Source organism: Heterodontus francisci, chromosome 2 (assembly GCF_036365525.1).
Source record: "Heterodontus francisci isolate sHetFra1 chromosome 2, sHetFra1.hap1, whole genome shotgun sequence".
Classification (NCBI taxonomy): domain Eukaryota; kingdom Metazoa; phylum Chordata; class Chondrichthyes; order Heterodontiformes; family Heterodontidae; genus Heterodontus; species Heterodontus francisci.
The window spans coordinates 16,116,733-16,371,346 of NC_090372.1; the positions used below are offsets into that span (position 1 = coordinate 16,116,733).

General features: G+C 43.8%; 4 protein-coding genes across 13 annotated transcripts in view; 3 read left to right on the top strand and 1 right to left on the bottom strand.

The window, feature by feature from the left end:
- The window catches only part of LOC137382646 (C-C chemokine receptor type 9-like), a 17,662-nt gene extending 17,528 nt beyond the window's left edge, over nucleotides 1-134 (top strand). For all 3 annotated transcript variants that reach the window (XM_068054867.1, XM_068054874.1, XM_068054882.1), the window contains exon 3: nucleotides 1-134. This exon is cut by the window's left edge and continues 2,494 nt beyond it. The gene's annotated coding sequence lies outside the window, so the exon portion shown is untranslated.
- Nucleotides 135-12,096: 11,962 nt separating this feature from the next.
- Nucleotides 12,097-237,872, bottom strand: fyco1a (FYVE and coiled-coil domain autophagy adaptor 1a). Of its 8 annotated transcripts, XR_010977255.1 has the most exons (20): nucleotides 237,803-237,872; nucleotides 237,099-237,203; nucleotides 234,890-234,975; nucleotides 231,684-231,790; nucleotides 222,193-222,318; nucleotides 212,176-212,282; nucleotides 211,620-211,763; nucleotides 200,453-200,546; nucleotides 192,773-195,370; nucleotides 191,877-191,969; nucleotides 191,620-191,738; nucleotides 186,415-186,582; nucleotides 182,099-182,248; nucleotides 168,520-168,731; nucleotides 160,845-160,992; nucleotides 45,512-45,625; nucleotides 37,546-37,756; nucleotides 20,462-20,571; nucleotides 17,967-18,116; nucleotides 12,097-12,463 (listed from the first exon to the last, which is right to left on the bottom strand). XR_010977255.1 is itself a non-coding variant. In XM_068054896.1 (19 exons), the coding sequence occupies exons 3-19, from the start codon at nucleotides 234,945-234,947 to the stop codon at nucleotides 18,035-18,037; spliced, it is 4,641 nt and encodes a 1,546-aa protein (XP_067910997.1). In that variant the 5' UTR covers nucleotides 234,948-234,975; nucleotides 237,099-237,203; nucleotides 237,803-237,872; the 3' UTR covers nucleotides 12,583-18,034. The 8 variants fall into 8 exon arrangements, 6 of the variants coding, with proteins under 6 accessions (XP_067910997.1, XP_067911017.1, XP_067911007.1 ...); XM_068054896.1 differs by lacking the exon at nucleotides 12,097-12,463 and having other exon boundaries at nucleotides 12,583-18,116; XM_068054916.1 differs by lacking the exon at nucleotides 12,097-12,463 and having other exon boundaries at nucleotides 12,583-18,116; nucleotides 234,890-234,978.
- On the top strand, nucleotides 69,711-92,744 carry LOC137382683 (C-C chemokine receptor type 9-like). Its single transcript, XM_068054966.1, is given in 4 exon segments — nucleotides 69,711-69,778; nucleotides 90,065-90,149; nucleotides 90,152-90,195; nucleotides 90,402-92,744. Coding segments are annotated over 4 exon segments (1,269 nt in total). The 5' UTR covers nucleotides 69,711-69,715; the 3' UTR covers nucleotides 91,479-92,744.
- Nucleotides 123,473-125,420, top strand: LOC137382689 (C-C chemokine receptor type 7-like). Its single transcript, XM_068054978.1, has 2 exons — nucleotides 123,473-123,723; nucleotides 124,049-125,420. Exon 2 carries the CDS (start codon nucleotides 124,084-124,086, stop codon nucleotides 125,143-125,145), a length of 1,062 nt encoding a protein of 353 aa, XP_067911079.1. The 5' UTR covers nucleotides 123,473-123,723; nucleotides 124,049-124,083; the 3' UTR covers nucleotides 125,146-125,420.
- Nucleotides 237,873-254,614: the final 16,742 nt, after the last annotated feature.

A 254,614-nucleotide genomic window follows, 5' to 3' on the forward strand; every position in this document is an offset into this window, starting at 1 on the left:
TATGTAGTTTTAACCACTTTCACGTAATCCTCATGTACTGATTTTAAATGTATCTTACTTACATTTGCAAGGATTTGAAGTAATGAGCCTCTTGTACTTGCATATATTTTGATAATAAAGTTGTGTGAACTGTAGCCCATGATGTGTCTTCACTGTTTTCTTTGTGTTCACAATCATTATTGTGATGAACAGCAGTAACATTTTATTAACATTTCTGTTAATCAGCTTGGTGTTATACAGATGTTATTATGACCAGGTGAGAAAGGTGTCTAGGGGTGCCTTTTAGCCTTCACTTGGTCTTATTGTAACAGGGTTTAGTTTAAACACACTGTGTTTTGACTCCCCCTTGGTGAATCCTTGTTCACCACTTTCCAATTATAAGGCAAAGAAATGAGCACAAACAGGCTTTCTTAGGTTTAAAGAAGAAAGGTGAAATTTATTAAAACTTAAACTCTAATTCGGTTAACGCCTATGGATACACGCCGCGTCCCACGCTAGAATGCATACGTGATACGCACATGCAAATAGAGACAGAAAAGAGCAGAAGAAAAAATAGAGAGGTTTGAGGCAATTTCTGAAGAGGGTTTTTGGCTACTGTGCTTCAAGCTCGCTGTAGTCCTTGCTTATAGGTAGATCTTGCTTTTCATTGGGGCCCAGTAATCTTCTTAAACCTTGTTCACTGTAGGAGACTTTCGTCTCTTGGGGTTCATATGTCTTCAATGGATTTCAAAGCTGGTGAGAGTGAGATGAGAGCAGACAGGAGAGAGGTGGCGGCAAGTCAGCTACGAGAGGTCTTGTTAGTGCAGGAGAAAACAGCTTTCTGTCCTCAAACACTGTTTCGCCAATTTAAAACTCCACTAGTTGGCCAGCAGGTGACCGACTGGTTTGACCAGGTCTCTTCTGTGTACTGGGAGCAGGGACTGGTTCCTTTGTTCCAACACTGTCTGCTAGTATGAAAAAATGTCTTTCCAGCCAGGGGCTTGGCAACCCCTTGTAATCGGCCTTCTTTTCTTCCCAGTAACAATTTAAAATTTAATGTCCATGTGGCGAAATATATATGCCTCATTCTTGGCAGGTGGGGGCCTGCATGACAATGTTTGTACTGCAGGTTTATAATTCCTACTATTGCTTCCCTACTGGTAGACAAACATGATGGCCAAGGGTTTCCGCGATGGGTGCAATCGGCAATCAATGCACAAATTGCGCTCAAAATTGCACTAGCTTTTCAAAGTGCTTTTTTTTGCTCAAGTTTCTGTTCAAACTTATTTGCATATCACTGAACATAAAGGAATCAATTTTGTGCAAATGGATAGGTTTTGAGTCGGTAAAAATCTCGCCCCCAAAATTCCCCAGGAACCAACACAATTAGGCAGCAGTTTAGAAAGTAATTTTTTTAAAAAATCATTAAGAAAAATACCTTGATGTATTTAAGAGTGGTAACCTGGTGCAGTTTTGTTAATGCAGCTGAAAATAAATTTATCCCAAAAAATGCATTTTTAATCAATGTCCAGTCCACTGCCTGTGGGTAACCTGCTTTTAAATAACTAAAATACTTTTAAAAAAATACAGTCATTTACTAGGTACATTGGTATGCAGTGTCAGCTTCTTAGTAAATTAAGAAAAAAAAAGCTTTTTAAAATGTTCCTATTAGTGTCCTTTTGTCTAAAAATAACCAGCTTAATTTTAAGACCCCCCTCATATGCAAATGGATATAATTAGCTGAAACTCACAAGGGTGATTCATTCGTTCGGAGGTGCTAATGTTTTGTGGGTGGAAACACGAGTTGTACATAATGTGCACTTGAAATTCCTCGATCTTTTGCACTGGTTTGACTGATTTTTTGGACAAAGTGCCCCGAAAGAAACCAGCAGAACCTAGCAGAAACCCCTGCCCGATATGTTATAAAATAAGAACAGAAAATGCTGGAAACATTCAGCAGGTCCTGTGGTATCGGTGGACAGAGAAACAGAGTTAACGGGCTGAATTTTCCTGTGGGTGTTGGGATCCCAATATCGGGACCCATATGTGGATCCCGAGCCTGCGTGTGGCCTCAGCTCGCCTGCCGCAGCAATTTTACATGAGGCAGCCTCCTAATTGGTTGTCTCCGTGTTCGCCATCCTTACGGATCAGGGAGGTTGAAGGCCCAATAGGAGGGCTCACAGCAATGTCCGAATGGCAGTCAGACTGGGAGAGGTGAGCAATGCTAAAGAGGGAGACCTAGGGGTTGCCTCAAAATGGAGGGACTCACGAAAACCTCCCTCCTCAGCAGTGAAAAAAGATGGCGGTATTGTGAGGGACTAATGGTGGAGGCTTGACCCCTCTGGAAGAGTGCCTGCTGCTGCTCTCGGATTCCTCTGAGCATTGTGGCTCCGATACTGCCAATTAATTCAGCCACCCATGGCCCATCGTTTAAAAAGAGGCCACCTCTGTAGCGCCGCCAGCCTCCCGACACAGCGGGGGGACCCTTGCGACACTGGGAATGTTGGAGTGCTGGGTCAAAAATGGTTCTTGATTGGGGCTTTACTTGGTTTCATTGCCTGGCGAATTCTGCAGCAACCCACTCTTGCGAAAGTGGTATGGAGGTGGAGCAGCACTGGGGAGGCATCCCAATGGGGTTTCCCACTACTTTCCCAGCCCCTTCTGCCTCCAAACCCGTCTCCATCTGGCGGGAAAATTTAGCCCAACGTTTTAGATCGATGACCTGGGAACATGCTTGTGAAGAACAGCTTTTAAGTGAGCACAGAGCCAGGGAAGAGGGGCACAGGGAAATTACAATAGGGAAAAGTGTGTGATGGGGTGGACGCTCAGAGTGATAAAATGACAAAAGGGATGTTGGGAGTGGGGTGTTGGAATATTGGAACCGGGCAGGGGGAGAGAGAACAACGTGGAATGGGGAGAGATTAACAGGTGACTGGGAGTTGGGGAAAGCGTGACAGGTGACAGGGGGCAGGAGATGGCTCAAGGGAGAGAATGAGACTAGTTAATGGAGGGTCAGTGGATTGGGGCTTGGGTAGGGAGAAAGAGAGACTGAGGTTGGTGGGATTGGGGCTCAGGTGGAAAGGGATGAGGAAGGACTAGAGAATGGGGTGGAGCAAACGCAGTAGCCACAGTGCAGCATCTGCACTCGGGCATATGCTCGAGCACCTCGATGACTATGGCCTCAGTAGTCATTAGGGTTCCAGAATGAGGAAAAGCAGCTTTCCACCAGCTCTGCTGAAGCTTACCTCATTGGAGCAGCAAAGATAGCAATCATTCTTTAAAGGAAAGCACTATGGATTGATAACTTGGGTTAGAAATAAATGGAAGGCAATTATTATGTTAGCCATTAAACAAATTACCTACATTACTTTGGCACTTTGGTCTTTAGTATTGTTTAATAGCAGCTTTTGAGTCTGAGTTGTCAGAATATCATTGATTAAAAAAGTTGTATGAATGGTTTGAATGTACTTTAATAAATTACAAAGGGAGTTCATACTCCAAAGGATTGGAAAAGCTGGGGTTGTTCTCCTTAGAGAAGGTTAAGAGGAGATTTGATAGAGGTGTGCAGATCATGAAGGTTCAGGACAAAGTAGAGTGAGAGAAACTTCCCATTGGTGGAAGGGTTGAGAACCATAGGACATTGATTTAAGGTGAATGACAAAAGAACCATAGGTTTTATGCAGCAAGTAGTTAGGAACTTAAATGCAGTCTGGGAATGTGGTGCAGACAGATTCAATTGCACCTTTCAAAAGAGAATTAAATATTTATCCGAAGAAAAATAATTTGCAGGGCTATGGAGAAAAGGCATTGAAGCGGGGAGAAGCGGGACTAGTTGAATTGCACTCACAGAGAGCCAGCATGGACATGATGGGCCAAATGGGTTCCTTCTGTGTTGTAATCATTCTATGAATGGTCAAGGAGATATCAACATCAAGGATTGTTAAGTAGAGGGGGCTCTGTGAATGTTTTCAGGGCAGGGGGAATGAGCAGGTCAGTGGACTCGATCAATGAGCTGGCCCCTTACGTCTCTGGCTGCAAACTGCTGAGGTGGATGTCCTTCTGCTTTCCCGCCTTCTGCCTGGCGTTCTTCGTCTGGTGATGATGACTGCTCTGCCTCCTCCAAACGCAGGCCTCTCTGTATGGCAAGGTTGTGCAGTATGCTGCTATTACGATGCCTTATGGGGCATATTATAAAGAGCTTCCAAACCTGTTGAGGCACCTGAACCTTCTTCTTCAGTATCCCTATTGTGTGCTCAGCAATGATCCTGATGGTCCCATAGCTTTTAATTGTTGGCTTTAATGAGGCGATAACCACCTCAGGATGTGGCCGGTTCTATTTTAAAAAGGACCAATCACTGGGTGTGCAAAGCATCTGCCCTTTTAAATATGGAAATCGGATCCTGTGACATTAATAGGTACCTGATTGCTGTAGGAATTGGTTGCGTGCAAGCTCCAATTAGTTCTAATTAACTAAAGGTTCAGTGTTCAAGGAAAGTACCCCCAGGCCGCATCGGCCTTTTGGCTAAGATCAAGTGTAGTATGTGTTCTTATCAGTACTTACTTGGCAGAGAAGAGACCATGATCAGTGGCCTTTGATCCTGGGTATGCTTTGAGTAAAATGGCTATATTCAATCTTCGAGCGTCAGGCCAGAGAGTGCGTAACACCGTTCGGGTGGTCGTGAAGGACAAGGAAGGAGATGCACCGGTTGATCACACCTTCTTCATCAAGAAAATCCTCATCGATTGCTGTGGATTCCAAGCTACGGACATCTTCTGCCTGCAGGACTTTCCCAGCAGTGGATATCAAGGAGAACATCAAGAGGTTCTTTATCCGCAAAGGGGTTAAGAGGGCGAGAGAGAATCAAAGGGAAATGTCCCGACTCCAGAAAAGTATGCAAAATCTGCTCCGGCTGCAGTTGATGGGGGTTGAGGTCAAGGAAGACCTCCATGAGGTGAAGAGCCAGCAGGCCTCGCTCTTTGCCACGGAGGCCTCCAAGATCATCTTCCGGTCCAGAGTCCGCTCCATTGAGCAGGATGAGACGTGCTCGCGTTACTTCTTCCAAAAGGTACACAGAGACAGATCTGTTATCAGCAGCCTGAAGGAAGACAATGACTCGGTAACGTCTTCGCAGTCCGACATACTAAGGTTCAGAAATCCTTTTATGCTGGGCTGTATGACGCGAAGCCCACAGACAGCAGAGCCTCCCAGTCCTTCCTGTCATCTATCACAGAGGTCTTGGATGACAGCACGAGGGAGAGACTGGACAAGCTGCTAACTCTGGACGAGCTGACAAAGGGCGTCAAGTCCTTCGAGACGAGTAAAACTCCTGGAAGCGATGGCTTACCAGTTGAGTTGTATTCGGCCCTGTGGGACTGGGTCAGCCCGGACCTGCTGGAAGTATACGAGAGTATGCTCCTGGCCGGCAGCATGTCAGAATCCATGAGGAAAGGCATCATCACCCTCATCTACAAGCGGAAGGGGGAGAGGGCAGAAATCAGAAATTGGAGGCCCATCTTACTGTTTGATGTTGACTACAAGATTCTGTCCAAAGTCATAGCCAGTCGAGTCAAGTCTGCTCTGGAGTTGGTGATCCACCCCGATCAGACCTGTACTGTGCCCGGCAGGAAGATCTCCAATAGTCTCGCGCTACTCAGGGATACGATCGCCTATGTACGGGACAGCAGGGTGGACACCTGCCTCATCAGCCTGGACCAGGAGAAGGCTTTTGACAGGATATCGCATACCTACATGATGGACGTTCTTTCCAAAATGGGGTTTGGGGAGGGAATCTGCAATTGGATCAAACTGCTCTACACAAACATCAGTAGCGCAGTCTCAATCAATGGGTGGGAATCAGAAAGTTTCCCAATCCAATCTGGAGTCAGACAGGGCTGTCCTCTCTCCCCTGTCTTGTTTGTTTGCTGTATTGAACCCTTTGCTGAGTCTATTAGGAAGGATGCGAGCATAAGAGAGGTGACAATCCCAGGCAGTGGAGGCACTCAGGTTAAAACCTCCCTGTACATGGATGCGTCGCTGTCTTCTGCTCGGACCCGCTGTCTGTGTGCAGACTGATGAGCATCTGCGACCAGTTCGAACTGGCCGCAGGAGCCAAAGTTAACCATGGCAAGAGCGAGGTCATGTTCTTTGGGAACTGGGCTGACCGATCCTTTGTCCCCTTCACCATCAGGTCAGACTACCTGAAGGTGCTGGGGATATGGTTCGGAAAGGCTGGGGCGTGCACCGAAACCTGGGAAGAGCGAGTAGCCAGGGTACAACACAAGCTGAGCATGTGGGAGCAGTGATCTCTCTCCATTGTGGGTAAGAACCTGGTCATCAGGTGCGAGGCGCTCACGTTGTTGCTGTACATGGCGCAGGTCTGGCCCATACCCCACTCCTGCGCTGTGGTGGTCACCCGAGCCATTTTTCGCTTCATCTGGGGATCCAAAATGGACCGGGTCCGGAGAGACACGATGTTCAAACCTCTGGCTAAGGGTGGGAAAAATGTACCCAACATCGCCCTCATCCTGATGACTACCTTCGTGTGCGGCTGCATCTAGCTGTGTGTAGACCTCCAGTACGCAAACTCTAAGTGTCACTATGTGCTGAGGTTCTATCTGTCCCCGGTGTTGCGAAGGATGGGCCTGGTCACATTGCCGCAGAACGCTCCATCCAGTTGGACTGTGCCGTACCACCTATCCTTCGTGGAAAAGTTTCTGCGGAAAAACACCTTTGACCACCAATCCATCAGGCAGTGGTCTGCACGGAATGTCCTCAAGACCCTACGGGAAAAGGAGATGGTGGATCCTGTTAGATGGTTTCTCCCAGCAGACCACCAAAGCCATTTGGTGGAATGCCTCATCACCAGAACTTTCAAACAAGCACCAAGATGTAGCTTGGCTGGTGGTGAGAAGAGCCCTCCCTGTCAGATCCTTCCTGCACCCCAAAGTCTCACCCCCTCCGCACAATGCCCTCGAGGTGGCTGTGGTGGGGAAGAGACGGTTGCCCACTTCCTTCTGGAATGTGTCTTTGCAAAGCAGGTGTGGAAAGAGATACAGTGGTTTTTGTTGAGGTTCATCCCAAGCAGCTCTGTAACACAGGAGTCTGTGCTCTACGGCCTGTTCCCAGGGACGCACACCGAGATAAACATCAACTGTTGCTGGAGGACTATCAATTCGGTGAAAGACGCCCTTTGGTCTACCCGAAACATGCTGGTCTTCCAGCGCAAAGAGTTGTCCACGACCGAATGTTGCAGACTGGCACATTCCAAGGTCCAGGACTATGTGCCGAGGGATGCACTAAAGCTTGGAGCAGCCACAGCAAAGGCTCAATGGGGAAAGACCGTGTGTAAGGTCCCCCCCACCAAGCTGAACTGAGGGGCTGGATCCATGGAAACCCCTCGAACTGTATCCGGAAAATATTTGTTTGCTCTAAAATGTACATGGCATGAAAATGAAATGGAAGGGTTGTGAGGCAACTCACTCCTGTATTGAAGGAAACTGATCTCCTTTGCACTCTTTGTATTTTTTTACTTGGTGCTGTTTGGAACTGTTTTGTAATGTATTTTTTCCAGATTTTTATGAATAAAGTACATTTTGGAAATAAAAAAAAAGTACCCCCAGGCTGACAAAAATAATCTGGGCTATTGCAGCCCAGAGACTCCACCCTCTGTGATCACGACCCCAACCACAACCTACCTGCCAGCTGCAGGACTGCCTGAATTAATGGCCTCGATCATGGTGATAAATCCAAAATGATTTAAAAACGACAAGGAATACCAGATGGTGAATGATCCACTGAGCCACAGCTGAGTACCTGGTTATAAACAGCTTCAGTGACTCTGACACACCAATCCCACCAGATTTTAATGGCGATCTGGGCATAGGGCAGGGCTCCCTCAATTCTGAGGATTCGAAGGACAGTCACTGGAGTGGAACTTTCACAATAACGCCCCTGCCTGCCTGAGGAGGGTACCTTTCTTGCAACTAACAAGAGTGGGGGCTGGGGGTGTGTGGTTAAAATGGCAGTGGGCTGGAATGTGTCAGGGTTGCAGCGGGAATTACCTTATTGCCATTTTAATCACTGTTCATCAGCTTTGAAATGTTTGTCTTTTCTCATTACAGATATTGACTGCTTCCTTAACATTGCTGATAATTAGTTTTGGTATTAGTATCATGTTGCTATTCATCAGCTACCATTCTCAGTAAATATTCTCACATTTACTGTTGAATATAGGCCACGGGTAAGTTGTTAGCATGATTTTGAAGCTACTCCCACTGGTCCAAGTAAATCAATCAGAAATCAATGGAATGCAGGTTTATCACAGCCCATCTCTGTACACCTGTCGACCCACCATAGTAACGAGTGACTTCACGTCACTTTATTGTTGAATGTTGTCTTTGTGAGGTATAAGATGAATCTGCAGCACAGTTCGTGGGAATTCTTCAGTACTAGTGAAAACATTAGCTCTTACAAATAACAAAACTTTCACTATTGCTTCATATGAGTTGAGTAGGTTGAAACTGAAATGAATCTCAGATTGGCAAAACTATTAGTCAGACTCCTTTAATCCTTCTGTACCCACAGTTTTTGGAAAAGGCCGTTACTTTTAAAACCAAATTGATTGGTTGTTTACGGAAAGTGGCATTAAATTCTACAACCGCCAGAAATCAGCACACATTATGCAAGGCGCAGTATTTAGAGGATATATCAGAAAATGGCAGGTAACAAAAAATGATGCCACTCAGGACCTCACATATACAGAAGTGGTTCACTTTTCAAAATTCCCAAGACACACTGGCCTGAATTCTGCTCCCATTGGCGGGTGTGTGTTGGGGCATTCCTAACACTTGCCAATGTGAAACCATGTGAACCTGCAGCTATTTCCTGCATGAATCCTCAGTAGTCATGCCGGGCAGTCTGGAAGCCAGAAAATTGCTCTTCAGTGGTTTACCGTCTTTGGGAGCAAGGAAAATACACTTCTGTTGAGCAGCTTGGGATGTTTTCCTATGTTAAAGGTTCTATGTAAATGCAAGTTGTTGTTGCTCAGGCGGAGCTTTAAAGAGGCTGCAGTGGAAAGGAAACCATGCATTTAGAGCTTCTGACATTCTAAGATAGTTGAGGGAGTGGCAGCAGCAACAAGCCCTCCAAAGTTTTCAGAACCATTTGTAATGGTGCTGCTGGCAGAATTCAAGGAAACAAGGGCAGGATGGTGCATAAGAGGGTAGTAAAGGCTGTCTGATAGCGGGGTGGCAGAGGCAGTCAGTGCAGCCTCCACTACCCTAATGAACCTTGTGTCGAGAAATGGTGGCCAAGATAAGTGAAGGCACTCGAGTCAACACACCGATGATGGATTTAACCCCCACTGTTTGCAACATTCCCATTGTGTTGTGGTGACATTAGATGGGAAAAGACAGAAAAGTAAAAGTGAGAATGGTAAGGAGCAGGAAACACTATGAACCACAGGGAAATGCATATGAACATAATACAGAGGTTCAGCACGGTGGTCACCCAATCTGTTTCTGGTCAACTCGAGAATGGAGGGGGTGCGATGAATGTGCTCATCTAAATTCCTTCTCATTCTCTTTGCAGATGTTGATGTATTTCCATATATGTATATGATGATTCTCTGTAATTTCTAGCATTTTTTATTTATATCCTGTTTTATTCCTGCTAATCTCTGTGGTTATGTATAACTGCTAATTTTCTACCAGAAAAGGAGGCTGTGGGTGCTGGTGTTCTTTTATACTTCAGGAGCAAATTTTGGGGTGCTTGCTAGCAGTATAGTCAGTTATCAAATCCTAGGTATGAGATTTTCACCTGTGAGTTTTATACCTGAAATATTACTTTCTGCCAAAAACATACAACTGCTAAAAGCACAGAGGATAATGTAGTACCATTAATGCATTCCCTTCTCTCCTTTACTCTTTTCTGTGCCCTTTTTCAGTATTCTCTTTGTCTCTTGCTAACTTCTCTGCCCTTTTCAGTATTTTCTTTTATCCTTTTTCAATATTCTCTCTTCCACATTTTCTCTATGTCTTTTTCTGTATTGTCTTTTACAGTATTCTTTTTCTGCCTTTTTCAGTATTTTTGCTTCCTTTTTCTATATTTTCTTTCTAGGCTTCACTTATCTGTATTCTTTTTCTGTCTCTTTAGTATTCTCTTTAAGTTTGCCTCCTTCTGTTAGCTTATTATTCTGGCTATAGGTGCCTTGTTAGAATATTTTACAGGTGTTTCCTTTTTGAGACCGAGTAAAATCAAGAGAATCCTATCGAAGAAAAACCGATGGAATCCTATGTTCAGCATCAGAGAAAGCCTTTTATCAAAAGCATATTCTCTGTAGTTTGCTGCTTGATGCAATTCTGTAATAGTTTTGGTTAAAATGCTGTTCACAGGACCTTCCTCAGCAATGGCAGCAAAAAGCAATTGGCTCACTGCAATCTTGGGCACATATGATTGTTCCAAGGTCATTGACCCGGAATTTGCTGGAGTGGGGAATCTTGAGGTCTGCCCTGTTAGGTTGATACTTTCCCTCACCCTTCAGCTTGTAAAATTTTTGCGCTGCAAATTACTGAAAATATGAGTAGATAATGAAGTCAACAGGACATCGGGGATCTTGGTGAATGATGGGACGAACAGTCTAAATCCTTAACTAATGAGATTGGGGGGGGTGGGGGGGGGGGTGGACGGGGCCAGAAAATGCCTCTGGCAGAGGCCCGCCATGGGCCTTGACGCTAGGAAGGCCCGGCCTGATACTGTCGGTGGTGGCAAGGCCTCATGGTGGCCCTCCCGCCCCGCCGCTTGGAGACGGGACCAAAAGTTAAATATGTAAATTTAGTTAAATTAGTGAATTAAATACTTAATTGCTCCCGCCATCTGTTCCAGTGTCATATTGATGGTGGCGGCCGGCACGCCTGCACCATGCGGGACACTGGTGGGGAGGGGGGAGCAGGTAAGTATTTCAGTGTGGGGCTGGGGGTGGGGGGTCAAACTAATCTGATTGGTGGAGGGGATGGTGGGAAGGGGCTGAAGGTAAAAGTTTATAAACTTTGCCAGGGTGGGGAAGGTCAGGTACACAAGGTAAGTATTTTGGTGGGGGAGAGGGCAAGGAATAAACTGAATGGATATTGAGGGGGTGGGAGAGGGACTAGAAACATTTCTTATTTCTTTAAATTTTTAAACTAAATGGAAGGGCTCGAAGCCGTTTAAAAATGGCACAAGATACCATTGCCAGGGATGGACCACCGGCCCCCTCCACGTCTTCGGGGTGGGGGGGGGGGGGAGGTCCGCTCCGGCCATTTAAATGAGCCGCTGCATTTAATATTGCAGCGGCTCTGCGATGAGTGGTCCACATGGACGGACTGCCATAGTTTACATCTGCCGCATTCAGCCCTGAGTTTTGGGCAGCTGGCTCCAACTTGCTGACTTCTGGTTTTTACTGAGACGGACAAGGATTGTAAGCCAATCCCTGAGCCTTGGGAAACCCAGTAGTTGAAATGAGGTAAGGGCAGCTTCGGGGCACACTCCTTGTGGGTCCTGAGGAGCAAGAGTGTTTTCTTCCAGCCCCCAAGCTCCCTCATTATCATCAATTACCCCATCCTGCCCTGGGCACAGACATCCCCCAACCGGGGGTCAAGAATTGGACCCACTCCTCCCCCGAGTCGGGGATCGGACGTTCCTAGTCCTCCATGTGCTCCCTGTCTGACTGGAAGCCAAGTCTGTCAATCAGGCTGACTTCTAGGCGGGGAACCTGTCGGGGCCCAAAGACATACACTGTGGAGTTAAAATTCTATAGCATGCAAGGAAACTCTGACTTCCGGGTTTCCTGTGTGCTACCAGCCCCCCCAGCCCCAACGCATTCCCAAGTAAAAACTGCCCTCCCCAAGAGCGGAAAAGAAAGAGTGCATTCAGAGAGAGAGAACGAAGAGAGGCAAGAGGGAAAGTAAGAAAAGAATTAAACCAGTTAAGAACAATTTACTACTTACAGTTTCAATTGTTCCTACTGAACCAGACAGGTTGAGTGCTGTTGCAGGAACATAAATGTTGTCATTAAAAAAGGCCCTTACGCTGCTAAGTGTTTCTGTGGCGAGTTTAATTGGTAACAAATGTGCAAATGCAGCAATTTCTTGAAACTCATGGGGACGTTGACGACGGACTGCAGATTTCGTGAGACTGATGATGGAATGATGCAAATGGTCCAGCAATTTGTGGCAATTCGCAAATCACGGTGTATCCCTTCCTTGCCACAAATTTTTGGATAATTTAGTCACTAATAATGGCATGTGCATTAAACCCGCCATTAGTTTGTCAGTAAATTCTGACCCATTGTGTTCATTTCTGCCTTCCTGGCGGCTGGGAAAGGTCTCTTAGGGAGTAACAAGAGATCTACATCATTGGTCTATACTGGTGGGTTGAGCACCCAGGTGAATGGTTGACTCTTTATCTTATTGACTACCACGGAAGTCGGGGCTGTTGCCAGCGACAATACTGCAAGATAAAAGTTTCAGAGTTTTCAAACAGTACATGCTGGACATATTTCTTTAAGAAAGTACAATGTAATTTAACAAATAGATGGCACACAAACTGTACTTTTAAAATACATTCTTTATTTATAATCTGAGCAAAAACTCTGAATTCTAACTTTGCACATTAAAACAAGTGCCTTTTACATTATTCACTGCTAAGCAAGAAATTCCAAAAAGCCATCTCAAAGTAGAAAGTGTGAATCTTTCAGTTTTATAAATAAATTGTAAACGGAACTTGAAATTCTTTGGCATTGATTAAAGTTACACAAAAATAAAATTCTTAAGAGTCTTCAAATTAGTGGGTTCAACGAATTAAAATAATTCTCGCCTTTTGTTTCATTAGAAGGCTGAAGAGCCTGTTTGGTGTTTGGAATCTGCATTAGTGCTGATGTGGTATTAATTTTCACCCTCTGTTTGATTTTCTGCTCTTGGTTAAATGTTTGTTAATTAATTAATCTTCACTCCAGAGACAGGATCTATCATTGGATATAATGGATAGGGGAAGAAAGAACTTTTGCATAGTGCCTTTGATAACCTCAGGATGTTTCAAAGTACTTTATAGCCAATTAAGTAATTTTTTGTGTATTCACTGCTGTAATATAGGAAACATTAAGAAGTAGAATCCATGTAACAAGGAGGGTCGATGAGGGTAGTCCATTTGATGTAGTCTATATGGATTTTTATCAAAGCCCTACATGGCAGATTGGTCACAAAAGTAATAGTTCATAGGATCCAAGACAAAGTGGCAAGTTGGATCCAAAACTGGCTCAGAGGCAGGAAGAAAAGGGTAATGTCAATAAGTGTTTTTATGACTGGAAGGCTGTTTCCAGTGGGATGCCACAAGACTCAGTACTAGGTCCCTTACATTTTGTGGCATATATCAATCCTTTGGACTTGAATGTAGGGAGTATGATTAAGAAGTTTGCAGATGATACAAAAATTGGCAGTGTGGTTGATAATGAAGAAAAAAGCTGTAGATTGCAGTAAGATATCAATAGACTGGTCAGGTGGGCGGAACAGTAGCAAATGGAGTTCAATCCAGAGAAGTGTGAGGTAATGCATTTGGGGAAGGTTAGCAGGCAAGAGGATACACAATAAATGGTAGGATACTGAGAAGTGTAGAGGAACAGAGGGATCTTGGGATGTATGTCCACAGATCCCTGAAGGTGCCTGGATAGGTAGATAAGGTGGCCAAGAAGGCATACAGAATGCTTGCCTTTATTAGCCAAAGTATAGAATATAAAAGCAGGGAGGTTATGTTGAAACTGTATCAAATATACAGTTCTGGCTTCCGCACTATTGGGAAGATGTGATTGCACTAGAGTGGAGATTTACAAGGATATTGCCTGAACTGGAGAATTTTAGTTATGAGGAAAAATTGGCTAGTCTAGGGTTGTTTTCTTTGGAACGGCAGAGCCTGAGGGGAGACCTAATTGAAGTGTATAAAATTATGAAGGGACTAGAAGGTGTGGATAGGAAGACCCTAATCCCCTTGGTTGAGGGGTCCATAAGCAGGGAACACAGATTGAGGATAAGAGGTAGGAGGTTTAAAGGGGATTGGAGGGGAAATTTTTTTCACCCAGGATCTGGAACTCTCTGCCTGAAAGGGTGGGAGAGGCAGAAACCCTCATAGCATTTAAAAAGTACTTGGATAGGCACTTGAAGTGCCATAACCTACAAGGCTACAGACTAAGAGCCAAAAAGAGGGATTAGGCTGGATGGCTCCTTGGCAGCCAGCAGGAATATGGTGGGCTGAATGGCCTTCTTCTGTGCTGTAAATTTCTATGATTCTACATTGGATAGACTAATGGGGATAGGTAGCTTGAATGGGATAATGTCTATGATAGATTTAAGTGCATGGGATACGGTCCATGATAAGGTAGAATAGGTGGGATAGGGGTCGTGACAGAGTAGATTGAGTTGAGTAAGATGCATGATAGAGGAGACGGAATAGGGTAAAATCCATGATGTGTTAGACTAACTGGAATAAGTTCTCTGACAGAATTGACTGAATGTAGTACGATCCAATATAGGATAGGATGCATGATAATGTAGACCAGTTGGGGTTAGGTTGATAATAGGGTATGGCCCTTGGTAGGGTAGATTGAGTAGGTTAGATTCATCATATGGTAGACTAGTGGGTTAGGGTCCATGAAAGGAGAGACCAAGTGTGGTAACATTCATCATAGGTAGTGTAGGTTCCATGATAGGGTAGACTGAGTAGGTTATGGTTTTTGACAGGGTAGAGTGAATGAGATCGGATTCATAACAGAGTAGAGTGAGTGGGGAAAAGTCCATTACTTGGTAAACTGGATGGGATAATGTCTATGGTGATTTAAACAGGATGTGGTGCGGGCCATCTTAGGATAAAGTGGCTGAGATAGGGTCCAAGTTAGAGTAGATTGAAGAGTGGGATCCAATGGATTGGGTATGTTAAAGTCAATAAAAGGCCAGACTTTGTTGCATATAGTTTATGATAGAGTAGGTTCCATAATACGGTAGCTTGGGATGGGTAAGGTCCATGACCTGGTAGATTGATGAGAGTAAGGTCCACAATGGGCCTGACAAGGTGAAGTTAGATTCATGATAGCACAGATTGGATTGAATAGAGTCCCTTATGGAGTAGGCTGGGTGGGGTAGGATCCATGAAGAGCTAGACTAGGTGAAGTAGGATCCATGTGGTATGTCAGCCTTGGGTCAGTGGTTTAAGCCCCCCTCCTGAGACTTGCGTACGTAACCTGAGCTGATTGTTCAGTGTAGTGCTACAATGTTGGAAGTGCTGTTTTTCTGTTGAGACATTAAACTGAGGCCCTGTCTTCCCACTTAAGTGAATGTGAAAGTTGTTATGTAATTATTTGAAGACAGCAGGCCAGTTGTTACTACTGATATTTATCCATCAGCCAACACCACCAAAACAGATTATTTAGTAATTTATCTCACTGCTGTTGGTGTAATCTTGTGCAAAGATTTTCTGCCACCTTTGCCTCCATAACAACAGTGACTACATTTCAAAAGTATTTCTTTGGTTGTGCTTTGGGAGGTCCTGGGGTTGTGAAAGGTGCTAACATAAATGCAATTATTTTAGGTGGAACAGACTCGAGATGACTGGATTACTTCTATTCCCATGTCAGGATAGACGGAGTGGGTTAGGCTCCATTAGGAGTAGACAATTTTTCAAACATTTCAACTGTATCTGCCTGAATGACATCTCCCATCAAGCAGATCCTAGCCCCATGGATTTTCCCAACCCCTTTCTACCTTGCTGATCTATGTCTGGATTTTCCTCCATCCCCCCTCCCACTGCCTAAGGTGTAACTCAAACCCTTTCCTACTCACTTTATCCTTGACCTATTCTCCATAGCCAGTCCCATTAGTTTCTCATTCACAGCAAAAGGAATACTATGTGGCTGGATTAACTTTGGGATCTTAAGTGACAATGAAAGAAACTCATTTATTTTCAGGACTTCACCCTAGTAATTGCTTCCTCATACAATCTACAGGCTTCTAAATCCCAATCATCTGCAGCACTACATCTCAACTTACCCAAACCTGCTAATTTGCTACATAAGCTTTAACCCTTCACTTGGGGCTGAATTTAAAAAATGCTTTGAACGGCACTGAGAATGTGATAGCTTTGTTGTGAGAGTAAGGACAGATAGCCTCAGTCCTAGTAATGGAGGAAAAGATGGAGGAAGGAACAAGCATATGGAGGGTTTGAGGCACTAATAAAAAAAAAAGAGATGGGAAGAAGATCTGAAAAACTCCCCCAACATTCCTATATTTTGGTGGGAGACTGTGGTCTTTTTTGGTCCACTTCAATCTTATCTGACCTTATGCCAATGAAGCACCCAGATGGAATGTGGGTAACCCTTATTCTTTAGTAAGAGAAGGCTACAGCACTAGCTATCCCAGATAAATTGCCCTAAAAGTACCGGACCTATAGTTTTACTTTCATTTGTGTGATGGGGACATGGGTGTCACTGGCAAGACTGGCATTTATTGCCCAGTTGACATGGGAAGGTGGTGGTGGGCTGACTTCATGCACCATTGCAGTCTGTGTGGTGAAGGTGCACTCTAAAATTTTGGGAGGTGGGGAGTTTATTCTTTGTAGGACTTTGATACAACTGAGGGTGGGCAGTTAAGTGTCAACTGCATTGGTATGGGACTGGAGTTACATATATGGGCTAGACTGGGTAAAGACGGCAGGTTTCCTGCTTTCTTTAAGGATATTAATGAACCATTCTGGGTTTTAAGACAATCTGAGAGCTTTTACTGCTACTTTTTTTTCACTTTCAGATTTTTCAGATTGACAAACAGCCATGGGGGGATTTCAACTCATATTCTCCAGATTATTACTGGATTACTAATCCAGTAACATAACCACTACACTACCAGCCAAATCCAGTTGGGATAGACCGAAAGAGATGGTGGAAAAAGGCAATAGAGATGGAGTGCAAAAATACTGCAATTTGGACCAATTCAGATCATCTCATTTCTGATTAGTTTAAATATGGCGTTCACAATGGGATCTCATGTCTTGTGAATTTTGTTGTAACAATCTTCACTTTTGGAGATGTAACTACTGATCGGAGGCAAGGGCATTTTACTTTTGTGTTTCTGACCTTAAACAAAGTTATTTTTGGCTATGTGAATAAATAAAGTGAAGCTTTTATAAAAATCAGACTTAAAAATTCAAATTAGAGATGAATGGTTTCAGCTGAAAGTACATAGTGAGGTCCTTCATTAATTGGTTCTGTCTAAATATCAAATTTTTGAATAAGAGTGTACTGCACATTGCAACTTGAAAAATATTCAAATTACTTCGCCAAGTTAGTTTCAGATACTGCACTATTAAAATGGGCATTACTACAAAGCTGTTACATTTAAAAACTACATTAACACCCCTCAGATCCAGGCATACAAACTTTTCAAAATATATCTCTAGTCAAAATATCTGTAACATTAAATATAAATAAGTATTCCTTGTTAGGTTGCCCTGATTATAGTACCTCACGTTCTTAACTGCATATATTAGGTAGATCATCTCCACACATTGACCTCAATAGGCCACATTCTTGCCATTTGTTCTCCAATATATCACTAGGAACAAGAGGATATTAACCCACTTAATTCCTTCCAATGCATAATACCACTGATGGTGCTTTGAGCGTGTGTGACAGTTTATAACTTTGCAATGAGCTGCAGCTGCATAGTGTGGTAAAAGTAGTGGTAGGAGTAATCAAAAGTGGGTTTGCTTAGAAGGAAAAATGCTATACCAGCATCTGGTTATATAAACAAAAGATAGTGCAACCATTACTCCTAGTGTAAGAAAAGGAGGCTCTATTCTCACCTACTACAGAAATACTGCTACTCCTTAACAGTCCCTTATTTAGTGTTGCTGCAGAATTTAAGAAAAGTTATGACATATATTTTTTATATAAGGCATGCTTGCATAGTTTTCAAACCTTGGAAAGCAATGTCCCAAATATTCCTGGCTATTCTTAAACAGTTTAAAAATACATGTGAAAATGTTTCACGGTTCAGGAACGTCACTTCCATCGTAGATTATGGGTTTTTCAACCGTTAAGTGATAAAGCACCTTCTTTGAGGTAAACCTAAAAGAAACAGGTGGCAATAGTTACTTTGATGTAATAATCATGTGGGTTTAATCAACGAGCGAACAAATGTCGATATATTCAATTTGAAAAGTGAATACTGAAACAAAACTTTCTCTCAACAATTTTACAAAAACTGCAAATTTAGGAGATTAAATTTGAACTCTGTTCCAGCTTTCAAACACTTTTCTGTGGATTTAAGATTTTCATATCCTGGTCCAGCTGTATAAACAAACACAACAGAGATTATTTTCCTCTTCACTCTCTGGGCGGTAATCAGGCAAAGCAGATCACCAGCCCATTGTAGAACCTCTCAATTTTCATCCCATTGATTTCTGCAGATACTAGTCTACCTGCTGGATGCACTAGCATAATCAGCTTTACTATTCTTAAGTGGCCTTACAGAAGGAAGTAGAGTCATAGAGTTATACAGCACAGAAACAGGCCCTTCAGCCCATCGTGCCTGTGCGGGCCATCATGCACCTATCTATTCTAATCCCATTTCCCAGCACTTGGCCCGTAGCCTTGTATGCTAAGGCGTTTCAAGTGCTCATCTAAATACTTCTTAAATGTTGTGAGGGTTCCTGTCTCTACCACTCCTTCAGGTAGTGTGTTCCAGATTCCAACCACTCTCTGGGTGAATTTTTTTCCCCTCAAATCCCCTCTAAACCTCCTGCCCCTTACCTTAAATCTATGCCCCCTGGTCATTGATCCCACCGCTAAGGGAAAAAGTTTCTTCCTAGCTATCCTATCAATGCCCCGTATAATTTTGTATACTTCAATCAGGTCCCCCTCAGCCTTCTCTGCTCTAAGGAAAGCAACCCTAGCCTTTTCAGTCTCTCTTCATAGCTGAATTGCTCCAGCCCAGGCAACATCCTGGTGAATCGTCTCTGCACCCTCTCCAGTAGTCTATACCGAGGTCTAGGATGGATCACAAGCTTCCCACCTCTTTTCCTGCTCCAAGGACTTTTTTGCATAGCCTTGGACACTATATCTTTAGCAGGAGTTCTGACTAGTAGTCCTGAGAAAATCTCTCCGCCATAGTCCAGAATGAAAGGAAAACTTCTCTGATGGTCTCCCTCACATAGGAATCAAAAAAGATGGAATTCCATGGAGGATGCAGCTGATGTTGAGCAGATTCCACATTGTTGATTAATATTGTAAGCATGGAAAATTAAATAAGGAATGCTGTCTGATAGAAAATTGACTTTACAAAGAAAGATATTTAGGTTGGAAAAAGGGGTATGGATTGGGTACCCTAAGGTTTGGACATTGGACTCATTTTATCATATACCAATAGACCTCCCATGGCAATAACCAATGTGTTACTCTGCTTTTATATCCTATGAAGGCCACACTGTCTGAATGTTGCTAAATCAGCAGAGCTTCAGGTCAATCAAAGCCCAATTTTTGTCAGGTGGGGTAGCAGAGTAGGAAATTGTAATTTTCAAGTCTGAAGCATCTAGGATTAAGTGACTAGCTTTCCTTCTTTTGTTTCAAGACTGCTTTGCATCAGTAACAAGATATGGTTTCTGGTGTTAGGGACTGAATATATCCTAGATATACCATTTTAGCCTTAACTTAGAAAAGAATGCAATGCCCAGAAGTTTCACATCATTGATCCCTTTGAAGATGATTCAGTACAGCCATGCTTGTTAAGTAATCAAAGAGATAAAAAGGAAAAAAATGAATTTATATAGCGCTTTTGAAATAGTGCCCTGTGATCTTATACATTTACCTGAGGGCAGACGGGACCTGGGTTTACTGTCTCATCTGAAAAGACTGGTGTGTCAGCCTAGATTTTATGTTCAGATCTCTGGAGTGGTACAACCATCTGGCTCAGCAGCTAGAGTGCTGTATGATGCTTTGAATAGGCCAGCAGTAAAAGACTCACAAATTTTCATGAGAAATCTGGCAGCTCTAAAGCCTTGTTGGTGTCTAGCTGGTTGCAGTAGGGCTGCAAATTTCTGACAGCCTTGTTTCATGTTCAACTGCTCCCTTGGGCAACTTCTGTGTGAGTGGAGATCAAACAGGACTTATCCAATTTCAAAATATCAGGAGTAAACAACAAAATGAATGCAGACAGCAGTAGCATGGACAGTTCACTGTTTCATCATAATCTGGGTGCACTCAAGAATTTCCACCCTTACAACTCAATTTTGGGGTTGAGGTGATACTCTAGATTTTCTGTCCACCTTTCTAGCTGTGTTGTTTGTTTTATACCCATTAAGATAGACTATCTCTGACTACAGGTCCATGCATTTCTCTGAAAATGCAAAAATCAAGCTAAGACATTTCCTTAATGAGACAATATACCAAATTTAAGGCCAACTGACATAGCTTACCTTGAAAAAGAGTTATCAAATATCAGCAAATACAGCCCTGGATTCCTAGCCTTCAGTTGCCCTTGTATTGTTTCCTTGTGGGAATTGCAGCGAGTTAAGGGAATTAAAACCTGTGCAAAAACAGAAGGCTTTGTAAAACATTAGGGCTCCTAGGACTACAAAAGGGGAAAAGAATTACAATATGACAGATCAAACTAACTAAAATATCTAAATTATTTATTTATATTTCACCTCAATTTTGGAAGAAATTTGAGAAATTCTTGTAATGGCCTCTGATGTTTAAATGCATTTTACCACACAGAATGCTTGTTGAATTATAATCTGGGAGAAAGTTACAAGACTAAAAATAGAGGACAGGATGACCTGTGACGACAGCTACGTATGAACTAGACTGAAGGACATTTCAGGAGAATTTGCAGCTATGCACAGTGACATACAAGAAAATAGGCACAGAGATAATGTAAAAAATATTACAGGACAGAAATTGGTCATGGCCCGTTATTGGGCTCATAAACAACGGTGCATAGACAGTGTGTGCCGTAACCTGGTGGCCCGCGGCGGAAATTGGGCCTTGGACCTCATTTCAGTAATTTGAGGCTTGCCCGTTTCAAGAAGATAAATTTTGGGCCACTTGACTAAGCATGTCCTGGGTGTGGGAAGGTAGCTAGCAAAGGCCCTTGGGAACTCTATGGAGCCAGGAGGAGCACCCTTGTTTCTCCTGGGTCGACGTCAAGCTGTTTAAAAAAAAAAGTTAACTTTTTGGACTGGCTGCTTGCTAGCCTACATCCATGACAGAGAAGCCCCAGCAGGGCAGGCTCAACACCTGTTCCGCTCAGGGCAGCCCAATTTGGCAGACGTTCTAAAACAGGTATTAGACATCTCAATAGAGTTGCCAACTCTAGTTGGGCATATTCCTAGAGGTATCAGCAAATGACCATCTGCTTCTAACTCCTCTGTTCCCACATTCCTGCTAATGGTCACTTAACTCACAGTGCATTGCTGTCCCTCGTCAACCAGACTCTGCATTACCTGATTGAGTGATTCTTGACTGTTAGTTAAACAGCCTCTTTTCCCATATCCAACATTTTTCTAACCAGTAAACAAAAGCTTTCAAAGGAAATTAAGAAAAACAAAACTTTTTATTGCTCCAATGATTTTTCTCCTGGGTTGCTTGCAGAAGTGTCTTAGACATTAGTCTTTAATTCCCAGAGATACCAGGCAACCCTACCCCTCAGTAACATATGCAAGGGGTCTAATGCCTGTTTTAGGTGGCTGCTGGGATGCCTGAAATATGCAATATGTGAAACAAGTGCAGATTGTATGTAGAATGGCGTACCCTGAAATTGGTCCTTTATGCCTCTGTTTTCTACCACAACCGAGTGCAATGAGCATCAATTTCTACTCCTATGTATTGAGGTCTGAGAATGAGGAAATATATGCCTTACAGGAGTTTGTGCACAATTTTAAACATCAACTGAAAGTTCTACCCCTCAACCAAACCTGCACAGACAGTTTCAGAATAAACTTGCTGCGTGTAGTGAGCTCTCACCTGCACAACAGACCATATGGGAGTTTGTGTACGCTAAGTAGCAAATTTAAAATATTGCTACAAATATTAAAGGGCTGCAGCCGCCGTTTTAAATGTACTAAAATGACAGACAGAAATATAAAGCCTCACATCATTCCTCAGCAATAAAGGCACTTTTATTAATGATGCCCTTTAGGTGCTGAATCATGCAGTGAAGCAATGGCGCGTTACCCCGTTTAGTACCCAGGGGCCTCTCATCTGAGAAGCGTTGTTCAAAATGTCTGGCACGAGATGGCTAACAAGGTGATAGTACCCTGAAGCACCCAGAGAGCTAGGTCTAAGTATGAACAAAGATGGCAAGACTTGAGGAAAGGGATCAATGTAAATGCTACCCAGCAGTTTGTTACAAAAATTATCTGTTCCAAGTGTACATGCCTCATAATATAAGGGAACAGATCCAAAATGAATGATGATTCAGAAATTACAATTCTCTAATTCCCTTAAAGGATGCCACTCTGAACTTTTTTGTGAATAAAGTATTGACAGATTACGGCAAGGTGCAGCGTAGACCTGTCACAAGTTCAGGGCTAGTGTTAATCTGCTTGCCCTTCCTTTCATTCACGGAAACACCTCAAACCACCATAAACTATATGCAAACTCTGCTTGAAGTTATCTCTCGGAATCAGTACTGTAACGTATGCTGCCGTTCTGTTACTACAGGCCTGGAAGAGCAGCCTGCCACAATTGCAAGTGGCCCCCAACAAGCCAGCACCTTGCATTCCTCTCACCAATATTTACAGTCCAGCACAGCTATCCAGGATGCAGATAAATGAGCGTGAAGATTGTGCAGCGGGTGAGATATACTCCAGCGAAGAGGAGAAACAAGTGGACTGTAAGAATTTAGACACTCTGGCTAATCTTATTAATAGGTCTGATATTCTAGTATCAGCAACTTTAATGGTTTATTAAGGAATACAAGATTTAGCTTTTGCTTTTTTATATTGATATGTCAAAGCAAGCATGCAAGTACCACATGCCTGCACTTCTTACATGAGTCGGTTGTCCTGAGGTGTCCTTAATTCAAACTACACACACTTACACCAGTATACTCTTACTTGTACAGCCTGCAGTGATCCATCTGTGCCACCTCACCCTTTGTTTTCTCATCAATTTTATGTTCAAAACTAGCAACAGCAGTAGGGACTGACATTATCTGTGATTTACAAGGGCACATTCCTTGGTACCCAGCATTAGTCAGTTACTTTTCTTCAATAATTTTCCTGTTCTTTCTAAACTAGCATGCCTAATGTTAATTGTTATTACTTATAGTTTCATAATCATATGTATAAAGCTAACACATTACAATCTAATTTATTCTATTACTCCTTCATGTGTAAGATTATATTGTGGTTAATAACAGACCAATCCCTGTTCTTCCTCCTCACCAACAACTATAAATCCATAGTGGAAACTATGGGTGAGAAATATCTTTAATACAAAACAATTGAGATCATCTGTGTGGGAATTAACAAGACAGGCAGAGGGCAGAGTGTGAGATAGTCTTGTTAATTCCCATACAAACTATCTCACACTGCCCTCGCTCTGTCAGGTTATTCACCACACAGAATGATAGAAGGCAGTGTGAAGTAGTCTGTGTAGGAATTAGCAAGACAGGGAGAGGGCAGTGTGGGAATTAACAACAACAAAACTTCCATTTATACAGTGCATTTGATGTGTGCTTCACAGGAGCATTATCAAATCAAATTTGACACTGAGCCACATATGGAGATATTAGGACAGATGAGGCAAAGCTTGGTCAAAGAGGTAGGTTTTAAGGAGTATCTTAAAGGAGGAAAAAGATGTGGGGAGCTGTAGGGAGGGAATTCCAGATCTGAGGGCTTCGGCAGCTGAAGACATGGCTACCAATGGTGCAGCGATTAAAATCTGGTATGCGCAAGAGGCCAGAATTGCAGGAGTGTAGATACCTTGGAGGGTTGTAGGGCTGGAGGAGATTCCAGAGATAAAGAGTGATGCCATGGAGAAACTTGAAAACTAGGGATGTTTTGTTAAATATAGATTCTGCCTGACTTGCTGAGTATTTCCAGCATTTTCTGTTATGTCTTTCTTTCTTCTCAACAGAAGATTCCTTTCCACCGTGGTTGGCAGGGGCCTCAACTGTGTCCGACAGGGCCCTCAACAGTGTTCGACAGGGCCCTCAGCCGTGTCCGTCCCATTTCCCAGACTTCGGCTCTCACTTCTTCCCCTCTCTCCCGGAACACAATAGGGTTCCCTGTGTCCTCACCTATCACCCAACCAGCCTCAACTTTCAACGGATCATTCTCCTCCATTTCTGCCACCTTCAGTGTGATGCCACCGCCAAACACATCTTCCCCATCTCTTTTAGTGTTCTGAAGGGATCATTTCTCTGCACCATCCTGGTCCCCTCTTTACTCACCCCCCGCCCCCACCCCCCCCAACACCCCTTCCTTTGGCATCTTCACGTATAAGCACAGGAGATGAAACACTTTCTCTTTTACTTCCTCCCTTCCAGGGCCTCAAACACTCCTTCCAGGTGAAACATCGATTTACTTGTACTTCTTTCAATTTAATACTCGATTCGCTGGTCATGATGTGGCCTCCTCCTCATTGGGGAGACCAAATACAGATTGGGTGAACGCTTTGTGGAACACCTCTGCTCAGTTTGCGAGCGTGTCCCTGAGCTTCCCGTCACCTGTCATTTCAATTCTGCACCCTGCACCCACTCTGACCTCAACATAAGCTTGAGCAACAGCAACTCATCTTTCAATTAGGCATTTAACAGCCTTCCTGACTCAACATTGCGTTCAATAATTTCAGATCATAAGCATTGCTCCCATTTTTTTGGACAGCAGCTGTTGGTAATGATACTGCGATTGCCAATTACATATCCTTGAGATTCACTTTTGATTCTTTACTTGTCCCATTACCATCTCTTTTGCCTTGCACCATCATCTTTTTTGTCATTTAATCTTTCCTGCCTTCCACCCTATCACAGACCTTCCCTTTTGTTCTTTCCTCTCCTCTCCACCTTTTGGTAACTCTGTACTTGCTTAAAATCCGTTACATCTCTAACTTTTTCCAGTTCTGATGAAAGGTCATCAACATGAAATGTTAACTTTGTTACTCTCTACACAGATGCTGCCTGATTTACTCAATATTTCCAGAATTTTCTGTTTGTATTTGAGAATTTTTAAATCAAGATATTGCATAACCAAGAGTCAATGTCAGTCAGTGAGCACAGGGGTGATGGGTTAGCGGGATTTGGTGTAAATTAAGATACGGGAAGCAGAGTTTTGGATAACCCGAAGTTTATTGAGAGTGGAAGATGGGAGGCTGGCCAGGAGTGTGTAGAAATAGTTGTCTAAAGGTAACAGAAGCATGGGTGAGGGTTTCAGTAGCAGATGAGTTGAGGCAGGGGCAGAGTCAGGTGATGTTATGGAGGTGGAAATAGGCTGTCTTAGTGATGGGATGAATACGTGGCTGGAAGCCCATCTCGGGGTTAAATATGACATCAAGCCTGAGACAGCTGCCAAGGAGAGGGAAAGAGTTGGTGACTTAGCAACAGAGTTTGTTGTGGGGACTGAAGATAATAGCTTCGGTTTTCCCAATGTTTCGTTGGAGAAAATTTCCGTTCATCCAGTACTGGATGTTGGATAAGCAGTCTGACATTTACAGACAGGGACGTCATAAGATAGAGCTGGGTATCGTCAGTGTTACAATCACGCGGTGTGACATGGGTGGTTCTCACTGTTCAACTCCCCACCTGACGGCAGCAAGTGTATTAGTATTCGAGTTTAGCCCCTTGGTGTTTTACTTTCAAATAAACAGACAGCCACAGGTTATCTTGTAGGTTTTAAGAAACAGAAAATCAATTGTTTATTGATCAATATGCCTGAACCCAAAATTGTCACAACTGCAACCACTCACACATTTGCCCACACACACACAAGAAATAGAGAAGGGAAAAAGGAAGGTAGCTTTTAATGGGGAGAAAGGTTATGATAATCTTGTTGAATTCTCTTGGAAATCAAGTTCTCGATGGCTGCAGGCCTGAGATGATTGTAGATTTCTCTCTTGATTGAAGGTTCAATTGAACATGGTGGGTTACTTCTAGCTCTCACTGCTGTATAATGTAGATGTAGCTTCTTTCTCTCTCTCTCTCTTTCTCTCTGGCTGTCTTTTTTAAGGTAAAGCTGTTATCTCTCACCTCCTGGTAGGAGACGTTTGCATCTCTTCCCCATAGTGACTGTACAATGGCCCAGGACGTGGATACTTCACACCTCCTTTGCTTCAGAAAAAGTCATTCAATTCTGTAATGCTTTAGGATAGGTGTAGGACAGGTTCAATTTACACCTATAAGCTTTGATGATTTGTCCTTTGTCTTTGTCAGACAGTTTGAATACACAAAAGGCCAATCCCTTTTTTCTTTGGTGGCCATTTTGGACCATTGTTCATTAAAAAAAAGTAAAGGTTCATTCTGTAAAGATAAAGTCCGTTTTTCAAAACTCTTCAGAGTTATTCCATGATTGTTGTATCATTGCACCTCTGGTGTGCATGACATCAGTGTTAATGTGAAATCTGATGCTGTGTTCTCAGATGATGTTGCCAAGGAGCAGCATGAAGGTAAGAAATAGAAGGGGCCAAGGTCAGTGCTGTGGCAGGGACAGAAAGTTGCTTGGACGGATTCAAACATACAGTTCTGGGAAAGGTGGGGACAGATTTGGTAGGTGACCGAGTGTTCAAGGACTTTGAAGAGGAATGGGAGTTTGGAGATGGGCTGGTAATCTACAAGGATGGCGGGGTAAAGGCTGCTTTTTTGAGGAGAGGGATGAAAACGGTAGCTTTAAAGGAGAGGTGTACAGTACCTGAGGAGAAAGAACCATTACAATATCAGCTAACATAGGAAAGAAAGGGAAGTTGAGCAGTCAGCAATTTAGTGGGAATAGGATCGAGGATGCAGGAGCTTGGAGAGGGCACTAGGGAGATAGGATAGAAACTAGAGCAAGATGCTGGGGCAGGAGGAAACCTTAGAAGAAGTCTGGCCAGTGGACTAGTGGAAGGGAGGGAAACAGCAGAGGCAGCTGAACGGATGGTCTCAATCTTAGTAACAATAAAGTCCATGAGCCCCTCACACATTATTGGTGATGGTAGATGACGCAGTAGAAAGTGGTTTAAGAAGACAGTTTGCAGTAGGGAAAAGAAGCTTGGGGTTATCTTTCCATTCCAGGATGATCCTGGAACAGTGAGCCGTTTTCGTAGACAAGAGCAGGACTCACTAGTGCTTTATGTGGTCCAGCCAGATCCAACAATGAATGGCTAAACCAGTTGTCCTCCATATCCTTTCAAGTCTGCAACCCTTGGACATTAGGCAGCAGAGATGCGAGCCATACCAGGGGGAATAGCCAGGGGGAGAGAGAGAGTAATGATCTTATTGAGGACTAGGAGGTGAGGGTGCAGTTGAGCAGATCAGTAGCTGCAGAAATGTTGCTTTGAATGGAGGGCCAAAGGCTAGAGAGTTGGAATTTTAAAAGTGCTGTTGTAAGTGAATAGGAATAAAGTATTTTCAAGGGGAAGACACAGAAAGAAGTGGGTTGGGAGGGGAAGGGGGATATGGGTGGAGACTGATACAAGAAAGTTATCAGAGATGAGCTTATCTCTGATTGATACGATGGGAGTAGCGAGGCCACTACTATGAGATGGCAAGGTCAAGAATGTGGCCGTGAATATGGGTTTGGGATTTTATATGGTAGAAGAGATTTAAGATAGGAGAGGAGTGGACTCAGAGGATGGAGAGCATGGTGAGCTGAGATGGATGTTGAAATCACCGAGGATGGGATGTTCCTTGGTGCAGAGGCTGAGGGAGGAAAGCAGTAATGATATCTCAGTGAGAAAATTATCACAATACATAGGTGGGTGAGAGAAGATGGATTTTGAATGAGAAGTGAGAGGGATGGAACAAGGTGAGATGCTCAAAGGGAGAGGGCAGTGTGTGATAGTCCAGAGCAGTTTTAGACATATCAGCAGGTCCTGACTGCAGTTAAAGGCTGTAAATTAGTATTTTCTGGAGCAATTTTAGGGAGGGAGCAGGGAAGAATAGACAAAGAAAGAGAGTACTTGCACCTTAAACAAGTCCTATGAATCAACTGTGGGACATAAGCAAAAAAAATGGATAAAATAACTAAGGAGAGATTTTGTGGATGGCAGAAACAGGGTAACTGGGAAGGGTGGCGATCAGATTGGGAGGAAGTGGTAGGCAGGGAGGGGTGGGGAGGGGGGGGAAGTAACAGCTCATGGGGTCAGGTGGAGCTCTCCTGTTCCTCCTGGCTCCATATTCAGGTAAGTATATTTCAAATAAAAGCAAAATACTGCAGAAGCTGAAAACCTGAAACAAAACCAAAAAAGTGCTGGAAATACTCAGCAGGTCCGGATGCATCTGTGGAGAGAGAAGCAAAGTTAACATTTCAGGTTAGTGACCTTTCATCAATATATTTCAAAGCCTTACCTTGTTGGTTGCTGTTTGCCTATTAGGTCGCATGTAGATCTGGTTTTCCTGAGTGCAGCTGGCACTGGCTGCCTTAAGGCAAACCAACCTAGCAGAGGGGGGGGGGGGGGGGGTGGGGGGGTGGGGGCTTCAGCAGATTTTAAGCTCCCGATTTTCACATGCAAAGGAAGTAAAACCTGTTTTAGGCCTGCACACTGCATGGTGAATTTTTGACCTTTACCAATAGGGTGGACGATGGACTTCCAGCTTGTAATGAGCATCTGCCTCCTGCCCACCATACTGGAGGCTTAGGAGGCTGTTTAGTGCTGAAAAATGACTGCTACATGACTGAATTTATAGGCCCTATCTGTGAGTCCATTGTCTTTCTGTAATGTGCTTTATTGCTTCTATAAATTTTCTCTACTGCAGCAATAGGTGAGACTGCTGTGGTATTTAAGCTGCAGTAGGACCCATGGTAAACATCAGAAATCAGACTACAAGTCCCAGAGCACTAATGACTAATTTCACAGGAGATCTACTTATAGTTATTTTAAAATATTGGCCTTAAATTTACTTTAGGGTCTTGCAGGTCTCCTGCTATAATGTTGGCAGCAAACTGACAAAACACACTGGGAAAAGGCAAGGATCTGGTTACACTTGGTCCACACCAACTCTGGTATTTCCAGCACAGGTAAAACATCCGTCCTCTCCTTATGTTGGCTCCTGGTCTGTCAAAGCTTCAATTTTAACATTCTCATCCCTCAAGGTCTCACCCCTCCCTATCACTGTGCTCCTGCAATTCTGGCCTCATGTGCATCTCCTATTTTAATTGCTCCACCATTGACGGCCGTGCTTTCAGCTGCCTAGGCCATGAACTCTTGAACTTCCTGCCTAAACCTCTCTGCCGCGCTCTCCTCCTTTAAGTGCTCCTCTTTGATGAGGCTTTGGTCATCAGTCCTAGTGTCTCATTGTGCAGCTTGGTGTCAAATTTTGTTTGAAAATGCTCCTGTGAAGCGCCTTGGGACTTTTTAAGGGCACTATATAAATTAAAGTTGTTGATGTTATTACAAGGCCAATGATGCCAAGGGGGGAGGAGACTTCCTACACCGGGAATTCCTATTTCACTACCTCAGAAATGATCTGCTGTATTACTAGCAGCTAGCATGCCAAGAAAGATGAGGCGTATCAGCCTCTAGATGGGTGTAAGTGGGTCCTCCTGGGTAGGGGAGGTCCATGTGAGGGTAGCCTGGGCACCCTCTTCTGGGTGCATACGGTAGTCACTGGCACAGATGCCAGCTGGCCTGCAAATGAGGTGCCCTTCTCTAAACCTGCAAACTCTGGTATATCTGCTGGCATTCCAGCTGCTGGATTTTTGGGTCATTTATCATTTAAATAAAAACACTTAATGGAAGGTTCTATTTTCATTTGCAAAAATTTGATTGTCAAAAATGTGAATTTGTGTCAAGGTTTTTTTGGTTTCTTTATTTAGCCGGTGCAGTGTTTGAATTATTTATGTTTTTGAGGTTAGAGGTCAGAGTATGCTATGTCTGCTGAGATTGCTTACCACTGATTGATATTAGGCACGAAAGGAAGTGGTTCAATTCGCAAATGGGTAGAATTTGAATAGAATGGCAAGTATAAAGCACATGATCCTGTGGGTCACAATTCTAGTGATGAAACCTTTATTGCTTGCTGAATATGCAGGAGTATTACATTTATATCATTGCATTTTTCTTAATTTTGCTGAATCATGTCAATTTTGAAATAATGCCTTTGTGAACAAAACCAGCCAGTTACAAAAATACCTGCTGTTTTATAAGATATCCACATTCTCTGAAACCCATATGGCAGTTTGTGATACCAAAAAGATTAAAAACCAACACAATAAGTCCATTAATATTTACAATATAAAATTCTAATGCCATAGTTTGGTTCAGAAGTTGGGCTTGCTCATGATGGATGCCCACTTGGCAAGATTGCAGCCATTCTTTTTGCCATGAATTTCTTTCCCTCACCATCGATTCCATCCCCCTCCTTGGCTCCAGTCTCAGACCAAGTTGAGATACTGGCCCCATGTCCTCTCCATCATGAAGACCATCTACTTCCACCTCTGTAACATTGCCCGTCTCTGCCCCGCCTCAGCCCATCTGCTGCTGAAACACTCATCCATGCTTTTGTTACGTCTAAACTCAACTATTCCAATGTTCTGCCGACCAGTCTCCCATTTTCCACCCTCTATAAACCTGAGCTCATCCAAAACATTGGTGTCTGCAACCTAACTTGTACCAAGTTCTATTCATCTATCACCTCTGTCCTTGCTGACCTACACTGGCTCCCGGTCCAGTAACATCTTGATTTAGGATTTTTCAAACTTGTGTTAAAATCTATCCACCGTTTAAAAGATTTGTTCTCATGGGATGTGGGTGTCGCTGGCTAGGCCAGCATTTATTGTCCATCCCTAATTGCCCTTGAACTGAGTGGCTTGCTAGGTCATTTCAGAGGGCATTTAAGAGTCAACCATATTGCTGTGGATCTGGAGTCATAAGTAGGCCAGACCAGTTAAGGACGGCAGATTTCCTTACCTAACGGGCATTCGTGAACCAGATGGGCTTTTACAATAATCGACAATGGTTTCATGGTCATTATTAGACTGGCTTTTTAATTCTAGATTTATTAATTGAATTCAAATTTCACCATCTGCCATGGTGGGATTTGAACACATGTCCCCAGAGCACTAGCCTAGGCTTCTGGACTACTATTCTAGTGACATTACCATTACATCACTGCCTCTCTGCTACTGCTGTTCCCTTTCCTATCTCCCTACCTCCTCCAAATCTACAAACCGTTGAGAAGTCTCCATTCCTCCAACTCTGGCCTCGTGTGCATCACCCACCATTGACAGCTGTACCTTCGGCTGTCTAGGTCCTAAGCTTTGGAATTTCCTCCCCACCTTTCTCTCCTCAAAACATATCTCTTTAATCAAACATTTGGTCACCTGTCCTAATAGTTCCTCCTTTGGCTGAGTGTCAAGTTTTGTCTGATGATACTCTTGTGAAGCGTATTTGGACATATTATGTCAAAGGCGCTATATAAGATTGTTGGTGTTGTTGAATAGTGTCATGGGATATTTCACATCCAGCTGGACAGGGATGGGGACTCAGTTTAAAATCTCATCCAAAACTCAGCAGTTGGGACAATGCAGCACTCCCTCAACTGCACTAAAGTAATCAATATCAATTAAAAATGAAAATGACAAAGAAATAACACATGTTTCTTCCAATAATTCTATTAATTCCCTGTATGTATATTCCATAAACCAAAGGATCAGACATTGTAGTCACCGTTAGTTTTCTGTTCGAATTTAATTTTGACTCAAACAGAAAATGCAAACTATTTTAATCTTTCCTGGAACTATTCTATTTTGAGGCAGTTATTTTGTGACTGGCAGCAATGACAGGACAGACCTATTGGTACAAATAGTCTTTCCCAATTCTTAACATTTTCTGCATTTCTTAGGTTTCCCATACTGAATATGAATATCTTAAAGAAGCAATCATTAGTGCAGGTATACTTACCTGTTTTTATCGTCGCCACCACTTTCAATGCACCCGTTATTAACAAATCTCCAGCTGTAACAAATAGATTGTCCTATCCTAAATTGAATTTAATGGAACTCTGTGGAAATACTGCCTGCACATAACAAATAAGTTTGCTATCTGTGTCACCCAAAGAAAAAAAAAAATTTGTTTCAACAGTTTAAACCAAGGTCTTAGCCATATGTCCTCTTACTGTTTAGAGTTTCAAATGCTCCTTGCATTTCTGATAACCATATTCAAGCAACAGTGGATGTGAACTGGGAAATAAATGTTTTATTCCCAAAATTTACACCTGCACGTTTTTTTCCAAAAATGAGAGCTGCAATGATTATTAACTTAAAGAGTGTTTATACAACTAACCCAAGGGGTTTGCAGGACGAGAATGGTAAGCAAGTTCTGCTTTCTCATGAGCTTGGATTAGGTGAGTTCCACCCCTAAGTATACCAGATGCAATTTCATATTTAAAGAATTTGTGAAAAATGTTACACAATAAAAAGCAGAACTTGATTTATCGAATGTTTCCCCTGTTGACATAACTTCTGGTTAGGACTATAATCAAGCTGAGACTTCCAGCTTCAGTTAACATGTGAATACAAATAATTAACTTTAATAATGAAACGTTATATTTAACACTAAGGGCTTGATTTTCTTCCCATTGGTAAAGGAACAGTAAGCCATTCAGCCTCTCAAGCCTGTTCTGTCATTCAATTAGTATATAAAAATCTGGAACTTAACTCCATCTACCCACCTTGAGTCTATAACTCTTAATATCCATACCTAACAAAAACCTATCAATCTCAGTTTTGAAATTTTCAACTGACCTGGTCTCAACAGTTTTTTGGGGGACAGTATTCCAGATTTCCCCTACCCTTTGTGTGGCCAAGTGCATACTGATATTACCCTTGAATTGCCTAGTTCGAATTTTAAGGTTATGCTCCCTTGTCCTAGACTCCTCTAACAGGGGAAACTGTTTCTCTAAATCTACCCTAGAAAATCCTTTCATCATCTTAAACACCTCAACTAGATCACCCTTCATCTTCTACACTTGGGGGATAAAAAATTTCCTTTTCAACCTGTTCTGATAATACATCTTTCTGGTAAATCTGGGTTGCACCCCATCTAAGGCCAATATATCCCTCCTGAGGTTGACACCCAGAACTGAACACAGTATTCCAGATGGGGTCTAACCAATTATATAACTATAAGAGAAATTCTACCTCTTTGTATTCCAGCCTCCAGTAGATTAAGGTCAATATTTTGTTCGTCTTAGAACATAAGAATGGAAGAAATAGAGGTAGGAGCAAGCCATCAGACCCATTGATGAGTGTAGGAGTGCCAACACTCAAAACTGAGTCCATAGGAAGAAGAAGCCTTTGACATCATCAACGCAGAAGAGGCTGTGGGGGATTGTGAGGTTGGGGGCATAGCGGCAACAGATGTTTGGTAAGAGCTGGGAAATGCACACGATGAGCATTTTCAGCTTCTTGTGAATTCTCAAAGTATTGCAATGTCCTTACCTTCAGCAACCAAGGACATGTGGGACAGGGATGGGTGGGAAGCCAAACATTTTAAAATTATCAAACCCGACTACAACCCAGTCACCAAGGCCGAGTGCCTCCACTTTTACTTAACTTTTTAATTTTTACTGTACGAAAGCTGAAAGAATAAGGAGTATTTCCTTCCAGCCCAACAAGCTTACCTCCACATGATTGGCTGACACCCAACCCACCCATGATAGGCCAACACCCACACCATTTGACTCCCACCCACCTCATGATGTCTGAAATGCTGAGAACTTAACAGGCAGCCTAAAATGACAAACTTGCAATTAACCTGTAGGTACAACATGATGCCTTTAAATAGCGCTGGAGGCGGGTCCTTCCTGCCTTTTAGCACCACGAGTCAATGGACCAGTTTAGCATGTGGTGGGTCAGACTCTGGGAAAGCCCAATATCAGAGAAGGATCCTATAGCAACTGCAGGACCCTTCTTTGAATACATTATTCATGACATTAAATAGTTCTGGCATATGCTCCCAACACCTAGGAGAAGCCCAATACAATATGGGATGGGGACGCGTGGGGGGAGGGGGGGGGGGGGGGTGGCACTCTTCTGCCTCAAAATGAGGGCCTACTTTCTGCCGCCATATTGGAAGCTCAGGTGTCTGTCGAGCAGTGGAAATACCTAGCATACTGTGTTCTAATTTCTAGGCGACTGGAGATTTATATTGCTGCTCTGGGGATTAAATTTCACAACTCCATCCATTATTCTGTGCAGGTTGTCAATGAATGGCCTTTCTATTTGCTGTTTTTATTGCCTTTAACATATGTATTTAATTTTTATCCCTTCTCATTTTAAATTTGAGAATATGTAGTTTGATGGCGTTCAAAATGCTGAAGGGAGATATCCAGTATTCAGCAGTACTGGGGAGACAGAATATGGTTTAGCTGCACTTGAGGCAGTCCTGCTATTGGTAGGAGGTTGACATTGCTGCAGTGTGGCTGCTGGGGTTTGGCAGTATGGAGTTTCTTTGATCTGAAATCACTACGGAGAGGAAGCCGGAGTTTGGGAGTCTTGGGACATGTATAACGGATGGTTGAATTTATATTTCCTGTTTTACATCATCACCCAGTCAAAATTATCCCATTCCTGATTAAAAACAAGCATATACCTTCTCTATTGAAAAAACTGAATTTAAATTTTATCTGAATATAGATTTCGAAAATTATCCAGCAGCTTTTCTTCAAATAATAAAGAAAAACATTTGACTTCATAAAACTTCATAAAAGTATTTCATCAGCATTGCTGCCTCAACAGTCATGATGCATCCTGGAGATTAAGATACTACATATGCTTTGATTGCAAAATCCAAATTCAGCTGACTGCATCATAACTAAAAAATATTAAGTTGAATATCAAGTTTGAAACCAGGCTTTTGGTAGAGACTAAGGCCTTCAGGTTAAAAACTTTTAACAAAGTCATTAAAAACACAAAGACAACTCAATGGATACATTTATTTAAGACTTGTGCTGCAGTTCTAGCTGCGTCCCTAGCCAAGCCATTCCAGTACAGCTACAGCACTTCCATCTACCCGACAATGTGGAAAATTGCCCAGGTATGTCCTGTCCACAAAAAGCAGGACAAATCCAATCCAGCCAATTACCGCCCCATCAGTCTACTCTCGATCATCAGCAAAGTGATGGAAGGTGTCGTCGACAGTGCTATCAAATGCCACATAAAACTGCAGCAACCTACTCACCGATGCTCAGTTTGGGTTCTGCCAGGGCCACTTGGCTCCTGACCTCATTACAGGCAATGGGAATGAGTGGAAAACGCACCACTGGTTGGAGTCATACCTAGCACAAAGGAAGATAGTTGTGGATGTTGGAGGTCAATCATCTCAGCCACCTGAACATTGCTGCAGGAGTTCCTCAGGGTAGTGTCCTAGGCCCAACCATCTTTGGCTGCTTCATCCATGACCTTCCCTCCATTATAAGGTCAGAAGTTGGGATGTTCGCTAATGATTGCACAATGTTCAGCACCATTCGTGACTCCTCAGATACTGAAGCAGTCTGTGCCCATGTGCAGCAAGACCTGGACAACATTCAGGCTTTGGCTGATAAGTGGCAAGTAACATTTGCACCACACATGAGCCAGGCAATGAGCATCTCCAACATGAGAGAATCTAACCATCTCCCCTTGACATTTAACTGTATTACCATCGCTGAATCCCCCGCTATCAACATCTTGGGTGTTAACATTGACCAGAAACTGAACTGGAGCAGCCAAATAAATACTGTGGCTACAAAAGCTGGTCAGAGGCTGGGAATTCTATGGCGCGTATCCCACCTCCTGACTTCCCAAAGCCTGTCCACCACCTACAAGGCACAAGTCAGGAGTGTGATGGAATACTCTCCACTTGCCTGGATGAGTGCGGCTCCAACAACACTCTGGAAGATCGATGCCATCCAGGACAAAGCAGCCCGCTTGACTGGCACCCCATCCACTACCTTAAACATTCACTCCCTCCACCACTGACGCACAGTGACAGCAGTGTGTACAATATACAAGATGCACTGCAGCAACACATCACACTTCCTCCAACAGCACCTTCCAAACCCATGACCTCTTCCACCTAGAAGGGCAGGGGCAGCAGACACATGGAAACACCACCATCTGCAAGCTCCCCTCCAAGCCACGTGCCATCCTGATTTGAAATATATTGCCATTCCTTCACTGTCACTGGATCAAAATCCTGGAATTCCCTCCCTAACAGCACTGTGGGTGTACCTGCACCAGATGGACTGCAGAGGTTCAAGAAGGCAGCTCACCACCACCTTCTCAAGGACAATTTGGGATGGACAACAAATGCTGGCCTTGCCAGTGACACCCACATCCCATGAGACGAAAAGGAATTGTGAAATATGGAATTTGTTGCTCATTTTGGATATCAGAAATTTCAGTTGCTGAGAAAAAAGAGACAAAATGTGTTTTCTGCAAGTATTTCGAGCAATTTGTGGGAACGTGGTGGACTGAATTCACAATCATAGGATGACGAGTTTACATAGGCACAATCTGTTATAAAAGTTGACATAGGAATTTATAATTGGAAAAGGCAGACAAAAAATATCAAAAAAACAAACCTCAGGAAGTCACTGTACAGATTGGAAGTACACACAATTTTTTAACGTTGATCATACATTATAAACCTACTTGTTATGGATATATTTATGTGGTAGTTCAGAAAGCTGCTAAAAAACACCTGAATTTGTTTGGGTGACCCGGTTGGCCAGTTATGCGGTATTTGCTGGTTTGTGAATGGTAACTTTGACAACAAAATGGCCAAAATTTGATTGCTTGGTTCTGTGCTGTTACTGGCTAATGATCAGCACTATTTCACATTTGTTTAAAAAATGGAATAAGTTTTTGATCAGTTCATATTTGCTTGGATATTTAAGCTAATCGGCATGGTTCACTCAACATCTATTGTTCATCGACGAAAGAAGGATGTCTTTGAGGTATGACATCTTTGAGGGGCACAACAAGTGACTGGAACTTCTGCGGGTATTTTTCAACCTCCTGTCATAGCTCAGCAATAAGACGAACATCATAAACATCCAGTTTTGCCATTTTTCTGGACTTTCCACCAATCTTTGGCTGAAATTACAGGGGAGATGGGAAGAACTCCAGCATTCTACTTACCCCTAAGACTTTTAATTATACAGAGTAAATATACCATACAAAATGAGAAAAAATTATTTATAAGTTTTGATAATTATAATATAAAATTAGAAATATGAAACTTTAACTTTGTGCTGTTTACATTGCTATTATTTTAACTTTAATTCTGCATTTGAAATTAATCTTAGAAACAGATGTCAAATTTGGCACAGATTAGCAGTATAAATAACAATTCTATATGACAGTGTAGCTCCCATTACCTTGCACTGTTCACAGGTTGTTTCTTCAGATTCTTGATAAACAACGCTAAATGAGATGCTCTTTGGATCGGAAGAAAAGATCCAGCTAATGGTCAAACCACACTCTTCAACAGCAACAGGGATGAGACTATAGCAACTGGACTTAACGAAAAGCTCTCTATTGCTGTCTCCAAACTGTCTAATCTCATCCACCGTGAGGGGTATCCTGAGCCTAAAATGGAAAAGCAAATAAATTTGCACTTCCAACAAATTGCAATTAATTGTGCTTTTAAAACAGTAAAACATTCCAGGGCGCTTCGCAGGAGCATTATCAACAAAATTTGACACTGAGCCACACAAGGTGATATTAGGACAAGTGACCAAAAGTTTGGTCAAAGAGGCAGTTTTTAAGCAGCGTCTTAAAGAAGGAGGTAGAAGCATGGAGAAGTTAATGGAGTGAATTCCAGTGTGCTTAGGGCCTGGGCAGCGGAATGCACTGCTGGCAATGATGGAGTGATTAAAATCAGGGATGCACAACAGACCAGAATTGGAGGAGCACAGTGAACTGGGTGGTTTGTAGGGCTGGAGGAGGTTACAGAGATAGAGATACAAAGAGCACAGAGGGATCTGAAAACAAGAATGAGAGTTTTAAAATTGAGGCGTTGTCGGACTGTAAACCAATGTAGGTCAGTGTGCACAGGGGTGATGGGTGAACGGAGCTTGATGCGAGTTAGCATAAGGGCAGCAGAAGCCTTCAGAAATCGCCCACACAGTAATCAGTGTAAGTTATATTACTTTGTGCCTACCAAGTTTAACAGAATTAAGTGTTGTTCCTTTCTTTAAACTTCAAGAGAATTTTGTGACAGGAGGAAAACTAGCAGCAATACCAATGTTCAGACTCCTTTTGTTAGGACATTGATCTCTGATTTGCATGACCATATTACTGTTCAGTTATTCAAGTTTCTGCTCAGAACAAATGAGGGCTACAGAAGAAATTGGAGAGGGGGAGTATATTCTGGTTTGGATTCTTGAGTTTCAGGTTTATTACTGATATTCTACTTGTCTCAGAACTGCACCGCCTTTGTTAACCACGGGTGGTTCATCCTTCTCATTGAGTCCTTCTTTTTGACCTGGATAAATTTTGCTCAGCCTTATGAAATATCTGCTTAAATGTCTGCCACTGCTCATCCACTGACCTTCCCCTTAGTCTATTTTCCCAGCCCGCTTTAGACAACTCTTTCTTCATACCTCCGTAATTGTCCTTGTTTACGTTGAGGACACTGGTTTGAGACCCGAGTTGCTCACCCACAAACAGAATTTGAAATTCTACCATGTTGTGATCGCTGCCTCCTAGAGGATCCTTAACTACGATATCTCTTATTAATCCTAACTCATTACACATTACTAGATCTAAAATAGCCTGTTCCCGGTAGCTTCTGCAACATATTGCTCTAGGTAACATAAATCCAGCTGTTACTCACACCGAAACAACTACCTCAACCAAGACAAGAGTCATCCTCCTGCACATCAGCTCCACCTTGCACAGACTACAACATATACTCAAGTCACTGGACATAGAAGTCCGATACAAGTCATCCAAGAAGCTCTACTCCATCCTTCACACCCACAAAGACGAGAAATCATCTCACAACAAACCAGGAACCTACAGCATACCAAGCAACCGTGGACTCATCTACATCAGGGAAACAGGCCGCAGCCTACACACCAGTTTCAAGGAACACCAAGCCTGCTTCAAACACAGTAAATGGGACAAGTCAGCCGCAGGTGCGGCCTAGTGCTCACTTCTGCTGCTTCACTCTGCCCATTGGGAAAATAATGTGGCTGTTTGTTCTAGTGTAGTGAGCCTCAGTGACCTTCCTGATACAGCAGTGGTCTGCAAACTGTGATATGTCACTGATATCACCTGCTGCAATCTGGAACATCTTAGAGGACCACAGAGACCTTGACAGCCACAGACAGTGCTGTCCATGCCCTAGTTCAAGCCTCAACTAGTGGCTGCAGCAGGGTGACATAGCTCAGTGATAGTCTCCTTGATAAACCAAAGGTGCAAGATACATTGCCCATCAGCGAAATTAAGGTAGGAGAATTACTTTCTTAAGACCTGCTGTGGATATTATATCCTGCACAGCTCTTCCCTTCTAGGTGCTCCTGCTCTCTCCTATCTTGTCTGCTCCTGCCTGTCTTCCAAAGGCACAACACTACTGATGACAGTAATAAAACTGTTTTGAAGGTGGATAAAAACAGTCCAGCAAAAAGATGTTAGTAGAAGGCACAAATCAATTGCAGAAGACAGAAAAATGCTCTGAAGTTAAACAGCTGCCTAAATCGACAAACCAGTAATTAACCTGTGGATGAGCCCTCCAACCTGAGGTGCTGCAGGGTCCTTCCTGCCCCTTCGCATCACAAGTTTATCACCTGACAAGTCAGGAGTTGGGGCAAACCAATTTCACCAAAGAATCCTACAACAAGTGTAGGACTTCTATTTAAATATTATATCGAGGCTTTTAAATACTTGCAGCGTGAGCCTTGGACGCTTACGGAGGAGCCCAATGCAATATTGTGGGTAGCGGACGTCCAGCATAGAAGTTGTTGCTCGTTCTGCATTAAGTCCACATCCATCACCTACATCCTGCTGACTGACTTACATTAGTTCCCAGTTCCCCAGCATTAAAGTTAAAATTATTGTCCTCATCTTCAAATATCTCCACTGCCTTACCACACCCTGCTTCTGCAACGTCTTCCAGACTTATATCACTTCCAACATCTTTTGGTTCTCTGAGTTTGGCCTTTTGTACAACACCCTATACTTTGTCCCACCACAGATGGCAGAACCTTCAGTTGCCTTGTCTCTCCTGCCTGGAACTTCCTACCCAAATATCTCTCTCCACATCTTTCTCTTCTTTAAAAAAAACAAGCTTTTGGTCATTCTTCTGAATCTCCCTCAATCCTTCCCTTTTCTGTTCCTTTTTTTTTCTTTTCCCTTGTTCAAAGTGTTTTGGGTGTTTTCAACATTGATAGAATTTGTTACAGTCTGTTCCAGGCATTGCAGGAAATACTGAGGTGTTCATTTTCATAGCTGATGATGTGCATGGATCAGTTGGAGCGGCAACTGGATGCACTTAGGAGCATGCAGGTGGCGGAAAGCGTCAAAGACAGGAGTTTTAGAGAAGTGGTTACACCCAAGGTGCAGGCAGATAGATGGGTGACTGCTATAAGGGGCAGGCAGTCAGTGCAGGAATCCCCTGTGGCTATCCCCCTCTCTAACAAGTATACCGTTTTGGATACTGTTGGGGGGGATGGCCTATCAGGGGAAAACAGCAGCAGCCAAAGCAGTGGCACCACAGCTGGCACTGTTGTTCAGCGGGGAGGGACAAAGCGCAGAAGAGCAACAGTTATAGGGGACTCTATAGTCAGGGGCACAGACAGGCACTTCTGTGGACGTGAAAGAGACTCCAGGACTGGTATGTTGCCTCCCTGGTGCCAAGGTCAAGGATGTCTCTGAACGGACAGGGGGCATTCTGAAGGGGGAGGGTGAAGAGCCAGAGGTTGTGGTACACATCGGTACCAATGACATAGGCAGGAAGAGTGATGAGGTCCTGCAGGGGGAGTTTAGGGAGTTAGGTAGTAAGTTAAAAAACAGGACCTCTAGGGTTGTAATCTCTGGATTACTCCCTGTGCCACGTGCCAGTGAGGCTAGAAATGGAAAGATAGTGCAGCTAAACACGTGGCTGAGCAGCTGGTGTAGAAGGGAGGGTTTCAGATATCTGGACCATTGGGTTCTCTTCAGGGACAGATGGGACCTGTACAAGAAGGACGGGTTGCATCTAAACTGGAGGGGCACTAATATCCTGGATGCAAGGTTTGCTAGTGTCACTCGGGAGGGTTTAAACTAGTGTGGCAGGGGGGTGGGAACCAGAGCAGTAGGACAGCTAGTGAAATAAATGAGGAGGACATAGTAAATAAGGCCAGTAGGACTAAGAGGAAGAGCAGGCAGGGAGATGTTCCTGAGCACAGCGGGACTGGTGGTCTGAAGTGCATTTATTTCAATGCGAGAAGTATAATAGGTAAGGCATATGAACTTAGAGCTTGGATTAGTACTTGGAAATATGATGTTGTTGCTATTACAGAGACTTGGTTGAGGGAAGGGCAGGATTGGCAGCTAAATGTTCCAGGCTTTAGAAGCTTCAGGCGGGATAGAGGGGGATGTAAAAGGGGTGGGGAGTTGTATTACTGGTTAAGGCGAATATCACAGCTGTACTGCGGGAGGACACCTCAGAGGGGTCATGCAGCGAGGCAATATGGGTGGAGCTCAGGAATAGGAAGGGTGCAGTCACGATGTTGGGGGTTTACTACAGGCCTCCCAACAGCCAGCGTGAGGTAGAGGAGCAGATATGTAGACAGATTTTGGAAAGATGTAAAGGTAACAGGGTTGTGGTGGTGGGCGATTTTAACTTCCCCTATATTGACTGGGACTCACTTAGAGCAAGGGGCTTGGATGGGGCAGAATTTGTGAGGAGCATCCAGGAGGGCTTCTTGAAACAGTATGTAGATAGTCCAACTAGGGATGGGGCCATTCTGGACCTGATATTGGGGAATGAGCCCGGCCAGGTGGTCGAAGTTTCAGTGGGGGAGCATTTCGGGAACAGTGTCTATAATTCCATAAGTTTTAAGGTACTTGTGGATAAGGATAAGAGTAGTCCTCGGGTGAAGGTGCTAAATTGGGGGAAGGCTAATTATAACAATATTAGGCAGGAACTGAAGAATTTAGATTGGGGGCGGCTGTTTGAGAGTAAATCAACATCTGACATGTGGGAGTCTTTCAAACGTCAGCTGATTAGAATCCAAGACCAGCATGTTCCTGTGAGGAAGAAAGACAAGTTTGGCAAGTTTCGGGAAGCTTGGATAACACGGGGTATTGTGAGCCTAGTCAAAAAGAAAAAGGAAGCATTTGTAAGGGCTGGAAGGCTAGGAACAGATGAAGCACTTGAGGAATATAAAGACAGTAGGAAGGAACTTAAGCAAGGAGTTAGGAGGGCTAAAAGGGGTCATGAAAAGTCATTGGCAAACAGGATTAAGGAAAATCCCAAGGCTTTTTATACATATATAAAGAGCAATAGGGTAACCAGGGAAAGGGTTGGCCCACTCAAGGACAGAGACGGGAATCTATGTGTGGAGCCAGAGGAAATGGGCGAGGTGCTAAATTCGTACTTTGTATCAGTATTTACCAAAGAGAAGGATTTGGTGGATGATGAGCCTAGGGAAGGGAGTGCAGATAGTCTCAGTCATCTCATTATCAAAAAGGAGGAGGTGTTGGGTGTCTTACAAAGCATTAAGGTAGATAAGTCCCCAGGGATCTACCCTGGAATACTGAGGGAGGCAAAGGAAGAAATTGCTGGGGCCTTGACAGAAATCTTTGCATCCTCATTGGCTACAGGTGAGGTCCCAGAGGACTGGAGAATAGCCAATGTTGTTCCTTTGTTTAAGAAGGGTGGCAAGGATAATCCAGGAAATTATAGGCCGGTGAGCCTTACGTCAGTGGTAGGGAAACTATTAGAGAGGATTATTTGGGACAGGATTTACTCCCATTGGAAACAAACAAACTTATTCGCGAGAGGCAGCATGGTTTTGTGAAGGGGAGGTCGTGTCTTACTAATTTGATTGAGTTTTTTGAGGAAGTGACGAAGATGATTGATGAGGGAAGGGCAGTGGATGTTATCTATATGGACTTTAGTAAAGCCTTTGACAAGGTCCCGCATGGCAGACTGGTACAAAAGATGAAGTCACACGGGATCAGAGGTGAGCTGGCAAGATGGATACAGAACTGGCTCAGTCATAGAAGACAGAGGGTATCAGTGGATGGGTGTTTTTCTGAATGGAGGGATGTGACTAGTGGTGTTCCACAGGGATCAGTGCTGGGACCTTTGCTGTTTGCAGTATATATAAATGATGTGGAGGAAAATGTAGCTGGTCTGATCAGTAAGTTTGCAGACGACACAAAGGTTGGTGGAGTTGCGGATAATGATGAGGATTGTCAGAGGATACAGCAGGATATAGATAGGTTGGAGACTTGGGCGGAGAAATGGCAGATGGAGTTTAATCCGGACAAATGTGAGGTAATGCATTTTGGAAGGTCTAATGCAGGTGGGAGGTATACAGTAAATGACAGAACCCTTAGGTGTGTTGACAGGCAGAGAGATCTGGGCGTACAGGTCCACAGGTCACTGAAAGTGGCAACGCAGGTGGATAAGGTAGTCAAGAAGGCATACGGCATGCTTGCCTTCATCGGCCGGGGCATAGAGTATAAAAATTGGCAAGTCATGTTGCAGCTGTACAGAACCTTAGTTAGGCCACACTTAGAATATTGCGTGCAATTTTGGTCGCCACACTACCAGAAGGACGTGGAGGCTTTGGAGAGGGTACAGAGGAGGTTTACCAGGACATTGCCTGGTCTGGAGGGCTAGCTATGAGGAGAGGTTGGAAAAACTTGGATTGTTTTCACTGGAACGACGGAGGTGGAGGGGTGACATGATAGAGGTTTACAAAGTTATGAGCGGCATGGACAGAGTGGATAGTCAGAAGCTTTTTCCCAGGGTGGAAGAGTCAGTTACTAGGGGACATAGGTTTAAGGTGCGAGGGGCAAAGTTTAGAGGGGATGTGCGAGGCAAGTTTTTTACACAGTGGGTGGTGAGTGCCTGGAACCTGCTGCCATGGGAGGTGGTGGAAGCAGATACGATAGCGACGTTTAAGAGACATCTTGACAAATACATGAATAGGAAGGGAATAGAGGGATATGGGCCCTGGAAGTGCAGAAGGTGTTAGTTTAGGCAGGCATCAAGATCGGCGCAGGCTTGGAGGGCCAAATGGCCTGTTCCTGTGCTGTACTGTTCTTTGTTCTTTGTAACTGATCTTGGAAGAATCCAGATTGGACCAAATGGAAGTATGGTAATGGGTAGAAGCAAGAGTGAGCTGGGGGTGGAGGCTAGTAATCTTGTGAAGGTGGAGGAGTTCCTGCATAGAATGTGCAATTTGAGCCTTAGCTGAGGGCTGAACAGGACTCCACTGGTTCAGCACAAGTGAGCAACTGGGCTGGGAAAGAAATTGGGTTAAGGGTATGAAGATTTTGTTCAGAGCTTCGTAGGTTGCCTTCAGTCTTCCTATGTTCAGCTGAATGCAGTTCTGTCTGATCCTTGACTTCACATTGGACAAATAACCTGGCAGCACTGAGGTGGTCGTGGAGTCAAGAGTGGTGTTGTAGCGTTAGAGCTAGTCTATTTTGCAAATTTATGGAAACTAACCTCACACTCGTGGATCACCGAGGAGGAAGAAGTAAATGAAGAAAGGTAGGGAGACCAAGAATGGAATGTTGGGCTACTCAGGTTGAGATCATGTGGGAGTGGAAAGCAACCTGACGAGGGTAGCCTGACTGAGGTGGAACATGAAAGATATTTAGTGCAGGAGGATGGAATGATTAACTCTGTTAATGATGGAAAGAGGTTGATGAAGACGGACAGTATGCCATGTTTGGTTTTCGACCAGGGCAGTATCAGTGTTGTGGCAGGTCAGAAAATAAAGTGGAGAGGGAATTGCTGGAGAGCTTAGCATAGAACTGGGTGGAAACAACGTGCTTAAGGAACTTGGCAAGGAAGGGAAGGTTTTATTCAGGATGGTTTTAGAAAGGATGTGGCAATAAAAGGTGGTTTTCTCAGTGTGGAGGTCAACAAGACGGCATAACTTCTAATAGAAAAGTAAAGTTAAAATATCATTTAGACTTTACCCAAGGGAGGCATATTCAAATGAGTGTTGGTTCAACAGCTGGAGAAAAAATTTGAAAGAGGGTATGAATATAGGATATGCCAGAGGTTATGACATTTCTTCGAGACTGGGACCAGCTAGATGGAGTGTAATGTTCTGTTCTTGTACATTTCTATGTTCCGATCTAGCTGCAAAACTTTTGAGTGCTACTTACGTAAGTTCTCCACACTTCAACAAATTAATCTCTGCATCTTGCATCGGTTGCGCAGGTGCATCTTCAGGTTGAATTCTTGGTCCATCTGTTGATGCAGTATCACACATGGGACTTCTGAAAGAGAAAATTTGTGTCATTGGACGTGCAACATCTTTAGTCATGCAAACATAAATCAGCATCATTTACAGGGCTGAAAAGGCCATTATTTACAACTGAACGGTCACTCACTTCTGTGTGGCTTATTTCAATATCTAACTGCAAGACATTTGAATCAAAAAGAAGTGTCATACAATATACTGAAGGAAAATGTCAAGAAAAATAGAATTTCGTTTTTGTTTCCACATTCACATCATTTAGCTTGTCCTCCACTTTAATATTCAGTCGTTCAGATTTCATTATTGTCTTCATTTGTTGAGCTTCAGCTGCTTTGTAACCAGTGGCAAATGCACATCCATCATAATGTTTAAATCTAGTGGAGACAATTATTTTGAATTTTGTCTTTCCGATGAGACGTTAAACCGAGGCCCTGTTTGCGCTCTCAGGTGATGTGAAGGATTCAATGACACTATTCTGAAGAAGAGCAGGGGAGTCCACTCCAGCATTCTGATCAGCATTTATCTCTTAAACAAAATCTCAAAAAAGATTATCCAGCCATTATCACATTGCTGTATGTGCTATATTGGTGTGCACATTTCCTGTCATGTTTCCTACATTACAACAGTGACTGCATTTCAAAAGTACTTCACTGGCTGTAACACATATTTTGATCTTCTGAGGTCGTGAAAGGCGCTATATATATGCAAGTTCTTTTATTGTGTAGTGATCATTACCTCTGCCGTCCCTCAAGGATCTATCCTTGGCATCCTCCTTCTTCTCATCTACATGTACATTTTTACAGTTCTACCTCAACACCACCTCTCTCAACTCCTCCCTGCTGCTTATCTGACATCCAGTACTGGAAGAGCAGAAATATCCTCCAATTAAATACTAGGAAGAGTGAAGCCATTTTCTTTCAGTCTCCACTCTAAACTCTGTTCCCTAGCTACCGACTCCATCACTCCCTGGAAACAGTCTAAGCCTAAACCAGACTGTTCGCAACCTCGGTGTCATATTTGACCCCAAGATGAACACATATTCATGCCATCACTAAAATCACCTATTTCCACCTCTGTAACATTGCCCGGTTTCATCCCTATCTCAGTTGACCTGCTGCTGAAACCTTCATTCATGCCTTTGTTACCTCTAGACTTGACTACTCCAAGGCACTCCTGGCTGGACTCCCACATTTTACTCTCCATAAACTTGAGGTCATCTAAAACTCTGCTGCCCGTCTCCTAACTCACACCAAGTCCCGTTCCCCTATCACCCCTGTGCTCGCTGACCTACATTGGCTTCCGTTAAGCAATGTCTTGATTTTAAAATTCTCATCCTTGTTTTCAAATCTCTCATTGCCTCACCCTGCTTGTCTCTGTAATCTCCTCCAGCCCCACAACTCTCTGAGATATCTGCGCTCCACTAATTCTGACCGCTTGAACATCCCTGATTTTAATCACCCCTCCATTGGTAGCCATGCTTTCAGTTACCTAGACCCTAAGCTCTGGAATACCCTCCCTATACCTCTCCGTCTCTCTGCCTCACTTTCCTCCTTTAAGACACTCCTTAAAACCTACCTCTGACCAAGCTTTTGGTCATCTGCTCTAATATCGCCTTGGTGTCATATTTTGTTTTATAATGGTCCTGTGAAGTGCCTTGGGATGTTTTATTACATGAAAGGAACTATATAAATATAAGTTGCTGTTATAGTATATGAATGTTGGGAGTGTAACCTGACACAGTGCTGCCCCCTAGTGTTTGTGCTTTCTAGCAGCTGTGTGGCACTAATGTTAGCTAAATCAAAAACAGGAAATGTTAGAAACACTCAGCAACTCAGTCAGTATTTGCATGTAGAAAAAATGTGTTTCACTGACAGTTCGCTACGATTCTGGTGGCCCATGAATGTAAGTTAGCCTTGTCCAGGGCACCAAGCAGTCCTGGGTAGGGGTGGAAGGGGCAGTGGGCAATAGAGTAAACAAGAAAATCATGTGATACCCAGCAGGCATTCAGTAATGCACAATAAACCCAAGAATAGCAGCAACAAGACATTGTATGCTATAATCTCCTTCCCATTGGCAATAAAATGTAAAGCAGCCTGGAAAGGGAAGGTGAAGAACCAGTTGTTGTGGTCCATGCTGGGACCAAAAGCATAGGAAGGAACAGGCAGAAGGTTTTGCTAAGAGATTATCAGGAGCTAGGAGCTAAATTAAAAAGAACCTCAGGGTAGTAGTCTCAGGATTATTATCCGAGCCACATGCTAACTGACATAGCGACAAACATTACTTAAAAATTGGTGTTGGAAAGAGATATTCTATTTCATGGGCACCAGTATTTGGGCAGGAAAAAACTGTGCTACCGGAAAGGGATTGGAGCCAAGGTCATAGCAGCAGGACAAATAAGACTGTAAAAAGGGTGGCGGGAAGGTTGTTGGGGATAATGCTCAGGCAGAAATATTAATGAGAGATAACAAAAGAGGCTAAAAATTTGTCTGTTCCCATTTTCGGTCTTGGGGAATTGCAATTTGTGAACTGCCCATGCCTGGTCCTACAGAGGCAGGCAACACGTTCAGCTGAGCACGACCTGTGCTGCTGGCTGGCTGAACACTCAATGGAGGGCTTAGCTGTGTGTGAGGCTAGCATGTGTTTCAGCTAGCCTCCAGCTCTTATAAGGCACCTGCCTCTCTTAAAAGGAAGCTGCATTTATTAAAAGGAAGCTATTGCTGACTGCCTGAACTGGAACTGGTTACAGGTGGAAGCAAAAAATAAAGCATTAGGAAAGAGAGAGGGCTCCCAGATTCAGAGATGCAGTTCTGGAAGCCTTAGTGATGGAGGTCAACAGGAAGAGAGAGACCATGTTTCCGCAGGAGGCCAAGAGGTCATCAAGGAACCCCCTTTGAAGGGAATGGGAGTAGGTGGCCAAGGAGCAGTGCCACAAGAAATTCAATTATCTCACACGGGTGGTCAAGATTAATGAATGCATCCTCAAAGGACATCTCATATCCACCTCTCACACTGTTCAACGCACCACTTCCCCACTGCTCACCCATCAGCGGTATCTAGCAGGCAGGACTCTGGCCTAACATTCAGATGCTCCACCTTGCCCGAACACAATTTCCAATGATGCAAGTATCACATGAACTCTCATAGCCTCCACATATCTCCAGTTATTCAGCTACGGCAGGAACCTCAACCAAACATAGTGCTAACATATTCTTCCCCCTCTCTTGCAGGACAAGGTGGCACACAATCGAATGGAGCAGAGCAGAACTGGCAGGGGACAGGCACGGCTGCATTACCTAAGCCCTACGGAGGAGACAGTGCTCCGCATCACTGGGCCGGCTGCGACAGAGCGTGCTGCATCAGGTGTTGCTGAGAACATTGAAGATGACGGTATGTTCCTGCCTTATGCCCCTACTCAAATCACACCCTCATCCTGCTAACTGGCATGAAGTGCAGCTGCTGATGGTGTGGCCGCTGTCTCAATTTCCACTGCAGTGCAGGTGGAAGCCACCCAACCTCTCAGTGCTGCAGTGGAAGCTCTGATGGAGGTCATGAGATTCATGTTTCCTACCATGCAGGCTCAGACTACTGCCATTATGGCTGCGGATGTTAGTGCTAAAAGGGGCATGCAGGGTTTTGTGACAGTCCAGCAATCTGTCCTCCTACAGATTACTAGGATTTGCTCAGAAGCTGTCCCTGGTGAGTGGCAGTGGCTCTGCGGAGCACAAACTTCTTGTCCTCTCTCAGGAAGACAGCAGTCATGCTCTCATATCTGCCACTCTGCCAATGCCCATGCTGCAGCCTCTCAGCCAGCCAGCCTGCTGCCGCCCATGTCGAGGTGGTGCAGTCTGAAGCTGGGCCGTCAAGGCCTACAGCTATTCGAGGGCATTATGGAAGACCACCTGCAGTCTCCCCCAGTGAATGACGGCAGCTGTCCACCAGCCATGCTGCAGCCATTGGGGTAGAGCTGCTTGGGAGCACTAGGCCAGGCGAAGGCATCTGCAAGACAGGCAATAAGGGAAGGCACAAGGCACAAGGGTGAATAGTTCATGAATGTCTGTTTAATTGGATGTGTTGTTGGATAAAGACATTATGGAAAAATTTTGTTGGTCTCTTTTATTACAGGATCTTGGTCAAGTGGGAGCTGTGATGAGGCATCTCAGATGGATAGGAAGGTGGGAATAGTGGAGCCATGGTGGCGAAGTGATGATCATCTAAGGAAATCTGAGTCTGAATAGGCACTCCTGATCAGCACGTCTAGAACAAAGGGGTCCTGGATGCTTCCTCCCTGTCTCCTCCTTCTGAGATGGCCATTGGATGTTTGGTGGCAATGGCTGTACCTCCTGATAGTGATGTTGTGGAGGACGCAGCAGACCATCACTAACTTGGCTACATGCTCTGCACAGTACTGTAGGACTCCCCCAAATGGTCCAGGACGCAGGTGGTCAGCTCCATGATATTTCTACTGGCAGCATAGCTTTCATTGTACACCCGTTGTCCTCAAATAGCCAGGAGGCAGAGGGCGATTATCAGCAATGCTCCCTCGAGGGTGCACAATTGCTCAGCAACCTGAAATTTCCTGCGTAAGCTGCACACAAGTTGGCCCCTTTAAGTTACTGTGCTTCTGTGGCCATGCAAAAAAACTTAAAGCAGCTGCACACTTAACCAAATTGCATGCACACTCCAAAAAAAAGTAGAGGGAACACTGGTTACCAGCCACGAGTAGGGGGGCATCCCTTGTCTCCGAGCAGCCACCCTCTGGAGCTTCTTGGTGGCCTAAAAATTGTAGGAATGGCAGACTACCTGAGAATGAAGGCATTGCGGCTGCAGCCAGGATAGAGTGCATTCATCAACATAATGGTTTGTGCACGGTCACACACCAACTCCATATTAATGGCTTGGTAGCCCTTGTGGTTCCTGTACCTCTCCCCATTGACATGGGGGCCTGCAGAGCCACATGGCTCCCTGCACCATTGGGAATCCCGCTATCCTGGCAAATCCATGTGCCCAATTATCCTGCTTCTCTCTGCTTAGAGTGTAAACTATGAAATTGCCTTTCCTCACATACAGGGTCTCTGTCACCTTCCAGATGCAATGATAGACAGTGTATTGCGAGATGTTGAGGAGAGCTGGTAAGTGATTTGTGGGTATTTCTTTCTTCCATTTGAGCAGCGGGAGTGGTGAGAGCGCGAGCCTGGGGGCAGCCGGGAAGGTAAGTTGAGCTATAAAGTATTAACCTTGTGATTCGGCGGACGCGGACACGGGGACTGCTGGATAAGTGAATTTATATATTCGGGCAGTGGCTAAACCCGAAACACTACACGTGTAATGTCTCCCACCCATCCTCCTCCTCTAACCAAAAAAAAAAGGACTCTTGTGTGGAGGGTTTGGTAAGGTAAGGTTTTCCTTTATTTTTAAAAAAATCTCTTTTGTCAATGTAGAGCAGAGGGGATGGAAGCTAGGGCAGTTGCATGCTCCTCTTGCAGGATGTGGGAGGTAAGGGTCTCCACTTGTGTCCCTGCTGACTTCACCTGTGAGAAGTGTACCCAACTCCAGCTCCTCACAGACCGCATTAGGGAACTGGAGCTGGATGAACTTTGGATCATTCAGGAGGCTGAGGGGGTGATAGAGAGCAGTTATAGTGAAGTAGTGACACCTAAGTTACAGGATAAAGGTAGCTGGGTGACCGTCAGGGGAGGGAAAGGGAATAGGCGCACAGTGCAGGGATCCCCTGTGGCCGTTCCCCTCAATAATAAGTATACCGTTTTGGATACGGTTGGGGGGGACGACCTCCCAGGGGAAAGCCACAGCGGCCAGGTCTCTGGCACTGAGCCTGGCTCTGTGGCTCAGAAGGGAAGGGGGGAGAATAGGAGAGCGATAGTGATAGGAGATTCAATGGTGAGAGGAACAGACAGGAGATTCTGTGGTCGCGAACGAGACTCCCGGATGGTATGTTGCCTCCTGGGTGCCAGGGTCAGGGATGTCTCGGATCGAGTCTATAGGATTCTTAAGGGGGAGGAGGAGCAGCCAGAAGTCGTGGTACACATCGGTACCAATGACATAGCTAGGAAAAGGGATGAGGACCTGAAAAGCGAATATAGGGAGTTCGGTTGGAAGCTAAAAGGCAGGACGAGCAGAGTAGTAATCTCAGGATTGATACTGGTGCCACGTGCTAGTGAGGCTAGAAACAGAGAGCGAGTGCAGCTGAACACGTGGCTGCAGAGCTGGTGTAGGAGGGAGGGGTTCAGATATGTGGATCATTGGGATACCTTCTGGGGAAGGTGGGACCTGTACAAGAAGGACGGGTTGCATCTGAACTGGAGGGGCACCAATATCCTGGGCGGGAGGTTTGCTAGAGCTCTTCGGGAGGGTTTAAACTAGTTTGGCAGGGGGATGGGAACCGGAGCCACAGATCAGTGGATGGGGTAGCTGTTGAACAGGCAGATACAGAGTGCAGAGCGTCTGTGAGGAAGGTTAGACAGTTGACAGGGCAAAGTTGCAGCCAGTATGATGGGTTGAAGTGTGTCTATTTTAATGCAAGAAGTGTCAGGAATAAGGGTGATGAACTTAGAGCATGGATCAGTACTTGGAGCTACGATGTTGTGGCCATTACGGAGACTTGGATATCACAGGAGCAGGAATGGATGTTGGATATTCCGGGGTTTAGATGTTTCAAAAAAGAATAGGGAGGGAGGTAAAAGAGGTGGGGGAGTGGCATTGCTAATCAGGGATAATATCACAGCTGCAGAAAGGGAGGTCGTCGAGGAGGGTTTGTCTACTGAGTCATTATGGGTGGAAGTCAGAAACAGGAAAGGAGCAGTCACTTTATTGGGAGTTTTCTATAGACCCCCCAATAGTAACAGAGACACAGAGGAACAGATTGGGAGGCAGATTTTGGAAAGGTGCAGAAGTAACAGGGTTGTTGTCATGGGTGACTTCAACTTCCCTAATATTGATTGGAACCTCCTTAGTGCAAATAGTTTGGATGGAGCAGTTTTTGTCAGGTGTATCCAGGAAGGTTTCCTGACTCAATATGGAGATAGGCCGACTAGAGGGGAGGCTATGTTGGATTTGGTGCTTGCCAACGAACCAGGCCAGGTGGGAGAGCATTTCGGTGATAGTGATCACAACTCCCTGACCTTTACTGTAGTCATGGAGAGGGACAGGAGCAGACGGGATGGGAAAATATTTAATTGGGGGAGGGGAAATTACAATGCTATTAGGCAGGAACTGGGGAGCTTAAATTGGGAACAGATGTTCTCAGGGAAATGCACGACAGAAATGTGGAGGTTGTTTAGGGAGCACGTGTTGCGACTGAAAATAGGTTTGTCCCGATGAGGCAAGGAAAGGATGGGAGGGTGAAGGAACCTTGGATGACAAGAGATGTGGAACAGCTAGTCAAGAGGAAGAAGGAAGCTTACTTAAGGTTGAGGAAGCAAGGATCAGACAGGGCTCTAGAGGGTTACAAGGTAGCCAGGAAGGAACTGAAGAATGGACTTAGGAGAGCTAGAAGGGGGTCACGAAAAAGTCTTGGCGGGTAGGATTAAGGAAAATCCCAAGGCGTTCTACACTTATGTGAGGAACAAGAGGATGGCCAGAGTGAGGGTAGGGCCGATCAGGGATAGTGGAGGGAACTTGTGCCTGGAGTCGGAGGAGGTAGGGGAGGGTCCTTAATGAATACTTTGCTTCAGTATTCACTAGTGAGAGGGACCTTGTCGTTTGTGAGGACAGCGTGAAACAGGCTGATATGTTCGAACAGGTTGATGTTAAGAAGGAGGATGTGCTGGAAATTTTGAAAGACATGAGGATAGATAAGTCCCCGGGGCCAGACGGGATATACCCAAGGTTATTATGGGAAGCGAGGGAAGAGATTGCCGCGCCTTTGGCGATGATCTTTGCGTCCTCACTGTCCACTGGAGTAGTACCAGATGATTGGAGGATGGCAAATGTTATTCCCTTGTTCAAGAAAGGGAATAGGGATAACCCTGGGAATTACAGACCAGTCAGTCTTACGTCGGTAGTGGGCAAATTATTGGAGCGGATTCTGAGAGACAGGATTTATGATTATTTGGAAAAGCATAGTTTGATTAGAGATAGTCAGCATGGCTTTGTGAGGGGCAGGTCATGCCTCACAAGCCTTATTGAATTCTTTGAGGATGTGACAAAACACATTGATGAAGGAAGAGCAGTGGATGTGGTGTATATGGATTTTAGCAAGGCGTTTGATAAGGTTCCCCATGGTAGGCTCATTCAGAAAGTAAGGAGGCATGGGATACAGGGAAATTTGGCTGTCTGGATACAGAATTGGCTGGCCCATAGAAGACAGAGGGTGGTAGTAGATGGAAAGTATTCAGCATGGAGCTCGGTGACCAGTGGTGTTCCGCAGGGATCTGGTCTGGGACCTCTGCTCTTTGTGATTTTTATAAATGACTTGAATGAGGAAGTGGAAGGCTGGGTTAGTAAGTTTGCCGATGACACAAAGGTTGCTGGAGTTGTGGATAGTGTGGAGGGCTGTTGTAGGTTGCAACGGGACATTGACAGGATGCAGAGCTGGGCTGAGAAGTGGCAGATGGAGTTCAACCTGGAAAAGTGTGAAGTGATTCATTTTGGAAGGTCGAATTTGAATGCAGAATACAGGCTTAAAGACAGGATTCTTGGTAGTGTGGAGGAACAGAGGGATCTTGGGGTCCACGTCCATAGATCGCTCAAAGTTGCCACCCAAGTTGATAGGGTTGTTAAGAAGACGTATGAGGTGTTGGCTTTCATTAACAGGGGGATTGAGCTTAAGAGCCGCGAGGTTATGCTGCAGCTCTATAAAGCCCTGGTTAGACCACACTTGGAATATTGTGTTCAGTTCTGGTCGCCTCATTATAGGAAGGATGTGGAAGCTTTAGAGAGGGTGCAGAGGAGATTTACCAGGATGCTGCCTGGACTGGAGGGCATGTCTTATGAAGAAAGGTTGAGGGCTTTTCTCATTGGAGCGAAGAAGGATGAGAGGTGACTTGATAGAGGTGTACAAGATGATGAGAGGCATAGATAGAGTGGATAGCCAGAGACTTTTTCCCAGGGCGGATAGGGCTATCACCAGGGGGCATAATTTTAAGGTGATTGGAGGAAGGTTTAGGGGAGATGTCAGAGGTAGGTTCTTTACACAGAGAGTGGTGGGTGCGTGGAATGCACTGCCAGCGGTGGTAGTAGAAGCAGATACATTAGGGACATTTAAGCGACTCTTGGATAGGTACATGGATGATAGTAGAATGAAGGGTATGTAGGTAGTTTGATCTTAGAGTAGGTTAAAGGGTCGGCACAACATCATGGGCCGAAGGGCCTGTACTCTGCTGTACTGTTCTATGTTCACAATGACATTTGCACCCACTTGGAATGTTCTGGTTATGTAGAAGTTTAAAGCAATGGTAACCTTGACAGCCACTGGTAGCTCCTTCCTTGCCATGGTGTGTGACTGCAGGTCCTGTTAAAGGAGGTGGCACAGTTATGTGACAATCTCCTTATTGAATCTGAGGCACCTCAGGCATTGCTCAAGGGTGAGGTGGAGGTCGGAGAAGTGCTCCTTGAAAACTCGTGGCGGGTACGGCCTTCTTTAGCGAACCTCCTTCCTCTTCCCTTTCTGCAGTGCTTCCCCTCTCTGCAGTCTCAGTTCCATTTGTTTGTCATGTTGCAGACTCAGAGGCAGTGCAACTACATTTCCCAAATCCATTGTCGACGAGGTGTGGACAGGTGACTAATTCCTCTGCTTGTCCTGTGTGAGTGCCAACTCACCTCAACACCTTCAAAAATACTCCACAGTACTTCCACAAATTTTGCTACAGCAGATTTAAGTCAAAAGCACCTCACCTGAAAGTTGGAGAGCATATTCAGCTTTGAGTGATTAGCACAGGCATTCACTTAACCTGTGAGGTCCAAGTTTCAAAACCATACATCAAATCAGCCGGAATGGCCGCTGTGAGCACTTTTGGTGCTTTTGACACGTGTATGGCATGCTCGTGCTAACGCCCTTCCCACACTGGGACGCTGTGGCCATCATATGCTGACCTCAGGGATCTACAGCTGCACAATGGAGCTCAATTTCATGGCCAAGAAAAGAGGATGAGATGAAAAAACATAAAAACTGACTGTAAAAGTTTCTATAGGTATGTGAAGAGAAAAAGATTAGTGAAGACAAATGTCAGAAACAAGTGAATTGATTATGGGGAACAAAGAAACGGCTGACCAACTAAACGCATATTCTGGTTCTGTATCACAAAGAAAGATACAAATATCATCCCAGAAATGTTGGGGAACACAGGGTTTAGTGACAGAGAAGAACTGAAGGAAATCAGTATTCATAGAGAAATGGTGTTGGGGAAATTGATGGGATTGAAGGCTGAGAAGTCCTCAGGGCCTGATGGTCTGCATCCCAGAGTACTTAAGGAAGTGGCCCTAGAAATAGTGGATGCACTGGTGGTCATCTTCCAAGATTCTATAGACTCTGGAACAGTTCCTACAGATTGGAGGGTAGCTAATGTAACCCCACTGTTTAAAAAGGGAGATAAAGGGAAATCAGGGAATTATAGACCAGTCAGCCTGACATCGGTGGTGGGGAAAATTCTAGAGTCCATTCTCAAAGAATTTATAGCAGAGCACTTGGAGAACAGTGGTAGAATCGGACAGAGTCAGCATGGATTTACGAAAGGGAAATCATGCTTGACAAATCTACTAGAATGCTTTGAGGATGTAACTAGTAGAGTTGATGAGGGGGAGCCAGTGGATGTGCTTTATTTGGACTTTCAGAAGGCTTTTGACAAAGTCCCACATAAGAGATTAGCGTGTAAAATTAAAGCGCGTGGGATTGGGGGTGGTGTATTGCAATGGATAGAAAATTGGTTGGCAGACAGGAAACAAAGAGTAGGGATAAATGGGTCTTTTTCCAAATGGCAGGCAGTGGCTAGTGGGGTACCGCAGGGATCGGTGTTCGGACCCCAGCTATTCACAATATATATTAATGATTTAGATGAGGGAACTAAATGTAATATCTCCAAATTTGCAGATGACACAAAACTGGGTGGGAGGGTGAGTTGTGAAGAGGGTGCAGAGAGGCTTCAGGGTGATTTGGACAAGTTGAGTGAGTGGGCAAATGCATGGCAGATGCAGTATAATGTGGATAAATGTGAGGTTATCCACTTTGGTAGCAAACACAGGAAGGCAGATTATTATCTGAAGGGCTATAAACAGAGAGAGGGGAATATGCAACAAGACCTGGGTGTTCTCGTACACCAGTCGCTGAAAGTAAGCATGCAGATCCAACAGGCGGTAAAAAAGGCAAATGGTATGTTGGCCTTCATAGCGAGAGGATTCGAGTTGAGGAGCAGGGATGTCTTGTTGCAATTATACAAGGCCTTGGTGAGCCCACACCTGGAATATTCTGTGCAGTTGTGGTCTCCTTATCTGAGGAAGGATGTTCTTGCTATAGAGGGAGTGCAGCGAAGGTTTACCAGACATATCTGGGATGGCGGGACTGACGTATGAGGAGAGATTGAGTCAGTTAGGATTATATTCGCTGGAGTTCAGAAGTGTGAGGGGCGAATCTCACAGAAACCTATAAAATTCTAACAGGACTTTACAGGGTAGATGCAGGAATGATGTTCCCGATGGTGGGGGAGTCCAGAACCAGGGGTCATAGTCTAAGGATACGGGGTAAACCTTTCAGGTGAGGTGAGGAGAAATTTCTTCACCCAGAGAGTGGTGAACCTGTGAAATTCGCTACCATAGAAAGCAGTTGAGGCCAAAACAGTGAATGTTTTCAAGAAGGAGTTAGAGATAGCTCTTGGGGCGAAAGGGATCAAAGGATATGGGGTGAAAGCTGGTACACGTTACTGAGTTGGATGATCAGCCATGATCATAATGAATGGCGGAGCAAGCTCGAAGGGCCGAATGGCCTACTCCTGTTCCTATTTTCTATGTTTCTATGAAAGTCCAGATCATAAATAGTGTTAAAGATGATGGCCCAGATTTTGCTGAGAAAAATAACAGCACGTGAATGATGCACGTGAATTATTAATATGCAAATCATCCAGCAATTTTTGGCGAGGAAGGTATACCCTGTGAATTGCGAATCACTGCAAATTACTGATCAATTTGCACTGCTCCACTGTTAGGTTCGTGAAAGTGGCATTTCGCCATTAACCTCTCCGTGATTTTCATCAAGTTCCTGCATTTGTACATTAATTGAGCATTAAACTTGCCACAGAAAGTTAAGTCTAGTCTTGTTATCAGCAAAGTGCCCTTTTAATGATGTGATAATTGTTAATGACTGCAACTCAACTCTCTTACCCAGAAAGTGAACAATAATAAGTATGGAGTTTCATTCCTTCAGGTTGTGAGATTTTAAAAATGTCAAATTTAAATTTTTTACGTTATATTCATTTCTGTGTCTTTTTTTCTCTCTTGCTAGAACCAATCTTTCTTTCCCTCTCTCTGTACCTCTATCTGTAGCTGATTTGAAATTGAATTCACACCCTCTAATTCACCCTCCTCTCAGTCCTTCCCATGTTATTTCTCAACCTTTAATCTTACTAGTTAGGGTGGTCCCAAATGGTTAGTTGCCCTCACTATGCTATTATCAGTTCACACTTGAAGCAACTTTACGGGCAACATTTTTCAGTTCCTAAATGTGCAGTGTAATTTGCCCCGTTCCATCAATATTTGGCAAATATAAATACTTCAGGTTCAGAAAAAAAATACAGGAAATAATTATAAAATGACTGGTAAAAATACTTGTTGTTCATCAGACCAGTTGTAATGTGGTAAGTTAAAAGGTGTGAGAAAAACAGCATCAGGGTAAAAGGGCAGGGTGGGGTCTGTTGCCCAAATGAGAGTTTTACACACAAATATATATAGCATAAGGAATACAACAAGTGAATTAGAGGTGCAAATTCAGCTTAAATGGTATGATGTAGTGACCATCACTGAGACCTGGCTGCAAGCAGGCCATAATAAAAACAAAAAATGCTAGAAATACTCAGCAGTTCAGGCAGCATCTGTGGAGAGAAAAACAGAGTTAACATTTCAGGTCTGTGTGACCTTTATTTAATATTTCCAGCATTTTCTGCTTTTGTTTCAGATTTCCAGTTTTCACAGTATTTTGCTTTTGTACAAGCTAGCCATTACTGGCAAATATCCCAAATTATAAGGTCTTTAGAAAGGACAAGAAAATTGGAAATGGGGGAACGCTATTGATAAAATAAACTATTAAAAGCGTGAGAAAGAGAGGTTATCAGGAAGGGTGTGCCGGCAGTGCAACTGTCTGGGGAGAATGATGAATAGAAAAATGCCCGATTTTGCTGGGAGTTGTCTTCAACTCTCTCAATAGTAGTGATGAAGTAACAGGATGCATAGATGCAGAGATCAAATAAGCTTGATACAAAAGCAGAGTGGTTATAATAGGAAACTCTAATTTTCACACAGATTCCAAACACCACAATGGCTTGAGCCCCAAAGTCAGCAAAATTCTTGAGTGTATTCAAGACAGTTTTCTGGAACAATATGTTTTAGAACCAACATGGGGGCAGGCCATACTAGATTTAGTGATGAGTAATGAGCCAGAACCAAGACAGCACGGAGTGGGCTTCGCCATCAGAAACTCTTTTCTCAGCATGATAGAACCACCCTCAAATGGCTCGGAAAGCATACTGTCTATCCGACTGTTCACTGCCTCTGGTCTAGTACACCTACTCAGCATCTATGCTCCAACACTCTGCTCCCCACCTGAAGCTAAAGACCAGTTCTATGAGGAATTCCATAATATCATTAGTAGCATCCCCAACAGCAAACACCTATTCCTGCTGGGGGACTTTAATGCCAGGGTTGGGGCCGACCATGACTCATGGCCCTCCTGCCTTGGGCGCTATGGCGTTGGCAGGATGAATGAGAATTGACAGAGACTGCTTGAGTTGTGTACCTATCATAACCTCTGCATCACCAACTCATTCTTTCACACTAAACCCTGTCACCAGGTTTCTTGGAGGCACCCAAGATCACGTCGTTGGCACCAGCTGGATCTCATCGTCACAAGGCGAACCTTTTTAAACAATGTTCAAATCACACGCAGCTTCCATAGTGTGGACTGCGACACCGACCACTCCCTGGTGTGCAGCAAGGTTAGCCTCAAACCAAAGAAGCTGCATCACTCCAAGCAGAAGGGCCGCCCGCGCATCAACACTAGCAGAATTTCGCATCCACAGCTGTCACGCAAGTTTCTAAATTCAATTGAAAAAGCCCTCCAAAACACTCCCACAGGGGATGCAGAGACCAAGTGGGCCCACATTAGAGACGCCATCTATGACTCAGCAATGACCACCTATGGAAATTGTGTGAAGCAGAATGCAGACTGGTTCCAATCTCACATTGAAGAGCTGGAACCTGTCATAGCCGTTAAGTGCATTGCACTGCTGAACTACAAGAAAGTGCCCAGCGAGTTAACATCCGTAGCACTTAAAGCAGCCAGAAGCGCTGCACAAAGAAGCAAATGACTACTGGCAACACCTATGCAGTCATATTCAACTGGCCTCTGACACAGGAAATATCAGAGGGATGTGTGATGGCATTAAGAGAGCTTTTGGGACAACCATCAGGAAGATTGCCCCCCTCAAATCTAAATCAGGGGACACAATCACTGACCAACGCAAGCAAATGGACCGCTGGGTTGAGCACTACCTAGAACTGTACTCCAGGGAAAATGTTGTCACTGAGACGCCCTCAATGCAACCCTGTCTCTGCCAGTCATGGATGAGCTGGACGTACAGCCAACAAAATCGGAACTCAGTGATGCCCTTGATTCTCTAGCCAGCGGAAAAGCCCCTGGGAAGGACGGCATTAACCCTGAAATCATCAAGAGTGCTAAGCCTGCTATACTTTCAGCTCTGCACGAACTGCTTTGCCTGTGCTGGGATGAGGGAGCAGTACCACAGGACATGCGCGATGCCAATATCATCACCCTCTATAAGAACAAGGGTGACCGTGGTGACTGCAACAACTAACGTGGAATCTCCCTGCTCAGCATAGTGGGTAAAGTCTTTTTTCGTGTCGCTTTAAACAGGCTCCAAAAGCTGGCTGAGCGGGTCTATCCTGAGGCACAGTGTGGCTTTCGAGCAGAGAGATCCATCATTGACATGCTGTTCTCCCTTCGCCAGCTACAGGAGAAATGCCATGAACAACAGATGCCCCTCTATGTTGCTTTCATTGATCTCACCAAAGCCTTTGACCTCGTCAGCAGAAGTGGTCTCTTCAGAATACTAGAAAAGATTGGATGCCCACCAAAGCTACTAAGCATCATCACCTCATTCCATTACAATATGAAAGGCACAATTCAGCATAGCGACGCCTCATCAGACCCCTTTCCAATCCTGAGCGGCGTGAAACAGGGCTGTGTTCTTGCACCTACACTGTTTGGGATCTTCTTCTCCTTGCTGCTCTCACATGCATTTAAGTCCTCAGAAGAAGGAATTTTCCTCCACACAAGATCAGGTGGCAAGTTGTTCAACCTTGCCCGTCTAAAAGCGAAGACCAAAGTACGGAAAGTCCTCATCAGGGAACTCCTCTTTGCTGACGATGCTGCATTAACATCTCACACTGAAGAGTGTCTGCAGAGACTCATCGACAGGTTTGCGGCTGCCTGCAATGAATTTGGCCTAACCATCAGCCTCAAGAAAATGAACATCATGGGACAGGATGTCAGAAATGCCCCATCTATCATTATCGGCGACCACACTCTCGAAGTGGTTCAAGAGTTCACCTACCTAGGCTCAACTATCACCAGTAACCTGTCTCTCGATGCAGAATTAATCAAGCGCATGGGAAAGGCTTCCTCTGCTATGACCAGACTGGCCAAGAGAGTGTGGGAAAATGGCGTACTGACACAGAACACAAAAGTTCAAGTGTATCAAGCCTGTGTCCTCAGTACCTTGCTCTACAGCAGCGAGGCCTGGACAACGTATGTCAGCCAAGAGCGATGTCTCAATTCATTCCATCTTCGCTCCCTCCGGAGAATCCTTGGCATCAGGTGGCAGGACCGTACTACCAACACAGAAGTCCTCGAGGCGGCCAACATCCCCAGCATATACACCCTACTTCGCCAGCGGCGCCTGAGATGGCTTGGCCATGTGAGCCGCATGGAAGATGGCAGGATCCCCAAGGACACATTGTACTGCGAGCTCGTCACTGGTACCAGACCCACCGGCCGTCCATGGCTCCGCTTTAAAGACGTCTGCAAACGCGACATGAAGTCCTGTGACATTGATCACAAGCCGTGGGAGTCTGTTGCCAGCGATCACCAGAGCTGGCGGGCAACCATAAAGGCAGGGCTAAAGCATGGCGAGTCGAAGAGACTTAGCAGTTGGCAGGAAAAAAGACAGAAGCGCAAGGACAGAACCAACTGTGTAACAGCCCCGACAACCAATTTTATCTGCAGCACCTGTGGAAGAGTCTGTCACTCTAGAATTGGCCTTTATAGCCACTCCAGGCGCTGCTGCACAAACCACTGACCACCTCCAGGCGCTTACCCATTGTCTCTTGAGACAAGGAGGCAAAAGAAGAAGAAGAATGAGCCAGAATGAATTAACAATCTAATGGTAAGATTGTACTTAGTTACCAGTGACCATGACATGATTGAATGCAATACTAGGTTTCAGAAGGAGAAATGAGAGTCACAAACCAAGGTCTAAAATTTAGGCAAGACTGACTTTGAAAGGATATGGTAGAAACTGACCATGGTAAACAGGGCCATATTCTTAACAGGTAAAACTACAGACGAACAGTGGAAGGTGTTCAAAGAAGTATTTAGTACAAGACCTGATTTGAAATTGAATTCACCCACTCTAATTCACCCTCCTTCTCAGTCCTTCCCCTGTTTATTCTCAATCCTTTAATCTTATTTGTAAGGAAATGCACTGTCCCGTAGGTCACCAAGGTACCAGAAGGATGAGAGCACTACCTATGTAATTATCCAGGTTAGGTGGCACTGTAAATAGCGAAGATGTGTGCAGAAAGTTACAAAGGGGTACTGATTGATAAATTAAATGAGTGGGCAAAACTGGCAGATGGAGTTCAGTGTGGCAAAATGAGAGATCATCCACTTTGGACCTAAGAAAGATACATCAGGGTATTTTCTAAATGGCAGGAAGCTATGGGCTGTCACTAAAATAGACATATAGTACAGAAAATAATCAAAAAGGCGAATGGAATGTTAGCCTTTATCTCAACAGGGCTGAAATACAAAAGGATTGAAGTTATGCTACAGTTATTTAAAACTCTTGTTAGATCGCAACTGGAGTATTGCCTTCATTTCCCAGCAGGGAACCTCAGGATAGATATACTGGCCTTGGAGGGAATGCAGTGTAGATTCATGAGAAAGATAGTGGGGTCAGAAGAGTTAAATTATGAGGACAAGTTGAAAAGAATAGGCTTGTATCTGCTTTAGTATACAAAAGTTTAAGGGGCGATCTAATTGATTTAAGATCTAATTGTTTAAAATGACTAAAGGATTTGACGGAGTCTTTTCTAGTCCTGCACATTCTTATATTCCTAACTAATCTGTGCTCCCCAGTTTGAAGGAAAGCACAATCAAGTTGCAAGGGAGGAATGTGACAGAAAAGGCTGGAGATGGTGAAATGGGTGTGCTAGTCCCGAAACAGAATTTGTAATTTTCCTCCTTTCCTTCCCAATCCTAGTAAAGCACAGACAATGTCAACTCTGATGATGTTCTTTAGGCAGATAAAAGCACAGATACAGGCAGTTGATTATACACTAAGGTCATTCAGAATTTCTCTTATGATTTGATCTTTATATCTTTACAGGAATGGAACAGCAAGCAGATGCTGGACCCTCACAGAATCCAGGAAGCAGCTCACCTAGCACCCTATCACAATTTGAAGTCTTGTAATGCAGCAGTATAGTTAAATTCTACCAGGTTGAGAATGATAAGAGTGTGAAGGGATCATAGAGTTGGATTCAACAAGCATAGGAAACCAACTGCAGAAGGAGGTAGAGGAATGAGCCCTTTGTTGGAGGGGGCAGTGGGTGCTTCCTTCATAATAACCTAAGAAATATGAGCAGATGATTATACACTAAGGTCATTCAGCATTTTATCATTATTTGATCTTTATATCTTTACAGGAATGGAACAGCATTTGGCCCCTCAAGCCTGCTCTGCCATTCAATACGATCATTGCTGATCTACGTCAACTCCACTTTCATGCCAGGTTCCCATATCCCTTCATTCCTTGAGAGATCAAAAATCTATGGATCTCAGTCTTGAATATTCACAACGATGGAGCATTCACAACCCTCTGGGGTAGAGCATTTCAAAGTTTCACATTCCTTTGAGTGAAGAAATTTCTCCTCATCTCAGTCCTAAATGATTGGCACCTCATCCTGAGACTATGCCCTAGTGTTCCAGATTCCCCAGCCAGGGGAAACAACTGCTCAGTGACTACCCTGCCAAGCCCCTTCAGAATCTTGTATGTTTCAATGAGATCATCTCTCCTTCTCGTAAACTGCAGAGAATACTGACCCAATTTACTTAGTCTTTCATCATAGGACAACCCTCTCACCCCAGGGACCAATCTAGTGAACCTTCGCTGTATCGCCTCCAAGGCAAGTATATCCTTCCTTAGGTATAAAGACCAAAACTGTGGACAGTACTCCAGGTGTGGTCTCACCAAAACCCTGTAGAATTGTAGCAAGACGGCCTTATTCTTGTACTCTAATCCCCTTACAGTAAAGGCCAACATGCCATTTGCCTTCCTACTTGCTTGCTAACTTTCTGTGTTCCTTGTACGAGTACACCCAAGTCTCTCTGAACATCAACGTTTATTCTTACTACCAAAGTTAATAACTTCACACTACCTCACATTATAATTCAGCTGCCACCTTGCTGCCCATTCATTTAATCTGTCTAAATCTCTTTGCCTCTTTGTGCACTCCTCTCGGTTTATATTCCCACCTAGCTTTGTATCGTCAGCAAACTTAGATACATTACCCTCTGTCTCTTCATCTAAGTCATTGATATACATTGTAAATAGCAGGGGACCCAGCATTGATCCTTGCAGCACTCCACTAATTACAGTTTGCCAATTTGAAAATGCCCTGTTTATCCTTACTCTCTGCTTCTTGTTCATTAACCAATTCTCCATCCATGCTAATATATTACCCCCAACTCCATGAGCCCTTAGCTTGTGTACTAATCTTTTGTGTGGCCCCTTATCAAATGCATTTTGCAAATCCAAGTATAATACATCTACTGGTTCACCTTTATCTACAGTACTAGATAAATCCTCAAAATCTTGAACAAATTTATCAAACAGGATGTCCCTTTCATAAAACCATATTGACTTTGTCCGATCATATTATGATTTTCTAAATGCATTGTTAAGACTACCTTAATAATAGAATCCAGCATTTTCCCGACAACTGATGTTGGGCTAACTGCCCTGTAAGATCCCTGTTTTCTCTCTTCCCTCCTTTCTTGAATAGTGGACTTACATTTGCTAACTTCCAATCTGCACGAACTATTCTAGAATCTAGGGAATTTTGAAAAATCATACCCAGTGCATCCACTATCTCTTTAGCTACCTCTTTCAGAACCCTTGGATGCAGGCCATCAGGTCCTGGGCATTTGTCAGCTTTTACTTCCTTATGTTTCTCCAATACTTTTCCTCTGCTGATATTAATTACCTTAAGTCCTTCACTCTTATTAGCCCCTTGGTTTCCCCTCTATTTTCCGGTATGTGATTTGTGTCCTCTACTGTGAAGACAGACCCAAAATATTTGTTCAATGGCTCTGCCATTTCCTTATTCCCCATGATAATTTCTCCTATCTCTGCCTCTAAGGGACCAACTTTTACTTTAGCTACTCTCCTTTTTATATACTGGTAAAAGCTCTTACAATCTGTTTTTATATTCCTGGCTAGTTTATTCTCATTCTATTTTTTCCCTTTTTGTTAACTTTTTGGTCATCCTTTGTTGGTTTCTAAAACACTCCCAATTCTCAGGCTTACTATTATTCTTTGCAATATTAGGCTTTTTAAATCCAATACTATCCTGAACTTCCTTAGTAAGCCACTGATGGATCTATTTACAGAGTTTTTGTTTTTTTAATGGAATATTTTTGTTGGGCATTTTGAATTGTCTCTTTAAACGTTTCCTACTGTTTATTCACCACCACTTTATTCACTTTTAGTCTATTTACACAAGCAAACTTAGCCAGCTCTCCTCTCATACCTATGTAATTGGTTAAGTTTAAGATTCTTTTTTGGGACTGGAGTATGTTCCTCTCTAGCATTATATGGAATTTAATTGTATTATGATCACTTCTTCCAGAGGATTGTTTACTAGGAAATTACTAATTAAACCTGCCTCGTTACATAATACTAGATTAAAATAGTTTTATCCCTAGTTGGTTCCACAAAGTATTGTTCTGGAAAACTGTCTCGAAAGTATTCTACAAACTCATCTTTCAAACTACCTTTGCCAATTTGATCTGTCCAGTCTATATGAAGATTAAAGTCCCCCATGATTATTGTACGGCCTTTGTTATAAGCTCCGATCATTTCTTGCTTAATGCTCTGTCCAACTGTAGAACTACTGTTAGGGGACCTATAAACTATTCCCCCCAATGTTTTCTGACCTTTGTTATTCCTAATATCCAACCATACTGATTCTACTTCCTGATCTTCTGAGCCAGGATCCTTTCTTACTACTATCCTTACATATCCTTTACGATCAGGGCTAAAGATATTGTGTACCCTGGAATATTTATTTCCCAAACTTGGCACCTTGCAACCATGTTTATGTAAAGGCAATTAGATCTAAATTATTTATTTCTATTTGTGCTGTTATGAATACTTTGTGCATTCAGATAAAAAGCCTTTAATTATTTTTAACTATTATTCCTTGTATGGACCTTAATTGCTGATGTACTATTACTGTTAAACTCTCTGTCATAAGAACATAATAAATAGGAGTAGGCCATTTGGCCCCTGAAGCCTGCTCTGCTATTCAATAAGATCATGGCTGATCTGATCGTGGCCTTAACTCCACTTTCCTGCTGGCCCCTCAGAACCCTTGACTCCCTTGTAGGTCAAAACTCTGTCTAACTCAGCCTTGAATATATTCAATGACCCAGCCTCCACTGCTCCGTGGGAAACAGATTTCCAAAGATTAACATCCCTCTGAGAGAAGAAATTCCTTCTCATCTCCATCTTAAAAAGGAGAACCTTAATTTTGAAACGGTACCCCCAGTTCTAGATTCCCCCATGAGGGGAAACATCCTCTCAGTATCTAACCTGTCAATCCCCTTCAGAATCTTATGTTTCAATAAGTCCACCTCTCATTTTTCTAAATTCTAATGAATATAGGCCCAACCTTTCCTCATAATACAACCCCTTCTTCCCAGGGATCAGCCTAGTGAACCTTCTCTGAACTGCTTCCAATGAAACTATAACCCTCCTTAAAGTAAGGAGACCAATGCTTAACGCACTGCTCTAGCTGCGGTCTTACTAATGCCATATACTGTTGCAGCATGTCCCTTCCTGTGCCACTCTGCTTGTCTTGAACTAAATCGCTACACTGCTCTATTGCCTCAACTCTTGTCTTCAGATTTTTAAATCCCCCTTCACGTGACCCCTCCATCCCCCTCTTTAGGTTTAAAGCTCTAACCACAGACTTAGTTACATGATTGATCCCAGCCCAATTTAAGTGGAGCCCAGCTCCCTTGTTCCCCAGTTTGGTGTCAGTGTCCCATGAATTGAAGCCTCTTCTTCCCACATCACTCTTTGAACATGCGTTTAACTCTCCACTCTGCTTGACCCTATGCCAATTGGTGCGTGGCTCAGGTAACAATCCAGAGATTGTTGACGTAAATAAATAACATTCATAGACAGTCATTATCTACATTAGTTAACTCTTCAAAAAAATCAACTAGGTTAATCTCCCGAGGTGGTGTCTAGGCACTTGAACCCCCAATTCAATATTCCAATTGTTCTCTCTAGTGGCTCCAGTTGGTACATTAGCCTTGTTATACCACTACTGAGCGATACACAGTGAGTATTGGCAACAATAGTCATGGTCCCTTAGCGGTAGCTCATCAATCCTGGCATTATTTCGAATATTGATACCTGGGATTGCTTGAGTATAAGGAATACAGCGAGCTTCTATTGGCCTATCATTGATAGGTATAATTTTACATAGAATTATATAGAACAGCACAGAAACAGACCATTCGGTCTAACTGGTCCATGACAGTTTATAGAAGCATCGAATAGCACAGTACAGGAGGCCATTCAGCCCATCGAGTCTGTGCTGGTGTTTTTGAAGAGCAATCCAGTTAGTCCCACTGCCACTCTTTTCCATATCCCTGCAACTGTTTCTCCTTTAAGTATTTATCCAATTCCCTTTCAAACCTATCGAATCTATTTCCATCACCCTATAAGACAGTGCATTCTAAATCCTAACCAGTCGTTGAGTAAAAAGGTGTTTCCTCATGTCACCTTCACCTTAATTTTGCCAATCACCTCAAATCTGTGCCCTCTGGCTATCAATCCTTCAGCCATTGGCAACAGTTTCTCTATTTGTTCCGTTTAAATCCTTCAGGATTTTAAACACCTCTATCAAGTCACCTCTTAGTTTTCTCTGTGTTAAGAACAACCCCAGCATCTCCACACAAGCATCCTGTCACCACTCTTCATCCAACCCTATCAGCATAACTTTCTATTCCTTTCTCCATGTGTTTATCTCGCGTTCCCTTCAATGCATCTATGAAATAAAGTGCATTTCTCCAAAGGAGCACAAAGCAGCTCATGGCTCCTATCTAGACTCCCTGAAACTTGTAAGTCTGCAGAAACATGGCTGTTTTCTCTTTGCTGTCTATGGAGACAATATTCATTATCCCCGATGAACAATGCATTTGTAACTGACTGGACACAGTGACTGGACAGCAGATTGGCTGATATAAGCTACATCCGATGTGACACCTTAAAAACCTGCAGTGGTGAAAAAAGTTAAGGCTGGTGTAAGTTTTACGGGAACTCAGAGCATAACTTTGGCAGGGGTTCTGATGGAACTCAATGGAAAATGGCAGCACTCTGGTTCTGCTTAGTCCCCTCTGTTTCCAGGATTTTCTAGTTGGCCTTGTAAGAATGCAAATTAAAAAAAAACACAACCTTGCACATGGTTCAGAGAGAGCGAGCACAATGGGGTCTGTGGCAAGCGGCCTGGCCAACACGGCCCATGGTAGGCAGGTGCCAGATTTTCCGGATGCACAGGGCAAATGTTCACTGGGATATGCCCATCGTGGTGTGGATCAGCCCCATGCAAATTATATGTCTTCCCGCTGCCACCAGAAAGTGGCCTCGACTCCTTAATAATTATAATTTTTTTGAATAAAAGATAATGCCTGGAGACCTGAAAGGGCCACTGGAGGACTTTAGGGGGCTTGGGCAACCACAGATGTGCAGGTACCAGGGTTTCGGGTAGTCATGAAAGAGTTGAGCACTGAACATGTGGCCAAAGAGATATTTGAAGTCAAATGAAAATGTAAATAATGTTTACTTCCACTGGCCCCACAAATGCTGACAGGGTCAGCCCTGGAGGACACCAATGGGTGCAATCCTGACATAACCACAAGAATCATGAACCAAGGAGTTTCACGGTCAATTTTTTTTGGTGCCGAAGGAAGTAATCCCTACATATTTAAAGAAGTGATACCGTCAGTTGTTTTAATATTTTAAATTTAAACCTTTCTCTTCCAAACCATTGTAACCATTTTTTAGAATTAATGTGGAATATGATTTTTGAACAATGATAAGCAAAGTACACTAAATATAAATTGAAATAATTTATCAAAGGGCTAAAAGCTGCAATTCCTGAGTTTCATCATTTGTGCACCTAATTTTTAGATGTGTGATATAGCAATTTGCAAAAGATTCTAAAAATAGTGATACGGGAAACTGATCTGTGAAACTGCAAACATTCTGGTTACAAGAACCTCAGACCTAGAAATTAATTTGGCCCCAAAAACAAGACTGTCACTAATAGACTTTCTTTTTTGTAGGCGATGCTCAACATGAGGCAGGAGGCAGTGACTGGAGGAGATCAAGCCAGTGTGTACACTTTTCCCCCACTGGAGGTAGGTGTGCTGGATCTCACAGGCAGAGGGTGAGTCATGGCCATGGTGAGTGGCAATGCTGTAGGACACATTGCACAGGGTTTCATCACACCATATCCTCTTTACGGATCTGGCCTGAGTAAACTGGAATCAAAGATAGGCAGGCAAAACTGTAACTGAATAATGGGCTGCTTTTAAAGAGGAGATAGCTTGGGTACAGTCAAGATACATTCCCACAAGGGGGAAAGGTAAGGCAAGCAGATCCAGAACTCCCTGGACGACAAAAGAAATGGTAAGATGAAGCAGAAAAGTGGTGCATGACAGCTGTCAGGTGGATAATACAATTGAGAACCAGGCTGAATATAAAGGATCAGAGGGGAAGTGAAAAACAAGTAACAGAAGCAAAGTGAGAGTATAAGAGACTCGCAGCTAACATAAAAGGGAATCTAAAAGTCTCCCGTAGGCACATAAATAGTAAAAAGATGGTAAAAGGAAGAGTGGGGGCCGATTAGGAACCTGAAAGGCGGTTCACGCATGGAGGAAGGGGGCATTGCTGAGGTACTAAATGAGAACTTTGCTTCTGTCTTTAGCAAGGAAGAAGATGCTGCCCAAGTTATGGTGAAAGAGGTGGTTGTTGAGACACTGGATGGGCTAAAAATTGATAAAGACAAGGTGTTAGATAGACTGGCTGGACTTAAAGTTGACAAGTCACCAGGACCGATGAGGTGCATCCAAGAATACTTAGGAAAGGGTAGAAATTGCGCAGGCACTGACCATAATCTTCCAATCCTCTTTAGATACAGGCGTGGTGCCAGAGGACTAGAAAATTGTAAATTTTATACACTTGTTCAAAAAAAGAGTATAAGGACAAGCCCAGCAACTACTGGTCAGTCAGTTTAACCTCGGTGGTAGAAAATGATAATTTGGGACAAAATTAAGTCACTTGGACAAATGTGGATTTATTAAGGAAAGCCAGCATGGATTTGTTAAGGGCAAATCGTGTTTAATTAACTTGCTTGAGTTTATTGATGAGATAATAGAGAGGGTTGATGAAGGTAATGCAATCGATGTGGTGTACATGAACTTTCAAAAGGCATTTGATAAAGTGCTACATAGCAGGATTATCAGAAAGGTTGGGGCCATGGAATAAAAGGGACAGTGGTGACTGGTTGTTTTTCAGACTGGAGGAAGGTACATAGTGAGGTAAAGGGCACAATTTCAAAATTTACAGATGACACAAAACTTGGAAGTATTGTGAACTGTGAAGAAGTTAGTGATAAATTTCAACAGGACATAAACAGGCTGGTGGAATGGGCGGACAAGTGGCAGATGAAATTTAATGCTGAAAATCGTGAACTGATTCATTTTGGTAGGAAAAATGCAGAGAGGCAATATAAATTAAAGGGTACAATTCTAAAGGGGGTGCAAGAGCAGAAGGACCTGAAGGTATATGTGCACAAATCGCAGAAGATCACAGGGCAGATTGAGAAAACAGTTAATATAGCATACGGAATCTTGGGCTTTATAAATAGGGGGATAGAGTATAAACACAAGGAAGTTATAATAAACCTATATAAAACATTAGTTCGGTTCAGTACTCCACAAGTGGAGTATTGTGTCCAGCTCTGGGCACCACACCTTTGGAAGGATGCTTAGGCATTAGAGAGGGTGCAGAAAAGATTCACAGGAATGGTTCCAGGGATGAGGAACTTCAGTTACGTGGATAGGGTGGAAAAGCTGGGTCTGTTCCCCTTGGAGAAGAGATGATTTAGTGGAGATTTGATGGAAGTGTTCAAAATCATGAGGGGTCTGGACAGAGTAGACAGGGAGAAAATTTCCAATTGGTGGAAAAATACAGAACCAGAGAATATAGATTTAAGGTGATTGGCAAAAGAAGCAACAGTGATATGAGGAAAAACATTTTTACACAATGAATGGTTAGGATCTGGAATAAACTGCCTCAGAGCGTGGTGGAGGCAGATTTAATTGAGGCCTGCAAAAGAGAACTGGATAATTATATGAAGAGAAAAAATCCGCAGGACTACGGAGAAAAGGCAGGGGACTGGGACTAGGTAAGTTGCTCTTGCAGAGAGCCAGCATAGGCACGATGGGCCAAATGTCCTTCTTCTGTGTTTTAACCATTCCATGTCGATTGATCGACACTCCCAAGAATGTGGCCAAAGAGCTAATAAGATTTTCAAGGTTACTTTCCCAGCTGGGGGAGAGTCCACTCTAACACCTGTATCACCCAGTCGGACACCAAATCCCCTAGCAACTAGCCTCACTTTAGCCTTATAAGTTCCATCTGCAAGTACTTTTTTCAGTACAAATCCACCTATGTGACAAGGCTGGTTGCCACTTATCTGGTATCTCAGAATAAACTCCAAATTCTCTCCAACTATCTAATTACCTTTGTTTTGCCTCTCTTATTCGTTGATCCTCATGTTTATTGGCAGCCACCAAACCTCATGATCATGAGGACTTATGCTTCTAGTTCTGTTCTGTGGTCTTCATTTCACTGTATAATCTATTCAAGCTATGACCTCTACTCGCACTTTTATGTCTGTCGGGACTATTACTGTGAGATCTCCTCCTTGCATTATCAGAGGCTGTTTCTCTGGTACATGATCGTTTTCTGACACAAGAGTTACTTTCGGACTCACTTGTAGAACTTGCACTGTGTTTTCATACATTCCACTCTTTCAGCCCATTCTGCCATTCAATGGAGCTCACTTCTTGGGCATCATCCTGAACATTCAACCAATATTTAAACTTGTGCAGGGTTTTGGTGAGACCACATCCGGAGTACTGTGTGCAGTTTTCGTTTCCAAATTTAATAAAGGATATACTTGCATTGAGGCAGTACAGCAAAGGTTCACTAAATTGCTCTCTGGGATGAGGGGGTTGTCCTATGATGACAGGCTGAGTAAATTGGGCCTATACTCTCTGCAGTTTAGAAGGTTGAGAGGCGATCTCATTGAAACATACATGGTTCTGAAGGGGCTGGTTAGGGTAGACACTGAAAGAACACTGGTCGGGAAATCTAAAACACGGGGGTACAGTCTCAGGATAAGGAGCCGATCATTTAGGACTGAGATGGTGAGAAATTACTTTACTCAGAGGGTTGTGAATCTTTGGAATTTTCTACCTCAGAGGGTATGGATGCTCCATCATCGAATACATTTAAGGCTGGGTTAGACAGATTATTGGTCTCTTAGGGAATCAAGAGATATGGTGAGTGGGCAGGAAACTGGAGTTGAATCCTAAGATCAGCCATGATCGTATTGAATGGTGGAGCAGTCTCGATGGGCCATATGACCTACCCCTGCTCCTATTTCTTGTGTTCTTGCCAGTAGCTTTTCCTGCACGTCCTACAATTGTCGCATCCCTTTATTCACTTGACCCCTCTGGAATGTATGTCACCAAAATACCTCTGAGCAATTGGACTCTGGATGCAATAGCTCTGTCCTGTGTGTCCTGATCATTACCCACTATCCAGTCCTTGATTTACCATATTCTGTTCCTCAGGATCTTCATCACAAAATACATGAGCTTTTGAGGTTTACCTGTTTACTTCTATCAGCTGCTCAGAGTCTGAGATTTGTAATTAATATTGATTAATCATGAGAAATGAACCTTAACACAGTTTGATTGCCACGTTTGATAAGTACTGGCTTACAATCACGACCTATTATCTTACCAGTGCCTTTCCATTCCCTATGATGCTCTCTTAAAATGCACCAAATCTCCCGAATTAAATTCTGTCTCGGATGGTTTTATATAATGTCTCAGAGCTTTCTGAATTTTCTTAAGGGGATATAATGTCTTGACTGGGTAAACTGCAGATCCACTGACTTTCCAAAAATAATTGTCTTATCATGCTCCATGACAAGTTTCATTTGTGCCTTTTTCATAGGTTTACTCAACAGCATAGACCACATTAGTAGTGAAAAATGGCTTACTCCAGCTATTTTACACAGAATTACAACTCTCTTTAATTACCACAATGTGTTGCCATCACCAAACCTAAAGCAAGTTGTACTTTTATACTCCTTAACCTTGCATTAATCCTCACTACTTAGTGAATCTAGATAACATTTTAACCAATCTATTCCACATACTGTCGAAGTATAAGCACTATCTAGTACAGCACAATTGAATGAGTCCACGACTAGCATATTAATTTCAGGGATAAAATGCCTCGCGTCCAGTACAATTTGCTCAGATTCATCATTAGCTTCATCGTTTGCCTCAGAATTCTCTGTGTCACGAGTCATTTCAAGCGCTCTGCCTCTCTGCTTTGGGCAGTACACCACAAAATGACGCTTCAAGTTACACCTGAAAAACCAACTAACTGTTCCTTGGGCATTCCTGGGATTCATTCACCTATTAATGCTGTTGCAATTCTGTTTTCTGGTATAATAGCGAGATCTGCTAAAGGTGCTTTAATCCTCATTCCACTTGTCTGTAACCCTTCCAGTGTATATATGTCTGCATCCACTTTCTGCGCCATTTTCAGATCTGCCAATCACTGTGTCCTCTATTCTTTAAATCACTGTGGAATGTCCCACTTATTCCACCAAGGCTTCAGGAAATGACTGTTCCCCTTGTAATTTTTTTAAGGCAGCAGACATCTGATCCAACAGGGTCTCCCTTTCTGAGAACCGAACACCAGTTAGAAGCAGTAGTTTTTCCATATGAGACACCTTAGCATAATCCAACAATTTAAATGCTGGCACTGAACTAGGGATCATTAAATTGAATTCTGTCACTCTTTTATGCAGTCTTGTTAAAATCCATGATCAATTCCTCCATCAAATAACCATCGGTTTACCAAAATCGATCAAAGTCTGACCATGCCTCATAGGCATTTAATAGATCATCTTTCTTGTAACTTTCATCAAACTACTCTAATAGAAGATCAAACCTTCATCAGTAGCCAACTGATGGGCATACAGATCACAAAATGCTTTACGTCTGATTTTACTTCTGGTAGGAAATGACAACACCAAGGCCATACCTGGTTTTCTCTTTGGTAAGGACATAATGCATGTCCACATATCCACTTCATTCTTCCACGGGTCATATGGTTCAGACTCCATGAATATCAGAGGGTAATTATACGCCAACAATTTCCACTTGCTTTCTGCCATTTCTCACAAAGGCTAGTAGGATTGTAGTCTTCTGTCTGAATTTTTTTAAAGCTTCAAACCTTCACCTTTAGGCAACCATCCTCTGCCACCATGTTACATTCTAGAAAGCTAGTTGCTGAAGTATAGTACTTGCGCCAATCTTTACTCAGCCTTACATTTTTTACAGAGTTAAAACATTACAAGCGTACACCTCCTAACTCAAGCACGCCACAATTTCAATAAGTGTCTTTTTATATGTGCTCAAGTGAAACCCCAGTTATTGCCCACCGCTTGCATACAATTAAACACAATTAATATACAATTAACACTCAAGGTCCAGAGCTGCTTGAAGCTTCCTACGGTCAGTAGAAAGCTGCACATCCATAGGAACATAGGAATTGCTAGATGAGAAAAACTAAGGTCCATCAAGTTTGCCTATCATTCTGGTAGTCGCATGATACAATAATAATGGATGCTGTTGATTAACCATAGCAATCAATCTCTCTCAACTAGTCCACAACAGACCCAGACATGAGGTGAGGAAAATCTCAATGGTGGAGAACTTTGGCATTCATAGGTCAAAGTCACCTTTTTCCTCCCCCACACGCTACATATACGTGACATGCCTCAAATTATTCGTACTATACCCCAACATGTTATTTTCTGAAAGAAGTCTATCTAATTTACATTTGAATGGATCAATACTAACTGCTTCCACTATTTGCACAAAAAGCCTGTTCCATAGATTTACCATTCACTCACCTAAATATTGGACCCGATTTTAACTCTATGTAAGTATTCTTTCTGCATAGTAGTTTTGAATTTACACTGCCTGAAGTGCAGACTATATTGTTTTGTTCTATTGTTTTGGACAAGGTGAAATAGCTTGGCATGGTCCACATCGTCTAATCTGTTTAGAATCTTAAAAACTGCAATTATATCACTTCTCAACCTTCCCATGTCCATTGAGAGCATGCTTCATTTATATAATCACTCCTCATAATCTAATCACTCCATCCGCTCTGTCATTCTGGTTGCTCTCTTCTGCACCCAATCAACAGCTGCAACATCTTTTTTCTACAATGGCAAATAGAACTGTACATATCCATTCAGGGAGTGGAATACCTTCCTATTGAGAAAGATGCCAGAATGGTAATGGGAAGCACACCGGAAAACATGAATGCTGTCTATGACACCTTGGACCCTGGGGAGACTCGGTCTATACAGAATGTTTTGAATGTGTTCCTCCTGCTGAAGACAGCAACTACATTAAACAATGCACACCAACCATAAGATGCCATTGCAGCCTGAAAGTACTCCATGGTATAAATGATAAGGGCCACTGTGGCCAATAGTCACAGGCTGTACTGTCAATGCCCTGCTTTGGGCAGTTGTTACTGCAGCAGGTGACACAGTTTGGTGACAGTCTCCTTTGTGAAGTGCAGTGCCTTATACATTGCCCCTTGGTGAAGTTAAGATATGATGAGTGCTCCCTAAAGAGCTGCTGTGGGCATGGTTTCCTGCACAGGGCCCTCCTTTTCCTCACTGATTTCACAGCTGCCTCTGCACTCTCCTGTCTTCTTTACTACTGTCCCTCCTCCTCCAGATCCAAAGAAAGACCTACCAGACCACCTACGACTGGAATAACCTCTTTACAAAACAAAGGCAGCCCAGCAGCAAAAAATTGATCCTAGAAATTAGAATTCACTGGTGGAATGCAGAAAATTGCCAAAAGGATGGCCCATTATGCACTTGGTTTCACCTGTGCCATGAATTTCTGGAACATCAGGTCAAAACGAGCACTGGCTTTCATTGTTTCTTCGATGTGTTGGTCATGAATCAGTCATACATTACATTTAGCAACTCTCACTCAATCCCAAAACAGAATGCTGATAGGGCTAGACCAAGTTCTGTATTAAGGTGAAGGGTAGGACCAACAAGTCCAGGGAACCCTGGATGTCAAGGGATATAGAGTATTGGATCAGGAAAAAAAAGGAAGCTGATGGCAGATTCAGAGCACTGAAAACAGCCGAGGCATTACAGGTAGGGGCATTGGAGTGGAGGGGAAATCCCTCCAGAGGATTTGTTTTGGCCGCAGGAACGGCCTGTCTTCTCCGCGGCCCGTCACTGGAGCATGGAGCCTGCTGCCACGGGGTTGCCTCCACGGAGCTGCTGGGCTCCGCACTCAGCGAGGGTCCACTCCGACACTGGCTAGATCCTGGTGGAGCCCTCGCATCCCCCCCGCATTAGGTGCTTAATTGATCGCTATTGGCGACATGCTGCTGCTGGGCGAGTAGCCACTTCCGATGTTCACCCGTCTCTGCCAAGAATGCTGAGAGGTTGCGCCCTTATCTCCGATCTTGCTCCAGGTCCTGCCTTCAAACACGCCTCTGTGGGACTAGGACGATCCAGCCCAATAGATCAGGTGGGACCTAACCAATGATTTATAAAGCTTTAGCATTACTCCCTCGCTTTTGTACTCTATGCCTTTGTTTATAAATCCAAGGATCCTGTATGCTTTTTTTTTAACAAAGTGATTCTTGACAACGCAGCTGGCGGGGACGTCATCCGACTGCGCCAAACTGCGCACATGCGCAAATGGGCTCCTGCTCTCTGCGCGTGCGCAGAGTTCCGCATTGCAAGGACTGGTTGGCGCATGTGCGGATGACGTCATCATGTGTATTGCCAGGACTGGTACACGCATGCCCAGATGACGTCATCGCATAATGCGGGATAGAGAGCAAGCGGAGAAGCGGGGAGTGGGGGAGAGAGTGGAGTCTGGGACAGTGAGCGGTATGTGGGGGAGAAGCGGGGAGAAAGCGGGGTGGTGGGGGAGAGCAGGATGTGGGGGGAGAGCAGGGGAGGGAGCAGCCGAAAACCTTGGTGGCGGCGGGTGCGCTCTCCTCCTGCCCCCCTGCCCACGCTCCGGCAATTCCCCCCCCACCCCATCCTTCCAGCCATTCACCCCGCCCGCTCTCTCCGGCCATCCCCCACCCCCCCTACTCTCCCCGGCCATTCCCCCACCGCCTGCCCGCTCTCTCCGGCCATTCTCCCCCCCCACCCCCTCTCTCCGGCCATTCCCCCCCCCCACCCCCTCTCTCCGGCCATTCCCCACCACCCCCTCCCCCCGCCTGCTCTCTCCGGCCATTCTCCAGCCAGCCGATCTCTCCGGCCATGTGTTTACGTTGCCTTTGTGTGATTATTTGAGCAGCGCCATCTTTAGTCCTGGCAGCTGCCTGAACGTCGCTGACTGTGATGCTTTAGTTGAAGAGGCTGCATTTGCACATGTGCCAGTGCAGCGCCACCTAGTGGCTACGTTGTCAGCAAACACAGCCTTTTTTTAAACAGCCTTTTCAATGTGTCCTGCCTTCTTCGAACACTTGAGTACGTACACATTCGGGTTTTTCTGTTCCTGCACTCCCTTTACAATTGTACCATTTAGTTTATATTGCCTATCCTCATTCTTACTACCAAAGTTCATGAGTTCACCCTTCTCTGCATTAAATTTCATCTGCCATGTGTTTGCCATTTCACCAGTCTACGTCTTCCTGAAGTCTGTTACCATTACTATCTTCCTCACTATTTACTACATTTCCGATTTTTGTATCATCAGCAAACATTGAAATTATGCCCAGTATACTGTCATGCAGACCCCCACCTGTCAAGAATGAAGCACATTAATTTTGTCATATGAACATTGATTTGAAAACTGTTGCTGAAGTGAAGAAAGCACTTGTTAAAAAAAAAATCACCAGGCCCTTGGCTGGAAAGACATTTGCATATGTAAAAGGGTAGCTAGGGAGAGAGTAGGTCCCCTTAAGGATCAGTGTGGTAATTTTTGTGTGGAGCCATGGGAAATGGGTGAGGTCTTAAATGAATACTTCTCGTCTGTATTTACCGTGGAGAAGGTCATGGAAGCTAGTGAGTTCAAGGGAGGGAACAGTGATATCCTGGAGCATATCAACATTACAAAGGAGGAGGTGTTGGAGGTTTTGAAACGCATTAAGGTGGATAAATCCCCAGGGCCTGACCAGGTGTATCCTAGGATGCTATGGGAAGCAAGGGAGGAGATTGCTGGGGCCCTGGCAGAGATTTTTATGTCATCGTTAGCCACGGGTGAGGTAGCGGAAGACTGGAGGATAGCTAATGTTGTGCCTTTATTTAAGAAGGGCAGCAGGGATAAGCCATGGAACTACAGGCCGGTGAGCCTTACATCAGTGGTGGGGAAGTTATTGGAAGGGATTCTGACAGACAGGATTTATATGCATTTAGAAAGGCAAAGTCTGATTAGGGATGTCAACATGGCTTTGTGCATGGGAAGTCATGTCTCACGAATTTGATTGTGTTTTTTGAGGAGGTGACCAAGAGGATTGACGAGGGCAGGGCGATGGACGTTGTCTACATGGACTTTAGCAAGGCCTTTGACAAGGTCCTGCATGGTAGGCTGGTTCAGAAGGTTCGAACACATGGGATCCAGGGTGAGCTAGCCAATTAGATACAAAATTGGCGTGGTGATAGGAGGCAGAGGGTAGTGCAGGGGTGGTTTTCAGATTGGAGGCCGGTGTGCCGCAGGGATCGGTGCTGGGCCCTCTGTTGTTTGTCATATATATTAATGACTTGGATGTGAATGTCGGGAGCATGATTAGTAAGTTTGCAGATGACACCAAAATTGTGGTATAGTGGACCGTGAAGAAGGTTGTCTAAGGTTACAACAGGATATAGATAAACTGGGAAAGTGTGCAAGGGATTGGCAAATGGAATTTAACGCAGACAAGTGTGAAGTGATGCATTTTGGGAAGTTAAACCAGGGCAGGACATATACAGTGAATGAAAGGGCCCTGGGGAGTGTTGTTGAGCAGAGAGGCCTTGGGGTGCAAGTACATAGTTCCCTAAAAGTGGCAACACAGGTAGACAGGGTGGTGAAGAAGGCATATGGCATGCTTGCCTTCATTGGCCGAGGAATTGAGTACAAGAGTTGGGACATCATGTTACAGTTGTACATAATGTTGGTTAGGCTGCATTTGGAGTAGTGTGTGCAGTTCTGGTCGCCGCACTACAGGAAAGATGTGATTAAGCTCGAGAGGGTGCAGAAAAGATTCACAAGGATGTTGCCTGGTTTGGAGGGCTTGAATTATAAAGAGATTGGATAGGCTGGGTCTGTTTTTCCTGGAGCGAACGAGGCTGAGAGGGGGCATGATAGAGGTGTATAAAATTATGAGAGGCATAGATAGGGCAGATAGCCAGAGGCTGTTTCCCATGGTAGGGGTGATGAAAACTAGAGGGCATAGATTTAAGGTGAGAGGGAGGAGGTTTAAAGGGGATTAAAGGGGTAAATTTTTCACACAAAGAATAGTGGGTATCTGGAATGAACTGCCAGAGAAGGTGGTGGAGGCAGGAACAGTAGCAACATTTAAGATGCTTGAATGAGCAAGGCATAGAGGGATATGGAATTAATGCAGGCAGGTGGGATTAGTATAGATCGGCATTAAGGGCGGTATGGACATGGAGGGCCGAAGGGCCTGTTTCTATGCTGTACGACTCTATGACTCTGTATTAACAGACAGTGCTTGTGAAGCCAAAAAGGGTTACTTCCCTTATCCAATTTAACCCACAATGGACTTTGAGCACCAGACATTGACGGTGAGGAGCTCAAATTTCAGGATGACTGCTGGGATGGCCGAATCCACAATGAGACATGGTCAGACCAGCTGGTCACATGACTAGCCTGCTTAGCAACCTGGTTTTTCTGAATTGTACGAACAGTTTGAACTGAGAGTGTCTGTTTGCTCCTGGACTAAAAAGACCTCTCCTGGCTGGCTCGCCATAGCCTCTCCTGTCTGGCTCTCCCATCTCTTCTCGTGGAACTCCAAATCCACCGAAGACACATGAACCCCAAGAGAGAAAGGTCTCCTACAGCAAACAAGGCTCAAGAAGAATCCTGGGCCCAAATGAAGAGCAAGATCTACCTACAATCAAGGACTCTCCAGTGAGCTTGAAGAACTATAACGAAAACCCTCTTCAGAGATTGCCTCGAACTTTTCCACTTTATTTTTCTTCTGCTCTCTTCTGTCTCTATCTGCATGTGTGCATCACGTATGCATGCTAGCGTGGGTGCGTCCTATATCCATAGGCGTTAACCGAATTAGAGTTTAAGTTTAATACATTTCAACCTTTCTTCTTTAAACCTAAGAAAACCTGTTTGTGCTGGTTTCTTTGCCTTATAATTGGAAAGCAGTGAACAAGGATTCACTAAGACGGAGCTAAAAACACGGTGTGTTTAAAATTAAACCCTGTTACGGTAAGACCAGGTGAAGGCTGAAAGGAAACCTAGACCCCTTTCTCATCTGGTCGTAACAATACCCATGCCCAGGCCATTAATTTGTATCAAAAGGTACAGTGGTCCCAATACTGACCCCTAGGGGGCACCTTATAATGATGAAAATCTATTAATCATACTCTTGTTGAAATAACTTTTGGCAATTAAACTGAGGATTGATTTCACAATGCCACCACCACCACATGAAATAAAATGGCACATTAAGTGGAAATATAAATAGGTTTCCTGGGCACTACTTGTGAAGAAAATGTTTAAAAATCTATTCTGGTAACTGTCTCTCAGTTCTCCTCCACTCCACAATCTTTGTGTTTTCCTCTGTCTGTTTTAATTTGCTAGTCTCTCAGCTTCCCTATGTTTCTTTCGTTTCCCATGTATGACTCTTACCCTTTCACAGTTTTTTTTTGTTATTTGTCTATGCCCAACTCTTTCAGCCAGTCTGTACCTTCACTTGCCTACTCTGTCCTCAAGATTCCATGTTACACTCTTTTTTAGGTCAGTGGTGGTTATACAGATCAAGGGAAGGAGAAGGGTGGTGGAGCATGTTCAAGTGAAAGAGAAAGGAAGGTGCAGGAACAGGAGCAGAGGCTGAGGGAGATTAAATGATCTGTGGCTGGGATAAGGGTTTGAGAGTGAGGTTGCAAACAGTGTCATGCACACAAGAAGTGCGATGATACAAAAATTATGAACAAAATCTGAAGAGCTATAAAAACTGTCTTTTAAAAATGAACATTTCTTTTACAAAATGAATAATGCTCCAAAATAGCCACTGAAGAAAAAAAAGGGATTGGCTTTTGTATATTCAAACTGTCTGACATGGACAAAGGAAAATCTTCAAAGCTAAGAGGTGTCAATTGCACCCATCCTAAAACATTTTTTTTATTCGGTCATGGGATTTGGCATTGCTGGCTAGGCTAGCATTTACTCCCCATCCCTAATTGCCTTTTAGAAGGTGGTGGTGAGCCGACTTCTTCAATCGCTGCAGTCCACGTTGGGTAGGTACACCCATAGTGCTGTTAGGAAGGAAGTTCCAGGACCTTGACCCAGCGACAGTGAAGGAATGGAGATATAGTTCTAAGTCAGGGTGGTGTGTGGCTTGGAGGGGACCTTGCAGGTGGTGGTGTTCCTATGCATCTGCTGCCCTTGTTCCTCTAGGTAGTACAGGTCACAGTTTTGGAAGGTGCTGTCGAAGGAGCCTTGGTGCGTTGCTGCAGTACATCTTGCAGATGGTACACATTCCAGAATTGAATGTTTTCTTCTGAAACAAAGAAGGTGTGAAGTAGCCACATCCTGGACCATTCTGCAATCACCATGGCGAAGACACCAGAGTGTCTCCCACCAGGAGGTGAGAAGTAACACAGCTTTACCTTAAAAAGCAGCCTGGAGAGAGACACCCCCAGACAGAGAAAAGGAAAGCAGCATCCAGAGGCTTGCTTCCAGCAAACCAGAAGGCATGTGCCCTGCTGTAGAATCTGACATCTACACTATACAGCAGTGAACTAGAAGTGACCCACTGACTTCAACTGAACTTTCAACCAAGAGAGAAATCTATAATCACCTCAAGCCTGTGTCATGAAGATCCTACCTGCCAAGAATGAGGCATATCAATTTTGTCAATTTTAAACTGTTGCTTGAGTGAAGAAATGACTTGTTAGAGATCACCAGACACTTGGCTGGAGGATATTTGCATACTAAGAGACAGTGCTTGGAGAGACAAAAGAATTGCTCACTGATTCAATTAACAGAGACTGGGCTGGACAATGGTGATCCACATCTTGTCAGGGTGAGAGCCCGCCCCTCACTGAGAGCTTTGGAATCCACAAACACAGGAGTGGTTAGGCCAGCTGGTCCAGGTTTTTTGAACTAGACACAGGCCAATTTTGACGTCAGATTGCAACTGAAGCTGGAACAAGAAAGCCTCTCTCTCTCCTGGCTGGCTCTCTCTCGCTTTCTCACAAGCCACTGGACCCACTGATGTTGCTTAAAGCTCAAGAGAGAAAAGACTGCTACAACGAAACAAGTTGAAGCATGCACTGGGCCCCAACGAACAGCAAGACTTACCAGCAACCAAAGATTCCACATTGAACTTAAAGGACTGTTAGTAACTACCAGATATTGCCTCAAACTTTCCCCTTTATTCCTTCTACTTTTTCTGTCTCTATCTGCATGTGTGTTTATCACATATGCATGTTAGCGTGATCGTGTTGCGTACTTGTAGTTATTAACCGAATTAGAGTTTAAGATCAATAAACTTCCACCTTTTTTGCTTAAATCTAAGAAAACCTGTCTAATTGATTTATTTGCCTTACAATTGGAAAGTGGTGAACAAGGATCCACTGAGGAGGAGCTAAAAACAGCGTTTCTAAAATTAAACCCTGTTACGGTTAGACCATGGAAAGGCTGAGAGGGAACCCGAGACCCCTATCTCACCTGGTCGTAACACCTGCAACCAATGAGAACTTGATTTCCAAGACAATTCAACAAGTTTACCGTGACCTCCCACGAAACCAACCCCCCATTTATAATCATTTTCCCCTTTTTCCATCTCCATCTCTCTCTTCTTGTGTGTCTGTATGTGCACATGCATGTGTGAGTGGTTGTGAAATTTTTTCACGTTCCTCTTGGAAGGCTCTTTCTTTCTCCCTCTCTCTTTCCTCAAATTCAAGTTTCCTCTGTTCCAATTGTATCTTTGCTAACAATACCCTGTTGGAGTCTGCTTCTAACCCTGTTTCTGCTTCTTCAGATTCCAGGGAAATAATGGTTGGCCACTAGCCTTATGAGTTCAGACTTCCTAGCCTTGCCACGTACAGTGAGCCCACATTGCTCAGCCATTTTCCTCAACTCCTCGATAGCCAGTGCTTTTAACTTAACCCTGGCTTGGGGAGCTACTAGCTTCAGTTGCAGACTTGTCAGTATTCAATCACACACAACCACAAGAAAACCTGTGGTGAGAAAGAGGTCTAGGGTTCCCTTTCAGTCTTCACCTGGTCTTACCGTAACAGGGTTTAATTTTAAACACACTGTGTTTTTAGCTCCCCCTTGGTGAATCCTTGTTCACCGCTTTCCAATTATAAGGCAAAGAGACCAGCACACACAGGTTTTTACAGGTTTAAAGGAAAGGTTGAAATTTATTAAATTTAAATTCTAATTCAGTTGACACCTATGGATACATGTCACACCCACGCTAGCATGCATGCGCGATGCACACATGCAAATAGAGACAGAAAAAAGCAGAAGAAATAAAGTGGAATAAGTTTGAGGCAATTTCTTCGAGCTCACTGTAGAGTCCTTGATTGTAGGTAGATCTTGCTTTTTGTTGGGGCCCAATATTCTTCTTAAACCTTGTTCACTGTAGGAGACTTTTCTCTCTTGGGTTTCATGTGGCTTCAGTGGATTCAGAGGCTTGTGAGAAAGAGATGGGAGCAGACAGGAGAGATCTTCTCAGTCCAGGAGCAAACAGTCTTTCTGAGTTCAAACTCTCTGTGGCCAGTTCAACAGAAAACCCTGGAACAGCCAGTTAGTCATGTGACCAGCTGGTCCAACCAGCCCTGGCCTTTGTGGATTGCATCCTCCTTAGCAGGCCCTGGGTGGCGCTTCCTCACCTTTGATGTCTGTTAGTATGTAAATGTTTTTTCCCAGCCATGGCTGATCTGTTTAACAAGTCATTTCCTCGCTCCAACAACAGTTAAAAACCAATGTTCATGACAAAATTAATGTGCTTCATTCTTAGCAGGTGGGGTTCTAGCATGACAATATATATAAATATCCAGTTTGTTTGTATTTCCATTGCTGTACTTCCCATGAGCCTGACAGATGGGTTGAATGACCACCTTCTGTCCTGTAAAGTTTTGTGGGTAGAAATTTGCTATGGCCCATTTTGTGGAACACAACTTACAGGGCGCTTCCAAAGCGTGCCCGAAATGGAAGGCACCGCTTGTTTGAAATTGAGCTCGAGTCTTACTGGAATAACAGGGGTGAGCTGTCACCGTTTGTCACACCTCCAGTATGGATGTCCACTTGCAGCATCCAATTTGGGCCATCTGCCTTACCTTTCTTGAATTGGAACAGTTGGTGAGTGGTGTTCCACAAGTGTTTGTGCTGGTGCAGCTCTTATATTTTACTTGGGAATTGAGGAACAAATATGGAAATTTGCTGATTGCACCAAATTGAGGGTGGATATGACAAATTGTGAGAAGGATTGTGAGAGGCTGCAGGTTGACTGGCTAGCAGGATGAGCAAATAGGCGGCAGATACAGCTCAGTATTAAAAAAAATGCATTTTGGAAGTAATAGTAAAGAAATTTCAACAGAATGACATAGTTAGAGAGGCAAGTCCAAGTAATTACAAACCTATGAGTTAACATTTGAGGGAGGGAAAATTACAGGCCGGAAATTGGATGGTGCGTGCTTATTTTTGGAGTGCTGAATAGGTGTGTAAGCCTCCAATATGGGAGGCAGGAAGTGCATGTTCATTACGAGCTGCAAGTACGCCACCTACCTTATTGGTCTAGGCAAAAATAAAGATGCCCAGGGCCCACACCTGAAACAGGAGTTAGCACTTTTATGTATTCAAATGAGGGGTCAGCCTTGTTCAGGAAATCCTGGTCGACATGCAGCCTAACAGGTGGTTGTTAAAATGACGCCTGCAGGCCGCAACCAACTAGCTAAATGTTCAAAATATACTTACCTGAATATGGAGCACACCTCCTGGCTTCACATTTCAAACCATGCAGGCCACTTGTCCCCCACCATCCCCAAGTGCCACCACTACCTTCCCAATCCCAATTTCTAGCCACTATTCTTCCCAATCGTCACTAATTGCTACCCACCCTTCCCAATCTTGGTGTACTCACACCTCTAGTCTCTCCCCCCACTTGTCCTCGTCCCCTTTATGGACTTATTTGAGGGCTGCTGCTAAGGCCTCTTCTCTAGTGAGCTGCCTGGGAATGGTGATTATGTGTCTGTCAGTTCGATGGTAGTGAGGCCCGAAGCCTAATAGGTGCCTCGTGCCTATCCATTCAGAAACAGGGATCGTTCTCTGCACCTCCTTGTGCCAGTTTCAGACCGTGTACTAATTTCTAGAGCAGTCTTTAATTAAGAGTGACATTACTATGTATCTAGGTACCAGTATAGATTTCAAAATACACAATTGTACTTCAAAACAGATTTTTTTCAGCAGATAACAGACATGATAAATGGGGGAAATGCTGTGGATATAGTGTACACGAGAAAGCCTTTGACAAGGTAATTTATGGGGATTACTGAAGAAATTATGGGGCATGGAATTAGAGGGAGGATAGCAAACTGAATTAAAAACTGATTGGAAGGGAAAAAGAAAAAGAGTACAAGTTAAAGGCAGCTTTTTCAGAGTGGTTGGAAGTGGGTAGAGGTTTCCCGGGACTGGTGACATTTCTGTTCACCGTGTATTCAAGAAAAGAGGGAGAGAGATCTTACAAGCCAATTAGCCTGACATCAGTTGTTGGAAAAGCACTGGAATCTATTATTAGGGAAATCTTAACAATGCACTTAGAAAATCATATGATGATCAAAGTTAACAAGCTTTTACGAAAGGAAAATCGTGTTTGATGAATCTGTTAAGAGTATTTTGAGGATGTAACTAGTAGGGTAGATAAAAGGCAACCAGTAGATGTAATATATTTGGATTTCCAAAAGGCATTCAATAAGGTGCCACACAGAAGGTTAATACACAAGGTAACAGCTCATGGATTTGGCATTAATATTTTGGAATGGATAGAGAATTATTTAACGGACAGGAAGCAAACAGTAGGACTAAATGGGGCATTTTCAAGTTCTTTTGGGCCTCCTTATCTCGAGAGACAATGGATACGCGCCTGGAGGTGGTCAGTGGTTTGTGAAGCAGCGCCTGGAGTGGCTATAAAGGCCAATTCTGGAGTGACAGGCTCTTCCACAGGTGCTGCAGAGAAATTTGTTTGTTGGGGCTGTTGCACAGTTGGCTCTCCCCTTGCGCCTCTGTCTTTTTTCCTGCCAACTACTAAGTCTCTTCGACTCGCCACAATTTAGCCCTGTCTTTATGGCTGCCCGCCAGCTCTGGCGAATGCTGGCAACTGACTCCCACGACTTGTGATCAATGTCACACGATTTCATGTCGCGTTTGCAGACGTCTTTATAACGGAGACATGGACGGCCGGTGGGTCTGATACCAGTGGCGAGCTCACTGTACAATGTGTCTTTGGGGATCCTGCCATCTTCCATGCGGCTCACATGGCCAAGCCATCTCAAGCGCCGCTGACTCAGTAGTGTGTATAAGCTGGGGATGTTGGCCGCTTCAAGGACTTCTGTGTTGGAGATATAGTCCTGCCACCTGATGCCAAGTATTCTCCGAAGGCAGCGAAGATGGAATGAATTGAGACGTCGCTCTTGGCTGGCATACGTTGTCCAGGCCTCGCTGCCGTAGAGCAAGGTACTGAGGACACAGGCCTGATACACTCGGACTTTTGTGTTCCGTGTCAGTGCGCCATTTTCCCACACTCTCTTGGCCAGTCTGAACATAGCAGTGGAAGCCTTACCCATGCGCTTGTTGATTTCTGCATCTAGAGACAGGTTACTGGTGATAGTTGAGCCTAGGTAGGTGAACTCTTGAACCACTTCCAGAGCGTGGTCGCCAATATTGATGGATGGAGCATTTCTGACATCCTGCCCCATGATGTTCGTTTTCTTGAGGCTGATGGTTAGGCCAAATTCATTGCAGGCAGACGCAAACCTGTCGATGAGACTCTGCAGGCATTCTTCAGTGTGAGATGTTAAAGCAGCATCGTCAGCAAAGAGGAGTTCTCTGATGAGGACTTTCCGTACTTTGGACTTCGCTCTTAGACGGGCAAGGTTGAACAGCCTGCCCCCTGATCTTGTGTGGAGGAAAATTCCTTCTTCAGAGGATTTGAACGCATGTGAAAGCAGCAGGGAGAAGAAAATCCCAAAAAGTGTGGGTGCGAGAACACAGCCCTGTTTCACACCACTCAGGATAGGAAAGGGCTCTGATGAGGAGCCACCATGTTGAATTGTGCCTTTCATATTGTCATGGAATGAGGTGATGATACTTAGTAGCTTTGGTGGACATCCGATCTTTTCTAGTAGTCTGAAGAGACCACGTCTGCTGACGAGGTCAAAGGCTTTGGTGAGATCAATGAAAGCAATGTAGAGGGGCATCTGTTGTTCACGGCATTTCTCCTGTATCTGACGAAGGGAGAACAGCATGTCAATAGTCGATCTCTCTGCACGAAAGCCACACTGTGCCTCAGGGTAGACGCGCTCGGCCAGCTTCTGGAGCCTGTTCAGAGCGACTCGAGCAAAGACTTTCCCCACTATGCTGAGCAGGGAGATTCCACGGTAGTTGTTGCAGTCACCGCGGTCACCTTTGTTTTTATAGAGGGTGATGATGTTGGCATCGCGCATGTCCTGGGGTACTGCTCCCTCGTCCCAGCACAGGCATTTTCAAGTTGGTAAGTTGTAATTAATGGAGTGCCCCAAGGGTCGGTGCTGAGGCCTCAGCTATGTACAATCTATATTAATTACTTTTACCAAGTATCTAAGTTTGCTGATGAAACAAAGCTAGGTGAGACTGTAAGCTGTGAGGACGACACAAAGAGGCTGCAAAGAGATATAGACAAGTTAAGTGAGTGGGCAACAAGGTGGCAGATGGAATAGAATGAGGGGAAGTGTGAGGTTATTTACTGCTAGTAAGAATAGGAAAGCAAAACATTTTTTAAAAGCCATGAAACTTTTAAATGTTGATGTTCAGAGAGACTTGGGTGTATTTGTACAAGGAACACAGAAAGTTAGCAAGCAATTAGGAAGGCAAATGGCATGTTGGCCTTTAATTGCAAGAGGATTGGAATACAAGAATAAAGATGTATTGCTACAATTGTACATGGCTTTGGTGACACCACACCTGGAGTACTGCGTGCAGTTTTGGTCAACACATTTAAGGAAGGATATACTTGCCTTGGAGGGGGTACAGCGAAGGTTCACTAGATTGGTCCCTGGGATGAGAGGGTTTTCCTATGATAAGAGGCTAAGTAATTTCGGCCTATATTCTCTTGTGTTTAGAAGAATAAGAGGTGATCTCATTGAAACATACCAGAGTCTGCAGCAGCTAGGCAGGATAGCCACTGAGAGGTTTTTCCCCCTGGCTGGGTACTCTAGAACAAGGGAGCATAGTCTCAGGATAAAGGGCCAATCACGTAGGATGAGGAGAAATTTCTTCACTCAAAGGGTTGTGAATCTTTGGAACTCTCTACACAGGAGGTTTTTGGACGCTCCATCACTGAATATACTTAAGACTGAGCTAGACAGATTTTTGGTCTCTCAGGGATTCAAGGGATATGGTAAGCTGGTGAGAAAATGGAGTTGAAGCCAAAGATCAGGCATGATCATATTGAATGGCAGAGCAGGCTCGAGGGTCCGTATGGTCTACTCCTGCTCCTATTTCTTATGTTCTTATGTGTATCTATGATTTTGATATAAGCCTAGATAGGGTGGTATTGAAATTTGTGCATGATACCAAACTAGGAGGTATGGTTAAATCATGAGAAGACCAAAGGAAGCTGCTAGGATGGTTTTAAGATGGGGAAATGGAGTAAATTTTGGCAGATGGAGTTCAATGTCAGTGTGAGATGATACATTTTGATACAAAAAAAATGGCGATAATAAAGAATGGAAGTAGGCTGTGGAGAAGCAGAGCAATTTGTGGGGAATATTAGGTTCGAGATCTCCTTTGGAGGGCCGTTAAACTATTAAACATGTAAGTCAGCATTCAATCAAAAATAGAACACGATTACTTCCTTTTTCTATTGTGCAACTGAAGGTTTCCGCTTCAAAGTCTAAGTCCATGCTAAGAAAGAAGACTTGGATGTGGTCTGGTGAGAAGAGAAGTCTTTGAAAACTTAAAAAAGCATTTGTGCATCTAAGTTCTGCACCTCCAAAAAGATGGCAAAGGTAAAAAATCTCTTTAATATGTAAATTATGGCTTCTGTTTTGACGGCAGGCTTATTCATTCTGCTTTTCCAGTTGTCCAGTAGAAGTAAATGCTTGTGACATTGTGGCTTCAATACATGGGGATTGTAAATACTCAACATAAGATGTAGATATAACTGTTCAATTTACAATCCAGTTTTCACTAATTGTCATAATTCTATTTTCAGATACCTGTTACCAAGATTTCAGTCATCACTGACAATAATTTGTACTTTGCCACACTTGATCCATCTCTGTTTGCAACACCCTGTGAAACATCAGGTGTCAGAAACTTTGGTAGGATATTTATGCCCTGTTTTTATTCAGTGATATTTGCGACAGGGCTTCTGGGGAATTCTTTGGTCATTCTGACATATGTGTGTTATGAGAGGCTGAAGACCATGACAGATGTCTACATGATGAATCTGGCGATTGCTGACTTGTTCTTCCTTTGCACCCTACCATTCTGGGCAGTTGATGCATACACTCAATGGATTTTTGGAACTTTTATATGTAAAATCGTGAACGGTGCATACACGGTCAACTTCTACAGCTGTATGTTAATACTCACCTGTGTGAGTGTCAACAGGTACAAAGCAATTGTTCAAGCAACGAAAATGCTCAACAGTAAAAATAAAAGATTACACAGTAAGTTAGTTTGTGTAGGGGTTTGGGTGCTTGCAATCATTTTGACTCTTCCAGAATTCATATTAAGTGAAGCATATACTGGCAAAACTGATAAAACTACCTGTACTATGGTATATCCTTCCAATTCAAGCAGCATCAAAGTGGGAGTGTATGTAACACAGATGGTAGTGGGATTTCTGATACCCTTTGTGACCATGATCATTTGCTACTCAATCATTGCAAAAACGCTGCTTCAGGATAAGGGGTTTCAGAAACACAAATCATTAAAGATTATAGTTGCAGTTATGGTTGCATTTGTGACTTGTGAGCTGCCATTCAACATTATATTGTTGATGCAAACTCTACAGATCTTCAGTGAAGAAATTGCTAGTTGTGAATACAGTGCAAATGTAGACTATGCAATTATTGTAACAGAGAGTATTGCATATGTGCACTGCTGTCTCAATCCTATTCTTTATGTATTTCTTGGAGTGAAGTTTAGAAACAGTTTTCTGAAGATTTTAAAAGATACTGGATGTATCAGTCAAAAACAATTGGCTGAGTATCTGAAAAGTGAGTGTGAGACAACACGACCTATATCGGGTATATCCGAATCAACAAGTATGCATCCTTTATAAAAAAAAATACTAGCTGCATCAGGATGCATAATTGTAAATTATGGGAAATGGCTCTAGAATTTCACAGGGGTTCTCCTGATCTCCCCCCATAACTTTGGAAAGACAACACCAGTTCTACTTACCAAAAGTGGCCCACTAAGTACTCACACTTCTGCCATAAATTTGTAAGGATAATTAAATTGCCAGTGTGTATTTCTAATTCCAACTCCTGCTCCTCTTCCACATGATTCTCTTTACAAATGTTGGAATATGCGTTACACTGTACAAATATTAAGTCAGTGATAGTAAAGTGGCTATATGATTTTGCTGGCTGCACATTAAAGGACCTGAATTTCCACAGGGTTCCTCCAATCTCTCCCTTCAACTTTGGTGGAAATGCTGATGAAGCAACATAAATAGCAGTTTTTACTTATTTATGCCGTTTTTCTGAATTTTCATTGATTTACGTCCAGTTATATCAGAAGATCAGGGTTTTGAACATGGCCATCCTAGCTCAGTTAAGTTTGATTCCAAGGTGTGCAGGTTTCTTATCTATCTTTAAACCAAAATTGTGAGTAGTGCATAACAACTGTTAAGTATAAAATCTGTTTAATTATGTGCAAATATATAATTACACACAAGTAATTGATAAGTTTGTTCAATATGTTTAAGTCCACTACTGTCTCAATCCTGTTCAATGTATTTCACGGCATGAAGTTTAGATAGTTTGTATCAGCCAAAAACAATTGGTCGCATATGTGAAATAAGAGTGTCAGGCATCACAATGCACGTCAGGTGCATCCAACACAATTAACAGTGAAATTACAAGTATATATGTGTGAAATAGCAGCATTTGACTTGGGGTCACTAATCTGCATGTAATTTCTACAAATACTGACTGACCTGCTGTGCATTTCTATTTGTATTTCAGATTTCCAACATTTGCTGAAGTATGTTTTAGATTTTTTAAAAAATTAATTACTTTATATGTATTGGAATTTTATACACCTATCATTAAATAGCTCAAAATTGGGAGAATTTGAAAAACATTCTCTAAATTTTTATAAAGCATTTTAAGTAATTTCAATTATTTTAAAGGCATGTATTTTGTTATATTTGCAATCATTCTGCATTCTTATTTTACCCTTTACAGTGCACTAAAAACAATGGAACTGACTTTATCTTGAGTTTTGATATGGATTTTCTTTCCTTGGGCTCTCTGAAGCAGATTATTACTTAAATATATAACCTTACAAATTTTATTTTCTTGATATCTTAGCATCTAAAAGTTAGCTCATTTGATCTTTGTTTAAAAAATGTTAAAATAAAAAACTTGTTTTGTTTTTGATTTATTGTTACTGAGACTTGCACTTGAATTTGACTGCCTGCTACTGGGTCAGACCACCCAAAGATATTTGTGCTGCACTGCCTCTCCCTCGCCCTGTGCTCAGAGCAACTTAGCACCAGGCATGGCTTTTTCTTTGGCCTTAACACTGTATTCCATAATTACGGAAGGGATGGAAGACCAGCACAGATCGGAGGGAAGGAGATTCGGACATCATGCCAAAATAACGCAGTTCACCAGATAAATAGCCACCACAGGGCCTCTGAGGATTTCTTTGGTGAGCTTCGCATCAGAAAAATTTGTTCTTCAAAAGTTGCCATGGGGCATCTCTGTGACTTGCTCTATTTGGCTCACAAGCTATGCTCTTCAGAATGCTCATCATCTGCTTTCTCTGTAGCAATTTCGGTCATCACTGTCCTCAAATTTTCCAGTTTAAGCTCCTTTCAGACAGCCACAGAGAATCTATGCAACATACACCAGAGCAGCACGGCATGCATAGACCAGGTGACTGATGTCTTTACAGCAGTCCAGCTCACTTGATAAGCTTTGACATCACAGCCAGGCACCAGACTGAAAGGGTCATAGGGTTTCATGGGATTGCTAGTTTCCCCATCAATGTCAGAAATAGAGTACCTCCTCACCTATGCAAACAGGAAGGGATTCCATTCCATAAATGTGCAGATAGTGCGTGACACCACTTAGAGCAGGGTTGTCCAACCTTTTCGTGTGGGGGGCCATATTACAATTTTTATCTTTCATAGGGGCCAGTGAGACAATTTCGGAAAGATGGGAAAGGCATTAAAAATTTATCTTACTAGTAATCAAAATGACAAATGTGCATTTTTGTGAAGAAGCTTTAAATGAGAAGATTAATTTATTGACTTACTTTCTCATCACTAGATTGGACACTGATTTAGTGATACCTGGCATCTTTTTGCCCGCATAAGTAGTCAATGCTTGCTCACACCCTTGTAGCGATGCGGAACATTCCAGATAGATGTCCATCTGCGAGGAGTGATCTTGATCACTCTCTCTCCCCCTGCGTTCCCCCACTCTGTGTACCACCCTCTCTGTGTTGTTTGCCCCCCCCGTGTTGTTCCCCTGTCTGTTTCATCCGCTCAGCGTCCTCCCCTCTCTCTCTGCCCTCCCCTCTGTCCTTCCCTCTCTCCCTCTCTCTCTCTCTCTCGGATAGTTGCAGTGAGCAGGATTGCTTAGCACAGCAGCTTTGTGGTTGATCAGTGTTTTCAGTTTCACAGCTGACAGCTGCTGACATCAGGAAGAGCACTTTCTGAACTTCGGACAGATTCAGGGTTTATAGGCCGCCTTTTAAAAAGAAAAGTCAGAATCTGTCGGAAAACCCCGAATCTGTCTGAAGTTGGGAAACTACTATTCCAGATGTCAGCACCTGTCAGTTGTGGAACTGACAGCGCAATGTTTTTAAAAAGCCCATCTATTGGCAACAAACCATTCAGCCTGCTGCCATGGTTGTTGATGATGCTGAACAGAAGCACAGATGTGGTACAAGAAGCCCTGTAAAGCTATCAAGCTGGTGATTGAAAGGATCATTAGACCTTTGAAAATACACTTCTGTTGGTGTGGGGTTGCGTGGTATGACTCAGATAGAGACTCCAGGATTAATATTCCCTGGTCGCTTTTCAACTTTGCCAGATAGGAACTGATCTTGTTGATATGGCGAAAAAGGTACTGGTTCTGTTGGGTCTTGTACTTCAGGAAACAGAACATACGCAGTGGTTAGCACTGCAGCCTCACAGCTCCAGCGACCCGGGTTCCATTCTGGGTACTGCCTGTGCGGAGTTTGCAAGTTCTCCCTGTGACCGCGTGGGTTTTCGCCGGGTGCTCCGGTTTCCTCCCACAGCCAAAGACTTGCAGGTTGATAGGTAAATTGGCCATTGTAAATTGCCCCTAGTGTAGGTAGGTGGTAGGAGAATTGAGGGAAGGTGGGGATGTGGTAGGAATATGGGATTAATGTAGGATTAGTATAAGTGGGTGGTTGATGGTCGGCACAGACTCGGTGGGCCGAAGGGCCTGTTTCAGTGCTGTATCTCTAAATTAAAAAAATAATGAATCCTTGTCAAAAGATGCACAGAGGGCGGATACGCTCAGATGTCTTCTTTACATGATTCACAGGATGACCTCCTTCTCCATCACTTGCAAATAAAGTGATGTTCCCTCAAACAAACACTCAGCCAACAAACAACAAAATATCTGTCCTCTTTGCTCCAACATATGGTTCTAATAATCATCAGGCTGCGTTGTCAAGAATCACTTTGAAAAATTATACACATAGAGGGAATAGCCGATGCCCTACACTATCACCAAAAGCTTATACTAGGCTTAGGGAAGTCTGAGGAATGTATGACATGAATGTGTGTAGTGATGTGATCCTATATCCTCTTTTCTTTTTAAACCAAGAAACAAAAAATGAAATCCATGTCATTTCATTTTTTCACTTTTTGGGGAGGTGTCACACTCATGAGAAATGCAGCAATGAAAATACAGAAACAAACTGAAGAGTCATAAAAAATTAGAACAATTTTTTTAAAAAAACATTTGCTGTCAAAATGAATGACAAATCACATGACCTATACTAACTCCTGCACTAAAATACACATCCATGTCCACTAGAACTAAAACCAATTAACCCCGTCAACATGGAAATGAAACAACGCACCACATGTGGGTGTGAGCTATACACAAAATGAGCTAAAACAAAGACACTCCCAGTTAAAAGTGCGAACAAGTGCGAATCAAAATGGGGCCATCAAAAGCTATTGTACAGCCCATCAGGAACTTAAACCTAAAGTCACATGGGCAAAACTAACTTACCTTTAAAGGTAATATAGATAATAATAATAATATAATCTAACATAGATACAGTGGATAGCCAGAGACTTTTTCCGAGGGTGGAAAGGGCTATCACCAGGGGGCATAATTTTAAGGTGATTGGAGGAATGTTTCGGGGAGATGTCAGAGGTAGGTTCTTTACACAGAGAGTGGTGGGTGCGTGGAATGCGCTGCCAGTGGTGGTAGTAGAAGCAGATACATTAGGGGCATTTAAGCGACTCTTGGATAGGTACATGGATAATAGTAGAATGAAGGGTAGGTAGTTAGTTTGATCTTAGAGTAGGTTAAAGGTTCGGCACAACATCGTGGGCCAAAGGGCCTGTACTGTGCTGTACTGTTCTATGTTCTATGCTCTATCATCGGAGACACTGTGGCATTATGAAATGTGAGCTATGTTTCCAGTATAACTGTAATCTCCATGAACAAAACACAACATAAATGCACATTTTAATTTAGGACAAAAACTGCAAAATGCAAAGTCACCCTACCCTTTCCTAACACTACTTCCACTTAAGTGCCTAAATGTGCCTTAGCAGCTCTTATTTCAGTGCTTTCTTAAAGTGCCACCTGTAGGTCAGGACTGTGAGAGGTGGTTGACAAAAGGATAATGGGTCTGAGATGGCCTTCGTCTCATTGCCACTTCTGTAGGGCCTCCTAGACATCCTGGTTTTACTGCCAATATTCCAATGGCATAGTTCTGTGAGAGGGAAGGCCGGAGTCCTGGAATGTGCTGTTGTCTTGAAAGTTGCCAGTATATGCACATTCCAGTCACTGCAATTCACCATGTCCTGGATCTGCATCTTCACTCATCAGAGGGCTATCTGGTCTAGTGGCAGCCAGCAGATCTTGGAAGATCTGAGACTCAGCAGTGGCTAACGTTTGAGACACACAATCAATGCGAGGTTCCCTTTTCCCTCCTGGGCTGCACTGTACTTCTAGGAGGTAAAAGCGTGAATCCCTGGTTATATGTTAGCAGAAGATCTGTTTATATTTTTCAATGCTGCTACCACACGTTGCATTAATACCTGCAAGGAAGACAAAGCTCTATGACAGTGCCCCAAAAAAGAGCTAAAGACTCCATAGTCACACCTGTCAGTTTTCATATCTTGGTAATTGTCCTCAGACCTGCAAAAATTTATGTTGTGCCTCAAACATCATTCTTTTCAGGTAAGTCCTCATGAGTTCTGAGTCCCACAGATTTGAAGCCATAGACGGCTTCTCTTCAGCATCAGCTGGGAAGGGGGCACATCCTCTCCCAATTCCCGCTCCTTTGGGTTCTTCATGCTCACCAATTCCTCACCAGCATTATGTAATTCCCTCCAGATAAAGTCTCAGAACTGGTGGTGGTCCTGGGAGAGAAGAAGTAAGTGCCGCAGGTGATATGTTGAAGGGGGTTGAACCAGAGAAAATGAGGCAGAAGGTAGCACTGGAAATGGTGAGTGGGTTAGCCTTCATTCTCCTCGCCATATGCTACGAAGGATAAAGAAAACAAAGTGACTCCTGACAACGCAGCCCAGCACCGACGCCATCAGAGCACTCCCAGCTTCGCACATGCACAGAACGGACCCTTGCTGTCAGTATGGTGCTGCACATGTGAAGCCGACATCAGCAACTGGCTCGCCAGGACTAATTTGCGCATGCGCGTGAAAACATCATTCCATTCTGCAATGTCCGCTCGTCACTTGCTCCCCATCTTGCCACTTCTCCCCCCTTGGCCACTCGCTTCTTACTTCACCCGCAACCACCCACCCCACCTCCCCCAACCTGTTGGCCACTCGCTCCCCGCTTCACCTGCACCATTCCCCACCCCCCCCCCCCAAACCCATCGGTCACTCGCTCTCCGCCTTGCCGCTTCTGCCCCCTCGGCCACTTACTTCCTGCTTCACCCGCAACCACACCCCACCCCACAACAACAACCACCATCCCGACCTGTCGGTCACTTGCTCTCCGCCTTGCCACTTCTCCTCGCTCCATCCCGCGATCGCTGTCTCTCTTCCCCGCATGGAGGAAGCAGGGGTGAGAGAGTGACAAGATAGGTAGGGGAGGGGAGACTGCGAGCAAGAGAGAGTGGGGAGCAAAAGGGGGAAGGAGCGGGGAGCAGAAGCGGGAGGGTGCGGGGAGCAGAAGCGGGAGGGTGCGGGGAGCAGAAGCGGGAGGGTGCGGGGAACAGAAGCGGGAGGGTGCGGGGAACAGATTAGAGGGGAGGAAGCGGCAACGTGAGTGGGGGAAAAGCAGCGAGTGGCTGGGGGTGGGAGTGAGGGGAGAAGTGGTGAGGCAGGGAGCGAGCAGCGAGCAGACAGGCGTGAGAGGCAGCGGCGAAGAGAAGCGCGGGATCAGGGTACTGTTGGGGATGGTATGGAGGCGGCATTCGCAGCTACTGGGGAATTGACTATCATTTGTTTTTGTGATAAATTCAGCAGCGCCATCTTTCCTACTGAATGCTGCCAAAAACATCACAGTTGTTTCAGTGCATGAGGCTGCATTTGCGCATGTGCAAGTACTGCACCACCTAGTGGTTGCGTTGTTGGCAAACACAGCCTAAAAAAAAAACTCCCTGTGTCTTCCTCCTCCTCATCATAATTAATGCATTTCTCCACCTGGGTCCCAGCAGGAAAGGATGGCATATGGGATGAATAGGTGAACATTATCCACTCAGGAGGTAGATGGTTATGTTGTTGGTGCTTCAGAGGGCTACCAAAATGACAGTGCTTGACCTCAGACACTAACTTGGCAATGGCAAGGTGTTGCTGACCCTCACCATCTATTTCAGTAATAGCTGAGTGGGTAATCAATAGCTGCATGGTCTTCTCTTGGAAGGGGATGAGGGATTTCAAGACGGAGATACCCCATTCAATGGTTGGCTTTTGGCAGGCATTGTGGGTCAATTTCTTCTATAAATAGATAAGCAAATGAGGGTAAGAAGACTAGCAGTTGAGAAGTGTGTGCCAAGGATTAGGGGAGAGGTAAAGTAATAAAAAAGGAGGTATGAGAGTGTTAAAGTGGAGGAGAAATTTGAGTTGTGCAAGGCAGTTTCTGTGTTTTAGGGGAGTTACTGTAGTCTTAGTGCAGGTAGACAGTTAGAAGCATTGTAAATCAAACTGTGGTGTGGCGGGTTAATTATTTAAATATTGCTTTAAGAGGGTGAACTATGCACTGGTGCCCATGGTGAGGAAGGAAGAAAACGATAGCATGGTTAGTGGGTTAACTTTTAATTCCTGGTCAGGTCATTGAACTTGTGGCACTCTTCTGTACTCCTGGCAGCGAGAGAGTTGGCAGCTGGTGCCACATTCCACCTAGTGACACAGTAATAGCCCTGGCAGGCTTGGGATACACACACCCAGGAGTCTGTGCCTCCTGTCTTCTAATACTTCCAGTGGGGCTATATAATTGAAGTATCCTTCTCATGGATGGAACCATGTCCTCTGGGCACAGATAGCACTTGAATGGTCATAATTGTGTCCAGGTATAGTCAAAATATTGGCTATTGATATTACGCAGTGAAGTAATTTGAGAAAGAAATGCAACAGTGAGGCACTGCTGCTGTTTTACCTGATTACCTTGCACAGGCTGAACAGTAGATTTAAAAGGCTGCTAAGAACTTTCTTGGATGTTCAGCTGCTTATAACGATTTTATGTGAGTTTTAGACCAATGCTTGCATTAATGAGTATGCAAACAAGCTTATCTGAGAACTTGCATGTAACTCCCTCTATTGGCCATGGGTAGGCACAATGAATTTCTTAATCACAGAGAGGAAATTTCAGGCCATAGTTTTCATCTCAACCACCAACCACAAAAATTAATTCCACAGCCTTGGCACTCACTGTGCAAAGAAGTTTCTCTTCTTCTCCATGCTAAATCTTTTACATATATTATATCTACAGCCCCCAATTCTAGACACCTCAACTACTGAAAACAGTCTGCTTGAATCTACCCTGTCCCACTGTTTCATAATTTCAAATGCTTTACCATATTGCCATGCAATTTATGTTATTCTTTTGAAACCACCCCCTCCTTTCAATTTAAGTCCTTCTTTCTCTTTCCTCATACCAAGCAGAACTCTAGTGTGTTGTACCCTCAATATCCTTCCTACAGCGTGGAATTCAAAACTGCACATATTACCTTATTAAGGTTTAATATGGCCTCATCATTAACTCTAAGATTTTAAATTCTATACCTCATGATGTATCTTGCCAGATGCTTTATCTTTTGCCGAACAAACTAAGGTAAAATTTTCTTTTATCTATCACAACATCTCTGATCTCACTCTCAAACACTTCAGGATTCACTTGGGCCCCGATGCTGACAGTACCAAACCAGAGGTGGAGGGAGCAGGGGGTCGGAATTTCAGTCAGGAAGCATGAGTTTCCCAGCATAGAAACATAGAAACTAGGAGCAGGAGTTGGCCATTCAGCCCTTCGAGTCTGCTCTGCTATTCATGATGATCATGGCTGGTCATCCAACTCAGTAACCTGTTCCCGCTTTCCCCCCATATCCTTTGATCCCTTTCGCCCCAAGAGCTATCTCTAACTCCTTCTTGAGTGTTTTGGCCTCAACTGCTTTCTGTGGTAGCAAATTCCACAGGCTCACCACTTTCTGCTCATTTCTCCTCATCTCAGTCCTGAAAGGTTTACCCCGTATCCTTAGACTATGACCCCTGGTTCTTCTGGACTCTCCCACCATTGGGAAGATCCTTCCTGCATCAACCCTGTCAAGTCCTGTTAGAATTTTATAGGTTTCTACGAGATCCCCCCTCACTCTTCTGAACACCAGCAAATATAATCCTAACCGACTCAATCTCTCCTTTTGCGTCAGTCCCGCCATCCCAGGAATGTCTGGTAAACCTTCGCTGTACTCCCTCTATAGCAAGAACATCCTTCCTCAGATAAGGAGACCAAAACTGCACACAATATTCCACGTGTGGCCTCACCAAAGCCCTGTGTAATTGCAGCAAGACATCCCTGCTCCTGTACTCGAATCCTTTCGCTATGATGGCCAACATACCATTTATTCTTTGTACCGCCTGTTGCACCTGCATGATTACCTTCAGTGACGAGAACACTCAGGTCTTGTTGCATATTCCCTTCTCTCAGCTTATAACCGTTCAGATAGTAATCTGCCTTCCTTTTTTGCTATCAAAGTGGATAACCTCACATTTATCCACATTATACGGCATCTGCCATGCATTTGCCCACTCACTCGACTTGTCTAAATCACCCTGAAGCCTCTCTGCATCCTCCTCACAACTCACCCTCCTATCCAGTTTTGTGTCATCTGCAAGGGGTGGTGCAGTGGTTAGCACCGCAGCCTCTCAGCTCCAGCAACCCGGGTTCGGTTCCGGGTACTGCCTGTGCAGAGTTTGCAAGTTCTCCCTGTGACCGCATGGGGTTCCGCCAGGTGCTCCGGTTTCCTCCCACAGCCAAAGACTTGCAGGTTGATAGGTAAATTGGCTGTTGTAAATTGCCCCTAGTGTAGGTAGGTGGTAGGAGAATTGAGGGAAGTTGGGGATGTAAGGGATATGGGATTAATGTAGAATTAGTATAAATGGGTGGTTGTTGGTCAGCACAGACTCGGTGGGCCGAAGGGCCTGTTTCAGTGTTGGATCTCTCTATGACTCTATTACATTTAGTTCTCTCATCTACATCATTAATATATATTGTGAATAGCTGGGGTCCTAGCACTAATCCCTGCGGTACCCCACTAGTCACTGCCTGCCATTCAGAAAAAGACCCGTTTATTCCTACTCTTTGTTTCCTGTCTATCAACCAGTTTTCTATCCATCGCAATACACGACCCCCAATCCCACGCACTTTAATTTTACACGCTAACCTCTAATGTGGGACTTCGTCCAAAGCCTTCTGAAAGTCCAAATAAACCACATCCACTGGCTCCCCCTCATCAACTCTATTAGGTACATCCTCGAAGAATTCTAGTAGATTTGTCAAGCATGATTTCCCTTTTGTAAATCCATGCTGACACTGACCGATTCTACCACTGTTCTCCAAGTGCTCTGCTATAAAATCTTTGATAATGGACGCTAAAATTTCCCCCACTACCAACATCAGGCTATGGATCTTTTTTTAAAAACAGGATCCCCACCTGGAAGATGGCCTGGTTGGCAGGCTTGGTTACCAGTCAGGCAGGGAGAATGCCAGAGGTTTGTTTGGAGGCCAGAGGGGGAAGCACTCCTACTCCACCTGGCCCACAAGCCATGCTGTAAAGACATTCACCTTATCCTCAAAGTTGCCCTCACTTCCTTGAGCTGCCAGATTTCCTGAAGCCAGGGATAAACCGTGTAAAACAGGTTAAATGTGATGCCACCCCATCTCATTATAATATTTGAATCGACAACCAGTCTCCTAGGAGTGGGCTGGTTGCCTACTCCCTGTTCAACCTCTACCAAACCCAGAAGTATACGAGTTGGAAGTAAGTTGGGGGTGGGTTTGAAATTTAAAAATTTTTTACAACTCACTCAACCCCAATCAACCTGTTTTGGGGAGGCTTAATAATTATCCCTTGCTCTCTGATATACTTTTAATAAGATCTATGCAAAGTACTTATTAAATACCTTCACCATTAATCTTACTTTAATTCCATGCAAAAACATGCTAAAGAACTGTTAAAATAGTTTTAGACAAGGACAGTGCTGCCTGACCAGTCCTCTTGATTTCTTTGAGTGACAAATCAAGCCGATTACAGTAAACTATATGACGTTCTGTACTTAAATGTCGAGAACATTTGATAAAGTTCCACCTGATCGATTACTAATTAAACTAAAAGCTCTGGGGATTCAGGGTAAAACTCAGGTATGGGTAAGAAACTGGCTGAATGGGTAATGTCAGAGTGTGGAGTGTAATATTTGGGGTGCCCCAGTGTTCAGTATTACTACTACTGCCCAGGACCACTGCTGTTTCCAGTTTACATCAATGATTTCCATTGTGAAACACAATGCAAAGTGGTTAAATGTGCAGATGATCACAAACTCGGAAGAGCAGTGAAACAGGAGACAACAGCATCTGCTGAACAAAATTTGTGAGAAGGTCGAACAATAGCCGATGAAATTTAATGCTAACATGTTTAAAGTATTGAATGTAGCCCTGAAAGGCATGTTTTAACTGCAAGTTCTTTCTTTGGTAAGAAAAGAAAGAACTTCCATTTATTGATATTTTGTCTTTCGTTACCTCAGGATGATCCAATTAAGTACCTTTGCAGTGTAGTCGGTGGTAATGTTGGTAAACACAGCAACCAATTTGTACAGAGTAATGACCTACAAATAGTACAGGGCCAACCACCACAAAGTGGCCCAGAAATCTAATCACCCCCAAAAGTGGGAGACAGAATGCACATGGTGTTCGCTCATTATCATGACTCAGGCATGCAGCCAGTACTAATGTTTACTGCATTCCTTTTTGGCGATCTGGATATTCAGCATCTCTGGTATCACCTAAGGGCAGAAAGCAAGTCTTCAAGGGAAGCTGCACTCTGGCTGCAGAAGAAACAAAGCACTTCTCAAAACAGAAATGGCTGCAGCAAGTACTGACCAGGCACCAAGAGTCTCTGACACTGCCTTAGACGTCCTGGTGTAGGCAGTGGACAGAAAATGGGAGATCTTCCTCCCCTCAGGGGGCAGAAAGCTGTCCATGCAACAACTCCATTGCCAGTGGGGAACAGATCGCTGAGGAGGGCAATCCCAGGAGCTTAGTTCCAAGGACACGGCTGCAATACAGTAAAAAGATCAATGACCTTACCAGATTTGTCAAGATAATACTGTTCTCTTACTCTCTGCTCAACTCCACCACCTACAGCCTCACTACACAAAAGACTTCCCTCCCGTTTCCCCTCACTATCTTCCAATCACTGCAGTACACTTGGCTACAACTCCTCCTTAGATTCACACATTCAACACAACTGCAACCCTCACTTTCACACACTTCACATCTGACACACTGCATACTTTCTATTTCATCCATCACAGACACATTCTCTAAACACAATAATAACTTGTATTTAAGTATTGCTGAAAACAGAGACATTTTGTCGAAGCTTTTCATCTTGCACTCATCAGGACAATCCGCGAGAACACCAATGCAAGGGAAAGCAACAAATTTATACTGTATGAGAACAGAGTGCTCATTGGTTGGCAAGTGGAATCTGATTGGTAGAGGCGTTGCCGTGGAGAATGCACCAGTTTATGGTGACTGACAGTTAACTGCCAAGCTTTGTCTGAAATTTAAACCAGGCAGCTTGACCCTAATTGGTCAAGGCATTGCCCTGAGGAATGAACCTGTGAATGGCTGTCACTTATATTGTTTAGCTGGAACAGCTGCAATGTTTGCACATGTTCTTTCTGTCTGAAAAGAACGAAGCCCTGTGTATTAACATATCTAGCTTTCAACACGTGCAAATGCGCGACACTGTGAGCCTTACTAACAATCTTAAATTGGTTGTCAGAGTAATTCTTAGCACACTGTGATTTAGCAAATGTTGTCCAATCACAGAATCACATCTCATGTTGGACACTCTGTTTTGAGTTTTGCAAGCACGGGCTGGTTGGGTTGCGAACAGCAGAAGGGACATGTTGTTTGATACGATCCGCCAGTCTGGAACAGGCGTAAAGTGTGTACATGTCCTCTACAATGCCTCCAACAATCAGAGTCCACTTGCCAACCAATCAGCACTCTCTTCTCATACAGTATAAATCTGTTACTTTCCCTTACTTTAGTATTCTTGTGAATTGTCCTGATGAGTGCAAGATGAAAACCTTCGGCAAAATGTCTCTATTTTCAGCAATATTCAAGTTCTGTACTATCAAATGACAACTTGTATTTAACGTAATAAAATATCAGAAAGCACTTCACAGGAACATTAGGAAGCAAAATAATATTGGGCAGACGACCAAAAGTCTGGTCAAAGGTTTTAAGGAGCATCTTAAAAGGAGGAAAGAGAGGTAGAGAGATGGAGAGGTTTAGGGAGGTTATTTTAGAGCTTAAGAACTTGGCAGCTAAAGGCACAGCCACTAATGGTGGAGTAATTAAAATCAGGGATGCTCAAGAGGCCAGAATTAGAGGAGTGCAGATATCTCAGAGGGTTGTGGGGCTTTTTTTTCATTATTTTTTCACAGGATGTGGGTGTCACTAGCCAGGCCAGCAGTTATTGCCCATCCCTAACTGCTCTTGAAAAGGTGGTGGTGAGCTGCCCCCTTGAACCGCTGCAGTCTATGTGATGTAGGTATACCCCCTGTGCTGTTAGGAAGGGAGTTCCAGGATTTTGATCCAGTGACAGTGAAGGAACGGCGATATAGTTCCAAGTCAGGATGGTGTGTGGCTTGGAGGGGAACTTGCAGGTGGTGGTATTCCCATGCATCTGCTGCCCTTGACCTAAAGACCTGCTCGGGTCTGCAAATGAAATCCGACTCGAGCCCAACAGAACCACATCTGACCCGAACCCGACCCGGTCGGAGTCCTTTCATTTTTTCCCGCGCCCAACCCGACCACTGATAGGTTGTACTCTACCTTGGATGGAATCGCTCACTACAGCCTAGTGCGGAGTGTTTCCCACCTTGACGTCCTGAATGCCGGACCCGCAACAGTGACCCGACACAACCCGACCCAAACCCGACACATGTCGTCAGGTCCCGTTGGGTAGCCATGCTCTACCTTGTCCTTCTAGGTAGTACAGGTCGTGGGTTTGGAAGGTGCTGTCGAAGGAGGCTTGGTGAGTTGCTGCAGTGCATCTTGTAGATGGTACACACTGCTGCCACTGCATCGGTGCTGGAGGAAGGGAATGCTGAAGGTGGTGGATGAGATGCTAATTAAGCAGGCTGCTTTGTCCTGGATGGTGTCGAGCTTCTTGAGTGTTGTTGGAGCTACACTCATCCAGGAAAGTGGGGAGTATTCCATCACACTCCAGGCATGCCTAGTAGATGGTGGACAGGTTTTAGGAAGTCAGGAGGTGAGTTACTCGCCACAGAATTCCCAGCCTCTGATCTGCTCTTGTAGTCACAGTACTTGTGTGTCTGGTCCAGTTAAGTTTCTGGCCAATGATAGTGATGGTAATGCCACTGATTGTCAAGGGAGATGGTTGGATTTTCTCTTGCTGGAGATGGTCATTGCCTGGCATTTGTGGGGTGTAAATGTAACTTGTTACTTATCAGCCCAAGCCTGAATGTTGTCCAGGTCTTGCTGTATATGGACATGGACTGCTTCAGTATCCAAGGAGTTGCGAATGGTGAACATTGTGCAATGATTGACCTCCAACATCCACAACCATCTTCCTTTGTGCTAGGTACGACTCCAACCAGTGGAGAGTTTTCCCCGATTCCCACTGACTCCAGTTTTGCTAGGGCTCTTTAACGCCACACTTGGTCAAATGCTGCCTTGATGTCAAGGGCAGTTACTCTCACCTCACCTCTCGAATTTAACTCTTTTGACCATGTTTGGACCTGAGTGGCCCTGGCAGGATCCAACTAGTCAGTGAACAAGTTATTGCTGAGTAAGTATCGCTTGACAGCACAGTCGACGACCCCTTCCATCACTTTGCTGATAATTGAGAGTAGACTAATGGGGTGGTAATTGGCTGGGTTGGATTTGTCCTGCTTTTTGTGTACAGGACATACCTGGGCAATTTTCCACATTGTCGGGAAGATGCTATTGTTGTAGATGCACTGGAACAGCTTGGCTAGGGGCGTGGCCAGTTCTGGAGCAGAAGTCTTCAATACTACTGCCTGAAAGTTGTCAGGCCCCATAGCCTTTGCAGTATCCTGTGCCTTCGGCCATTTCTTGATATCACGTGGAGTGAATCAAATTGCTGAAGACTGGCATCTGTGATGCTGGGGGCCTCAGAAGGAGGCAGAGATGGATCATCTGGAGGAGCTTCCAGAGATACAGAAGGGCAAGGCCATGGTGGGATTTGAAAACAAGCACGAGAATTTTAAAATTGAGGTGCTGCTTAAACAGGAACCAATGCTCAATTGACAGTAGAATATGGGAGGCCAGCCAGGAGTGCGCTGGAATGGTCAAGTCTAGAGGTAATACCTCACAAGACTGTCACTAACACAATGCATTCTTTCTTGCAGGACAAGGTCACCCACAATTCCAGACAAAATAGTGCCAGCGCAAGAGGCCAGGCCCATCTGCATACCTTCCAAGAAAGCAAGCCGACTCTCACAGGTAGGAGCCGAGTCATCCCATGGTGACTGGCAACGTGCTCTTCGTACCTTAGCCTCTTTTTTCCTATTCTTTATCTCTACACACTCTGCATGACAAACTGCAGCTGCTTTTAGCACTCTTTTTCTCTGCTCTCCTTTCACACTGCAAGTTAACCTTTGTCCCTCTCTTTCATTTTAAAAAATACGCACAAAGAGGAGAGCAGTCTTCCCGAGGATGCAGTATCGCTTGATCTCCTTGCAGGCACTAGCATACTGGCACCATGCATACTTAAGAGGCAAGAGGAGGGGCCTTTAAGTTGTGATTCACCAGTTGCAAGTGTACAAGACCTAGAGCATAAGACGAGATAGCTTAGTAGCTCTGCTGCAGAGGACTCCGAATCTGTGAACAGGCGAAAGGACACATACCAGGAAATACTACACACACTAGGCAACCTGCCAACAAACTGCACACAATTTTGCAGAGCATGGAGGAATCCAGCCTCAACTTGTATAAATGCTTTGCCCAGAGCATTATGTCCAACATGGATCAAGCTGTCAGCTCCATCAATGCAGAAGTGGTGCCCAATATCATGAAGCTTTGGCTGAAAGTTCTCGTAATTGCCATGTTGACTGTGGGCGTCACTGATAGCAGGAATTTCCAGTGTGCCATCTTCTCACATAGACGCAGTCCCAAGAGAGTGGCCTTGCTGCCATTGAAGAGGCACCTGCTGTTCTCTCAGGATGACAGCATGCCTGTTCCTCCACCGCCCTCTCCACCAGTGCTCTTTTTAGCGCTATAGAGAAAGATGGGCCCAACTGCTCTGTGATGCTGCAGTTGAGCCCCGAGCCCAAGGCCCAGTGCTGTTCAGGGTCCCCCACTACAGCCATCAGAAGCATCTTTAATAGAAACTCGGGTGTCTTCCACATCTTAACTTGTAGCCACTGAGGAAACACCATGGTGTCTGCTGTGGCTCAGTTGGTAGCATTCTAGCTTCTGAGTCAGAAGGTTGTGGGTTCAACTCCAGGGACTTGAATGTGCAGTACCAAGGAGATACTACACTGTTGGAGATACCATCTTTCAGATGAGATGCCTACTCTCTCAGGTAGACGCAAAAGATCTCATGGCACTAATTCAGAGAGAACCAGTGAGTTCTCCATGGTGTCTAGGCTAATATTATCCCTCAACCAACATCACTAAACAGATTATCAGGTCATTGTCACATCGCTGACTAATATTTTAGATTGAGTACACAAGACAGGGAGCAGGCACAAGGGTGATTCATAATTATGATACAGATGGAATTCAGCTATTGAATTTTGCTCTGGATTTGGTGTTGGTGTTTCTATTTGTAGTGAATGGCAAGATCCATAACACAAAAGCAAAATACTGCAGATACTGGAAATATGAAATAAAAACAAAATGCTGGAAATACTCAGCAGGTCTGGCAGCATCTGTGGAGAGAGAAACAGTTAACGTATCAGGTTTGTGACCTTTCAACAGAACTGGGAAAAGTTAGATATGTAATAGGTTTTGAGCAAATGAAGGGGGGTGGGGGGAGGGAGGTGGGAAGAACAATAAAAGGAAAGGTCTGTGGAGGGCAGGAGAGATTGAATGACAAAAGGTTTCATGGTGCAAGGGCAAAGGGAGTGGCAATAGAACAAGGAAAGAAACAAAAGTGTCGAGAAGAGGTGTGAATGGTAGGATATCTGGTGACCGAACACAAAGTAATGAGAGAAAAAAAAACAAGTGATTCCTAACAACGCTGCCTGCCACTGACGTCATCAGGCTGCGCCGCGGTGCACACATGCGCAGACGGTCTCCTGCTCTCTGCACATGCGCTGCGTTCCGGCTTGCCAGGAATGGTTAGCGCATGCGCCGATGACGTCATCGCGTGACGTGTGCTTCTTCGGGCAACGCGCCTGGTCGGCCTCTGCGCATGCGCTTTATGCAACGCCAATGGGTATTCAAGCATGCGTCAACCTTCTGATATTCACGCATGTGTTAAAGCTTCGGCGCAAGTTTCTGAAAGTGGAAGGAGGAGAGGTTTCGTCGGGCATTTTCTCGCAATTATTTAGTCGTTTTAAAGATTTCAGTCTGCTTCATTTTTATTAGAAAGAGGAGATTGCTCTCAGGTAAGTTGCTCTGAAAAATTTCCATTTTCTGGGGCACTGCATGTGCTCCAGTCTCTGTTGTAAGTTGCTCTGAAAACATTTCCATTGTCTGGGGCACTGCATGTGCTCCAGACTCTGTTGTAAGTTGCTCGGAAAACATTTCCATTGTCTGGGGCACTGCATGTGCTCCAGACTCTGTTGAAGTTGCTCGGAAAACATTTCCATTGTCTGGGGCACTGCATGTGCTCCAGACTCTGTTGTAAGTTGCTCGGAAAACATTTCCATTGTCTGGGGCACTGCATGTGCTCCAGTCCCTGTTGTAAATTGCTCTGAAAACACTTCCATTGTCTGGGGCACTGCATGTGCTCCAGTCCCTGTTGTAAGTTGCTCTGAAAACACTTCCATTGTCTGGGGCACTGCTTGTGCTCCAGTCGCTGTTGTAAGTAGCCCTGAACACATTTCCATTGTCTGGGGCACTGCATGTGCTCCAGTCCCTGTTGTAAGTTGCTCTGAAAACACTTCCATTGTCTGGGGCACTGCATGTGCTCCAGACTCTGTTGAAGTTGCTCTGAAAACACTTCCATTGTCTGGGGCACTGCTTGTGCTCCAGTCGCTGTTGTAAGTAGCCCTGAACACATTTCCATTGTCTGGGGCACTGCATGTGCTCCAGTCCCTGTTGTAAGTTGCTCTGAAAACACTTCCATTGTCTGGGGCACTGCATGTGCTCCAGACTCTGTTGAAGTTGCTCGGAAAACATTTCCATTGTCTGGGGCACTGCATGTGCTCCAGACTCTGTTGTAAGTTGCTCGGAAAACATTTCCATTGTCTGGGGCACTGCATGTGCTCCAGTCCACTGCACTGCACTAAAGTCCTTTCCATTGTCTGGAGCTGTGTGCAGGCAGTACATGTGCTCCAGTCCCTGTTGTAAGTTGCTCTGTTCCTGCACCCATTAGAGCCGTGCACATGGACACACAGCCACATGTTCCCCCATCCGCCCTTGAAACAACCATGCAGAGCCTTGTGAGACTCCGCAATTGCCAACTGCTGCCCGTCAAGTAGAGAGGGCATCCAAAGTGGTCAAGCACTTGGGGAACATTCAGAAAGAAGAGACTGAGCACTGAAAGAAACAAGCATGCCGTGTCCAGTGGTAGCACAAATGTGAATGTTCTTGCTGAGTACACAACTGGTGAGGTGGGAGTGCAGCCACACTGTTCTCCATTGAAGGCAAAGGTAGATAAGAGCGAAAGAAATGGAAGGTGATGCTGATAGTAGTAGGCAGGATTAAATGGGAGCGGATGGGAAGGCACAGGAGTAGCATAACCACTAGCAGGGAACAGCTGGGCTAAATGGCCTGCTTTATGTTCATAGTCCAAAAGAAATGTGCTTCTTTTTCCAGCACCCTCACATCATTCATGTTTTCCCTGAGAGCAGCATTGAAACATCACGAGATAGGGGCAGTTACATCATCCTGACTCCTGCAGCTGAGTTGGGTACTAAGTGATTCATTGGCGGTGTTATCAGTACATGCCTTTACTGCAGAACATTAAGCATGCTCAACAGTAATTTCATTGGAGGAGGGAAGCTCTGACACTGATGTTCTTTCCTTATTTCTTTACACGTAAAACATGCCCTTGAGAAAACAATCCTTGAGACTCAAGGTCAGCATTCAAGCAACGAAGGCAACTAGATCATGCTGCGGAGCTTGTCACGATACGGAAAGGAACCTTGCATTTCTGGATGAAGTGGAAGCGCACATTGGGATGCGTTTGGGGAACATTCACCAAGATTAGACTGAGCTCAGACTCTTGTGACTTTGCCTTCTTCACATGGACAATACAGTAGTGGAATAGAGAGCCACGCGTTCATTCACCACAAGGCTCTCCAGGAACAATCTCTCTAGTTCTGCATAGCAGAGACTTGGCCTGTCTGTCTCATGGGAATGCTGGCAACACAACACTCATGTATCCATGCACAGCAGTGCCTCGAAAGTTTAACGCACCTAATAAAATTTCTCAATAATTAAACCTGGAATTGTTGACGTTTTTGATGTTATTTTCCCGACTTTGCAACTGCACTTCTGATATTCAACTGCGGTGTGGTCCTTGGGTGGGGGGGGGGGGCGCGGTGGGAGAGGGAAGAGGGAGGGGGTTGTGTGGGAGAGGGGGGGTTGTGAAGGGGTAGGGGAAGTTATGAGGGAGGGGGAGAGGGAAGTTGTGAAAGGGTGGGGGGGGGGAGGAGAGGGGGTGTGAGGGGGAGGTGGGGGAAGAGTGAGGAGGTAGAGAGGAGGTGTGGGGGAGTTAGTGGGAGGGAGTTAAATTCAGAAGCTCCTGAAGAGAGGGATGCAAAAGGCAGGGACCAGAGAGCTGCAATGCCTGAAGTACAGTTGAGAAGTAGGGGAGAAAGCAGATGGATGGGGGATCTGCACCTGGAGAGAACGGCTGGATGGAGAGGGCTGGAAGCGAGCGGCCGTAGAGAGCCACGGGGAGCGAGCGGCCAAAGACCTTGGTGTCGCCGGGTGCGGGTAAGTTTCGCAAGTCTTTTGCCGTTGCAAATTATGGCGCATGCGTAGAAAAACACACTCCCGCCCCCCCCCCCCACTCACACTGCTGTCTCCGGCTGCTCCGCTTCCCTCCGTCACTGGGCCGTTCGCTCGCCCACTCGTCGGCCGCTCCACTCCCCACAGGCCAGCTCGGCTTCCCTCCGTCACTGGGCCGTTCGCTCGCCCACTCTGCTCCTACCAGGCCCGCTTCCTCCCCAGCCCCCTCCCTGGCCCGCTCCCCCCGGCCCGCACCCCGGCTAGCTCGTTCGCTGTCTTACTCCGCCATTGTGTGCTGACATGTGTTTGTTAGGTTGCCTCCGTGTGATTATTTGAGCAGCGCCATCTTTAGTCCTGGCAATCGCAGTCTGCGACGTTTTGCGCATGTGCCACAACAGCGCCCCCTAGCGGTAGCGTTGTCAGCAAATGCAGTCAAAAAACAAACCAGTAAGGAAACACAAAACAAATTAGGCGCAGAGGTTGTGATCTAAAATTACTGAACTCAATGTTGAATCCAGAAGGCTGTGAAATGCTTAGGTGAAAGATGAGGTGCTGTTCCACAAACTTACATTGAGCTTCAAGGAACAATGTAGAAGGCTAAGGACAGAAAGGTCCAAGTAGGAGCAAGGTGGAGAATTAAAATGACAGGCAACTGGAAGTTCAGGGGTCACATTTGCAGAGTGAACGGAGGCGTTCTGCAAAGCAGTCACCCAGTCAGCGTTTGGTCTCCCCAGTGTAAAGGAGACCACATAGTGAGCAGCAAATACAGTATACTAAATTGAAAAAACAAGTAAATCGCTGTTTCACTTGGAAGGAGCATTTGGGACCTTGGGCGGTGAGAAGGAAAGTGGTAAAAGGGCATGGAAAGATACTGTAGGAAAAGGAGGGTGTGTTGGAGCTGACTGAGGAGTGGACCAGGGTGTTGCATAGGGAATAGTCCCTTCAGAATGCTGAAAAGGTGAGGGGAAGATGTGGTTGGTGATTGCATCAAGTGGCAGGAGGCAGAAATGGCAGAGAATGATCTGTTGATTGCTGAAGCTCCTGGGGGGCGGGGGAAAGGTGAGGATAAGGGGAACCCTGTCGTGGTTCTGGGAGAGAGGGGAAGGGGTGAAAGCAAAACTGCGTGTAACAGAACGGACACGGTCCAGGGTTCTGTCAACCACAGCAGGTGGGGGGGGGGGGGGGGGTACCCTTGGTTGACAATAATAGGAAGACATATCGGAACATCCATAAGGTGGACTGAAGGAAGGCAATCAGATGGTAGTGGTAAGGATTGTGGAATTATTGGTGTATTAGGGATGGAAGGGATGGTTTAGTGAAGCATTCCTTGAGGAGCTGTTCTCTGAGCTCCGGCAGATAGGGTCACTGGTGGTCGATGCTTCTACTGCTCTTCCTCCTCGTCAATATTCTGCCCCCTGCTACTTATTGTCCAGGTGGTGTCAAAGGGTTGATCCCTCAAGATGGCATAGTTATCCAGTAAACAGCTGACGACAAATAAATCTGAATATTTGCTCAGGAGTGTACTGCAAAGCTCCTGTGGAACAATCTAGGCAGTGGAATTTTTGCTTCAGCATGCTGTCTATTTGCATAATTACATTTCTTGTGAATGCATGGCTCTCATGGTAAGCCAGCTCTGCAGCTGCGCCCAGGTTCTTAACAGCAATCATGAGCCTTGTATGGATGGGATAACCCTTGTTGCCCAGTAGTTATCCTGTAACCATGTAAACCTGGTTACAAAAAAAGCAGCACAGAGAACAGCAAGAATGAAAGAATCATGATTGCTGCGAAGCTACGGAGTACAGATCATGCACGATGTGCCGCCTGTGGTTGCAAACCAGTTGTTCGTTGATGGAGTGGAATCCTTTTTGATTGATAAAGATGTCAGGCCGGTGATAAAGAGCCCCCAAGGCATTGTGTGCACCAATATCAATGGTAAATAGCAGTCCTTCAAGTAACTAATAAAACAACGACACTCTCAGATAATTGGCCATTCATGCAGCATGTCACACTTCTTACTTGCAAGTCCTTCCAAGTTTAAATGGAAGATCACAACCTGAATCTACAGTCAGGAGTTGCAGCACACAGACCCTGAAATTCAATGCTATTTTCAGCAATTCTGGGACCTAAAATAGGAGCAACATGCTTGACTGACCAGCAAATTGGAAAATGAGCTGTTTCAGCCAGTTTTCCACCCCAAAAACCTTCCCGGAATTTTCAAATGCAATTTGGCCCTTCCTGCGATCCAACTGCCAAGTTCTGATGCTTCCCATATAAATGTATACAAGCGCCAGTGGCTCAAAATGACTGGTTTTTGGCTTGCAATGCATTAGGGGAAAGTTCGGATAAGAAGTAAGGCACAACTGTCAGCAGGATTTGCGTGTGAGACTAGCAGCAGATTTTGAATTCCAATCCATTCACAGTAAGGGCTTCTCAGGATCAGAAATGGCATTCCCTGTGGCATATCCTGCTCCAAATGATATGCAGGCAACATAAGTCACATGAGGATCTTAATCAGGAGATATATACTAAAGGAGTGTGCTTCAGCCAAGAAATAAAAAAGCAGTTGTGCATGAGAACCTGCAGCCACAATCACCTGTTGTAAAGCTCATCTGTGCCCTCATGACGGCGAGGCTGTGCATCATGCAGCAGACCTGTATAACAGGTAAGGCAGATGAACTTAGAGATTGGATTAGTACTTGGAAATATGATGTTGTTGCTATTACAGAGACTTGGTTGAGGGAAGGGCAGGATTGGCAGCTAAATGTTCCAGGCTTTAGAAGCTTCAGGCGGGATAGAGGGGGATGTAAAAGGGGTGGGGGAGTTGCATTACTGGTTAAGGAGAATATCACAGCTGTACTGAGGGAGGACACCTCAGAGAGGTCATGCAGCGAGGCAATATGGGTGGAGCTCAGGAATAGGAAGTGTGCAGTCACGATGTTGGGGGTTTACTACAGGCCTCCCAACAGCCAGCGGGAGGTAGAGGAGCAGATATGTAGACAGATTTTGGAAAGATGTAAAGGTAACAGGGTTGTGGTGGTGGGTGATTTTAACTTCCCCAATATTGACTGGGACTCACTTAGTGCTAGGGGCTTGGATGGGGCAGAATTTGTGAGGAGCATCCAGGAGGGCTTCTTGAAACAGTATGTAGATAGTTCAACTAGGGATGGGGGCATTCTGGACCTGGTATTGGGGAATGAGCCCGGCCAGGTGGTCGAAGTTTCAGTGGGGGAGCATTTCGGGAGCAGTGACCATAATTCCATAAGTTTTAAGGTACTTGTGGATAAGGATAAGAGTAGTCCTCGGATGAAGGTGCTAAATTGGGGGAAGGCTAATTATAACAATATTAGGCAGGAACTGAAGAATTTAGATTGGGGGCGGCTGTTTGAGGGTAAATCAACATCTGACATGTGGGAGTCTTTCAAAAGTCAGCTGATTAGAATCCAGGACCAGCATGTTCCTGTGAGGATGAAAGACAAGTTTCGGGAAGCTTGGATAACACGGGATATTGTGAGCCTCGTCAAAAAGAAAAAGGAAGCATTTGTAAGGGCTGGAAGGCTAGGAACAGATGAAGCACTTGAGGAATATAAAGACTGTAGGAAGGAACTTAAGCAAGGAGTTAGGAGGGCTAAAAGGGGTCATGAAAAGTCATTGGCAAACAGGATTAAGGAAAATCCCAAGGCTTTTTATACATATATAAAACAGCAAGAGGGTAACCAGGGAAAGGGTTTGCCCACTCAAGGACAGAGATGGGAATCTATGCGTGAAGCCAGAGGAAATGGGTGAGGTGCTAAATGAGTACTTTGTATCAGTATTTACCAAGGAGAAGGACTTGGTGGATGATGAGCCTAGGGAAGGGAGTGCAGATAGTCTCAGTCATCTCATTATCAAAAGGGAGGAGGTGTTGGGTGTCTTGCAAAGCATTGGTAGATAAGTCCCCAGGGCCTGATGGGATCTACCCTAGAATACTGAGGGAGGCAAGGGAAGAAATTGCTAGGGCCTTGACAGAAATCTTTGCATCCTCATTGGCTACAGGTGAGGTCCCAGAGGACTGGAGAATAGCCAATGTTGTTTCTTTGTTTAAGAAGGGTGGCAAGGATAATCCAGGAAATTATAGGCCGGTGAGCCTTACGTCAGTGGTAGGGAAACTATTAGAGAGGATTATTCGGGACAGAATTTACTCCCATTTGGAAACAAATGAACTTATTAGCGAGAGACAGCATGGTTTTGTGAAGGGGAGGTCGTGTCTTACTAATTTGATTGAGTTTTTGAGGAAGTGACGAAGATGATTGATGAGGGAAGGGCAGTGGATGTTGTCTATATGGACTTTAGTAAAGCCTTTGACAAGGTCCCGCATGGCAGACTGGTGCAAAAGGTGAAGTCACATGGGATCAGAGGTGAGCTGGCACGATGGATACAGAACTGGCTCGGTCACAGAAGACAGAGGGTAACAGTGGATGGGTGTTTTTCTGAATGGAGGGATGTGACTAGTGGTGTTCCGCAGGGATCAGTGCTGGGACCTTTGCTGTTTGTAGTATATATAAATGATTTGGAGGAAAATGTAGCTGGTCTGATTAGTAAGTTTGCGGACGACACAAAGGTTGGTGGAGTTGTGGATAATGATGAGGATTGTCAGAGGATACAGCAGGATATAGGTTGGTTGGAGACTTGGGCGGAGAAATTGCAGATGGAGTTTAATCCGGACAAATGTGAGGTAATGCATTTTGGAAGGTCTAATGCAGGTGGGAGGTATACAGTAAATGGCAGAACCCTTAGGAGTATTGACAGGCAGAGAGATCAGGGCGTACAGGTCCACAGGTCACTGAAAGTGGCAACGCAGGTGGATAAGGTAGTCAAGAAGGCATACAGCATGCTTGCCTTCATCGGTCGGGGCATAGAGTATAAAAATTGGCAAGTCACGTTGCAGCTGTACAGAACCTTAGTTAGGTCACACTTAGAATATTGCGTGCAATTCTGGTCACCACACTACCAGAAGGACGTGGAGGCTTTGGAGAGGGTACAGAGGAGGTTTACCAGGCTATTGCCTGGTCTGGAGGGCATTAGCTATAAGGAGAGGTTGGAAAAACTCGGATTGTTTTCACTGGAACGACGGAGGTGGAGGGGCGACATGATAGAGGTTTACACAGTTATGAGTGGCATGGACAGAGTGGATAGTCAGAAGCTTTTTCCCAGGATGGAAGAGTCAGTTACTCGGGGACATAGGTTTAAGGTGCGAGCGGCAAAGTTTAGAGGGGATGTGCGAGGAAAGTTTTTACACAGAGGGCGGTGACTGCCTGGAACTTACTGCCAGGGGAGGTGGTGGAAGCAGATACGATAGCGACGTTTAAGAGACATTTTGACAAATATATGAATAGGAAGGGAATAGAGGGATCTGGGCCCCGGAACTGCAGAAGGTGTTAGTTTCGGTGGGCATCAAGATCGGCGCAGGCTTGGAGGGCCGAATAGCCTGTTCCTGTGCTGTACTGTTCTTTGGATCATGACAGGTGCTCTGGTGAGTACTGTTGGGCTCTTCCAGGCAGCGGACACTTTGCTGAAGCACACCAGAGGTCTGCTCGATGACATTCTATATGGCAGCATGGCTCTCATCGTATGCATGCTGTCCACGTTGTTATGATCCTGCAGTTTTTTTTCCTTTTCTGGGAAGTATGCAGTGTATCTTTAAGGCTGTAAAAGGATCAGTACTGCTTTAAGGCAACAAGCTCCAGGGATTGTGAGTCAAAAGATGCATTTTGGATACTGTTGCCATTGGATACAACCCTACAGAGTGGAAGAATCAGCCAGCTTCAAATGTGCATCATGATTGCCCCGGAGCCACTCAGATATCGGTGTGATTGACTGTTTGAAACTAGCTGAAAAACTGGCTTTTGTGAGACAGACAGCTGGGCCAGCATGTACTGAAGGAAATAGAACTCTCTCTTGGTTTATTTAAACCCTATTTATTATACTTTTAGAATTCTGTTGTCAAGTCAGATTAATTTCTTAAAAGAAAATAACCAATTACTTTAACTACTGAATTGTAATTGCTGAATTCATCACTGGAGAAGAAGAGCATCACTTCAACTTCTGAAATAAACTGACTGTCCTACTGTTGAAGCACCTTTTTTTGCCCATTGGACAGCTGTGAGGACTTCAAGCAACCTTGGACAGTTCCACGTTGGAAGATTCCACTTCGGGAGCGTAAATCTGCAAGGACACTAATTTTTTCTATTTTAAATGTTGTTTATATTTTAGCAGTGTTTAAGAATTTACTTTTTCTAAGTTTAAAGTGATATGTTAGGTGATCTGTGGAAGGACGGGACTGAATCAACTGCGTTTCTCCCAGCGTAATCAGAATCATACATTTTGACTGGGGACTTTGTCTTGAGTCGGTGAATCATAACAATGTATATGTTGGTTGCACACCAGAGGCATGAGCCAGGTGGTCAGTGGATAGCCCTCGTCACCCAGTGATCAACCTCTGGTTTCCTGTATGCTGATAGTACAGCAGACTGTTTCAAGATAAAGGCACCATGACTGCTGACTGGATACAGGACATTGACCTGCATGACGCACTGAGTATGTACACCAGCTGTCCACTGAGGGAGTGGAAGGCTTTGCCGTTGCGGTACATCTCTGAATTTACATGTGGCGCTCACAAAGTTACATGTGTGCAGTCAATGGAAGCCTGAACCATGGGGAAGTCTGTGCTATCCTGAAGAAGCCACATACTCATTCCACTTGCTTCTCGCTGGAAAGAGGGAATGCAATGCACCCCTCTTTGCACAGGACAAAGTCACTGACACTATGAAAAGAGAGGGGTATATATTGCATTCTCTTTTTCCATTCTGAGTGGCAGTGACCGCCCCTATACAAGAGTGCACGGCAAACTGCAAGATGTTGCCTGCTCCACCCTGGAAGGAGTCCAGTGCAAGCAGGTTCATGGCCTTGATCACCTTTACAGACACTGGTAATGCCATCCTCACCCTGCTCAGAGGCTGCAGGTCTGCCTGCAGCAGGTGGCAGATTTCAGTGAACAGTCCTTAGTGAAACAGAAACAGTGCACACACTGCTGTTCACTGAGGATGAGATAGGAGAATTGTTCCCTGAATACTCTGGGTGGATGTGGCCTCCTACTAATAGCCCTTCTCCTCCTCTTTCTCTTCCCTCATAAAGCAGCTTGTCCTCCTAATTTTCCATGTCATGCTTGAGGCCAAATGGCATAGAAGCCACTATACCCATGACTGGGAGCAAGTGCTCTGAGCAAAACCCTTGAGGTGAGAGCCAAGACCTTCACACTGTGCCACACCACTTCTGTCGAATTCACCAACATTTAAATAGTAGTACAATCCTCCAAACACTTCTACTAACTCAGCAGCAACCAGTAGAAATCAAATCAGCAAATAACCTGGTGGTAGTTGATGATCCCTTTAAATAGTGCTGGTTGGTGTGCCTTTCCTGCTGCTGAACCCATACTCAGCTGTGCAAGGTTTGAGAGGTGTTAGCTGTAGCATTGAGCTTTAAAATGGCACCGCTAGAGTTAAACCAGCCTTACTCTGGATTAGTGCCCACGCTAATGAGCTACCCAAAATGGCGCCTGGCGTGGCCGTTACCAGAAGTGTGCGCATGTGGCACGGATTCCATTTTGGAACAGAAATGGCACCCTAATTCTGAAAATATGGGCATTACACAAATGAATTTTGCAGCCAGCTTCTCCTTATTTACTATCAAAATTCTTCATGATTTTGAACACCTCTATTAAATCTCCCCTTCACATTCTCTGCACACCCTTAAACACGGGTGAGGTCCCGGAGGACTGGAGAATTGCTAATGTTGTCCCCTTGTTTAAGAAGGGTAGCAGGGATAATCCAGGTAATTATAGACAGGTGAGCCTGACGTCAGTGGTAGGGAAGCTGCTGGAGAAGATACTGAGGGATAGGATCTATTCCCATCTGGAAGAAAATGGGCTTATCAGTGATAGGCAACATGGTTTTGTGCAGGGAAGGTCATGTCTTACCAACTTAATAGAATTCTTTGAGGAAGTGACAAAGTTGATTGATGAGGGAAGGGCTGTCGATGTCATATACATGGACTTCAGTAAGGCGTTTGATAAGGTTCCCCATGGCAGGTTGATGGAGAAAGCGAAGGCGCATGGGGTCCAAGGTGTACTAGCTAGATGGATAAAGAACTGGCTGGGCAACAGGAGACAGAGAGTAGCAGTAGAAGGGAGTTTCTCAAAATGGAGACGTGTGACCAGTGGTGTTCCACAGGGATCCGTGCTGGGACCACTGTTGTTTGTGATATACATTAATGATTTGGAGGAAAGTATAGGTGGACTGATTAGCAAGTTTGCAGACGACACTAAGATTGGTGGAGTAGCAGATAGTGAAGGGGACTGTCAGAGAATACAGCAGAATATAGATAGATTGGAGAGTTGGGCAGAGAAATGGCAGATGGAGTTCAATCAGGGAAAATGCGATGTGATGCATTTTGGAAGATCCAATTCAAGAGTGAACTATACAGTAAATGGAAAAGTCCTGGGGAAAATTGATGTCCAGAGAGATTTGGGTGTTCAGGTCCACTGTTCCCTGAAGGTGGCAACGCAGGTCAATAGAGTGGTCAAGAAGGCATACGGCATGCTTTCCTTCATCAGACGGGGTATTGAGTACAAGAGTTGGCAGGTCATGTTACAGTTGTATAAGACTTTGGTTTGGCCACATTTGGAATACTGCGTGCAGTTCTGGTCGCCACATTACCAAAAGGATGTGGATGCTTTGGAGAGGGTGCAGAGGAGGTTCACCAGGATGTTGCCTGGTATGGAGGGCGCTAGCTATGAAGAGAGGTTGAGTAGATTAGGATTATTTTCATTAGAAAGACGGAGGTTGAGGGGGGACCTGATTGAGGTGTACAAAATCATGAGAGGTATAGACAGGGTGGATAGCAAGAGGCTTTTTCCCCAGAGTGGGGGATTCAATTACTAGAGGACACGAGTTCAAAGTGAAAGGGGAAAAGTTTAGGGGGGATATGCGTGGAAAGTTCTTTACGCAGAGGGTGGTGGGTGCCTGGAACGCGTTGCCAGCGGAGGTGGTAGATACGGGCACGATGGCGTCTTTTAAGATGTATCTAGACAGATACATGAATGGGCAGTAAGAAAAGAGATACAGACCCTTAGAAAATAGGCGACATGTTTAGATAGAGGATCTGGATCGGCGCAGGCTTGGAGGGCCGAAGGGCCTGTTCCTGTGCTGTAATTTTCTTTGTTCTTTGTTTAACAACCCCAACTTCACTAGTCTCTCACATAACTGAAGTCCTGCATCCCTTGCATCATTTTAGTAAATCTCCTCTCGATGGCCTTCCTAAAATGTGATGCCCAGACTTGGACACAATATTCCAGCTGGGGCCTAACCAATGACTAATAAAAGCTTAGCATAACTTCCTTGTTTTTGTACTCGGCGGGGGGAACAAATGGGTGCGACTGGGTCCTGCAGATAGACACAGCAATGCTAGCAGTGCAGCCCCAAGGACTGAGATTCAGTGCCACAAGAGGTTCAGTGAACTCACACAAGTGGTCAAGGTGAGTGAATGAAGTTTCAAATGCCATATCTCAGATCTGGAAGTCAGGATTTCCCCACAAGCAGTCAAGGTTTAACTCCACAGCATGCATGTGATGTCACTGGCAGGTTACCCACCTGGAAGTCAATTTTATCAGCAGGCTTGGTTTCCAGTCATGCAGGGAATGCTGGAGAAGAGGCTGCGGGACCCAGAAAGCCTGAGCCCCAATCTGGGGGAGTTGCGTAGAGGCTAATGGGATGATGGGGATCAGTGGCGGCATTGGAAGCCTTGGTGGGTGGAAAAAATTGGAGGCCTGTAGGAAGAGAGTTAGAGGCCTTGGGAGCGATGGAGAGGTCAGAGATCTCGGGGGAGGGCGGATTGGAATCAGAGGCCTGGGAAGGGGGAGATCCAGGGCTGGAGGGGTGGAAGGGGGAGATCCAGGGCTGCAGGGGTTCAAGGAGGAGGCCGGGCAGTGGGGGTGTCCAGTCACAGGGAGGCTTGATAAAACAATCCTTGCCTCCCTATAACTGTCGAGTTTCTCAAAGGTCTGGGAAACGCAGCCGTCCAAAGTTAAATTCAAAATTATACATAAAAATGAGATACCTAGACTTATATATTTGAAATGCCAACCTGCTTCCTGGGAACCGGTCAGCTGCCCATCTCAGGTAGGAGGTTAAAATGTTAAAAATATGAATCCTGACTCCAACCCACCCACTTTGGGTTTAAATGGACGCATGACGTCCTCTCAGGTCTAACCCGACATTGTCATCAAACCTGCAGACAAGAGTGGTGCTGTTGTTGTCTGGCGTACATTCTTTGTTCCAATCCTACTCAGGCCCCTCTCCCCAAACTCTTTTTCCGGTACATTGATGACTGTATCGATGTCGTTTCCTGTTCCTGCCCGGAACTGGAAAACTTTATCAACTTTGCTTCTAATTTCCACCCTTCTCTCACCTTTATATGGTTCATCTCCGACACTTCCCTTCCCTTCCTCGACTTCTCTGTCTCCATCTCTGGGGATAGGCTGTCTACTAATATTCATTATAAGCCCACCGACTCCCACAGCAACCCCGACTACACTTCTTCACACCCTGCCTCCTGTAAGGACTCCATTCCATTCTCCCAGTTTCTCCGTCTCAGACGCATCTGCTCTGATGATGCAACCTTCCACGAAAGTGCTTCTGATATAGCTTCCTTTTTCCTCAACCAAGGATTCCCCCCCACTGTGGTTGACAGGGCCCTCAACCGTGTCTGGCCCATTTCTCGCACTTCTACCATCACCCCTTCTCAGAACCATGACAGGGTTCCCCTTGGAAAGTTCCCACTTTCCACCCCACCAGCCTCCACATCCAAAGGATCATCCTCCGCCATTTCTGCCACGTCCAACGTGATGCCACTACCAAACGCATCTTCCCCTCCCGTCAGCATTCCGAAGGGATCATTGCCTCTGTGACACCCTGGTCCACTCCTCCATTACCCCCACCACCTCATCCCCTTCCCACGGCACCTTCCCCTGCAATTGCATCACTATCCAAGGCCCCAAACACTGCTTTCAGGTAAAGCAGCAATTTACTTGTACTTCTTTCAATTTAGTATACTGTATTCGCTGCTCACAATGTGGTCTCCACTACTTTGGGGAGACCAAATGCAGATTGGGTGACTGCTTTGCGGAACACCTCCGCTCAGTCCAAAAGCACGACCCCGAGCTTCCGGTTGTTTGCCATTTCAACACAGCCCCCTGCTCTCATGCCCACATCTCTGTCCTGGGATTGCTGCAGTGTTCCAGTGAACAGCAACGCAAGCTCGAGGAACAGCATCTCACTTACCGATTGAACATTGAGTTCAATAATTTCAGAGCAATTTTAATTTTTGGTTTGTTTATTTTATTTTAGTTTGTTTACTTTGCTTCCACTGTGCCTACCCACTATTTTTTTCATGTCTGTGCTTGGGGCCAGGACTGTTCATTTCTCTGTCAATTAACACCCTCTCTGCACTAACGCTTTGTCTTTCACCACACCATTAACATACCGTTTGCCTTTGCTCCATGATCTTCTGGTCAGTTATTCTCTGTGACCTTGTCCTATCAACACCTCTTTGGTTATCTCTTGCCCCACCCCCACTTTACTTTCTTAAAGCCTATTACATTTCGAATATTTGCCTGTTCTGATGAACGGTCACTGACCTGAAACGTTAACTCTGCTTCTCTCTCCATAGATGCTGCCAGACCTGCATTTCTTGCTTTTATTTCAGATTTCCAGCATCTGCTGTATTTTGTTTTTGTGATCGGAATGCACTATCTGAAAGGGTAATGCGTAGATTCAATCGTAATATTCAAAGAGGAATTGCCTAATACTTGAGGGGGAGAAATTGCAGGGCTGTGGGGAAAGAACAGGTGAATGAGATTAATTGGATAGCTCTTTCAAGGATGGCCTGATTGAACTACTTATGTACTGCATCATTCTATGAAATTCAGTTACGTAATAGCAACAAGGGAAAGATGCAGTGCAAGGACAGAGATATCAACCTGCAATACAATGCAGAACAACGGAAACACATTGTACCATTAGAACAGCTGTTACTTCCTTCAACTGCAATATATGAAACACAGTCACGTCTGGGTTTGGTTTCAAATCACCTGCAACATGCAATAAGGTATTCTAAAATTCAAAACGCTGGAAGACTCATCTGACAGCAAAGCTGCAGAATTTCCCAACCGTGGTAAGTTTTCACATAGATTGCTTTCAATACTTTTTCTTTAAAAGTATGCGTTAAAAAAACTATTTTTGAACTGTTTAAAACGTAAGCAAGCATATTTTCCTTCCTTTAAATTGAAATGTTTGTGTCAAAACAAGGACTAAATGCCTTTAGAGAATAGGAAGACTTTAACATTGAGAGCTCACATCACATAAAAATGTGAAAAGTATGTTTGCAAAGAAGAATTGTTAGTATTAGCATTTACTATCAGGTTATTTGAAAAAAAAAATATTTTTCAGCAGATAACAGTCTGCCCCAGTACATCACAAGGTACTGTGCTTTATTTCAGGTGTGTTCTGCAGATCCGATTCCTGGTTTCCAACTATGACAGACTACGAATATTATGGTGAAAATGCCACACTCCCCAGTGCATATTTTGTACCATTATGTGAGAATACTGAAGTTGGAGATTTCAGAGAGGTTTTTATGCCCTGTTTTTATTCAGTGATATTTGTGACAGGGCTTCTGGGCAATTCTTTGGTCATTGTGACATATGTGTGCTATGAGAAGCTGAAGACCACGACAGATGTCTACATGATGAACCTGGCGATCGCTGATTTGTTCTTCCTTTGCACCCTACCATTCTGGGCAGTTGATACATACACTCAATGGATTTTTGGAACTTTTATGTGCAAAATCGTGAATGGTGCATACACTGTCAACTTCTACTGCTGTATGCTAATACTCACCTGTGTGAGTGTCAACAGGTACAACGCAATTGTTCAAGCAACCAAAACGCTCAACAATAAAAATAAAAGATTACACAGTAGGTTAGGTTGTGGAGGGGTTTGGGCAATAACAATCATTTTGGCTCTTCCAGAATTCATATTAAGTGAAGCATCTACTGATATATCCAATAAAACTACCTGTACTATGGTGTATCCTTCCAATTCAGGCTTCATCATCAAAATGGGAGTGCATGTAACACAGATGATAGTGGGATTTCTGACACCCTTTGTGACCATGATCATTTGCTATTCAATCATTGCAAAGACTCTACTCCAAGCTAAGGGGTTGAAGAAGTATAAATCATTAAAGATTGTAGTCGCAGTTGTAGTTGCATTTGTGATTTGTGAGCTGCCATTCAACATTGTATTGTTGATGCAAACTCTACAGCTCATCAAGGAAGAAATCTCTAGTTGTGAATACAGTGCAAATGTAAGCTATGCAATTATTGTAACGGAGAGTATTGCATATGTGCACTGCTGTCTCAATCCTATTCTTTATGTATTTCTTGGAGTGAAGTTTAGAAACAGTTTTCTGAAGATTTTAAAAGATACGGGATGTATCAGTCAAAAACAATTGGCTGGGTATCTGAAAAGTGAGTGTGAGACATCACAACCTGTATCATGTGTATCTGAGATGACAACAATGTATCCTTCTTAAGAGATTCTGCACATATCAGGATGTATTATTGTAAATTGAAGAAACGGCATAAATGGCTGTTGCTACCCATTTCCAGCTTTTCTGGTTTTTTTTGATTTTCTGCCGCATTATATTAGAAGATCAGGGGTTTGAACGTGAATCTCCAAACTAAATCAAGTTCAATTCCATACTGTATATATTTTTTTCACACAATCTGCAAGTATAAAATGTGTTTAATGATGTGCAAATATGTAATTTCAAACAAAACTATTCATGGGACTTTTAAAAAAAATAAAATGCGTTTTGAAAATCATACTAAGTTTTCTGTAGTTTAGCTTTTAGCAAAGGCAAAAATCCATTCAACCTCGTGTGCAGCATAAGCACCGGTACAGAAATGTCGGGCTGAATAGCCTATTGCTGTGCTGTAAATTGTATGTAATTCAACCTTGTCACAGAAGGAAGGTAAAGAAGTAAACACAGCCCAACAGAAGATTAATGATGAGGGATAATGGGCTGGATTTTTAAATCTGTTCGGGGTCTGAATCGGAGGCAGCAGGTGCGCAATTTGGTGCCGCCACAATCCCAACCCCATGTCATTTTGGATGAGAGCAGCACGGAGTCGGATTGGTTGCTCGCCGCTTCCCGGCAGGAAACCACCAAGGCCAATTATTGGCATTTACAGGGTCTTATCCCCCATCAACTTGAATTTCCAATTAGCAATGCAGGCAATCCACATTGGCCCGGACCATGCCCAGGCTCTTACAGTGGGCTCAGGGTAGGAGATGGGTGGGGTGCACGGATCATACTGTGGCTGTCGACTGGCACGGGGTGCCCATTCAGCATCACTGCTAGGCAGCTGTGGCTTTTCAAACGAAGAAAAAAATTTACCTAGCCTTCTCCCTCTATCTTCAGATCGGCAGCTCCCACCTAGGCTGGTGGGGCTGCCGGTCACTGAGTGCTGGAAGGCCTCCCATTGGCCCTCCAGGGTCAGGAGCCTGCCTGCCATCTCCAATTGGATGGCAAGCCTGCTCGCTGGCCTTCAATTGAGTGAGGATTTGAAACTCTCAGTGGGCATGCTTCAAGCATGCTGTGCGGTGTCAGGACCCAGAACTAGCCCTCATTTCCAGTTCCCGACCCAACTGGAAATCCAGCCCAATGCCTCTGACTTTGATAGCTAATAATCGTAGAATTCAGTATTAGTCTGTTTGATCCATGATGCAACCATGGGCTCTGCTGGTAGATATAATTCCACCTAGTGTTATGGCTGTTAGTGTTTCAATGCTAATCGATCAGCATGTGGGCTGTCAGGCACTACTTAACAGAGATAAAAGTTGCAGTGGCCTTTGAATCATCTATGATACGCAGAGATATGTTTTGATAGTTAGCAGTCATAGCTCTCCAGCAGCTCATCGCCTTCCTGTCATCAGGTTATAGAACCACCAAGAGCAACTAACATCCTGCGTGGGAGCAGGTTAACTACTGCATTGATGCTTTGCCCCAAATAAAAGAGAAAAATAAGCTCTAGATGAAATTTGGTGACATCAAGAAATATCGAACATAAAGCATTCCAATGGAGACCGGTGCGATTGGAAGCAATCTGTCAAGCACATCTGAAAAATATGGTTTGTCTGAACAGAAATGTCAGTAAACTGACACCTCAAAGCTGCTACACAGAAAAATAGACTGACTCCACAATTATGAAATGATTGAGTCCATTGAAAAACCTGTGGCTATATGAGCTTTTTAAAAATTCATTCTTCGATTTTGAACGTCACTTGCTGGGCCAGCATTTATAGTCCATCCCTAACTGCCCTTGAGAAGGTGATGGTGAGCCACCTTCTTGAACTGCTGCAGTCTATGTGGTGTAGGTACACCCACAGTGCTGTTAGTGAGGGAGTTCCAGGATTTTGACCCAGTGAAGGAGTGGCAATATAGTTCTAAGTCAGGATGGTGAGTGACTTGGAATGGAACTTGCAGGTCATGATGTTGCCATGCCTCTATGGCCCTTGTTCTTCTAAGTGGTAGAGGTTGTGGGTTTGGAAGGTGCTGCTGAAGCAGCCTTGGAGGGGTGCTGCACTGCATCTTGTAGATGGTACACATTGCTGCCACTGTGTGCTGGTGGTGTAAGGGAGTGAATGTTTAAGGTGCTGATCAAGTGGCTACTTTGCCCTGAATGGTGCGAAGCTTCTTGAGCACTCTTGGACAGGCTTTGAGGAGTCAGGAGATGAGTTACTTGCTGAAGAATTCCCAGCCTCTGGTCTACTCTCGTAGCCACAGTATTTATGTGGCTGGTCCAGTTATGTTTCTGGTCAGTGGAAAACTCTAGGATGTTGATAGTGGGGGATTCGGTGATGTTGATGCCGTTGAATGTCAAGGAGAGCTGGTTACATTCTCTTTTGTTAGAGATGGTCATTGTCTGGCACTTGTGTGGCAAGAATGTTATTTGCCATTTATCAGCCCAAGCCTGAATGCTGTCCAGATCATGCTGTGGGCAGGCGCAGACAGCTTCAGTATCTGAGGAGCTGCAAAAGGTACTGAACACGGTGCAATCATCAGCGAACATTCCCACTTCTGCGCTTCTTTTGGAGGGAAAGTCGCTGATGAAGCAGCTGAAGATTGTTGGGCCTATGATACTACCCTGAAAAACTCTTGCAGCAATGTCCTGGGGCTGAGATGATTTGCCTCCAACAACACAACCATCTCCCCAGGGCCTGATGGGATCTACTCTAGAATACTGAGGGAGGCAAGGGAAGAAATTGCTGGGGCCTTGACAGAAATCTTTGCATTCTCATTGGCTACAGGTGAGGTCCCAGAGGACTGGAGAATAGCCAATGTTGTTCCTTTGTTTAAGAAGGGTAGCAAGGATAATCCAGGAAATTATAGCCTTACGTCAGTGGTAGGGAAACTATTAGAGAGGATTCTTCGGGACAGAATTTACTCCCATTTGGAAACAAACAAACTTATTAGCAAGAGACAGCATGGTTGTGTGAAGGGGAGGTTGTGTCTTACTAATTTGATTGAGTTTTTTGTGGAAGTGACGAAGATGATTGATGAGGGAAGGGCAGTGGATGTTATCTATATGGACTTTAGTAAAGCCTTTGACAAGGTCCCGCATGGCAGACTGGTGCAAAAGGTGAAGTCACAAGGGATCAGAGGTGAGCTGGCAAGATGGATACAGAACTGGCTCGGTCACAGAAGACAGAGGGTAACAGTGGATGGGTGTTTTTCTGAATGGAGGGATGTGATGAGTGGTGTTCCGCAGGAATCAGTGCTGGGACCTTTGCTGTTTGTAGTATATATATATATATATAAAAAAATAAATGATTTGGAGGAAAATGTAGCTGGTCTGATTAGTAAGTTTGCGGACGACACAAAGGTTGGTGGAGTTGCGGATAATGATGAGGATAGTCAGAGGATACAGATCGGTTGGAGACTTGGGCGGAGAAATTGCAGATGGAGCTTAATCCGGACAAATGTGAGGTAATGCATTTTGGAAGGTATAATGCAGGTGGGAGGTATACAATAAATGGCAGAACCCTTAGGAGTATTGACAGGCAGAGAGATCTGGGCGTACAGGTCCACAGGTCACTGAAAGTGGCAACGCAGGTGGATAAGGTAGTCAAGAAGGCATACGGCATGCTTGTACAGCTGTACAGAACCTTAGTTAGGCCACATTTAGAATATTGCGTGCAATTCTGGTCGCCACACTACCAGAAGGACGAGGAGGCTTTGGAGAGGGTACAGAGGAGGTTTACCAGGATGTTGCCTGGTCTGGAGGGCATTAGCTATGAGGAGAGGTTGGAAAAACTCGGATTGTTTTCACTGGAACGACGGAGGTGGAGGGGCGACATGATAGAGGTTTACAAAGTTATGAGCGGCATGGACAGAGTGGATAGTCAGAAACTTTTTCCCAGGGTGGAAGAGTCAGTTACTAGGGGACATAGGTTTAAGGTGCGAGGGGCAAAGTTTAGAGGGGATGTGCGAGGCAAGTTTTTTTACACAGAGGGTGGTGAGTGCCTGGAACTTGCTGCCAGGGGAGGTGGTGGAAGCAGATACGATAGTGACGTTTAAGAGACATCTTGACAAATATATGAATAGGAAGGGAATAGAGGGATATGGGCCCTGGAAGTGCAGAAGGTGTTAGTTTCAGCAGGCATCAAGATCGGCCAAGGCTTGGAGGGCCGAATGGCCTGTCGCTGTGCTGTACTGTTCTTTGTTCTTTGTGTTAGGTACGACTCCAACCAGTGGAGTTGTCCCCAATTCCCATTGACTTCAATTGTGCTAGGGCTCCTTGATACCACACTCGGTCAAACACTGCTTTGAAGTCAAGGGAAGTCAAGGGAAGTCACTTTCACCTCATCTCGCCTGTATGTATGAGTGCATCATATACTACCATAAATTGAGGAAGGCAGATATTTATTCTCATGTGGTCTGTGTGTAATCGTAACTAGCAAAATGGAACTATTATGAGAGAACTTGCAAGATGGCTTGCTAAAGCACCATTCATGTACCTAAATGTGTGTAACATGTAATCTGTGTACCATAAAATGCATTATAGCCATCCTGGGTACAAAGTTAAGCTGAACCTTTATAAAGCTCTAGTTAGGCCTCAGCTGGAGAACTGCGGCTAGTTCTGGCCACCACGCTTGAGGAAGGATGTGAGGGTCCTTGAGAGGGTGCAGAGGAGATTTACCAGAATGGTTCTAGGGATGGAGAATTTTAGTTACAAAATTAGGTTGGAAAAGCTGGGTTTGTTCTCCTTAGCACAAACGATATTGAGGGGAGAATTAATAGAAGCATACAAGATTATGACAGGCTTAGATACGTTAGACACAGAAAAACTGTTCCCAATAACAAATAGCTTTAGGACAAAGAGAGACAGATTGAAAGTTTTGGGCAAAAGATGCAGGGGGAATCTGAGGAAAAGCTTTTTTTAAGCGGCAGGTGGCAATGGCCTGGAACTTGTTGCCCACAAGGGCAGTGGAAGCGGAGACGATCAAGGACTTCAGCAGGAAGTTGGAAGCTCATCTGAAAGAAATAGACGTGCAGGGCTTCAAGGAGCAAGTTGTGGAGTGGGACCGACTGCACAGCTCCCTGGAGAGTCATGGACCTGATGGGCCGAATGGCCTCCTTCTGTGCCATTAATGACTCTTATGATTAGGAAGGAATGGGTGGTTGTAAATAGCAGGGCACAACCCTGTAGCTGTGGGAAGTCCAATGCTGGAGTTCATTAAACATGATATTCGTAAAGGGTAAGTTAGAAAAGATTTCCAAGGACAGTTGAATCCTCAGCAGCAATTTTCGAATTCCGCCCGGAATTGACAGAAAGTCAACAGAGTGGCAAAGCTGCCTGCCGATATCAGAAAACTTAAATCCTGCCAGCAACCTGTGTACATGGCCTGTAGTAGGGCAGAAAATCAGCCAGCTTGCAAGTTGATCTGGCTTGCGGATCAGGATAGCGATTGCCGGGGTGGGGGGCAGTTGTGGGCTTCAAACAGACAGACAACGAGCTACAGTTCTTTTTGTGACTGCAGTAGCAGCACTTTCAAGCACCACTGGTTAGGACACACTCCACCCATTTGTACCTATGAATAGCACCTACAACAGGTTTTGGACCTCAATTCGCCCATTTAAGCAGCTTCCCATCTATTTCAAACAGGCATGCTGTTCACCCATTTGAAATTGCCTTTGGCTGTCAATGGATTGGCTGAGGCTCCCCTCCCCCACCATTTTCAACCAATGGGCCTGGCCTCCCCTATTTTTCAGAAGAACAAGCTGTCAGCAGTTGAAAAACAGCCTCTCTACCATAAACGACTGCTGAAAAAGTAAATCTTTTAAGATGGGAATTAGATAGTTGCTAAGAGGAATATTAAAAGGGGACAGATAACATGGGGATGAGATGTTGTGGTTTAAAAAAAAACTGGTGCAAAGTTAATGGGCTAAGTAACTTGTTTCTGTGCAATAACATTCCTGGGGAAATTTTCCTCCTCTTTTCAGCATAGGTTCAGTGCTTAACTCGGGCAAGTAATATCTCATGGCAGGTAAATAGGACAGAAGCCTTTTCTCCAGTTTCCAGCATAAAACAGATTCTCTGCTCCACACCCAAATTCCCTTTTTTTTTGGTCCTTCCTGTCCAACTTGTCGAGTCTATAATGAAAGCCACCGATGCTGCAGCTCCAAGTTTCCTGCTTTTAAACTCACATAGCACTTGTGGAAACTGAGAATTTAAGTCACAGCTGCTACCACCAATTGAGACAAGCCAAAGTGAAAAGTTTCAAAGCCAAAGATGAGATTTTCACCTGCAATTTCTGCAGTTGAGACACACTTTCTCCCAGTGTTTTTTTTTAAAAGCCTATCTGCCTGTACAGATGTGGACATATTTCTGATAGGGCAATGCCACTGGGAAATTTTCAACCTCTCCCAAGTCCTAAGCCACAATGAGGGCTTCTCAGCAGCAGCTATTCCCAATGTGCATGCTATTATCATGCAGGAGGAGCAGCAGAGTATGGAATAAAGGAGAATCAGGTAGTAATTAAAGAGAATGCACTATACCAGATATTAGCCCCACTCCCACAATATACTGCCAACATTGAGAATAGGAGGGCTTTAGAAAGAAGATGAGGCAATAGGGTAACTCTATCGCCAGCTACATGAGGACTTGTAGTCACACTCATCAGCCCATACTACTTCGCTATAGCTAAGATGATCACTGCACTATTATGGCACAGGCTCATTTCAGACAGCCACGGGGGGGTCTCTAATCTCAGTCAGGCTGCAGTATTGGCATGCAACTCTTCAGCTGACTGGCGCACTTCACAGGAGAGCTGATGAATTCATCAATTTTGAATCACAGCGAGCCAACAGCAAAGAAGGGCCATCCACTGTTATGATATTGCTGGTTTTCTCAACTGTTGGTATCCACGTTGCTTTGTGAGCTCCTACAGAAAAGTCCCTCAACTACCTGAAATAGGAAGGGCTTCCACTCCCTCAATGCACAGATTGTGCATGACAGGGCGGCACAGTGGCGCAGTGGTTAGCACCGCAGCCTCACAGTTCCAGGGACCCGGGTTCGATTCTGGGTACTGCCTGTGTGGAGTTTGCAAGTTCTCCCTGTGACTGCGTGGGTTTTCGCCGGGTGCTCCGGTTTCCTCCCACAGCCAAAGACTTGCAGGTGATAGGTAAATTGGCCATTGTAAATTGCCCCTAGTGTAGGTAGGTGGTAGGGAATATGGGATTACTGTAGGGTTAGTATAAATGGGTGGTTCTTGGTCGGCACAGACTTGGGCCGAAGGGCCTGTTGCAGTGCTGTATCTCTAAATAAAAAAAAATAAATAAAAATGCGCACAGAACCCTACAAGTCAAAATCATAAATGCTGGAGGTTGGCATGATGCATTCATCCTACAACATTTGGCCATCCTGACCTCTTGCGAAGAAAATCAGGTCAACAGACGCCCTCTGAATGAAGAAGTCGACACACCTCTTCGTAGATAAGGATCCTGCTAAGAGTGGACCAAACAGCAGCAGCAGATTGCTACACTGTCACATATGACTACATGATAGGTCATCTGGTGGATCACTGGTGGCGTAAAGGAGCACTTGTGCTGCCGAGATTGGTCAGGAAGAGCTCTCTAGTATGGTCCAGATTGTGTGTCATGCACATTTGTAGCCTACTGTGCTGGTCATATATTTGACATTTAAAAAGGGCTGCACTTCATCAGCAATAGCTTTGTTGCAGCCAGAGGTACATGAGAGCACCACATTGACCTACATTCAAACCGCATCAGAACACATCTCACCACTGACTATAACATGACAACATATCAGCCCTCATTGCCCCTACAGAATTGCGCCAAAATCATTTCTTGATTCGATGTCAGAATCAAATAAATGCATTCTTTACTAAATCAATGAATAACAGCGTAATGCTAGTGCATATTCTTCATGTATTTAATATGTAAAGCAAATCCCAGTCTCTCAACCTTTGTATATTTCTCCTGCCCTCTGTTCTTAATGTAACATTGTATCTCTGGCCCATCATTCTAGGTGCCCCAACTACTGGTAACAGTCTGCTTCTATCTATCCTGCCCCAACCTTTCATAAACACTTCGATCAGATCACCCTATAGCTTTAATTAAATACATTTTCAAATTCTCTAGAAAATCTGCACTGTGCCCCTTTTGAAGCTTCAATATCCTTCCTACTGTGGAGCTCAATACTGCACAGTACTCTGAAGTCTCATCAAGGTTTTATATTTGTGGGGGGGGGGGGGGCAGAGGGTGGGGATAGACAGGTTCTTTCCTTGACCTTGTTTGACCTGAACCTATGATAATTCAAAGGACCTGGAATAAATATTGAAGTCTCCTACATCCAAACACGTCCCTACCACTCTGTCGATCACTGTGCCCCAACCTCTGGTGGAAGGATATACCAAGGGTTGGTTATAGAAGAATCTGAAATGTTGGCGGAAAGCTGTGACACTGTGAGAATGATTGTCAGGCTAATGCTTCAACAACCTACGGATGAACTCTCACAATTTGGGTACAAGACCCAGAGGTTCATTAGGAAGATTTTGCAGGGTTGACTGAGTCTACATTGCTTGTCCTGATCTGATGTGCCTGTCCCTTTCTTTGACTTATTATACAACTATATCTGCTTTCCCATCCATGCTCATTGGCGGGTTAGGTTAAAATCGAGACTTTAATGTTAATGCAGCAACGCTGCAAATACTGACTAATCAGTTTTTTTTGTTAAATCGGTACATACCAAAAAAATGGCAACAATATGCAGTATACTAGCAGAAGGTCAGTTTATAGTTCCAGTAATTCAAGACACAAAAACACTGTTTCTATGTGTTCCAAGAAGCATGACATTTGTAAGTGATGAAAATCGGTCACAGGCAATTTAAATTTTAATGTGTGAACTGATAACTGGTGCAAGGTGAGAATACAGATGAGTAAGAACTCCAAAGTAATTGGTTAGAAGAATCATCTCTTGATAAAAGGGCTTTAACATCTGCTGAAACAGGGGCTATTTTTGTTACACCATATGCAGCCACAACCCACTAAAGTTGAGAAATCAGCAAATTAGGATTGCTTTTTTTTTTAAGTGTAGATAAGATTAAGGGGAGATTTAATAGAGATGTTCAAAATCATGAACTATTGCAACAATTTGTATTTATTTGGAACCTTTAATATAATTAAACATCCCAAGGCACTTCACAGGAGCATTATAAAGCAAAATTTGACAATGAGCCACATAAAGAGATATTAGGGCAAATGACCAAAAGCTTGATCAAAGAGATAGGTTTTAAAGGAGTGTTTTAAAAAGGAGGAAAGGGAGGTAGAGAGGCACAGAAGTCTGGGGAGGGAATTCCAGAGCTAAGGGCCTTGGCAGATGAAGGCAGTCACCAATGGTGGAGCAATTAAAATCAGGAAGCTCAAGAGGCCAGAATTAGATGAACACAGATATTTCAGACAGCTGGAGATTACAGAGATAGGGAGGGACGAGACCATGCAGGGATCTGAAAACAAGGATGAGAATTTTAAAATTGAGGTGTTGCTTAACTGGGAGCTAATGTAGTCAGCAAGCACAGCATTGATAAGCAAATGGGACTTGGTGCAAGTAAGGATATGAGCAGCAGACATTTGGATGACCTCAGGTTTTCACCAGGGTAGAATGTGGGAGGCCAACCAGGAAAATGTTGGAATAGTCATGTCTAGAGGTACCAAAGGCATAAATGGGAGTTTCAGTGGTAGATGAGCTGTGGCAGGGTAGAATAGGGCGATGTTACGGTGGTGGAAATAGACAGTTTTAGTGATGGCTCCAATATGTGGTCAGAAGCTCATCTTGGGGTTAAATATGACACACCAAGGTTGTGAATAGACAGGATCAGCATCAGACAGTTGCCAGGGAGAGACATAGAGTTGGTGCCTAGGGAATGAAGTTTGTAGCAGGAACCCAAGACAATGGAGTTGGTCTTTCCCATGTTTAATTGGAGGAAATGTCTGCTGATAGAACTGGATGTCAGGCACACAGTCTGATAATTTAGAGACAGTGGAGCAGTCGAGAGAGATGGTGGTGAGGTAGAGCTGGGTGTCCTCAGCATATATGTGAAAACTGATGCTATGGCTAGCATTTTATCAGCATGCTAGGGGTGCCGATTATGGGTCTGAAAGCCGGGGTCAACACCACCTCAGCTGCCTCTGGGACCCCCCGGGTGCATTTTTTGGCCGTTGGAGCTCCTGTCCTTTTAAAGGATGGGCGTCTACTCCCAGGAGCTGCTGGCCAATTGGAGGGTTAGCAGCACCACTGGGAGTATTGGCCACTGCTGGGACTGTACCTGGAAAAGACACCATGGATGCAGGCCATTCTCCCAACCAGGTAAGGAGGTCTGTGGGTGCCGGGACCAGTCAGAGGCCCTGGTGAATGGAGGCGGGGAGAGGGGAGCGCTGGGTGAGGGCAGGGAGCAGCCATTGCCACCAGGGCAGGAGGGGGGGGCCCTCCATGGACCACAGAATTCCCGAGTAGAAGACCTCCCCCAACCCCCACACGAGCCTGCAGGGAGGCAAGGTTTTACCAGTCTCTCCACACAATGGAGGGCACACCTACTTCTGGTAAAATGCCAGTGGTGGTGGGAAGAGGCCCTTACGTGGCTTAATTGGCCTCCTGGCTGGAGGGCCATCCTCCACCTTCCCCACCGCTGGTAAAGTGGGATGGCGGTGGGAAGGTGACAGGCATTTCATCCCCGACCTTCCCATGCCATTTTACGAGCACCCCTATCTCCCAGCCCGTCCATGGAGGGCTTGTAAAGTCCCACCCTATGTTTTCAGATGATGTTGCCAAGGGACAACATGTAGATGAGTTATAGGAAGGATCCAAGGATAGATGCTTGGGACACCAAAGGTAAGGGTGCGGGAGCAGGAAGAGAAGCTACTGAAGGTGATTCTCTGGCTACGATCAGATAAATAAGAAGGTAACCAGGTGAATGGAGTCCCACTCAGCTAGACAATGATGGAGAAGCATTGAGGGCAGATTATATGGTCAACTGTATCAAAGCCTGCAGTCAGGCCAAGAAGGACAAGGAGGGATAGTTTACTTCTGTCACAAGCACGTGGCTGTCATTTGTGACTTGGATACAAGGCATTCTGCTGCTGTGGATGGGTGGAAACCTGATTGCAGGGATTCAAGCATCAAGTTCTGGGAAAGATGAGCACAAATTTTGGAAGCAACACAGACAAGGACTAGGGAGAGGAATGGGATGTTGGAGATACAAGGATGATGGAATCAAGGATTTTTTTTTTTAAGGATGGGGTGAAGAAGAACTGTTAAAATCAGCTAACTTGGTAAATCAGGAAAAGAAGTGGTGTGGTCAGCAATTTAGATCAGTTTGAAGTGAGAATTAGTGCCAAAGAAGTCCATGAGCTCCTTGCATTTGTTGGAGGTGAGGGTGGAGGTGACAGGAATTGGGGTTTAAGAAGATGGCTTGCTGTGGAGAAAAGAAGCCAGAGTTATCTTTGCATTCCAGGGTGATATACAGGATCAGGACCCGATAGTGCCAGATCTGGCAGTGAATGGCTACACCAGCTGACTTCCAGAACTGTTCAAGACTCTATCCCCTTGGACTTGAGAACAGAGATAAGGTGCCTACCAAAGGAAATGACCAGGGTGAGTGAGTATCGTGAATTCATGAAGAGTTTTGTTCGGGTAGTTAAGGAAAAACTCTGCCCAGTGGCAGAAGGGTTGGTAACCAGAAGACTCAGATTTAAGGTAATTGGCAAAAGAACTAGGTGAAATTAGTCTTTTTTATAAACAGAGAGTTGCTATGGTCTGGAATGGAAAGCCTGAAATGGGTGATGGAAGCAGATTCAATAATAACTTTCAAAAGAGAACTGGATAAATACTTGAAGGGAAAAATTTGCAGGGCTATGAGGAAAGGGTAGGGGAATGGGACTAATGACATAGCTCTTTCAAAGAGCTGGTACAGGCACAAAGTGCCAAATAACTTCCTTCTGTGCTTTATCATTCGATGATTCCACTTTATAATTTACAACGCAACAGAATGGATTTTGGACCACTTTGCTACAATGTAGATGATACCAAACAATGATTTAGTACTAGGAAGCAAAATTTATAGAACAAGAAAAAAGACAAATAATTAAATCTATGAACAGCCTTAAATATCGATGGTTCTGATCAGTGTTTAAATCTACAGAGCAGACATTTATTGAATTAGCCTCTCTTTTTTTCTTAAACCACATCACTGCCTGTTGAACATAAAGACATTTCTCACTTCCGACAGATCAACTTTATCTCACACTTTGTATCTATCTTGTTTCTCTCTACTTTGATCCTACTCTAAAGGGTAAACTTAACCCTTATGGGCGACACAGTGCCGCAGTGGCTAGCACTGCAGCCTCACAGCTCCAGTGACCTGGATTCAGTTCTGGGTACTGCCTGTGCGGAGTTTGCAAGTTCTCCCTGTGTCTGCGTGGGTTTCCGCCGGGTGCTCCGGTTTCCTCCCACAGCTAAAGACTTGCAGGTTGATACGTAAATTGTCCATTGTAAATTGCCCCTAGTGTAGGTAGGTGGTAGGAGAATGGTGGGGATGTGGTAGAGAATATGGGGTTAATGTAGGATTAGTATAAATGGGTGGTTGTTGGTCAGCACAGACTTGGTGGGCCGAAGGTCCTGTTTCAGTGCTGTATCGCTAAATAAATAAATAAAAATTAACAAAGGCCAATGTTGCCTCCAAATTTTTTTTTGTTTTGCACGGTCTGCTTATTTCAATGCGTGGTACCTTGACATTTTTTTGTGTGCCCACATAGACACGGTATCTTGCAGCGAAGAACTTGTGAGCAACCTGCATGGTACTTTCCAGCTTACAGTATGGCTGCGCACACCTACAGCTTAGCAGGGACATTGCTCCCAGTGTGCAGAGAATTGCCCATCAAAAGCACTTGTATTGAAATCTCACATTTCAATGATTTTCTTTGCATTAAAATTAATGGATGGGAAAACATTGGGAAGGGGGGGGAAGAGGGAGATGGAGACATTGTTAGGAGCAATTTCATGCTGAATGCACATTTGTAAAATTTATCTTTAGGAGCAAATAAGTGATCTAGTAATAATGGCCTCGGAATCACAGATGAGAAATTCGGCCACACAGTGCCCATTTTCAGGTGCTAAGTGGCCCATGAAGCCCCTAATATGGCAGGCAGAAACGTATGCGTACTTCTGGCTGGAATTGCACCATCCACTAAAGCACTGCAATGCCCTGTTAGATAGCCTTACATGGGAAATTCCCGACCCGAACCAGACACGTGTCGCCTGTAGCCAGAAGACTAACAGCTAAGCATCTGCAGAGCATGAAGGGGAAAATAGCCATCCTTACACAAGAGCGAGAACTGAGAGAAATGAACCCTCCTGAATAAGCAGTGTGTGAGATAAGATGTGCTACTGCTAGCCAAGGACAGAAAACAAGAACAAGGCTAGCAGATGTATTTTGTTTTGCTTTTAACCAGCACTAAGCAAAACGGATAACTCCAAGTCAGGGGTGTACATGACTAAGAACGTTCTCGAGGCTGGGAACAACTGGATAAAAAGTGAAGGCTAGGAGCCTCCGAAGGGAGAAGACCTGCAGGACCATCGCGGAAAGGGAACCCTGAGTCCACTTCAGTGAAGAGAACCCATCACAGGGAGACTGATCACCTCACCTCGCAACAGGTAGTATTTAAGTCCAAGCTGTGGGTCTTGTGATTTACAAGTAACAAGTAGTTTAACAGTGAAAAACAGCAGATAAGTGATTTAAGTATCAATAAAAGTGATTATATGAATTATCTCACGCAGCTGTCTTTTGTCCGCCACGTAAGTTGACACCCTAGTTTGAGGGTCAACAGTCGGGTCCCGTTGGGGTTGGGTTGGGTAGCAGGCCTTTACTCATGCACGGATGTAAAGGCCTGCTACCCAACCTGACACCGACGGGACCAGACAACATGTGTCGGGTCGGGTCTCACTTCCAGGCCCAGCATTCGGGCTTTGTCGGGTTTCCTTTGCAGACCTTTACCATCCACCGTATTAGAATATAGAACATAGAACAGTACAGCACAGTACAGGCCCTTCGGCCCACGATGTTGTGCCGAACCTTTAACCTACTCTAAGATCAAAACTAACTACCTACCCTTCATTCTACTATCATCCATGTACCTATCCAAGAGTCGCTTAAATGCCCCTAACGTATCTGCTTCTACTACCACCGCTGGCAGCGGTATTAGTAGAGGAGGTTGCGCTGGCAGCAGGAGAGCAATCTAAGTCAAGAATAATCTATATAAATCAGGGTCCTGCGCTTCTTGCAGGACACGTTTTCCATTTTCAACTGATCACTGAGAAGTTTTGCTGATCATGCATTTGTGGCTGCAGACATGAACGGTCTCGTAGGACTGCCTTTGGGGCTGGCAGGTGACTGTTAGAGGCAAGGAGCACAAATCATACTACTGTCCGTAAAATGATTGATCACCCTTACGCAATCCTGACTAGTCTCCCATTTTGCAACCTCACGAAAACTTGAAGTCATCTAAAACTTTTGCTCATGTTCCAACTCGCACCAAGTCCTGTTCACCCATCAGCCCTGCGCCCACTGACCTACAGTGGCTCCCAGTTAAGCAACATCTTGATTTTAAAATTCTCATTGTTGTTTCAAGCCCACTCCATCAGCTCACCCCTTCCTTTTTCTGTAATCTTCTCCAGCCCTACAACCCTCCAAGATATCTGCACTCCTCCAATTCTAGCCTGTTGAGCATCCCCAATTTTAATCACTCCACCATTTGCGGCCATTCTTTCAGGTGCCATGCCCAAAAAGCCTGGAATTCCCTCCCTAAACCTCTCCAACTCTCATTTCTCCTTTAAGATGCTCCTTAAAACCTGCCTCTCATCTGTCCTAATAGCTCCTTAAATAGCAATGCCAAATTTTGTTTGCTAATACTCCTGTGAAGCACCTTGGGACATTTTACTACGTGAAAGGCGCTATATAAATACATGTTGTTTGGCAGTTTTCCTATCCTGGCATTCCTCCAAAGTTCTGCCCCAGTGGCTAGAGCTTGGGAGGTTGAATGCAGCTGAGCATTCATAGAGGACATTACAGATGATCTTGGAGGATGACCACAAACAGCGGGGAGAAGCCTGAAGGAAATTCTAGGAGTACATTTTTAGACTGCTATTACCAAGGTGGAGAAGCTCATGGAAACAAGCAACAGGCTGCGTTTCAAGTAGCCAGCCACAGATACCTAACAACAAAAATATGTTTAGGTTAGACTTTCACACTGAATAAATTACAAAGGCTAATTTGTAAGTGGATTGGCCATCCACAGATCAATGTTACCACAAAACAAAGGAAGTTACATAGTCACCTTGGAGAGACAGCCGGCTGATGCTATTGTTTGGCAACTATTTAAAACAACGTGAAACTGAAGAAAAATATTCCTGTTCTTGTGTCAGAGCTGCTTCCTGCTCTCACCCTGATATACAGTTTTAGACAAAGGGTCCACACCTGAAACCTAAAGTCCTCTGTTCTTTCCACAAATATCAACCTGGCCAAAGGTGAAATTCCTCTTTTGACAAACAATGGGATCTGATGGGGAGTTGGGTGACCTCTGCTCTTTTTGGTCAGAGTGAACAGGAGATCAGAGTTTTGGCCACTTAACACCATGCTGACATACAGCGGATGCCTGTGACCGCTGGGAAATGAGTAATGTCTCCTCACCCCCAATAGCATTTCGCTAGTCCTCATGGTAACAAGTTGTGGTTCAGGTTAACAACTAGTCTATGGGTAAAGAGCCTTTGTTACGGAAATAATTCAGAGCACAATCTACTGGATGTAAAAGCAGTGGAAGAAATAGGTTGGCTCATGCACCACTTGGCAAGAAAGTGAAAAGAACAACTGGCTCATATGCAGCACCTCCACAGTTGTAAAATGTCCCAAGGCATTTCACAGGCGAGCAATCAGACAGCAAATTTGAAACCATGCCATAAAAGGAAACATTAGGACTGGTGACCAAAAACTTGGTCAAACAGGTAGGTTTTAAGGAATGTCATAAAGGAGGAGAGGGGGAGGTAGAGTGGTTTATGGAAGGAATTCCAGAACTTAGGGCCTAGACAGCTGTAGGTACAACTGCCAATGCTGGGGTAAAAGACGTGAGGGATGCAGATTTCTTGGAGGGTTGTAGGAGGTTACAGAGATAGAGAAGTTTTCAGTAACAAGTTAGATTGAAGCAAGAACAGAGATGGGTGATTTCACGCAGGACGATATCACAGAAGTAGAAGTTGGCGATCTTAGCAGTGGAGAGATTATGGATCAAGGCGAAGAACATCTATTAGAAAAATCAACAATTTTTCATATCTCAAACTTTGCAGGCTTGCAAAAAATAACATTTTGAGCCGCCAATAATTTGATGCTATCAAATTATTGGCTGCTCAAAATGTTATTTTTTGCAATCAAATTATGGCATTCAGAAACAATGAAGACTGCCATCAGCTTGTAAACATAGGTCACAGAAAAGGAAATACTGCGAAAATGCAACTAATAAGTTCAGCAAGGCAACAAACGTTTAACCAGTAGAGCTGCAATGTTTACATGAGAAAGCATTTAAGATGATGTGCGTGCACCTACTGTCTAATCAAGAGTAGCAAAGATACAGTACTGGTTTAGAAGCAATGCTGAGCTCAGTGTGGTCAGATGAATTTTCAGTGGGAACAGTCACCAAGCATTTGCTGCTTCTGCTAGGTCCTTCACACTTTACTTTTTCAAATCTATTTTCCCAATGACTCACAATATTCTGTAATTTACAGGAAATGTTGAGTTAGGTGGCACAATGATTACAAAGGTCTTGAGGACATGTAAGTTAATATAGCCAAAACGACGGATGAAAGTCTTCTCAGATAGCATTCAGAATCCTAAGTGAAATAATTTGAAACAGAAACAATCCAGTGCTTTGACAGATTTCATTCAAAATTAATTCAGATGTGTTTGGTATTCACTTTCACAATTCTGTTCTAATTGCCTCAATTGTGCAAAACTGCACAGACGGAAACCCTGTAGTTCACAATGTCAGTAAGAATGCATCCTTACAGGGTCAGCATGGGTTTCATCAATTGTTCTGAGCTCTGAGTAACTTTGCACTCAGAAAAAAAAAAAATCGACATAGATGGACCAGTCACTTGTCTAACGCAGCTGGAAACTGCAGATTGACTGATATTGCTAATGCTCCCTTTGGAATGAACCAGATGCAATAAAGCTGATTTGGTGACCTTGATAATTATCTACAGTGCATTTCTGTGCTGGAGGCCATCTGAAATTCAGATTCAACACAATTCTGCCATTACCTCCCTAGTGAAGCAAAGAGTACATGAGCAGTTTGCCTAAAACATTCCAAGCTAGGTATGCTTTGGTCTTTAGATATGGCTTATGGATGGTAGGCAGTGATTCAATCCAACCTGTCTCATATTCGCCATTTTATCTTTATCCTCATCAGTGAAATAACATTGAAAGAGAAGGATCCAAACAGAAATGTTGATTTTCAAAATGATACCTACAACCAGAAGTCTGGCAGCTAAAATATTTTAACAAAGATATGAAAAAAATAACCTGACAAAAAAGCACTAAAAATAACACACATTACAAACAAAATGTCACATCTTCAGACATCTGTGAAGAACAGTCTACAACGTGCATAGCCCCAAGGACTGCTTTATATCAATGAACTCAAGGCACAGGATTCATAGACTCTCACAAGCACAGGAGGCCATTGGCCCATCATGCCAGTGTTGGCTCTCTGAAAGAGCTATCCAATTAGTCCCAATCACCTGTTCTTCCCTTATAGTCATGTAATTCTTTTTCTTTTCAAGAATATACACAAATCCCTTTCGAAAGGGATTGAATCTACACCCCCAACTCTTTTAGGCAGTGAATTCCCGATCATAACTTGCTGTGTGAAAACAATTCTCCTCTCATCGGATTCTTTTGCCAATTATCTTAAATCTGTGTCCTCTGGTTACTGAACCACTTCCCAGTGGAAACAGCTTCTCCTTATTTACTCGATCAAACTCTTCATTTCTGGTGACGTATGTTAGAGAGAGGATGTAATGTTATTCATGAGTAGTGTGGTATGTATCAGCAGTCATTGTGCAGCAATGCAATTTGAAATTCTCCTCCTTGCATTTAAATCCTTTCCAAACTACCTGTTTGACCAAGCTTTTGGTCAATTGTCCTAACGTCTGCTTTATCTTTGGCTTGGCTTCAAATTTTCTGTTTGATTGCTGTCCTGTGTAAAGCCTTGGGACACTGTACAATGCTAAAAGTGCTATGTAAATGCAAGTTATTGTATGCCGCTCCCAATCTGTTAACTCTTTGAACCTTATAACATCCCTAAGCTTTTACTGTTCATCCAACACCTGTGCATCCCCCCTCCCTTCACCGTACCATTAGTGGGCGTGCCTTCAGCCATCTAGGCTCTACAACTCCCTCCATAAATCTATTCACCTCCTTTCCACCTCTTTGACTAAGCATTTGTCAACGTTCCGAACATCTCCCGCTCTGGCTTGATGCACATTTTTATCATAACTATGCTTCTGTGAAGGGCCTTGGGCATTTTTCTACATTAAAAGTGCAATATAAATGCAAGTTGTTGTCGTTTCTCTTCAGTAGTTATTAATCTGATAATAACAAAGGTTAAAGATCGTGCGATAGCACAGCGACCAAACAGAACAAATTTAGCCTGCATATACAAATTATGCTTTTTTTCCCCAGACATTATAAGTGTATCTTCTGAGAAGATGGATCTGTATCAGACTAAGTAATGGCTTTTTCAAAAATAGTTGAATTGGATGTGCACCTCAAGTGCCGTAATCTGCAGGGCTACAGACCAAATGCTGGAAGGTGGGATTAGAATGGGAGGATCTTTTTCGGCTGGCACAGACATGATGGGGCAAGTGGCCTTTTTCTGTGCCTAAACTATGATTCTAAGTTACATCAACACAGCAGTGAGTTTTTTTTAAATGGGATTTATAGCTGTTGTGATAATTTACAGTTGTAACACATTTATTACCTCGACAAAAACCACTGTATCTCTTTCCATATCTGCTTTGCAAAGGCACATTCCAGAAGGAGGTGGGCCACAGTCTCTTCCCCACCACAGCCACCTCGAGGACAGCGTGCCGAGGTAGTGAGATTCCAGGCATGTAGGAAGGATCTGACGGGGAGGGCCCTTCCCACCACCAGCCGAGCTACGTCTTGGTGCTCATTTCAAAGTTGATGAGGTATTCTGCCAAATGACTTTGGCAGTCTGCTCAGGGAACCATCTGACAGGATCCACCATTCCTTTTCCCGTAGGGCCTTGAGGACATTCCGTGCAGACCACTGCCTGATGGATTGGTGGTCAAAGGTGTTTTTCTGCACAAACTTTTCCACAAAGGGTAGGTGGTACAGCACAATCCAACTGGATGGAGCGTGCCGCGGCAATGTGGTCAGACCCATCCTTCGCAACACTGGGGACAGATAGAACCTCAGCACGTAGTGACACTTGGTGTTTGCATACTGGGCTCTATGCACAGCTTGATGCAGCCGCACACGGAGGGGGTCATCATGATGAGGGCGACGTTGGGTACATTTTTTCCGCCTTCATCCAAAGGTTTGATCATCGTGTCCCTCTGTGACTGCCATCAATCAGAAGAACAACAACAAAGTCTCTTGAGCCAATGGAATTTCACCTGAAGCCTTGAAGCATGGTGGCCCTGCCTTATACACCAAGCTCCATGAGTTTTTCACGGTCTGCTGGGAATGGAGCAGGATTCCACAGGATTTTGTGATGCCATCATCATCACCTTGTACAAAAACAATGGAGAAAAATCAGACTGCTCCAACTACCGTGAGATCACCCTCCCTTCTATTGCTGGGAAGATCCTGGCTACAATACTTCTGAACAGGCTTGTGCCTACCAATGTGAAAGAAAACCTCCCAGAAAGCCAATGTGGTTTCAGAGCAAACAGAGGCACCACAGACATGGTATTTGCACTCAGACAGCTACAAGAAAAGTGTTGTGAGCAAAACAAAGGCCTGTACATCACTTTCATAGACCTCACCAAAGCATTCAACACTGTGAGCAGAGATGGACTTTGAAAAATCCTTGAAAAACATGGATGCCCACCCAGGTTCCTGGCCACGGTGAAGCAGTTGCATGAAAATCAGTACAAACAAGTCAAGCAAAACAGCGACCTCTCGAGTCCCTTCCGTTTCTCCAATGTCGTGAAGCAGGGATGTGTGCTGGTCCCGACCCTATTCACCATCTTTTTCAGCATGATGCTGCAGCAGGCAACTGAAGACCTTAAGAAGGGAGTTTATGTATGCTTCCGGACTGATGGAGGCCTTTTCAACCTCCGGCGTCCTCAGGCTCGCACAAAGACAGAAGAAAAACTCATCAGTGAACCTCTTCGCCGATGACTCTGTTCTCCTGGCCCACAGTCAGTCAGACCTGCGACATATAACAATACATTTTTCCGAGGCGGCATAACTCCTCCAACTAAAAACCAGTTTAAAGAGAACTGAAGTGCTGCATCAGCCTGCACCCCAAGAAGAATATAGACCACCAAGCACAGTCATCGACGGAACCGAGCTGAATGCCATCAAGGAATTTACTTATTTGGGGAGCGTCATCTCATTTGATGCCACCATAGATAAGGAAGTGGACAATAGGTTTTCAAAAGCAAACAGAACATTCGGCAGATTCTACAAACGTATGTGGAGCAACCACAGCCTCAGAGCACAGACCAAACTTAACCTGTCCAAAGCCATAGCCCTCACCACCCTTCTATATGGCGCTGAGTCATGGGTCCTATACTGCAGTCATGTACGCCTTCTAGAGCGCTTCAGTCAACAATGCCTCTGCAGCATCCTCAAGATCCGCTGGCAGGACCACATCACAAACATTGAAGCCCTGGAAACAGCCAACATCACCAACATCGAGGCCATCCTCCTGCAAAGCCAACTGTGTTGGGCGGGTCACGTTGCCCAGATAAACGACAGTCGCCTGCCCAAGATCGTGTTGTATGGAGAGCTGACCACGTGTAAAAGGAACAGACAGGCCCCATGAAAACATTTCAAGGACTCCCTGAAGAAGTCCCTCTCTGTGTGCCACATCAACCATCACCAGTGGGAAAGGCAGGCCATCGATAGTGATGCCTGGAGATGCTACATTGGGAGTGATACAGCCACCTTTGAGACTGAGCAAAGAACCAGCATGAAAGAGAAAAAAAGGATAGATCCAATTGTTCCCAGCAGTGACTACACCTTCACTTGTACCCGGTGTGAGAGAATCTGCCCGTCATGGATAGGCCTGACTAGCCACCAGCGGGCCAGCAACTGATGAGTAGAACCTTTCCAAAATCTTTGTCCGCCAAGAAATGCTCGACGATAGCTGATTTGTCTTATTCACCGTGTTTGAAGCAGGCTAGGTGTTCCTCGAGTTTGGTAAGTAGGCTGTGGCCTGTCTCTCCAATGTAGATGAGTCCACAGTTGCATGGTATGCTGCAGATCCCTAGTTTATGGTGAGATGGATTCTTGGCTTTGTGGGTATGAAGGATGGAGCGGAGCTTCTTGGATAACTTATGCCTGACTTCAATGTCCACTGACTTAAGCATACATTGTAGTCTGTGTGAGGTGGAGCCAGATGTATGGGAGGCAGACTCTTGGCAGCTTCATCTTGGTCATTAATATGGATTGTAAATAGCTGAGGCCCCAGCACTGATCCTTGCGGCAATACACTAGTTACAGCTTACCAACTTGAAAATGACCCGTTTATCTCTACTCTCTGCCTCCTGCCTGTTAACCAATCCTCCATCCATATTATTACCCCAACGCCATGAGCCCTTATCTTGCGTATTAATCTTTTGTGTGGCACCTCATCGAATGTCTTTTAGAAATTCAAGTATACTACATCTACTGATTCCCTTTAACGACCCTACTAGTTACATCCTCAAAAAATTCTAATAAATTTGTTAAAGGCTATTTCTCTTTCGTAAAACCCTGCTAACTTGATCATACCAAGATTTTCTAACTGCATTGGTAAGACTTTCTTAATAATAGATTCCAGCATTTTCCCGGTGACTGAGGTGCATGCATCTGAGCTGGCACATGGTCTGTGTAAGATCTGTGGCAGTGCACTCACAGAAGGAGTGATCTCTTCTGTAGAATGGTCGTTGTCTTCCTGGACCACCTCCTGCAGACGCTTGAAGGCCTTATGGAAGATTAAAGACATGAATGATAACTGTTAATGGAATGCTTTAAATGATCATCATGTATATGATAATATTTTACTTGCTGCTAATATCAAGTCAACATGACTGAGTGGCTGATATTTAATTTTGTCCAGGTAGCTGGGAGGGCCCCATCTCCGATGGCTAAACACGTCGAGACTCCACTGATGTCCATTGCCTCCTCCTCTGCAACTGTCAGTTAAGAGATGGCTGAAGGGCCACCTCTGGTTCTCTGCCTCTCCCTCGTGGTTTGTGCTCTCTTCTGCAAGGTGGGAAAGAAGAGTCCTATGAGTGAGTGGAGTTGCGGATAATGATGAGGATTGTCAGAGGATGCAGCAGGATATAGATCGGCTGGAGACTTGGGCGGAGAAATGGCAGATGGAGTTTAATCCGGACAAATGTGAGGTAATGCATTTTGGAAGGTCTAATGCAGGTGGGAGGTATACAGTAAATGGCAGAACCCTTAGGAGTATTGATAGGCAGAGAGATCTGGGCGCACAGGTCCACAGGTCACTGAAAGTGGCAACGCAGGTGGATAAGGTAGTCAAGAAGGCATACAGCATGCTTGCCTTCATCGGTCGGGGCATAGAGTATAAAAATTGGCAAGTCATGTTGCAGCTGTCCAGAACCTTAGTTAGGCCACACTTAGAATATTGCGTGCAATTCTGATCACCACACTACCAGAAGGACATGGAGGCTTTGGAGAGGGTACAGAGGAGGTTTACCACGATGTTGCCTGGTCTGGAGGGCATTAGCTAGGAGGAGAGGTTGGAAAAACTCATTGTTTTCACTGGAACGACGGAGGTGAAGGGGCGACATGATAGAGGTTTACAAAGTTATGAGCGGCATGGACAGAGTGGATAGTCAGAAGCTTTTTCCCAGGGTGGAAGAGTCAGTTACTAGGGGACAGAGGTTTAAGGTGCGAGGGGCAAAGTTTAGAGGGGATGTGCGAGGCAAGTTTTTTTTACACAGAGGGTGGTGAGTGCCTGGAACTTGCTGCCAGGGGAGGTGGTGGAAGCAGATACGATAGCAACGTTTAAGAGACGTCTTGACAAATACATGAATAGGAAGGGAATAGAGAGATACGGGCCCCGGAAGTGCAGAAGGTGTTAGTTTAGGCAACATCAAGATCGGTGCAGGCTTGGAGGGCCGAATGGCCTGTTCCTGTGCTGTACTGTTCTTTGTTCTTTGAGAGTAATGGCATGTGTTGCTCTGCATCCATCTGTTCATTTGTTGCTGACTGTGAGGGAGAGGCACGATGTTGCATAAGGATCAGGGTGTCAGAGATGGATGGACAGATGGGGATGTGAGGAAGTGAGGGATGGATGTACTTGCAAGGCAAATTGGTGTGAGGAGTGGTGTGTTGTAGTAGGCTTGAGGTAAAGCGAGGGGGTGCAAGTCATAGGTGAAGGCGCCACCGTACTCACCTTTTCTGCATACTTAGGTCACTAAATTGCTTTCGGCATTGACTCCACGAGCATGCCACCACATTCATGCTGGTGATTTCATGGGCAACTTTCAGCCATGCCCTCTTTGTTTCACCTTCAGTTTTCTTCCTCCTATCAGTAGTGAAGAGTATCTCCTTGCGGGCCCTTACAGCTCCCAGTATTACATCTGGGAAGGCATCACTAAAATGAGGCACAGCCTTTGAATATCTGAACTCCATTCTGCCAATTCTTTCTATTGTGTTCCCAGCTCCAAACTCCATCAAATTGCATATTTGGAATGTCCCTTTAAATACTGGAGTTGAAATCGCCTATTGCAGGTGGTCATCATGCCCACTCACGCTAACTGGTCAGGGAACCCAGAAATGATCTAGTAATGCAGTGGCTGGGTTAAAAAGCCACCACCAGAAGTGATTTATTTACTTCCAGGTTTCCCATGCGCTACTGGACAACCCCCTGCTCACCTAAACCCTGCTCCCAGTGCACTGGGAATTTAAAATCCAGTCCACTGTTTCAAATTGCTGAATAAGAGGGGAGGGGATGTGGCAAAAATAAAAGCAAATGAGAGAAGGAAATTAAAGGTCACATGTTACACTGTGAACACAGATGTACATCCTGAATAAGCTGTTAACATTCAAAAAATGACACTAAAGACATGGGCAGCACATGCACAGTAAAATATTAATGGGCAGTATTTATATTTTTGATAGCACACCTGTTACTGAATTACCTATGACTATGGCGTCTTTCACTGACTAAACATGGCAAAACTTATTCTGATTATGTGGGAAAATATAGCATTAATTTGGGCATGTAATAACTATACTTTCCAAAACATTGAAAAGGTTATTTTTTTATCTTAAAATAGAAGTGCAATTTAACAGTTGTGCTGATATTAAAAAAGTACCACCCTTTCAAGATTAGGAGAACACACACAGAGAGGAAGGAACTGCATATGCAATTTTAAAACTCTAAACAACTATATTGAGATCTGAAGACATTAGGATTATTATAGACCACACTATTTGCATCTTGAAGGAGCACTTCAAATTTCTCAGTAAATCTGGCAATGGCAGAAAATATGATCCTCTTCCCTCATCCTCCAGTGTTTCAGATAATTATTGCCCACTGCATATTTCACAACAATTCTACACAAAGGGAACTTACAAGGGAGGAAAAGGAAGAAGCCACCAACCTGCAATCAAGTACACAGCAAAAACCTCAGTATCACGTGGAAAACGCATTCAACTAAGTGCCGTGACTGCCACAGATGGCCACATGGCACCAAGAAAGTAGCTCCAAGCATTTTCTGCAACATTGTCCTTTGCACAACATTTTTTTTATTCTTTGTAGATGGACAACATTAGCGAGACTGTAGTTATTGTCCATCCAAGTTTCCCTAAAGCAGCAGTGGGCTTTCTTCTTGAGCCACTGTAGTCCTTGTGGTGTTTCTCCCATAATGTTAGGTGGAGCACGCCAGGATTTTAACCCAGCAGTAATCAAGGAACAGCAATATGTCTAACTCGAGCTAATTTATGTTATGAAGAACATGGAGGTGATGATGCTTCTATAACATTGACACCAACAATGCCAAACAAAAGGAGGAACACAGACAATTTCCAAACATTGGAAATAAGACTAAGCAGTCTATAACACATTCATATAACATTTTGTAATAAATCTGTTACATTAAAAACTGGAAGGATTAAGGATCTACAAAATACTTGGGCCAGCTGGGACACATCCTAAGCTCAATGAACTATAGGAGGAAGTCAGTGCTGCTTCTGCTGTTTGGCATGCAAATAGTTCTGTGTTGTAGTTTCACCAGGTTGGTACAATTTTTTTTTTTAAGGTATTCCTGGTGCTGCTCCTACACTCCACATTGAAGCAGGGTTGGTCACATGGATGCCTAATTTTGACCTGCTAGATTGGATCTGAATCTATCCCATTTACCATGGTGACGGTGCCACATAATATGATGGATGATATCTTCACAAGGACCGTTATCCCTATCAATACTGTCATGGACAGATGCATCTGTGACAGGTAGATTGGTGAGGACAAAGTGTGGTAGGGTTTTCTCTCGTGTTGATTCTCTCACTACCTGCCACATGCCCAGTTTGGCAGATATGGCCTTCAGGACTGGGCCAGTTCAGTCAGTAATGGTGCTATCGAAACATTCTTGGCAATAGATATTGAAGTCCCCACACAAAGCTCTTCCTGACATAACTGAATAACTGCTCTCTAAAATAGCTTAGCAAGCCAAAGAGTCAACCCGATTGCTATGGGTATGGAGTTACATATAGGCCAGAAAGGACCAGATTTGATTCAATATATAGTGCTCTCTCAAGAGCAAGAATAACCTGCAATAGTTCATGGCCCCAATCTTAAATGTCATCTATGGTGAGATTCTGCCTAAGCTGATTCTGGGGCTGGGCCAGTTTCCACCTTATAATTTGCTACATTATCTGGGCCTTTCCACGTGTACACTCATTGATGCTTCTAGAAGTATGTTGCCTTAAGTCTTAAGGAAGATACACAGCATTGGAATTCCCAAATAATATGGCTTACTGCAAGATTATTAGGTTACTAAAAGTTACTAACTACAGTACTAATTGTTAAAATCCAGCTGTTATAACTAACAACTAACTGATCATAAACTAACATTTAGCTTTATTACAACCCTTCTTTGTAGTATGGTTAAAGTGGAAAAAGTTAGGAAGTAGTGCACAGTATAGACAAGATGTCTACACAGAGGGATTTTGGGAGATTATGTCAAGTTTTAAAATGCTTACTTGCAGTAAAAGGGAGAGAGAGGGAGGGAGCGCGAGCGAGCGAGAAAAACTTGCAGACCAAAAGCTGCAAGTGAAATAGTTGTGCACTCTGCCATCCAGTCTCTAATATGGGTAGCATCTGTCTTAGACTGCTAATCACTGCCTGAGTTCGTGGCTATGGTTTATCTGCAAACTTAAACTTATCTTTACCTTTATCTCAATAAAATCGATTCACAACAAGCTTTGTGCTGGCAAGTCTGTTTCCACCTTAGAAGGGGGTATAAACCACCCCTGTCTCATCAAATCTTACATTATACTCCCACTGCACCAGGAATAAGTCAGAATGAAATAAATGAGACATACCTGTTGCCACCATCGACTGATAGTGGCGCAAATGTTTTCCTTTGAAGAAACCCCCCATGGATTGCTGGGGTTAGTGTCTGGATTAAGTTGGACTTTCCTCTGACACCATGGGATTTCTTTGCCCCAACCTACAGAAAGAAGTTCTGAGGACGAACAAGGCAATGCCATGTATTCAATTTTAACAGCAAAGTGGAGTAAATAGTACAAGAGAGTGAGGTAGCATCTGAGAGGACAGTTCTCTGCAATATATTATTCCTCTCACGAACTTGCAGGGCACATAGATTTCCAATGGATTTAAGGCCCTTTCTCAACAAGAGGAACTAAACCTCAACTTTTTGCAACAAGTATCAGACAGTACTTCTGCTGTTAACCACAGACTTTCTGAACCATTTCTCAGAAATACCACTCATTTTGCAGATGGAAATTTGACGACTCATTCAACCAGGGAAAGACACAAATGCTGGCTTTACCAGCTGTGCCCACATCCTGAGAATTATTTTCTTTTTAAAGTTCTTGAGGTTCTCACTGTGTTAATTGAAATGTCTACAAATGACATCACACCATTGGTAAACTGATTGGACACCATGCAGTACTGGTACAATGCTACTGTCTGAGTCCTTTATGCAGGACTGTGCACGAGAAATGTTACAAGACACTGCAAGCAGTTTCTCAGAAATATAAACTATGCAGATGCAAATATAAAGGTAAACTTTCCATATCGTTACAGATAAGCACACTCTTGTTCCCAGGGAAAGAACGCAACAGTACTCCCAATGGGATATGACTTCTCACTTGAAACTTTACTCCCTTATTGAGGGTTTTACATAAAGCTTGGAGCCCATTGGTGTGAAACTGGTCTTTCAAATGGAAGAGAGAATTATGTTGGTTGTAAAATGGGCTGCTGATTCGGTATTGCTGTCTTTGAAGGCCAATTTTACTCCAGTTTCCTGTAAACACTGCTACTTCCGAAAATACTGTTTTCTTCAAATGTTACAGGAATGAATATTTCTAGCATCAGTAAATACACAAACAAAGTCAATAACTTAGGATTCAAAATAGGCTGAACTATTCAGCTCCAAAACTAGAAATATAGCTACGGAAATGTCCAAACCTGCGATTATGCATTAGGCATTCATTTATACCATGCATTTTAACATAAAAATATTTACTTTTGCAGAACAAATTTTGCTGTAATTTAATGAGTAGTACGCAAGCCTTCAGCAAAATTCTACGGCCCACAAATTTGACTGTCATATTGGACGCTTCATACTGCATCAACAGTAGGCTGGATTTTATGTCGGAGACGGAGCACCTGGCGCCAGACCGAAAGGCATGGGGAATCCCACCTCTGCATTTTTTCTCACCCCTGAACGATCCTCTGGTCTTTTGGGGTCAAAGGCTAAGGAGGCGGGATCCTCGTTCCCTTAAACACTTAAAGGGATGCAGATCCTGCCCCCAAGAGCTGCCAGCTAATCATAGGGCTGGCAGCACAACACTATCGACTACTGGTACTGTAGAGGCTTCAGATCCAGGCCCAGCGTTGGAACTCCGGACCTGAGGTAAGGGAGGCGGGTCACCAGGGCTGGTCCAGAAGGCCCCAGTGAGGGTGGTGGGCGTTTGGTCCAGGGGGAGGGTCGTCCATGGGCCATGAGTTACCCACAAAGGAGGGACCCCCCCCAAAGCCCATAGGGAGGGAGACTTGTTTTCCAACGTGTCCTCCCCGTGCAGCAGAGGCCCCCCACCACTGGCAAGTTCCCAGCGGCAGTGGGAAGAGGCCCCTAACTGGCTGTCAATAGGCCATCTATGGGCTTCACACTGGCCTCTGGGTTGGAAGGCCGATGTTGGCGTCTGGTTCCGTGACTGCTGCAGCAGCTCAGATTCCCCAGCACCCCACCACCAACCCCCCACACCCTGGCCACAGAATCCAACGTTGGGCTGGAAACAAAATCCAGCCTGGTGTGTGCATGGGCTCAATTTATTCCAGGAGAACACCAAATTAGGGAGGGTGGCCAGGAGTTATCCAGAATATGCATTTGAAACTGGATAGGTCCATTTCCCATGAAGATCCATGACCTAACACTGTTCTCAGGCCCTTTCCCATATTTTATCGCAACTAACCATAGACTGCATCGCTCGAATGGTTCATTTTCTATGGCCTAAAGCAGCCAAACCAGAAGCCTTAAAGGTGCCATTGGCACCGCAGGATTCCTAGCCTCTGACCTTCTCTTGTCGCCACGGTATTTATATGACTACTCCAGTTCAGATTCTGGCCAATGGTAAGCCCCAGAATGTTGATAGTGAGGGATTCAGTGATGGTAATGCCATTGAATGTCATGGGGAGATGGTTAGATTCTTTCTTGTTGGAGATGGTCATTGCCTGGCACTTGTGTGGCGCGAATGTTACTGGCCACTTATCAACCCAAGCCTGGATACTGTCCCGCTCTTGCTGCATTTCTACACGGACTGCTTCAGTACCTGAGGGGTCGCGAATGGTGCTGAACATTGTGCAATCATCAGCCAACATCCCCACATCTGACCTTATGATTGTAGGAAGGTCACTGATGAAGCAGCTGAAGATGGTTGGGCCTAGGACACTACCTTGAGGAACTCCTGCAGTGATGTCCTGGAGCTCAGATGATTGACCTCCAACAATCACAATCATCTTCTTTTGTGTTAGGTATGATCCCAACCAGCAATGAGTTTTCCCCAATTCCCAGTGACTCCAGTTTTGCTAGGGCTCCTTGATGCCATACTCTGTCAAATGCTGCTTGATGTCAACAGCAGTCACTCACACCTCACCTCGAGTTCAGCTCTTTTGTCCATGTTTGAACCAAGGCTGTAATGAGGTCAGGATCTGAGTGGCCCTGGCGGAACCCAAACTGAATGTCACTAAGCAGGTTATTGCTAAGCAAGTGCCGCTTGATAGCACTGTCGATGATACCTTCCATCACTTTACTGATAATTGACAGTAGACTGATGGGACGGTAATTGGCCGGGTTGGACTTGTCCTGCTTTCTGAGTACAGGACATACTTACGCAATTTTCCACATTGCCGGGTAGATGCCAGTGTTGTTGCTGTACTGGAACAGCTTGGATAGAGGCGCGGCAAGTTCTGGAGCACAGGTCTTCAGTACTATTGCTGGAATATTGTCAGGGCCCATAGCCTTTGCAGTATCCAGTGCCTTCAGTCATTTTTTGATATCATGCGGAGTGAATCGAATTGGCTGACGTCCCTGGCATCTGAGATGCTGGGGACATCAGCAGGAGGCCAAATGTGGAGCAAGGAGTTGGCGGAGCGCTGATCCTTGCTCCACATTGAAACTGCAGGCCACTACCTACCATCCCCCTCTTGATGTTCATAACAACCCCCCCCCCCACCACCACAACCAGTTCTCTTTCGTCCTCAGAATGGGCACACTGCTTCCTGGGGTACAACTGCTGCCCCCAGTTGTGTCCTGACCCAATGAATTTGCCCTTTATTCTCAACATCTTTTCCATTGTGTGGAATCACAAAACCTTAAAAGTAGTATCTCGAGTAGATTATAGCATAAATTAGTTAACAGAATACTGGGTTTTATATCAATAGATATAGAATATAAAAGTTGATATGTAATGGTGAATCTCTATAAACCATTAGCAAGGCAACAGTTGGAGTACACTGTGCAGTTTAAAGACCTGAACTCTCAGACCCTATATTGTTTCAGCCTCTTTCAAAAATATAATTACTTGTTTTTTTTTTAAATTAATAATCAAAAAGCACCACATCACACTAACTTCCATCTGCCACATTTTTTTCCTATCCCACCATCTTATCAATATCCCCTGGTGGCTTCCTTTGGTCTTCTGAATTATTTGCGATATGTCTTGTAGTGTTGTCTAAAATTTCAGACAATACTGCATATCGCTCTATATCCATGATCAGAAAACAAAAGCAGTTTCAGAAAAAAATCCTGAAGGACACCACTACTCACTTTCAACCACTCTGAGAAACTGCCCTCAACTCCTACTTGCTGTTTCCTCACTTCAAATCAATTTTAATCCAATTTGATACCTTCTCCCGAAATGCACATCTCTTAATCTTCTCCAATAATCTCCTCTATAGTATCTTATCAAGCTTTACAAAACTCCATGGCATATCCACTACATTTCCCCATCCATTGTATCTCCCACCTTTTCAGAGAACTGCATAACTTTGTCAAGCATGATCTTCCTTTTAGACATTTGTGTTGGCTCCTTAAAATTATTTTCTCTCCGTCTAGGTATGATAATTTCATCATTAAAGATTCAAAAATGTTCCCTGCCACAAATGTTAATCTAACTGGCCTGTAATTACTCGGTCTCTCTTTTTAAAAACAGTACTATACTGGTCATTCCCCAGTCCTAAAGCACACACCCACACTTAATAGAGTCTTGAAAGATAATTTCTAAGTCCTCAATTTCTTTCCCCAGTTCCCTCAGGAACCTTAGATATATCCAGTCAGGTCGAGACCCTTTGTCCTCCTTCAGCATAACTAACTTCTCTAACATTTTCCTTGGTTTTTCTGATAAAGAATGAAGGATATTCTAAGTCAGAAATGATATCCTATGTGACTGACAAAGGTAAACAATCCCTCCTCGTCTTTCTTGGCCAGTCTGCAGCCTTTGACAAGGCTGACCGCACAATCCTCCTTCAGTGCCTCTCCACTGTCACCCAGCCGGGTGGGACTGGATTTGCATGGTTCCATTCTTCCTTATTTAATTATGGCCAGAGATGCACCTGCAATTGCTTCTTTCCCGCTCCCTCACAATTACCTCTGGTGTCCCCCAAGGATCTTTAGCCCCTCCTGTTTCTCATCAACATGCTGCCCCTCGGTGATATCATCCAAAAATATAGCATCAGTTTTCACATGTACAGTGACATACTCTACCTCAATCATCTCTCGACTTCTCCATTGTCTCTAAATTATCAGACTGCTTCTTTGACAACCAGTGCTGGATAAGCAGAAACTTCCTCTAATTAAATATTGGGAAGACCAAAGCCATTGTCTTCAGTCCTCATCATGAACTCCGCTCCCTAGGCACCAAGTCCATTCCTCTCCTTGGCAACAGTGTGAGGCTCAACCAGGCTATTTACAACCTTGGTGTCATATTTACCCAGAGATGGGCGTTCAACCACACATCCGTACCATCACGAAGATTGCCTATTTCCACCTCCGTAATATTGTCTGTCTCTGACCCTACCTCAGCTCTTCTACTGCTGAAACTCTCATCTGTGCATTTGTAAACTCCAATCTAGACTATTTTAACACACTCCTGGTTGGCCTCCCACATTCTATCCTCTGCAAACTTGAGGCCTGTGTCTTAACCCACATCAAACGTCATTCACCCATCACCCCTGTGCTTGCTGACCTACACTGGCTCCTGGTTAAATAATGCACCAATGTTAAAACTCACATCCTTATTTTCAAACCTTCCCAGGGCATGGGCCCTCCCTGGGCTGGATTTTGTGGCACCTACGGGGTTTTCCAAGCCCCCACCGGTGCGATCTTGCGTTGTTCTGGCACTTAAGGGCCAGGTACCGGGATCCCTGTCCCTTTAAAGATGGGGATCCTGCATCCAAGAGCTGCCAGCCAATCATAGGGCCAGCAGCTCCACAGAGCAGTGGCCACTGCCGGTACTGCAGAGGTCTTGGACCAAGGCCCAGGGCGAGAGACCCAGACCAAAGGTAGGAGAGGTGGGGTCACCAAGGCCAGTCCTGAAGACCCCAGCAAGGGGGGAGTGAGTGGGTGCTAAGTGCAAGGGGAGAGGGGCCCAGGGAGATGGAGTTATTCCTGGTGGGGATCCTCTGAGAAATTTATGGGACACCACTCCCCACCCCCACCAAGCCCGCAGTGCTGCCCGTTTTACTAGGCGACCTCCCCGCGTGGAGGCACCCTCCACCACTGGTTAAATCCTAGGGGCAGGGAATGGGTGGGGGGGGCGGGGTGTGAAAGAGAGGCTATTAATAGACCACTTAAGGGCCTCAACTGACCCTGGGGCACGAAGGCCATCGTTGGTCTATCCCGCTCCCAACAAAATTGTTTGGTGTCCGGGAGGCGACAGCTCTCCGTCCCCCCTCAATTCTATGGGACCCCTGCCTCCAACCCATCTCAGGGGGGCCCATAAAATCCAGCCCCCTATCTCTGTAATCAGATATTTGCGGTCCTCTATTTCCAAGCCTCTTGAGCACCCGTGATTTTAATTGCACCACCATTGCTGGCCATGCCTTCAGCTACCTAGGCCCTAAAGCTCTGGAATTCCCTCCCTCACCCCCTCAATCTCTCTACCTCACTTTCCCCTTTAAAGCACTCCTTAAAACCTACTTCTTTGACCAAGCTTGTGGTCACCTGCCATAATATTTCCCATATGGCTCAGTGTCACATTTTGTTTTATAATGCCTCTGTGAAGTGCCTCGATAAATTTTATTACATTAAAGGCGTTATCTAAATACAAGTTGTTTTTATATCTCACTTTTAACCCATTCCAAAGTCAACTCCTCTCTTAATATCCTCCTTTTTGTAAACACTAAAATGAAGTACTTGTTAAGTACCTCTACCAATTTCTGTTTACCCATGGGGAACTGTCATCCTGGCGGCAGGGGCCTCGACGTCCGCAGATCCCCACGTCACCTCTTCTACAGAAGGCCGCCAAATTTAGTGCCAATCAGGCACTTAACTAGACAGTGAAGCATCTTCCACAGTATCAAGGACCCCAGGGCTGGAGGTCCCACCCTTGCAAAGCTGCCAGCCAATCAGAGGTTGGCAGCTGCAGCGCCACCGCAGAGGCTGTTGCAAGTGCACCTGCTGGAGGCAGAAGAGTGTTGCTGGAACCAGGCTTCAGGTAGGTCGGGAGGTGGGGGGGGGGGGTGGGGGGGAGGAGAGTGGGGGAGAAAGAGAAAAGAGTCTCGGGGGGAGGGGGCCGGCCCTCAGCAGGCTCCACCCATTTCCGATGCTGGGTCCCTCGTTCAGGCACTAAGTGCCTTTTAACAAGGGACCACCCCCACCCTGAGCCAGGAAACAATCCGTACAGTTTTCCGTGGCATGCTTTTGTGCGGTGACAGAGCTGCCCGCCTCACGGCTAACTGCAGCTGTTGTGGGAATAGGCCCTTAATTGGGTATTAATTGTCCAGTTAAGGGCCTCAATTGGCGGCAGGGCAGGAAGGCCGTTCACAGGCCTTTCCCCCAACCCCCGCAGACTAAATTTTAGCGGAGTCATGATGGCGGCAGGAACCCCCCCCCCCACCCCACCTGATTTTATGCTCTCCCCGCATCCATACCCACTGCGAGGGAAAGCGTAAAATCCCCCCCCGCCCCCCGTATTATGTTGTGCTCTCGGGGCGTAGCTTCACAGTTAACAATTCTCTTTTTACTGATATATTTGTAGAAGACTTTTTAAATTTTTTGAGATTCTTTCCTCATATTCCACCCTTGCTTTCCCTATTCTTTTCTCAACTTCCCTTATTTTCACGTATTCATTTTTTGTAATAATTCCCATCGTAATTGCAGGGAATGTTAACAGGCAACAATTTATTATATGCAATCATGGGTCATCTGCCATAGCAGATTCCTTCAAGTGTGCCAGTCTCCTGCAGTTAGTATAGATAGTGATGAAATTAAAACAAAAGATGCTTGAAAATAAATAGCTGAGCCAACATCTGTAAATATGTAGCTGGCCACCACATCCTGAGGAAGTCTCACTGAAGGGCTAAACAAGGAAACTCTCTTTACACCGATCTCATGCAGAACTTGTATTTCACCAGCCATGAATAAAAGTGGGTCAAATATGTGCTGCTTCACCGTATGCCACCAGGCTCCATTTCCTGTCTCCACAAAGTTTGCTGCACCTCATTTTGCCACCACTTTATCCTTATTCCATTATTAACCATACATACAGAGCCTTTGAAAAGGTAAGAAAACATTTAAATTCATTGAGATTTTATAAAAAACAAGGTTTGTCTCCAGATATCGGCATATTAAGTAGGCACATCCCTTTAAATCTGATGTTACAACCCTGCATATGCAAGATTTCCAGTCCCTCAATTAGACTATGAGCCTACTTAAGACCCCATCGTCATGTGGTGTTTCAAAAGATTATTTAACTGATTTGATCCCAGAATCTAGTGAGAGGTTGGCAAAGCATTTTTTTTTTGGTGAGTGTTGTGCTATCAGTCTCGTCCCACTGGTACTGCGCTGGAACAGAAATGTCTACCTAGGATATACAATTTGTAAAGGTGCCCACACCTCATTCACTACTTCACTTGTGAGTTATTGCACATGCCTCCTCATTACATATCCTCCATTAGAGTGCATTACTTTGAGTATATATGAAAACACAGCATGGATCTGTCTGTTTTTTCCAAACATTCCACTTAATTCAGAATCCAAAAAGTAATCACCTGGCATTTTGTCAATTACAAAATTCTCGTTCGGTTGTATAACACCTGGTTTACATTTTCTGCCCCATTCGGAATGCATTATTTTATATTCAAAACAAGCATTATTTTGGTTTGACATTTTACACTTACCTCATATCCAAGGCTCCACTAAAAGGGTTATATTTCCTGCCAAAGATTTTTAATTTTATAACTGCTATTTTGAAACATTTTGTATTGTTTGTAACTAATGCAAATAATTTCAGTATAAGTTTCCTATTGTGGTTAGGGTAATAATCCCAAAGGCATATGGATCACTATGACAATACTTTGCTCACTACCATGGTGTGTTTGATAAGTATTCATGCAACATGTCACAGGATAGTGGTTTTACTTGAAAGTAAAACTTTCTTACTTGAAAACAATGACTTCTCAACAGAGCATTTACTCACAGAGATGGAACGTTCGGAAAAGTTGACTCTGACTGGGTAGAGAGAAGCTGATTTCCGAATTCCGAAGAACAATCATTATCTTCAATTTCATTGAGCTCCTCATCTGTAATGATGTCAAAAGTTCCATCATCTGGTTTGGTGCAACTTTCTGCAAAAGCCAAAATTGGAATTGTCCATAGATTTACAAATGGAACAGGTAAAACATAACACTGCCAAAGAATGTTAAGAGCAGGAGAAAATATAAGAGAAACTAAAAGCAGCCCATCAAATCTAAAACTTTCAAAGACTATCATGCGCTTTGACCCCACTTTAATAAACTTCTGAAGAAAAATTTAATGTAATTTATTTCCTAAACTTAAGGGGAAATTCTAATTTTACCTTCTGGCAGAAACACTGCAATACAAAATATTCAAGTTGATGGGCAAAATATGGAAGAAATGGACGACTTTATCTACCTAGGTAGCAAACTATTATCAGATGGGCATATTGAGCCAGTCATTCCAAGGTGATTCGGCTTAGCAGCTTCAGCAGTGAACAGCCCTGAGTCAAAAAAAGGTGAACAACCTATCGAAAGCACGGATTTATTAGACACGCATCCTACCAGTACTTTTATGAATCTAAAACATAGATGCTGCTGAAACAAGACATTAAGAGACTGAAGCAGTTCATACAAGCTTTTAAAGTCGACAACTGGTAATTAAATGGCATGACTGTCAGCAACACAACTGTAACAACGAGAACTGGACTGGAGAAGATACCATTGATCCTCACCGCTGGGCACCAGAGGAAACAGTTTCTCGGTATCTACTCTATTAAGTCTCTATAATTTTAAACACCTCAATTAGATCACCCCACAATCTTGTATATTCAAGGGAATACAAACCTAGTCTATGCAACCTGTCTCACAAGTTAACACTTTAAGCCCTTGTATCGTTCTGGTGAATCTGCACTGCACACCTTCAAGGCCTACATATCTTTCCTGAGGTTTGGTGCCCTAAATTGAACCCAGCACTTCAGATGGGGCCTTACCAAGACTCTGTACAACTGAAGAATCAATTCCTGTCCTTTGCATTCAGCTGTCTTGAGATGAAGGACAACATTCCATTAGCCTTTTTCACTACCTTTTGTATGAGTGCTCTAGTTTATAGTGATTGGAGTACATGGATATACAAATCCTTTTGCTCCTCCAGTTCTTAGCTTCTCATCATTAAAAAAATACTGTGACTGGTCTTTCTTGGTCCTAACTGGTGACACCTCACTCATTTAATCGGTCTCCGTCCTTTTGTTACCTCTTGCTCCCACCTACACAACTTACTGCCTCCTAACTTGGTTTCAGCTGCAAACCTCTATACAACTCTCTATAATCTCATCCAAGTCATCGATGTATATTGTGAAAAGCCACTACAGCTCTCTGGGGAATGTTACTTGTCACGACTCAGCGATTGGAGATTGTTCACTTTATCCCTACTTGCTGTCTCTTACCTTATATCACCAGATTAAATCCAATTCTATGCGTTTTCATTTTTGCCAATGATCTCATGCAGAACCTCATCAAAAGCCTTCTGGAAGTCCATACAGACAACATCCATAAGCATTCCCTATGCTAGTGACCTCCTCAAAAAATTCAACTAGGTTATAGTCAGACATGATCTACCCTTCACAAATACACGCTCTCTTTTATCAGCTCTTACTTGTCACAAGTGCTCAGTGACACTTTCCATGATGATAGATTCCAGTAACACCGCACAACTGATGTTAAACTGATGGATCTGTCACGTCCTGGTTTCTCTCTTTCATTCTTAAATAATGGAGGGACATTTGTCATTTTCTAGTCAAAGTCACAATTTCAGAATTTAGGAAGATTTGGAAAATGATGACCACACATGTGCAATTCCTCAACTATTTCTTTTACTACCCCAGGGTGGAAACCAGCAGATTCTAGATAGTTGTCCATCTTAACTCCCATTATTTTCTAATTACCATTGTTAATCCTATAAATTCCTCCCTTTGACTTATTTTTAGGTTCCTGATATTCCAGCCTCTTCCTCTATTGTGAAGAATAATACAAAGTATTTGTTTAACAATCTGCCATTTCCTTACTGTCCATTATAGTCTCACCTGCATCTGTCTTTATTGGGCCCATATTCCCCTTTCCTTTCATTCTCTTTCTATTTATATAAATGTTGACAGTTAGTTCTGATATCTCTTTTAAGTTTTATTTCATATTCTCTTTTTGGGGTGTGCAAAAAGAGAAGTTTCTAAAAAATAATTACCTGAACATGAAAGCTCCCAATCACACATTAAAATCACAATTGGTGATAATCACCATTCAAACGACACCCCACCAACACCCTGACCACCCCTGAATGCTACCTCCAACCTCTATCCCAATCGTACTCCCTTTCCCAATGTGTCCTCCCCAACTTTCCTTCCCAAATGCCCTCCCTTTCCCATTATTATCCTGTCAATCTCATTCCCTTCTCCTTTAAAGACCTACCTTAAGCGTGCTGCGGGTAATGCTGTGGCCTTAAATTCAACGCCTCTTCACTAGCAAGCAACCTGGGAGACATCTGCAGCTCACTCGTCTCATTTAATTGAGGCCCAAGGCTCAATATCAGGTGTGCCACAGACTTCCCATTCAAGACTAGGAATAGTTTCCTGTGCCCAGTTCACGCCAGGAGTGAAAGAATTTCTAGGCCATTGTTCTAGAAAACTGCCCTGAATAATTTCATAAATTCATTGCCTTTTCTACTTCTGCTTCTCTTTGTCCATGTGAAAAGTAAAATTTCCCAGGATATTATTTCTGCTACATGCTCCCCTAATATCCATATTTATACATCTCGCACATCACTACTATCAGGTCTGTGGACAACACCAACCAGAGTCTTATATCCTTTGTTGTTCCTTCATTCTACCCATAGTGTTTCCACTGTCTGACAGCCTGAAATCCTTTATTTCCACTGCTGTAATTGTATATTTTGTCAATGTTGCTACTTTTCCTCATTTGCCAAGTTGCCTGTCCTTTCTAAAGATCTTATACCCTGAAAGAATTAATTCCCAGTCACGCCAAGTTTGTAGCCAGGTCTCTTCAATGGATATTACTGTTAATTGTGTATCAATTATGTTTTATTATATGCAGGTGGAGGGCATTAACTGGGTTTTCACTTGAGCAGATATAAAGAGACACTCACTGAAACTGGGGTGTAGATGAGTTAGGAGGTGTATGCTTGAAATGTTTCACTCTAAATAAATGTAAGACAGCATAAAGATTGGCTCCAGTACTATTCTTTGCCAAATGGCTTTCTGGAGTACAGCATGGCTACCCGACCCGAACCCGACGACATGATTCCGGTTCAGGTCGGGTCGGGTCGCTCTTCGGGATCCGGCTTTCGGGCTCGGGTCGGACACACTCTATCACCACCTCCAGTCTGTGGCTCCAATCTTAATGTACTTTTTAACCAACCTTTCAAGTCCAGTTACAGTTTTTGTTGCTTATCTGCACTAGCTTAAAAAGTGAAAAACAGAAGCTAGGTTAACTGAGCATTCCGGTGGTCGGGTCGGGCGCGGGAGAAAATGAAAGGACTCGGGCTGGGTTGGGCTCGAGTCATATGTGGTTCTGTCGGGCTTGGGTCGGGTTTCATTTGCAGACCCGAGCAGGCCGTTACTCTGGAGAATAACAACTACACCTGACCTTTTAAGCTGAATGTGTGCTTCTAACTCATTTGTTTCATTTTTTATGCTGTGTGCATGTGTGTGCAGAACTCTTACATGGGTAACTGTCCCCAACTGTCCATATGTGCTGATGCTTTATTTTCTCCACAATCCTCAACATCATATTTTTTCATGCTGATGCTATGTACAATGCAGTACAGGTAATTCAACATTTTGTCCCTCTATTACTGCTGCTTTATTTTTAATAGGTATTTATCATTACTATGTATAACTATTTCTGTTTGAATGCTTATGTTGTCTTTCTCAATTTTCTGTGATCTTCGCTCTCCTACTTTTTTTTAAATCTTTAGATCATTCTTTCAACGTAAACCATCCCCTCCCACACATCCCCATTACTACAGTGAAATTTGTACAAAGACAACCACAAAAAACAGACACCTACTGACTGTCTCAAATAACTTACTCTGTAATGGATACAAACTGCTCTTTGAAAGCGCAGGCACTTGCGAATTACGTACTACAGACTGCCTTCAATGCACTAAGTCCACTTACAACTTAAAACACTTGACATTCACCAAGGTTCATTAGACAGCACCTTTCAAACCTGCGACTTCGACCACCTAGAAGGACAAGGGCAGCAGATGCATGGGAACACCTGCAAGTTCCCCTCCAAGTCACACACCATCCTGACTTGGAACTATATCGCCGTTCCTTCACTATTTCTGGGTCAAAATCCTGAAATTACCTTCCTTACAGCACTGTTGGTGTCCCTATACCCCAAGGACTGCAGCGGTTCAAGAAGGAAGCTCACCCCCACCTTCTCAAGGGCAATTAGGGATGGGCAATAAATGCTGGCCTAGCCAGTGACACCCACATCCCACAAAAAAATAAAAAACAACCTAATCAACCAGCTTAGTGAAAATGATGTAGAAGATTGGGTTAAAGCCGACAAGGGGGTTGAAATGACATATGCTGTTTGTTATGCAGAAATAATAGCCCTGAATCCTGAGAAGTCTAAGGAAATTGAAGACGACTCTGCAGAAGAAGATTTTAGTGAAGAACAGAAAATAAGTTGGGCTAATGCTGCTTCAGCATTTGATACATTAATCAAATTTGCTGAAAGGCAGACTTGTTACTCTGTACAAGAGGTTATGCAGCTACATATTTTGCACTCTCCTTTCATGCAAAAAAGACATGAGGAAGGTAGGCAAATTGATATCTGAAATCCTTTCAAGAAAGCTTCCAGGGCTTGCCATTGGCTCAATACGGAGGTCTGTCCCATCATGTTCTACATCTAGCGCTTTAGTGTAATTTGTACATTAAGTTTACTGTTCCCCATGAATTCTATGCCTCTTTATTGCCTCAGGATTCCTATTTTGTACATTTTCTTGTTATTTGCATGTTATCATTTCTCCTAAGATGAAAACTGTTGCACTTTATTGCGTTTGTAGTATAACACTTGATTATCCGGAATTTTCAATTACCCGGCACATCTCCGGTCCAGGGTGTGTTGGATAACAGAGCTTTTTCTGTACTGTTCAATTTGTAGTTTCTACCAGTCAGACAGGTTCTTCCAGACCCTCTGGTCACACATGGAAGGAGGGGCTCTCAATCCATGGGTAATGCCTTTGATTGACAGTTATTCTGAAACCTCTGAAAAATGGGTGCATTCCTCGGTGATTGAGAGCATGGTAGGTAGATACTTTGGGGCCAATTTTATACTCTATACCTACTCGGCATGGGATAGTGATGGGGATTCACGTTGCGTTCCCAACATGTTCCCACCCCCTACCATTTTTACTTGCCTGAATTCAGACACAGGAAGACTGCCCACTCCAGAAGCATCTATACATACCTTGCCAGGGAGATTTCTGTGGTTTCCCAGCAGCAATCTGACCCCCATCCTCTGCTGGGGATGTTTAAATCTCCTGGGTGTCACGCTCAGGGGGTCAAATGGTTTGGCGACCAATTCAGCCCCCGATTCCTGCCCAGAGTTAAAAGCCGCCTTTTCATCTCAGAGTTAAGGTAGCAATCAATAAGTTTGTAACACTGTTGCCAGCTGTAATGCTGAATGGTTTAAAGCCTGAAAAGCGAAATCAGCCTAGTCTGAGGTTATAGTAAGCATATGGTTCAAACCTATATTTAGGGAGAAATCAAGATGTACTTTGTTGTTTCACATATCTAGAAATGTAAATAAAATACATCTCATATGTGCTTCGAGTTCACCAAAATCATGTAAATAAAATCATTTGTTGGTTTAAAGCCTGTCTCTTGATTTGTAAAATTATTTATGAGAATTCATGTGGCAACCCTTGAAGCATTCTGGTAACAGGTAAATAGACTAAGGGTTCTGTTAAGATCTCTATTGTTGATCTAGCTACTCCATAGGAGAAACAAGGTCCACCAGTGACTAAACCCAAGAAGTAGCTAGCATGAAAATCCAAAAGCTGTGACTATTGCATATTTATTTTTTTAAACATAATATGCAATCTTTAATCTAAAAGCTGCCAAATAATACTAAAAGTTACGAGAAGGAAAGAACTTGCATTTATATAGGACCATTCACGGGACATCCCCAAGCCCTTCACAGCAAATTAAATACTTTTGAAGTGTAGCCACTGTTGGTTGGTAAGTAAACACAGCAGCTAACATGTACACAGCAGTCCCAGCATGTGGAGACTGCAGCTCAGACTCTAAATTCTAGGCTGACATCAGTAAAGTACATGCGCCCGCTTGGTGAGTGACCCTCACCTCATCGTGTAGATTGTGGAAACCCATAAAATCCTCCTGCTGTACAGATCTAACTACGCTATCGGGTGGTACATAATTATGGTTACAGCCAGTGAAGGAGAGTTCACATTGTGTCCTGTCAGACTGTTAACTAGCCTGTGAATTCTTCTACTTCAGACACTTCTCCAAGGGAAGAGTCTCATGATACAGGTAAACAACCAAATGCATTTTCAAGCCCCGACTGAGCACTTCAGTACATAACCCAGGCTGACACTTCAATGCAGTATTGAGGGAATGCAGTTCTGTTGGAGGTAGTGTCTTATGTTTAGATGCCGCAGCTTAGCTGACCAAAGCACCTGATCTAAACAAGAGATCCAAAGCTCAGGTCTCAGTAGTGCCTGATTCTGCAAGGTTCCTCAAACAGTAATACATAAAATGACCAGATAATCTTATGTTCTGAAAAAATATCACTTAAAGAAAACAGGAGTAGTCCACGCAGCCACGCAAGCCTGTCCCACCATTCAATTAGATTATGGCTGATCTGTATCTCAACTCCATCGGCACACCGTGGTTCCATAACCCTGTCTAACATAAAACTCCGTTATGAAATTTTCAATTGAGCTAGCCTCAGCAGTGTTTTGTGGAGAGTGTTCCAGATTTTCACAACTCTTTATGTGAAGAACTGCTTTCTGACATCACCTGAATAGCCGAGCTCCAATTTTAAGGTTATGCCCCTTGTTCTGGACTTTCTCACCAGAGGAAATAGTTTTTCTCCATCTACCCCATCAACACATTTGATTATCTTAAACACCTCAATTAGATCTCCATTTATCTTCTATACTCAAAGGAATACAAGTCTAGTCTATGCAACCTATTTCCATAATTTAACCCTTTTAGCCCAGGTATCATTCTGGCTGAGGTATAAATGTTGGCTAGAACACCAAGATAACTCTTCTTCGACTTCACCATAGGATCTTTTACATCCACCTGACAGCTTTAACGTCTTACCTGAAAGATAGCACCTATGACACTGATGCACTCCCTCAGTACTGAAGTTACAGTTATATTCTCAAATCAATGGAGTTGGGTTTATATGCTTAATTCAATTCATGTGCTACAAAATAATGAACTTACTTGGTAATTAGTAACTATTACAACAATTTGTTGAACTATTGTCATTAGCATCTGTAATGTATTAGTAATTAGTATCTGCACTAGAACGAGTACCATAATTATAGGAATAATTTGTTTCCCTAACTATCAGAATTATTACCTGTGTTTCTGCTAGTTGGTCCTTCCGAAATGGAGCGTGAGGGAGATTCATCAGGGCTGTTTGTTGTACCAGATGATCCAGGATCATTCAACCGTTGAACTACAGCACTATGTTCTGTGTAGCAGGCTCTACAACAGCGCTCTCTTTTACCATTATGTTTTGTCATCACAAAATTATTACTGCAGTAATAGCAGAAGATACGTCCACAAAGTCTGAAATGGAAAAAAAAGATTATTTTCCAGGTGAAAACAAACTTGAACCATTCAGGGAGGAGATTAAATATGACAAATCTTTTTGCTGATTTTCCACAAGTCCTATGTTTCCAATCTTTGTTTATGCATAAAGTATTTTCTGCACTCTAAGAATCTATGAAATGCAACTGCTTTTATTAAGCACTTAAGAAACATAGGTTAGTCAAAGAAGGGATGGGAACACTTAGAAATAAATGTGCCAGTTTGGACTTGAGAATAAGTAATTGGTGGATAGGTTTAGTAAATATTTGTATCTGTTTTTAAGAGAAGGTGATAGTAGGACGATAGGAGTATCTGAGGAGAATGTGGAAGAGTCACTACTGGAGATAAATAGTCCAAAGGAAATCATATTAAAAAGGTCAATGGATTAAATAAGGGCCAGTTGGTTCCAAGACAGAGTGTTGTTCAGGAACTGAAAATCACTTTCAAAAGAGAGAGTTCTACTTATTCCTTCCACCTTTTAGAACAGAATGCAGAATACAGCCTCAAGTAACAACTGAGATGAGCAGTATTTTTATCTAAATTACGACACACGTGGAATTAACAGCCTTAAAGAGAGTTGCTTGACTACCTTATCTGACTTAAAGCATGAAAAACAAAGGAATTTGTGACTTTAGTTTGATAATTAACTAGCGCCAATGTAAAAAATATCCTTGGATGGCTAAGCCAGCATGTTTAAAATGTAATGCATGCACCTTGACAAGCAGACTTTAATTTTAGTTGAAATATGTATGTGGGGCAACGTCCTTTAATCAGAAACCAGCCATATAAAGATACTGTGATGTGGGTAGAAACAGAATTGCATAAAGTAAGGATCTTAGCACTAAAAATGGCACCCAAGCTCCATGCAACTTCTATTTCAGTGAAATATTTCATCCAAAAGTCTGTAATAGGGAGGCCAGCAGCTGGCAACCTCTTCTCATTTGTCTTGTCACCTGATGGACTTTAGCACTGGCCTCATCCTGGCTACACCCCAGCCCATTCTCAGCTGCTGCATGTCACTTGGTAGCTGTTGTTTCTGCTCACTCTCAACTGGTATCATCCATGCACTGGGTCCCCAGGAAACTTCCAGGCCTGGGCTTCGGCGCTGAAGTCTCCATTTACATGTGTCTGTGTGGACTGTTAAGGAGCAAGGGGCAGGTTAGGCGTGCACAGGGGAACAGAGGGGATGTTGTGGGTAGAGGGGAAAATGAGGATGAGAAATAGTAGGGGTGAAGAGGTCAGGCAATGGGGAGAGTGGGTCATGTGGAGGAGCGAGGTGGAAGCACTAAAGTGACAAGGGACCATTTCCCCTTGGCAGCTTCAATTACATATAGGAACCGGAGTACGCCATTCAGTCCCTCAAGTCTGTACTGCCAGTCAGACCACGGCTGATCTGTACCTCAATTCCATTTACCCACTTTTGCATCATATCCCTTGATACCCTTACCTCACAAAAAAACTTACCATTTTCAGTCTTGAAAATTTAAATTAATTCAGCATCCACAGCTTTCAGAGAGAGGCTTCCAGATTTCTACCACCTATTGTATGACAAAGTTCTTCATTCCTAAATGGCCTGGCTCTGATTTTAAGATTATGCCCCCTTGTTCGGGATTCCACCACCAGAGGAAATATCTGTCCCATCAGATCCTTTAATCATGTAAGGAAGTATCTTGATTAGACTACCCCTCATCATTCTGAACGCATGAGAATAAAAGCTAAGTTTATGCAACCTTGCCTCATAATTTAACCCTGAAAGCCCTGGTATAATTCTGGTAAAATTGCACTGTACCCCTACAAAGTCAATATATCTTTCTTGAAGGGTGATGCCCAAAATTGATCGCAATATTCCAAAAGGGATCTCAGCAAGGCACTAAACAACTGAAGTATAAATTTCTCACTTTTCTTTCCTTGAGATAATGATCAACACTCCATGAACGTTTTTGATTACTATTTGTATCTGTGTAATAACCTTTAGTGATTTATACATGGACACATGAATTCCTTTGCTCCTCCAGTTTCTAATCTCTTAAGACAATGTCTTTTTTGGATACAAAATAGATGATCTGACACATTGAACTCCACATGACACAGATTTGTTCACTCAATCTATTTCTGTCTCTGTAACTTCTAGTTTTCATCTATACAACTTACTGCAGTCTGCAAATCTGAATATACAACTAGTGACCAGCTGGGACACTGTCAGAGCCCAGAGCTGTGCCCAGTGGAGTCACCTGCTGCCTCATGTCACTGGTATTTATGATACTGGGGACCTTAGGAGCAGAGTCCCCACTATAGTACTGAAGACACTTGCTTTAGACCTAGCTGCTCCCTTTATCAAACTATTCCACTACAGCAATGACACTGGCTGACATGTGGATATCTGCCCAGGTATATTCTATCCACATGAAACAAGATAAATCTAAACTAATCAATTACCACTCTATCATATCCCAATTATCAGCTAAATGATGGCGGGCTGAGTAGGATCATCCGTTTAGCACTTTTGGCTGAAGACCCTTGCAAACGTTTCAGCCCTTACGCATGTGCTGAGCTCTGCTCTGATTGAGGATGAGGTGCTCGTGAAGCCTCCTCTTCCCATTAGTCGTCTGATTGTTCACTACCATTCTCAACAATGTGATAGGGCCATAGAGCTTTGAGCACTGGTTGTGGGACCACTTAGTTTGTCTATAGTTAACTGTTTATCATTCAGATAGTCCTGCATTGTAGCTTCACTTTGTTGCTGTTACTGCTGCACCCTTCTACACTCCACATTGGAACAGGATCAATCACTCAGTTTGATGGCGATGCATGAGTGAGGGATGTGACAAGCCATGAAGTAACAGACTGCATTGGTATATAATTCTGCTGCTAATCACCCACAGCCCCTCATGGATGTCCATTTTAAGCTGCTAGATCTGTCCTTCGTCTATCCTGCTTAGCATGACCACACGATGAAGATCATCCACACTATGAAGACAAGAATTAGTCTTCATAAGGACTTTGCAGTGGTCACTCCTACCAATGCTACCCTGGACAGATATGTCTGCAACAATAGCCGAGCCAATACTAAGACCGCCCATTTTCACTTCTGTAACAATGCCCAACTTTGCCCCATCTCAGCTCACTTGCTGTTGAAATCCTAATTTGTGCCTTTGTTACCTCTAGACTTGACTATTCCAACACAATCCTGGCTAGTCTCCCACACTCCACCTTCCATTAACAGGAGATCATCTAAAACTCTGCTGTCCGTGTCTTTACTCGCACCAATTCCCGTTCACCTATCATCCGTGCTTGCTGACCTACATTGGTTTCCGGTCAAGCAACATCTTGATTTTAAAATTCAATTCTCTCCATGGCCTCACTCCTCCCTATTTCTGCAATCAACCTCAGCCTCACAATCATCAGATATCTGCGCTCATCTAATTCCGGCCTCTTCACCATCCCAGATTTTAATTACTTCAACAGTGGTGGTTGCGCCTTCAGTTGTCTAGGCCCTAAGCTCTGGAATTCCCTCTCTGCCTCGCTACCTTGCTTTCCTCCTTAAAGACACTCCTTAAAATCTACCTCTCTGACCAAACTTTTGGTTATCTGGCCTAATATCGTATGTGGTTCAGTGTCCTATTTTGTTTTATAATGCTCCCGTGAAGCGTTTTGGGACATTTTATTATGTTAGAGGCACCATATAAGTTGTTGTTGTAACCTGTGATTAATCAAAATGATCAGCTCTCCCAACATGAGCACAGTTGACCAGACTTGGACTGCCTGATAAAACATCTGGGTCATTGTTAATAGGACCAACTAATATCTCTTATGATTTTGTCTGGCAGCAGTTGTTTTACAACTGATTGGCTTGCTAAACCACTTCAGAGGACATTTAGAGTCAACTGTATATTGTACCATCGGAGTCACATGTAGTCACAGTGGCTAGGGTAGTACACTCTCTTTTCGGAAAGGTACTAGTCAACCAACTGTGTTTTTAACATTAACCAACAGTGTTCATTTTTCTACAACGATTTACCAGAGATATTCAATTTCACAACTTGCTTTATCCCATAGAATGTAAAGTGCAACAATCATCTTTGTTGATCTTATTTGAACTCTGTTCTTTTAAAGTTACTGAACTCCATATAAAATTACAAATATGATTTTACCAATGATCCATTCAAGGTTAGAATAAGCTTACTTTGTAGCAAGCTCCTCGTTGCGTCTGAATCACATGAGTAAGGCAGGAATTCTGAGTTTCCCTTCTCAGTCAGAAATGTGGGTATTAATATGGATATTCTAATTCTTGTACTGTAAGATTGGTTTCGTAATGTGGGTATGATTAATGTGGTGTCACTAACCTATATAGGTACTGAAATGTGGGCATCAGTAATGTGGTTAGCACAGATTTGGATCTTGTGATGTTACTACTTTGGTAAGGATATCATTGCTGTGGGTATCACCAATATACACATCGTTAGACGAGTATGTTGATGTGGATTTTCTGCTTTGGCTACGGTAACATATGTGTTATTGAGTATCAGATATGAGTATCATAGATCGGCATCAGTATTGGAGTACCATAATGCAGATTTCATTAGTGGTGCTGATTGTGAGTATAACTATTGGGGATATCAGTAAAATTGTTTCTTTTTAAACCCAATCTCAACTGATAAATTCCCAGATTTTTCCAGGATATTGGATCAGTAAAAAAAAAATTCTACCTGATTTTGACCTGCAAATAAACAAATTCTCTTTGGTCTTAGTGGATCCCAAAGTGCACCTGTGTAGAGTTAATGACATTTTCACACACACTGCAGTAACAACACATGCAACATACATGATGCCATTAATATGACGCGTGTATATCGCAAGATCTGACTTTCAACACCTTAAGGGAGGTAACATGAGCTAAGTTATTCAAGAACTTAGAGGAGTTTTACAGACAGTTTAAATGGAGTCTCCTGCTGACCACACCTAACCTGTGGTGCCAATAGGAAAAGGAAGAATAATTACAACAAAATGTAATAACACTCACAATGAATAAGCAGCATGCTAATCATTGGACAATTAAGCACAAGTCTGAAGTGCACCACTGAGCAACTCAATTAAGTAAGAGTATTTATTGTTTAGAATGGAGATAAAACACAAAGGATTGAAATATGCATCATGATTTGTCCATTAAGAGTGATTATTCAATGGAACAATGATGGCCCCTTGAGCAAAATATATCTGAAAGCTCTTAACAAAAACACAATTTACAAAATTAAATCATTAGCATCAGATATTTTATGTTTCAGTCAGACTTTAAAAAATAATTGTGCATCACAATATATGCCAGTGATGTGCCATTTTAAGCATAAGATTCCAGTTGATCACTATTTTAGAGCATACAGTCCATTGACAACTATTAGAAATTTATTTAACTGCTAAAACATTTCATGACCCTGGAAACTCCTCTACACTAGAGCGCGCTTTTATATCTCATTTTAGTGCCACTGAAATAATTGATTTTTACTGACATTCTATGAAATTATCCTAGTTTCTGTGAGCTTGAAATTTCCCCCGATTTGCTCCCTATGCTAGAAATAAAGATCAATGCACCCATCGGCAATTAAATCCTTCCGCAGGAAAGTTTGTAATTTGAGTGATCATTGCTTTTGCTAAGTAGGTATAATATGGTCACCTCTACTGAGGGAGTGGGTATCACTGTGTTTGCATTGTGACATGGGAACACTCATGTAAGTATTGTGTTTCGGGTATTATAACATGGTTATTAGAGAGTTGGGTGTTACCATGGTTGTAATCCTGTGCCTTCTAATGTGCCTATCACTAACGAGGATGGTGTTACATGAGTCATGACATGGATATCATGATAAGATATCACTGATGTAGGTACTGATATATGGCTATTGAGTTGTGGGTGTGACTGATGTGGGGAAGTGAATGGTACAACGTGGACGTCTCAAAAACAAACATGCACTACATAGATGTCACTGATGTAGATATTATCACAAACATGGGCATTGCAACATGGCTTCATTAATGTATTACCAATGGAAGTATTACAAATGGAGTTCTGTAATGTGAATGCAGTTATCATACACAAGAACACACAAGAAATAGGAGAAGTAGAGCATATGGCCCCAAGCTTGCTCCGCCATTCAATATGATCATGGCTGATCTTGTGCTTCAATTTCCTGCCCTCTCCCCATATCCCTTGATTCCCTGCGAGACCAAAAATCCATCTATCCCAGCCTTAAATGTATTCAATGACAAGAGCACCCACAACCCTCTGGGTTAGAGAATTCCAAAGATTCACAACCCTTTGAGTGTAGTAATTTCTCATCTCAGTCCTGAATGACCGGCCCCTTGTCTTGAGACTGTGCCCCTGCGTTCTAGATTCCCCGACCAGCGGAAACAATCTCTCAGCTTCTACCCTATTAAGCCCTTTCAGAATCTTGTATGTCTTAATTAGATCGCCTCTCATTCTTCTAAACTCCAGAGAATATAGGCCCATAATGTGGGCATCACTAACATAGTTACCACGAATGTAGGTATCGGTGATATGGTCACTGTAATGAGGGTGGTATTAATGTGAGTTTTCTAATGAAGTGTCACTGATTGGGAATAGTCATGTATTTAGCATATATCTGGAATATAAAGACATGGATGTATTGATTCAGGTATCTGTAACATGTATTACTAAGGTGGGTATTGTGTTGAGGATATGGAAGCATGGGCACGTAGCAGTAATTTAGATACTGGCTGGAATCTTAGATCCCCCGAGGAGCGGGCTAGGAGACGAGTGGAGGGGAGTTGCATAAAATCAGGTGGAATGGCCACTTAAGGGTCAGTTCCTGCTGCCTCTGGTATGTTTTCAGTAGCGGATGGGCATCTTGGTACCTGAAGAGACCTGGCGGTAAAGGCCGGCTCGGGTCTGCTAATGAAACCCGACCCCGACAGAACCACATCCAACCCCAAGCCCGACCCAGACTGAGTCCTTCCATTTTTTCCCGCGCCCGACCCATCAATTAACTTACCTTCCGTTTTTCACTTTGTTGCTCATCTGCACAAGCTTAAAATAACAAAACCACCTTTCTAATCCAAAAATTACATTGACATTGGATCCACTTACCTGAGGTGGTGATAGAGCGTGTCCAACCCGACCCCGAATGCCAGACCCGGAAGTGTGATCCGACCCGAACCTGACACATGTCATCGGGTCCCGTTGGGTTCGGGTCGGGTAGCTGACCTTTACCTGGCAGTCTCCTTGCGGGCTGGGTAAGGGCACTCCTGCTCAGGCACCCTAAGGAGGGGCCCCCCAGCAGCACAGCTGCCCCGCCTTATACTCCAACCTCCACCCCACACCATCGCCCAACCCCCACTTACCTTTCTGGAGGTCAATGTCCATGGTCTTCTTCCTGCTAGGTGCAGTCCCAGCAGTGGCCACCACTCCCAGTGGAGCTGCTGGGACTGAAGAGCTGCCAGTTCTCGGATTGGCAGCAGCCTTTGGAGACGGGACTTCTTGCCTCATGGGGGCAGAAGACCCCAACTGCAGCCAATTAGGGGTCTGAGCCATGCAAAATAGCCCAGTGGAGACGTGCTCGCCTCCAGCTTTCCAGCCAGTGGCCGGGGCCACTGCCTCATCTGAAATTCGAACCATTATGTGGTGTGTACCATTTACTTGGGTAGATTAGATTAGATTAGATTAGAGATACAGCACTGAAACAGGCCCTTCGGCCCACCGAGTCTGTGCCGAACATCAACCACCCATTTATACTTTTGGGCCTCCTTATCTCGAGAGACAATGGATACGCGCCTGGAGGTGGTCAGTGGTTTGTGAAGCAGCGCCTGGAGTGGCTATAAAGGCCAATTCTGGAGTGACAGGCTCTTCCACAGGTGCTGCAGAGAAATTTGTTTGTTGGGGCTGTTGCACAGTTGGCTCTCCCCTTGCGCCTCTGTCTTTTTTCCTGCCAACTACTAAGTCTCTTCGACTCGCCACAATTTAGCCCTGTCTTTATGGCTGCCCGCCAGCTCTGGCGAATGCTGGCAACTGACTCCCACGACTTGTGATCAATGTCACACGATTTCATGTCGCGTTTGCAGACGTCTTTATAACGGAGACATGGACGGCCGGTGGGTCTGATACCAGTGGCGAGCTCGCTGTACAATGTGTCTTTGGGGATCCTGCCATCTTCCATGCGGCTCACATGGCCAAGCCATCTCAAGCGCCGCTGACTCAGTAGTGTGTATAAGCTGGGGATGTTGGCCGCTTCAAGGACTTCTGTGTTGGAGATATAGTCCTGCCACCTGATGCCAAGTATTCTCCGAAGGCAGCGAAGATGGAATGAATTGAGACGTCGCTCTTGGCCCATTTATACTAATCCTACACTAATCCCATATTCCTACCAAACATCCCCACCTGTCCCTATATTTCCCTACCACCTACCTATACTAGTGACAATTTATAATGGCCAATTTACCTATCAACCTGCAAGTCTTTTTTGGCTTGTGGGAGGAAACCGGAGCACCCGGAGAAAACCCACGCAGACACAGGGAGAACTTGCAAACTCCACACAGGCAGTACCCGGAATCGAACCCGGGTCCCTGGAGCTGTGAGGGCTGTGAGATGCATATCAGTGATGTGGGTATGATTAAGTTGGGCACTGTTATATGTGAATAACAATCTATTATTAATGTGGGCATCAGTAATGGGGTTATTCCAATGAGGATTTTGTGATGCTGAGTTCACTGATTTGGGTATTGTTATATGGTGGCATGGTGACAAAGTGTATATTGGGATATGGGCACCACCCAAAACAGGCATTGTGACGTGGTTATTAATAATATGAATGTGCAGATGTGGTTATCAACATGCATCTCAGTAATACAGGTATCAACCTTGACTCAGTCCTTCACTACGTGGACACACCTTTGGTGCTAGCCCACCAGATGCCATTTTGGTGAGCATTTCATTTTGCGTACTGTTACGTGAGCGCTTCTGTTTTTCTACGTAAAATATGTTTTGAGAAATTATAGCTGAAATTTGGACATTGAATAATCTGCAGATTGCTGAACTTTGTGGGTGTTTTTCTGAAAAGGAAGGTCAACAGAAGGTTGACCAGTAAACAAGTTTTACCGGAAGGCACATGTTTGTAAAGAGCCCAGCAGGGGGTTTGACTTAAGAGCTATTTGCTTATTAACAAGTCAGGATTTATGGTGTCATAGGACTTGCCTCTGGAAAAAGTTGGTTTCATTTTTGAACTGTTTAAAAAAAAGTCAAGTTGGTTTGGCTAAAACAGTCTGCTGGAGTTTGCTTATTGACCTGCCAGGAGGACACAAGATCCAGCCAGCTGATAACTCTCTCTTTGAAGAATCCCTGCTCTTGAAAAGCAAATCCTGCATCAAGTTGTACTATTGCTTCCTGTATTTGAAGAAATCCTGAAAGTTTGCAAAAACCTTGCATCGAATGTGAGAGAATTGAAACTTTTGTTGCTGCACACCTGAAGTAAGACCGATGTGAAGTCTTATGTAGCTGCATTTCTTGAAAGCCTACCCAGACAGTTCATCAACATTGCCTGGAAAGAACTGTTCTAGGAAGACACCTAGTAGCAGCCACCTATTTGCCTTTGGGCCACCTTGCCAAAACAAAGGACTTCCATATCTTCTGTTCAGTCTAAGTTTTTTTTTTATTCCTTCTATTTCTTTGTAATAGCTGTAAACAAAAATCCTTTTCTCCCCCCAGTTAATTGGTTGTGTATGAGTGTGTGTATATGAAGGCTAGGATAAAAAATAAGGGGCTTAGTATTTCAATTCGCATATATGTTTATCTCATTATTGGTTAAGACTTGTTTTATAATAAACAGATAATTTTGTTTATTAAAGAAACCTGGTTGGTGAGCTTTATTCTGGGGACAAATAACAGTATCTGATTGACTGTTTCTGTAAATGGGAAAATGTTGTGACTTGTGAAGAAGTGCGACTGAATTAACAGTGCACTTTTCCCACCTCAGTCTTAACAATTCCATCAGTCTTCTTCTGTAGGGCATCACATCCAAGTCCTCATCTGAATCATCATCTGCAGCAGAACTTACAAGTGACCTTGTCCATCAGAGAGCTAGCACCCGTGCTCTCCTTGTCCCCTGCCCTAGTTACAGTTCACTCATGCCTGGTATCTCACGGGGCTGAATTTTATTAGCGTGCCGCACAGCGTGGCGGCATGCTTTGAACTCGCCAGTCTTCCAACACAGAAGTGCAGCCGCTGAGCCCCTGCAATATTTCGTGTGGGGGTTTATTTAAATGGAGGGGGCGGAATGGCTGCCCCATCTATGCCATCGGGGGCGGCCGCAGTCCGGAGCCACTGCGCAGGCTCCCCCGCCATTTTTAAAGGGCTTCAAGCCCTTAGCAAAAATTTAAATTTTTTGAAGGTACATGACTTTACATCTGCTTATAAAAAATTAGAAGGCCCTTTCCCACCCCCCGCAATGGTTTTTTTATTGCCTTATATTTAGAAAACGTATTTTATTCACAACCCGAACTTTCCCCCCCAACCTTCTCACATTTATCCCTCAACCCCTTCCCACCATCCCCACAGACAATAAAAACTGTTATCCCCGCTCCGCCACCCCCCCCCCCCCCACAGTGTCTCACCTTGGAACTCCGCATGGAGTTCCGAAGCCATGCCTGGTACAGTTGGCGGGCGTAAAATCAGTGTGGGCCAGGACCAGGTAAGTTAACTTGCATTTTGTTTTAATTAATTTAAATATGTAAATTAAGCCGAGGACTCGCCGTCGCTGGTAAAATGCGGCAGGGCCTTCTCGGCATCGGGGGTCGTGGCGGGCTGCACCCTCAAGTATTTATGGGCCCACCCACCACAGTCCCTGACGTCGAGGGGTTGGTAAAATTCAGCCCACCGTGTGCAGGTCCCACCACTAAACTATCCTCTGAAGTACATGCCATGTCAGTATCTAAGCTGGTGGTTGCAGGTGTAAGAGAAAGTGATGGTATTTCTTCTTCATGACTGTCGCCTGCTCTTCCACAACGGCTGGGCCAGATTGTAGTTCTTGGGTAACTGAAAGGAGAAAGGCACAAGGGACTGTGGTGAGGGCAGGAGGCAGGGAAGCAAGAGGTGCATGCTTACACCATCTGCAGCTTGTAAATCAGAAGAGAATGCAAGATGAGGAAGGAGAATTAGGAGTGAAGATACCGTCATCTTTGATGGTTTCAGCCGCACTACTGGCCATAGTTCAGTCATAGCAAGCACCATCTCCTCCATGAGGGTACGGGCATGCAGCCGTACCTGTCCCTCGCGAGTTAGGTGCTGCTGCTTCCAGTTATGCGTCACCTTGTCCTGCAAGAAAGAGGGAAGAGTCAGTGAATATGGTGCAATATATTTTGGTTATGTGGCTGTCATGGTTTAATAGCTGGCAGCGTGTGCAAGCTGTGAGATGTGGATATGAGACGCAGCAGTGCTAAGTATGTGAGGGTGAAGTGAAGCTATGAATGTTAGGTATAAGTCCAGATTGATAGATTGATGGTAGTGAAAGATGGGGTGTGGTGCATTGAGCAGTGGCTGAAGCTAGTGGTGCAGGTGGCAGGATATGGCATTTGAAGATACATTCACTGACGTTGGCCACTCACATGAGGTCATTGAACTACTTGCAACACTGCATCCAAGTCATCTGGGTTAGACTCCTGGCATCAACCACCAAAGCTATCTGGTCCCACTGCCTTCCGAGAGTTTGTCTGAGGGCCTCCGGGCCCCTTCGTGGACAGATGGTGTCTCTCCTGCTATCCACCTCCTGCATCAAGGCCTCCAAGTGCAGTGTCAGGAAACCTTGCAGCTGTTTTCTGCCGTGTTGCACCATTCTTGTGTCTTTCCCAGGTCAAATTCACTTTTAGAATGACTTCCAGCACGTGCTCCAGTCAAAATGCACCTCCCTTTAAGAGGTGCAGGTTGGCTTTAAGTAATGCAGATTAGCTTAAACCCATGCTAGCCTTTCATGATTTTGCACCCCCTGGTCAGGCATGCAGTTACTCAACAGCGCACTTAGTGCTGGCTGCTCATTGCAATCATTTAACTGAGCAGGCAGCACAAAGTTTGCATGCTTCCTGCTTCGGAAGCAACGGGTGCAGGTTGACCGTGCATTGTAATCCCCGTGACAATTTTCGGGGGTTATCCAATTTCACAGCCTACACCTCCAATGCAGTACTCTCTCAGTGCTGCAATGACGTGTCAGCTTAGATTACCTGCTCAAGTTCTGGGGTTGGACCTGCTGACTCAGAAGAATGCCCAAGTCATGAGGGTAACATAGTTATCAATAACTCAGATCGAGAGAAAATTACTAATAAGGGTATAATGATGTAAGCATTGCCATGCGGGCAGCACGGTGTTGGGTACCCTGATGTCAAAAACCATTACCACTGTGATTATAAGCACCATGGACATGGGTACTGTGATATGGGTACCACTGATGTGGGTATTATAAAAGCAGTATTGTCATGTGAGTACTGCTGATCTGGGTGCCACTGATATCAGTATTACTGATATTGGCTTTGCAAATGCAGGGGGTGGGGGTGAACTTTAACCACTGCAGAAAGGCTTAGATGAAGTAGAAGGAATGGAAGACTCACATGGAATATAAAGTACTAGCACAGACTAGTTAGGCTGCATGGGCAGTTCGTATGTTCTGTATTCTATGTAATAGTATTATATTATACCAAGTATATTAATAATGTGAACATTGTAATGTGGCTATTTGTAATTTGGGTATGACTAACATTAAGTAACAGTGATGTGGGTGTCACTAATATGGTTATCCATATAAAAGCAAAAATTATCCAACAAGAAAATAAGCAATTATAATTCTAATTAAATAAACATTTATTATCTGCAATTTCCCTCTCATTCAAAACAATAGCATTATTTGACTATAAAACCTCAAGCTGAACTTTTCTTTCTACTGGGATTTTACATAAAGCTTCATTAAATCCCTCAAAAACATCTGAAAATGGACACAGTTACTGTGATGTAAACAAGCAATTCATTATATAAATGTGAAATTGTTGAATGGCCTTCGGAGAAAGAGTTGCCTAATACAGTTAGGAATAACGCAGGCTCCTCAGAAGGCAATTTGGGCTATAGATTTCCCACTCCATTATTGTAAATGGCTTGACAATCAAGGCTAACCACAGTAGTCAAGGTTTTACACTTCTGCACTTGCCCGCCCACTAAAATGTATGGGTAGAAACAATCACAGTGTATTGAGCGTAAAAGCTAAAAATATTGACCAGTATTTTGTGCTGAGCCATTGAAAGCTCACAAATTAAATTTTACATCTTATTTACTTTTACAGACATACCTGCAATGATGCCGACGTAACCACCATGTAAACTGACTTTGACAATCCAGACAGTAGTTAACTTCCCTGTCCCCAAGCCATCGTGCTTCTGTGCGGAGCTTTTGTTCAAATTCCAGTGCATCAGATTTTTGCCACAGGGCATCCTTATCTCTAAAAAAAAAATAAAAACAAATAAACAGCCCGCAAAATATATTTATGAACAAAGAAAAGCAGGTATTACTCATGTGGATATCATTGGTCTGGATTTTGTAGTCAGCAGTGAAATGCCACTGACCTCAAAGAAAGCTGCCTAAAAAGAACTTGTGATCTTTGTGGCATGGATTTTCCCTTTCTCGACATCTATTTGAATCTAGTGCCAAGTCTAGGGGATCGCTGGGCGTCTGGCAACAGTGACAGCATCAAGCAGGGTAAGCAGCCAATCATATTAAAGTATTTTCACAAGCAGCAAACCAGGAAGTAAAAACCACTAAAATTTTAATTAAAAGTGAAAAATTGAGTGAAATTATTGATTGGGACAGACATGGGATTAAGGAAGTCAAAGTATCAATTTTTCTAAAAAAAAGTTTATTTCATTTCAAAATAATGTGAATTTTTTTTAATGGAGAAGTCTGACATTCCACAATTATAAAATTAGTTTTTCAGGGCCAGTGAGGCTGTTCAGCAGTAACTATGAACCTACTATGCTGTTAAAAACTCAGTTAAGCCTCATTCAACAAGGTATAACTTTTCAAGGAAAGCCCGCTTCTATCTCCTTCCTACCCCACTGAACTTATTTCTTCCTATCTTGACTCTATCCTTTCTCCCCTGGTCCAGCCTCTTCCCACCTACAGCCGTGACACTTCTGACGCCCTATGTCATTTTGACAATTTCCAGTTTCCTAGCCCCAGCTGCCTCCTCTTCACTAAGGATGTTCAATCTCTCTTTACCTCCATCCCCCACCAGGATGGTTTGAGGGCTCTCCGCTTCTTCCTTGAACAGAGGCCCCATCCATCACCACCCTCCTCCGCTTGGCTGAAGTTGTTCTCACATTGAACAACTTCTCCTTCAACTCCACTCACTTCCTTCAAGTAGAAGGTGTTGCTATGGGTATCCGCATGGGTCCTAATTATGCCTGTCTTTTTGTGGGATATATCAAACATTCCTTGTTCCAGTCCTACTCAGGCCCCACCCCCCACAAACTCTTTTTCCGTTACATTGATGACAGTATCAGTGCCGTTTCCTGCTCCCGCCCTGAACTGGAAAACTTTATCAACTTTGCTTCTAATTTCCACCCTTCTCTCACCTTTACATGGTCCATCTCCAACACTTCCCCTCCCTTCCTTGACCTCTCTGTCTCCATCTCTGGTGATAGGCTGTCTACGAATATTCATTATAAGCCCATCGACTCACATAGCTACCTCGACTACACTTCTTCACACCCTACCTCCTGTAAGGACTCCATTCCATTCTCCCAGTTTCTCCGTCTCCGACGCATCTGCTCTGACGATGCAACCTTCCACAACAGTGCTTCTGATATGTCTTCCTTTTTCCTAAACCGAAGATTTCCCCCCCCCCGCCACCCCCACACTGTAGTTGACAGGGCCCTCAACCGTGTCTGGCCCATTTCCCGCACGTCTACCCTCATCTCTTCCCCTCCCTCCCAGAACCGCAACAAGGTTCCCCTTGTCCTCACTTTCCACCCCACCAGCCTCCACATGCAAAGGATCATCCACCGCCACTTCCACAAAGTTCAGTGTGATGCCACTGAACGCATCTTCTCCTCCCCTCCCCTGTCAGCATTCCGAAGGGATCGTTCCCTCCACGACACCCTGGTCCACTCCTCCATTACCCCCAACACCTCGTCCCCTTCCCATGCAATCACAGGAGGTGTAACACCTGCCCTTTTACCTCCTCACTCCTCACTATCCAAGGCCCCAAACACTCCTTTCAGGTGAAGCAGCGATTTACGTACTTCTTTCAATGTAGCATACTGTATTCGCTGCTCACAATGCGGTCTCCTCTAAATTGGGGAGATCAAACACAGATTGGTTGACCGCTTTGCGGAACACTTCCGCTCAGTCCAAAAACATGACCCTGAGCTTCCGGTTGCTTGTCATTTCAACACCCCACCCCCTGTTCTCATACCCACATATCGGTCCTGGGCTTGCTGCAGTGTTCCAGTGAACATCAACACAAGCTCAAGCAACAGCATCTCATTTACCGATTAGGCACACTACAGCCTGCCGGACTGAACATTGAGTTCAATAATTTCAGAGCATGACGGGCCCCCCTTTTTATTTGTAGTTATTTTTTCTTTTTATTTTATTTTAGTTTTGTTTCATCCTTCATTTTTTTTTTACCATGTGCCTGCCCACTGTTTTTTTCATGTTTGTGCTTTGGGCCAGGGCTGTTCATTTTCTGTCCATTAACATCCTCATTGCACTAATGCTTTGTCTTTCAGCACAACAATAACATACCATTTGCCTTTGCTCCATGACCTTCTTGTCAGTTATTCTCGGTGATCCTGTCCTAGTAACACCTTCCCTTAGTTATCTCTTTCCCCACCCCCGCTTTATTTGCTTAAAACCTATTACATTTCTAACCTTAGGCAGTTCTGATGAAAGGTCACTGACCTGAAACGTTAACTCTGCTTCTCTCTCCACACTTGCTGCAGACCTGCTGAGTATTTACAGCATTTGTTTTTATTTCAGATTTCCAGCATCTGCAGTATTTTGCTTTTATTATATAACTTTTCAAGGGTTTTTACCGCGATACCTAGAGTAAAAGTACAAGTTTTTGCTAGTTCAGTGATTTCTACAGTGCACCCTTTGGGGAAGGGTATATTCACTGACAGTAACTTCTGGATTTCCGCATTTAATGGCACAATTGCGGACTCCAGAATTTGCTAACAGTTTCTTTTTTTATTTATTTCCATGGGATATGGGCATCGCTGGTTAGGACAGCATTTATTGTCCATCCCTAATTGCCCTCGAGAAGGTGGTGGTGAGCTACCTTCTTGAACTGCTGCAGTCCATGTGGTGTAGGTATACCCACAGTGCTGTTCGGAAGGGAGTTTCAGGATTTTGACCCAGCGACAGTGAATGAACGGCAATATAGTTCCAAGTCAGGATGGCGTGTGGCTTGGAGGGGAACTTGCAGGTGGTGGTGTTTTCATGCATCTGATGCCCTTGTCCTTCTAGGTGGAAGAGGTCACAGATTTAGAAGGTGCTGTTGAAGGAGGCATGGTGAGTTGCTGCAGTGCATCTTGAATATAGTACACACTGCTGCCACTGTGTGTCGGCAGTGGAGGGTGTGAATATTTGAGGTGGTGGATGGGGCCCACCAAGCGGACTGCTGTGTCCTGGATGGAGTTGAGCTTACTGAGTGTTTTTGTATCCGCACTCATCCAGGCAAGTAAAAAGTATTCCATCACACTTCTGAATTGTGCCTTCTAGATGGTGGACATGCTTTGGGGAGTCAGGAGGTGGGTTACTCACTGTCATTATTATTGTGAAATCTGAGCCATTATGTTGGGACTATAACATTGTGCGTTTTCTATTGATGTGGGTATGTGGATATGGCTAGCGTTAAGCATTGTAATGAAGATATCAGCAATGCCAGACTCACTGTGTATTGTAACATACATCACAAATGTGGGTACTGTAATAAAGCAGTGCAAAAACTAATTTTTTTTGACATTTGTTCATGATATTTTAGCTTCCACCGTAATCCCATGTGTATGTTCCAATCATTTATTTCACTATCTGTAAAATTTAAAATTAAAAAAAAGTGGTCAGTGGTTTTTAAACTTCCTGGATTGTTGTCTCGAATTGAATACTCGAATGCGACTGGTTGCTTACCCTGTTTGCTGGAGATCCCCTCAACTCAGTGCCAGATTCAAACGAACTTCAGGAAAGGGGAAATCCACTCAACAGAGATCGCTAGATTTTTGAGGGTAGCTTTCTTCAAAGTCAGCATTGAGCAGCGTTGCTTAGCTGTTAACCACAAAATCCAGTTCAATATGTTGCACTAATTTACACTAGAGTGGAATCTTAAATTACAAAACACCATTTGCATATAGAGAACTGATGATACTTGTGCTGATCAGAGAAAAACAACTAAGGGCTAAATTCAGAATGAGCAAAACTCTGGGCACAATTTTTGTAGTAAACCTAGATATGTCACTATTCCATGAAAAACAGTAAACCCTGAATGTACATGCAAGTTGAATAAATGAAGTAAAATAGCAATAATCAGAGATTATTAAGCACTTCAAAGTATTTCAAATAGCAGTTAACTAATGGAATGAAAAAAATTCATTGATTGTTGCATCATACTTAATAAGTTCAATTAAGCGCTCTTCCAGAAATTCTTTAGTGCTGTTCAAGTCAGCTAGTTCAGCCACAAGTTTTTGTTCATTTCTTTCTGTCTCTACTTGCGTCTTCTCAAGCTGTTGTTTATACTCTTCTAGCTCCACTTTTACAGCTTCCAACTCCTGCTGGGTACTATTGAAAAATAAATTTCAGTAAGTCAACTGCAAACTGCAGACATCAGTAACTTTATGAAGCCTGAGCATGTCCAATGCATTAAATAGTATTCAAAACCAACATTAATTTCACTGAAGTTCACTCTCTCCCAAAACTACTAAATAAAATTTAATAAAAGCAAAATACTGCGGATGCTGGAAATCTGAAACAAAAACAAGAAATGCTGGAATCACTCAGCAGGTCTGGCAGCATCTGTGGAAAGAAAAGCAGAGTTAACGTTTCGGGTCAGTGACCCTTCTTCGGAACTGACAAATATTAGAAAAGTCACAGATTATAAGCAAGTGAGGTGAGGGTGGGGCAAGAGATAACAAAGGAGAAGGTGCAGATTGGACCAGGCCACATAGCTGACCAAAAGGTCACGGAGCAAAGGCAAACTATATGTTAATGGTGTGTTGAAAGACAAAGCATTAGTACAGATTAGGTGTGAATACACTGAATATTGAACAGCAAGTGCAAACCTGAAAAAAAACCTGAAAAAAACAGTGGGTAAGCAAACTGAACAAACGAAGATGAAATGAAATAAATGCAAAAAAAGATTGTAAAAAATGAAAAAATGTAAAAAAAAAAGGAAGAAAAAATAACTAAAAATGAAAGTAAAATGGGGGTCTGTCATGCTCTGAAATTATTGAACTCAATGTTCAGTCCGGCAGGCTGTAGTGTGCCTAATCGGTAGATGAGATGCTGTTGCTCGAGCTTGCATTGATGTTCACTGGAACACTGCAGCAATCCCAGGACAGAGATGTGAGCATGAGAGCAGGGGGGAGTGTTGAAATGGCAAGCAACCGGAAGCTCAGGGTCCTGCTTGCGGACTGAGCGGAGATGTTCCGCAAAGCGGTCACCCAGTCTGCGCTTGGTCTCCCCAATGTAGAGGAGACCACACTGTGAGCAGCGAATACAGTATACTACATTGAAAGAAGTACAAGTAAATCGCTGCTTCACCTGAAAGGAGTGTTTGGGGCCTGGGATAGTGAGGAGAGAGGAGGTAAATGGGCAGGTATTACACCTCCTGCGATTGCAGGGGAAGGTGCCCTGGGACGGGGACGAGGTGGTGGGGGTAATGGAGGAGTGGACCAGGGTGTCGCGGAGGGAACGATCCCTTCGGAATGCTGACAGGGGAAGGGAGGGGAAGATGCGACTGGTAGTGGCATCACACTGGAGGTGGCGAAAATGGCGGAGGATGATCCTTTGGATATGGAGGCTGGTGGGATGAAAAGTGAGGACAAGGGGAACCCGGTCACGGTTCTGGGAGGGAGGGGAAGGGGTGAGGGTAGAGGTGCAGGGAATGGGTCGGACACGGTTGAGGGCCCTGTCAACCACAGTGGGGGGAAATCCTCGGTTGAGGAAAAAGGAGGTCATATCAGAAGCACCGTCATGGAAGGTAGCATCATCAGAGCAGATGCGTCGGAGACGGAGAAACTGGGAGAATGGAATGGAGTCCTTACAGGAGGTAGGGTGTGAAGAAGTGTAGTTGAGGTAGCTGTGGGAGTCGGTGGGCTTATAATGGATATTGGTAGACAACCTATCCCCAGAGATGGAGACAGAGAAGTCGAGGAAGGGAAGGGAAGTGTCAGAGATGGACCATGTAAAGGTGAGAGAAGGGTGGAAATTGGAAGCAAAGTTGATAAAGTTTTCTAGTTCGGGGCGGGAGCAGGAAACGGCACCGATACAGTCATCAATGTACCGGAAAAAAAGTTGGGGGAGGGGGCCTGAGTAGGACTGGAACAAAGAATGCTCGACATATCCCACAAAAAGACAGGCATAACTAGGACCCATGCGGGTACCCATAGCGACACCTTTTACTTGAAGGAAGTGCGTGGAGTTGAAGGAGAAGTTGTTCAATGTAAATAAAATTTAACTCTTGTAAATGTAAAGTGAATAATACTGTAACTGCTTGGGCTAGAGGTGTATTAGCTGTCGAAGAAAAGATATAAGCACTTTTTTGTGGTATTGTGAAATTGATTACTTATATTAACAGAGTTCCTTGCTCCCCGCATTAGTGGCCATGCCTTCAGCTGCCTCGGCCCAAAGCTAAATCTCTCCACCTCTCTATCCTCTTTTAAGACCCTCTTTAAAACTTACCTCTTTGACCAACCTTTTAGTTATTTGTGCCAATATCTCTGTATGTGGCTTGGTATCAAATTTTGTACAATAATGTTCCTATGAAGGAGCTGTAGGTAATATGGTGGACTGATATGCAGATAATGAAAAAAAGACTTGCATTTATATAGCACCTTTCACAACCTCAGGAATTTCCAAAGTGCTTTAAAGCTAATGAACATTTGAAGTGTAGTCACTGTTATGATGTAGGGGGAAAATAAGTCAGTCAATTTGAGCACATCAAGATCCCACAAACTGCAATGTGATAACCAGATAATTTGTTTTAGTAATGTTGGTTGAGATATAATATAGGTATAATTGGTAATCTTTGAAAGTAATGCTTGGTCCAAGTGATCTCTTGAACAGGTTTTGATCGTCTGAGGGGGTCAGAGAGGAATTTTACAAAGTACTTGTTTCATTAAAGGCCCTTTTTGTTTTCTGTTTTTTGCCTCTCCCAGGAGATTACAGCGCTGTGGAAGTAGATGAGAGTTTGGGGGGGGGGGGGGGGGGGGGGCAGTGGCCTTGGGGGAATGTGTGTTTAGCGATGATGGCTCAGCCATCAGCATATGGGGCAGGCTTGATGGACCAGCTGGTCATTTCCTGCTGATCATTTTCATATTTTCCTATAGATAGTGGACAAGTCACCGGGCACAACTCCCCTCCTCTTCTTTAAATACTGCCTTATAACGTTTAGCGTGCAGATGGGGCCTTGGTCTAACATTTCATCTGAAAGACAAGTACTTCCAACAGTGCAGCAGTCCCTCAGTACTATCCTGAAGTACTAGCCTCAATTATATGTGTTCAAATCTCTGGAGGTAGGCTTGAACCAACGACTTTCTGACTCAGAGGTAAAAGGGTTACTACTGAGACAAAGCTGGCACCTTTTAAGAAACTGTTCAGAACAGCCAGCATAGAAACTAAGGCTTGGACAGAACCAAAGACCTTGAGAGCACAAAACAGAAGCCATTTGAGTAATTGCGTTTGTGTTGGCTCATTGCTTGAGCAACCAATATGAATCACAATGCCTTTATCCTCCCCCGCACAGCTTAATATATTTTTCTATTTGAAAATGTTATCTCCTCCTCCTTTACATGATGCAATTGTCTCTGCCTCAAATTCTCCCTGTGACTAAAGGATTCCATGCTTTAACAACGCTCTATGACATTTTGATTAAGCGCTGTCCTCACTTTCTTCATGACAATGCTAAGTCAAAGAAAATCATCAGTTTATCGCTAACTTGTTAACCAGAGGAATTTTTTTTTCCTATTCATATATTAAAGTCCTTCGTAATATGATAGTACGGAAGATTAAAAGAAATATTGTGCATTTCTATAAACATATTTAGAGACAGCAGATAAAAAAGGAAATAATGGGCCACTGAAATACCTGAAAGGTGAAATATCAAGTGACTAAGATAACCAACAGACTGAATGAATTGATCTTTCTGTGTTCACCAAGGAGACCCAGTCTTCTGGGAAATAAGGAATGAAAATGGAGTCAACAATAATTTACCTTAACTAACAATTTTACTGAAGATTTGAGGAAATTACAGATTTTAATGAAAAAAGAAAATCTAGGGATTCAACATATTCAGATTGCAGCAAGCTCTTTCGCATCACGCTACACAAGTGATTAAGCTATACGAATTTTAAGCACCTACGGTCTCTTATGTTCGGCTTCACTGATTATTCCTGCAAGCAGACCTCATCGCCTACAATCTGCCCAATATTTAGTAAAATACCTGGGAATTTTAACAATAAAACCCTAGTTGCAACTAAGTATTGGATGAAATAAAAACAAGAAATGCTGGAATCACTCAGCAGGTCCTAGTTCCAAAGAAGGGTCACTGACCCGAAGCATTAACTCTGCTTCTCTTTCCACAGATGCTGCCAGACCTGCTGAGTGATTCCAGCATTTCTTGTTTTTATTTCAGATTTCCAGCATCCGCAGTACTTTGCTTTTATTTAAGTATTGGATGATATGGTCCCGTACATAAAGCATGCATCTTGTCTTTTCGGAAGACAAATTGAAAAGTACTGCACTGAGATGAAGCTGATAGCAAATCAACAATTATTTTTTTTATAAAGCATACATGAATGAACAATATCAAGGTTTTCAGTGAGATGCATTTATTTTCTACCACTCCGCATACTAAAAATGACAAACCTTGCAACTCAACAGGCTTAACTCAAGTTAGTACCAGTCAGCTGAAGGTCAACTATCAACTGAAATATATTTATTCTCTCTGCTATACTCAAGACTGTTTCAGATTTCCCACAATAATTGCTCACTTCCTAGTCAGCAAAAGAACCAATAAAATGTCTGATTTCTCCAGACTGGGGAAAGAACAGTAAGAAAGGAAATGTATTTCTGGCCATTAAAATTTCCATTTGAAGTGAGAGTTGGCATATTACAATGCCATGCAAAGGAGGAAACAAGTAAAGCAATGTATTTCACAGCATTTATAGCCCAGAAACAATGAATCCAATGGATGCCTGTGTGTCCCTGGCTGCCAGCGTTGCTAAGAAGCTTCGAGGAAGTTATTATTCAAATAGCTGGTTTCCCTACAGCAGCTGATCACAAACCAATTGACTGCTGCAGATAAACTGGCAAACTCAAAACTCAGTAGTATTTAAATTGTTTTAACATAAAATTCTGGCCTGCACGGCTAGCAGAAGTCCCACTCTATCGCACTTCCATCAATTGAGGAAAGCAGATCCCATATAGTACCTAGAGGCAAACAAATAGAAGGATGTGCCTTACAATGCCTCCAGAATTTTTTTAAAATTACAACAATCTGCAAATAGATATGTACCCAAATATCCTTTATGTAAAACACAAGCTAAAAAGCAAAGGAACAGAGTGAGATTAACTCACTACCATGTTTTAAAGTTATACCTGATTAAATTTTCTGCAAGGGAGTTTAGCTTCTCCTCCTTTTCATTCTTCAAGAATTGTGAATCCACAATTACTTGTGCTTTTTGCTCCAATTCTTCTGACAATTTACAGTTGAGGTTCTTTAAAATTAATGTAATAAAACAATTGCAAGTGGTAAGCAGGGATGAAATGCAAGTACATTATTGAAAAGATTTACCTAAATGAAAATCCCGCATCAATGATTTCTATTCTCAAGTGTAGGTACATGTTTGACTCACTTGAAATTCAAGCAATTGTTTATCCATTGAGGCTATTTGGGTTTGTCGCTCATTAAGGTGCTTTTTCACAGCCTCCAATTCTTCACCAACAGTCTGTCAAAATTAAGGTATTATCAAAATTTATCAGTCCATTACTAGTTCCAATTTAATGCAATGTACTTTGGTCAAATGTAAGTACTCAACAATTAAAAGTTATAATGAAACTTGATCTTAATTAACAATGAAAATCCATCAATTTTATACTAATTCACAGGAAAATTACAGAAAACGATACAAAGCATTGGCATCTGGTTCTAGAACAAATGGGAGCTATTCTGAACAGCAATTACATTTAAAAAGGAAGGATGCTACTAAACTGCTAAGAATGATTAAATAGGAAAATGACGAGCTATTTAAAGTAGGGGAAGTGGAAAATATTCTTCCCCATAGCCAGGAATAATAAATCAAAGAGCAGGCTGTTATTGCATATCTCCAAATGGTTGGTTAACAGCAACATTGATGGAAACAGTAAGCAGGTATATGCCCATCCTCTACTTTGCTAGTAGTATGAGGCCCAAAGATCACGGAAGAGAAAAGTGTCAAAAAAAGCCTTTCTCTTCTAAAACAAGTAAAAATAAAGACATTGTTTTCTAAATTTAAACAATAGAAATTTGAGGTCAAATCTCCAATTAAGAAAAATGATTTAACCCAGATAAATATACAGGTAATATGCAGAAACTCAGGCTTTCAAAACTAGAAAAACTGCTAAATTCAAATATCCTGCATCGAAATTAATTATGCACATTTCTTACTTTGCATTTAAAATGGAATAAAAACACAAATAAAAGCTCTCAGTATTCCAATCATTAACCAGACACCCTGCCTGTAGCAATACAAGGAGAGAACCTAGTCATCACCTTTAATTTGTTCTGATAATCCATCACCTCTCCACTCATTTGAAATTTGATTGCTGAAAGCTCTTCTCTTGCAGCTTCTTGGAAGCTTTTTACTTTTCGTTGTGCTTGTGCTAGCTTTCTCTGCAGCTCTTTTATACATGTTGCAGACTCTTCTGATCTCCTTAACTCCTCTTGCAGCTGTACGTTCTCACTCTTGAGTTTGGAAACATCAAGATTTAGTTGGTTTTGTTCCACTTTTACCTCCTCACAAAATGTTGCTTGCTGTTCAGAAATTTCAATACATTTCTGCTCAGTGGCAGCTTTTTCTGCGCTGAGTGTACAAATTTGCATGCCAAGTTCTGCCATTTCAGTGTTTGTCCTCTGAAGTAGATCTTTGGTCTCAATATTCTCAAATTCTAACTTCTCAGTGTACTGTTTCAGCTGGGTCAATTCTTCTTTAACAGACACAAGTTGCTCTTCAAGTTCAATTACATGCTGCGCTGACTTCTCCCTTTCTTTTTTACAATAATCTTCTTTTTCTTTAAATAGCAAGAGTTTCTCAGCATGATTACTATTAATTGATTCTATCTGTTCTTTTAGATTTTGAACCAAGGCTCTGTATTCCTCCTTGGAACATACTGCAAGATTTAGATTACTGCATATATTTTCCTTTTCTTCAAGTGCATGTTTAAGCTGCAACTTGAGCTCTTGGCCCTCTGTCTGTAATCTGGTCACTTCAGCCTGCTTGATTTCAAGCTGATTTTTAGTGGTAGCTAAGCTTGCATTTATCTCCTGCATTTCTTTTTCCTGAAGCTCTCGCTCCTGCAGCTGTGCTTCCACTAATGCATTTTTCTCAGCTATTAGGCTTTCTGAAAGCATAGTCTGTTGCTTAAAGTTATTCCCAAGATTCAACTTTTCTTTCTCCAAGGTCTCTATTGTTGTCTGACTTTTCTCAATGTTTTCCGAAAACTGCTTTAACATGTTAACTTTCTCAAGTAAAGCATCTCCTTTCTCAGCTAGAAGGGAGACAAGGGAATTTTCATTCTTCTTTGACTCTATTAATTGATGCTGCAGGTCTGAAATCCGTTCTTCCTTGGTCTGGCAATCTATTTGGAGATTTAGTAAGCGGTCATTCAAATTATTTTCTTCTTGTTTCAGATCATCTAATTCTGACTGATTCTTTTCCAGCTTTGTTTCTGCTCTTTTAAACAGCCTGAGAGTATTTTGCAATTTCTCATTCAACTGCCTGTTTTCTTCCCTTAGCTTTTTTTCTTTTTCATCCACTGTCACCATGGCATCTGCTATCTGGCCCTGCAATTGTTTCTCAGATGCATTCAGTCTGTCTATCTCAGCTTCAAGGGTTGAACAAGTCTTCTCCAATTCTTTCTCTCTTTCAACATGTTTCTGCATTATATGTTGATTTTTCTTGTTCTCAGCTTGCAATTTCTGATGCTCAATGTTAATATGTTCTGTCCTAGTTTGCAGCTTGGCTAGTAGCTCTTCTAAATCTTGTAATCTTTTCCTAAGATCTTCTTTCTCACATAAAAGCTTATTCTGAACCTCCTGATGGTTTTGTGCCTTGCTATAAGCAGCAGACAATTCTAATTCTTTTACTTTGAGATGGCTGGAAAGAGTGTTTATTTGTTCCTCTAAAGTAACTTTTATTTTTTCATATTTAATCTGCATTTCTTCTTGCTCTTTTCTCAGCTCCTGAATTGACTTCTTCCCTGACTCAAGATCTATGGTGCCCTTTTCTTGTACACTCTTAATTTCTCTCCATTCATTCAGGAAACATTCTAGCTCTTCATCTTTCTTCACAAGTATAGCACTTTTCTCCTCAAATTTTGAAGTCATCTCATTTAGCTTTAACTCAAGCTCATTTATTTGCGATTCTCTTGATTTCAAATCATTTGTCAACTTCTCCAGCTGAGACTGCTGCATACTGTTTAATCTCTGCATTCCAATTTCCTCCCGCTCAGCCTCATTCAACTTGTCAAGAAGCTCATGGATCTTCTGTGCTGAATCATAGTGGGTTGCTGTTAGTTGTCCCTTTTCAGTCAAAATACTGTCTATCCTTGCTATCAGCTCTATGTTCTTCTGTTCCACTGTCATTAGCTTGGTCTGTAGTTCACTAAAATTGTCATCTTTTGTCTCTTCAGAGACCTTGATCCTTTCCATTTCCTGTGTTAATGACTGCAACTTTACTATGTAGCCTTGATTGCATGTTTCTAACTCCATAATCTTCATCTGAAGCACCTGCTGTTTTTCAGTGGAACTGACTTCTAATATCTGCAAAGATTTCTGAAGCTCTTTAATAGTGCCTTGAGCAAAAACAGAACCCTCACGCTGCTGATTCAGCTCTTCCAGCATCTGTTTCAGCCTATGGCTTTCCTCCAGAATATCAGCATTTGATTTCTTCATAGCTTCTGCTGTTTGCTCATGCAAAGTTATTGCCCTCTGTAATTCTTCCTTCTCCAGTTCCATCTGCTGGATCTTCTCTTGCATCTCCCTTTGCTTTACATCAGATTGATCAAGTTCAGCGCGTAACTCATCAAAGGTTTCCAGCTGCTCCGCTATTAATGGACTGTTTATTTCTGGATTCAAAAGACAGTCTGGAGCCTACAAAAAGATGTAATCTATATATAAGTTATGTTACAGTAGACAATTTTGATGTAACTTCATCAGTAAACTTTATTTTTTCAGAAAAATGTACCCAGAAACTAGTTGAACAAAACAACCCTAATTCAGGTGCAGGGTGTTTATTAACAAAACGAATTATTAGTCCAAAGCTAGGGGCCATAAATATCAGATAGTCATTAATAAATCCAAATAAAGAATTCAGGAGAAACTTCTTTATCCTGATAATGTTCCGGATGTGGAACTCGCTACAAGGAGTAGTTGAGGCAACTGGCATAGATGCCTTTAAGGGAAGGTAGATAGTACCTAAGGAAGAAAGGAATAGAAGGATACGTAGGTAGATTTAGGGTTAGATGCAGTAGAATTGGAGGAATCTCGTGTAGAGCATAAATACCAGCCTAGACCAGTTGGGCTGAATGGCATATTTCTGTTCCGTAAATTCGATGTAACTCAAAGACAAATCACATATCATGTTTACCTAAAACCTTCAAGTAATTTTCAACTATAATTACTCAGAGCACATGAACAGTTCCAAAGATATCAACCATCTGTCAAAAAAAACCCCAGGAAAGATCTTTCAGAAACTGAAGTCTAAATGTTGGCTGAAAAATTGGACCTCAGTGCAGCTGTTTTACGGGCGCAACAAAGGCCAAGTCCATGGCCCAATGTTCTGTGCCAAAAGGATGCCTGAAAGATGTCCAGCCAAAAATTGGGATAGGTGATTTTTAATGTGCCCCTAGCAGCTGCTTAAAATGTTAGGCATTAGGCCTTTTATATAAAAGAAGAGCCTTATTGCCAGTTTTAGGCCCCCTCTGCCAAACTGGGCTGTTCTGAGAATTTTTCACTGACCGCCACCAAAAAATAAGTTTTTAAAAACACTGCTGTGGAACCAGGAGGAGCAGGAGCGCTTCCCAACTTCACAGTACCCATCTGATCCCCACCCCCACTGTTGCCATGCACCCCTACCCACCGTCACAACTTGTATTCGGGTCACTATTCGCAAGGCTAACAGTTCAATGTTAATTTCCTCAAATAGGTGAGCTGCCTGTGGAGGCACGACAGGTGCTGGCAGCTTACGCATTTAATATTAATGAGGCTCAAGGCCCAATTTCAGCCACATTGATTCCTTTGCAACTAAAACCAGACGTTGATGAAGTTCCGTGCCATTATATTTAAATCATGCTTATTTGCATTGGTGAATTTGTTCTAGAAAGTTACAGAACAGGTACCCCACTGCTAAAGAGGAAAACAATCTGCTATTTGGATTGAAAAAATTGCATTCCTATGGGTAGGAAATCTACTCTAAAGTACAGCATCATGAAATGCAAGAAAAATCAGCCTTGACTTTGAACGCTCTGCCATAAAGTCATATAAAAAAATCTGTTGTAGTAGAAAGCACATCAGGGCTGAAGGAACCAGACTATAAAGCTTTAAATCGTAAACAAGGTCTGGAGTTTCCGTATGATTTCCATCCAAATATCAGCACAATCTAGGCAGCATCAAATTAAATAGTCCTAAAGATTGTGGAATTTTAAGTGCAATAAGTTGCACCCATAACCACTTTATGCACAACATTTGATGCTGGCTCAAATCTTTGTTTACACAAATCAGTATGCAGCACAAAACTTTTCACATACCCAGCATGGAATGATGAGTTTCCACCAATTGCACTTGTTCAAAACGGTTCAGGATACTCTGGCACCAGAATCCCAGGCACACAAACACCCATGGTCATATGGATCCAGCATTAACAGTTTGACCTGCAGTTACCAGGGGCTGAATCTTACTGACTCCCCGACATCGGGGTCATGGCAGGGGGTCCAGAAAATCCTTCCAGTAGGTGCCCCGGGCTTCAAAGCTGGGAAGGCCCCACACCATTTTACCAGCAGCCTGTCATAATTTTATATTTACATCTCTATCAAATCTCCCCTCCATCCCCTTTGTTCCAAGGAGAACAAACCCAGCTTTTCCAACCTAACCTTGTAACTAAAATCTTGAATCCCTGGAAACATTCTAGTAAATCTCCTCAGCACGCTCTCATGGCCATTCACATCGTTCCTTAAGTGTGGTGACCAGAACTGGACACACTACTCCAGTTGGGGCCTAAGCAGAGCTTTATAAAGGTTCAGCATAACTTCGCTGCTTTTGTACTCAATGCCTCTATTTATGAAGCCCAAGATCCCATGTGCTTTACTACCCACTCTCTCAATATGTCCTGCCACCTTCAAAGACCAGCAGTCAATTGAAGTGAATTAAAAAGCAAGGCCAAGAGGTTGCAAGATTGGAAGCATGATCTGGAAGACTGGAAGATCGATCAGAGCGATAGATGAGCAGACTTGCTGCATGATGATAGGATAGGAGCAGCAGAGTTTTAGAAGAGCTGAAGTTTACAGAGCATGGAGGCTGAGAGGCCACTCAGGAGTATTGGAATAATCGAGTACGGAGGTGACTAATGCATCAGACTTTCAACAGCAGATGAGCTAAGAAGTTCGAGGTTGAAGACTTTGTGATGGAGAAAATATGTGGTCAGAGGCTCAGATTGGGATCAAATAAGGCACCAGCTGCAAAAAAACAGTATAGTTCAACCTGAGACAGTGGCCAGGGCAAGGGATGGTATAATACCAAAGCTGTGAATATAACAAATTGCATTTATGTAATGCCTTTAACTTAGAAAATGTTTCAAGCTGCTTCAAATTTGCAAAATTAGAGATAAATGGAAATCAAACCATAATGATGGATTTTAAGGAGGGCCTTAAAGGGAGACTGAAAGGTAGAGAGGCAGGGTGGTTGAGGGAGGGAATTACAGGACGTGAGACTTGAAGGCAGAGCCACAACACAAAAGACCAGAATTGGAAAAATGACAGTTTATGGTGGGTGTCAAAGACGGTGGTTTCAATCTTCTCCATGTTTAACTGAAAGTAATTTGCTCTTCCAGGACCGAATGTAGGAGAAACAGTCTGTCAGGAGAGGTGATGGAGGTGTGGAATGGGTGATGGAGAGGTAAAGCTGGGTGTTGCCAGAGTACATGCCAAGACCCCATGTCTTTGGAAGATCCCACTAAGGGCAAATGTAGGTGATGAACGTGGGGCATGGCACCCATGATGGATCCTTGGGAAATTCCAGAGATAACAGTATGAGGGCAGCAAGTGAAGCAATTACTGGAGATGCTTTGGCTACGGTAAGAGTGAAAACAAGCAAGGGAATTCCCACAGAGTTGGAAAAAAGGAAAAGACTTGGAATAGAATGGTATGACCAAAGTTTGTAGCAATCAAGAGGATAAGGAGGGAAAATGCACCATGGTCACAGTCACAGAGAATGTCACTTGTGACTTTGATTACTATCATTTCAGTGCCGTATGATGGGAGGAAACCTGATTGAAGAGATTCAAACATAGAATTGTGATGACGATGGGCATGAATTTGGAAGGAGACAATATATTCAAAGGACTGGAGAGGAAAGGGAGGTTAGAGATAGAATGCTAGTTTGCAAGGATAGATGGTGAAGGGTGGATCTTTCTAATGGTGGAGAATGATAACCGCGTTTTGAAAGCAAGGGGGAGGGGGGATTGTACCATGCACAATGCCAGCTAACATGGCAGGAAAAAAGGGAAGTTCAGATATCAGCAACTTAGTGGGAATGGGATCAAGGGAGCTGGATAAGATGAGCTTGCAGAAGGAAGACAGGAGAGAAACTACAGAAGGAATGCATAATCAGAGTAAGGCAGCGGAACCTGGGGACAGATCTGACTTGTTTGGAAAGGGAAAGGATGGTGAGGGGATGGGAGAAGGGCAGAGAAGAGGCAGTTGAAAAATTGGTCTCAATCCTAATGACAAAGAAATCAATGAGCTCGTTTCACTTGTTCGTGGATGTCAGGGTGGGGGAGACAGGCGTGAGGGGTTTAAGGAGACTATTGTTAGTGGAGAAAAAAACACAAGTTATATTTGCTGTCCATGAAAATTCTGTAATGGGTAGTTTTGACACAAAACAGTGGGGCCTGACAGCACTTGGTGCAGTCCAGCATATCTGATGGCCAAACCAGTTGTGTGCCAGATACATGCAAATCTGCACCCTTTGGACTTGAGGGGGCAAAGCTGTGGACTATACCATGGGGGATGACTGGAATGGGAGACAGTGCGTCAAAAGGGAGGTGCGGGACATGTTGTTATGCAAGTTGTCAAATGGAGAAGCATCATGGCAAAAGAAAAGCTAAAGGCTAGGCAGTTAGAAGTTTGAAAGTGGAGTTTTAAGTGACTTGGCGAACAGTTTTATTTCCAGGGCAGACACAGAAGGAAATGGGGTTGAAAGAGTGTAGGGAAATGTGGCTCAATGGAGATAATAGAAAGTGGTTGGAATTGGTCTTATGTGAATGAAACCAGGGGAGTGGAGAGGCTACATAAGATGGCAAAGTCAGAGGGGTAACTGTTAATAATGGGTAGGAAAGTTTAAATGGAGATATAGATTTAGGGAAGATAAAGGAGCAGTGAAATCAGAGAGAAAGGGCAATGTGAGTTAAAATGGAGTTTAACAGATGTGATTACATTACTGGATTAATAATCCAAAGATCTAGATTAATAGTCCAGAGAACATTAGTTCACATCCCACCCTGGCAGTTTGAAAGTTTGAGTTTAGTTTTAACAAAATAAATCTGGAAATTAAAAAGCTGGCACCAGTAAAAAATTACAGTGAAGCTAATGGATTGTTATAAAAGCCCTACCGGGTTCCCTATGTCCTTTAGGGAAGGAAACCTGCTGTCCTTGCTTGTTCTGGCCAATGTGTGACTTCAGTCCCACATCATCATGGTTGACCTCTAAATGGTCTACTCAGTTGTGGGACACAAATGCCAGCCTTGTCAAACACACATTCTGAGTGCACAGACAAATGTTATACGGGTGATATAAAATTATATAGCCTCACTTAAATTGATAAATACATGCATTGATGATAGGGAAACACTGAAGATACCAGAGCAAGATAAAAACATTATACAAGATAAAAGGAATACTTACAACCTATTGGCTAATTATCTCTGCAAAGTGTATACATGCTTATGTTTTTAGCACTCACTTGTGAGTAGTTGCTGACCAAACTGCTTATACTGGAACATCTACTTGGTGGTTTCCAAAGATGTGATGGAGATTGAGACAGACCAAAAGACCTCCTTTAAAAAAAATACAAGCAGCAGTTTTATACACACTACTTGATGCAAAGCTAAAATAATTCTTTTCAGAACTTACAATGCTTAATGCAACACAGAGGCATCCAACAGTGGGGTGCATCCCAACATAAATATCAGCATGTGCTTTCCTTGGACTTCTGCTGCTGCATCCATCAAAGTTCACAGGGTCAAGGGAAGTCCCCTATGTAGCATGGGAATGGCGAGCGCTTGAGCTACTGGGATACATCCAGGTGGTAATTTACAGTGTAACTTGCTAGTTTGGGTGAAAGTTGGGTGCTGTAGGGACACACCTCCCAGACACATCATTTAATTGCCCCCAATGGTTTCTTTGCAACACTTCTTTTAAAAATTCACCTGTTTTATTTTGGACATCCAGGCCCTGATCCTGGCCTGAATGCCCCGAAGACCTACTGCTAGCATTCAGAATCCAGCAAACCTGGTCTGAAGTACTGCCACCAAACATACTGGGTCCCTCCGAGTGCCAGGACATGGGAACTTCCAGCACTACAAAGCCCGTGCTTATCTGTCTTACCCAGCTTGTATTGCAAGGTTCAGGAACAGACTCCATTCCTTACAAGGCCAATAATAATCTGGTTAATCCAGGTCCCAGTCTAATTTCCAGTGTGATCCCACTAAAGTTACTGCAAGAGTGTGCCAGAAGGTCAGCCCCAATATATTTAATATATTATACAAGTAAATATCTGGCAACACAGAAAATAAGAATGTGTAATAGAATGGATAGTATAAATTATATTATTTGCATAGTTGTTGAATGTAGATACTCTTTCTAGAATTTAACTTTAGAAGAGCACCAAACTATTCAGTCTTTCCTGACTCTCATACTCTCAGTTCTGGTAAACATTCTAATAATTTTTTTGCACTTTCTCCAGTGCATCTTTATCCATTTTCTAATATGGAGATCAGAACTGTGCACAGTATTTTAAAGTGTGGTCCAACCAATGTTCTATATAATTTTAGCATAATTTCTCTTCCAATTCTATCCCTCTAGCAATAAACCCAGTGCTTTGTTTACAGTTTTTATGGCTTTGACAACCTGCGTCACATTTAATGACATGAATCTATACTCAATCTGAAACTAAACTGAAAATACAGAAGAGCCCATCCCCCCAGAAAACTGCGCACACACAAATAAATAATTGCCTTCCATTTATTTCTCAACCAAGTGATTAACCTCTAATGGTTTTCTTTAAAGAACGATTACTAATTTTGCTGTTCCAAGGACATAGTTCCATAGTGGCTTCAGCTGAGCCGGCTGCTATTCCTCATGCTGGGATCCTGAAGACAATCTGGGTGCTTCAGCCTGTAAGAGCCCAGCTGCAGACTGCTCCATAGCTACTGTTGGGGCCATCTAGCCCAGCTGACTTGCCGGCACCATGGCAGAGGACTGGTTAAGGGGGAGTTGAAGGATCAGACCTGCTGACATAAAGGCCGGAATTTAACAGCCCCTCATCTAACCCCAAGAGGGGGTTGGGAGGCGGGGATGGGGAGCAAACATAAAATCGGGTGGGATGGCAGGAGATGCAGTGCCCCTTGCCCACTTGCCTCCGTTGGGATTTTACCAGCTGCAGGGGAGGTGGGTCAAGTAATGGCCACTAAAGGGCCTCTGCCCACTGCCATTAATATTTTATCATCAGCGGGTGGGCTCTTTGCCCCTGGGAAGGCCGCCCAATAAAACCTGGCAGCCTCCCTTCAGGCTGCTGCTCAAGGGATTGCTGCAGTTCCAGCAGTGTCCACCGCTCCCAGTAGCGCTGCTGGGACTGAAGAGCTGTTGGCCCTCTGACTGGCCAGCAGCTCTTGGAGGCAAGACATCCTGCATTAGAGAGGTGAAAGCCATGACTGCAGGCAGTTAATTGCCTGAGGAGTGTAAAATATGGTCATGGCTTCCAGGGCCAGTAAAGGCAGGCTTTCCCCCAGACTTTCCAGCCAGTGGGTTAGACCACCGCCTCTGCGTTAAATCCAGGCCAAAGAGAGGCGCCAACAAGTACTGCAACCCATCATGCCATTGCCACTACTGTGGGGCTGGGGCTCAACACTTATACTGTCCTGCACGACAGCAAACTGCAGATGACCAAATCATGTATTCTGCCCACACCAAATGTCTGCATGTACAAGATGGACTTGAAATTTGAGTCCAAACTCTGCATTACAGTCTTCCTAACTTCCACCAAAGCTGTGAAGAGTTTGAACATAGACTCCTGTTGCGAAGGCCCGGATGCAGTATCCCTGGAGGTTACTGGAATTTCGAGGATAGACTGCAGCATGCGGACGTCATGCAGGGTGAGACCACACCCTCACTAGCAGGCCTTCCAGTGCGATGCCAGCAGTTTTCTTCTTATAGTAGGACCCCTTATTTACTCATCTCTGTTCAGCTCTGAGGTAGCACAGGACCTCCCTTTCAGCGAGTTTTTTCTTGGGCACTCCTGCCATCAGTACAGGCTACTGCTCACTAGTTCATGGCATTTCACCAGACCCCTTCGTCCAATATCTAACTTATGCTGAGTGCCAGTGTCTCAGCTGGTGCCCAAGAGGGATGCAGCATGTGATGTAGCAACCTCAGGGGCATCATTATCCTCCAAGGTGCCTTATGCAGTGGCGTCTTGCTGCCAAGAGGTACAAAGGAACAAGAACTCAGATGACAAGTGACAGTCTTGAGAATGCTGCTTGACGTTGTGAAGGTTGCTGTGTACTTGTTGAGTAAAGGGCTCATTGTTCTGCTTGGATGAGGGCAATCACATTGGGGACTCCTTCATCTGCCTTGCCCTCTCCCACACATTATGTGCTGATTTGTCCTGCAGAGAGGGCAATAGTTAGAGAGAATCTGTTGAAAAGGTCAGGGAAGATGTGTGGTACTTGGGCATATAGTGTATCTATTGAAAGGTGGAGAAGACGCCAGATGGAATGGGGATGGGGAGGGAAGTGTGTGTAACGTGAATTGAAGGAAGGGGTTGGTGATTGTGCAAGTGGTGAGATGTGAGAAGAGAAAGGTATGTCTATGGTGAGAAGAGAGAAAAGGAAGCAGTGAATGTATTTGCCTTTGCGATTGTATGCTGCAGAATGCGATGGAGGACAGAGAACTATTGAAAGGGGTGCAGTGAAGTGCTGTTGCAAGAGATGGAGAGGTGAAGAGCTGTACTCACCCTTGCTGCTTGTGAGATCATTGAACCACTTCCTATATTGCAGCCAGGTTCTGGGGAATGGGGGCGTGCGGGGTGGTGGGTGATGCTGGTAGCACTGACCTAATCAAACACGAGTGCATATAGTGAAGGTTCCAGATTTAGTTAGGCCTTGGCATCGTATCGTAAATTGTACTCAGGTAAGCAGGGGGAGGGTAGCCCATTATTCAAATAGTAATGAGACTCTGGAGTTAAAATTGCCCAAGTCTCCTGTTGTCATGAAAACTACACCTGCCAAAATGAGACATATTAATTTCGTCATATGGAACATTAATTTTAAACTGTTACTGGACTGAAAGAATAACTTGGTTTAAAAGACCACTGAAACATGGCTGCATATTTTGCATTCTAAAAGACAGTTGAATAAGAGACAATATGGAACTGCTCACTGATTCAATTAACAAAGATTGGTCTGGGCAGCAGTGATGATCCACATCTTATATGTGTAAGAGACAGCACTTCACCCACCACCCCCACTGAACGCGCCTAGTCAGTTTTGAAATCCACAAACCGCAGGAGAGGTTGTTCCAAATAAGAAGTTAGTCACATGACTAACCTGCTGGCCAACTTGGTGTTAACGGAATTGTGCTCACAGAATGGTTGGAGAAGAGACTTCAATTTGAAGCCAACAGAAAAGGAAGGTCTTGTCCCCCTCTCTCCCTCACGAAGTTCCAGGGATCTACAGAAGCCGCTCAAACCTCAAGAGAGAAGACTCCTGTAGCTAAATAAGTTTGGAAGTGTGCACTGGGCCCCAACGAGAACTGCAAAGACTTTACATCAAACCCAAAATCCAGTAACTGAACTCCAGCTATTACTTTAAACCTTTTCCCTTCTTTCTCCTCCTCTGTCTCTATTAGCATGTGTATTTATCGTGTATGCGTCACATATTTTAGTTTTAGTTTAGAGATACAGCACTGAAACAGGCCCTTCGGCCCACCGAGTCTCTGCCGACCACCAACCACCCATTTATACTATATCCTACACTAATTCCATATTCCTACCACATCCCCACCTGTCCCTATATTTCCCTACCACCGACCTATACTAGGGGAAATTTCTAATGGCCAATTTACCTATCAACCTGCAAGTCTTTGGCATGTAGGAGGAAACCGGAGCACCCGGAGGAAACCCACGCAGACACAGGGAGAACTTGCAAACTCCACACAGGCAGTACCCAGAATTGAACCCGGGTCACTGGAGCTGTGAGGCTGTGGTGCTAACCACTGGTTAATAGATTTAAACAAGAAAAGGTGTAAGTTTAAGAAAACCTGTCTGGTTGATTTCTTTGCTATCACAACTAGAGGGCAGCGAACAAGGATTCACTGAGGGGAAGCTAAAAACATTGTTTTAAAAATTAAACCCTGTCACAGCCAAACTAAGCAAAGGCTGAGAGGGGAGCCCTAGACCACTGCCTCACCTGGTTCGAACACCTGCCAACAACTTTATTTGATTGGGGCGGTGGAAGGGAGGTTCTCTCCAGCTTCAACTTTTAACATCCATTAATATCAGGGTGAATGTTTTAGAGTGCATTTAGGTAAGGTGAAAAAGATAGGGACTCGAACCAACTTCATAAAATTTTTGATCAGTTTCTTTCACTTGCCAGTTGAGAAATGATGGGCCTGATTTTCCTTCCAGGGTCAGGAAATGGATGTCAGGATGTTTCCCACTCTCAGTCCCACCCCCAGGGGGAAGGAGTCACAGGCCTGATTTTCACAGCAACGGACTGTTAATTGGCTGGAGGGTGAGTTGGGCAGTTGGACTGAGTGAGGGTGGGATGGATTTAAACAGCCACACCAGCATTACTGTGGCTGCTGTTTTGGTGCATCAATTGATGGAGCAGAAAAGGCAGAGGGCTGGAACCTGGGAAGTGATACCCCTCGCTTTGCTGATGGAGACGTGGATGTCCTCCTCAAGGCAGTGAGAGAAAGGAGGGAGATCCTCTTTCCAGAGGGTGACAGAAGGTGGTCACCCTCCTAGACTAAGCATGCCTGGATTGAGGCAGCTCAGACCCTAAGCAGGCGGAGTGTGGTCAGGAGGAACAGAGTGCAGTGCAGGGAAAAGTTCAATGATCTTATTTGCTCTGGAAAGGTGAGTGCAATACCCAATCCTCAGGACAGGCCTCTGCCTACTCAACCTGCAGTTGACACTCCAGCCGAAGAGTCTGAGGGTGCATGCTGCTCCTGAACATGGGAGGAATGTGTCCATGATACTTACTGACCCCTTAACAAGGCTCAGAGCCATAGCGCTGCTGAGGACCTGCCAGCATTGATACATGCAGCTTCCTACCTCAATGAGCTGCTGGTATTGTCCATAGAGGCCAGCAGTGCCGTATCTCTCTCCCTTTTGGTCTTGCAGGAGAAATGGATACAAAATGCCCGTGTAAAGGTATAGTCGGGAGGGGTTCCCATCCTACACATTGTCACCGCAATGGAAGAGGAAACCACGGAGATTGCCAGGATAGCTGACAACAAACAAGTCAGGGAATACAAGATGGGCATCCCTGGTGGATATAGGGGAATAGAACCAGTAACACCTAGGTGAAAGGGGTGCAGTGCATTCCAGCCTGTCCAACAGTATGCCAAAGACTTAGCTGCATTGGGAAGCTTCAGCACTAGGGGCTTCTAATGTCCAAGGCTAGTTCTCATGAAGTCTTTTGGTTTCCCCTCACAGGTTCAGATGTCAAGGGACAAAGAGAAATTCCTGTGTCTGCACCAGGCCAGGTGGTGCCAAAAGACACCTCAGAAGAAGCACCGTCAAACTGTACAAGCGCACCATCCATCAGCGCAGATACAGTCACCTCGGCAGTTCCTCCCGCGCGTACAGATCAGGTGACACTGGGTGAGCAGAATGTCACGAATAAGCAGGAGGTGATGAAAGAGGCAGAGGCAGCTATGGTCAGTCCCCCATAGAGGATGGAGAACAGACACAGCTATGCTCAGCTGGGTGCAAATGCAGGGCCTCGGGAGTCACAAGAAAGAGGCTCCACTTAGATCAGCAGCAACATATGGTGTTCCAAATGTCCCAGTTCTCTGAGGCAGTGTGGGGTCATAGGCTGAGAATGGAAGAGTCCACTCAGCTCATGTGTGCTGCCATGGGTCAGGACTTTGAATGCATGAGCTCCTCCATTAAGAATGGCCAACATCATGGAGAGCCATACATGGCAGCACCTGGAGTGCATGCAGGAACTGCACCACGTTATGTAGCCTTGATCGGTCAGTGGCACTAATGGCGCAGAGATGTTTGGAGGGGATTCCAGTTGCGCCCCATCTGGTACTTCCCTCCAGCCATCCAGAGTGCCAGCCAACCGAGGAGGATGAGCTCTCATGGGGCACCATTATTGCCCTCCTTGGCCTCTATGTCAGAGGGACCATCTGTGCAGCAGGGCCCAGTGACTGAGGCTGCCCCTACACTGACACCGTTTTAGCAGCCTCTGGTGAAGACAGAGTGAAACCTCTGGACAGATGTACATCTTTCATTGGTGATGAGTGGATCTATTCCAAGCTGCGTCTTCAATGGAAATGCACTCACAGGCAGCTCAAAGACCATGCAACCCTCCTGGGTTAGGAGGGCTCAGTTGAAACGTGCCTGGATCAGATGATCCTTGATGTTGATAGCATCCTTACAAGGCCCTCGAGACCCTCGCTGGGCCGGGACACCTCCCTGTGCAGCAGCCGGGAAACTCAGTTCCACAGCTTCCTCCTCCTCCTCTTCAACTTCCTGCTTCTCCTCTGCCTCCAATGAGCTGCATCATTCCAGGACCTCACCCTCTTCAAGGTCCACACCTCTCTGGAGGGCCATTTTATGGACAGCGCAGCAGACAACCACCATGAGCGAGACCCTTGCAGGAATGTACCACAGCACGCCACCCAACCAGTCCAGGCCCTGCTCAACGGTGGTCCTGGTTAGCAGATGGCTTTGGTTGTAGCACCTCTGTGGCTTTGTCGCAGGGTCTTGTAAAGGAGTGAGTAACCGAAGAGATATCCATTGTCTCATAGAATCCAACCATATAACTGGTGGTGGTGGAATGAAGAACTGAGGCAGCCTGTACTGCCGGAGGACGAAGGAGTCATGGCAGCTGCCAAGATTGCAAGCGCACATATGCAGGAAGCTCTCGTGGTCGCAGACCAGTTGAATGTTGAGGAAATGGAAGCCTTTCCTGTTGGTGAATCTTACTGGCCAGTCGCTGGGTGCCTTGATGGCCTCAAGTATGCAATCGAGGATGCCCTGCACCTGGGAGAATCCAGTGACAGAAGCAAAACCCACTGCCCTTTGTGCCTGCGAGGCCCCATTGTCTGGAATTGAATGTAATGCCCAGGAGTCACAAAAAGGGCATCAGAAACCTGAGATCCACTGATGTGCAGCTGTTTGCGAGACGCCACCAAGATCTCAGTTGATCCTTGGAAGGAGCCTGAGGTAAAGAAATTCAAGGCCACAGTGACTTTGATGGCTACAGGCAGTGCATGGCTTGCAGTGCTGTGAGGTCTTCCAGGACAAGGGTACAAATCTTTAACCATTTGCCTGGAGTCGCAGTAACATGCGGCACTAGTCCTCAGATGTGTCCAGGTAGCTCCATCTTCAGCAGCACAGACTATGCTTAGGGTACTGCCTCCATGTCCTTCTATCTCTTTTCCCTCTCCTCTGCCCTCCTGATGTCCGGGCTCTGCCCTTCCTGTGGAGGATGTTGCTCCTCATTGCCATGGGACCCGAAATCTGAGAGTCGCGCTCCCATTGCCAGCTGCTGCCTTCCTTGCGCTCAGGTGGCCTCCCAATTGTGTCTGGAAACCTTGCCCCCTCCTTATGCCCCTGCAATGCCAGCAGGATGACAACCCCATGCACTGCCCCCTCTTCCCTGCAGCCTGTGCAGACCTGATGGCACCTATATGCCAATAACTGAGCCGTTCTCCCTTTTATGCACCCAGCTAATTTCATGGGGCAGCCAATACTGGCTCTCCACTGTATTGCCACCTGCATGCACCTGACCATGATCCAGTGTGCAGCCCATGCGTCCTCACCAAAATCTCAATATGTCCCTCAACAAGCTCTTCATCGGCCTTAATTGGACTCATTAGTGGATTGGATTGGGTGGGTTCTTGGGGTCAGCCTCTGCCCGCCATGATGAGATTCACTGGCAGCAGGAACAGGAAACCGACACTAGCTTGGCACCACTATTTTTTATCACCCGCCTGCCTCCATTCCCGGTGGGACCTAAAAATCAGACCTGATCACTTTCTAGAACAACTTCAGTAATTTTACTCAGTTTTCTGTTGCTTTCTCCTTCCTTAATGCTATATATGCAACGAATCAAACTGTTTTTAATCTGCTAATCTTTAGTCAATTGGATATTTGAGCAGCAATGCATTTTCAATGTGCAGCCTTTGAATGACATATATTCATATAGACTATACATATACACATGTATTACTTGCATGTACAATTAATGCATTTTCTATGAAATTTACTGAATATTTACAATTGAATACATTTCTTTTGTAATACTGAAAACAAAAAAAGAATAAGTAACACTAAGACGTATCTCATATGAAGTAATTCTCAATTTAGGATTCCTCTTTCATAATTACTCAGACTGTTTCCCCATTCTGCATTAAATTCCCGATTTATTGGTAGGACATAGAATATTACTTCCATATTGAGTAGTATTTGGATTACCAAACAGCAAAACACAAACACACAAGAACAAACAAAAGCAGGCAAAAACATTTTTGAAATTGTGTCAATTGTTCTGGACCTTACAGGCTATACATATGTAGCTAAAAGGATCCTCTTGAGGGTAGCTTAAATTATCCCACCTTTATTCATGCTTTCCTCAACTAAGAGTCAAATTTGTCAACACTTCCCTCGTGGCTTCACATAATCCACCCTCCATAACTCATCTAAAACTCTTGACACAGCGGGCTGAATTTTTGTTCTGTGTCGGGACCTCGATGGTGGATGCATTTCCCGAGCCCCAACCCCACATCGTGTTGGCACCTGACCCTCCAAGAAATTTTTTAACGAGCAGGCCAATTAGTGGTCTGGGTGTGCACTCACCATCCAATTAAGGATGATGGGCGGGCTCCTAAGGCTGGAGGGCCGATAGGAGGCTCTCCAGCAGTGAAAGATCGGCAGCCTCACCGTCAGAAGTGGGTGCTGCCAATGTAGATAGGAGGGAGTGGGCACCTCAAGATGGAGGTTCCCTCTGCAGAGATTTTCAACATTTTTATCAAATAGGCCACAGCTGCCAGGCCATCATCATGGAGGGCAACTCCTGCACTGGATGGCCAGCAGCTGCAGCTGTGGCCTAATAGCTATGGCAGGGTGTTGCAGGGTTGGGGGAGGGGGGGGGGAGGGGCAGGGGAGGGGGGGGGTGCGGGTCCCTAGCTGGATGGAGCTCTGACCACCACCAGCACCCCAAGGTCTGTTGCCGGAAGCTGCCTCCATCCCTTTGCTGTGCTTCAGCCTCAGCGGTGTGTGGACAGTGGTCTTACTAGGCCTCATGGGCTACCTGGACCGTGCGTGCGGTCTCTGGGTGGGATGGTCGTTATCAGGCTCCCCCCCTCGCCATAAGATCACTTGGTAACGGGCCCACTGCCCCCCACCCCCCACCCCATCATAATTCTCCATGCCTCCCGCCTCCGACCCCACCTTAGGAGGCACAAAAAATCCTAAGCGAGCTACTTGTCCATTACTTCACTTCCCAGTTCATCTATATTCAATTTATATCCCTGCCTTCCAAGATGTTGAACTTTAAACCTCCCTGTAGCTTAACCCATCTGGCCTCAGCAATCTTCATGCTGGTGTCTCTTTTCAAACCTCTGGCTCGCCGTACACCCCTTCTTTCCACCAATGGCAGAAGAGCCTTTTGCTCTCCATCTTTAGGAATCTTCTTAAAATCTAGCTCTTTGACCAAACTTTGGCACTGCTCCTAATTCTACATTTGGCTCACATTTCTTTTATCTCTAATGGGACATTTTCTATGTTAAGGACACTATATAAATGTCAGTTGTTACTTAGAACTACAAATAGCTATTATGTCCTATAGAACCTAGAAACAGACTTCAAGCAGTCATGTAGAATCTGATTTAATTCTACTTTTCCAATTAATTCTGTAGGTATTTTCAAGTTAAACCATTCCCAAGCATGCATTTGGTTCTGGTTCACCTTTCACTTTTATTGATCACAATGAGAATTTACACTTTGTGGTAATCACCCTTCAGTCCTCCTTGACCAAAGGAGATCTTTGTGCTGGGATAGGTTCACATGGACATTGCCAACCCAACAAGTCATTTTTTGTGAGTTATGCAGTGAGAAGAAGTGTCAAATCATCCCTTGATACCCTTACCTAAAAAAAAATCCATCAATCTCAGTCTTGAAAATTTTAAGTCACCTAGTATTCACAGCCACTTAGGAAGTGTGTTCCAGATTTCCAGTACCGTTTGTGTGAAAAGGTGCTTCCTGATTTAACACCTGCTTTTTAAGCGGCCTAGCTCTAATTGAGAGAATGCTCCCTTGTTCTGGATTCCCTCACCAAAGGAAATAGTTTTTTGCATCACTGCTATTGAAGCCTATTATCATTTTAAACACCTTGTTTCAGCACCCCTCAATCTTTTAAACGCAAGGATTCAGCCTTTACCTAATGTTGCGACACATGCTTCATGTAGTCACTGCAAAGTAAAATGTCTCTACATATGGTAGCTGGAGTCATTGAATTAATAACTAATAATAATTCTAAATAATGGCAGTGCCACTTACTGAACTGATACACTGTAGTACATAGGGCACTTTGATACATTACAATTAGTGCACTCAATTTCAGCTGATAAACCATCAATTATAAATTTATTTGCACTGGATTGGATATTACCGTGCAAATGTTGGCCAAGTAGCATCCAAATCGTGCCCTCTAGAAGCCAAGTCAAACTGCACTTCATTCAGTTCATAGAGGTGATCGACGATGTCAGAACCGAGATGAGATGTCAGCAATGGACTTCGTGCATAGTACCAGTCACTTTAAAAATTGAAAAAAGCAGCAAAAATCACAAACAGCAAGGCTTATATCACAAAAGGAAAGCAAAAATCCTTCACAAACTGTTCCGGAAACATTAAAACATAAGCAACAAACTCTTCTTAATACCCGAAGTTACCAAGATAATTATCACTCTTTTACAAATCAACAATACATAATGAAAATTCATCCAGGTCATTTCCACAGCCTTGTCCAAGTACAGGCCACTTATTTTGTTTGAAGTTAAACTAATCCTCACTTTATTTGCTTCCACAGAGCAAACCTGCACACAAATTCTCATCACATAAATCATAGAATGAGCACGAGCTCCCCCCCCACCTTAATTATTCTTAAAAGTGTTACTAAATCCCACTTTTGTAATATACCTCAAACAATTCAAACATCTGCACCTTACCTCGTGACTTTTTCATTCATTAAGCATTGCTGAAAAGTATCAGCCAGGCGCTGGTGGACTAAGGAATACCGAATGAATGCTCGTCCTTTACCAAGGGAGGTTTTCAGCTTTAAAAAAAAAATAGCATCATTTAATTCAAGGAATTTATTGTGCTCAAATAAAATTCTGTCTCACAATGAGTGGCATAACAATACATTCATTCTGAGCTATCTGTTCTGATGAAAGGTCACAGACCTGAAACGTTAACTCTGTTTCTCTCTCCACAGATGCTGCCTGACCTGCACAATATTTCCAGCATTTTCTGTTTTAATACATTCATGGATGCTTATTAATAACCTCAAAGTACTTATGTTTACATATAAACTTACAAAAAGAAAGCTGACCATCAGGTCTACCCATGCTCAATCTAGGGGGGGAGAGGGGGGGAAAGTGCCCAATCTCAGAACAAAATACTGGGAAATTCTCCTTCCCAACTCCCTAAGAGAGTCAATAAAGCTCCAGGAGAATATGACTACTCATGGCACACTTGATGTACTTAAAGTCTCTTCTCTCTCACCCAACCCCCAATATACTTTGAAACACAAGATGATACATCACTAGAAACTTTCTCTGACAAGTTAGTTATAAAGATTGTAGCCTTCTTACCCCAATGAACTTGTGATATCCTTCAACAGTCTTCTCTGCCAAAAATGTAGCTATCACCCTCTTGAAATTTACAGCCTTCTCTGCATACACTGCCTCCCTGATTCCACATGCTCATCGCCCTCTGCACCTAGAAGCTGTATCTCAACTTCGCCTATTCTCCAAGTCCCCTTGTCCAAGTGCCATTGTTAATGTGAATTTTACTCTCTGGGATCCAGCCTGTTTCCATTAGAAATGTAATTCGATCACCTCTAATTCACCAATTTTTCAATGTAAACATTGCTATTGCAAATGTAAACATGTCATTATATCTGCAGGTATAGACACCTGAGAAGGCAGAGAAAGAGACAGAGAAGATGCCTATTCATCCCGAGCTGAGCTTCCAACCTCATATACTCTGTCATAAAGGCCACCTGTTTCTACCTCTAACATAACTTGCCTCATCCCAACACCCACTGAAACACTCAGCTATGTCTATGTCACCTGCAGATTCAACAATTTCAATGTTATACTGACCAGCATCTCATCGTCAATCCTCAATAAACATCAACTCATCCAAAACTTTGCTGCCTATATCTACTCCTGCACCAATTCTCACCCCGCTCTTGATGAGCTATGTTACCTCAAACTTACAATTCTCTTCATCGTGCTTAAATTATGGCTTTGCTCCTCCCTATCGCTAACCTTTTCCAGCACTGTAACCAGCCCAAATGCCCTTCCACCACTCGAACTTTACGTTCCGCTAATTCCAGCCTCTTGTACATCCATCCCCTTTTCCCTATGCCTTCACCCCAGAGGCTGGAACTCCCTCCCTAGACTCCTTCACTTCAACCTCTCTCTCCTCCTTTAAAGCCCTCCTTAAAATTCACCCCTTTGACCAAGTGTTTTGTCACCTGCCCCTAAAATATCTTTCTTTGTCTTGGCACAAAAATGTTGTCCAATTACGCATCTGTAAAGCACTTTGGACTTTGTTCTACATCAAAGGCTCTACACAAATGCAAGTTGTTGTTTTTGTTGTACGGGGATAGTATCTTATAACTCAACCAGACTGCAATTTATGCACTCTCTCCAATATGGCACAATGGGAAGTTTCCATGAGAACTCATCTCCGCTGAATGGATAGTCTGGCAAGCAAAAGGGACCACCAGATTAGGTCAGACTATAGCTCATCAATTGTACCTCCTCTAACATGACCATCATTTTTATCTCCTGATGAAGCATCATCTCCAGAACCATGCAATACTTCGTAGTCTTCAGCATGCATCAACAACCGGCCCCGCCACTTGCCCAGAACTTTTGCTCCACTCCTAACAGCCGCTTGAGGACATATCTCCACCTTGTGTACCATTCTCATCTCCATTGCCAAAGGAGGAACAGAAAGCCTAAAGGTTGCTTGGGAAAATTACCTATGCTGGCCATTAAGAGAGGAAGAACGGGAAAGGGTATAAACCATAAACACATGTAGCAAAGACCAGGAAGGCCAATAATTCACTGCAGATAAGACATCCCACACATGCTTCACTAATTCCATTCCTCTATAACAAACAACTGCTACAGGAGCAGCAGCCGGAGGGCACTCTCCTACCCACAGTCTCATCATGCACTCTCCTACCCACAGTCTCATCATGCACCCACATTCAACCATTCTAGATGGCTGTTGGGAGACCACCAGGAACTCATCTCATGATCCCGTACAACTCAGCTCAGTGCATGCATCAACCATGAGGGGGCCCCAACACCAAACACAAATCGCTAGTATCCTGGATTTCTGCATCATTCCCAACCCAAATAACCCGGAACTCAGGGTCCAATGGCAAATAAGCTGTTTTGACCCCTCAAACTGCACTGACCCATGTACAAGCAGTCTGATGTGGTTATATGTTCCTCCCACCAAGCATTCAAGATGTGCAGTAACTCCGTAAACCATATATGGTAATGAGCAAACATAAGATGTCAGTTTATGCACCTTAATATATAATGACTTCATAAAATACCTATGTAGGTATATCCTTAACCACACAATAGCTTCCTAAAATATATTTAATTTATATCTATATGAATAATAGCTTCCTAATTTATATGTATGAATGTACACCTATATGTATGTATGCATCACCCCTCAATGGGTTATTAGTGTCTCGGGTAACTGAAAAGGCCTGACAGTAAATGGCTGTGTACATCAATGATGGGATCAATGCGCTGATTGTGGAAGATATGCATGATGAAAAAATGTGAATGTGCATTCCTGAGTTCTCAAGAAAGCAATGGGGGAAAGATCATCAATTGTTAGAAAGTTCAAGGCACATGGAATTAAAGGAAATGAAGCCACATGGATACAGCAATGGCAAAAGGAACAGAAAAGCAGTGAGTCGAAGCAAATTGACTTTTTGCATTGGCTGGATGTGAGTCATGTGGTACCTCAGTTCTGTGCTAGGACCTAACTGTTTTCCATTTATATGGGTTGACCATAAGCACAAGAGTGCACAAGGTACTGAAGTGTGCTGACAATTTTTTTTTAATGGAAAAATGTGAGGAAGAAATGGAGGAAGACGACAGACAGGTTAGTGGAGTGGGTAGATAGATGGCAGACAGATTCAATTCAATGCAGAGAAATGTGAAGTAGTACATTTTGAGAGAAAGAACACTGAAAAGAAGTATAACCTAAATGATAAAACTCTGAACACAATGGAAGAACTGAGAGCTAGGGATGCAAATACATGAATCTTTAAAGATGGAGTACAGGTAGAAAAGCTTTTTAAGATAAGATTCTGGGTTTTATACATGGGATGCTGAACATAAAAGCAAGAAGGTAATGCTGAATTTGTACAAGGCACTGAGTTAGGTCACAGTTGGAATATTGCACGTAGTTCTGGGCATCCATTGTAGGAAAAGTATTACAGCTATGGACAGGGTAAAGATTCACTAGAATGAATACCAGGAATGAGAGGGTATATAGTTATGAAGAAAGGCTCAAAAATTGCGTTGAATATTTCCCCCCATTGGAACAGAAAAATTTAATGGAATTCTAATGGAAGGTTTTCAAAATTATGAAAGGCTTTTGAGAAGGTAAATTTTACAGCACGCAAATCAGCTATTCACTCCACTATCTCTCTAAAAGAGCGGGTTATCGGCAAAACAGTTTGCCATCACCAAACTCACCCACCCCATTTATCTTCAATCTTCTGAATTTTAATTATTGAATATTTATCCATTTCCTTTTTTTAAAGTTGTTATGGATTCTGCTACCATCACTGTTTCTAGTACAGTATTCCATACCCTAACAGTCCTCTAAATAAAAAGAGAATTCCTAAGTTCTCCCATAATTGTTTTGGTGATTATTTTTAATCTCTGCCCTCTCGTTACCAATTTGCTGACCAATGGAAATAGGTTATCCTAATTTTCTTTATCAAAGCCCTTCAATTTTGAATACCTGTATAAAATTCCCTCAATCTGATGTGTTCCAATGGAAAAAAAAAACTGTTCAACTAATCTCTCCTCACAACTAAAGCATCTTAGCTCTGGTAGCATCTTAAGTGAATTGCTGCTATGCCCTCTCTATAACTATTGTTATGACCACGTGAGAAAGGGGTCTAGTGGTCCCTCTCAGCCTTCACCTAGCCTAATTTTAAACACACCATGTTTTTAGCTCCCCTTTGGTGAATCCTTGTTCACTGCTTTCCAATTGTAAGGCAAAGAAACCAGCAAACCAGGTTTTCTCAGGTTTAAAGAAGAAAAGTGACATTTTATTAAACTTAAACCCTAATGTGGTTAACGTCTACGGATACACACTGTGCCCCACGCTAGTATGCAAATAGAGACAGAGAAAAGAAAAATAGTGGAAAGGTTTGAGGCAATATCTGAAGGTTTGTTAAGGTTCTTCGAGCTCACTGTAGAGTCCTTTTGTAGGTTGATCTTGCTTTTCATTGAGGCCCAGTATTCTTCTTAAACCTTGTTCACTGTAGGAGACCTTTCTCTCTTGGGGTTCTTATGTCTTCAGTGGTTTTCAGTTCCGTGAGAAAGAGATGGGAGCAGGGAGGTCTTCTCAGCCCAGGAGCAAACAGCTTTCAGAGTTCAAATTCTCTTTGGCGAGTTCAAAAAAACCTGCAATAGCCAGTTAAGTTATGTGACCAGCTGGCCTAATCAGTCCTGGCCCTTGTGGATGTCTTATCCGAACAGACCTTGGAATGTCTCCTCTACACACAATACCTGGTGATCAAAGGTCCATTGTGGGTTAAATTTGGAGTAGGGAATAGCCCCTTTGTCCTTTCACGTACCGTCTGTCAATATGCAAAAATCTCTTTCCAGCCAATTTAATGTCCATGTGGCAAAATTAATATGCCTCATTCTTGGCAGGTGGGGGCCTCCAAGACATCTCCACACACAGGGCAATAAAATGTGATTTGAGCAGTGCATTTCATTAAAAAGGTCGAGTGAAAATTATAAGATATAAAAAGTAAAACTATGCATTTCTCTCATTCATTTCCATTTATTCATAAATCTTGAAGCTTATTAGAATTGTCTTTTCGGGTGCCAGTGCTGCTTTAAATTCCCCTTTTTGGCACTCCAGCAACCATGTGGTTCTTTGGGGAAGTTTTTCTTCAGTTTGCCCATTGCCATGACTGCCCAGGGTCTTTGTTCCGGTTGAGGTCATTTTTTTCAGGAGAGTTATTAGTGGGTGGGTCTATCCTAAACTCTTTCAGTGCTTTTCTGAGTCATGCAAAGGCTTTTGACTTCAGGGGATGGGTGGTTCCCTTTCCCTCTGACTCTGGGGGAGGATTCTTTGTTAATCTCCCCTTTGTTCTTTGGGACATTTCTGCCTGCAGGTATGTGTGCAGACCCTACTATACTCCCCTGTGGCATTTTGACTAGGTGAGGCATCACTCTCATGCTTTCTCTGCCTGCTAGAAGTCTTTCTTTGTCTCTGCAGGTTTTTGGAAATGCTGCTAGCAACTCTGGTGGGGTGCTTCTAGAGTCTGCATTTACGTAGGAGGATGTGGGGTCTAACTTTTCAAATATTTTGGGGTTGGCTGATCGGACAATAGGGGTTTACATCCAGGATTCCTCTCGGACTTCCTTTAACCTTCCCTCTTGATCACTTTTTCCCCTTTCCTGTCTAATCTTTTGCCAGCCGTGTGCCTGTCTGCCCTCTTTTGTTCTCGGCGGGAGTCCCTTACAGTTCACCATCCCTCTGCTGGAGGGTCTTCCTAACACCAGTATATGACTTATGAGTGCATTTTTCACTGTTGGTTGGGGTTTCCCCTCAATCTAGCACATGTGGAAACTCTACCACATCTTTGTGGAGTTTTGGCCAGTCAAACTGCTGTCTTATGCGGGCTTTGGTCTTGCGTATACCGGCATGTAGAGCCACTGTACTCTCGCGGGCTCCTCTTAATATTTCTCTCCCGTACCTCTGTGGCAGCACTAACTGGTGAACTACTGTCCACTCCTTGCTCTCAGGGCTGTGAGGAGAACACCATTTCCTCATCAGCACCTCATTGTTGAAATAGTAGCAATCAGGGACTCCTTCTGCTTCACTTTCAGACTGGGCAGCCTGTGCTAACTCTCGCAATACTGGGTCGGCTCGCTGAGCCTCAGCTTGGGAAAATCCATTTAATTCATTCCCTGGGTCTCCTAACTTTCCAAAGAAAGTCTCGGAAAGGCAGACCTCATGGTCATCTGCCTGCAGTGCCAATTCAGTCTCCTCTGGGGGAGCTGGTTTGATCATGACCTGATCCACTATACATTTAGGGTAACCACAGGGGTCCGTCTCCTGCCACTGCCCTGTCTCCCTGACCTCCTGCGGTCTTTCTTTCACTACTGGGGAGGCTACCACTTTCACCCCAGCCAAATCATTGCCTAGGAGCAGGTCAACCCCGTCCACAGGCAAACGAAACACCGGTCCCGAAACTAGGCCATACTCCAGGTGCACCTGGTGTACAGGTATAGGCATACACTACTCTCCAATACCATTCACCACCATTTTGGTGTTCACTGCACACTCTGGGGGAAAGGTCAGGCCTTTTCCCAGTAAAAAAAAGATCTAGTGGCCCGTGTCCCTGAGAATCACGATGGGCTTGTTGGCACCACTCGAGGGGTATCGGGTTACTTTCCCTTCAAAACACAAAACCCTGATAGCTTTTCTTACACTGGCTGTAGTAAGCTTCCTGGGTTGCTCTCTTACTGCAATTAAAGCCACAGCTTTTTCTGCTGTGCTTTCCATCCAGGTCCTGTGTTCACTGAGTGGGTGTGCCCTGATTAACCCTACCGGTTTTCCCTTTAGTTTCCAGCAGTCAGCTTTTAAATGTCCTGCTTTATTACAATGGAAGCACACAGGTCTCCAGGTCTCAATCTTGCTCACAGCATCTTCCTTTTTGGCTGGAGGACGGCCCCCTGTGTCTCCTGCTTTCCTTTCTCTCCCAGGACTGCCTGGGTGGCGATCACCTTCCCACCCTTTGTCCTATTCGGACTTGTGGGAGTGATTAGGAAAGGTTCGCCCTGGGAAACCAACTTATAAATTAAAGCAAACTCATCGGCCAGAACGGCCCGCTGCTGCTCTATGTGGGTCTTTATTAAGAGTGGGAGAGTGTTTTTAAATTCCTCTAACAGAACTACTTCCCCGAGATTCTCATAGCTGAGCTGTACTTCAAGAGTCCTTCGCCACTGGTCAAAAGCCAGCTGCTTACTTCTTTCAAACTCCAGATAAGTTTGATTAGCTTGCTTCTTGAGGGTTCTAAACTTTTGGTGGTAGGCTTCCGGTACTAATTCATATGCCCCGAGGATAGCATTTTTGGTCAGTTCATAATTTGATGAACTCTCGTCTGGCAACAAAGAATATACCTCATGGGCTTTTCCAGTTAACTTGCTTTGTAGTAAAAAAGACCAGGTCGCAGCTGGCCATTTTAGCTACCTTGCCAGATTCTCAAAAGAGACAGAAAACGCTTCCACATCTTCCTCATTGAATTTTGGGATTAGATGAGCTAGTTTTAACAATTCTGCACCCAGCCCTGAATTACACTCCTCCATATTGGCCATGCTTTCACTCGGGTTACTCTGTCGCCCCTTAGTTAACTCAAACTGCTTCAACTCTCTTTCTTCACATTCTTTCTGGAATATTCTCTCTCCTCTCTTTATTCCCGTCTTGCTTTCTCTTCACGTTCCTTCTGGTAGGCTCTCTCTTTCTCCCTCTCTCTTTTTCCTCTAATTCAAGTTTCCTTTGTTCCAATTGTAACTTTGCTGGCAGTACCCTGTCTGGGTCTGCTTCTTCAGATTCAAGGGAAAAATGGTTGGCCACTAGCCTCCGGAGTTCAGACTTCCTAGCCTTGCCATGTACAGCGATCCCACACTGCTCAACCGTTTCCCTCAACTCCTCCAAAGACAGCGCTTTTAACTTACCCCAAGTTACTTCATCCTGGCTTGGAGAGCTACTAGCTTCAGTTGCAGACATGTTAGTATTCAATCATACAAAACCACAAGAAAACCTGTATTAATCTTGCTCTTTTTTGATAGGGAACAATTTGGCTTTCCACTTCCAATTTCTCTCGTTTGTCTGTGGGTCTAATCTGGACGCTAGCACCCAAATTTGTGTTACGACCACGTGAGAAAGGTGTCTAGGGGTCCCTCTCAGCCTTCACCTGGCCTTACTGTAACAGGGCTTAATTTTAAACACACCATGTTTTTAGCTCCCCCTTAGTGAATCCTTGTTCACTGTTTTTCAATTGTAAGACAAAGAAACCAGCACACCAGGTTTTCTCAGGTTTAAAGAAAAAAAGTGAAATTTTATTGAAACTTCAACTCTAATTGGGTTAACGCCTACAGATATACGCCATGCCCCACGCTAGCATGCACACGCGATACATACGTGCATGCAAATAGAGACAGAAAAGAGAAGAAAAATTTGAGGCAATATCTGAAGGGTTTGTTAAGGTTCTTCGAGCTCACTGTAGAGTCCTTTTGTAGGTAGATCTTGCTTTTCATTGGGACCCAGTATTCTTCTTAAACCTTGTTCACTGTAGGAGACTTTTCTCTCTTGGGGTACGTATGTCTTCAGTGGTTTTCAGTTCCGTGAGAAAGAGATGGGAGCAAAAAGAGAAGTCTTCTCAGACCAGGAGCAAACCGCTTTCTGAGTTCAAATTCTCTGCAGCAAATTCAAAGAAACCTGCAATGGACAGTTAGTCATGTGACCAGCTGGCCAAATCAGTCCTGGCCCTTGTGGATTGTTTTGTCCTAGCAGACCTTGGAATGTCTCCTCTACACACAATACCTGGTGATCAAAGGTCCATTGTGGGTTAAATTGGAGTAGGGAATAGCCCCTTTGTCCTTTCACGTACCATCTGTCAATATGCAAAAATGTCTTTCCAGCCAGTCTGGCAGCCCTTGTCTTCTCTGCTTCCCAACAACAATTTGAAATTTATTGTCCATGTGGTGAAATTAATATGCCTCATTCTTGGCAGGTGGGGGCCTGCATGACACCATCTTAACATAGCAGATGCAAAACTAGGTATAATATTCTAACCATGGCTTAATCAATGATTTGTATAGATTTGGCATTACCCCTTAGTACTTGATACCTGCATATACAAATCTAGGATTCTGTGCTTTTTAAAAAACAAAAAGACAGACTGTCGTTTCACTTTCAAATGGTGACATACTGTTTTCACTAGTTGGCAGATTGGTAATAAGCAGGCTTAGACTAAGGACATACATTAGAAGAATGAAGGGAAAAAATTATTAAAATATCGCTGCAAAACAAAGTTCACTCCTGCATATCATTCTATTACATTTTTCCTCTTCTACTTTTTTTAAAGGCTAAATGGGCATCAGTACTGGAATTTCTCCAAGTGAAATAACAAGATACCCAAAGTAACATCAACCCCAAAGATTGGATGTTTTCATTAAAGGTTGTTCCACATTCGGCATACCACACTGGATTCCTTGAATGAACTACCTCTAAATTTAGAGTCTCTGGTTAGATACACATTCTTAGCTCTTGGTTAATAATTAATATTAAGTTCAAGAGAAAATCAGATGTGTATTGCAAGAAGGCATTGAGGTAGATAGGGAGATGCTGGGGCTCATCTCTGAAAATGCACCTTAATAGGATTGTTCTGCTTGTAAATATTTTTATGTTCTAATTCTGCTTGAGTGATGTTAAAAAAAAGTTCAGAGCAAAAGGCACAGTAATAAAGCTTAAACTGTAACTAGAGGAACCATCAGAAGCACCGCTCAGAAATATTCAAGCAAATTCTCTACTACTTGAAAAAAAATCTAGAAAAACTCTTATTCACAATCCAGAACAAGAAGTTTGAAACAAATAACATAAATGACCATTGCATTGATAAGTGATTAATTATCCTCTGGAGAACTGCACCTCCTTACCTCTGGGATAGACTTCACAAAGCGAATTCCATCATTAGCTCCTTTCACCTTAGCTAAACAGTTGCAGAAATAATCCCAGTAGTCTTTCCTGTTGCCGAGAAAAGTAGTTTTTTCTTTCTGGTCAAACTAACAAAAAATATAAATATAAAATATCGAAACCAAAATTTGCAATTGTACATATGCTACACACAGTACAGTTTAAAAGGAAGAAAACCTAAGGGACGTCTTCAGTACAAAGTCGATCCTTTCACAATCACTTATCCAGCCGAGTTGTTACCGCAATCATGGTCAACTACCCAGTTCCTATTTTCATTGCAATCACATTCACCTACTAAGGCCATGGTTTATTGCAAGAAGTCTAACCTACGCAGTTTTTGTTTATATTACAATCACTTTCACCCACCAAAATCCATTTTCAATGCAATAAATCTCATCTCCTCAGCCCTGTGTTCATTGTAATCACTTTCACCAACACTTAGACTTTTACAAATTTATCCTAGAGCTTTCTGACGTGCAAAAGGAGAGATGATCAGTACAATTAAAGAAGATCGAGCTTCTATTTAAATAGCACCTTTCACAACCTCAGGATGTTCCAAAGTGCTTTAGACTTTGAGGCACTTTTGAAGTGTAGTTACTGTTGTAATATAGGTAACACGGTTGCCAAAGCACCCATAAACATCAATGTGAAAAAGACCAGATGTTGGTTGAGGGATAAACTCCCATGCTCTTTGCCGAACTGGTGCCATGGGATCTTTTACGTGCACTTGGGAGGGCAGATGCGGGCCGAGAGTGCAGCACTCCCTCAGTACTGCGCTGAAATCCTAGCCTGGATTTTGCACACAAATCTCTCGCATATCACATTAGTTTTGAGAGAATACGAAGATCTCTGCAATCATCCATTTCCGGCCTCTTGAGCATCCCCAATTTTCTTCACTCCACCACTGGCGACTGTGCTTTCGACTGCCCAAGTCCTAAGCTCTGGAATTCCCTACCTAAATTTTTCTGCCTTTCTACTTCTCCTCCTTTAAGATGATCCTTAAAAGCTAGCCCTTTGACCAAACTTTTCGTCACCTGTCCCAATATCTCCTTATGACTCAGGATCAAATTTTGTTTGATAATGCTCCTTTAAAGCATCTTGGGCTGTTAAAGACACTAAATAAATACATGCTATTATGGTTATGCACATGCCAGTGCAGTTTGCATCCTTAAAGCAAGAATGTCTTTTATTCAACGTGCCAACCGATGTCTTGGCAACAGACAGTGCATCTTGCTGTGAGCTTCCATATCAGGGGGTTGGGGGTGGGTTCTCATTCAACGTGGCAAATTTAGATAGGTGGCTCAGCAAGCTGATCCTCAATGTAGAGCTGAAGAAAGGGTGAGAGGTCACACTTTGCCTCTTTGGAGGAGACATTTTTATGACAGTTTTGAGCCTAAAGCAATTAGAGAAGCAGAGACACTCCTGGTTAAGTTATGAACATGTAAGGCCTTTAAGAGAAAACGTTAGTTCAGGTCCTGCTAATTTGAGAGTGAGTTTTGTGTTTAAACAGAGGCAGGGTCACACATTGCATTGTGCAGCCTTTGTTTTTCTATTTTAATTAATTGCGTCTACTCACTTCTTTCTATTCTAACCATAGCCATCTAAAATCATAGAAAGGTCACAACACAGAAGGTGACCATTCAGTCGATCATGTCCATGCTGGCTCTTTGCAAGAACTCAGACTTAATATAATCACTTTCACCTTGCAGACCCTGTTTTTATTGTAATAAAAGTCACCTACATTATTCCTGCTTTCATTGTAAATGATTGCCATACTACTATGTACGTGGCAATCACTGTGAACTGCCCAGCCTGTGTCACATTTCAGGAATTTTTGACTGATTTTCCACAAAAACTATTTTTTTTTTAAAACTTACTTTTAGTGTTGAGTTTATTAAGCCAACTCAATTCTTTCAAGTTTAAAAAAAGGCATCCAGACCAAGGGTGAGACTATGTGGAAGTTGTTTCCCCAGAGACTAAAAAAGAACAAGGACAAAGCCTTGTATGCTCCAATGGTTAAAAGGGCACAGGGCAAGGTAAAGCCATTATGGTTAACCAGGAAGGTTCAGAGGCAAATCGGATTGAAACAGAAGACTTTCTACATATTTAAGGAATTTACCTCGGAGAACAGTAACAAGTATTGCATGCAATGAGGTAGCCGAAAACAGCCATAAGGTTAGCCAAGAGATCTCCAGAAAATAAGATGGCCTCAATATTGATAGTAATATTAAAAAGTTTTTCTAGCTATGTCAGGAGTCAGAGGACCATTAAGGACCATTTAGAGGCACTGACAGATACTTCAGGACAGATTTAAACTCATTCTCAGTAAGGTTATGGCAGAGCTAAGAAATTATTTCGCCTTAGTCTATACTCCTGTAGAAGTTATGTTTCAAATGTGGAGTGCTCTGTACTGAATATGAATATTAAAATAGATAAAGTCATCTTGGATAGATTAGGAAAGCTCAAGATTGATAGGGTTCTGGATTCTGATAATATCCACTTAAGGGTGATTAAAGGGATGGGACAGGTGCTCCTGACAGTCCCTTGCCTGTATCTTCAATAGCTCAATATAGTCAGGGATAGTTCCCTTATACTGGAAGCTAGCTCATATAGTTCCTATATTCAAAAAAAGGGGACAAGCAAGTCAGAGCCAGGGAACTACAGGCCTCATCAGCCTGACAGCCATTATTGAGAGGATGCTAGCAGGGATCATGAGATGTCCTTTAATGATCACTGGGAAAGGGAAGGAGCCATTAGAAATACACAACATGCTTCTGGAAAAATAGATAATGCCTCAAAAATCCATTGATTTTTTTTGAGGAAATCAATAGGGTACTTGATAAGGGAAACCCGGTTGACAGTGTCCACTGGGACTTTCATCAAGGCTTTGATAAGAAAGTTAACATACAGTTATACGAATTAGGAGTAGGCCACTCAGCCCCTCGAGCCTGCTCTGCCATTCAACAAGATCATGGCTGATCTGTTTGTAACCTCAACTCCACATTCCCGCCTACCCCCAATAACCTTTCACCCATTGCTCATCAAGAATCTATCTACCTCTGCCTTAAAGACCCTGCCTCAACCGCCTTTTGGGGAAGAGAGTTCCAAAGACTCACGAGCCTCAGGAAAGAAATTCTCCTCATCACTGTCTTAAATGGAGGACCCCTTATTTTCAAACAGTGACCCCTAGTTCTAGATTCTCCCACAAAAGGAAACATCCCTTCCACATCCACCCTGTCAAGACCCCTCAGGATCGTATATGTTTCAATCAAGTCGCCTCTTACTCTTCTAAATTCCAGCGGATGCAAGCCTAGTCTGTCCAATCTTTCCCATAAGACAGCCCGTCCACTCCAGGTATTAGTTTAGTAAACCTTCTCTGTACTGCTTCTAATGCAACTACATCCTTCCTTAAATAAGGAGACCAATACTGTACACAGTACTCCAGATGTGGTCTCACCAATGCCCTGTATAACTGATGCATTACCTCCCTACTTTTGCATTCAATTCCCCTCGCAATAAATGATAACATTCGATTTGCTTTCCTACTTGTGTGCTGTATCTGCATACTATAGGACACCCAGGTCCCTCTGCATCTCAGAGCTCTGCAATCTCTCACTATTTAGATAATATGCCTTTTTATTCTTCCTGCCAAAATGGACAATTTCACATTTTCCCACATTTCCTCCATTTGCCAGATCTTTGCCCACTCACTTAACCTATCTATATCCCTTTGTAGCCTCATGTCCTCTTCGCAACTTATTTTCCCACCTACCTTTGTGCCATCAGCAAATTTAGCAACCATACCCTCGGTCCCTTCATCCAAGTCATTTATATAAATTGTAAAAAGTTGAGGCCCCAGGACTGATCCCTGTGGCACACCACTCCTTACATCTTGCTAACCAGAAAATGACCCATTTATGCCTATTCGGTTTCCTGTTAGTTAGCCAATATGCTTCCCCCTACACACGAGCTTTTATTTTTCACAATAACCTTTGATATGGCACCTTATCAAATGCCTTCTGGAACTCTAAGTACAGTACATACAACGGTTCCTCTTTATCCAAAGCACATGTTACTTCTTCAAAGAACTCCAATAAATTGGTTAAACATGATTTCCCTTTCACAAAACCATGTTGACACTGCCTGATTACCTTGAATTTTTTAAGTGCCCTGCTATAGCCTCTTTAATAATAGCTTCTACCATTTTCCCTATGACAGATGTTAAGCCAACTGGCCTGTAGTTTCCTGCTTTCTGTCTCCCTCCCTTTTTGAATAAAGGAGTTACATTCTATCTTGTGTTGTGAGTAGGAATTTGAGACCCTGGATTAGGAATGGTCACCAATCCCACAGTTAAAAAGTTGTTGTTAACAGATGTGGTCCAGCCTGGAGGCATAGAACTACTGGTGCCCTCCAGCCATCAGTCCTAAACCCAAAACTATTGACCGTTTTTATTAATGACCTGGACAGTGGTGTTGGGAGTATGGTCAGTAAGTTTGCAAATGACACCAAAATCTGTGCAAGATCAAGACAGTGCAACTAAATGCAAAAGGATTTAGATGTGCTAGGGCAGTGGGCCACACAACAGAAAATAATATTTAATTTAGATAAATGTAGTGTCATGCATGTTTGTAGGGCCAACACAAAATACACACATTATTTTTAGGCAATAATACTGAAAGAGGTTAAGAGAGAAAAAGATCTAGACGTTGTTATGCACAGATTACGGAAGGTTTGTGACCAATGTAAAGAAATTGTGGCTACAGTTAACACGGTGTTGTATTATAAGAACCATTTAGTATAAATCAAAGGATATCATTTTATCATACATAGGTTGCTAGAATACTGTGTCCAGTTTTGGCCCTGCCACATGGTAGGTGATATAGTAGCCTTGGTAAAGTTCCAGAAAAGAGCTATAAGAATGCTTTCCACCTTTAAAAAACTTAGTTACTTAAATAAGCTAAAGAACCCTTGGTCTATATACTTTACAGCAGCATAGAGACAACCTTCTACAGGTCTATAAAATAACTGAAAGGCTGGATAGTGTGCCAACTGAAAGATTTTCCACTTTAACATGGGGACATGAGTTTAAACAGTCAAAGAGTAGGAACAGACTGGATGGTAGGCAGTAGAATAAAAGCAAAATACTGCAGATGCTGAAAATCTGAAATAAAAAACAAAGTGCTGGAAATACTCAGCAGGTCTGGCAGCATCTGTGGAGAGAGAAATGGAATTAATGTTTCAGGCCTGTTACCTTTCATCAGAACTGGATGAAAGAATTGGATGACCCAGTTCTGAAGAAAGGTCAGAGGCCTGAAACATTAACTCTATTCCTCTGTCCACAGATGCTGCCAGACCTGCAGAGTATTTCCAGCACTTTGTTTTTATTTTGAATGTTTGGGAATGCTTCTTTTCCCAGAGATAGTGTTGTACAGAAGGTAAATGGCTTTTAGATAACAATTTGTCCATGTGATCCCGTGGACTGGATTTGATCACCTGAGGGGCTCAGAACAGGATTTTCCAGATTATTTGTTCCCTGATTGGCCGGAGTTCTTGTTTTTTTTGCCCTACCAGGAGATTATATGGCTGCCAGAAATAGGGGGAAAGGAAGTAATCAGTCATGTTGTTCCAGTCATCATATGTTAAAGGCCAGGTTTGATAGGGAAAGAACAGCTGCCCCATCGGTCACTTTCATATGCATTTATACAAATAGAGAGGGTTTTTGAAACAGAAAGATGGCAAAGCTAGAAGCTTTGTTAAAGGAAAAGCTGGGAGGGATTTTGCTGAATTGAAGAGATTAGAAATGTTGGATAATAGTTTAAAGCTATTCATCCAACTAAATAAGATGTCGAATTTGGGCTAACATGGCATGTTCTTTATTTTGTATTATTACATGAAAATAAAATGTACAGATTGAATTATGAAAGTCTGGTCACAACAGCTATTTTGTATGTTCACCTTACTTAACGATTTGTATCTGACCTCATTTCACCAAGTGCATGCTTAGTCTGCCTTTACAGATATTAAAGTACTCTTGAGAAATACCCAAAACTCCAGTCCAAGTCACAAGGGGGTGGCTGTTGTTATATCCCTGGGCTTCTCAAGCAGAGCAGACATGATTGCCACAAAACTCAGATACGTAGTGCCAGTTTTTTGCATGAGATCTGTGGCACGCACACACTTCTGTTGCAACTCATGCCGGATGCCATTTTGGTGAAGGCGTTAGTATGTGGACAGCGAGTGTCCACCAGAAGTATGCAAAGCATGATGTCAATCGGCACGCAACACTGATTTGATGCTAGTGCTGCCTTTTGGAGCTTAACAGTCCAGCTAATCCCCTTTCAATCACTTCTATGAACACTGAACTTTGTAGTATTGTCATGTCTTCAAAACTGTGATCTTTAATGGTGTAAAATTGACATTTGGAGGAAACATGTGACCTCATACTAAATCTGCCCAGAGGCGAGGCAGGGATCTTGGTTACCATGAGAACAAGGAACCCAGATCGAAGACCTTTTTGAAAGCAGGGTGCAATGTTGTAACACCTAAACAACAAGGGTTTCCCTCTCCCAGACTCTCAGATTGTAAACAGGGAGGCAGGAGCTCGAACATGCAGATCTGAGTTGCAATTTTTAACACCTGGAAACAAAGGCAGGCCCAGGTAGTCTTGCTATGACCAGACTTGTGGTCTCTGAGAATAGTCAAAGGCAAATGACTGCTGACTTTTGATCTGGATGAATTCAACAGGCTTTCCCAGGTCTGGAGACTGAAAGGAAGAAACAAAAACTGGCAGCACTGCACATTTGCGAGAGCTAGCGAGTAAGCAAGACACTAGTGGGATGTTTCTGAGAAAACAGCTTCTCTCAGATCACTGATACAGCAAAAAGCTGCTAGGATTGGAGCCTGGTTCAAAGGCTCTAGAGGTTTGCAGAGGAGAAAATGCCAACAGGGTAACCAGACATTGCCTTATTAATGGAAATTCAGTCAAATATGCTCAGAAGAAGTTAGCAAAAAGGAAGTTGGCTTTGAGAATGACACTGGGAGATCCAACCTGTTGCAGTTGGGAGGAGTTTGGGACTTTTAACCTCAAATGATACCTTTTTGCTGAAAACACTAACATATAGATGTGGTATGGGGTTTCTGAGTGCGTTAATAAGTTAATGGGAAATACCTTTCTCTGTAAGTTAGTGTATTAGCTTCCTATTAAGTCCAGTTTAGTTAATGTTGATTTCTGGTTTAGTTGTTATAGTAAAAGTATTAAAACGTGGAATCTGTTGTGATTCTTTAATTGGTCACAGGGAAGTTCATACCTCTTGTTTTAAAGTTAATAGTCTTCACTGACGTTCTAACAATTGCACATGGCTGAAAATGCATCCAGCAACAGGGAGGACCCTCTCCACCAGTGCTAGTTAAAAATAGACTTTCAGATTAGCTACTGATTTATTTCTACTGGCTCTTCGAGTTGGCCATCACTTCCATGCTGGAAAGGATGGGCTCCAACCTCTGCGCAAGCCCTCTGTAAAGTTGGTGCTGGACTCCTTGCTCCTTGATAATGCACACTGGCTTTCTGCACTCCTGCCAATGCAGCAAGCATTTCATTCTGCACACCTGCCCCATCGAAGTGTTCAACCCAGTCCTCTGGAACAAAAGTTGTGTGTGCCCTCGTCCTCTGGCTGCCAACCACTCGTGCCCAGTGTCTTACCACGTGCCTATCCCACTGCTAAATTTCATGCGGTGCCAGTATCTGAGCTGGTGACTGTGAGACTGAGTGATACTGTTTCTTCGTCACGATCTTCTTGCTGTTCCACCACTGCCTGGTCAGGTGGCAGTTCTTGACTATCTGAAAGGAGAAAGACAGACAAGGATGAGGTTGTGATGAGGGATGATAGAGAACGTAAGAGCTGCAATCCTACACCATCTGCAGCTTTCAAAATTAGAAAAAATTGTGGGATGAGGTGGAAGCAGGATTTCAGAAGGAGTAGAAGTATGAGGATATCGTTTCAGTCTTGCTGCTGGCCACAGCCTCAGCAATGGTGCTCCAACGATGACAAGCGCTGACTCCTCCACGAGGGTAAGGACATTCAGTCACTCCTATCCTCGCCAGTTAGATGCTATTGCCTCTGGTCATGTGCCACTTTGTCCTGCAAGAGACAGTGAAGTGTGCCAGTGAGTGTGGTACAATCTGTTTGGGTGACTTGGCAGTCATGGTTGGATTGCTGGCACGGTGTGCAAACTGTAAGATGTAGCTGTGAGGCTTGCAGCAGTCCTAAGTGCATATGGGTAAGGTGAAGCCAAGAATATTAGGTACGATTCCTGATAGATAAGAGATTATTGACAGTGAGCGATGGGGATGTGGTTCATTGAGCAGAGTATGAGGCGCGTGGGGCAGTTGGTGGGAAATGCCACTTGAAAATGAATTCACGAACCTTGGCTGTTCAATTAACTTTGTGCGGCACTGCATCCAGTCCTCAAGGCTTGACTCTTGGCATTCAATGCCATGGCTATCTGATCCCACAACTTCCACAAAGTTTGTCTGGAGGGCATCCTGGCCCCCTCTAGATAAAGAACATCGCTTCTCCTCTGCACCTCCTTGACCAAGGCCTCCAGTACAGCACTGGAAAATCTTGGAGCTCACTTCTCCCACATTGTGCCTTTATTGAGTGTTTCCCAGGTCAGAATCAGTTGTAGGATGACTTCCAGCCACAATTCACCTTCTCTTTAAGTAGTGCAGGCTAATGTTAACTGTTGCTAATCTCTCACGATTTTGGTCCCCCTGCTGAGGCACACATCCACTCAATTAGTGCCCATTACACACTACAATCGTGTTAATTAGCAGGCAGCCTGAAGTTGGCATGCTGCCTGCATTAGAAGCAACGGGCACAGGTTAATCCATTTTCAGGGCTATCTAATTGTGCCTCCAGTAAGTCAACTCCCATAAAAGTGAAATGAATGAGGCATCATCAAACCAGAGAAGGTATCTGCGGCAGCCCCTAATTTATACCTTCCTACTTTTATTGTAGTAAATCTCACTTACCAGACCCTATTATCAGAATCAAAATTGCCGACCCAGTTCCTATTTGGTGATAAATTCTACCTACGCAACTTTCATTTTTATTGCAATCACACTTACCTACCAGGCCTCATTTTATTCTAATAAATCTCACCTATCAAGTCCTTTGTTTAAAACTGTAATAAAACTCACCAAGTTGAACAAACACTTTACCTTGAATAAACAGCAACATAACATTTTTCAAACAAAACATGTTATAATATCAAATTTATAGACTGGTTTAATTCTGCTTTCATGCTCACAGTGGTCATCAGGGTTGACACCAATCATCTAAATTCTATCACTGATGTGCTCCAAGATGCACAAATAAAAGTGATACAATTACTGTAAAATTTCTTCTAATAATACAAACGCAATAGTAAAACTATTTGCTTTGCAGGCTCTTACCTGAAGGAGGTATTCTAATTTTAAGCAGCATTTGTGCAGGTTGGTGCTATCATCCGTGATTGGCTCACCATTTTCCTTGTATTCTCGATTTAATTCTGAAATTGCATCTACAAAATCAATATAATCCATGTTATCTCAAAATGTTATCAAATATGTTAATGTTAATATTAATATTCAAGTATGAACATTAATGAGTTGAACACCCAATCCTATTCAGAACATCTTTCCCACACCTACCTTCACTTTCTGCATTGTATCCTCACCACCAGAGGCTAAGCCACTACTGTCTTCACGAGCCTGCCATGGCTTTTCCTTTATTAAACCAAAAGGCATGCTTTCTTTTATGGAACGAACAAAGGTCCCCATATTTTATGAGGTGAGTTGTGCTACATTTACACCACAGAGCAATGAGGCACAAGTTGGGCATGATCACTCGACAGAGCACTTTGCATTAGAATTTGGGAGGTCAGCTTACTTGCATATTAATTGCAGACATCATAGGTGTAAATCCTGGGTAAGATGGGAGCAATATACTGGGGTGCTTGGCAGTTAGCATGCTGCTTTTACAAAATCACAGTTCTGGCTTAAGACTGCAGCAGTAGGGGATAGAGCAGCAGGTGAGCAACAAAGTACTCAGCTCACTGTCAGTTAGCTTGACTTATTGGGCACTAACACACGTTTCACCCTCAAAAGTTAAATATTGTAGAAATAACCCTTTACAATACACTCTGGTTGGAGGGTGGGGGCACTAATTTAAGATCTTGCAATACAGGTTAAAGCATAGCTACCCGACCCGAACAGATCCGACGACAACTGTTGGGTTCGGTTCAGGATGGGTCTAGCATTCGGGCTTGGGTTGGGTCGGGCTGGACGTGGACAGTGCTGCCTTGCTCCGGGAAGTAATCTTCAAATGAACAAGGCGGGAAACATGCAGTCCAGACTCCGCAGTCTGCAGTAAAGCCTGGCTACCCGACCAAACCCAACTACGTGTCGGGATCGGGTCAGGCATTTAAAGAAATTAAAGGACTCGGGCCCGGGTCGGGTTCAGGTTTGCTGTTGTCGGGCCCGGGTCGGGTTATAATCTTATACCAAAGCCAGGCTTTAATGCAGGTATCCATATCTCCCAACGGTAATTACCTATACGCACAATATTAAGAACCTCTTCCTCTACTTTATCAGGATAATACCAACAAATCTCTTAACTGTCCTATGCCACCTGGGAACAGTCCATTGCCACCTTTCATCTAATTCATTCAACTGTGCTGCAGAAGAAACTGGCGGACAATGCCCACAAGAGGCAAAGTAGCAGAGGGGATGTCCAGACTTTAAGATCCTTGCCACCTCTCCTCACCCGCACCATCCCAGCCATGAGGAACAGGCTACAAATATGGAGAGGCATTCGTTCTTGCTATAGGAATGCCGAGTCACCAAGGCATCCCTGTGAAACACCACAAACTTCCACCTCTCCCCCTGATTATTTAATCCAAAGGGGGTAACACTCACCCATTTTCAGCTGGTACTTTGCTTTCCTGCACAACCAAAACAGTAACAGAAGGCAGCGTTACATCTCAAATAGCCAGGCGGTGAAGGATAGAACACTGGAGTTCAGTCTTTAACACTTCTAAATCTTTATTTAGAGATACATATTGCATGGCATGCACTTCCAACCAACAATCCTTCTTTCAGTCTACATATACAATTAACAGGCAGAGGTGGAGGCAACAAAAGAGGGGAAGGGTTGGGTTTCAAACCACACACAATTTGTCACCAAGACTTCTTACTTCTACCTCTGCAGCATTATTCACCACCAGCTCTACATTATGTCCACAGCTGCCACTATCCAAATCCATGCTCGGCTCACTTTTAGACTCAATGAGGATGAAAATCATCTTGACTGGTAACAGTGAATCGTCAGTCCGCACGATTTTCTTTTCCAGCCAGTTCAAATTGCTCGATTTTCAGAACTGCCCAAGATGAATTTCACCAGCATATCTCTTGCTAGCCTCACGTCCTCCACCTTCCATAAACTAAATCCAGCCACCAAGTTCTTGATTATTCTAGTTCAATATCCATTAGCTCTTTTAATTGCTTTGCCAGACTGTACAGACATTCCCAGGCCAATTTCTAAGTTTCCCTCTGTCCTTCAATCAATGCACCTATTTCACATTCATCAGCATTACATGGAGGGGGCTCTCAGGAATCATGAAACCCAGCAGTGAAAGGGAGTGGGGAGGTGCCAGCTCCAGAAGTTAAGTGACTTTTACAGCATTCCTTGTGGGCCCGGATGAGCAGGTATGCTCCTTAAGCTCAAGAAAGCCTTCAGCCTCCCCTCTGCTAATTGCTGCCTCTCTCTCCGAATCGCCAAAACACCCTCCACCCCGCCTCACGTCCTCTCTTTTTCTTCCCTCTGCTGCAATGTTCTACCTTCTCCCAATTGCAAGAGTCCCAGCTGCGATCTCCTGCTGCTGGTTTTTGCTCCTGGCTGCCCGCCACTATAAATTTGGCTGGCTGCCAGGCAAAAAATGATTCAGCCTCTCCCGCAACATCATTGAAAATATCAGGGCTGTTGTTTAGTGACGTGGAGAGCTCGAGCCAATCAATAAAGCAAGATCAAGAGACTACGGAGACTGAACTGGAGATGGATAGAAAATTTTCCCACATATACACTTTCACAGGGTTTACTGAATATTAAGAGTGAGAATCCTGGTTGATTTCCCACTTTCAAGCTAATTTTAGAACCTTCAGAATCAGCTTGGCTATATTAGCTAATTCAACATCAATTTAGGATTGAACCGGATGTATATTGTTCAGCTACACATTGGGTATACGTATTGAGTCATATGGGAGCTGGCAATGGGAAGATAGTCAATCCTTCACTAATATGAGTTCACAACTGTGGCCTTGCCAGATCAAGGCCATAGTTTCTTTCTCTCTGGGTTAGGAAGATTGGATGGGATATTGTCACAGTGTCACTGCTGTGAGCTTTCTGGTGACTAGTCAAAGAGGATCTGGCAGACACCCCCGGGAAGCTTCTGCCCATTTCCTCAATACTAGAAGTGCTAGATCCACTGATAGCTTCAAGAAAAACTGAACATGCGTCCTCCTTTGGGTGATAAATAGCAGCAACGCTGAAAGAAATGTGCTCTATATATAATCCGCACATATGGAAAGAGGGATAGGTCGAGAACAAATTTAGCAATCCTTACCTTTTAGGTCTCGGATTATCCTTTGGATTTGACTTTCTCCAACAGACATCGCCATCATTGTGGTTTCTACTCAAATATTCTATAACCTGCTTGATTAAAAAAAACTTTATTTATTGCACATTAAATAAAGTATCAACTTCAGTATAACAAACCACAGCGTAAAAGATTTGAATGCTATGCTATCTGCTGAAAAGCATGCTGCATATTTCCAACAAATATCACTGACGTGTAGTTTATCCTCAATTAGGAGGAATGCAGCCAACACAAGAAATCTGTAGGGACAGTATCCCTTTAACTCACAGCCATAGGATAGTCTACTAATTCTGTACTATACTTAAACAAAACAAAAATGAAAGGGGGTAATTACATTAAGTGGACAACATACTAGTCAACATTTGGAGATGTGGGAAAGTCATACTAAAGGCAAATAATGCAAGTTTCTTCCACATTTGCTCATTCCCAGTGCAAATGAGGATAATGCCATGATACTGGCAAAATAAAGGTCTGCATTCCAAGAATTAATACCATGGCCCAACTCAAGAACCATTATGTCTACCAAAAAATCTTGGTAGATAAATAAATTTGCAGCAGGAAAGGGTAATTCAGCAGATGCAACATATTTGCATTTTCAAAAGGCCTTTGATATTGCAGATTCGTGACGAAGGTATGTGAAGAGTATGCGAAGTCAGGGGATAAGCAGCAGAATGGCAGCAAGCTGCCTACATAACAGAAAAGAGTGAGTAGGGTTTCAAGGTATTTACTTAAACTGGTAGAAAGTGGAAAGTGGCGTTCCACAGGGTTGGATGTTGGGACCACTGTTGTTCACTATTTGCATAAATGATATGGACTGAAGAATCGGAAGTACAATTTCAAAAATTGCAACCGCCACCAAATTGAGATATAGTTAATTCTGAAGAGGACTGTGACAAAATACAAGAAAATGTTAGCAAACCCTCAGAATGGGCATGTAATTGACAAATGAATTTAAATATAGGCAATTGAGAGGTGGCATATTTTTATAGGAGAAAAAGGAGGCCACACAGTCCTTGGAAAAAGAGAATCTGAATGGGGAGGAGAAAAAAGGGATCTAGGGATACTGATTCACAATCATTAAAAGTAGCAACTCAGGTTAACAAGGCCATAAATTGACATAAAAAACAGGAATAGAATTGAAAAGCTGAGAAATTATGTTAAGCTTGTACAGAACCTTAGTTAGGACACAGAGAGTACTAGACACAGTTCTGGTCTCCATAGTACAAAAAAGGTTATTGAGGCACTGGAGAAAGTGCCAAAAAAAAACAACTTACAAGGATGATACCAGAACTAAGAGGTTGTAACTATCAGAAAAGATTTAACAGGCTGGGGCTCTTTTCTTTCATATAGGTCTTTAAAATTATGGAGGGTTTTGATAGGGTAGACAGTGAGGGTATTTCTACATGTGTAGTTGTGCAAAATTAGGGGTCCTAAATAAAGTATGTAATAAATAAAGACTTCAAAAGAAGCCGCTTACCCAGAGTGGTTAGAATGTGGAACTTGCTATGACATGGAGTAGCTGAGATGAATAGCAAAGCTAAATTTAAGGGGAAGCTAAACAAGTACATGACAGAGAAAGGAACAGAAAGGTACATTGAGAGCGTTTGATGAAGTAGCGTGGGAGAAGGCCCATATGGAGCATAAACACCATCATAGATCAGATGTCAAATGGCCAGTTTCTGTTCTGTAAATTCTAAGTAATTGCACCTGGGTTTAGCAAAGGCTCTCACACACACACACACAGTTGAAGATGGCCAGAGATGTTGATAGGACCGTTAAAAAGATCATATAGGATCCTTGGCTTTATAAATAGAAGCACAGAATACAAAAGCGAGGGAATTATATACCCTTTATAAATCACTGGTTAGGCCTCAGCTGGAATAGTGTATCCAATTTTGGGCAGCATACTTTAGGAAGGATATAAAGGCCTTGGAGAGAGAGCAGAGGAGATTTACTACAATAAGACCAGGAATGAGGGACCTCAGTTATGTGGAGCGACTAGAGAAACTGGTATTGTTCACCTTATTGCAGAAAACAATCTCTTGTGAATCCCCACTTCCTTCTCAGCACCACTGGCAACATGCCAACTGCCATTTAGGTACAAAACAATGGAATTCCCTCCAAAAGAAATCTCTCCATATCACTCATCACTTTAAAGACTTCACCAAAAGCCTACCTCTCTGACCAAGTATTTGGTCCCATCCTAATGGCTCCTTCTTTGGTTTAGTATCACATTTTGTCTGGTAACACTCCTGTGAAGCACCTCGAGATGTTTTCCTACCTTAACAGTAAAATATAAATGAAAGCTGTTGAGGGTTAAGGGGAAATTTAATAGGTTTTCAAAGTTATGAAGGCTTTTGATAGAACCTATTCTGTTTCCACTAGTAGGAGTTGCTAACCAGAGATCACATACTGAAGAAAATTGGCAAAAGAACCAGGAGTGAAATGTGGAGAAATTCTTTTACACAGTGAGCAGTTATGACTTGGGACTACACTGGGTGGTGGAAGCAGATTCAATAGTAACGTTCCACAAGGTATTGGTTAAACTGGATTAGAAAAGGAAAACTCTGCAGGGCTCTGGGCAAATAAGCAAGGGAGTGGAACCAATTGGATCTCTTTCTCAAAGAGCCAACACAGACAGGACAGGCCGAATAGCCTCCTTCTGGAAAGTTATGATGCTGGTAATCAGGCTCCATTACCACAGGCCCCTAAAGTTGGCCCGGTACTCACACCAAGCATAGGCCTCACTCTCTCTTTCTTAGCAGCTCTTCATTTCCTAACAGAGATGCTAAGCCACACCTAAGAGAAAGAGACAACAGGTGCCATTACCACACTCAGCTGATTATCACCAACTTTACAACCGAAAGAGGAAGCACTCACCGCCCCATCAACGCACTAGGCCGCGCACCAACCTAACTTTAACTATGCTTGTTGAGCGACGTGTCTAATAGCCAATCAGAAGGAGGTGTCTGTAGCGCCTGCAGGAATTCAGCCAATCAACAGCGGAGAGGGGCGGGACTGTTTGCCTGTCAAGTTAGTGCGCGGCGCGCTGTCAACAATGGCTGTCACCTCACTGCCGAGCCTCGCTCAGCAATGTTGTTGTAGCCGGCCTGTCAATCAAAGAGCAGGGCGGGCCTGAACCGGCCTGTCAATCAAAGGGCAGGGCGGGTTGATACCGGCCCGTCAATCACAAAGTGGTGATTGCAATCAGCTGGACCTAAGGAGCAGGGCAACTTAATTGTGGCTTGTGTTTGTATCAATATAGTATGAAAAATATAAAGTTTGCATTGCATGCCCCGTTATTATTTTCAGTCACGTTTTCCGCTCTGAATTTGTTGGAGGAGGAAATTCCAGAACTTCCAGACTCCAATGGAAGGAAATTGGAGATGGACAAGAAGTCAGAACCGGAGGGAGGCAGTGCTTTAGAAGGGTTTAGGGCTGGAGATTACAGAGGCAGGGACCAGTGAGGCCTTGGAAGGATTGGAACAAAATCCTAAGATTTGAAAGGAGAAATCTAACCAAATGTGAAAAAATTGGACAGAATATAAAAAACAGCAAAGAATGACTGAAAGATTGATGAGGAAGGTAAAATTAGAGTATGAGAGAAAGCTAGCCAGAAATATGGAGACAGATGGAGTTTCTATAGATATGTATATATCCGGCTGCAGAAGTTTGAGCTTCAGGTTTTGGGGCTCGAGCGGCGGCTGGAGTCACTGTGGCGCATCCTCGAGGTGGAGGACTACATGGATAGCATGTTTCAGGAGGTAGTCAACCCGATGCCTAAGCAAGCACAGTCAGAGAGGGCTGGGTAGCTGCCAGATGGACAAGAAGGTCAGGGCAGGCAGTGCAGGAGTCCCCGGAGGGCATCCCACTTTCTAACCGGTATTCAGCTCTGAGTACCAATGGGAAGGAGGGTTGCTCTATAGTGTGTAGTGAGGATCATGACTGGAACACCATGGGTGACTCAGCTGTGCTGGGAGGGAGGAAAAAGGACAAGAGAGTAATAGTGGAAGGAGATTCTATGGTTAGAGGAACAGATAGGCGTTTTTGCGGTTGTAGACGTGATTCCAGGATGGTATGTTGCCTCCCTGGTGATGGATATCACCAAGCAGCTATAGAGCATTCTGGAGGACGAGGATGCAAGGCCAGAGGTCGTGGTCCACATTGGTACCAACAAAGTAGCAAGAAAGAGGGATAGGGTCCTGCAGACTGAGTTTAGGGAGTTGGGAAAGAGATTAGCAAGCAGGACAACAAGGGTACTAATCTCCGGATTACTCCCAAGGCTATGTGCTAGTGAGTTTAGTAATAGGAAAATACACCAGATGAATGCGTGGCTGGAGAGATGGTGCTGGAGGGAGGGCTTCAGATTTCTGGGGCATTGGGACCAGTTCTAGGGTAGGTGGGACCTGTATAAGCCAGATGGTCTACACCTGGACAGGACTGGGACAAATATCCTTGCAGGAAGGTTTGCTAGTGCTGTTGGGGATGGTTTAAACTAGATTGGCAGGGGGACGGGAACCTGAGCGTAGTCTTAGGACCATTTCAGGGCAGGGAACAGGAGGCAGAAAATTAGCAAAATTGGCGAGTGACTCTAAAAGACAAAAGAAAAAAGGTTAACAAGTGTGCAACACAGGAATTTGTCAGTGTTAAAGGGTATTTATTTAAATGCAAGAAATATAGTCAATAAAGCAGATGAGTTGAGATCACAGACACATGGCAACACAATATCATTGCTATAACGGAAACTTGGCTTAAGGAGGGGCAAGAATGGCAGCTCAACATCCCTGGATTTAGAGTATTCAGGTGTGATAGAGAGGGAGATAAAAAAAGGGGGGGGGGACGAGGAATTATAAGTCAAGGAATCAATAACAGTTTTAAGGAGGGATGATATGCTAAATGAATTATTAAATGAGGCCATAGGGGTGGAGCTCAGAAATAAAAAGGGGGCAGCCACATTACTGGGAGAGTATTATAGACCCCCAAATAGTGAGAGGGAGATAGAGGAACAAATATGTAGGCAGATTTCTAAATGAAATAAATTTAGGGCGGTGATGGTTGGGGATTTCAACTACCCCAATATCGACTGGGATAAAAATAATGTGAAGGGCACAGAGGGGACAAAATTCTTGAACTGCATTCAAGAGGACTTTTTTAGTCAGTACGTAACAAGCCCAACAAGAGGGGGCGCAATTCTAGATTTAGTTTTCGTTAGTGAAGCTGGGCAAGTGGATGAGGTAACAGTGGGTGACCATTTTGGAGATAGTGACCATAATACAGTTAGTTTTAGCATAATCCTGGAAAAGGACAAAGATAAAACAGGAGCAAAAGTTCTAAATTGGGGGAAGGCAAATTTTATGAAACTGAGAGGTGGCCTGGCGAAGGTGGACTGGATACAGCTACTTGAAGGAAAATCAGTGGCAAACCAGTGGGAGGCATTCAAGAGCAAGATACTACAGGCACAGTGTAGGCATGTCCCCACAAAGATAAAGGGTGGTACTGCTAAATCTAGAGCTTCCTGGTTATCTAGAAGCTTACAGGGTAAGTTAAAGCAGGAAAAGAAAGCTTATGACGATCACAAAAATGTTCATACTTTAGAAAGCCCAGAGGAGTATAGAAAGTGCATGAGTGAAGTAAAAAAGAAAATTAGAAAAGCAAAGAGAGGACATGAAAAGTTATTGGCAGGTAAAATCAAGGAAAACCCGATGATGCTTTATCAGTACATTAAGAGCAAGAGGATAACTAAGGAAAGGGTAGGGCCTGTCAGAGATGTACAGGGAAACTTATGCATGGAAGCAAAAGATGTGGGCAGGGTTCTTAATGAGTTTTTTGTCTCTGTCTTCACAGAGGAGAGGGTTGATGCAGACATTGTAGTTAAAGGGGAGGAAGCATAATGAGAGAGGAAGTACTAGAGGGTCTGACATTCATGAAAGTGGATAAATCGCCAGGACCGAATGTTTTGCATCCCAGGCTGTTAAAGGAAGCCAGAGAGGAAATAGCAGATGCGCTGAGAACCGCCTTCAAATCCCCACTAGATACAGGCGAGGTACCAGATGATTGGACGTCTATGAACATTGTACCATTGTTTAAAAAGGGTGCGAGAGATAAGCCAGATAATTATAGGCCTGCAAGTCTGACGTCGGTGATGGGTATATTGTTAGAATCTATTCTGAGGGACAGGATAAACTGTCACTTAGAAAGGCACGGATTAATCACGGATAGTCAGCATGAATTTGTTAAGGGAAGGTCATGTCTTACTCACTTGATTGAGTTTTTTGAGGAAGTAACAAGGAGTATTGATGAGGGTAGTGCAGTGGATGTGGTTTACATGGATTTTAGTAAGGTATTTGACAAGGTCCTGCATTGCAAACTGGTCGGTAAAATGAAAGCCCATGGGTTACAGGGGAAGGTGGCAGGTTGGATCTAGAATAGGCTCAGTGACAGGAAACAAGGGTAGTAGTCAACGGATGTTTTTGTGAATGGAAAGCAGTTTCGAGTGATGTTCCACAGGGCTCAGTGTTGGGGCCCTTGCTGTTTCTGGTATACATTCATGATTTGGACTTAAATGTGGGAGGCATGGTTGGGAAATTTGCTGATGGCACAATAATTGGCTGTGTGGTTAATTGTGAGGAGGAGAGCCATGGACTCCAGAATGATATCAATGGTTTGGTTGGGTGGGCGAAAAAGTGGCAAATGGAATTCAACCCTGAGACGTGTGAGATGATGCATTTGGAGAGGGCAAATAAAGCCAAGGAATATACAATGGATAATAAGGAGATGGCAGCTGAATTGAACAGATATTTTGCATCGGTCTTCACTATTGAGGATACAAGTAACATCCCAGAATTAGTTGCAAGTCACGAAATGGAAAGGTGTGAGGAACTCAAGAAAATTACAATCACCAGGGAAGTGGTACTGAACAAATTGTTGGAGCTGCGGGCTGACAAATCCCCGGGTCCTGATGGACTTCATCCTAGGGTCTTAAAAGAAGTGGCTAGTGAGATAGTTGATGCGTTAGTTTTAATTTTCCAAAATTCCCTTGATTCGGGAAAGGTTCCGTTAGATTGGAAAACAGCAAATGTAACTTCTTTATTCAAAAAGTGAGGGAGACAGAAAGCAGGAAACTACAGGCCAGTTAGCTTAACATCTGTCTTAGGGAAAATATTAGACGAAATTATTAAAGACGTTATAGCAGGGCACTTAAAAAAATTGAAGGTAATCAGGCAGAGTCAACATGGTTTTGTGAAAGAGAAATCATGTTTAACCAAACTATTGGAGTTCTTTGAGGGAGTTACATGAGGAAAAATTGGATAGGTTGGGGTTGTTTTCCCTGGAATTGAGGAGGCTGAGGGGTGACTTGATTGAGGTGTACAAAATTATGAGGGGCCTAGATAGAGTAGACAGAAAGGACCTGTTTCCCCTGGCGGGGAGGTCAGTTACCAGGGGGCACAGATTTAAGGTGATTGGTAGAAGGATTAGAGGGGACAAGAGGAAAAACTTTTTCACCCAGAGGGTGGTGGGTGTTTGGAATTCACTGCCAGGATCAGTAGTGGAGGCAGAAACCCTCTGAAGGGGAACCGGTGGATGTATTATGCTTAGATTTTCAGAAGTCATTTGATACGGTGCCACATCAAACGCTATTGCAGAAAATAAAAGCTCATGGTGTAGGGGGGTAACATATTGGCATGGATAGAAGATTGGCTAGCTAACAGGAAACAGAGAGTAGGCTTAAATGGATCATTTTCTGGTTAGCAAGATGTAACGAGTGGTGTGCCACAGGGATCAGGTCTGGGGCCTCAATTTTTTACAATTTATATAAATGACTTAGACGAAGGGACTGGTGGTATGGTTGCTAAATTTGTTGATGACACAAAGATAGGTAGGAAAGTAAGTTGTGAAGAGACTTAAGGAGGCTACAAAGGTTAGATGAGTGGGCAAAGGCCTGGCAAATGGTATAATGTGGGAAAATGTGAAATTGTGCATTTTGACAAAAAGAATAAAAAAGGGGCGGCACAGTGGTTAGCACCGCAGCCTCACAGCTCCAGGGACCCGGGTTCAGTTCCGGGTACTGCCTGTGCGGAGTTTGCAAGTTCTCCCTGTGACCGCGTGGGTTTTCGTCGGGTGCTCCGGTTTCCTCCCACATCCAAAGACTTGCAGGTTAGTAGGTAAATTGGCCATTGTAAATTGCCCCTAGTGTAGGTAGGTGATAGGGAATATGGGATTACTGCAGGGTTTGTATAAATGGGTGGTTGTTGGTCGGGACAGACTCGGTGGGCCGAAGGGCCTGTTTCAGTGCTGTATCTCTAAATAAAATAAAATAAATAAAAAGAAGCATATTATCTAAATGGTGAAAGATTGCAGAGCTCTGAGTTGCAGAGGGATTTAGGTGTCCTAGTGCATGAATTGCAAAAGGTTAGTATGCAGATATAGCACGTAATTAGGAAAGCTAATAGAATGTTATTGTTTATCGCAAGGGGAATTGAATACAAAAGTAGGGAGGTTATGCTTCAGCTGTACAGGGCATTGGCAAGACCACATCTGGAGTACTGTGTACAGTACTGGTCTCCTTATTTAAGGAAGGATGTAAATGTGTTGGAGGCAGTACAGAGATGGTTTACTAGACAAATACCTGGAATGGGCAGGTTGTCTTACCAGGAAAGATCGGACAGACTAGGCTTGTATCTGCTGGAGTTTAGAAGAGGAAGAGGCGACTTGATTGAAACATATAAGATTCTGAGGGTCTTGATAGGGTGGATGTGGAAAGGATGTTTCCCCTAGAATCTAGACCTAGGTTCTAGGGCGGCGCAGTGATTAGCACCGCAGCCTCACAGCTCCAGCGACCTGGGTTCAATTCTGGGTACTGCCTGTGCGGAGTTTGCAAGTTCTCCGTGACCGCGTGAGTTTTCGCTGGTGCTCTGGTTTCCTCCCACAGCCAAAGACTTGCAGGCTGATAGGTAAATTGGCCATTGTAAATTGCCCCTAGTATAGGTAGGTGGTAGGGGAATTGAGGAAAGGTGGGGATGGGGTAGGAATATGGGATTAATGTAGGATTAGTATAAATGGGTAGTTGATGGTTGGCACAGACTCGGTGGGCCGAAGGGCCTGTTTCAGTGCTGTATCTCGAAATAAATAAACTAGGGGTCACTGTTTAAAGATAAGGAATCGCTCATTTAAGAGAGGAGGAGAAATTTTTTTCTCTGAGGGTCGTGAATCTTTGGAATTCTCTTCCTCAAAAGACAGTTGAAGCAGAGTCTTTGAATATTTTTAAGGCAGAGATAGATAGATTCTTGATGAGCAAGGGGGTGAACGGTTATCAAGGGTAGGTGGAAATGTGGAGTAATCAGTTCAGCCATGAACTTATTGAATGGCAGAGCAGGCTCGAGGGGCCGAGTGCCCTACTCCTGCTCCTAATTCGTATGTTTGCATATTCATACGTAATAGTCAAGATTGCTGCATACAAGGCGTTGGTATGTCCCGAACTGGAATATGCAGCAACAGTCTGGGACCCCTACCAAGCCTACCTTGTAAACAAACGGGAAATGATTCAAAGACGTGCTCGAACATCCAGTGTTACATATATGCTGAACTCCCTGGAGTGGTGTACACTGCAACAACGAAGACAGCTGAGTAAGCTACACTGTTCTACAAAGCAGTTCAGCATGAAGTTGCTACTGATATTCCACCATATGTTAAATAAGCAATCCACTGCAGGAGGGAAAACACCAACTGGTTTGTGCCTCTCCCATATTGCACACAAGCATTTCTGAACAGCTTCCATACCAAATACCATAACAGACTGAAATAACCTCCTCCCAGAAATAACAAACAAACTACTTCACAGGTATTTGTACGTGGAAAAGGGGAAACAAAAACAGATAATGTAAGGCAAGCGAGCAGCACGGAATTCGCACCACCTCTGGACAATGATGCTGCACAGCGCAGTCTGGATACTATTCTGAGATTCCGAGATGGAGGAGGGTTTCAGCAGTAGTTGGGCTGAGGCAGAAGTGAAGACAGGTGATTTATACCATGTGGAAGTAGGTGATCTTGGTGTTGGAGAGAACATGGGGTCCGAAGCTCAGCTCAGGGTGAAATAGAACGCCAAAGTCATAAATGGTCTGGTTCTGTCTCTGACAGTGATCAGAGAGGGGAATGGAACCGATGGCTAGGAAACAAAGTCTCTGGCAGGAGTTGGAGATAATGGCGTGGGTCTTCCTAAGATTTAATTGGCAGAAATTTCTGCTTGCCCAATGCTGGAAATGTGAAATAAAAACAGAAAAAGCTGGAAATACTGAGCAGGTCGGGCAACATCTGTGCAGATGGAAACAGAGTTCACTTTTCAGGTCACTGACCACCTGCAGTGGTACTACCCACCTGCAGGTCACCCTGTACAATAACACACAAGCTGCGGTTTAAGCTTGCATTGGTGCCTAATGGAAAAGCCTCTAACCATTTAGTAAACTTAGCTAAGATGACTAGACAAGGAACAAAGCCACCTGGTGCTTTGTGGTAGTGGCCCAATAAAACCAGGCTGAATGTCTAAGGACTGTCTGATGGAGCTGCTGACCTTGAAAATGCTCTATTAACACTAGTACCCGGGTTATGCTGTAGACAAACTGAACATTAATTAACTGTGAATAATATTGGATTCGAGGGAAGGCCAGGCTGATTCTTTGATTTTAGAGATTGTGGTGTTCAATTATGAGGAGGAGGTGGTGTAGTGGTAATGTCGCTAGACCAGTAATTCAACACCGAGGCTAATGCTCTGGGGATATGAGTTCGAATCCCACTACAGCAGATAATAAAATTTTATATCAATTAATACATCTGGAATTGTCTAATGATAACCATGAAGCAATTGTTGATTGTTCTAAACACCCATCTAATTCACTAATGCAAAGAGGAAATCTGCTGTCCTCACCTGGTCTGACCTACATGTGATTCCAGACCCACTGCAATGTGGTTGACTCTTAAAATGTCCTCTGAAAAGGCCTAGCAAGCCACTCAGTTTAAGGGCAGTTAGGGATGGGGCAATAAATACTGGCCTAGCCAGAGATGCCCACATCCCACAAGGATTCAACTCCACTTTCCTGCCCACTCGCCATATCCCTGGATTCCCTGACAGACAGATAAAGACCCTCTGCTCCAGTACGTGCATCTCTCCACCCCACTTAAAACAAAGTGTTTTGCTGGGAAAGGCAAAAAGCCAATTTGGGGGAACAAAAATCTGGGAAATTCGTCTCCAACCCAGCTAAGCAATTGAAGCTAGTCGAGGAAATCACTCTGACCCTGAATTATGTGAAGTACCTTTGTTCCTCAGGACGTGATGCCCACCCCAGCCAGAAGCAGGTCCAGTTTTCGCTTGAAGGAATTCAGTGAATTGGTGCCCGCTGCATGAGACAGCAGCCTGCTCCAGATCCACTATTCAGATGAGTGAAACATTTGAAAGAAAGATTTGCATTTATATAGCACCTTTCACAACCTCAGGATGTCTCAAAGCCAATGAAGTACTTTTGAAGTGCAGTCACTGCTGTAATGTAGGAAAAGTAGCAACCAATTTGTGCACAGCAAGCTCCCACAAACAGCAATGAGATAATGACCAGATAATATGATTTTTTTTTTTAGTGATGTTGAGTGAGGGATAAATATTGACCAGGGATAACTTCCCTGCTGTTAGAAATAGTACTATGGGATCTTTTATATCTAGCTGAGGGAGCAAACAGTAAAGGCCTGCTCAAGTATACAATTTAAACCCGACCTGGGCCCAACCCGACCATATCTAACCCAAACCCGACCGGGGGCCCCCCGAGTCCTCTGGTTTTTTCCCGCACCCGACCCGACCCGACTCGACTACCCGCAAATTAATGAAGCTAATCATATCAAAGAGGTTGTGCTAATGTGCTCTACCTTGGATCCTCCGTGCTCCGTTCCGGCAGCTGAGCAGGCTATTCCTGCAGAATCGTGCAGAAAATGGAGTTGGGAATCGGAGCTTGATCTCGTCACCAACGGCACGGCACGGGCACCAACTTTCACAGGGGAGCACTTAGTTTGTGGCCGAGTTCATTGGATAGTGTGATCACTGTCAGAACTCTACACACATACAGTGCTGATCTGCAGTACTGTTTGATTGAAGACTTCTGGCGGTTGATCAGCATACACATAATGGCCAGCACCTCGAATAGCCTACAAAGCAAAATAAAAAGAGATATGTTAATGTCGGCAAAGTATGTTGAACAATTTCTAGCATTGACATTTAATACAATTTTACATAAAGGTTAGTATCACTTTGAAAAAATATATTCTTACCCTAGATTATTTGATGTCATGGGTGAATCTCAACCCTTCAAAGCTTTCAGAGTGTCCATCTATTCTTTGAGATCTTTTTTTATCTGGCAGTGCTACAAAAACTTACAATCAGCAAGCGCTGCTTGTTAATTGCTTTTACACACTGGACTGTTTTGTTCCTCTGTAAGATTGCAGTTCAGTCTTAGAAGAGATAAAACATCCCAGAAGCCCTGACTTGAAGTATTAAAATGGAAAACAAATAATCTAACAGCGATCAAATACTGTTATGTATTTATTGAACATCTTTCTTCCAACTCCTTGAGTACATAAAATTAAACATTCCAACTCTGGGAGCCGAACTGAGTTTTTGTCGCTAACTTTCAAATACACGCAGTATTTCTCTTTTCTGTCAGAAATATCAGCCTGTCTCTTCCGAGACTTTCAAACAATATCTTGACTACCTCATGAATTTTAAGCAGTCTTCTCAGGAGATTATCCATTTTCTCTCCACAAAGAAAGACTTGCTCTTCTCTAGCACCTTTCACAACCTCAGGACATTCCAAACCACTTTCCACCCAATGAAGGTCTTTGTGAATTGTAGTCACTGTTGTAAAGTAGGAAACGCAGCAGCCATTGTCCACAGCAAGCTCCCACAAACAGCACTGTGATAATAACCAGATAAAACAGAAACAAATCACATCAAAATGTAGATTAAAAAGAAAACAAATAGCCTACTCCAACAAAGCACCCAATAGGCAGTTAGCTGAACATTTGATTTAGTAGTCTCAGTTACAGACATAAGTAAGTAAGTAGTCTCAGTTACAGACGTAGCAAAAAAAAAAGAACAAAAGGTGTTATACATTTTCATTAAAAAAAGAATAGAGGCAACAGTGGAAGGCTTAAGGGCAGTCCTCTGCTGGTCGATTGTCCTTCCAGCTACACTGAAGTTCCTCTCACTGCTGCTACTGCTCGCCGGAATGCAAAGTATACTTCTAGCCAGCCTGGCCAATTTAGGGTATGCAATACTGTGTTCCTTCCACCAGCCCAACAGATCATGTGCATTTGCCATTGCCAACACAGCAGGCCTCTGTGTTGTGTACTGCTGCACTTCATCATTTGTGTCCATTTCTTCATGAACATTCTCCCATTCAGCAAATTCAGTCAGTGCTTTTTTGGCAGCTAGGTTCATCGTCAACCATTTTCGTTTCCTTCACAGGGTCTTCTGTTTTAAAGTTGTTGATACGTCTGCGCACTTCAGAATGAACTTCGTCCCTATCATGGCTGGACAACATTCACAGCTGATTAAGTTTAGGCCAGAGAAATGTTGCTATCTTGTGCATGTCATTTACTTCAACTTTCTTCAGAAGTCGTTCTCTGTGCCATTGCCTGACAACTGCTTGCATTGGAGTATCTGAAGAAAGTGCCATACAGAGTCGTTTAAGTTTCTCAAACCATGGAATTACCAGGTTCAATGTAGGATACCGGGCTCCCTCGAGTTCCCTCTGAGCTTTCAGAAAATGGTCGGAGGAAATCAACCAAAAACTGCAAGACATCGGGGGCGATATTTTCCAGCCTGTAGTTTTCCCCACGCTGTTCCAGTTTCTCGTGTAGCTCATGATAAATATCCTGAATTGAATTCAGTGTCAGATACACAATACTGTACCTTGTTTCTGCCATTGGATTTAAAGTTTTAGACAACTGTGCAGCAAGACCAGACTGTTTAACGTATGTATAGTTTCTACAAGATCCGGAGCTTTGGAAGCTAATTCCTTTGGATTAAGTGAATGTCGAAGGATTGGGTTATATATATGGTCCTGACAATCCAGACGTTGATTTGGTCGAAGAGCAAGCACTATGTTAGCGCCTTGATCTGTCACCCAGACTAATCTATTTAAATTTGCTGGGTCGAATCCAAAAGTATTTACTAATAAAAATAATAGGGTAATAATAGTAGGGGATTTCAACTTCCCAATATTAACTGGGACAGTCTTAGTGCAAAAGGCTTAAAGGGGGCGGAATTCTTAAAATGCGTACAGGAGAGCTTTTTCAGCCAGTACGTAGATAGTCCTACTAGAGAAGGGGCAGTCTTGGACCTAATCCTAGGGAATGAAGCTGGACAAGTGGTAGAAGTGTCAGTGGGGGAACATTTCGGGGATAGTGATCATAACTCTAAGATTTAAGGTAGTTATGGAAAAGGACAAAGATGGACCGGAAATAAAGGTATAGAATTGGGGGAAGGCTGATTTTAAGATGATAAAACAGGATCTGGCCAAAGTGGACTGGGAGCAGCTACTTGTAGGAAAGTCGACATCAGATCAGTGAGCGTCATTCAAAGAGGAAATAGTGGGAGTTCAGAGCCAACATGTACCCATTAAGGTGAAGGGTAGGACCAACAAGTCCAGGGAACCCTGGATGTCAAGGGATATAGAGGATTGGATCAGTAAAAAAAAAAAGGCAGCTTATGGCAGATTCAGAGTGCTGGAAACAGTGGAGGCACTAGAGGAGTATAGAAAGTTTGGAGGCGGGGGGGGGGGGATACTTAAAAAAGTAATTAGGAGAGCAAAGAGGGGACATGAAAAAACACTGGTGGGCAAGATAAAGGAAAATACTAAGGCATTTTACAAGTATATTAAGGGCAAGAGGATTACCAGGGAAAGAGTAGGGCCCATTAGGGACCAAAGTGGCAATGTGTGTATGGAGCCGAAGGACGGAGGCGAGGTTTTAAATGATTACTTTTCATCTGTGTTCACTATGGAGAAGGACGATGTAGGTGTAGAGATCAGGGAAGGGGATTGTGATATACTTGAACATATTAGCATTGAAAGGGAGAAAGTATTAGCTGTTTTCGCGGGCTTAAAAGTGGATAAGTCGCCAGGCCCAGATGAGATGTACCCAGGCTTTTATTTGAGGCAAGGGAGGAGATTGCAGGGGCTCTGACACAAATTTTCAAATCCTCTCTGGCCACAGGAGAGGTACCAGAGGATTGGAGGACAGCGAATATGGTACCATTATTTAAGAAGGGTAGCAGGGATAAACCAGGTAATTACAGGCTGGTGAGTCTAACATCAGTGGTTGGGAAACAATTGGAAAAAAATTCTGAGGGACAGGATTAATCTCCACTTGGAGAGGCAGGGATTAATCAGGGATAGTCAGCATGGCTTTGTCAGGGGGAGATCGTGTCTACCTAACTTGATTGAATTTTTCGAGGTGGTGACGAAATGTGTAGGTGAGGGTAAAGCAGTTGATGTAGTCTACATGGACTTCATTAAAGCTTTTGATAAGGTCCTGCAAGGGAGATTGGTTAAGAAGGTAAGAGCCCATGGGATCCAGGCAATTTGGCAAATTGGAACCAATATTGGATTAGTGGCAGGAGGCAGAGGGTGATGGTCGAGGGTTGTTTTTGTGAGTGGAAGCCTGTGACCAGTGGTGTACTGCAGGGATCTGTGCTGGTACCCTTGCTGTTTGTAGTGTATATTAATGATTTAGACATGAATATAGCAGGTATGATCAGTAATTTCGCAGATGACATGAAAATTGGTGGCGTCGTAAATAGTGAGGAGGATAGCCTTAGATTACATATAGATTACTATATAGATAGGCTGGTAAGATGGGCAGAGCAGTGGCAAATGGAATTTAATCCTGGGAAGTGTGAGGTTATGCATTTTGGGAGGACTAACAAGGCAAGGGAATATACATTGGATGGTAGGACCCGAAGAAGTACAGAGGGTCAGAGGGCTCGGTGTACTTGTCCATAGATCACTGAAGGCAGAGGCACAAGTAGATAAGGTGGTTAGGAAAGCATATGAGATACTTACCTTTATTAGCCGAGGCATAGAATATAAGAGCAGGGAGGTTATGATGGAGCTGTATAAAGCACTAGTTAGGCCACATCTGGAGTACTGTGTACAGTTTTGGGCACCATACTATAGGAAGGATATGATTGCACTGGAGAGGGTGCAGAGGAGATTCACCAGGATGTTGCCTAGGCTGAAGCATTTCAGCTATGAAGAGAGACTGAAAAGGCTAGGGTTGTTTTCCTTAGAGCAGAGAAGGCTGAGGGGGGATATGATTGAGGTATACAAAATTATGAGGGGGTTAGTTAGGAAGAAACTTTTTTCCTTAGTGGAGGGGTCAATAACCAGGCAGCATAGATTTAAGGTTTAGGCAAGAGGTTTAGAGGGGATTTGAGGCAAAATATTTTCACCCAGATGGTGGTTGGAACCTGGAACGCACTGTCTGAAAAGGTGGTGGAGGCAGGAACCCTCACAACATTTAACAAGTATTTAGATGAGCACTTGATACGCCATAGCATACAAGGCTATGGGCCAAGTGCTAGAAAATGGGATTAGAATAGTTATGTGCTTGATGGCCCGCACAGACACGATGGGCCGAAGGGCCTGTTTCTGTGCTGTATAACTCTATGACTATGACTAGCAACTTTAAAATCTTACGCCTGATGTTTTCGCCAGTTTTGGCATCCTCCAGTGGAAACATTGCTGTTGTTAAAACTTTGACATTAAGTTGAAAATCTACCGTTATCGACATATAATGGATTTTACGGTAGTCGTCCGTCCACATGTCAGTTGTCATTCCCACATTCACATCCTGTAGTATGTCAGTAATCTGAGAAATTAGTTGTTTTCTCTTTTCTTTGACCAAATCACGACACCTTCTTGAAACTGTACTTGGATTTGGTAACACACTTGATGCTGATACTTGACCATCTGTAGCACCCACATTGATAAGCTCTTGTGCGAGCTCAACAAACGCTTCACCAGAGAAAGTTTGGAAAGGTCGAATATCCTTGCAAAAGAGACTCGCGTATTTGTCTGTAATTTCTGATTTCTTCTGAGCGGGGATGTTTTTTTCGCTCGTCTGTACAAACGGAGTTATGTACGACTGACTTGGCCCTGCTGTGGGTCGAGTACAACCTTTTTCTCAGTGTGCCGCTGCAAAGATGAATTTCCCGCCTTTTTGCTGTCACAGTTTAGTCAAAGTTTGCAAGATTTGCATTGTACAAATCCATTTGAACTTTCACTATCGCGGAAAACAACAGCATTGAAATGTTTCCAAACAGGAGATATACCTTTTCCAGCTACAGGACTTTCCACTGCTAAACATTCTCCAGTTAGACAGCATTCATTTTACATCCATAGTGCACTCACTGTATCACTTTTGGATGGATGGAATGGAAGCTACAGCATGAGCACGATGACATCATAGAGTCGCTCACTACGCAGAGTGCACGTTTCCTTCCTTGACGTCCCGGACTCCCAGCTCAGGCTCTTCAAATTTTGACGTTTACTGACTATACTTCCCTTTTCTTCCCCGCAGAGCAAAAGGCAGCACTGTGTCTAACCCGGCCTGAGCCCGAATGCTGGACCCAGAAGAGCGACCCGACCCGAACCCGACACATGTCGTCGGATCCCGTCGAGTTTGGGTCGGGTAGCCATGCTCTAGCAGACAGGGCCTTGCTTAAGCATCTCATCCAAAAAGCAGCACCTCTGACAGTGCAGCATTCCCTCAGCACTACACTAAAGAGCCAGTCCAGATTTTTGTACTCAAGTGCCTGGAGCCAGAATTGAACCAACACCTTCTAACTCAAAAGCAAGAGAGCTACCACCTGAGACACAACTGACACTCCCACTGAAACAAGTCCTCTGCATAACTGTGTGGAATGCATACAATTGGAAACTGGCATCCAGTTCCCACATACAAGAGGACTGTGTGTGACTCATGGATCAGGAGAGTTATTCAGTGGGCAAATGGTGCCACTTGTGGATCTGGCAGTAGAGCTTACATTCATTCTGTAAGGTGTGTGGGTCAAGAGTGGGGGCTGGAGGGTTCACCACTGAGGGAATATGGGAATAGGTCAATTAAGGGCCGGGGACAGGGCTCATGTCCAATCAGGGACAGTGGGCGAGCTCCCGATGCTGGAGGGCCAATGGGAGACCCTTCAGCACTCAGTAGCCCCACTGGCCGAGGTGGGAGTGGCCAATCTGAAGACGGGGACTGCAAGGGACAAGTGAAGGTTAGTTTATTTTCATGCTTTAAAAAGCCATAGCTGCCTGACCATGATGTGGGAGGGGCAACCTCATGATATCATGAGTCTGAACCTGGTGTTGCTCAGTGTTAATGTAGATGCCTTAGAGATAATACCCCTGTAAATAAACTCCTGTTACTTTGACCCAGACTCTACTATCCTCATTTAATGTTAACGGCATACTGACCAGTATAATATATGGTGGCAGCGGTAAAAATGACTTTTGTTGGGTAAAGACAGAAGATATTGAAAACATTGGAGAGAAGTATGGAAAGGTCAATACCCTTACCAGAAAGCTTCGAGCAAGCGGCGGGGCTCAACCAAGCCAAGGAGTGGCCAAAATGGATCCGAAGATTCGACAGGTGCCATTCTGTGTTGGGTCTAAGCAGCACAATCAGACAAGAAGCAGGTCAGTACTTTACGCCATGGGAGAGAGTGCGGAAGATACTTTAACTACCCTGAGGATCAATGAAAGGGAAACCCTGTATGACAAAGTAGTAAAAGCTTTGGAGGGATACTCTAAGATCTGAAAGAATATTATCATAAAAAGGGCGAAATTCAACATACGCGCCCACAAAGATGGTGAAAGTATTGTTTCATTTATTAATAATCTCTATAAAATAGCAGAGAATTGCAACTACGGGAGCTTGTGAGAAGAATTGATTTGGGACAGGCTAGTAGTCAGAGTCATAGACGAAGCGCTGTCAGACCAGCTTCAGTGGAAAGAGGATTTCACTTTGCAAAAGGCTGTTTTGTTGAATAGGCAGGCAGAGGTCTGAAAATTATATCGACTACTAGTTCAGGGGCATCGGGGGAACCCAACTTTGAAAATTCTAGAATCATATGAGTCTGTGCAGAAGTCAGACAATAATGGCACCAAAGAGGCAGGAAAGACTGAATTTCAGCACTGAATTTCAGTAGGTGTGGCCGGGAGAGGCACCGGTGGGAAAATTGCCCAGCCAGGGAAACTGAATGTTTCTGATGCAAGAAAAGGGGCACTTTCAGTAGGTCTGTCACAGCAAGAAACAAAAGCTGCAGACTAGCAAAAAAAATTATGAAATAAAAGAAAAAGAAAGCATCAATGTTCCCTTCCTTGGGGAAGTGCAAGAGAAAAACAAAGATTGCTGGGAAGTAGAAATCTTAGTGGGGAAAAATAAAACCAACTTCAAGTTAGATACAGGAGAAGCAGTTTCTGTCCTATCTGGCCGGGAGGAATTCAATTAAGGGTTGTAGGAGAAATACAAACAGCCTTAACATACAGGAATAACATCATTTCGGAAACCCTATATGTTATAATGAACAAAGCCTGTTCACTATTCAGTAAGAAAGCTTGTTAAGTCTTACAGCAGGGTGGAAGAGATCAAGGG

Coding starts and splice junctions, on each gene's coding strand:
- fyco1a (XM_068054896.1), bottom strand. CDS start 234,947: ATGATGGCGATGTCTGTTGGAGAAAGTCAAATCCAAAGGATAATCCGA. Junction 45,626..160,844: donor TTTCCGAACGTTCCATCTCT/GTGAGTAAATGC, acceptor TTTCTCTTTCAG/AAGTCCCATGTGTGATACTG. Junction 37,757..45,511: donor TTGAAGTGTGGAGAACTTAC/GTAAGTAGCACT, acceptor TTTCCATTTTAG/GCTCAGGATACCCCTCACGG.
- LOC137382689 (XM_068054978.1), top strand. CDS start 124,084: ATGACAGACTACGAATATTATGGTGAAAATGCCACACTCCCCAGTGCA.